The 288,358-nt window shown below is 40.5% G+C and overlaps 2 protein-coding genes and 1 non-coding gene across 6 annotated transcripts; 1 reads left to right on the top strand and 2 right to left on the bottom strand.

Annotated features, from left to right (window-relative positions):
* Positions 1–89,596: 89,596 nt before the first annotated feature.
* On the bottom strand, positions 89,597–204,155 carry LOC105716439 (uncharacterized). Its single transcript, XM_064365717.1, has 4 exons — positions 204,045–204,155; positions 203,262–203,538; positions 202,050–202,207; positions 89,597–90,540 (listed from the first exon to the last, which is right to left on the bottom strand). Exons 1-4 carry the CDS (start codon positions 204,153–204,155, stop codon positions 90,523–90,525), a joined length of 564 nt encoding a protein of 187 aa, XP_064221787.1. The 3' UTR covers positions 89,597–90,522.
* LOC135270529 (U6 spliceosomal RNA) lies at positions 190,149–190,255 on the bottom strand. The gene has a single exon (XR_010338690.1). It is a non-coding gene; the product is annotated as a U6 spliceosomal RNA (small nuclear RNA).
* On the top strand, positions 198,832–214,856 carry OTX2 (orthodenticle homeobox 2). 4 transcript variants are annotated; one of them, XM_012450985.3, is made up of 5 exons: positions 198,832–198,912; positions 205,295–205,358; positions 209,963–210,178; positions 211,190–211,365; positions 213,207–214,856. In XM_012450985.3, exons 3-5 carry the CDS (start codon positions 210,082–210,084, stop codon positions 213,825–213,827), a joined length of 894 nt encoding a protein of 297 aa, XP_012306408.1. In that variant the 5' UTR covers positions 198,832–198,912; positions 205,295–205,358; positions 209,963–210,081; the 3' UTR covers positions 213,828–214,856. The 4 variants fall into 4 exon arrangements, with proteins under 4 accessions (XP_012306408.1, XP_012306406.1, XP_012306410.1 ...); XM_012450983.2 differs by lacking the exon at positions 198,832–198,912 and adding an exon at positions 205,023–205,138; XM_012450987.2 differs by lacking the exon at positions 198,832–198,912 and adding an exon at positions 205,025–205,138 and having other exon boundaries at positions 211,214–211,365.
* The last annotated feature ends 73,502 nt before the right edge of the window (positions 214,857–288,358 follow it).

Genomic DNA, 288,358 nt, shown 5'->3' with positions numbered 1-288,358 from the left:
TCAGGGGCCACGTGTTTTATTTTATTTAAAATAAAACAATTCACCTTATTGAATTGTCCCAATATCCCCTATGACAGAGGGACTACTATAATCTTCACTTTGTCTAAGTCACACAACTGTTGGGTGACAGAGTCACAGTTCTAAGCCAGACAGTGTCCTTAATGACTGTGCCACATTCACCTGCCCCAAAACTAGAAGTACCATTTCTTTACCATGAGACTTCTCTGAGCCTTTAGTATGTTGCAGGGCCCTGGGACTCTCAAGAGAAGAATATAAAATACTGGGGCTCCTTACTCATTTGTCTCCCTCCCTTATTTTTCCATGGAAGATCTTGAGAGATTTGAATTCTGCAGAACACATTTTGGGAAACACTGGCCTAGATATTTGTATTTCAGTAAGTGACTCGGAAGATCAAAATGACTTCAGGAATAATTCTAATGATATTTCAGAAACCAACAAGATAAGGAAGACAGAAGTGTGGCCTTGAGGCCTTCCCATTGCCCCCAAATCGCTATGCGCAATCCTTCTTCTTGCTTATAAAACTGGTGGGCTTTTAGAGCTTTATTTTTCTGTTGTTAAGGGAAATAAACATACCAGGGTTACTCTAAGGATGAGCGAAATTGTATGGTAGAAAACACTTAGAAAGGTTGAAAATAAAAAATAGTCACAGTCACGAATTTCAGCCCATTTGCCAAGTTCTCACTGTGTGTCTGTTGTTGTGCTCTTCTGGTCGGTCTATAGAGCTGAATAAGACACAGAGCCTGCTCTCAAGCACTGAAAGGTATGCTGTTTTCAAAGCTCTATTGTTTGCAGGTAATATAAACCCACTCAAGCTAGTACAAATAAAAGGCAGTTTATTACAGATCCAGTTCTTGCAGACTCTGAGGATAGAAAATCAAGCTGGACATGGTATTGTAGCGAATGGAAAGTCTCAGGAATGAAGTCTATTCTGTCTTAGGGCTGCAGATCTCTTGCCTTTACCTTTCTCCAGCATCTTCTTTGTTTGCCTGCTTTTCTATGTTGACTGACTCACGGTGTGTTAGTTTGTTCTCATGCTGCTAATAAAGACATACCTGAGTTGGGTAATTTATAAAGGAAAGTGGTTTAATGGACTCACAGTTCCACATGGCTGGGGAGGTCTCACAATCATGGTGGAAGATGAAGCAAGAGCAAGAGGATGTCTTACATGGTGGCAAACAAGAGAGCATGTGCGGGGGAACTCCACTTTATAAAACCATCAGATCTCGGGAGACTTGTTTACTGTCATGAGAACGGCACAGGAAAGACCCATCCCCATGATTCAATTACCTCTCTCTGGATTTCTCCCATGACATGTGGGAATTATGGGAGCTACAGTTCAAGATGAGATTTGGGTGGGGACACAGCCAAAGCATATCATGCAGTGTCTACTCATCTCACATGTGGCAAAACATGGCACCACTCCTGTGTCCAGTGGCCTTCCAGTTCTAGCAATTGCTCTGTTTGTTTCTTAGTTCAAATTCACAAGATAAATAATTTGGCTGGGTCCCATTGGTCAGATGTCAGACTCTGATCATCAGCTGTGGCCATGGGATGGGTTAATATAATTTATGACCTCTGAGCAGGGACCATGCCAGGAAGGGCAATAATACATATGTCTAGTATAAGTATTTACAGAAACAAGGCAATAAGACTGAAGCTTATTGGACAATAAGTCTGATTTTTTTTATTTGATTACATTTTTATGGATCTTCATAGGAAATAGCATTTCAGTGCATCTAGCAGTATATCGGGAATAAGGTTATTCTTTTCAATGAAAGATAAGACTTCATAGAATTAGCAATAACTTAGGCAGTCTGGCTCCAAAGCACACAATCTTTTTGCATCTCATTTCAATTGGAAAGTCAGTTCTTTATTTTTCTTAAAGTCTTTCTCAACATCCTAGATGTCTAAGGAAATCCACCAGAATCCATCCTAGACAATAGCCAAGAGTTAAGTTAAAAAAAAAAAAAAGTGGGGAGGCGGCGTAGACAAGGGTGTTTTTCTCATGGAGTTTACATGTTAATGGGGAAGACAGACCATAAGCAAATAAACAAGTGAATATATAGGACATTGGGTAATGATGAGGGCTAAAAAGAAAAATTAAATATGGGAAGAAACTAAGATTGATGGACAGATAGTATTATATTAGATAGAGTGGTCAGGAAGGCCACTGCATTAACATTTCAGCAGAGGCCTTAGTAACACATCCTCGTCACAGTTTATTCCTATAAACAGTTCCTTTAAAAGACCATGTCTTTTATATTTAATAACAGACTTGAGCCCTTGCGGGTTTCATTATAAATATATAGAGCTAATAAATAAGCACACTGCTATACAGCTATCATGTCCCTACTGACATGAACAAGGACATTGCAAAAAAAAGAGCGAGGGGAAATCAAGATCAATATCCCTCGTAAATACATGGCAAAAATTCTGAACAAAATATTAAGAAATCATATTCAACCATGTATTTTTAAAATGAACATATTATGACCAAGGAAGTTTTATCCTAGGAATAGAAGGGATGTGTTTAATCACCATTAAAGGGGAAAACCATATAATAATTTCCATAGGCATGAAAATCTTTTTACATAATTCAACATCAATTTATGATTTTAAATAACTGTCAGCAAATTAGGAAAAGGGAAATTCATTAATTTGACAAAGGGCATTCATAGGAAACCTACAGCTAATATACTTAATGATAAGAAATTGAATGTTTTCCCTCTGGGATTGGGAACGTTGTACAGATGTTTGCTCTCACTACTTCTGTTTAACATTTTACTGGGGGCTCTAGCCATTACAATAAGGCAAGATAAATAAATAAAAGTCATAAATATTAGATAGGAAATATTAAAATTCCTTATTTGCTAAAGACATGATTATTTATATAGAAAATTCTAAGAAATCTATGACACAACAATGAGAATTAATAATTAAATTTAGTAAGATCATAAAATGTGAGGTTAATATAATAAAATCAATTATATATTTATATACTAGTCATAAGCAACTGGAAATTAAAGGAAATCAGTATATCCGAGAGATATCTGCACTCCCATGTTTGTTGCAGCACTGTTCAGAATAGCTAAGATTTGGAAGCAACCTAAGTGTCCATCAACAGATGAATGCATAAAGAAAATGTGGTATATATACACAATGAAGTACTATTCAACTATAAAAAAGAATGAGATGTAGTCATTTGCAACAACATGGATGGAAATGCAGATCATTATGTTAAATGAAATAAGCCAGACACAGAAAGAGAAGCATCACATGTTCACACTTAGCTGTGGGATCTAAAACTCAAAACAATTGAACTCATGGGCACATGGGCATAGAGAGTAGAAGGATGGTTACCAGAGGTTAGGAAAGGTAGTGGGGGGCTGGCATGGTGACGGGGGGTGATGGTTAATGGTACAAAAGAGTTAGAAAGAATGAATAAGAATTAATAAGTTAGAAAGAATAAATAAGACCTACTATTTGATAGCACAACGAGATGACTATAGTCAATAGTAACTTAATTGTACATTTTAAAACACTAAAAGAGTACAATTGGAATGTTTATAACATGAAGGATAAATGCTTGAGAGGATGAATACCCTATTATCCCTGATGTGATTCTTTTGCATTGCATGCCTATATCAAAACATGTACCCCATAAATATATACATCTACTATGTACCTACAAAAATTGAAAATTAAAAAATTAAAAATAGGAAAATAGCATTACTTGATTTCCATTTACTGTAAAATCACAAAAATCAAGTGATAAGAAGCTAAATGTACAGATCAATAAAACAGAATGCAGAGTCAGAAATAGACCCATATATGATTAATTAATGTTTCAATACAGGTACCAGGAAATCCGATAGGGAATGGAAAATTCTCTTCAACAAATGGTGCTGGAACCATTGATTACCTGAATGGGAAAACAATTAAACACAGACTTTTATCTTACATCATGCACTAAAATTAACCCAATAAAGATCACTTACCTAAATGTAAAAGATAAAATTATAAAACTTTTAAAATAAAATGTAGGGAAAAAAGTCTTTGCAAACTTGCGATATGCAAATGTTTCTTACATAAGCTATAAAAAAGCACAAGATATAAAACAGAATTGATAAATTGGACTTTATCAAAATTTAAAATGTTTATTCTTCAAAATACACCATTAAATAAACAAAAAGCAATCATAGAATGGAAGAAAATATTCTTTCTCCCATTTTATAGATGCAAAAATAGCTCCTGCAAATCAATAAAATAAAAAAAATTTTAAATGTGCAAGAGTTTTGAACAAACAATTCACAAAATAAGATATAAATGGTGAATAAGTATATCATTTATCATAGAGAAATGCAAATTAAAACCATAGTGAGATTCTATAACACACTTATTAGAATGGCTAAAATTAAGACTGACAACATCAAGTGTTGTAGAAGACATGGGGCAACTGGAACTCTCATAACTAACTACTAGTAGGAATGTCAAATAGTACGATCACCTTGGAAAACATTTTGGCAATATTTGAAAATTTAAGCGTACACCTACTGTACGACCCAGCCATTCTACTACTAGGTGTTTACCCAAGAGTAATGAAAACATATGTCCATACAAAGACTTTTACAAGGATGTTCTTTACATCTTTATTTATAATAGGCAAAAGCTGGAAACAACTCAAACATCTACTAATTGGGCAATGGATAAACAAAATATGGTATATCCAAATAATGGAATATTACTTAGTAATAAAAAGAAATGAACTATTGATATACACAACAAGATGGGTGAAACTCAAAATCAGTATGCTGAGTCAAAGGCACCAGATCCAAGGAAGTGCGAATTGTATGATTCCATTTATATAAAATTCTAGAAAATGCAAGGTGTGTTATAGTGACATAAGCCAAATCAGTGGTTGCCTGAGGCCAGGGATGGAGGGAGGAATCACTGCAAAGAAGCATGAGGTACCATTCTAGGTTGATGGGGTTAGTCTGCATTCTGCTGGTGGTGATAGTTTCACAGATATATACACTTATTAAAACTCATTGAATCATACACTGGAAATGGGTGCACTGTATTGTATTAAATTATTCCTCAATCAATTTGAAAAAAAAAATTATTTGGTTTATTTTCAAACCTACCATCATTTTTGATAGTTTCTTGTTAGTGCATTTTAGCAATCCTATTTTAACTTTTTAAAATATTTTGTACCTGTTTATTTTGCATTCTATAGCTGACAAATTCTGATAATGTCATCCTAGAAAATATATTTGTTATTTATTGCTTTTTACTGACTCTCACTTATAGAGGATTATTTTCCTGTGGGATTGATGATCTTTGGTTGTAAGATTAGATTTCATTAATCTTAATCCCCTGAAAACGTGGGAGCCTAACCTGGTGATGGTTTACTTCTGACGGGATTTGGATTTGCTTGGACAGAGATCCAGAGGGCACGCCATTTCCTACTAGGTTTTCTGGTTTAATGGCAGGACCAAGGTTCAGTTACCTGACCTTACCTCCGGCCCAAAGTTGAGTCCATCTTGGTCCTGCCCTCAGAGAAACCCACCAATATTTCTACTCACATATTCCAGTTCCAGTTCCAACTCATGGACTCTGCTTTTCCCACAAGCACCCGAAAATTTCCCTCCATCTTGCAGACTCAACTACATGATATAAAATATAATACATGCAGAATCAATTTTTACAGGAAGAGCCTCAATAAGTCTGTCATACTGTGTGTTTACACTTATCTTTTTGGGTCTCAGAGAAAAGGGAAGTAAGTCCTTGAAGATAAAATGATAGCCCTGCCTCTTAAGGGTTTTGAACTGAAACTGGATAGGATAATGTGCATCATATTTCTAACCCAGGCTCTTTCTCCAAATCTGATTATGGGCAGCAAAGCTAAGTTATATATAGACATATCTGTATAGACATATCTCCACCAATTTTAACCTAAAAAATCCTGTGGGTGAGCTAGTCATGCTAAGTAGTCTATTGCATTTGAAATAGAGCAAATATTCAATATCCAAATATATCTATATAGATATAGCATATGGATAGATCTATAGATATAGTCATATAGATAAATCTATAGATATATGTCTATATAGATCTAGACATTTGTCAAAGCTCATTGAATTGTACACTTAAAATAGATATATATGATATATCTATAGATATATCTATATGGCTATATCTATAGATATATATGATATATCTATAGATATATCTATATGGCTATATCTATAGATATATCTGGAAACAACATATAGGTATATCTATATGGCTGTATCTATATCTATAAATATATCTATCTATATAAATATAGATAAATAGATATAGATACATCTATATAGAACTGAAGGAAGGTTTTGTTTTTTGCTGATTAACAAACTATATATCTATAGATATATATTTTTATATATAACTATATATAGATATGTGTCTATATCTATATATATAACTCTATATATCTATATATATAGCATAGATATATATAGGGAATATAGATACAGATATGGATATCTATCTATCTATACACATATATAGAGAGAGAGTTATATATTGCTACTTACATATACTATCCATTTTGTGTCAACATTGAGGAGAGAAATGTTATGGACCAGGGATATCAAAATAACCCCACAGAGAACAAGTGAGTTATGTAAAAATTTAGAGCATCATATTTATCCCAACTAAAATAACTTACAAAGAGGGTGGCTATGACTTTTCACAATTGTCAATATTTTTTCCCTTTGAATTTTTACCCAAACTATATTTTATTTATCCTTAGGAATTAATTTATAGTAATTTTAATTATTTAGATATTGAATATTTGTTCTATTTCAAATGTAATAGACTACTTAGAATGACTAGCTCACCCACGGGATTTTTGAGGTTGACAGTGGTGGAAAGCTGTGTCTAATTCCAATTTCAGTTCCTGTCTCTCTTTACATAAAAAAAAATGGTGTAAAAAGTTCATTGAACGTTTTAATTAGCATGCAAGCTGAGTCTCAAATCCAAAAGGGAACCTAACACTACTTTTAGTTGTATCTAATGCAAGGTGAAAAGAGAGTAACATGCTGAAATAGTACAGGGCAAAGGATTATTAATATTTACAATATATAATCAGTTAATAAGTAACCACCACATGCTAAGAGCTGAAGGAACATTTTGGTTTTTTCTGATTAACACATGACCATAGTGGGGGATTACAGTGGTTTATTGTTCTGGTTTATGATCTTGGTCTGAATTCAGGTTAAAGCAGCAATGTGCCAGCTTCAGAACCTCATATACTTTGCTTATTACCTGGATGAATCACAGGGATGTTGGTTCCTATTTTTTTCTTAGTTTCAAGTGTGTAACCAACCTGCTCGAAAACATTGCTTTGGTTAGCCAATCAGGAAACAGAAATTAAGGGACTGCCTCATCCTGCTCTATTTTACTGAATGAACTTGCCTGAATCACTTGGAGACCAAATTCTTCCTGGTTACAGTCTGCATCACATTCAAATATTATCTGTGGGTTTCCTTGGCTGGGCAGCTAGGGGTGGCTAATGATGAGAGGCATATCCAAAGCCCAGCAAGCATCCTCAGGCTTTGAACTAAACTTTGGGACGTGACAGGACCTGGCAAAAATGGAAATACCTTCCCTGACATTTTCGCTCATGTTTTTCTAAATTCACTTTCAGATAAGGGCAGTGAGTTTGCTAGAGTGGGAAGTGCTGACAGACAAAGTATAGTCTACTACAAAATTCTTCCTGGCACTCTAATTATCCTTTCCTTCTCTACTTCAGTATCACATGTAGCCATGTGTAGAATCATAAAATAATTATGCAGTGTACAAGCTTTCTGGGAGCATGTACCACTGTTTTCCTAATTCTTTATCTCTCCCATTGATCGTGGTGTGTGTGCATTGATCCAAGTCGGCCATCTGGTTAGGCAAGATAAGCGTGCTAGTGTCTTTGCATTGCACTGTCACGCGGGGAGGGGGCACATTTTGGCTGTAGGGAATTACGGGGGCAGGATTAGCCCTCTTCCTATGAGGAAACTGAATTTTAAATGCAATGTTGCAGCTGCATGGACCATGTTGCTAACTTCTGTTTTTACCATGAACTGGGTAGATTTTTCTTCTTGTTCATATTGTCTCCAAAGGCATAGAGATGCCTTGTATTAAATAAAGGGGGGTGGAATGGAGAGAAGATTCATTTTTAGCACGTTAGACTTGCAAGTGACTGATACATTACAGGATTTCTAGATGGTAAAATTGCTTTCAAATGACTACAAAAGGCTGCTGAATAAAAAGCATTTTAAATTGAGACTTGTTGGGCACCTCCCCCAAACAAAATTATTTTCAAGAGGAAAGATATTTGTATTAGTCTATGAAAAAAAGAAAAGAAAATAGAAAAAAAAATATGCGTGTATCATAGCAGAAGGAATTATTGCATGAAGCTCAGAATGGGACTGTTGGATATACTCTTCGTTTGTTTATCTCTCTCTTTCACGTATTGAAATGAATGTTTGCCCCAAGTTTATGACCACTGGGACTGACTGAATGTGCTATTTAATTCAAAGAGACTTTTCTCCAGCCCTGTTGGCCACTGTTGTTTTTAAAATTTGATTGCAGCCATTGTTGCCTCATATTCTGCAAATGTGTGGAAGACTCAAAAGCTTTTCCTCTAAAATTGAACAATTCTGTCAAAAAAGATTAGTTCTATTTTGTCTGCTGGGTGCTGACTATTCATGAATGTAAAGAGAGAGGGCTTGGGTGTCATACTAAGTTGCTAAGGTGGCTGGATTTCGGCTATTGACTTGAGGATACCAAACTGGAGGCTACAAAAGAGCAGCCAGAAGGAGAGGGAGAGACGGCCTGCCATGTGTTTAGCTATACCTTCTTTAGCTGCCCATTTATTTCTTTTGTTGCCAGAACTTTTATTGTCATACAGTTGAAAAAAATGTTAGACACAAGCTTCAGGCAGCACCAAGCAGAAAAAGGGATTAGCATATCACTAGGATCATCTTACACTGAACCAAATTCTTTTCAGGATGTATAATTAGCGAATACAGTCTTTTTTTTTTTTTTTTTTTGAGCCTATGGACAGAAAAAAATGAGCTCAGATCTCTGGCTAGAATATTAGAGGAAATAAAAGACATTTGCCAATTTCAGAGAGATATATACATATTAACTGTTTCTTCGCAGAGACTCTGCAATTCCCTCAAGAAATGTCTGGTTGAATGGGAAAACTTACTATGAATTCTGGTCATTGTCTCAGGTTTTCTAAGAGGGAAATACTCTGTAGTTGAACACGCTCAAAATTTTAGACCGATGAAATCAGATTCAGGATTAGATGAATGTAGAACTTTTCTGAGCAGGGAGAACTAAAAGGAAATGTGTGGTTTTCACACAATGATATTGTAGTCTGCAGAAGTTACTTTGACAGTAATTAAAAATATAATTGGGAAGTTAAAGGCAGTAAAATGTACATTTGGGGTCTGTTAGTAAACAATTCTGTGGGCCTCACTTAAAGCTGTCTAAAACGTCCTGTGTAATTTGTAGGTGTTAAACATGTTTATCTGAAATAAGAAAATGGAAGTCTTGAATTGCTTCCCTTTTACCCTCTTGCTTTTCTCTTCTCCTCTCCTCGTTGTACATTCAAGCTGTTTTACACACAGCATGTAGGTAAAAGCAGATTTGTCTAATCAATTCATATTTGATTGGATGGATATCTATTTACATTTCCAGATATACAGGCTTTTAGAGAAGCACACAGGGAGTGAAGGGAGAAAAAGAACCTTTTATCCAAAAGTATGTTTTTAAGAATTAACAGAATATTCATGAAAAGTAAAAGTGCGTATCTGCATATATGTCGGTTTAAATTTCTCAAGGTCGCTGAAGTTTTTGTTTAACAGAGGAGGTATTGCTATGTTGGTTTGTGTGCTTGGGGATTCTTTATTACAGTAGTTATCACTTATCTTCATTTTTTTTCACTCCCCTGTGGATGGCATCACCCTGCGTCGTCATCCCCCCACCCCAAATAAATCACAAAATCCCAGTTTTAATTCTGGTTCAGTTTCATATCATACTTTTTAAGGAAACTCTTAGCTTGTCTTTGAGACACTAATTTTTTAAAAAACACATTTTAACTTATTAAGAGTAATGCAAACTTGGGTCCATAAGAAGCAGTTATTTCAAGTTTTACAACTCTTAACATATTGGGGAAAATGTTCATTGAGGTTTTCCTTGGAATTAGAGAACCCAAATCTGGCTCTTTATTTTCTTACTGCTTCTCATTTGGAATTTTTGGTCAAATGTCTTTCTTTTGGCTAGAAACAAACCGTGAAACTAGGTAGTGCGGAGAACTCAATTGTGTTGTCTTCATTTACAGAAAATCACTTTAGTTTGCAATGGTTATGTCTCCATGGAAGTCGATGTGCAGAACTGGAAACATGACAAAAAAGAAAGAATAAAAATAAAATTACTGTAAAAATGTGAATTTGGATATTATTCTTTAATTTAATTATTATAGCAATACTTTAAAGAGTCACTCTTTTTTTTTTTAATATTTATAGTTTGTAACATCTATATTATTCCTCTGACATTTACTTGTGGACAGAAATATCAGTGCCTACAAGGAACTAGCTACATACATAGTTACTCATGGTTTAAGATGGTCTTCAGTCGCTAACACTTTCACTAATTTTCTAAGGACACACTTTACTCAACCTTGTGATTTGCTGATCCCAAATCATTGGCTCTTTACTATTCACATATGTTTTTTGGTTTTGCACCAGCTCAGTTCACGCTACTTAGATTCCTCTCATGTATAAGCACACTTATACCCTCACAGTTCAGAGATTTGGGCTTCCTTTCAGGGGGACTGGCCCTCAGAAACATGGTTCTTAATAGTCTAGAAAATAAGAGAATGATTCTTAAATCTAGAGACTAAATCGCTTAGTTCAGAGAAATGTAATGTCAGCCAGACACAGAGTATCCTCTGTTGGGTAAACTAAAAGTGAGGTCAGAAGAGGTTTTTTTTCTTTGGACTTGAAAGCAATGGCAATGAAATCTAGAAGGCTTCCTACAAAGCAATTTTTAGGTTATTCTGGACCCTGGAATAGCACAGTGTCAGGAGTAGACAGGGAAAAAAAGAGCATGGCCAGGAATAAGAACTTAGCATGGGTCAGAAAATTCAGAAAGGTAATGAAGTGGTGGGAAAGGCACAGGGAAGAGGTGATGACAAACTTTCTATTTTAGAGTTTTATGAAGATCAAAAATAGAGAGACAGTCAGAATATCTTTCTAAATATCAGGTTTGAGCTGTAAAATAAAAGACATTTGTGGTTAATCGAAATATGGTTTGCTAATCAATAGAATCCACATTTTTTAGCTCGTCAGTGTATCACTAGCAGTGCAGCTTTTTATACAGAATATTGTATATACTTTTTACATTGTGTACATAGTATTATGTTATCCAGATTAACCTACTTGACCTTTCTTTGACATATTCATAATGTCCCTTGTAAAATTTAACCTTCATGATGGCAGTAGCTGTTTAATATAATGTGTTGGGCCAGGCACGGTGGCTCACGCCTGTAATCCCAACGCTTTGGGAGGCCAAGACAGGTGGATCACCTGAGGTCAGGAGCTCGAGACCAGCCTGACCAACATGGTGAAACTCCATCTCTACTGAAAATACAAAATTAGCCAGGCATGATGGCACATGCCTGTAATCTCAGCTACTGGGGAGGCTGAGGCAGGAGAATCGCTTGAACCTGGGAGGCAGAGGTTGCAGTGAGCCGAGATTGTACCATTGCATTCCAGGCTGGGCAATGAGAGAGAAACTCTATCTCAAAAATAAAAAGTATGACGTGTCATTAAGTTCAGTGCCATCCAGTCATTAACACGCTTAGCTAAATCATTTTCAATTACTATGATTAGATATGCTTTAAAGATACAAATAAGATTCTCTAAAATATGGGTATGGTAAATATGACTCTAGCCTAATAAGCCTCATGACGCCTATTAGGGATGAACAAAGGAACTCGGATTTTTAAATGTATAATAATGCCATCGTTCACATTTTAAAGATATTAGCTTATTTCAATGTATACAAGTAGGATTTTAAAACTGTTTTTTGCAGATAGACCCTGTATAAATTAGTATTTATTTTTCCAAATGTCATTTCCCTATATTATAAAATCCACTGACTTTTTTGACTCTGAATGTGTACACAGCTATTAAGAAAGAGGAGACGTTCCAATTTTAGTAAAAATTGTCATGATGACAATAAGAATGTGTACATCTTTAATAATGTGATAAAAGTATGGGTCCCTCTCAGACATAACTATAAAGACAGATGTTATAAATGATGTTTAAAAGAGAATAACATTATGAACCGTGTGTGCAACTTCTTCTTGTGTTTTACTGATTAATCTATAATCTGAAAACAAGAGGCTGTTTTATTTTAGTGACCAGTTTTGATTGAGCTATAACCAAAGTTGAGTTTCCACTCTAAGGAGTTTACAATGATCATCTCATTTAGTCCTAATAACACTATGAAATATGAATTGTTATTATTATTATACCCTTCCTATAGAGGAGGAAAGTGAGATTCATGGAGGTAAGTAACAGACCGAAGGCCATGCATCTGGTAGGTGGTGAAGCTGAGTTCAAAACCAGGTAACCTGACTTGAGTTTGTTTTAACCACAACACTACACTAACCTTTTGCATATTCAGTAGAATCGAGAATACAAAGTTACATCTAGGCTTGAGGGATTATTATAGTGGGACGTATACCTTTAGGGAGATGTAGAGGATATATGTAGAGTCAACAGGACTAGCCAGGCAGCAATTGTCATAAGATCCTGCACTCCCGGTTAGGAGTTTTAATCCAGGCCTCTAGATGCATAGGATGTGAGAGGTGGAAAGGAGTTAATAATTCAAAACTTTATCTCTGTTATTTTACAAATGAAGGAACTGAGATGCAGAGAGGTAAGATGGTTTATACTGTAAATGGCAAAACTGAGACTAGAACTCCCAGTTCTCTTAAACCCCAAACAAGGCTTCTTCCCAGTATTCAAAGTCAATAAGTTACTTCAAGATTTTTTACAAAGAGTAAAATGGGCGAAAGGATATGTATGAAGATGATGCCTGCTGCTACTTATAGGCATAGGAATTGCTGGAGTATGTTAATCTTCTGAAGAGAAGTATCTACGGGATTGAATTGGCAGCACAGTTGACGTGAATAATAAAGGAAAATAAAAACTTCAAATTTAATTTCAAAACACTGGTGAAATTGAGAAGGAAGGCAAGGACAGAGAACAATTTCTTGAGTTTTAGCATACTTGCTTTTAATTGGAGACCAGTTCTCCAAGTGGAGATGTCCTACTACCCTTAAGACGTTTAAAAGTTCCAAGAGAGAAAAGATCTGAGGCAGACATGTGGAACTGAGAGAATGAACAGAACATGAGAATTGGCATCAGGAGGTCCAATTTATCTTTAAATACACGCACACACACAGACACACACACAGATACACACACACATCTTCACCTTTTTTTCTTTTGTACTTCTTGCTACCAGGACATCTTTTAGACATAGGAAAATATCACTTTCGTTTTAAGTTATGTTCACACTGACACTCACAGAAATAAATTTGCTCTGGAAAAATCTTTATTGCCTTTTGTCTTGAATAGATGAAGAAATAGTCTACAGTGTGACAAAACAGAAAGAGTTTTGAAGAGGAGTGATATGTTTTCTTTTTCCATTTTATAAATTCTCATCACATTTTTCAAAGTCATATTTTTGTGGTTAATAAGTGTTGTAAGATATTTATTTAAGCAACGTTTTGGACTTGAATTCACAAAACTTTAAACTCTAAACCTGCTGCCACGAACTTAAATCTTGTTCAAATACAGAAGGCTAATTCAATAGACATTTTTTCCTCATGTTCTCTATTTCAATTATTACAAAATTTGTCAAGGCAAATAACGATGTGGCATTTTTGGCAAAAGGTATACCTGAATTATAACATGGTCGGCTCAGGCCTGTATCTGTGGCTTCATATCCTAACCACTCCCATGTCAGTTTAGTGTCAAAAGTTAGCATTTACCAAGGAGGAAAGTGAGTTGGTCCCCAAAAAAAAGGAGTTCTGTTTTTACTACTGGGAGAATGTAGTCTTCATTAGGTAAACAAAGAGGGTTTTCAGTACATTGTAAACACATTTCACAAAAAAAGACCCCATCTGAGTTTCTTTTTAAAGAAACTGGAAAATATTAAGAAAGTTAATTGGAGGTCACTCAAATGACAATTAACCGGCAGGCCCAATTATCTTCTGACTACTGTGGAGCTTAGAGATGTTTTTATCTTTTATTTATGGTAGGAGTTTAAAATGTGGGCATGCTAACCCAAGGAGAGGCAGGCACAATATTAAATGACAGATTCCTCTATTTATATTTAAATAACCATCTGCATGAAATTATGCACAAATCATGAAATAATTCCTAGCAGAAATTACTGTTTAGAAAATAAAAAAAATCCGAGACATGGTGTGCTTTTCATATTAAATTGCCCATTTCCAGAACATCACATACGTTTGCACAATGTAAAGATGCTGCATCGCAGGACCAATACAAATTGCTCACAATGTTAATGAAGATGGATGGGGAAGGCTGAAAAACATTCATTTATGAGCGCAAGAGAAAACGAAAGCAGCAGTGTTCACAATCTCTACCTTAATTTTTTTGCCTCTATAATATCCAACTGAATGATGGTAACTTGAATAATACGGCCCTTGGGGAGGCTTTGTGATACGTTTTTATTTTCGGTTTTGACTGTGGCCTACTTTTTCCCATTTGGGGTGAAAATTGTGCAAGTGAAGTTTGGAGGCTTACAGCTAAGCTGGGACAAAGAATCTTACTCTTTGAAGAACCATGAACAGGGTAGACTGACTATAAAATTTAAATAGCCTTTAAAATCAAAAAGAAAAACAAATACTTCCTCATACTAAAAAGACTCCCTTTCCAGCTATAACTGTGTTACCTTTCTCCCTCCCTCTCATCCCAGGTAAACCATTCACCCTTCCCAAATCTCCTTAGCCAAGGTGCAGCTGTGGTTGAATCTATGAAGAGTAGGACATGCTCTAAGGACAGGGAGATCTATACCAGGATGACAGCATCAGGACCTCCCCTGGCCCATTGCCGTATACCACCCTTTGCCTAAATTGTAAGAGGTTGAGGAACGAGCATATGTGTCAGGAAAGGAGGGGCTGCCCTTTGCCAATCAGTCAGTGAAGGGACTTGATGCTGCCCTACCATGGCTTCATCTCCACCATCCCCACCAACTCCCTCTACCACCTTACATCCAGCTTCATCCCTCCTTGATATATCTGGACAATTATTGGACATCCCTTTGCTTTGAAGATAGTATCTCCATTTTCCAACATCCCTCAGAAGAGTGAAATCAAGGCACAGAGCCACCAATTAGATATTTCAAAAAACTGCCACTCCTCAGGACTCATGATAATTGAGTTCTACTCATTCAATCATCCCTGTTCACTAATTTATTTGTTTGTTCAACAAATATTATATCTATGTGAGATACTGGGCATGCCACTGTGGACAAGAAAGATACAATCCCTGTCACCACAAAGCTGACAGACCCATGAGCAATACAAGACACTAAACGTAAACAAAGGATACATAACCCAGACTAAGGAAGTCAAGGAAGGCTTCCCACAAGTATGAATCTAAGCTAAGACCTGAACTGACTGAGCATCTATTTTGTGCAAGATACTGCACTGGATTCCGAGGGCTAAAAATAACTATGAGTTAGTCTTACCAGCTGGTAGGAAGGGTACAAATAACAGCAAGCCGATATAATTAGCACCGTTAAGGAGGAACAGCAAACGCTTAGGAGGAAGGATCCTTTCCAATTAAGAGGGCAAAGAAAACTTCATGAACAAAATATTTTTAATTTGGTCTTGAAGAATGATTGGACATAAGTTCAGAAGTCGGGTCAAAAGCCAGGCAGTCCAGGTGAAGAGATATGAGCAAGGCTGCAGAGGTGAGAAATTCTGAGACAGGAGTGGTTGTGCTTGCCTGGAGAGTAGAAAGAGCAGGAGGACATATACTGAAGAACCCTGGAGAAATGGACCGTGTCTTTTGGAGGACTGGCTGTCCCAGGGAGGACACAATAGCAGGCACTGCCCCCTGGGTGATGCTCTACTAGCCCACCCTCGCTGATGTCCTTGGAAGAGGCATGAGGTATGTGTGTCCAGGGACCCCATGGGGCTTAGGACCCACTATTCCTGCAAATAAACAACAGCCAGGGCCAGGCACAGTGGCTCACACCTATAGTCCCAGCACTTTGGGAGGCCAAGGCGGGCGGATCACCTGAGGTCGCGAGTGATCCCATTTCTACTAAAAATACAAATTAGCCAGGCGTGGTGGTGCATGCCTGTAATTCCAGCTACTCCGGAGGCTCAGGCAGGAGAATCGCTCAAACCTGGGAGGCAGAGGTTGTGTTGAGCCAAGATCGTGCCATTGCACTCCAGCCTGGGCAATAAGAGCAAAACTCCGTTTCAAAAAAAAACAAAAACAAAAACAAAAAACAACCAGAGGGCTGATCACTTGGACCATTCACAAGTCTTCTGCCTAGGAACCAAGCCCTGAAACACACAATAAGATATTATTGCAAAAGAGCTTGAACGATGCATTGGGCACGCACTCTGTCCAGTTTCTGTACAGAGATGAAGAGACCCACATGGGTATGGGCCTAACATTCAGTCAGGGAATAGCTGTGACCTGTAAGAAATTATGTACAACATAATATAGAAATTGTTCAAAGGAGGTTTTTACAAGGTGAAAAAGGACCATGGAAGAAGGTGCCTGTGGGTAGGGTCCGGGGACTGTGGGGGTGGAGAACGGTAAAGAACAGAGGGGTAACAAAAATGCTAAGACTTGAAGGTGGGAAAAAGTTTTCTGAGTCTACTAGGATATTCCTGCCATGGAAAATAACATATCATGGAGGTATACCAGCACATAATATGCCCACGAAACACACACATCTATGCATACATACACACATACAAACATGCACACATGCGCACATACATAGCACTCTCTCCAGAATGGCTATGGTATTGAGGGTGTGGCGAGGTGATATTGAACAGAAAGTCAGAAGCCAATGTTCAAGTTGTTTCTATGTCATGACATCTATATCTTAGAGGACGACAGTCATTGAAACTTTTTGAGTAAGTGGTGATATGATAAAAAGGGGACAAGATGTAGGCAAAGAGTTGAGTGACGATGGTAATTCATCACCTAGCCTGGTTCCTCAATGGGCCATGTCTTATCTACTTAATAAACAGCATGTAGCAGCCATTTAGTAAATAGTTAAACTGAATGTCTTTAGGGGGTTCACAAATTAAGATGGAGAGGAAGAGAGAAAGATAAAAAAGCTATTCAGACATAGAATTGAGAGGACTTTGGATTTAAACGTATAAGTCAGGGACAGGGGAGTCCAAAGTCTAGGATTAGCCCAGGTATCTCCAGCTTTAGAGGGGCAGTGGGGTTGCCACAAGATAGGGACTAGAGGAAGAGAAGCAGGTTTGCACAGGGAAGAGTCCAGTCTTCAACGTGTTGCATTTTGGGTGGGCAAGTGGAAATAATGACCGGAAACTCAGAAGGAGATCTGGACTAGAGGTATCATTTGGAAGTCACTGGTTTACAGCGTTTGTTGAAGCCACAGATGTGGTTAAAGTTGCCCAGGGAGAATAGACAAAGCAAAAACACTTTTGAGACAAGGCCCTAGACAGCAGCAGTGTTTAAGGGGTGCTTCTGTGAAGAAGCAGCCTAATCTTAGAGTTGAACACTGCAGGGACTCAAATAACTTGTGACTGCAGCCATAGGCTCATGTTGACGTCCACAAGACTTTCAGACACCACAATAGTGCTATCTGGGTAAAACCACAGATCTGAAAATGCTAAGTCTTTTCCAGAAATTGAAATTGATGAAATATGAAACTAAGTTGTCATCACAGTTCATTTATAGGCTCCCGTAAGTTGAGAGCTTGGACTCTGCCCTTCACCTCTAGGTATACCAAGATGCTGTTGTTTTTCCAATATGCCATGTCTCTGGGCTCTTGCAGCTGGGTTTTTGTTGTTGTCAACCTGGGATGCCCCTCTCCTCATTACACCCTCGCATCCCTGCAACCCCCTACCCCCATTTGCTTAGTGGTGGCCATTTGTTTTCAACACCCATCTAAAGCACCCTATCTTTTGGGCATCCTTTATCCCTAAGCCCCAGCACCCCCGATCCCCACAAGACTTAGTTGCCTCTCCTCTGGGTTCCCCCTCTGGGCTCCCAAAGCACCCTGACACACTGAATGGTAATGATCGATTTTCTGGTCTGTTTCCTCTCCCAGATTATGGATAGGTAGATGCTTCTTGCCATGCCCATACACACAGTATGCACAACATACAATAACTGACATACAGCAAGCATCTGCTAAACATTGTTGAAAGGTCACACAAATGTGGATCTTCGACGGGGCACGGTGGCTCACACCTGTAACCCCAGCACTTTGGGAGGCCATCCTGGCCAACGTGGTGAAACCCCGTCTCCACTAAAAATACAAAACTAGCCAGACTTGGTGGTGGGTGTCTGTAATCCCAGCTACTGGGAGGCTGAGGCAGAAGAATCGCTTGAACCCAGAAGGCGGAGGTTGCGGTGAGTGGGGATCGTGCCACTGCACTCCATCCAGCCTAGGCGACAGAGTGAGACTCCGTCGCAAAAAAAAAAAAAAAAAGAAATATGGATCTTCGTCACCCTCCTTGCTTTCTTTCTGCCTCTTTTTTTTTCCCCCCACACGTAGGTATCTTTCTGCCCCTTAATTTGTCTGGTTTTTAATTTGATAGAGATTGGGAAAGGAGGTTCAAAATTCCCTACCAACTTTGTCAACTTCTCCACTGATAACCTTTCTCCTTACCCACTTTGCTACAAGTCCAATCTCAGCTTGCCAGAACACCACACATTTAGGGGAAAAAAAAAATGGTATTTATTGTTGGTCGAGTAGCAAATTGGAGCTGACATAAAAAAGAACATTAGGTGGAAAAGTCCCAGTGAGGAATCCGGGTCCCTCAGGGAATCTCCCTAGTCTTGGAATCATATGACGATCTTGAGGCAAATACTCTCTTCTGTTGTGGTTTGTAGGTCATGAGTAGGCAATGGGGTGATGAAAGACAGCAAGGGGCTGGAGAGTAGTAAAAAGATGTAGAAGCAGCAGCAAAGTTGTTGGCTATCTCTTGTAGCATCAGTGATAAATATGGCAATACTGGCTGGAGAGATCACAGGAGAGGGGATACATGTGTTGATTAAAACATCCTAGAGAGTTCGCTGGCCAGGGTGGCTCACGCCTGTAATCCCAGCACTTTGGGAGGCCGAGGCAGATGGATCACAAGGTCAGGAGTTTGAGACTAGCCTAGTCAACATAGTGAAATCCTGTCTTTACTAAAAATAGAAAAAATTAGCCAGGTGTGGTGGTATGCACCTGTAGTCCCAGCTACTGGGGAGGCTGAGGCAAGAGAATAGCTTGAACCCAGAAGGTGGAGGTTACAATGAGCCAAGATGGCACCATTGCACTCCAGCCCCAGGCTGGGTGACAGAGCAAGACTCTGTCTTTAAAAAAAATATCCTAGAGAGTCTCTAAAATGAAATTAGATATTTAAAGAGAATTGCCCTCTTCTGAATATTATGCTTTGACATCCTTTGTGGGAACTGTGGGACCTTTTCTGTTGGTAGGGAAATCCCTTCACACACATTCTAGTGTTTTCTGCTCTCCAGGCACAATAGACTCTAATAGAGGTCTGGAAATCCCTGCTGTTGCCCAAAGGAGCCTGTCCCGGGGAAACTGAATGAAGTTATCTCAAGAGAAATCCAGCATGAGCAAACTTACCTGTTTTCCAGTTTTTACCAAAGCTTGTTCTAAAAAATAGTAATGAGTGGCTTAACAGCCATGTGGGTCCTCAGTGGCCAATCAGAGGAGAGTGATATTAGCAAGACAAATCTAATCAGCTAATATCAAGACAGTGGGAGGCAGGTGCATTGTAAGTAGAAGTAGGGCTGTAGAAAGGAGGTAACGCTTTCTACAGCCATGGACAAGTTTCACAGCATCTGAAGACAAAATGGCTTGAGGCTTAGTCATTGTTTAAAAGCCATTCCTCAAATTCCTTGTTTACTGTCAGCACCGTGAGTTGTGGGCTCTGTCACTTTAGCTGTTAATGGGACTAAACACTTATGCCAACAGATTAAGCCTTGCTGAAACATTAAGAAAATTGGCCCAAACAGAGTTTAGATGGATTGTTGTTTAGTGGCTGTTTCTTTTGGTGGGGGTCGGGGGGGGATGATTGTCCCAAGACAATGGCTTTTTGATACCAGCGAAATAGTGACAATTGTTTACGAGTTACTGGTAGATTTTCTGCTAAAGGAAAGATTGTTAAAAAGCAAACATTTAATTTCAATCATTTGGACTGACTACACATAACACAGATGAGACTTGAAATTAAAACTGACAAATGCATTGAAGCCCATCACAAGTCTTGGAAAAGTGTCTTTTTTTAAAGTTATAATAAATTTCCAGAAGAAATGAAAAATCACTATGCCTGTCATTGCAAAAGAATCCTCCAGGCATCTAGGTGCTATTGAAGGTGGAAAACTTTTCTTTGTTACACTGGTACATTTTAAGATTTGTCAAACCCATTTCTTGTCGTTGAGAAGAGGAGCAGTGCTTGCACAGTAGATGTATTTAACTTCAAAAACAGTTTTTCAAGTCTTTCAGACACCATAACCCTCTTCATGTAAATTCATATATCTTTACTTGTCATGTCTTCTTAAGCAAGGATTTTTTAAGGTGGCTTTTAAAAATCTTTTGCCAAGAAAGAATCAAGAACAAATAAATGTTTCATTTTGATTCCAAGTCTTAAACTTAGTTTGGAAGGGGCTTTACATTAAAGAATTAGAAAACTGATTATTTTTATAATCAGAAAAAATATTAAAATCTTTCAGATTAAGATTTGGTGGGTCAAAATGGAATGGAAAGTTGATTTTGAATTTGGAAATAAAGAGCGTGTACTCTATGATGGGTTTTGGGTATATGTGTCATGAAAAATACATGATTTGCATTTGTTTGCTAGAAAGAAGTAGATGCAATGATGAAGGGCTATGTTATCTATCTCACTAGCTCTCCTTACATTTTCATCCATGGCCAAATTGCTTATTCCATATTTATCATCATGAATCACAAATTTCCTTTTGCTGGATACTTACTGGTAATTCCAATGAGTTCTTAAAAAAGATGGAAGGAAGGGCAGAAAAGGAAGGAAGGAGGGAAGGAGAGAAGGAAAGAAGAAAGGAATGAAGGAAGGAGGGAAGAAAGGAAGGAGGGAAGGAGAGAAGGAAGGGAGAAAGGAATGAAGGAAGGAAGGGGAAAGAAAAGGGAAGAAAGAAGAAAAAAGAAATCTGCAGTGCTTTCTTTAAATGCTAATATTAAGAGAGGTGCTGAAATTTCTGTGCTTCTAATGTCTTTGGAAGCTTCAAACTTGACTTTGATTAACCATGCTAATAACCAGGGTGCTTCTTTTTAGCTCTACTCCTAATGTCACTTTACCAGAACTGTAAAGACATGCTCATAATATTTGCTTTTCATCTAAATGAAGAAGGCAATGCTAAGCAAAAAAAGTATTTAGCAGTGCATATAGGATTGAAGCGATGATAATCAGGGACCCTGGTAATTGACGCTTTTGGGGAGGGGGAGAGAACCTTTCTTCTGGATCCTTCAGTCTGTTTAATAGGATAAAATTAGCTTGAGTGGTTTGGTGTTTGAAGAGGATGTGATGTAATTGGAAGTGCCTCCTGGGTTTGCTGCTGGACAAAGCAATCAGGTGGAGACACGGGAGGGCATGAGAAGCTCTGAAGTACGCATCTCGGCTTCTGCCATCCTAATTAGCCCAAATTAGCTATGCCAGTTTTCTGCTTGCTTTTGAATTTCCCTGCTAATGCTACTTTCAGGGCTGAAAGGAAAGAAATATGAAATGCCCACCAAGCTCCTATCTAATAGACGATGACAGAGTCTAAAACTGGACAGTCAGGTTTTATCGTTAAGCTCTTAGAAAGTGAGTGACTCACAGGGAATACAAATGGGCATGCAGGGCACAAACCATAGGGACCGATGGATGCAGCCCCCGGTCCTGTGTGATGAGGAAGATTACAAAGCATCTGTCTGAAAGGGATTATTTTGAGAATTTTCCACACATCCACTCCGAGGCCTCACCTGAGTACACTAATATTGACTATTTAACTTGAGGTGAACTAGGTAGAACTTCTCACAGCAAACATGTTTCTTCTGAGATCAAATTTCAAAGTCTGGGAGGGCCAAAAGAGGCATATATGTGTATGGGAAGTGCTGCCATTTTTAAATGTTTCGGTTCTGACCCCAATTAGTTAACCATAACTGCAAAGAGATTTGCAGTACACTCAGAGTAGTTTGCACAAACCTATTTTAATTGGAGGAGTATTTGGGTAGAAATAAATAATATTTCAACCTAAAAGTCACAGATTCTTCCTTTTTTTTTTTTTTTTTTGCCAATGAGTAAAACAAAATTTAATGTTGTATATGCCAAATAATAAAAGCAAATGGGGCTGAGTGCAGTGGCTTATGCCTGTAATTCCAGCACTTTGGGAGGCCGAAGCAGGCAGATCCCTTGAGGCCAGGAGTTCGAGAACAGCCTGGGCAGCCTGGCGAAACATCATCTCTACTAAAAATACAAAAATTTTCCAAGCATGATGGTGGTGCACATCTGTAGTCCCAGCTACTCAGGAGGCTGAGGCATGAGAATCACTTGAACCCAGAAGGTGGAGGTTGCAGCAAGCTGAGATTGCACCACTATTCTCCAGCCTGGGAGTATATTATCATGAATCACATGATAATGTGACAGAGACTCTGTCTCAAAAAAAAAAAAAAAAAAGCAAATGGGAAATTATTTAGTCATTTTCTACAGTCATCCAACAAAAGCACAGTTTTCTCCAAGTCCCTTGTCATTGGTCTTCAGAGATAAACTATCAGTTACTCCTGTACAGGTGTTTGAGTACAAATATCCTTGGGTTTTTCATTTTAATTAAGTACAGTCTGAATATCTAAAGCCAAATGTTCAAGATGAGTATCAGAAACACACACACACAGAGAGAGAGAGAGAGAGAGAGCAAGGAACTATGTACTTTATTTTATGCATTTAATGTTATGTATCAAATGGTGATTGAACCCAACAATGTGGATGACTCTGTGCTAGGGTATGCCAAAAACCTCACTGGTATCTGTCAATGTTTCCCTATAGAAAATAGCCAATAAACGCATTTGCAAAATTTTGTGAGAATAGCTAGAGAAAGCAGAAGTGGGTGGATCCAGGTTTTAGTGAATGTAAAACACACAATTGGAGAGCCTCGTTAGGAAATATTGCTCTCCCCACCAACCTTGGAAGGCACCTGTGTAAGTTACAGGCTCCAAAGCTTCACTTTTACTAGCTTCAGGGCAAATCTCCTTCTGGCCGGGACAGCTGTCCTCAGGTGCACCTGCTGTCCTCCTGACATGCTCAGGAGCCCTGGTTCTTTGCTCTTCAGAGAAATAAACTTCATGATTTCAAAATATTATCATTTTGCAATTTGGCTTGGTAACTCAGAGAGTGGCTAGCAGCAATTGCAGACTACACAACAGGCATGGTTTGGTTTGTGTCTGAAACATTAGCAAACAGATCATGTGAGACTGGGGGGTGCTCAGGTGGACACATAGGATACCCTGCAGTGTACTTTGTAATTTATTGTGGTGCAACACTGCACATACGTCCTGTTTGTTTGCTACAGCTCCTTGGATCCCTTCACCCAGTGACTCTGGCTCTTAGCAATAGGGAACGGCATTGTTGAAAACTTTCCATTGTGAAATTCTGTTTGTAAAGTGCACAGAAGCCAAGTGTTAAGATTACATATTGTTGTGAATGACTCACTAATTGTCAGACTTCAGTTTATTTAGGAGTTAGGTTTCTGTGACACAGCTCCCTCCATGCCCAAATGCAAGATTTTTCTTTTCTTTTTCAGACAGTGTTTTGCTTTGTCACCCAGGCTGGAGTGCAGTGGCACAATTATAGCTAACTGCAGCCTTGATCTCCTGGGCTCAAGAGATCCTCCTGCCTCTGCCTCCTGAATAGGTGGGACTACAGGCACGCACCACAATTTCTGGCTAATTTTTAAATTTTTTATGGAGGCTGGATCTTTCTATGTTGCCCGTGCTGGTCTCGAACTCCTGATCTCAAGTGATCCTCCCACCTCTGCCTCCCAAAGTGCTGGGACTACAGGCGTGAGACACCACACCTGGCCCCCCTAATGCAATATTTTCATTCCTATTTACACATACTACAATACAACCTTAGTATTGGGCATCTAGAAAGGAAATAAATATACAATTCTCCATGAAGCTTTATGAAAATTATTCATTCACTTTGAGTTCCGATTCTAATAACTAAGTTTAATCTGAGGTTTGTGCATATCTTTTATGACACATCATTTCATTTATGTTAGGTCTTCACTTTCAGAAGTCCTAAGATAATGGTGTTTATTGGTTCAAAGCTACACACAATTGCACATTGTGAGTTATTTAATGGCGCTGAATTCTATCCTCATGAATGGTTAAAATGATCAATATTATGTTATGTCTATTTTACTGCAACTTTTAAAAAAAAGTCAAGGACCTTGGTAGAGAATGACTGGGAGTGGGAGGAGCACCGCTCTGATGCCTAATACAAACTGTGGACTTGTTACCTAATTCATATGCTGTTGTTTAAGCACTGATTTTTGCACAAAGAAATTAGCAATGATGGTCATATAGTTCTGCAAGAACAACATTCATGCATTCATTTGTTTAACAGAATTCCTAGGTGTGACAGGAACAGTTATGAATGCTGGAAATGTAGAAAGGAACATAAAAGAAGTGGTTCTGCCCGCAGGAACTTCCAGACTAGTAAACCCAGTAAAGAAAAATAAGACCATTTCATACAATGTTAAAGACTATGAAAAAATAGGTAAAACCACAATGAGATACTGCTTCCAATCTACTGAGATGGCTACAATTTTTTTAAACAGGAAAACAACAAGTGTTGGTAATGATATGGGGAAATTAGAACCCAAAAGAATGGAAAATAGAAACTTGAAGAGATACTCGTATAACCATGTTCACAACAGACTTACTCACAATATCCAAAAAGTAGAAACAGCCCAAGTATCCATCAACAGATAAATGGGTAAACAAAATGTAGCAAACACACGCAATGGAATATCATTCAGCCATCAAGAAGAATGGAATTCTCAGGGGCTGCTGCACCATCATGGGCCTTGAAAACAGTATGTTTAGTGAAGGCACAGAAGGACAAATGTTGTGTGGTTCCATTATATGATGTATCTGTAATAGTCAAACTCATAGAAGCAAAAATACAATCATGGTTGCCGGGGTTTGTGAGGAAGACAAGAAAAAGGGCAGTTTTTGTTTAATGGGTACAGAGTTTATGTTGGAAATGATTTTTTAAATGGGGGGTATAGATATTAATAGCAGTGATGGTTGCATAACATTGTGAATTATTTAATGCCACCAAATTCACTCACGAATGGTTAAAATGATCAATATTAAGTTATGTGCATTTTAAACACAATTTTTAAAAAAGTCAAGGATCTTGGTAGTGAAAGACTGGGAGGGGGAAGAGCACTTGCTAAGACCCTAAAGTAGGAGCAAGCTTTTGAGGAAGCAGGAAGGCAGGTGTCTCTGGAGCGGAGTGTAGAAGGGCTCTGCTGGCAGAGCTGACCGTGAAGCCAAAGCGTAGACTTCAGTGCCTCTCACTCGCACTGGCCCCTGCAAAGGAGCTGTACTGAATTTTCTATTTGCAATCTTTAATTCTCCTTAAAGAAGGGCTCTTATATTCTATAGACTTTAGTCTCCACAAAAACCTGGATCGGCTGCTGGAAGTAAATGATAGAAAATGAGACCTGAACATTAGCATTAGAGGAAAGTGGGTGTCCTTTTGCATATACTGTTGCTTTGGGAAATTAAATGTATGTGTTTATTTATATTCGCACTCATTGTGTTACTTATTCATTTGTTTAACAAACATGTATAAGGCCCCGAATGTTGTAGGACTTTTCTTTGGTTCAGGTAAAAACAGCATCCTTGTCACATGACCATGAGAGATTCCGCTCACAGACACTTTGAAGGCTGAGAAAAATGAAATTTATTGGGCAAAAGAGAGAAAAAAAAAAAGGGAAACAGGGACTCTTAGCAGAGAGAGAGTCCTGTTAATATAGGCTTCCCGCCTTGCAAATTGAATCCCAAGTACCATGCCGGAAGAGGCGGGGCCAGGCGCCAACTTCCGGAGGTCATATCCCATTGCCCACTCCTCTCAGTGCGCAGGCTGATCAGAGGTTCTCCCGGGACCCCTTTATGCTTGACTGTCTCACTGACATGCCTACCATACAGTGAGCCTTGGAAGAGAGAGAGAAGATGCCCACAGCCCTAAGAAAAAAGAGACACCAAAACGATTGTAATATGAAGTTTAGAAACACTTATAAATACTGAAGTATTGAACTTGTCTCGTCACCCCACTGGATTGTACATTCTTGGAAAACAGGAGCTCTGGAATCAGCACATTTTATAGCCGCAAGGGACTTAAAATGTTGTTAAGTTGAATCTCTTATTTTACATCAAATATACCCAGGCCTGGGGAAACTAGGAAACTTGTCTAAGGCCAAGGAAATAATTTGTAAGACTTGAAAGTAGAAGGCAGTGCTGCCTGGCACGCAGGCAGGTCTTGTTCTGCTGTTCCATGCAGCCATATTGGCTTGGGCTCCTTCCAGGTCTCCTGCTTCCCTTTTATCCCGTACGTTGTCTAATCTAGTGTTCCAGACATCATGAGCATTCTGTAAACAGGAATTTGGCAGTGACAGTCATGTGTAGATAGAGTGACAGCTCTGGAATTTCTACCTGGGATGGTCTTCTGGATTGCCATCTGCATTTACTTAGCAACTGCCCTCACTCGGATAAAATGTCTGTTTAGGTGACTTGGAGGAGGCAGTTCTGATAGAGATCATGCTAAATTCGAGTCTTCCAAGCCCCCCACCTCATTGCCACCATTGGACAGATGACAAGGAATTGCTGGCTCATGCTTTTGCTGACTGCTGTACTTCTCTAACCCTTAATTTCCTCATTACTACATGGAGGTTGTTGTGAGAATTATGCAAGATAATATATGCTAAGACCTTAGCACAGCACTAGGCACATAGTAAGTACATAATCAATATTAGCTTGTGTTATTAGTGTTACTGTTATTCATGCTGAAAACAATCCCTATGGATTTCAGTGATGGATGCTTATATTATGCTTATTTTTTTCTTTTTTTTGGAAAAAGGGCCTCACTTTGTCACCAAGGCTGGAGTGCAGTGACACCATCACAGATCACTGCAGGCTCAACTTCCCAGGTTCAAGCGATCCTCCCACCTCAGCCTCCAGAGCAGCTGGGGCTACAGTGTACACTACCATGCCTGGCTAATTTTCATATTTTGTTTTTTGCAGAGATGGGGGTTTTGTCATGTTACTCAAGCTGGTCTCAAACTCCTGGGCTCAGGCACTCCTCCCAAGGCTTCAGCCTCCCTAAGTGCCTGGATTACAGGTGTAAGCCACTGCACCTAGCTCACTGTGGTCAATATTCTAAACCTAAGAAATTGAGATTGGGAATTTATTTCTCCAAAATCTAAGGAATATATACAAATGAAATACAATGCTAACTCATTAAGAAACCTTACAAATCAATATTGGCCATCACTCTATCAACATTACCATTTAAAATATACTCAAATTTGCATCACCCCAGCTCAAGAGTTATCCAAATAGTAGAGTAATTGAAAACCACATTCTGTGGCTATACTTACATAAATTGCTGTTTGCCTCAGGCTATTTCCAAGGCTGTAAATAGGTCTTAAAGATGAAACACTGACAGAAGAAGTGTACATTCAAGAAGCAGGATAATCAAGAAGGCTCGAAAATGATTAACGTCTTACAGTCAAAACAAAAACCTGAAGCTAAGTTTGCAGTTCTCTCTTGAACACTGACAAACTTGTTTATTTCCAGTCATGTGGACAATTATATCATTGCTCACTCTACTAATTTGAACTTCTACCCAGTAAAAACTAAATACTTCTTATCATGCATTTATTTTTCTCCTGAACTGAAACAGACTTAGGTATATAGAATGCATAAGATGGTAAACTCCATGGGAATATGGTAAATGCTTTGCCGTATTTCTTGAGAGGAGGAAAGTTGTGCTGACTCATATTACCTTCCTCGTAGGTTCGCACAGCTCCTCACTCTGCAAGTGTTTGCCCCTAGAGTAGAGGTGAAACTTGAGAAACACCCACTGTCTGTTTGCAGTGGAGAAAACATCCATGGAAATATTAGCCTGCCTTGCTTCAAATCTTGACTGGGCTTGAGGAGACAATTAGAGACATTATGCAAAGTTGTCTGACATATCTGTGACTTTTCTTTTCTATTTTCAGATTTTTTCCTTTATTCATTTAAAACCTGGGGTTCAATTTGCAGCACAGCACCAATCTGGATAAATTTCTTTTGCGAAAGCTACAGGTGGCTTCTCTTAAACATCAAGATAATGTGTGAGTTACTTGAACACTTACCAGATTTGTAGGATGCAAGCTTACTGAGTGAGTAATTCAGTAGAACCAGTTAATAAGTGGCAGTCAGGAGGCAGGAATAGCAAAAGGTAGTGGCAAATTTCATTTTTTATTGTTTTTAGGTGATTTACACCTAATTTAGAACTTGCTTCTGAAGATGGCTTATGACTTAGAAGCAGTGGAAGGTTCTAATACATTAAGATATAAATTTGGCCAGGTGTGGTGGCTCATGCCTGTAATCCCAGAACTTTGGGAGGCCAAGGCAAGCGGATCATCTGAGGTCGGGAGTTTGACCTGACCTCAGCCTGGCCAACATGGTGAAACTCCGTCTCTACAAAAAAATACAACAATTAGCCAGGTGTGGTGGTAGGCACCTGTAATCCCAGCTACTTGGGAGGCTGAAGCAGGAGAATCACTTAAACTCAGGAGGTAGAGGTTGCAATAAGCCAAGATCGTGTCACTGCACTCCAGCCTGGGCCACAGAAAAGATATAAATTCATGGTGATCTCTGTTATATTACATTGTCTTACATTCTTTGTAGCGTTTATCGCCATCCTCCATAAACCTTTTAGTTTACTTGTGGATGGGTTGGTTTATTGTTTGTCTCCCCATACTAGAAAGAAAGCTCCATGAAAAAGGGGAGCCTTGCCTGTCTTGCTCACCATTATGGTCCCACCATAGACACAGCACCTGTGAGCACTCCGCAGATGTTTGCTGACTCAAACAGCCTGTACTTCAGAACAGATGTTTAACTCACATTATGCTCAAGAGGAACAGAGCCTTGGGGGTCCACAAGTGGAGTAAGGTTTATTTCATTGCTACAGTTCAAGAATGGAGTTCCTCCCGCTTCCCCATTGCCAGGAAAAAAAAAATAGCTAATGTATACAGTTGCACAGTTTACAATTTTTCTCCTTTAAATTTCCCATGCCTTAGTTTTTTGCGACTTCCTAATCAGTTTGCAATTAACATATTGACAAGCAAGTAGCCGCCTGATATTGTCAGGAAATTTGGAAACAGACAACGGCACTAAATTTAACAGGTTTTATAATTTAAAAATAGTTAAAATTAGTAATAGATTAAAAGTTTATATATATGTATTTAAAATAATTTATGAAATATATATATTTCTAGTTCTGGAGATGGATGGTGGTATTAGTTGCACAATAATGTGAATATATTTAATGCCACTAAACTGTACACTTAAAAATTGTTAAAATGATGAATTTTGTGTTACTCATAGTTTACCACAATTTTTTTAATGATTAAAAAAATATATAACCAGTAACTACTGAGTAATTGAAATGTGGCTAGTGCAACAGAGGGACTGAGTTTTTAATTTTATTCAATTTTGATTCATTTTTATTTAAATCTAAATAACCACATGTGCCTAGCAGCTACTGTATTGAATAGTATAGGGTTAAATGCCTGAAGAATTTCATTTAAATAATGCATTTTAGCATGCTAATTTTAAAAGTTATCATTTGAATGGATTTTCCCTTGCTTTTTGTTTTCTGACTTTTTGTTATGAAATTGTCAATCTTACATAAAAGTAGGGAGAATAGTATAATGAATATCCACTTGCTCATCATCTAGATTTAGCGATTGCTAATATTTTGTTATATTTGCCATAGTAATTCTTGAGGTCCAGCTACTCTAATGAGTTGAGACCAAAGCTCTGGAACTGAAAAGGGCTTAGTCTGACATCCATCTCTGGACTCAAAACCAATTCCGCTGGCACTGCCCTTCCCTATTGTTAACTAGTTACATTTTCATTTTCATATTTTCTAGGTAATAGTGCCAGAAATGCTAATAATATAATCAGTTATTTGTGAACACATTTATAACTTCTAAATTCATTTCAGATTTGAGCTGGGATTGTTTTGCTATTAGATTGGGACTTCTTTGGGTGGGTGGGTGCTAACAGCAAAAAGTCACCAGTCACTGAGTGTGTGACACCTAATTGACACACAGGTGTGACCCAGCAAGTACAGTCCAGATGCCAGATTAATTGGTTCTTTAAAATTTATATTCACATTTAATTTGGCCTGGAGGTATGGATATAAAATAATGATAGCTATAAGACACTGTGACAAGATGCTTTAATATCATGATGCGGTTGTGCTTCTAAGCATTACTGGAGAGCCGCTGAATTCTAGCATCACTCTCTTCCTTTGGGGTTGTCCATTGGCACGGTCAGAAAGCTGGTTAATTGTGAGCTAAACTTGTGCAACTAAAATGGTGCAGGAAAAAAAGCACCATGTCCCAACAAAGCATCTAAAAAATGCAACTCCAGAACCACAGAGAAACATGCAACTTGACCCAGATTTCTATAATGAGTCTTCATATTTTTATATACTAAGTATGGTCTCATGGAAAGAAGGTAGAAATAGTACCGTGGACAAACACTGGGTCCTGGCAAGACACTTCTTAGTTTCAAATCCTGGCTTTTCCATTCACTGATTGTGGGCCTTGGTCAAGATACTTAAATTTTTTATAACTCAGTTTTCTCATCTCTAGAATGGAATTAATAATCACATTAAATGAAATACTTAGCAAGGTATGTTGCATATAATGTGTGTTCAATAATAAATTATGCAACAAAACATAATGGTATTCACATTTTTAAATTTTTAAATATAATAATAGCTCTTGGAGGAAAATACCAAATAGGAATGGTTTTATATTGTCTTTATAAGCACAGTCCTCATGATCTGAGGAAAATCACATTCCAGGAGGCTGGATATAGGAAGTAACATGGAAGGGGCAAAAGATATTTGTCAGCGGTCTTTCTAGAAGCAGCCAAATGATGGATAATTCTGAAATCCAAAAAAACCTCTGAAAACAAAAATGTTCACAAGTTTTCAACAAAAATTTATTTGAAGGCAAAACCTAATCTGAATTCATATGAGACTATGTATGTCTTCTACTTTTTTTTTTTAGAGAGAGAGAGAGGATCTTGCTCTGTCTCCTAGGCTGAAGTGGAGTGGTGCAATCATAGCTCACTGTAACCTTGAATTTCTGGGCTCAAATGATCCTCCTTCTTCAGCCTCCTGAGTAGCTAGGACTACAGACACATACGCCTTACCTGGTTAATTATAAAAACTTTTTGTAGAGATGGGATCTCACTATGTTGCCCAGGCTAGTCTTGTTGCCCGGCCTCAAATGATTCTCCAGCGTCAGACTCCCAAAGCACTGGGATTACAGGTGTGAGCCACCACACCTGGCCTTATGGTCTTCATTTATCCCACTTAGGGTAAATACTGTTATAATTTGTTGCAGTTAATTATGAGGTGCTGCCCCCAGAAGAAGCAGTATATATATCATATCACCTTCAAAATAAAAAAAAAATCTGAATTCCAAACCATATCTGGCTCCAAGGGTTTAGGGTATGGAATTCTGGACCTCTACTCTGCTTACATTCCAAAAGAAACAGTGTATACATCATATCACCTTCAAAACAACCACAGAGAAACATGCATGGGTCCACGGCTAGCTATAGGGCACCTGGGAAATTAGGCCTTTATTCTGAGCAACCAAGTGCACAGCAAAAAGTCTATTACTATGGGATGGGAAAGATTAGACACTGAGGCCCAGCCAGTAGTCTGACAATTTCACTTGTTTTCTCCAGAACTTTATCCTAAAACATCCTCAGAACCTCCAAGATGGAACCAGAATAAATAGGAATTGTCCATTTGGTCCTCTGTAAGTAGCCTAGACTGACTTCAAACAACCCAGTTCCAGCTTTAAAAGACCCAACATGGTTGGTTACCCTTACTCCTGTGGAAAGCTATCTTGGCTTCTCAGGCGAATGCATAGCAGTTCACAATTCTTCCTCCTGCAGAACCACTTCAATCTCACAAATATTTCCTAGTCTCCCAGTACATTCAGGACCAGACCCTTGGTTCCAGCTGGCCAGGGTACCTACTAATTGGGACCCTTCAAACAGACTAATTGCCAATGTCCCTTCAACTTTCCATGGCAGAAGAGTCAGGACGTCCCATTAACATGTCCAAGAAACTTCTGAAAAGGAATATCCAGATCCAAACGTTGTCTGTTTGAAGTCATCAAACTCCATCAAATGCAAATTTTACTTCTCTCAAAAAAAAAGAAAAGAATTCAAATTCAACAAATTCAGCTCTAGCATAGAGACAGCATTGTGTTCTAGGAACCATGGAGAATAAAAGCTGAGTGTTTTTCTCTGTTTATTGCAATTGGACACAAAAGGAGAAATTTTCTGTGAATGTTGAAAGAAGAAAAACAATTTAAAATTAGATATTATTTTCAACTCAGAGGCTAGAGAACTTCAGGCTATGGTGCATATTTTTAATAAGTGGGTGGGGTTGATATTATGAGAACCTAAAACCTGCCAGTTCTGAAGCCTAATTCCTAGTCATTGGCAAAATCTAATTTATCCTTGAATAAAGATGAACTGCAAGATGAGCAAAAAAGAGGTAGTCACAGACAATAACAAAACAAGATTCAGCCTCTGGCTTGGGTGCAGTAAACTGTAAATAGATCAATGTTTTATAGTTGTATGAGAGTTGCCTAGTTGGCCTCTGGAATCTTGCTTCATTTTATGCATTGCTTGTTGATTCTATAAGAATGTGCTTTTTCGAATGTCCTGTAGTTAATTTATCAAACAGGGATGCCAAACTTTAAGTATTCCATGGGTTCTTTTTAACTTTAAATGCAGTTTGTGCAACTGTTGAAGGAGGTTTAAATAGATAAGTATTCTGGGGAGTGTCAGTTTTATTCAGCCTAAAAGCTAAGTTAATGTAAATGGAAAAATAGACAGTACCATCTGCATTTTCATACATTTTAATGGCTAGTTTCTATTGATTGCTGTGCCTCTTTTTGCAAGTAAAGGAAAAATCAGACATCACATTGTATATTTCCTTGCGATGGAAAGTTATTTTGATCATACCTTACAAATGATCCATACTGATATTAAGTTTACAGTGTGGGGAGGAGGAGGAGAGTGAACTTAATTTGAATTTAGAAAGTCTCTAAATGATAATTGAATCACAAGTCTGGATTATAATTCTAGGAGCAACACTTGACTTGGTCAAAATCACTGTTATGAAGCGATGCAATTTTTACACAGTACTTCACATTGATTAAGTAATGTGTGAAAATGAAAAAAAAAGTATTTGAATCTTAATCACAGTCATTTGCATGAAATAAAAGTCTGTGTCAAGGGAATGCACATTATAATAACTCCTGGGTGTTTTGGTTGCATCAGTGAGCAAAGAAGTTGTATGCATTTTTTTTTCACGCTGATATACAAGAATTCCTTTTATATTTATTGTATCTTTGATTGTACAAAAATTTAGCAATATAGGATTTTGGTTGGTGAGAGTCGACAACTGATTAACTACCTTAACAATAGCTGTAATTAAAACAGATGTTTGATAATGCATGCGCTCAAATTAAACTGGAAACATTCAAAGACAGACGAGAGAAATAGGAATTTGATATGAACCTCATTCTCAGTAAGGCTCTCCATTAGATGGAAAGGTAATAAATGAGAGAATGAATTTCAGAAAAATTCTGCCCATCTCTTTTCTACACATTTTTCTCCCTATTGCTGTATGCTTGGAATACTTGAAATATAGAAATCTAAGCTTCTTGCTTATGTGCCTCACCCCCAAATTATATCTGAGACTGGTCTTCAAATCTACAGTTCCTATTTTTCTGCACAGGCAGCTATTAGTAACTCCAACTTAGCCTCTCTATTGAGACTCACTGGAGTCCAAAGTGCCTTCAAACTCTGGAGCTCGACTCCCTCCTGCCTTCTTCAGACTTCCCAATAATGGAAATCATCTTTTAATAACCCCAAATCTCCTAGTTGGGTTGATATGCATTTCCTATGATGTTGAGTTAATTTTTTTTCTCCTATTTTGATAATCTCCTTCTAGTTTTAGACCAACTTTATCTGAGAATAAAGGAGATTTTAGTCTCTGAAGCTTTTCATCTTCCCTGTTTTGTGGAGGAGAAAAGGACACTAAGTAAGAGTTTTGATTCCTAAAGAGGCTGAAAATTCCAAAAGAGAGTAATAGTAATAGCTGTAATAAAATGTCTAAGTCTAATTGTTCAACCTAAGTCAGAAGAAGAAAGTTGCTGGAAAAATCTCTGCCAGATATTGGTCATATTGAGGGATAAATGTGAAGCAGAGATAGGATGGTAATAGATGCAATAATGCATTCAAGTAGGATTGAATAACAGTACAAAATAATAATTATAATAACAGTATTTCACTAAATAAAACAGAGTAAAACAAAAACAGTAAAAAAAAAAAAAAAAAAAAAGACGACAATTCAGTAATAGCAGAAAACAATTTTGTGCTTAATCTCACCTTTAAGGAAGAAACAAACACTCTGAGAAGATTTAGGCATCAATAAAATTTCAAAATAAATGTACTGACACTAATGTCCTGAAGTTATTACACATTCAACAATTAAAAGCACTCCAAAATACAAACTCTCTTTCTTGACAATGGCATTCTTTCAGTCTCAGAGTCTAGGAGTTTGCCTTGAGTCTTTACTCTTTGTCTTCTGGTAGAGAGCAGATACTTAACAATACCTATTGAAAGAAACAATCCCTCTTTCCAATCTCGCAAAATCCACTTCCTTGTTTTAGAAAACACACCATGTGGCTGCACACCTTCCTACCTTGTCAGGCCCTTGCACTTCCAAAGATAGTATCCGACATCCTCTCCACCTCTCCAGAATCCCCTGCTTCTCCACCCCTAATTCGGGTTCTATCCCTTTTCTACCATCACTCCAGGCAGCAGGAGTTTCTTCCTTCTCTGAGCTCCTATTGCATCAACAGACAACACTCCCTAGTTCAGCACATACTTACACTTTGAATAGTTTGTAGTTTTTCTCCCTCCCCAGTTGTAAGCTCCTTGAAGGTGAGAAAGATACCCCAACTTCCTTCCTTCTTTCCTTCAACAGATTTGTATCTAGTACCTACTCTGTACCAATAAGCGCCTTCCTAGATTTCTCCTGCAGCACTTGGCAGCATTGCAGCCTGGAGTAGCTGTGAAACACATACGTGTATTGTTTGAAGACATTTACTAAGCAGCTCTCTATCACCCTGCATGATTTAACTTCACTCATCTCCTCTTCCCTCCCAACATATATTTAACCCATTCTTTTTAACAAAAGATCTAACCTTTAGTACCATCACGAAGCCTACTCCGTTCTTTCTGACAGAGGGAAGCAGATAAATTTATGCCAGGGCAGCAAAAGCCTGTTTGTGCCCTGTTTTTTCTCAGATTGATTTCTGCTTGTTCTATCTGTGAGACTGAAGTGGTTCTGTAGGAGGAAGAATTGTGAACTGCTATGGATTTGCCCAAGAAGTCGAGATAGCATTCTATAGGAGTAAGGGTAACCAACCAATGTTTCTGTTCTTAGTTCCACTTGACTTCCTGTGTACTATTGCTCAAGACCCTTAACTTCGTGTGCCATCATGATGTCCCCTTCTGTAAAATAGAGACAATAATATATGCTGTGCCACCCCAACACTCCCCGGGGTGAGAGGGTTAATAAGATAATGGCTGTAAAACACCTTAAGCTCTTCCAAGAAGGTCCTATAGTGTGGGAAAAAGTGAAGGGTTATTATGTAACTAATCACATTCAAAATGCAGGTTGCAAATGGACCTGTGGAGTGTTGAAACAAAGCCTTAGGGAGACAGGCTAATGCTTCACTTGCGCTGCAGGACCAGGCAGCATTTCTGGAACTTTCTCTTACATAAGTTAACTTTAGAAAATGCATTTTAATTTGTTTTTTAAAGGGGATGGTGATTTATGCCTGCAAAACAAAGATGAACTGGCAGAGCTACAATGCAGGTCCCTGCTGTTTTAAGAGACAGTGCCCTTGAATTCCAAAAGGAAGCAAAGTCTAGCTTGGCAGAGCCCATCTCTCCAGCTTAGAATACCTTCTGGCCTGGAAGCTCTGTGAGGGCAGGAACTGATTTCTTTTTCACAATTCTATGACCATCACTGCAAATAATGCCTAGAACATAGTAGAGCAGAGCTCAACACATATTTTATGTTCTCTGTATTACATGAATGAGTCTGGCTTTATTGCATGAATGAGCCCCTGGAGGGAAGGAAGGGGCTAAAATGTGGGCAGTGGCAGGTCCAATACTCTCGTATTTGAAGAAGGTGCTCAGGGGTTATATCACCCACTGGATTGGCTGAGTAACAGTCACATTTTGTGGGCACTGCCACTGGCTGCTCAAGCCCACAGGGCTAGGAGGGTACAGAAGCAAAGATCATTTTAATCCCACATTCTGGAACGGGATTACTGGAATGTGCAACTTTGGATCTACCAGGTATAAGTGGGAATCATGCAAGGAACTTGAGCATAGAGTCAGTGTGTGGAGTTGGAAAATTGATCCTCCAATATTCTTGTAAAAATGTGGGTCCTGGATGCTACTGAAGAAATCCGATCAGCCTGAATACATGTGGAGTTAGAGTAGCCCATGGGAGAAAAAGAATAGGATTCGGACTGACCTTTTTTTCCTCACCAGAGGTTCAAAGGTAGTATGATAGATCTGATAAACCGAGTGGCTATGACAAGCCACATGGCAAGAACAGAGGTGCACCTAAGAGGACACTCACCATGTAGGAGGAGTTAGCAGGGGCTGATGACTGCTTTCAACCCCAGGACTTGAGTCAAGCTGATTGCGCACACAGTGCACAGGGGGTGCTAGAAACTCACACTAACATAGCACTAGGCAGATGGTTAAAAAAAAAGTCCGGATACTTATAATGCAAAACAACCATCATGCTAAACAGTGATTTGGCACGTAAGAAGGTGCCTTAATGGAGGGTAATGTTCTAGTCCTTTCATGCTGCTGTAAGAAAATACCAGAAACTGGGTTGCTCATAAACAACAGAAATGTATGCCTCACAGTTTTGGAGGTGGGAAGTCCAAGATCCAGGCACCTGCTGATTTGATGTCTGATGAGGGTCTGCTGTTTGGTTCGTAGACGACTATCTTTTTGCTGTGTCCCTACGTGGCCGAAGGCACAAGGGAGCTCTCTGTGTCTCTTTTATAAGGGCACTAATCCCATTCATGAGTGCTCCCCCATCATGACCTAATCACCTCCCTAAGACCCATCTCCAAAAGCCATCACTCTGGAGATTAGGTTTCAACATATGAATTTGGGGAGGACGCAAACACTGAGTCTACAGTAGGAAACAAGGAGAAAAGGAACATCTTCCCTTCAAGGGATGAAACTGCTTGGCCTCGATGACTCAGTGGGGGCCTCTGTGGGAGCCAGCAGGTGCGGAGAGAGTGAGAGTGGAGGCCACCAAGGATCTGGAGGATACTGTCAATTATATATGTGGCAAGAAAACCCAAAGGAAGGGACGGAGGAAAGGAGGAAGGAAAGAAGAAAGAAGGAAGAAAGATAGATCTGGCTTCAATAAACGGAAAGAAATGCCGAAGACAAGGCCTTCGTTCAAAAATGATGGCCTGGTTCACCCTGGAGTGGTGAGCAAAGTCCAAGTGCAGATTAAAAGCAGAAATGGACATTGCCCTAATGTGGCAAAAAGGCCTTGACCTGTAATACCAGATTGTCAACAAAAATCCTCGGGGTATATGTGTGTAAGAGAGGGTGAGAGAGAAGAAGGTTTCCCCACTTCAGCTATTCAGGTCCTGTCCCTTCTCATCACTCCCTAGAGGTAGCTGGGAAAGAAGGAACAAAAAGCACTTAAGTACATACATCCCAATCCCCAAGTTAATTTCACAAGAAAAAAGTCTAATAAAGCCCAAGGAAATAAGAAGGAAAATGAAAAGAATCCACCCAGGAAATTTAGGGGCAGATCACAGGCCAGAATATAAAACATTCCTGGGTTAAAAAGAGAAAAAAGTTGTGACCTATGCAATGATTATTATAAAAGCAGACAGGCAGGCAGGATGGATGGAAGGAAGGAAGGACAATTAAAGACATACAAAGAAGAGGTACATTGAAAAGAGAATGAGAATCAGGAGGAAATTTAGTAAAGCAAATGGCTCACACTTTAATATAATTAAAGAGAATGCAGGCTCTATGAAAGATGATATCAAACATAAAAAGGCAAGAAAATAATGAAATCTCAAGGACTCCGGCAGAGGTAAAGGAGAAAATAATTTCATTGCAGAAATAATATTTGATTTAGGCTGGGCATGATGGCTCACACCTGTAATCGCAACACTTTGGGAGGCCTAAGCAGGAGGATTGCTTGAACCCAGAAGTTTGAGGTTAGCCTGGGCAAGATAGTGGGACCCGGTCTCTACGAAAAATCTTAAAACAAAACACCTGGTGTGGTGGTGCATGCCTATAGTCCTGGCTACTCGGGAGGCTTAGGCGGGAGGCTCACTTGAGCCCAGGAGGTTGAGGCTGCAGTGAACCATGATCCTGTCACTGCACTCCAACCTGAGTGACAGAATGAGACCCTGTCTCAAAAATATATATAATAATTATAATAATAAATGATTTAGAAACTAAGTAAAATTGCAGAAAACTGGGTTTGTGATTTTGTTGATAGATGAGAAAATCACACAGAATCTTCAGAAAGGGAAAAAAATGAACAAGAAGTTACAAAGAAGTTAGTAGATATGGAAGGAAGCCAACCTAGTGACAAAATATAGATAATTGCTCTTCCTAAAGTCAAGGAAAAAAATATTCAGATATAGCAGAGAAAAGTTTCTGATATCACAGAAGAGCAGAATTTTCAGATTAAAATAATTAATATATCATCATTAATCCAAAGCATATTTCCTGCCAAAATTACTAAACTTCAAGGATAGAAAAAGAATTCTCCAAACACCCAGACAGATGGAACAAATCAAAGAAGGGAAATATCAGACTGACTTCAGACCACTCCATAGCAACAGTTGAGGCCGCAGGACAGAGGAGCAGTGACTGATGAATTTTGAGAGGAAAATCATGCAGCCCAGAGAAGTTGTCCAACGTGTAAAGATAACAATAAAATTCTCAAGTGCATAAAGACTCAGGAGACATACTACTTATAACTTCTTCCTAAAAAAAATCATTCGATGATGTAATCTATCGAATTAAAAAATAACTCAAAATAAACTTGGAGATGAAGAACCTTTGTCCTAAGGACTCCTTATGTGTCCTAAATAAATGTAAACACACTGAATGAAGTCTAAATAGTGCTGTTTATTACACCTAGGTAATTATCATATAAAGTAAATCTTTAAAATCTTCAAATAAAAACTAAATCATATATAACTTTTTTTTTATTTGAGGCGGAGTCTTGCTCTGTTGCCCAGGTTGGAGTGCAGTGGCATGATCTCTGCTCACTCCAACCTCCGCTTCCCAGGTTCAAGTAATTCTCCTGCCTCAGCCTCCTGAGTAGCTGGGTCTACAGATGTGCACCACCATGCTCGGCTAATTTTTGTTATTTTTAGTAGAGACGTGGTTTCACCATGTTGGCCAGGCTGGTCTCGAACTCCTGACCTCAAGTGATCCACCCTCCTTAGCCTCCCAAAGTGCTGGGATTACAGATGTGAGCCACCACGTCAGGCACTAAATAATATTTTTAAAATAATAATGTATCCTATAGCTATTAACAAAAACAGAAGGCTAAAGAGAAAGAGAATCTAAAAAGATAGAAAGGGCTGGGTGCAATGGTTCACACCTCTAATCTATGCACTTTGGGAAGCCAAAGCAGGAGGATCCCTTGAAGCCAGGAATTTGAGGCCAGCATAAGGAACAAAGCAAGGCCCTATCTTAACAAAAAATTAAAAAATTAGCTGGGTGTGGTGGCATGTCCTTGTAGTCCCAGCTACTCGGCGTCTGAGATGGGAAGATTGCCTGAGCTCAGGAGTGCCAGGCCACAGTGAGCTGTTAACTCACCACTGCACTCCCGCCTGGGAGATAGAGTGAGACCCTGTCTCTAAAAAGAAAAAAAAAAAAAAAAAAAAAGATGTAAACTGAGCAAATTTCCTCATCTTCAACAAGGGGATAAAAGAAATTTTAATTTTTAAAATTGATAATTGAGAAATATAGACGTATATTATTACAAGTTGTAAAATTCACTGCTAATAGAATAAAAAACATTGTCTACATTCAATAATATAATGCTGGCAGGGCTGGTTGGTGGAGGGCTGAAGGGGTGGAAACACTGATTACTTACAGTAGGAGATCTTTTATCCAGAATTCCCAGGACTTAACCTGTTCAGATTAATGACAATATACATATGTAAATTCCTAAAGAGCTGGGTAATCAAATACCAAATTTTAGTATATAAATATAGTGTGTAATAAAGGAAATAGCTCAAGTTAAGAAATGATCTTTAAAAATGTATCTATTTTAAATCTTTTTATTATAAATAATATAAATCTATCATGCCAAAGAATTGAATATTAAATTGCTTGTCATCATTTTGCATCAGTTTAAAACATCTGTGCTTACCTATAAAAGCTAGCATTGTGCACTATAAACATTAGAAATGTGTCTTACTTAATTCCTTTGTGAAATGCACCCACATTTCCTTAAAAATATAGGGAAGGAGATAAGAATATAATGCAAGCATATAAATATATAAAAGTTACATTCGCCAGGAAATTCTGGTTGATCTTCATATAGTGGCAAAAATTACTCATTATCAGGATACGTTGTAACAACTTTTGCAAACCAGAAGAGAATAAATGAAATAACAAGCTCTCTTGGAAAGAGGTATCTGCTTGCCCTTGCCAGTCTTTTTTTTTTTTTCAAATTTCTTTCTCAGAACGTACCTACAGAGCATTTTCTGCTTAGTAACAAATTCACCATTTTTAAATAAAATTTATGAAATCTTTTACAACACAGAACAACTAGAAACTATTTCTCATTTATCACAGCCTTTCTATCTTGCCTACATTGTTTGGACCACCGTAAGAGTGTGGACTGGTAGAATAGTTCTGATTTTTAAATGTTTAGATCTCTACTCTTAGAAAGACAGTAGTGACAAAGAAGGCAGAAAGAAAGTATTAACCTCATAAAATGTGTAATACAGTGGACTGACATAAGGTCAAACATTTGCTATAACAATAAATGTAAATGATATGAACACCCAAATAAACTTAAAGAAAGCAAACCACAACTTTATGTAAAATATTAAACAATTCTTATCATCTATGCTAATATCAAAATCTGAGTAAAATGGACCATTTCCTCAGACAATATAAACCTACAAAACTAGATTTTTTTTTTTTTTAACTGATAAAAAACCTATATAGCATCATAAACTGGTCAAGGAAGTACTACTCAAAGGCCAGGACCAAATGGCTTTTCATGCACTGAAATAATTGAATAGATTAATTATATCAAGAGTTTAAGGAGGGGGCCGGGCGCGGTGGCTCACGCCTGTAATCCCAGCACTTTGGGAGGCCGAGGCGGGTGGATCACGAGGTCAAGAGATCGAGACCATCCTGGTCAACGTGGTGAAACCCCGTCTCTACTAAAAATACAAAAAATTAGCCAGGCATGGTGGCGCGCGCCTGTAGTCCCAGCTACTCAGGAGGCTGAGGTAGGAGAATTGCCTGAACCCAGGAGGCGGAGGTTGCGGTGAGCCCAGATGGCGCCATTGCACTCCAGCCTGGGTAACAAGAGCGAAACTCCGTCTCAAAAAAAAAAAAAGAGTTTAAGGAAATAATTCTCGCAAAGGCGGTACAGCAGTGATGCCAGAGGTTTGCCACAATGGCACAGAAAACAAACAAACAAAAACTACAAGCTAATCTGACTTATGAATAACATACAAAATACCAAATGGGGGTAATTCCAGACTTCTGAGGAGTTTCATAATGTAAATGATAATGTAAAATTTGTTAAGAGATTTTACCATATGAATAGATCAGAGAATTTGAACCACAGGATGATTTCAGTATTTGCAAACAAAAATAAAAAATCTTAACTTTTTAAAAGATCTTAATACAGTGGTAATAGAATAAAACTTTTTAAGCTACAGTTTAAAAATGTATTTATCTGTGTATCACAAACTAACAGTCAGTACCCCACTTAATGGTGAAAAACTAGGAGTAGTCTCATTAAAGTCAGGAACAAGACAAGAGTACTTGTTATCACCACAGTTATTTAATGATTGTTCTGGAAGCGCTCACCCAGGTAATTAGATGAGAGAATGAGATAAGAAGCATAAATATTGGGTAGGAAGAGGCAGAAGTGTCATTATTTGCAGATTATAAAGATTATAGTTTTTAAAAACCCAAGTGAATCAACTGAAAAACTATTAGAAATTTAAGAGAATTTAGTAGATTATCTGGTTAAAATATGAATACAGAGAACTGATAACTTTCTCATTTGCCTGTAAGAACTCATTACAAAGTTTAAACTTATGAAGTAGTTTCCCTTTCATTAAAAAAAAACAAAACAGAAATGTATCTGCTTTATATTAAGGAAGTTATAAAACCTTACAGCAAGCACATCATCCCCTTTAGGAGGCATGGTGGTTCATGCCTGTAATCCCAGCCACTTGAGAGGCTGCAGTGGGAGGACCGCTTGAGCCCAGCCCAGGAGTTTGAGACCAGCCTGGGCAACATAGAGAGGTCCTATCTAAAAAACAAACAAACAAAACATACAGATAATACTGATAAATGTGGAAAGAAAGACTTAAAATGTCATTACAGACTAAACTATATAGGCACAGTGGCTCATGCCTATAAACTAGCATTTTGGGAGGCTGAGGCAAGCAGATCACTTGAGGTCAGGAGTTCAAGACCAACCTGGCCAATGTGGCAAAACTCTATCTTTACTAAAAATGCAAAAATCAGCAGAGCATGGTGGTGGGCACTTGCAATCCCAGCTACTTAGAAGGCTGATGTGGGACAATTGCTTGAACCTGGGAGGCAGAAGTTGCAGTGAGTAGAGACTGTGCCCCTGCACTCCAGCCTGGGCTACAGAGACCCTGAAAAAAGAAAGAGAGAGAGAGAGAGAAGGAAGGAAGGAAGGAAGGGAGGGAGGGAGGGAGGGAGGGAAGGAGGAAGGAAAGAAATGAAAGAAAGAGAGAGGGAGAGAGAGAGAGAGAAAGGAAGGAAGGAATGGAGGGAGGGAGGGAAGGAGGAAGGAAAGAAATAAAAGAAAGAGAGAGGGAGAGAGAGAAAGGAAGAAAGAGAGGGAGAGAGAGAGAGAGAGGAAGGGAGGGAGGGAGGGAGGAAGGAAAGAAGGAAGAAGGGAGGGAGGGAGGGAGGGACGGAAAAGAAAAACAACAACGAAACAGACTAAACTATAAATACAATACAAAAACAAATTCCTGGCTGTTCATGTTGCCTCACACTTGTACTCCCAGCCCTTTGGGAGGCCCAAGGCAGGAGAATTGCTTGAGCCCAGGAGTACCCAAGACCAGCTTGGGTAACATAGTGAAACCTCTGTCTTGAAAAATAAATAAATAAATGAAACAAAAACAAATTCCTACAGACCTTTTTTGAGAAATCTGACAAAAATGATTCTAAAGTTTCTTTGTAGAATAAGCATATGAAAAGAACCAAAGCAGAGCTGAGAGATAAGAATATTAGAAAATTAATTTTATTTAAAACATGTATCTATATTATAAATGTGTAATATATAAATTGAATCTAAATTGGTAATTTGAATTAATTTTTCATTAGGAATTAGAAGTGTGATCGTCGACCAGCAATAGATCAAGTAACAGAGCAGAAAATCCTGAAATAAATCCAAATTTACAAGGAAACTCACTATATGAGAAGGATGAGCTCTCCCTGATTGGCAAGAAGATGAATCATTTCATAATTATATTGAGGCATTTGGCTCAGGCTAAATACATAGGGGTCATTGTGATAGTTCCTTTTTCCCCCCTAAAACTCCTCCATCTATCTGCAAATCCTACTGACTCTGCCTTCAAAACACGCTTTGAATCTGATCGCCTCTTGCCACCCGCACAGCAATCTGCTTCATCTCTTGCTCGGATTTCTGCAGCTTCCGAATCAATGTCCCGGTTTTTCTCTTCCAACAATCTTCTGCACACTGCAGTCAGGTTGGTCTTTCAAAATTGTAAATCAAGTCATGCCATTCCCCTTCTCAAGGCCTCCCAGTAGCATCCCATCACACTGAAGAAACACATCCCACCTCCTTACAAGTGGGTAGACCCTCCCAACGTGCGTGGGCCCTGCCTAGCTCCTGACCTCATTACTTCCCTTTCAGTCCGCTCTAGACACACCAGCCTTCTAGAAGCTCTCAGATCTTTGCAATTTCTTTTCTCTCTGCCAGGGTGCTTCTCCTAGATCGTCAGATGGCTCACCCTTCACATCCTTCATGTTTAAACGTCCACTCCACAGACACCATGCCTTGCCATCCTGTCTAACGCACCACCTTCCTGTCACCCTCTGCTTCATCTTCGTTGCATGATCACTCCCCAGATTGTTCCTCATATCCTCGTTCATCATCTCTCTCTCTCCCACTAGATCATAAGCTCTATGAGGAGAGGGACTCCATCTGTTTTGTTCACCAGTATAACCCAGTGCATAGCACAGTGCCCTGGGACATGGTAGGTACTTAATTAATATATGTTGAACAGCCAGGCGTGGTGGCTCAAGCCTGTAATCCCAGCACTTTGGGAGGCTGAGGTAGGTGGATCACCTGAGGTCAGGAGTTCAAAACCAGGCTGGCCATCATGGTGAAACCCTATCTTGAAAAAAAGAAAAAAAAGGGCCGGGTGCGGTGGCTCACACCTGTAATCCCAGCACTGTGGGAGGCCGAGGCGGGTGGATCACGAGGTCAAGAGATCGAGACCATCCTGGTCAACATGGTGAAACCCCGTCTCTACTAAAAATACAAAAAATTAGCTGGGCGTGGTGGCGCGTGCCTGTAATCCCAGCTACTCAGGAGGCTGAGGCAGGAGAATTGCCTGAACCCAGGAGGCAGAGGTTGCAGTGAGCCGAGATCGCGCCATTGCACTCCAGCCTGGGTAACAAGAGCAAAACTGTCTCAAAAAAAAAAAAAAAAAAAAAATATATATATATATATATATTGAACAAATGAATTGCAGTGGGTATCGAGAAAAGGGGGCACAACCTGTAGTTATGGAGGAGGTAGAATTAATAGGACTTTGTGACTACCCATTACTTGGGACTTCATGCCTACCTTCATTAATGGAAGAACGAAGGGAGTCTTAAAGAAGGGCCTGAGGATGATTCCAAGTTTCTGGACCAGGTAACTAAAGAAATATTACATCATTCTTATGTTGGGAGACTCTTTGCCCACTTATTAATTAGAGAAGTGGCTAATTTTTTACCAGTTTGATGAAGAATATGATGGGCAAACCATAGTTTTAGAAAAACTTTCTACACTTTCTGTGCAATTTTTCTGTAAACCTAGAACTTCTATAAAAGACAAAGTCTATTAAAATTTTTAAGAATAGGGCTATAACATTTACGTCCCAATGTTGCTAAAGAAATTAAATAAAATGGTACTTATGAACATGCCTGGAACATAGGCACTGCTCTCTAGTTTTCTGTCAGTCAAATGCCAGTGGCTTGGGTTCTCCCTTCCTTCTCTTCCCAAATGTCTTAATGGGGTTCATTTTCCTACTAGCGCTCACACCTAAAACTGTTCACATTCAATAGCTGATCATCGTGATCAGTTTCCCCATAAATGCAGTTGGTTTTCAAGTGCACATGTCTTAGTTGTTGTTTTTTCCCATTACATCACTCCATTTTTAATTTTAATTTTAATTTTAATTTTAATTTTTAGAGACAAGGTCTCACTCTGTCACCAAGGCTGGAGTTCAGTGGCACAGTCATAGCTTATTTACCCTCAAATTCCGGGGCTCAAGCAATCCTCCTACTTCAGCCTCCCAAGTAGTTAGGAATACAAGTGTGTACCAACATGCCTGCCTAATTTTTTAAAATTTTTGGTAAAGTTGGGGGTCTCACTATGTTGCCCAGGTGGTCTTGAACTTCTGGCCTCAGTTGATGCTCCTGCCTCAGCCTCCCAAAGTGCCAGGATGACACACATGAGCTACCATGCTGGGCCTCCTTTTCTTTTTTTAACCATGATCTTCTCAAGTTACGTGTCCTTGAGGCAGCTGGGTGAGGGAGGTAGGAAGTGCGGGTCAGATTGTCTGCATTTATATCCCAGTGCTGCCATCTTGCACGGTAAGACTGTGAACGAAGTGATGAATCTTTCTCTGACTCAGTTTCTTTATCTGTTCATTGGGAGTGATAAAAAATAATGTCTCCACGTGTTTTTTTTTCTGACAATTAAATGAGATGATACATGTAAAGCACTTAGAACAGGAACAAGCACGTAGTAAAAAATTTGTATTTTCCTAAATAAGCATTTAAATGTTGAAGCTTTCTTCCTTATTTCTGCAGCTTCCTAATTGATGTCCTGGTTTTTATCTTCCAAGAATCTTCTCCAGACTTCTCCAGGTCTGTCTTTCAAAAACATAAATCAACCAATGTCATTTCCCTTCTCAAGGCCTCTTGATAGCATCCCATCACACTGAAGAGAAACGTCACACCTCCTTATAAGTGCATAGACCCTGATAGCATGCCTGGCCCTTGCCTCGCTCTGCCCACAGCTCCACCTGTGCCGTTGGGAAAGAGATGTGTTCTTTCATCCACTTCCTGGGTGAACATTGTAATATTTTTCAAGCAGACAGCAAAGATGTTAAATGTGAGTTTTTCTGCTGGCGTCAGTCAGGTGCATGTTAGATTTGCCCAATGACTAGATCCGCTCTTAGGATAAAATCATTGCCATCACTTAACCAGGTCTGCATTTTCAGCATTTTATTAAGTAATGCAACACCCTTCAACATCTTGAAAATGTCTTGTAGCTGTTGTCTCTTTTTTGGGAAAGAAATAAGAATCTTTCTGATGGAGAGCAGGATTGCTTTTCTCTGTCCCTCTCTCTCCTCCATACCTTGTCCACAGCCCCCTGAGCTCCCTGGAGTCCGATGGAACTGCCATCCTCAAAAAGTGAGCTACATGAGAAAATACATGCTCATTATACTTACATTCAGCGCATCTAGATCAGTAGCTTCATCTGGGACTTAGACCCACAACGTTGGTGATGCAGACAGCCAGATATTTAGTCACATCAAAGCAATTTGCTAATTGCAGATGCCTCCTCTCTGTTTAATGTTTCATGTGTAAGATTAGGTGGTTGATTTAACTGGTTCATAGTGCCTGTTTTATCTCATTAGCTATCTCCAAAGGAAATCAAATCATATTAAATATAGACAGAGGACATTAATTATCTGGGAAACATAATAGTATAACCTGTATATGAGTATGAGAGAAATGATTCAAGTCACTGTTAATTTCCTAGCATTTAAGTATATGAGAAGTTGTAAATACATACATGTTAATCTACAAGAGTATCCCACATATGAGTTATGCATCTGTGCACATTAATGACAATATTTTCACTCAAGATATAATTATCAATTATATACATATTTTACTTTAGCATAGATGAATAGATAATCATTTATAAGTTAAACTAGGAGTTCGGAAGCTCCAGGTTATTCTCATGATGTTTTCCTCATCTCTTTTATCTTTTGTGCATTTTCAACCATAATTCTAGCAAAACATGCAGATAGCTTTAGCACTGTTCCAACTATCTTTTGCCCTGTGTTCCTGGCCCAAGCTGTATTTCCATGGACTCTATCTGACCTTTTGTTAATACCTGGCATAAGTATGCAATTGAAATATTTTTACCTGAGATCAAAGCAGCATGATCATATTTGAGAGAAAAAATACTCATAAAATTTCCAGAGAAAAAAGAATGCCACAAAACATGTAATATAAAAATCCCCTGTGATATTAGTATGCCCCTAGAGTGTTCAGCATAGTGAATCAGGTTCTTGCCTAGGTTTAGCCTCTAATAAGGCCTAAAGCTTATGTTATTTATGCTACCACCCCACCAGTGTATAGATACCACGATAGCCAATAAGGACTCCTTAGGGGATGTTTATCGTGTCACTGAGCTCTCAATTCAGAGCTTTACCAAGCACATCAGCCTCTGAGGATTATCAAGGAAGGAATTCTTCATTTAAATATTCCCCCACTATTTTACATGATAGATTATAGCAATCTTTCTATCATATTAATTTTGGAGTTTTTAAACCTCTAAAAATACATGAAGACAAATACAAACAAGAGTGCTATGAGACACTGTTCTCTCTCTCTCTGTGTCTCCACTCCTAGCACTAGAGCAGTGAATTGTTTCTACTAACTCTCAGAAAGTGATGTTCTAGCCTGAGGGCTTGCATGCAGATTCAAGGGAATCACTTGTGTTTTCAGTCTTTATCTTAGCAATGGGCTCGGAACTGTATGGACATTCACAATGCCCTGGTCCAGTAGGACTGATCTTTTCTACTTTGATTCATGTTCTTGCCACAAGGATTAAGATGCATTGCACAGATATTGATATTTTAAATCAGTTTCTTAATAAGAGAAACGAGTATAAGTATATTCTCAGTACTTATATCTTATAATAAATTTTTGCCATGCAACTAACATAGTTCGCTTTTAGAGATCAGCGTACCTCAGAAACCACACTTTGATGAGGCCACGTGCAGATCCCTCGATATATAAAGCAGTATAATGTAATGATGCTCCAATCCACTTAATTACATAATATATTAAAGTAAGAAATTATAATAGCCACTGAACACTTTGTTCATTCAGGAAAGATCTACTCCCCAGAGTACAAAGGTAATGGCTATACTATAAAGTTGTCATTTCAGTGGAGTTTCGCTTTCCACCCAAGGGACAGGGCATTCATCATGAACATCCTCCATGCCAAGCAATCATAGCAGCACTGATTACCTTTTGCTTGGGCCTCATATAATGCAACTATTCCAGTTGTGCCATACCTGGCAAAGCAGATTCTGCAGATCCTAACCGCTTGTTAAGAGTAAAATACCTTCTTAAACGCACGATAGCTACATAACTCTCCCAGCCATTTTCTGCATCACAATTTTTCTCATTTTGCTTCCTTTGTGTTCCATTCAAGATTTTCCTGCGCTGAGACAATCTTTTACATTTTTTTTCCTTCTTCTGCCTGCATCAAAGTTAGGACTTTGTTAGGGATGCTTTGCTATCGGCATCTGTTACCTCTTTTTCTTAGGGGCTAAGGAGGAGGCTGCTGTGTGGCTGAAAAAGACTCTCATTCAGTTTGGAATTGCCTCCCTTTGCTTTCCTGTCACACTGTCAAGCTCAATCAGAACGCAATGAAAGTGATACAGAGGCAAGGCTTTGCTGGCGAGACTTAGAACAAAGACAGCTCCATAGCCTAGTACAGATTTCACATCCAATTTAACTCTTTGGAAAAGGATTTCAGGAAATACATAGTCAAGAGTTGAAAAAATGGAGTTGGGTCTACTATAAAGGCTAAAAGTATTATCCTGGCTTAGATAAGCTACAAAGATAGGTTGATACTATTTTCTAGCATAAACCACATTAGCCGGCATTACACATTGAGCTTTCTTTACTCGTTAAGTTGCAAAGAGATTTGAGAGGAATTTAGCAGCTACATAAAATGACTCTTTCATGATTCTAGCTTTACCAGTCATTTTAGTTGTACAAGGTGCATGAATAGCAAGGACCTAAATCATGTTGTTTAACAAATCTGGTATTAGAGGGTTAGTCTCAGTTTACTTATTAAGAATTTAGTTGAGTAAAGGATTTTAGGACTCAGTTCTTTGTATAGATGACAATGAATGGCCCAATACTTTTATTTTTTGGGGGAAAACATACGTCAGCTACACGTTTTGAACTGTGCTGTTGGGTCCATAACTAACGTATTGCATTGAATATATTTTTCTGTAGGAACTAACTGTAAAGAAGGAACTTCATTGAGAAGGACATAGGTCAATGGTGACTTTCTTCAGTGGCCTCTACCTTTACTTCCTTTCTGAAGCCTAGTTTCTACTTGTTCTCTGTCTCACCAGAGACTCAGTTTAATTCTCTGAATTTTTCAAATGGAGGTCATGACAAACTTGGTTTAATTCCCTGAGCTTTCAAACTTAGTCCATGATTCCATTTTGAAGAATCATGGCCTTCATTTTCCCTTGATGGATTTGAAGCGTACTAAAAACTGATTCACACAACACATAGAATCTTGAACTTTCTATACAGCAGCAGTAATGTTAATGTAATAGTGAAGAGAACTCATGCAGTTTAAATTAGCTATTTTATAAGCAATTCTTTAAAATTGTTATGGTTATAGATGGTGTCAAAAATGCCAATGTTTGGTACATAGGCCAGAGGAGATACTTTTTCATGTTTGTGTACTTTATCTCATTGAAAATAGAAAATATTTGAGTGACTTTATATACACTTACATGTGTAATTTTGTATACACTCAGTGAGAGAAAGAGATTGACAGAGTCTGAAGTTAGTTTACGTACACAGTTGCATTTAAGGGGAGTACATTTCAAATAACTGGTACCATATCATCATATTAAAGAAGATGACTCTTTGGAAAATTTTTCATGAACAAGAGATGATGAGAAGCAGCGTATGATAGACAACAACATTTCATCTCTGCATGCAATTATGGTACAAATTAGAAATGCTATTATGTTGGTGCTCCATAATTAAGTAAGCAATTAAAAACAAAAACAGTTCATTAACAAATTGTCACAGCTATGCCGACAAATGCCCAGTGAGGTCACGGTCACAGCAATTGCACGAGATGATGACTAAGTCTTCCCAAGAGCAAAAATACCCACCAACAGCAATGGTTCTATTTCTAATGCATGTGTTATATAAAAAGCAATTTGGGCTGGCAAAACTAAAATAAACATTGCAAGCAAATGTAGAGAGGAGGTGAGTTCTTTGCGGTAAGTTATTTACGCCATTTGTTAGAGTATGGCTGGAAACTAAAATGAAATTTAATTTTATTCAAAAAATGAAAATAAAATCTTTCTTGATACTTAATATAGCTGTGGTAATTTTCTAATAAGTTTTTGGCCCGTTGGCTCAATTCAGTCTCTTTGCCTTTGAGAAGCTTATGCTCTGTCTTAATGAAGATAGCAACTAGAAATTAGCAGTTACCAGTGGTGGCTGTAAGATCTAACTATTTGCATGGACTTTTTTTAACAGCCATCAGTTCCTAAGCATTTTCATTTTTTGAAAATGTTTCCCATTATTTCAGGAGAAACCATGTAGTGTCACATGAAAAAGTTATATCAATAATGAACAGGTTTGATAAATAAAATGCAAGGGGAAAAAAGTGAAATGGTTAATCCCTGTACTAATTATTTGTCCCATTTTCGTTAATACAAATTAAATGTTTCACTTGGTTAATGACAAGTTTGATCAAACAGTTCATAAACTGATGGATTGACTTTGAAATGAATTCAGGGGAAAAAAATGACATGATGTGGAGCTGGCAAGGGGCCGCCTCTAGTGGGAACAGATGCCCAACAAATTTGGCGAGTAGTTTTGTTCTCTTCTATCTGTTGCAGTTCACAATCCTAATGAATGTTATGTTTAAATAACATGAATAAAGATAAAGTGAAAATGAATTCAACTCCAGTTTGAGCAGCAGAATAAAAATGAGCAAACTGTATTATCTTCTGCCACCTAATCTGGGTTGAATTTCCTCTGTATCTTTTTTGTTTGTTGAAGAATCCTTTTCTTGAGTCTCCTTGGCCATTGACAAGGTCTTTTGAGATGAATATGAAAAGATAGATTTAAAGGTTAAGGCCAGGGTCAGATGGTTGCAGATGTTTTGTGAGAGATTGTTCGGTTCAGTTTGTGGTACTTCTCCTGACTAAGGTATTTCAAACAGGCGGACTCATGGCCAGCAACTGTCAATGAATGTTGTTTGTCTCACAATTGATCCATGCAAACACAAACACAGAGTAGAAAGAGTGTTTGTTTTTTCTTAGGCAGATATTTTTCCTCCAGCCCAAAGACTTTGTCTAAAACCAGAGTAGACGCTATTTTTATTTTTAGAAAGTAGGATGTTTTAGGTTTGGCTCTTCAGATGATCTGCTGAGACCATTTTTCAGAGGACAAATAATGGCACCATGTAACAGAAGTTGATTAGACTGTAAAAGATTGCAACATTTTTGGAGACAAAGTGAAAGGAAGTAGAGCTTGGATATTGAAAAAAAAAAAAGATAAATGAACTAGTTTCTCATCTCCTGACTTCAAATTCTAATTAACAGAAAATGTGAAAACAAAGGGACAAAGTTCATGAAAGTCATGCTGATTGCCATTGGGATATTTCATTATTTGATAGATTTAGATCAAATTGTATCTCCTCATAAGGGAGGTTAGAATACATAGATGGGCATGTATGTATACGATTTGTATGTATATACACACAATATATATGTGTGTGTGAATCTGTTAAGATATGTGTGTATATACATTATATATACACATATATATTTGTGTGTGCAGTATGCACACATATATACATATATACCTATGTGTCTATGTATATAATATGTGTGTATACACACGTGCTCACACACACAGATCCTCTTAACAGTCAGATAGCATTAGATGAAAGGTATTTCCTCCAGGAATGTTTTAAGGGTTTTCACTTTAAGAATATTTATTTACTATCTCCATAGATTTATAAATATGATTAAGACATTTCCATGGGCCATTTCCCATCCCTTCCCTTGAGCATTTTAACATTTAAGTTATGAACATTGAGAGCCTATAGTTAATTGACTAAGGTCAATGGGGTGGTGGTTCCTTTCCACTACATACAATTCAGAACCCACAAGATAGGGATGTTTTCTCTCTTAGCGCTTGTAAAGATGATTTTAATTAACATATATTTTGGAACATTCTATGTAAAAATATCTAGGATGTTGAAAAATACAAAGGACTGTGAATTTTGTAGTCAACAAGCTGAGGGAAAGGTTTTATAGCTTTTACTTTCCTAACATCTATTCACGGCCAGTCATTCTTCACGTTTATATTCTTCTGAATTTTATGCTGCATAATGCTACTGGGAAGGCTGTGTTTATTATTCTGACATGATTCTTTGTGAAATAGGTGCTTGATAAGGATTATTTTTAAAAGACCAAAAGCCCCTCAAGTGATTACTCTCTCAAACTTCTTGTAAAGGAGGATAGATAGTGATCCTCGTCATCGCTGAAGGCAAGTCTAGAATGTTCCAGTGTTTTAAATGCTTGCATGTTACACAATGTCATCAAAATATTTTTTTTGCTAAGATGAAAAATTAGATTTTTTTTTCTACCTGAGGCCTGTTGCCTGTTGTTCTTTAGAACATTTAGTCACATTTCAAATAGCACAGTAAATTTTCTGGTCATTCCTATGTATTTGGATCACTGAAGAATGTAGAAGCTTATAAAAATTACAAACAAAATTATTTTTTATGCTGCTTCTTGTTAAAAATGAAGGTGTTTGAAAATACAAATGGAAATTTAATTTTCAAACCTTCTTAATGGTATGGATACACACATAAAATGTATGAAACATTTCCTATTAAAGGGATTTAAGGATATGTATTTCACTATTTCAGATTATACAATGAAATTATTATCTTTTTACACAATATTCTTCACTTCTCTACCTCATCAAATTAAATTGTTTCATTATAGGAAACCAAGATTTTAAGATTGGGATTTTGGTAGAGAGGTTGTTAGCTACACAACTTTTGTACACAAGTCAAATGTTATTTGAAATATATATTTCACTTTTTTTGACTATTCTGAAAGTGAAAAAAAAAATAAGGAACCCAAAAGAAAATCTCACAATGAAAACCATATAACAGTTATGGTTCTTGCAAGTGCTAGTTTAAAAAGCTTTATTTAAAGCTTCCGGATATTTTTGTGATAAACAGAAATCAATATAATTTATTCATATCACAGTTTTCTAAAGCATGTTTACTAGTTCTTTTCTAATTTATACCCTACCATCATTCTGTTTTTATATATGTTCCTTTCAAAAGATTTGCCAAACATAAATAACAACAATTACAGAGCAGGATTATTTCTGAAGAAAAAAATTATCATCAGTTGTATTTTCATCAGCCATCCTATTAGACTCCATCATTAAGGAAAGTATTCAGGATGTCTAGTGGGTGAAGAGAGCAGAAGTGTGTTTTCATTTTGATATGATAGCTGCATTCAAGTTATTCTCCTCTTAACAATAGATTTTACCTAGCTTTATCTTCATAGGAAGCTGCTTTCATTTGAAAAGCAGAAGTGAATAGAAGTGTCATGACATGGGATTAACAGTACAACCGGTTAGTAAATCAAATGTTTGAGGTGAAGAAAGTGGAATGTGACATGCATCAGCAGGATGGACTGGCAGGATTTTGTGGGACAAGTGAAAAGAAAATTTTTAATCATTGGTCAATGCTCCTGGTATCTATGCCATTTTGAAAACACGTGGACCATTTAACCAGTCAGTCACTGTGATGAATCTGAGTGCATTAAGATGTTCCCAGCAATGTTAGTTCATATAAAAGTAATAATCATAGAAAAAACTAGTCCAAATGCTGTTTCCAGATAATAAAAAAAAAAAAGAAGAAGGAAAATTTCACCCTAAGACTGAGAAAATAGCCAGTTTGATTCACTTTTGAGATGGCAGTAAGTCTGCAAGAAACCTCATGGTGGGGTTACCTCATGACACCCTCATTATAGTCACTGACAAGCTTTTAAAAATAACCTTCTCAAATACTGCCAATTACATAGATTTAATATAGTACTCATAATTAAGATTTTAGAGTTTCAAGAGTGTTTGCCCAGTGTTTTAAACAGATATAAGCAAGTTATTTGGAGCACTTAAAAATGCATGTTTCAGCCGGGCATGGTGGCTTACGCCTGTAATCCCAGCACTTTGGGAGGCTGAGGTGGGTGGATCATGAGGTCAGGAGATTGAGACCATCCTGGCTAACATAGTGAAACCCCATCTCTACTAAAAATACAAAAAATCAACTGGGTTTGGTGGTGTCCATCTGTAGTCCCAGCTACTCAGGAGGCTGAGGCAGGAGAATTGCTTGAACCCGGGAGGCAGAAGTTGCAGTGAGCCAAGATCATGCCACTGCACTCCAGCCTGAGTGACAGAGCAAGACTCCATCTCAAAAAAAAAAAGAAGCATGTTTCATTCAGCACAATCATGGATTTCTTCTCTTCTTCTGGTAAGTTGCCTCTCAAATATGTAAAAACTTAAGTTAAAATTTGTAATGCTTAAAGATTTATCTGAGTAGCTTGGGTGAGTAGCTAAAAGGTTAATTTGAAGGCTTAGTAAAGAATACTTTCCATCATCATCAGTGTCTTCATGTGAAAAAATGTTTAAATTCCACATAGTCTGGCGTTCACTCCATAACGCCATATTTTTTGGTTTCCATTTTTTTCACAGCACAAGTTTCCTCTAAGAATAGAGTTAAAACTTTTACGTGCCTAATATTTACTTAAAACTTTGCCTAAAAAAAGAGAATTCACACAAAAAAGCCCATTAAATATTCACACTTTAATATATGTTCTTTAGAAACAAATGTACAGTTAGATAACACATAAAGAATTATGAATGACTAATTATATTTTGCATATTTACAGCAAAGACAATTAGCAAATAGCTTTTATATGCAAAATAAATGAAAAAGTAATTAAGATGCACTAACCAGAGCAGTAATATCAAGTCTGTTGTCTTGTGATTCATTCCTAACAAACATAATAATTATGCATTCATTGTCATATAATTAAAACAGCTCTGTCCTTTAGAAAAATGGTTATTTACTGTATAATAACCTGAAGAGTGGCAGAAGTTCCTCATAATGGTGAGCAGGATAATTAAATATTTCTTCTTAGGAAGTGCTCACCCAGTTTAGTTTATTACCATAAACTTCTAACAGCAAGCAGCTGTTCCTCAGGAATGCCAAGTGTTTTCTCTCTGGTCTGGGAAAGTTATTTTCCATTTTGTTCATTGGCTCTCATTTGTTCCTTGCTGTTGGATTGGGCAGGGGTGCTCTTGAGGCCCCTTCACCTTCCTGAGGCTGGTCCTCCTAGAGGCCATCCCTGGCTGCAGAGGGCTGTGGGAAACAGCTTCAAGAGCCAGTTCTGTGGCTAGATCTGCTTTCGGTGATAAAAATGTATTACGTTTGCCTCGCTGCTGAAATATATTCTCTTTTTGAAGATCTTCTAGGACTTTTTCATCACTAAGACATAAATGTGCAAATAAATAAATGAATTACAGTAACATCCAGTGTTTATCATGTTAGGTAAGCAACCTGCATTTTAGAAATATAGCAATAAATTTCAAAATGATCAACACATTTGCTATTTCAGCTAATTAAAGTGATATCACTGTCCTCTGCATTCCCCACAAATAGATCATGGAAGTCATTTTGTTTCCCTAAAACTGAGAACATGTCAATATCTGTGCCCAGCAGTTGTATCATCAGGTCTTGCTCACGCCTGATATAAACACAGCACCTACAGAAGTACATGATTTAATGCAATCAGAAATTACTCAAGCAGGAGATAGACATTATTTTGTGTGTTATCTTAATATTGATACTATTATGTCATCATGTATATATATTCAACAAAATTAGCTTATTTTTATAATAAAATCATGTGTCCAATGTACTGGAGGGTGCAAAGGTAACTGAGAAGATAAGTATTTGTTTCTGAGTTACTACTTGCTTTAAAAATATAACGGCAACTTTAAAAATTATTATATGTAATACCTTAGATATTAGGGAAGGATAAATCTTAAGTAGAAAAAAGTACTGAATTATTAATTAAAATATTTCTTATTAAATGTATTTTATGTGAAATAATGTCATATTTAAATTTTAAGACTTTTTACTTTACATATTCCATAATTTTTAGTAACATTAAATGTAATCCTCAACCTCGAAGAGTAAGAAAATAAATGATTTGGGTTAGGGTTTATCATTTGACTTTATTATATATTGACAACTAATTATTTCAGCAATTACTGAACTACCATTCCTTTCTTTATTAAGTTCAGTAAACAAGTAATAGACAGTAAGCACAACATTGTCTTTTGTATAATTTATTTTCAAGAAGAATCTTTATTTTTTTCTTTTTTTGATGTGTAATTTAAATAAAGAGTCATGACCTTATTTGAAACAGTTTACTCAGAATCATTTAGATATTTTCTAAGTATTCCTCACTATAAGCTCCTTTTGGCATTCAATAAAATGAAAATGGACCAAGGAGAACCTAGAGAGAAAATACATATTCCTTATTCCTGTGTTACATTTGGGAGAATTTAAATAGACCTCAGAATACTGAAAAGAAATAATTGCCCTGAAGTAAAACTGGTTAGTATGTTATTAGAGATCCTCTATGCTAGCAACAGAATTTGGGGAAATAGAACAAAAATAGAACTTGAATTCATAGCAGGACATTCAGATAGCAAATTTGTTAGTAAAGGGTAGAAGAGACAAACAGTCCCATCTTAGACTCTGATGCAGAAATGGTGTAGGGTTCCCCATTATTAGCACACCAGACACACCAGGAAACGTAAGAGAAAATATTTTAGATTCTATCACTAAAATTTTAAGAAATCCTAGTAATCTCAAATTAATTCTAAGTGGTCATGATGGGAAAAAATTATATCTTTGCTTCTCCTCATATGTCCATGGTTTAGTATCGTTTTCATTTTTTTTGTTACTCGGGCAGCAGAGGAGGCAAGGAACACCACAGTTTTTTTTTTTTTTCCAGCTCTTAGTTCTTATTAAAGGTTTTCATGTAACCATATATACATATGTATTTTATCTAATTTAAATTCCTACTAAGTATGTCAGTAATCTTCCATCTTGCAACTTTAAAGAATAGGGCTATTCACCATGATAGCAGGAATATCAGTTTATGTATCTGCTATGACAGATAGTAAAGATGATCAAACATTACACTAACTCTTAATAATGAGCTTGTTTCTCTCTTCAAGGAACAAAGTTCATAAGGGTGGGAGATGAGAAGGGCCAAAAGGTGAATGTATGCACCTGTGTGTGTGCCTCTTGTCATCCTTCCTTCCCAGAGTACATACTTCCCAGCAAAATGGGAGGTAGGAAGACTAAGCGTCAACTTTCAGATGATCCTCTTTGACCACATCACGAAACCTATGAAATTTACAATTCATTTTGTAGTTGTCATCTCTACCCTTCAATCTGGAGTCTAGTCATCCACCTTGCATTAATTGTTCTACGTATGCATATCACGTGCACCCAGCCAGACTACTGAATGGAAGATCCTGAGAGGCAGAGACAGCGCCTCTTTTTTGGTATAAGTATTCCACACAGTATATGAGATGTGGCAGTTGCTTGATAGATGCTGTTGAATGAAGACTTCCATCACACATTCAACAGACACACACCAAAGGGTCTTTGCCCCTTATGAAAATAGTGTCAAAGAAGAAATATACTTCCGTCTTTATGTTATTTATCTCCTACCCTGCTCTGCTTCCCTCTCCTATATACATTTTCAGTTTCCATGTATCTTACTAAAATACATGTAACTTCAGCTATATATTCTGTTATGTTATGATGCATATGCAGTAGAGCCTCCATCAATAGTCATGAAATGACTAATGGAAGGTGACTGAATGAATGAATGATATAAATATGAGTGGAATGTGCATGTGGAGAGTAGAAATACATCTGCCAGCAGATGTAAATGTCTGTTACTCTGTCTCAGCTCTGGCTTATGTGAAACTTAGTTTGGCCATCAATGTCATGGCAGTTTGAATGCTTACATACTAGGCCGTGAATCCTTCTTACGTGTGTATTTTTTAAAATAAATGCTCTGTATTTAGGGATGGAAGATAAGGGGAAGATTGAAAAAATAACTGTTCTGCTGCTTCAAGTGCATACCTTCCATTTGAAACTCCCTTTGGCTCTTAGGCCAGATGGTGTTGATTGTCAATGTAGAGGGTTCTCTGTTCTCCCAAAGGGCTGAGGTAAAGCTGTATGTACTACATACTCTCAATCACCATCATTCCCCTGTATGCAGTCCAAACAATTATACTGCAGAAAACTTTACTACAAAGAGGCCAAGCTAAATGGAAGTATTTCAAAATGTTAGTCTTATTACAGAAATTTATTTATAAAGAATTTCTTCCTTCTTTCCCAGGAACTTTACTAAAATGTAACATAAATATACTCATAACTCTAATATTTACCTGTAAGTCTAATAAGCTAGGGAAGAAAAAGACTTTTATAAGGCTGGTATTCAAAAGCAGATCAAAAAGAAAGATCCTAGGTAGAGGTAAAGAAAATCATCTCAAAGTACATTATCCATTTCACAGTAAGACTTAGTAAGATAGATGATGTTCTAGAACTCAGAAACATGAGCATTTTTATTGCTCGCAGCCTTCATTTCTGACTACTAGTTTTCACTGGATTAATGGATCTCCTAAGGAATGAATATGAGCATATGCACAGTCAAAGAAATTCCATTTATAAACTCCAAATGATGCCACATGAGCTGGCCTAGAATGCTTACATGTAAGACAGATGAGTCTTAGAGATTACATATAAAATCTTCACTGTCTTCTTTGTCCAGTAAGTCAACAAACATCTTCTGAAGCCCCCTAACCTCGATGTCAAGACTCTCCTGAAAGTTTGGTTAATTTGAAAAACAACAGTCAAGTAAACCCCAGAAAAGTCACTGTTCAAGTATAAACAAAAAGTGTCAAACTAGAATGCTGATATGAAATCAAGTTAATACACTGAAATTAAACACAGACCTTTTAATTTTTTTAAAAATTTTACATGTGTGTTTGTTTTCGGTGGATGGAATCACTCTCAAACACAATTGGTGAATAACCCAGAGGGAATGTGAGTGAGTTTCCCATTACCATTGCGGATGCTATGGGCCTGTCAAGATTTAATAAGGGGCTCCATGTTGCATTGTCTCAAACTCCTTAAACGTCTGAGTTCTGGGATTGACTCCTTCCTGTTCCTCATTTGTGTCCCACATCCGGGGGACATGGCAAAAACAACCTGAATTCATCATGAGGAAGGAACCCATCATGAGGAAGCAACCTTTGAAAGCAGCCACCAGGCAAGGGGCATCTGAGGTGGGCACTGCAAGCATGTTCAAGAAAACACCTCTTCCGCCAGCGAGAAGCGCCCCCGCCCAGTGGAGGATGAATCAAATTCCACCATCTTTAATCTGGCTACGCCATATTTGGATAATAATCCTGAAATTCACATTGATGCTGAAGAAGTCGCTTCTTCAAAACTTTAAGGCAACAATTAAATATTCCATTGTCATGGCTCAATTAAATGGTTTGGCCTGAGAAAATTGGGGATTGTAAAGTGAGGATGGAATGTGCTTTGATCCTTTTTCCAGGGTTATTGTTTCATTAATAAATGAACATGTCATTTGTCTCACCAGAGGGAGCTCATGCCCTCCAGGCTTTTTTCCCTTTTTTGTTCAGGTTTTATAAAGATGAATTTCCAGTGCTCTGAAATACCATGGATTAGTAGTTAAGCCTGACAGCACTTCGGGGAGTAGCGAGCTTAAAGTGCCTCACACAGGTCTCCAAAGCACTTGTTTACTAATAGAGGAAATCAGCAACCGTCTGCAGCTGCTGATATCGTATTACCATTTGGAAAGACAGTAGCTGAGATAACAAATCACACAGTTTTAATAATTACTCCTGCATTCCCGTTTTTTGTTTCCTGCGTAACTGTAAAGGCTGGATTTCTTCCAAATAAACAGATAAAAACAGTATGGAACTTTTATCTTTTAATGATAATGACAACACATCATGTTTCACTAAAAGTTTCCTGCTGAATTTTTTCTGATTTCTAGAGTTTCAATAAAATGTAATTATACTTTATAATTCCACTCTTTTAATCTTCACTTCAAAAACTATTCACAGTGAGCAAGTTTGCCAGGCACCAAGAGTAGGGGACAAACTGCTTGGACTTACCCATGTTGACTATCTCCTGCCTTCTGTCTTGGAGTAAACCTGTCATTGAAATTGCATCCTGTACATTGAGCTGCTTTGCATTCAAATTAATAGCTAGTTTAATTTGAATGTAAAATAGCTCCATTTATGCCATCATTTAAAAAAAAAAAGAAGTAAGGCATTTGGCAATGAATGGATGTTTAAGATATGATACATTTGCAACATATTTTTAATCCCAAATTGAACTTTTATTAGGATGGGGACATTTTAATATCAATAGTTAAGTCATAAAAGAAGCCCTTTTAAAAATCTGCATAGTAAATATGTGCTTTAGGGGTCAAAACTACTCCATTGTACAGATACAGTACAGGGTTTAGTTCGTATGGTTGGTGCTGGGTATTTTCCGGCAAATCTGTGCATTGTTACATTTCTATAGTCCAAGAATGGCAATTGATTTTTAAAACACATGCTGCAACTTTATTTGCTCTGTAATTACATGGACTTTATTTGGAGGTCAGTGAAGGAACAACTAAATAGGAAAATGAAGTCTTCCTCCCTTGTGCAATGAAACCATAAAAGTTGGCAGACAGAAAGGAATGCTAAACTTTTTCCCAGAGCTCTGAGTTTGGTTTCCACTGGTCCATGTTCCATTGGGTGATTAGAGAAAGCTTTTTTAAAGCCTTACTTCAGAATGATCTTAATTGGTGCAAGGTTGAGCCCTTTCTAGGAGGGGAGGGAAAAGGTTGAATAGCCTTTTCAAGTCACATGAAAGTTTCTAGGATGAATGTACGATAATTAGATTAATAAGTAGCTTAATTTATCACAGCTGAGGATTTCAACAGCCACACATTAGAGCAAGAAAAAAAGATTAGTGTGATTCTAGTTTGTAAAAAAAAAAAAAAAAAAAAAAATTGTACTGAAACTTGATTAACCTTAAACACAAAGTGCCTTTCTTTCTGTCTAAATGTCTAACCAGGGGGAAGGGTGTGGAGTGGGCAAGTCGGGGAGAGGACCTGAAATCGTCAAAAAAGTCCTATTTTATTCCTTTTTGTCTCCCAGTTAATGAGCAGTATCAGGATGCCTTGAACCAACTTTTCTTTTTACATTTCTTATCGTTAAAATGATGGACTGACCATAAGCCTGCAGAATCTTAAATTATGTTGCCCACCCACATCATAGAGATCTGTCTTTTCTGATGTACAATTTGTCATAAGCAGGGTCACTTGTCTCTGTTGAGAAAAAGAAAGGGAGTGCAATTGGGAGGACACCATAATTTTGGTTAGTCTGCAGCAGGAACATTGAGGGTTAGCTTGTTGGATGACATCTCCAGTTATCTCAAGGCTGAAAAGTCTGAATTTAGACCCATGCCTTCAAAACTCATAAGTTGCCCAAATAAGGGCAGCAGTGAGTTGAGATGAACAGTATTCATTGATAAAACATGCAAAATCAAGACGATTATTATAACAGCAAGAATAATTGATTTCAACAAGGTTTAAAAAGTCAGATGAGAACTGAGCAAAAAAAAACAAACCATCAATTCAAATTATCCTCCATTGGGATTCTTTTTTTCCATCTTCTTCACAAGTGCACAATAAAATATTTGGAGAAAAAGGAGAATCTGCTGGACCATCTGATGATCAGATCATCAGGGTGGGCTAATGTCAGATTTGATTAACTAACCTTAAACTTCCTGACTTCTGTCCGGCTAAAAACAAAACTGCAGTGTGGCGTGGAACAAAGCTGCTGGCATCAGTGTCATTTTGCTATGGAAGAGCCTGGAGCGTGAATCTCTGGTAACTGTCAACACTTAACAGTCATCGTGGTTGGGAGGCTGGCTAATGCGAACCCAGCGGTGGAGCAGGGTTTGGGGCACTGCCCATGTGCCTTCATGGAAAAGGTGTGTGGCTGGACGTCGGTAGGCAGCTATGACACCCTCCAAGCGGAAGTGAAAAACCAAAGCTGAAACACCAGACAACTTCAGGGACACCAATACTTGCACAACAAAAATTGTTGTATGTTTCTCTTCAGTCTCCAAAGCTTACATAGAAGCATCCTGAAATAGGTTTGGGTGTGGCCCGAGCACACAGTCCCACCTACAACATTGGGAGGTTACCTGTGGCCCAGCCAGATCTACGAAGGCAAGGCCAAGGGCACTTGTGCACCAGCCTGTTTGATAAGTTCGGTAACTTGAAACAGCACCAGCGGTGAATCCATTTCCGCTGCTAGAAAATCTTCTCTCAGAGCATAAGTCTTCTCTTCTGCTGGGATAAAAGGGAAGGTTTCAATTAAAAAAAAAAAAAATCACATAATGAAAAATAACATTGTAGAGAAAATATACTGTAGTTTAAAATGTTGCAATTTCCAAACATTAGTGTAATTACAGACCCTGAATAAAGTTGGAAAGCTAAGGCACACTGCAGCCAGCAGCCCAAACCTATAAGTATGCTTATAATCTAAAATGGATATCTCATTACTGGTTAACATTATTTATTTAGGGGGAGATATGACCTCTAATTTGCCTTTAAATGATTAATTTGGTGTTTAAATAAGTGCCTTTTACTTAATAATGTTTTCTTCAACCAATTCACTTATGTCAATAAACTCCTTGTTTAACCTTCTTAAAGGAAACATTTTCTCTGCTCCGAGGCAATTAATGAGCTATCAAATAAATAGGTACAGGAAAATGAACTAAAATTAAGGACTGCCCAAGACAGCCAAAACGCTTTCATCTGTGGAGTGGGTACTGTGGGTTCCTGTCAGCCATGACACAGGAAGAACGTCAGGCCATTCCTGACCCTCCTGTGAGTCTCCTTTCTGTCTTTAGTTCACAGAGAAGGCAACTCTCACTATAGGACCTACCGAAAAGGTAACGGCCCATACACAATTCGAGGCACTTCTCTCTCGGCTGCTGGTTCTTTAAGTTTAGTAAAAACAATGAGAAATCTTCAAGTTCGGAATGGGTTGCCACTTTTTCCTGGGAAATTAAGGGGAAATGAAAATATATGCAATACTAATACAAAATATTAATATCAATAATATCAATGTTAATATCAAAGTGTCCAAAAGCATCTACTGCAGTCTTGGGGCATAAAACTGAATCATGTATAACTCAGTTGCTTATTTTGCAGGTAATTTATTTTCAAATATCGTTTTTCCTGATAATTATATATGAAATTAGGATGAATTTGGCTTTTTTGTTAATTAATAGAACGAAAAGCTGCCAAATGTTGTTTAGCGTAGTATGTATAAACATTTTTTTTTTTTTTTTTTTACAGAAATGGGGTCTTACTACATTGCCCAGGCTAGACTCAAACTCCTGGGCTCAAGTGATCCTCTTACTTCAGCTTCCAGGATAGCTGGGATTACAGGTATGTGCCACTGAGCCTGGCTAAAAAGCATTTTTTTAAAAAAAAAATTGACTAATAACCATCAACATTATTTTAAAATTTGGAATTTTTTTCTAATAAAAGTAAATGACCCACCAAATTTGCTCATTCTCTGAAGAGGAGTGCACTGAGTGTGGCAGAGACTGCCAGCCAGCCCCTCATAATCAACACCCCCGTTTTTTTATAGTCATAGACTTTTGACCTAGGGCACTCAGCCAACCAAAACATAGACGACACTTCCAAGCCTCCTTAACTGCTGACTGTAGTCATAAGACTAAGCTCTGGCCAAGGTGGAGTGAGTGAAAGTGTGTGCGCAACCAACTGGCTATATCCTTAAAAGGCAAGTCATCTTTTCCTCCTCTTCCTCTCACATCACGATAAAAAGAGCCTTTGACGGCGTCCTGGAACAGAGCTGCCATCCCAGCTCAAACTTGGAGAAATAAGCTTCCTTCTAAAGCTAAACCTTTATCCTAACTAATACACTGACATAAAAGCCATAAAATCAATTCAAACTTTGTGCTGCAAGTGCCACACTCAGCTAGTTAATATGTCTCTCTCTCTCTCTCTATGAATATTAGTAGTTCCTGCTTTTTAGACTACTCTTCCTAAAATACAGCTCTGATTGAGAATTATTCAAAACCTTTCGGATAGTTCCCATTTGTCTCCTGAATTAGGGAGTCCCTAACATGACATTCACTATTCCCGTTTTTCCAGCCTTCACTACTCAGAGTTCTCTTCCGCACACATCTCCCTACCTCTCCAGTCACACCAGACGGTGGCAGTTTGAAGGCGATGCTTGTCCTTCTTCTTTGCCTGTACAAACCCTATCCACCCTGGGTTTTTAAAAATATGTGTGTATTTGTTTTGTTTTGTTTTGTTTTGTTTTGTTTTAAGGTGGGCTTTGAGCTGGGTGTGGTGGTGTGCACCTGTAGTCCCAGCTACTTGGGAGGCTGAGGTGGGAGGATCATTTGAGTCCAGGAGTTCGAGGCTGCACTCCAGCCTGAGTGACAGAGCAAGCCCCAACCTCTAAAAAAAATTTCGTTTAATTAAAAACAATTGAAGGCTTTGGAGTCAGATAGGCCTGGTTGGAAGCGATGCTTGGTCACTGCTGGTTCCCCTCATTACTACACCCCACGTGATGCCTTCTAACGTTCCCTCACAATACTTCCCACGGACTGTTGATGCACGTTTGATTACCATCTGCTCACCCATTAGATCACAAACTCCACATGGGCAGGGATGATGTCTATTTTGTCTCAGTATTTTATCTCTGAGGGTAGCATAATGCCTAGCATTTGATAGGTTATCTAAATATTTGTTGAGTGAATGAACAAACATCTCTAAATCTATTTTCTATCTATTAAATGAGTTAATATCACCTCATTCACAGGGTTGTGAATGAAATGAGATAATGTGTGTCAAATGATGGGTACGCATAAGTACCAAATAAATAGGAGGCAATATTGTGCAGTGACTCACTACACAAACTTTGGAGTTAGACCTACCTGATATGGCTTCAGCCATGTGTTCATTATATGACATTGGACAAGTTATTTATCTTTTATAAGGCTCCATTTCTTCCTCTATAAAATTGATCATAAATGTATCTGGTATCATTCCTGAATATATTAAATTTGATGAGCTATGTGCTTACCGCAGTGTTGTTAACTAACAGGCATCTGGTGATGGGATCTACTGCAATCCGTCACTCATCTGACCATTCATTTGTTGATTCACCTTTCCCATTCTCTCCTAATCATGTGGTCTTTCCCATTTTTTCAAACCATATTATACTTTTATGATGATATTTGTTTTATGCCATCATAACAGCAGCTAATATTAGCTACTCTTGCTGATCTAATTTAAGCCCTTGTCTAACCTTTAGCATCTGGCCTACACACTTCTCTAAGTTTGGACTATGTCTTGCCTGCCTCTGTTGTACCTATAGGATCCAGCAGGGCTCCTGGCACAAGCTAAAACTCCAGGAGTATTTGTGACATAGAAAGAAATTTTACACTCTTCTTTGACTTTTGACCATGAAAAACTTACTCTGGCTGGAATAAACCTTTCTCACATTCGTATTAGGCTATTTCTTTAGTTAGTGAATTTTTATTCATTAATTTCTTTCATATAGTATAGATGATGAATAAATCAGGAGCAAGTTAAAATAGTCAGACTTTTAATCATTAAAAGGGCCTAACATCCTATGATGTTAGGGATTCTTGGAAGAACCTGGACTAAAAGCCCTAGACCAACATCTGGAGATATTATTTTCTGCTACATTTGAAAGTACCTTTCCAACATAAGATCCTGCTGCTGCTTGTCTCATGATCTTGTCAAAAAGAATGGTCAGCTGGGTGCAGTGGCTCACACCTGTGGTTCCAGCTACTCACGAGGCTGAAGCAGGAAGATCACGTGAGTCCAGAAGTTTGAGCCAGCCTGGGCAACATAGCAAGACCTTGTCTCTACAAAAAAATTAAAATATTAGACAAGGTGTGGTGGTGTGTGCCAGTAGTCCTGGTTACTCTGGAGATTTACATTGACAGAGGATAGCTTGAGTCCAGCAGTTCAAGATCAGCCTGGACAACATGATGAGACCCCATCTCAGGAAGAAAAGGTCATCATTACAACACAAAGCATCTTTTTTTGTTTTTTAAGACAGAGTCTCACTTTGTAGCCCAGGCTGGAGTGCACTGGCATGATCTTGGCTCACTGCAACATTCACCTCCCAGGTTCAAGCAATTCTCATGCCTCAGCCTCCTAAGAAGCTGGGATTACAGGTGCCCGCCACCACACCTGGTCAATTTTTGCATTATTAGTAGAGATGGGGTTTCACCATGTTGGTCAGGCTAGTCTCAAACTCCTGACCTCAAATGATCCACCTCCCTTGGCGTCTCAAAATGCTGGGATTACAAGTGTGAGTTACCACCCCCGGCCAACACAGAGCATCTTAATGGCTCTTCCTGGCAGCACGAACCCTTTACTGGAAGGAAAACATTTAGGTTACACCCAGATTGAAAGTAAACAATACAGTAAAGAAAATGTATCAGCTCACATAACTGAAAAACACAGAGATAAAGATACCTTAGGTGAGGCTTTATCCAGTGTCTCAAAGATATCCCCAAAACCTGAGTTCTTTCATCTCTTCCTGTCAGCTTCATCCTAAAGCTGGCTCTAGTCCTACTCCCAAGATGGCTGCTCACAGCTCCTGGATTCATATACTTTGTTTTTTTGTGTGTGTGGTAGAGAGAACTACTTTGTTTCAGCATTCCCAGAAAAGCCTTTACAATCACTGGTCTGCTCACTTCACGCATCTACCCTTGATTCTATTGCTCTAGTCAAGGGGATAGGGTGTGATGATCAGCTTGGCCTATGCTGCCTATTCTACCCCTAAATGGCATGCAGTGAGGTCAGCTTCCACAAAATTTTGTTGATCCCCAAAAGAAAACTAGGAGGTGCTGGGAAGAGGGAAGAAGGAAATAGATGCTGGCAAGACATCTACTAAATCCTGAATCTACAGTCTTGGTCAGCCTCAGTCTGTGAAGCACACCTATTCAGCTAGGTAGGATCACTCATTCATATTAGTCAGAGAAAAGAACAGCATGAACTTTTTCTACCTCTTCTGAAAATGGCATCATACTCTGAAAATAAAAACTAGCTTTGCTTTGGTATTTGTTCTGCTCAGAGGAAACATGTTATGGTCTAACAGAGTCAGCACTTTTAAATAAAATTATTTTTATTCTAAAATGGTGAAATCCTTATGAACAAGGGGAAGGCAAATGACAATATATACAGTCGTAAGTGTTAAATTTCCTAGTAGAATGTTGACATTTTATTTCGTGTTCAAGGGAAAGTAACTTGAGAGAACTTCAGGGAGAAGACTGTCATTTGTTTCCACTAATTTTGAGCAGGTGAGAGCTGCTGGAGAATCTACTCGGTATTTCCTATTATCTTTCTCTATTTCCTCTTCCTCTGTTCGTCTTTCAGACCGACCCTGCGTGCACGCGCACGAGCGCGCACACACACACACACACACACACACACTTTTTCTTCTTTTTCTCTGCCCTTTTCCTCTATTTTTTTCCTCTACCCCCCTCATTCTTCCTTCCCTCCATCAAATATCCTTTACTCTTTTTTTCTTCTCTCTCTTCTCTCTCGTGTTTTTCATTCTTCCTCTTCCAATGGGTCCCAATAGGTGGATTCATTTAGTACGAGAAAAAAAGTTATTTTTTCTTCATCAATATCATGGAAACTAGTGCAAAAGTCATGACCATGATTTAGGTCTGCTTTGGGGAGAACTACCCCTACTCTTCTGTGGCCTCCAAGATGCATCAGAGGACAAAATTTGAGCCGTCTGGTAACAAATTCGCTGGTTTTACCAAAACATTCTGCATTAGCTATTAAAGGAGAGAAACTCCAATCTGTTTACTAGTGAGCTCTACAGTCTAACTCTTATCTCCCTAATCCTCACACCACCCGTGAGAGTTAAGAAGGCAGCTTAGTTTTCTCACTCCCATTTCAGAGTCTCGAAGAACCAGTAAGTGCAGGCAGTAACAGTGTGATAGAATGACCAGATTTTTAGACTTAGGGTATTATTGTCTTTACTTCTAGCTGATTTTTCAACTCTGACATTTTCTCAGAGTAGCACGAAATCTCTTTCCCAAATAACTTTATCCATTAACGTTAGCGTTATCAAGAAGGACGGCTCACAAACAAGAGACAATGACATTAAAGTCAACAAGATGCAGTAACTCATGCTTATAATGTAAAGGCATTATGTTTTGGGGTCAGCCTAAGCCAAATAGAGCCCTCAAATAAATAAAGGAAATTCATTGCATATTTCCTTAGGGGGCCTGCTACTATAAAAATGTTTTGATTTGAAGTTTTAAAATAGCTATTTGTAGTTATCAAATGCCCTGGCGTAGGGGATAGCTCTGAAAAGATTAATGCCTAAAGTTCTTATAAGATAAATAGTGTAAAAGTCTTGACCAATGTTTTCAAAATATATGCATAATCACTTATGGTAAAGAAAAAAAGTCTGTCCCTGGAAAGATAATTTAATATGTAGAGCTTGCTTACAAAAGATGGGAGATTAATGACTTGTGATGTTTTCCTATGTAGTTTTAGGTGGTGGTCTCATGATGATAGACAAACTTGCTATTTTCTGGTAGTGAAGGATTTGCATACAATCATCAGCTAATGTTCTTCAATGTTTTGTTTTGTTTTGTTTTGTAATTCTGCATCGCTATGGTGCCATTTGCACTAATGGGAAGATCGATATTGTAGTACAGTCAACATTTAACAAACATATATTGAATGCTTGCTTATTTGTCAACATGCCGTATGTCTGGCACTGGGCCAATATAGTTCCTGCCCTCAAGGATCTCACGGTTTCATGAAAAAAGCATTCATTTAAATAATTTAAGAACAATTAGCTAATCTCTATATTGTAGGAATGTGCAATATATGAGGGGGGATAGAAGAGGGGAATTAAGGTTCATGATGAAGCATGGGAAGACTTCATAGAGAAGGTAGCTTTTGAGATGGAACTTGAAGAATGAATAAGAACAAAGAGAAGTGAAGAGAACTGCTGCTCCAACAGTGAGAATATCAAAGGCCAAGACATGGAGGTGTGGTGCAATTTGGCCTACATAAGGAACCACTAGTAGTTTATTACTGCTGGAAAATAAAATACGAGAGTAGTAAGAGAAGATGAAGTACCATCAGGAATCTGTAGACAAATCACAGAAATTCATTTTATGCCATGCTTAAGAATGTAGTTTTTATTCCATAGGCCATAGAGCGTCATTGAGGAATTTTATGTAACATGATCAGCTTTGATTAGAAAGTGTACAAAATAAACTGGAACATCTTAGAAGCAGAAAAAATAGTCACTAAGCTACTGCAGTATTCCAGGCAAGGAATGCTGAAAAGCTGAACCATTCTAATGTACAGAGATAGTAGGGCTAGAATAGAAGAGAAAGATATAAGGTATATTTAGGAAATAGAATCAACAGTAGCTATTGATTGATTAGATGTGAGTAGAAAGGAAAGAGAAACAAATCTATAAATAACTCTCAGGATTTTTGCTTGGGCAATGGGGTAGATGGAAGGTGGTATCACTCATTGTAATAAGAAAAATGGAAAAAGCAGTGAGTTTGGGGAGTAGGTCGTAATTTTGAAGCATTTTCAGCTTGAGATCCATTTGAGATATCCAAGTGGAGTTGTCTGATAGACAAGACTCTTCTTTCCAGACTCAAAAATAAGTCTGAGCTAGAGATATTATTGAAGTTTTGAATGTGAATGCCAGAGGGAATGTTTACAGTAAGACATGAAAAGGATTGAACATAGAATCTTAGAGAACTCCATCATTTAAAAGTCAGAAAGACAGCAAGAGAAATCAGGCAAGAGAGAGAAATAAAAGGTATCCTAAAGAAAATGTGGTACATATACACCATGGAATACTATGCAGCCATTAAAAGGAATTAGGTTATGTCCTTTGCAGGGACATGGGTGGAGCTGAAAGCCATTATCCTCAGCAAACTAACCCAGTAACAGAAAACCAAACACTGCATGTTCTCACTTATAAGTGGGAGCTGAATGATGAGAACACATGGACACATGGAGGGAAACAACACACACTGGGGTCTTTCAGGGTGAGGGGGAAGGGAGCATCAGGAAGGATGATCAGTGCAGGAAACCACCATGGTACATGTTTACCTGTGTACCATGTCTGCATATGCTGCACATGTACCCTTGAACTTATAATGAAAGTTGGAACAATTTTTAAAAATAATAAAAATAAACTCAAGACAGATTAAAGACTTAAATATAAAACCTAAAACTATAAACACCCTAGAAGAAAACCTAGGGAATACCATTCTGGACATAGGCACTGACACAGATTTTACTACAAAGATTCCAAAAGCAATTGAAACAAAAAATTGACAGATGGGACCTAATTAAACTAAAGAGCTATTGCACAGCAAAAAAAAACTATCAACAGACAATCTGCAGGATGGGAGAAAATACTTGCAAACTATGTGCCAGACAAAGGTCTAATATCCAGAATCTGTAAGGAATTTAAACAAATCAACAAGCACAAAACAGACAACCCCATTAAAAAATAGGCAATGGACGTGAACAGACACTTCTCAAAAGAAGACATACACATGGCCAACAAGCATATGAAAAAATGCTCAGCATCGCTAATCATTAGAGAAATGCACATCAAAACCACAATGAGATACCATCTAACACCAGCCAGAATAACTATTGTTAAAAAGTTAAAAAAACAACAGATGCAGGCGATGTTGTGGAGAAAAGGGAACACTTAAATACTGCTAGTAGGAATGTATGTTAGTTCAGCCACTGTGTAAAGCAGTTTGGAGATTTCTCAAAGAACTTAAAATAGAACTACCATTCCACCCAGCAATTTTATTACTGGGTATATACCTAAAAGAGTATAAATTGTTCTACCATAAGAAGACATGCACCCATATATTCATTGTAGTAGTATTCACAATTGCAAAGAACTTAGATGCCCATCAACAGTGGATTTTTTAAACATGGTATATAGGCATCTTGGAATACTATACAGCCATAAAAAATCACATCCTTTGCAGCAACCTGGATGAAGCTGGAGGCCATTGCTCTATGAGAATTGACACAGAAACAAAAAACCAAGCACCATATTTCCTCACACATAAGTCAGAGCTAAACATCGAGTACACATGAACACAAAGAAGAGAACAGTAGACACCGGGGCCTACGTGTGGGGTAGAGGGTGAGAAGACAGGGGGATCAAAAAACTGCCTATCAGGTACTATGCTCACTATCTGGGTGACTGAATGATTTTATACCAAACCACTGCGACATGCAATTTACTCATGTAACAGACCTGCACATGTACCCCATGTTCTTAAAACAAAAGCTGAAAGGGGAAAAAAATGAAAGTCAGGAAGAGGACAAAAGTCTGCTCAGAGAATTTGGAAGAAAGACAAGAAACAGTGCTCTAATGAAAAACCAGGGAAGATGAAGATTTTATTTATATCCTTGATTGTTTCACATTTTTTAGCAAGCACATATTTCTTTTGTAATATAAAAAATATTAAAAACACATTTTAAAAAAGAATGAGAAACTCTACAACAAAAAGACAAAAAATCCAATTAAGTAATAGGCAAATGACTTGAATAGACATTTCTCCAAAGAAGAGATACTAGCGGTCAATCACCACATGAAAAGATGCTTAACATTATTAGGCATTAGGAAAATACAGATCAAAACACAGTAAGATATCACTTTAAACCCACTAAGGCTGACCGCAAGTAGAAAAGAAAAATAATGATAGTGACAATAATAAGTGTTGAGAAAGAAACAAAGACGTAGAGAAACTGGAGCCTTCATTCGTGGCTGGTGGGAACGTAACACGGTGCAGCTGCTGTGGAAAATGATTTGGCAGCTCCTCCAATAAGTTCAACATAAAATGACCATGTGACGGGGCAATTCCACTCCTGGGTATACACCAATAAGGACTGAAAACAGGTGTTCAGACAAAAACTTGTACATGAATGTTCACGGTGGCTCTATTCACAATAGTCAAAAGGTGGAAACAGCTCAAATGTCCATCAACAAATGAATGGAGAAACAAAATGTAGTATATCAATACAATGGAATATTATTCAGCCATAAAAAGAATGAAATACTAATACATGCTTCAACATGGATGAACCTTGAAACCATTATGCTAAATAAAAGAAGTCAGACACAAAAGGTCACATACTGTATTACAGACACTAGACAGGATACGCAAACCCCTACAGCTTAAGTGGTTGCCAGAGGTTGGCGGAGAATGAGGAGTAAGGAGTGACCGCTGAATGGGCACAGGGTTTTCCCCTGTGGTCATGAAAAAGTCCTGGAACTAGATAGGGTGATTGCTACACAATAGTGTGAGTGTGTTTAACATTGCCCGGATTGCACATTTTAAAATGTTTACATGGCAAATTTTATGTCTTGAATGTTATACTATTTTTTTAATGAGAGGATGTGAGGTTAGCAGTGTCTTGTTAGGTGAGGACAATAAAGAGGAGGCTCTTAAGGACAACACTGAGGGCAGCGTCATGGAGACAGGAGCAGTGCTAGGCTGCAGCAGGGTGCAGATTAAATCAGACCTGGGATTGAAGACAGCAGGTGAAGACAGCTTTTTCTTGAAGCTGAACTATGAACTGTAGCATGTACCAATCCTTCATCTGTCAGTAGTCAGGGAGACACAGCTTCAGGAAAGGTGGTGTGTGTGTGTGTGTGTGTGTGTGTGTGTGTGTGTGTTTAAGATGAGAATAGCTTGAATACATTTATTTGCTGGGAGAAGGAAGCTCTAGAAAAGAAGAGGAATGAAGACTTTGGGAGAGAGGTAGTTGCTAGAACTGGATCTTCAATAAGGCAGGACACAAGTGTGGGTAGAAACTTTCAGCTTTGTAAGGAAAATGAGTGCTCAGTTGCCCATAAAGAAACATTTGTAGGGAGGAAACCAGAGGTTGAAGGAGTTTGTGCCCAAGGGTTTCTATCAGAGATTCTGAGAGTTGGAAGTGACCTTAAACACCGTCAGGGTAAGTTACTGACAGTACTAAATGCACACTAAAATCATTTGGGGATTTAAATATATATATATATTGATATTGGGCCTTCTCTCCAGAGATTCTGATTTAATTGGTCTGGAGATTATTTTTCAAAAGCTCTTTGGGTATACAATGTGGTAAGTATAACTTTTATTCCCACTTTATAAGATAATGCATTTGTCTAGTAAAGAATTTGCTCGAGCACAAAATTAGAACTGGAAAAGGGAGCCCCCTCTAACACCAGAATACAAGTCATTAATCACTAAGCTATATAGTCTAATGTTAAAAGATAACATTGCAAAGGAGGAATGGCTCAGGCCAGCTGCATTTTATCACAAGTTTTGAGCCTTTTAAAAAATAAAAATGGGTAGGTGTGATTGCTCACATCTGTAATTGCAGCACTTTGGGAGGCCGAGGTGGGAGAATCACTTGAGCCCAGGAGTTCGAGACCAGCCTGGGCAACATAGCAAAACTTCATCTCTGGAAAAAAACAACACAAAAATTAGCCAGGTGTGGCGGTATGTGTCTGTACTCCCAGCTACTCAGGAGGCTGAGGCAGGAGGATCACTTGAGCCCAGGAGTTTGAGGCCACAGTGAGCTATGGTTATGCCACTGCGCTTCAGTCTGGGTGACAGAGCAAGACTGTATCTCTAAAAATAAGTCAATAAATAAAAATTAAAAATGAAACTGCATTCTTCTATGTCAGTATTACTTTTAAGATATTCCCTTACACTCTAAAAGAGAGGTTTGAGTTACCTCATCTCAGGCTGTTTTAGCTGAAGACAGTCACAAGCAGGAGAGGTTATGTTTTGCAAACTAGAACTTCATTTTCCATAATTTATGTCATCTCTGATGTCCAATAAGAGAGGGTATATGATAGAGTAATTTAAAGCATGGGCTTTGGAGTCAGACAGACTTGTGTTGAACCCAGCCTTGGTATATACTAATTATGTGACCTTGGACACTGGGAATCTTCAATTTCCTCGATTATAAAGTGAGAATAAATAATACATATGGCACAATGTTGATGAGCGGAGAAATGAGATGTTTATGAAAGGAGATTAGCACAATGCCTGGCGTATTATAAAAGACAAATGGCACTGGTTTTTTACTATAACTTTCATCATCACACCATCATCAAGGTTCATCAGAAGCATCACAAAAGTCAAGGAGTTGTGTTGCCTCTTTCAGAGATATTTATGGTTTCTAGATTACTTCTGCCCAATAGAACTTTCTGCAATGACAGAAATGTTTTATAATATACACTCTTCAATATAGTAGCCACTAGTCACCTGTGACTGTTGATTACTTGAAATGTGGTTAATATGACTATGAAACTAATTTTTTAATATTATTTTAATTAAAATTAAATTTAAATAGTCACATGTAGTTAGCAGCTACCTTACTGGGTAAGACTCTTCTAGAAGAAAGCCCTTGGATCATACCTGAGCGAAAGTTGCTATGCTAAAGCTAAAGCTGCAATGAATAAATTTAAAGCTTTTTTTTTTTTGAGTTGGAGTTTCACTTTTGTTGTTCAAGCTGGAGTGCAATGGCACCATCTTGGCTCACTGCAACCTCTGCCTTCCGGGTTCAAGCGATTCTTCTGCCTCAGCCTCCTGAGTAGTTGGGATTACAGGCACATGCCACCACATGCAGCTAATTTTTGTATTTTTAGTAGAGACAGGGTTTTGCTATGTTGGTCAGGGTGGTCTTGAACTCCTGACCTCAGGTGATCCACCCGCCTCAGTCTCCCAAAATGCTGGGATTACAGCATGAGCCACCACACCTGGTCCGTAACTTCTTAGGAGATAGCACGACTGGGTGCAGTAGCTCATGCCTGTAATCCCAGCACTCTGAGAGGCCAAGGCAAGTGGATCACCTGAGGTCAGGAGTTTGAGACCACCCTGGCCAACATGGCAAAAATCCATCTCTACTAAAAATACAAAAATTAGCTGAACGTGGTGGTGCACTGGTCAGGCTACTCAGGAGGCTGAGGCAGGAGAATCATTTGAACCCAGGAGGCGGAGGTCAAAAAGATCCAGGAGCCAACTCAAAGATACATATATATATATATCTATATATCTATCTATATATAGCAAATATGTATATATATTTGCTATCCTAGGATTTCTTTATAAAAATAAAATAATTATATCTTTATAAAATAAATATTTATCTTTGTAAAAATAAAAAGTATTGTTTTTCACATTTTCTCATAAAAAAGTCATATTACATACATTGTTCTGTACCTTATTTTTTTTACCTTAACAACATAGCCAAAAGATTTTCCCACATCAACACATAGAGAACTTCCTCCTTCTTTTTAACAGTTCCATAATATTCTATTGTGTGGATCTACCAGAGTTTAAGTAGCTGCTGATAAATATATGGGTTGTTCCCAGTGTTCTGCCATTATAAATAATGCTGCAATGGATCACCTTAAATATACATCAGTTCCATATGCAAGCATAGCTTTAGGATACACTTCCATAATTGGGATTGCTGGGTCAAGGGGGCAAATGGCGAACAAATGTGTACTTTTGATGAGTTTGCCAAATCCCCTCCATAAAGGCTGTAGCATTTTTAATTCCTACTAGTCATGTATAAGAGTATCAGTTTCCCCTATGGCTTATAAAACAAAGATATCTAATACTTAAAGTTTTCCAGTTCTGATTTCTAGCAAAACATTTTAAACTCATTATCGAAGTTTAATATGCACATTCATATAACAAATATATGACTTGATGAATTTTGTACAGTTGAATACATCTAGGCCAGGAAATAGACATAACCAGCACCTCAGTTTTACATAGTTTTGTACTTTATATAAATGGAATCATACAGTTAGAAAAAGAAAAAAGAAAATCAATAAATGTATGAAAGGGAAAGCGTGGAAGTTGAAGACCGATTGCAAACTGGCTCCCTGAAAACTCTTTATGCCTGGGTACTCTGTGAAACATCTTCCATGCCTCTGAGGGTTACATGTGCGGCAGTTTGAAGACCACCAGCTAAAGTACAGAACATCCACTTAGGATGATCTTCTGAAATTAACTTTTAAAAAAAAAAATCGAATTCTTTTTATTAGGAGGTAAAAAGAAATTATAAATATAAATTGTTACGATTTTTCCATACAAATATGCCATTCATTAAGTTCTAGGTGCGCTGGGCATAAGAAGTTGAGTAAGACACAACCTATGCTCTTGAAGTTTATTTACAAAGATACATATTTAAGTAGTAATAAATAGAACAGAATGGTTTGCAATTAGTTACATAAAAGCAACGTTATAGTAGTCAAATTCTGTTTAAATAATTTTATGGTCAAAGTGATAGTTTTCTCAGATACACATATGTATATTTACATTAATTATCTTTATAAGGGGAGGCTGGCTAATATAACTTAAAAGTCAAAAGTTAGTTCTTTCAAGAATCAGGCAGGAAGATCCTAAGGCTATAGATTATCATTTTGAAAAGTTAAAATGCTGAAAGAAAGAATAAAACTGATGCTTCATGGTATACAACACTCAAAGGGAAAAAGAAATGTGGAGAGAAATTCTTGAACATGTTTTAAAACCAGGAAACTTTGAAGAGCAATTCGGCTAAATCTAGTTTAAAGCTTATTTGCGGCAACCCGGCAATTCCAACTCTGATACAACTCAAGCGCAGGCACAGGAGACTTGTACGAGGCTGTTCCATAACATCTGTAATAAGAAGCATGGAAACTGGGAAAGCACAAATTGTCCGCTGGTAATAGAATGAATAAATAAAATGTGATATATGGAATATTCATACAGTTGATTACTACACAGCAGTTAAAAATGAACTATATTAACTCAATAAATATATATATTTATACATATAAATATATAATATAAATATAAAAATAATATAACATAAATATATAAAATATATATATATATATATAGACTGGTATAGTGGCTCACATCTATAGTCCCAGCACTTTGGGAGGCCGAGGCAGGAGGATCACTTGAGCAAAGGAGACCAGTCTGGGCAACATGGTAAAACCCAGTCTCTACAAAAAAAAAAAAAAAAAAAAAAAAAAAAAATTATCCAGGCAAGGTGGTGCACACCTGTAATCCCAGCCACTTGGGAGGCTGAGGTGGGAGGATTACTTGAGCCTCGGAGGAGGAGGTTGCACTGAGCAGTGATGGTGCCACTGCATTCCAGCCTGGGAGACAAAGTGATACCCTGTCTCCAAAAAAAAAAAAAAAAGAAGAAGAAGAAATAAATATATATTGAATGTTTACTATATGCCAAATGCTATTCTAGGTGCTGGGGATTCAGCAATGAGCAAGACAAAGTCCCTGCCCTCAGGGAACTAACAAATAGATCTACAAATGCTAGCATGGTTAGAAGACAGAAACATCACAAAACAGACTGTGAATATTAAGTATGTAAATTTTTTAATTACGCACTAAACAATCACACATATTATTATGTATATGTGTACATAAATGTGTTCTTTAATGACCTCAAAGAATACATGTAGACATTATATAGGGTTGCTTTGAGGGAGGAAATGTGGCAAGAGAACTAAAAATGTAGGTCAAAGAAAACTTCAACTTGTAACTTTTTTATCAGGGGAAAGATAAGCCAGTGTATGATAATATTAACAGTCAATTCTGGGTTTTGGAAACATGCATATTTGTCTTTTTAATCCTGTGCTTTATTTATTACTTTCTCCAAATTAAAGAACCTATGACAAGAGAGTTTAGGATTTTAAGGAACAGAAGGTACAGTTCGGCCAGATGCGGTGGCTCACGTCTGTAATGCCAGCACTCTGGGAGGCCAAGGTGGGTGGAGGGGGGCTGATGACCTGAGGTCAGGAGTTCAAGACCAGCCTGATGAATATGGCGAAACCCTATGTCTACTAAAAATACAAAAATTCGCTGGGCATGGTGGCAGGTGCTGTAATCCCACCTTCTCGGGAGCTGAGGCAGGAGAATTGCTTGATCCCAGGAGGTGGAGGTTTTGAGACTCTGTCTCAAAAAAAAAAGAAAAGAAAAAAGAAAGTACAATTTACAGAAAAAAGTCCTGTAGAAGTTGGGTTCAACCTAGAAATAAGAGGGTTGTTTCTTCCCCTGAAACAAAAGAGCAGAGGAAGCAAGAGATGAAGGAAAATAGAAAATAGGATAGGAGTAGAAAGTTGAAGGAGATTCCAGATGACCTTCAACTCAGTAAAGCAGAAAGCAAGATCATCTTCTGAGTGCAAGGGGAAGGGTAGATCAAACATGAGTTTCAAAAATATGAAGAAGGCTTTTAGACCACAGGTGTAGGAAACTAATCAGTGAGTCTCCAAGAGATGAATACAAGGACTACCAAGCAGCAGCAAGAACCAGCTAAGGTTTGGTAGAATGAATTTGCAATGAACTGAATCAACAGTTTCGTGTTTTTCTCCATCACGACTTGGTAGCCTAGAAAAAAAAGAGAGAGAGAGAAATTAATTGGTAATGGTGAAATGATTTAGGGATGGATGGGCTAGGCACATGGTGGAAATATAAGGTGAAGTGTTCTAGAATGATAAAGAATCCTTTAAAGTTCTCAGCTTGAGAGACTGGCTAGGAACAAAAAAAGGAGCTAGAAAAAGCTGTGGCTGTCCTGGACTAAGGGTTAGCAAAGGCACGACATGTGTGTCAACTATTCTGTCTACAGGCCAGGCCGTAGGTAAAAATCACTAATAGATCTTGATACTCTTTCTTACCAATTCAGTACTCCAGGAACTTACTACCAGTAGATTGGAGAGGACACACCTGTACCTGCAGGGAGCTCTTCCAAGGCAGTAAACAAGTCACATTAATCTCTGAATCCCCAGATGTCCCACCTGTCACACCTGTCATATTCCTCAATAAATGATTGTGGAAAATAAGAAGGAAATTGAGCCGGGCGCGGTGGCTCACGCCTATAATCCCAGCACTTTGGGAGGCCGAGGCGGGTGGATCACAAGGTCAAGAGATCGAGACCATCCTGGTCAACATGGTGAAACCCCATCTCTACTAAAAATACAAAAAATTAGCTGGGCATGGTGGCGCGTGCCTGTAATCCCAGCTACTCAGGAGGCTGAGGCAGGAGAATTGCCTGAACCCAGGAGGCGGAGGTTGCGGTGAGCCAAGATCGTGCCATTGCACTCCAGCCTGGGTAACAAGAGCGAAACTCCATTTCAAAAAAAAAAAAAAAAAAAAAAAAAAGAAGGAAATTGAAGGGAGGAAAGGGAGAAGAGAATACAGGCTTTGATGAAAAAGAAAGAAGACTGGGGTCAGAAAGGGGAGGAACGCAAAGCTGGTATCTTTGACATAGAACTATTTTATTTTATTTTATTTCATTTCATTTTGAGACATAGTCTTACTCTGTCTCCCAGACTGGAGTGCAGTGGCGCAATCTTGGCTCACTGCAACTTCTGCCACCCGGGTTCAAGCAATTCTCCTGCCTTAGCCTCCTGAGTAGCTGGGATTACAGGTGCCTGCCCCCGTACCTGGCTAATTTTTGTATTTTTAGTAGAGACAGGGTTTCACCATACTGGCCAGGCTGGTTCTGAGCTCCTGACCTCGTGATCCACTGCCTCAGCCTCCCAAAGGGCTAGAATTACAGGCATGAGCCACTGCGCCCAGCAGAACTATTTTTTTTTTAAAGTTATAGATTTGCCTCTTTTAATGAATGAAAAAAATATTAAACAGGCTATTAAACCATAGCTCTAAATTTTCTTCTATAAAATTTTCTCATTGCTTTCTTGGAAAGAGTTTTTTTAGGCCCGGCGCTGTGGCTCATGCCTGTAATCCCAGCACTTTGGGAGGCCGAGGCGGGTGGATCACAAGGTCAAGAGATCGAGACCATCCTGGTCAACATGGTGAAACCCCGTCTCTACTAAAAATACAAAAAATTAGCTGGACATGGTGGCGCGTGCCTGTAATCCCAGCTACTCAGGAGGCTGAGGCAGCAGAATTGCCTGAACCCAGGAGGTGGAGGTTGCAGTGAGCCGAGATCGCACCATTGCACTCCAGCCTGGGTAACGAGAGAGAAGCTGCGTCTCAAAAAAAAAAAAGAGTTTTTTTAGTAAGTTAGCCTATGAAAGGCTAACTTTAACTTCAGGCAAGAGTAGTCTAATATAAAAGTTTTAACATCTAAACATTTAAAAATCAAGAGTTCATTAATGTTTTGTTTACATAATATGGCTGTTCTGAGGAATAAATACCTTCTGTCACACTGGTATAGAACTATAATATTTTCAATTGACAAAAGTATGGGATTTGGTGTTGAATTTTCTGTAAGAAGCATGAAAAAATTTGGCTAAAGTCTGGTATAATATAGACTGCAGGGAAAATATTTCTGATTTTCTGATCCTTAGAGAGAAAATTTAAGATACTTAGTTGTTTGAATTTTTCGACCATTGATAAATGAATTATGAATGCAAATGTTTTTAGTAATGCTGTCTTTACATTTACCTGAAAGTAAAATTAACTACTTTTCTCTGCCTGTCATGACTCAAAAATTACTTTTACATGGTTGCTCTCTAACTGGTATTTTTAATGGAAGGATTGGATATTTTCCTTTGTTCATTGTCTGAACTGCCTCTGATGAAACTGTCAGGAGACAAAACATAGCAAGCCTTCTTCTCAGCCATATCAACGGCGGTGAGGCCAGCTAGGCTTTGTTAACAGATATTAGCTGCAGATAGCAGAATACAGACAAGATGGCAGTATGGAGGTACAGCCTTAGGAAATATATGTAAAGTACTTAAAATAAAGGTACCTTCCAGAGGTGACTCACGCCTGTAATCCCAGCACTTTGGGAGGCAGAGGCAGGTAGATCACCTGAGGTCAGGAGTTCGAGACCAGTCTGGCCAACATGGTGAAACCTTGTCTCTATTAAAAATACAAAATTAGCCGGCTGTAGTGGCATTCCTGTAGTCTGAGCTACTTGGGAGGCTGAGGCAGGAGAATCGCTTGAACCCGGGAGGCAGAGGTTGCAGTGAACCAAGATCATGCCATTGCACTCCAGCCTGGGCAACAAGAGCGAATCTCAGTCTCTAAAATAAAATAAAATAAAGGATGGGTCATACCTGTAATCCTAGCACTTTGGAAGGCTGAGGCGGGCAGATCAATCAAGGTCAGGAGTTCAAGACCAGCCTAACCAGCAGGGTAAAACCCTATCTCTGCTAAAAATACAAAATTAGCCGAGCATGGTGGTGCACATCTGTAATCCCAGCTACTTGGGAGACTGAGGCAAGAGAATTGCTTGAACCTGGGAGGCAGAAGTTGCAGTGAGCTGAGATGGTGCCATCGCACTCCAGCCTGGGTGACAAGAGTGAAACTCTGTCAAGGGAGGGAGGGAGGGAGGGAGGGAAGGAGGGAGGGAGACAGGCAAAGAAAGGGAGACAGAGAGAAAAAGAAAGAGGAGAGGGAGAAGGAGAGGGAGAGGGAGGGAGAGAGGGAGGGAGGAAGGAAGGAGCCTTCCCTTTATGATACATATGTAATAAAATATTATTTAGCATGAAAAAGGAAGGCAATACTGACAACACAGATAAACCCTGATGACATTATGCAAGTAAAATAAGCCAGGCACTAAAGGCCACGTATTGTATGATTCCTGTTTTACCTGGTACTTCCCTAAGGAGATGGGGAGAATGGGGAGTTATTGTTTAATGGGTACAACATTTCAGTTTGGGAAGATGAAAAGGTTCTGAAGATGGATGGTGATGATATTTGCACAGCAATGTGACTGTACTAATACCACTGAATTGTATACCTAAAAACTGTTAAAATGGTAAATTTTATGTTCTTTATATTTTATCTCAATAAATAAAATATAGTAAAGGCACTTGCAACTATATTTTCATAAGCAAAGGAAACTGTGACTGATTCTGACACATTAGAATATAAAGTAAGAGAAGATTTATTTCCCCCATGAAAATGTTGCAACCCTAAGTAAATACACTTATCTTAAATGATCATTACAATGTTGGCACCAAATTCATTTTATTTAATTGGATAAGACATGTAACTAAGAAATGGCATTTGATTGTGAGATAAAAAGAAACAATTATAAAGTGTATCCCACATAGTCAAAAATATATCACCTCGTGGCCTCCGAAGCTTTACTAGAATGAGATTAGAATTCAATTACAGCTATATTACTTGGGTTTTGAGACATTGCGTGTAGTTTCTTTTCTTAACAGCAACCTAAAATGTTCATTTTGGTTACTAGGAAAATCCAAAAGTAGAAACACGGAGGAGGGAGACTTTAAAATGTGAAGATTGCTAAAATATGCTAGTATAACCAACACATGCAGGGCAAGGTGGAAAAGTAAATTATATTAATGTACTTATGTTACCAAACTGCTTTCTTGGCCTAAAATTATTCAGCATGTACAAAGATTTGCAATAATGTCAATGACTATGCAGGAAATTGATAACTACTCAACCTCCTACCCCACTCTCCACCCCCACAAAAAATAAAATAAAATCTGAGCCACTGAGTTGCACAGTACTCTCAGCTGCTCTGTTACCCTGAGAAGTGCAGCAGGTCAGTGGAAATTATCCTGTAATGAGCAATCCATCTGGCTGCACCTAAAAATGGAATCGAAATGCCACCCTTGACTTTTCCATGGTAGTAAATTAAAGCCTAACGTATAGTTCTAATTGCTAACATTTTCTCTCTAATTATGGTTCAGTTTGGCTAGGATTTCCGACAATCCCCTTGTTCCCCTAAAGCAAACACCAGAGAATGTTCTAACCCCACTGGTGACATTTATTAATAACCCCCTTGACAGATGAAAAAAAAATCATTATTCTATATAAGACAGGAAAAGATTTTCCAAGTAAAAGCTAATTGATTTTTTTTTAAACCCCATTCAAACTCTATACAGGAATTAATTTTATGGAGGGGAAAAAATACAATGGTGTCAAATAAAAAAAGACCCATGCATAGTATCATGCTGTCTGGGCACTGTTTGGGGTGCCAGCTAGAAAAAAAACTGATAAATGTATTTAAAAAATCCATGCATACTTATTTACTGGGATGAAGAAACAAGAAAAAGAGAGCTCTCTTGTGAAGGATTCTTACTTTGTGCCTCCATGAAAGAGATAGGATACGATAAGGTAGTTTCTATGATTGGCAAATACAAACAGATATGAAAAAAAATTGTTGGGAATGCTGCCACAGTCTTCTGTTTAATCTCTTTCATTCTTACTTTTTAAAAGCCATTATTCCTTTTAAACAATTGTGCAAATACATGCTAAATACAAATCAGTATTTATCTATAGGTCTAGCTCTCATCAAACAGTATACAGCTTCCTGAATGACAATTAATAATTTGGAAATACTAAACAAAAGTAAGCTTTCTGATATACTAAGAAGAGGCACAATAGAAAAAAAATTCACTGTAAAAAAAAAAAAAAAAAAAAAGGTTTCCGAAAACTATACTCCAAAGTACCTAGTATAATATTGAAATAGAACTTCATAAAGCAAAGCAGTGGTGGATTCAAGGTGGAGGGAGTGGGCATGCTGGGGAACAGTCGAACCTTCCATACAAGCAATGAGACACTGTCTCAGAGAGTGGAAAATTAGTATTAAAACCAACTTCAAAACAGTCTGCTTTTGCCAGGCGTGATGGCTCACACCTATAATTCCAGTACTTTGGGAGGCCGAGGCAGGCAGATCATATGAGGCCAGGAGTTCGAGACCAACCTGGCCAACATGGTGAAACCCCGTCTCTATGAAAAATATAAAAATTAGTTGGATGTGGTGGCTCATGCCTCTAGTCCCAGCTACTTGGGAAGCTGAGGCACAAGAATCACTTGAATCTGGGAGATGGAGGTTGGAGTGAGCCCAGATTGCGCCACTGCACTCCAGCCTGGGTAACAGAGTGAGACTCCATCTCAAAAAAAAAAAAAATCTGCTTTTTTGTATCATCATCAGCTGCTGATCATTCTAAACAGTGTTAAAAATAAAATAATACTCTCCACAAAAATATTTGTCTAAGTTCTAAACAATATCTGCGGTTACCGTTAAGTTTTAGTAATGTCGTTGTACACTTCAATTACATTATTAATTAATAATATAGTTGGCAGATTCCCCCAGGTATGAGCCTGTGAAATCAAGTTTGCACATTTTTATTTCTTAGGCTTTATAGAATACAGATTCTACATGAAAGTTCAGAAAACTGTCAGGTACATTGTCCCCAACACATATGGACTCAGCTACACAAGTTCATTTTGAGAGTCAGTTTATAAGAATTAAGAGCCATTGAGTTTGTTTTGGGTACAGTTTGTCTTTCATCTCAGTGATAGTATATATTCTTGCACATAAACAATAGATTTTAAATGAACAGTGGGAGCACAATGATTGTGGTCTTTGTTTTTTGTTAGCTATAACAGAATACTATAGACTGGGTAATTTATAAAGAAAAGGAATTTATTTATTGAGGTTCTATAGGCTGGGAAGTCCAATATCAAGGTGCTAGCATCTGGTGAGGGCCTTTTTTGCTGCATCATAATATAGCAGAAGGCATCACATGGGAAGAGATCTAGAGCTTGCCAGTTTGGTCTCCTTTCTCTTCTTATAAAGCCGCCGATCCCATCACAGGGGCCCCACCCTAATTACCTTCTAAAGGCCCTACCTCCAAATACCATCCACATATGAATTTGAGGATTAAGTTTCCAACACATGAATTTTGGCAAACACATTCAAACCGTAGCATTCAGCCCTTGGCCCATGAAATTTATGACTTTCTTGCATGCAGAATACACTTATTCCTTTCCAATATCCCCAAATCTTAAATCATTCCAGCACCAGTTCAAAAATCCAAAGTCCAGAGTCTCATTTTAATCAGACATGGGTGAGACTCAAGGCACAATTCATCCCATGGCAAATTTCCTCCAGCTATGAGCCTGTGAAATCAAAACAAGTTATCACTTCCAAAATTTAATGGTGGGACAGGCATAGCATAGACATTCCCATTCCAAAAGGGAGAAAGAGGAGAGAAAAAAAGGAATAACTAGTCTCAAGTAATTCTAAAACCCCAAAGGGAAAACAACTTTAGGCTAAACACTTTTCCTCATATGCCATCTCCTAGAAACACTGTGGGTTTAGACTTTCAGATCCTCCGCAGCACCATCCTTACGGCTTTGCTGGACTCAGCTCAAGCAGCTGTTTTCACACGCTGAAGTCTCATGGAATTCTCCCAGCCTGGCACTGCACACTGGTAGCTCTAGTCTAGGGTTTTACGGGTGGTCCTGCCCCTGCAGCTCCACTAAGCATTGCTGTAGTGAGTTGCATTCTGTGGTGTCTCCGCTCCTGTGGCACGTCTCTGCCTGTGTCTCCAAGCTGTTTATGACATCCTTTAATCTAAGTGAAGGAAGCCATGCCTCCACAGCTCTTGCATTCTGTGCATCTACAGAATTAGCACCAGGTAGATAACATAAAGATTTACAACTGTACCTTCAGGAGTGTCTGGTGCAGTCAAACTTGGAGCCAGTTGAGCCACAGCTGAGGTGGCCGAGAAGCACTGCAATGAAATGCAGGTAACCAAGCCTGGAAGTGGCACCAGGCAGTAACCTGTCCACTGAAACCATTATGCCCTCCTAGAGCTCCAGGACTGTGATGGGAGGGGCAGCCTGAAAGATCTCTGAAATACTTGCAGGTTCTTCTGCCATTAACCTAACGAATAGTCTCTGGTTCTATTCTACCCATTCTAATCTCAAGCAGTCACTTGGTCACACCCTAGTATGTCTCTGCTCAAAATACTTTCATTCTCTACTACGTGGCCAGGGTGCAAATTTTCCAAGTCTTTCCACTCTGCTTTCTTTTTAATTATAAGTTCTGTCTTTAAATAATCTCTTTTCTTGGCAGGGCACAGTGGCTCACGCCTGTAATCCTAACACTTTGGGAGACCAAGGCAGGTGGATCACTTGAGGTCAGGAGTTCAAGACTAGCCAAAACCCCATCTCTGCTAAAAACACAAAAGTTAGCCAGATGTGGTGGTGCATGCCTGTAATCCTAGCTAATCGGGAGGCTGAGGCAGGGGAATTGCTTGAACCCAGGAGGTGGAGGTTGCAGTGAGCTGAGATAGCAACACTGAACTCCAGTCTCGGCAACAGAGCTAGACTCCATCTCAAAAGAAAAAATATAGATATAGATACATAGATATATATAGTTGCTGGCATCTAGTGAGGTCCTGTTTGCTGCATATATATATATATATATATGTCTCTCTCGCTCTCTTTTCTCTCCTACTTTACTATAAGCAATTAAAAGTAGCTACGCAGCATCCTGAATGCTTTCCTGCTTAGATAGTTCTTCTGCTAAATAGTCTGATTTGTCACTCTAAAATTCTGCCTTCCATAAAGCATAGACACACTTCAGCCAAGTTTTTTGCTACTTTTTAATAGTCTTTGCTTCAGTTTTTCAATGCCTTGTTCTTTAGTTCCACCTGAGACCTTTACTCTCTTTCAACATTCTGGCCATGACCACTCAAGTAATCTCTAACAAGTTCCAGAATTTCCCTGGTCTTCTGTTCTTCTGAGCCATCAGCAGAATCACCCGTAATGCTCTGTTCATGGCAATACAGGCTTATTTTTAGCCTGCTCCTCTAAATTCCTCCAGCCTCTACTCATTACCCAATTCCAAAGCCATTTCCACAATTCAGATATTTGTTATAGTAACGACCCCACTTCTGGTAACAATATTTTATCTTAGTTCATTTTCTGTTGCTATAACAGCATACTACAGGCTGGGTAACTTATAAAGAAAATAAATTTATTTCTTACAATTCTGGAGGCTAGGAAGCCCAACATCAGGTTTCTGGCATCTAGTGAGGTCCTGTTTGCTGCATGTACAGAGGACATCATATGTCAAGAGGACAACAGCATGCCAGCTCAGCTCTCTCTTTCTCTTCTTATAAAGCCACCATCCTATCATAGGGTTCCAACCTCAATGGGAGCTAACCCTAACTCGCTCCCAAAGATCCTACCTTCAAATACCATCAACATGTAACTTTGAGGATTAATTTCTCAACACATGAAATTTGGAAAAAACATTCAAACCATAACAATTATAAAGACAAAAAAATAGAGTTTGAGGTACTTCAATCCTGTCATCCTGAGTGCTCACTTGGAATTTTTATAATTTTTTTTCTACTGCAGAAACATTTAAAAGCCATTAGAATTGATCCTGAAGGAACAAAGACATGGGATTTATTGTAAAATGGGATTTTTATGAATTTCTGCCAAAATCATGTTTAAAACCTTTCCTATTGTTATATTTTGCTTCATATAAAAGAAACATTCAAAATTAAAGTTAATTTAAAGTTTCTTAATTTTTTAGGGTTTTGTTTCTTTGTTTATTTTTTGAGACAGGAACTTGCTGTGTTGCCCAGGCTAATTTTAAACTCCTGGGCTCAAGCGATCCTCCTGCCTTGGCCTCCCAAAGTGCTGGGATTGCTGGTGTGAGCCACTGAGCCCCATCAAAAGTGTTCTTTAATCAACAAAGGGAAAAGATAAGTCTGACTATATTACCTACTCAATATAAGTGTGCAAATATCAATTTTGACAAAGTCACTGATAAATTTGCAGAAGCTGCCGGGCGCGGTGGCTCACGCCTGTAATCCCAGCACTTTGGGAGGCCGAGGCGGGTGGATCACGAGGTCAAGAGATCAAGACCATCCTGGTCAACATGGTAAAACCCCGTCTCTACTAAAAATACAAAAAATTAGCTGGGCATGGCGGCGCGTGCCTGTAATCCCAGCTACTCAGGAGGCTGAAGCAGGAGAATTGCCTGAACCCAGGAGGCAGAGGTTGCAGTGAGCCGATATCACACCATTGCACTCCAGCCTGGGTAACGAGCAAAACTCTGTCTCAGAAAAAGTAAAAATAAAAATAAAAATAAAAAAATTGCAGAAGTTATAGCTCAAAGTGAAAAGCAAACATTATATTATTATTTATTACTGCAACAGACTGATATGTAGATATTTTTCCCTTTTCTCAAAAAATGCACTAATATACTTACAGACTATTAATTCATTTTTTCTATTTTTTTGCACTATGATCTCTATTTATTTATAATTATTTATTTTCCTTTACCTGAACAATTATAAATTTAAAGTTCAGTAAAAGAAGATATTCATGGTTTACATTTCTGTTTTAGACATTATTATTATTGTTGTTTTCATTTTATAAATTTTACAGAAGATAGTTTTGTGGTGTAAGACAAGGGAAGTGTTTAAAAATGATCTCCTCACGGTTTCAAATACCCTAGGTGCCTACTGGAGCAAAGAAAATACATTATATTACCTTGCATGATTGGAGGATATAGATATTATTCAAGTAATCTAGCTAATGGTTTTCTAATAGATTGACAATTCTTATAAAATAATAATTAAAAACAAATAGCAAGTAAAAGTAGAATTGGTCATTCAATGACTGAAAATCATCATGATTGATCAGTTATAACATCAATTATCATTGTAGTATACCTATGTAGAAGCGCTAATTAGTAGAATCCTTGGTAACAAAATGTTATGTAACAGAACATTAAGAAGTTAAAACAAGTGCTTATCGTGAACACTATTTAATTCACACTTCTATTTCTTAAATAATATAAAAGTCATCTGAAGTTTACTGTGTTCAATCCCAAGTAAAATTTTCATAGCCCTAAAATATAATTTCAAACAGTACTTTTCTGGTAAAAAAAGAATTGTCACACATTTCATTGTTCTCATTGAGATTTACATGTTTTGATGAACTAAATAATAGTTGTAGGACTCAGTTTTTCCAAATTAGCTGATCAAATTGCTTCCTCGTTACTCAACTCTTTGTTGATTCATGCCACCGGAAGACTTCTACTATATGCACAAATAAGTCTATGAGGAAAAATCACTGCAACATGCAATTACAGGCTGTATGATGAAAAGAAATCAGTGCTCCATCACTCAGATCTCTTTGAATTTACTTTGCAGTTGTGCTGAAAACCAACTGCTGCTGGTCAAGGCTGGATTGTGGACCTTGGTTAGGTTTTCACAAGAAGGGCTTCTATTTTCCACTCCAATAGCCTCAGGTACAAATAGGCACCTACAGGTCCATTTGGGCATCAATGGAGTGGCATACAGCTCAATATTCATGCTGAAGCTCCCTTAGCTACACAAATCTGACATCCTGTCAACACATTGACCCAAATTTGTATATGCAAAGGTTTGCCTTAGCAACCCTGGCAGCTAGGATATCTCAGAAAGGAAGCCTACCCTTTGGGGGAGGTGATGCTTCCTCAAAATCCAGTTTTTATCACATTTCTCACTTAAAGGGATGCTCATTGTCTTTCATCAAGAGGTAAAAATGTGAATTAATTACAACTCGTGAATTTCCAGGAATTGTACCATGTGGTTTTCACTGCAACTTTTGCTGGCTGTGAAGAAGAAAACAGCCTAAACATAATCATTCAGCAATTAATAGCTGAGTAACAAATATGTCAGCCCCAAACTAAGCGTTGCAGCTCTAGGAAAAAGCCTGTAGCAGGTACTCCTGAACACAGGTTACTTTGAATAAACATGCACACTTAGCTGGTGAGATTACAGGTGTGTATGTGTTAAACATGAAACTAAGAAGCTAAGTATGGCAAAGTTCAAGTGAGTAGCATGGAAAATAAATGCGACACATGTTCATGAAAGAGAGAAATGTGTGTATGTTGAAGAAGCAGGCAGGTAGATCAGCATGTGCTAAGGTGAGTCTTGGATTAATCTGAACATCAGATTGACCAGTAAATGTTTATAAACCTTAAAAGCTTTTTGAAAAGTAAAACTTTTGAATAGACAATGGCAATACTTCCTTATTATGTCAAAGTATAATATCTTTCTATTTAATGTTAATATTTCTATATTAAATCATATCCAGTTTCTGATTCCTCAAGATTTCCAAGTCATTTTCAGCTATTCTTTGGATCTCCTATTATAAGGCTAATTATTCCTCATATCATGAACAGTTACTCTACCATCTTACAGTGATATAAAATGACAATCTTCCCTTTTGCCTCCCACAGTGGAGAATACCACTTCATCCATTACCCTGAAGAGAAGGTTGACATATTCTTTAATCTACTAACTCCTTATCAAGCCCTCACCTTTATCCCACAACTCATACTCATCAAGTCTGTGTCCTCTTTGATTGGCATCCTTTCTCCTGTTGTCACTACCATCAGCCACCCTCTAGCACATGGATTCAGATTTCTCTCCATCCTATCTCCTGCCATTCCTCAGTGCAGCCTCTAGATCAGGGGTCCCCAACCCCGGGCCACAGAACAGCAAAGGTCCATGGCCTGTTAGGAACTGGGCTGCACAGGAGGTGAGTGGCAGGTGAGTGAGCCTCACCACCTGACCTCCGCCTCCTGTCAGATCAGTGGCATTAGATTCTCATAGGAGCATGAACTTTACTGTGAATTATGCATGCCAGGGATCTAGGTTGTGTACTCCTTAAAACAATCTAAAGCCTGATGATCTGAAGTGGAAGTTTCATGCTGAAACCATTGCCCCCAACCCATCCCCATATGTGGAAAAATTATCTTCTATGAAACCAGTCCCTGGTGCCAAAAAGGCTGGGAACCACTGCTCTGGAGCCTATCTCCTGCCATTCCTGTGTAGCCTCTGGATCTTCTCAGCCTCTGCAACTTTTACCGCTTCTCCTGTGTTTTCTTTTTCCTTTTCTTTTTGGAGACAGCGTCTCACTCTGTTGCCCAGGCTAGAGTGCAGTGGTGTGATCTTGGCTCACTGCAGCCTAATCTCCCCAGTCTCAGGTGATCCTCCCACCTCTGCCTCCTGAGTAGCCAGGACTACCAGAACACACTGCTACATCTGGCTAATTTTTGTATTCTTTGTAGAGATGAGGTCTGGCCATGTTAGACTGGTCTTGAACTCCTGGGCTCAAGCAATCAGCCCATCTCAGCCTCCCAAAATGCTGAGATTACAGGACTGAGCTACTGTACCCAAACTGTTTTCTTTACATTCATTCCATAAATCCTAATTCTCAGAATCATGTTGGTAATATATTTTAATTTGTCAAAAGAAAAAACACTTTGGAGGCATCTGCCATCACATGTTATAGGACTAAGTATCTAAGAGAAGAGGAGGAGATAAATTAGTGTAGCAATAATAAGTAAATGTCTTTCAACATATAAAACAGATATATATCATAGAGCTTCCTGAACAAATGATTGTGCAGTCTTTGTGAAAGTTAGCAGTGAAAATTTTGTTAATGTTGTATCCTTCCAAAGTCAAAGATGCTTGTGGAATGTCCCCCCAGATTTTGAACTCATAGGCTAGGCATGGTAGCTCACACGTGTAATCCCAGCACCTTGGGAGGCTGAAGTGGGCAGATCCTTTGAGGCCAGGAGTTCAAGACTAGCCTGGGCAAGACAGTAAGACCCTATTTCTACAAAAAGAAATTTTAAAAATTAGCCAGGTGTGGTGTTGTACGCCTGTGGTCCTAGGAACTTGGGAGGCCGAGGTGGGAGGATAACTTGAGCCTGGCAGGTTGAGGTTGCTGTGATCTGTGATCATGCCACTACACTCCAGCCTGGGTGGCAGAGTGAGGCCCTGTCTCAAAGATTGATTAATTAATTAATTTAAAAAATAGAACTCATGTATAATTTTGTATTAGTAACAACTAAAATATAATTAGTGAATATTAGAATTCTTTATTAGCAACTTCTAAATGCAGTTGCTTTATTAGAGACTTCTGAAATAGAATTTCTTTTTATGTGTCTAAAACCATAAATGTGGGTCTCTGGCCATATTTAAACTGTTGCATGGTAGATATCAGCAGCTGGGGGTTGGGAAGACATAGAATTTGGACTGAGAATATTTGAGTTGAATTCCCAGGTCAGCCACTTAATGGTACTGTTACCTTTGACAAATTCATCACTTCATCTCTCAGTTTTCATATCTGTAAAGTAGGGATAATGATAATATTAGCTCAGGTCACTGAATGAGAGAAAACATGTGAAAATAGTTTATGTATTTTAGAAGCACATAGCAAATGCTAATTGCTGTTATTTTTTTTCTTTTCCTTTTTTATTTTTTGAGACGGAATTTCACTCTTGTCACCCAGATTGGAGTGTGATGGCACAACCTCGGCTCACTGCAACCTCCATCTCCCGGGTTCAAGCAATTCTCCTGTCTCAGCCTCCAGAGTAGCTGGAATTAAGGCACCCGCCACCATACCCAGCTAAATTTTGTATTTTTAGTAGAGACGGGGTTTCGCCATGTTGGCCAGGCTGGTCTCGAACTCCTGACCTCAGGTGATCTGCCCACCTCAGCCTCCCAAAGTGCTGGGATTATAGGCGTGGGCCACCTCGCCCAGCCAAATCGCTGTTATTTCACAATATTGTACTGACAAATTTAATACAGTGGCTAAGGCTATGGGCTCAAAGTCAGACTGCTTAGATTTAAGTCTTACCTTCCTTCCCCAGTTACTAGATATGTGACCTTGGAAGGCCTTTAATTTATCTAAGACTCAATCTCCTCACTAAAAAGCTATAATACCTATTGAGTAGGATGTACTGAAGCTCAAATGAGATAAGTAAAACAAAGCACTTACAGCACTGTCTGGAAAATTGCAAAACACAGAGTTATGCATCACGTAACAACGTTTCAGTCAGTGACGGACCACGGTATAGTTCCTTAAGATTATGATGGATCGGCCGGGCGTGGTGGCTCACGCCTGCAATCCAAGCACTTTGGAGGCCAAGGTGGGCGGATCACCAGAGGTCAGGAGTTCAAGACCAGCCTGACTAACATGGTAAAACCCCGTCTTTAAAAAGAAATAAATAAATAAAAATAAAAAAACTAAAAATGATTATGATGGAGCTGAAAAATTCCAATGACTCAGTGATGTCTTAGTCATCACGATGTCGTAGTGCAGCACGTTACTTACATGTTTGTGGTGATGCTGGTGTAAACAAACCTACTGCACTACTAGTTGTTTAAAAGTACATCATATACAATTATGTATGTATGTAATATTTGATAATGATAATAAATGACTCTGATATCAGATTATGTATTTACTACATAAATACTATGTAATATACTATTTAATTGTTATTTTAGAATGTAATCCTTCTACTTAAAAAAAGAAAATTCAAGTGTAAACCTCAGGCAGGTCCTTCAAGAGGGATTCCAAAAGAAGGCATTGTTTTTTTTTTTTGGAGTTTCGCTCTTGTTACCCAGGCTGGAGTGCAATGGCGCGATCTCGGCTCACCGCTACCTCCGCCTCCTGGGTTCAGGCAATTCTCCTGCCTCAGCCTCCTGAGTAGCTGGGATTACAGGCACGCGCCACCATGCCCAGCTAATCTTTTGTATTTTTAGTAGAGACGGGGTTTTACCATGTTGACCAGGATGGTCTTGATCTCTTGACCTCGTGATCCACCCGCCTCGGCCTCCCGAAGTGCTGGGATTACAGGCGTGAGCCACCGCGCCCGGCCAAGGCATTGTTATCATAGGAAATGACAGCTCCATGCATTTTATTGCCCATAAAGACTTTCTAGTGGGACAGGATATGGAGGTGAGAGACAGTGATATTGATGATCCTGACCTTGTATTGACTTAGGCTTAAGTGTGTTTGTGTCTTAGTTTTTAACAAAAATGTTTACAAAGCAAAAAAAAAAAAAAAAAAAAGTCAAAAAAATTTAAAAATAGGCCAGGCACGGTGGCTTACACCTGTAATCCCAGCACTTTGGGGGGCCGAGGTGGGTGGATCACGAGGTTAGGAGTTCAAGACCAGCCTGGCCAACATAGAGAAACACTCTTTCTACTGAAAGATACAAAAATTAGCCGAGTGTGGTGGTGCATGCCTGTAATCCCACCTATTCGAGAGGCTGAGGCAGGAGAATTGCTTGAACCTGGGAGGCGGAGGTTGCAGTAAGCCAAGATGGCGCCACTGCACTCCAGCCTGGGCGACAGAGCAAGACTCCATCTAAAAACAAAACAAAAAGTTAAAAATAGAAAAACATAGAATAAGGATACAAAGAAATATTTTTATACAGTGAGTACTACAATGTTTGTCTTTTTTTTTTTTTTTTTTAAGATGCAGCCTCTCTATGTCACCCAGGCTGGAGTGCAGTGGCACGATCTCAGCTCACTGAGACCTCTGCCTCCCGGGATCAAGCGATTCTTCTGCCTCAGCCTCCCGAGTAGCTGGGACTACAGGTGAGAGCCACCATGCCCGGCTAATTTTTGTATTTTTAGTAGGCATGGGGTTTCACCATGCTGGCCAGGGTCGTCTCCATCTCCTGATCTCATGATCCGCCCACCTCAGCCTCCCAAAGTGCTGGGATTACAGGTGTGAGCCACCACGCCCGGCCCCAATGTTTGTGTTTTAAGTGTTATTGCAAGAGTCCAAAAATTAAAAAATTTAAGTTTATAAAGTGAAAAATTTACAGTAAGCTAAGGTTAACTTATTATCAAAGAAAGAAAATTTTTTTCATAAATTTTAGTGTAGTCCAAGTATACAGTGTTTATAAAATCTAGAGTACTGTGCAGTCACATCCTCCGCCTTCACATTCACTCACCACTTACTCACTGTCTCAGCCAGAGCAACTTCCAGTCCTGCAAACTCCTTTCATGGTAAGTGGTCTATGCAGGGGTGTACCATTTAAAATCTTTTATACTGCATTTTCCCTGTGCTTTGTTATATTTAGATACATGAATACTTACCACTGTGTTACAATTGCCTACAGTATTCAGCACAGTAAGATGCTATACAGGTTTGTAGCCTGGGAGCAATGGGCTATACCATACAGCCTAGGTGTAGTCCTTACTTTCATGTAGCGTATATCTTAGTTGCAGTAAGGAAGGCGTGTAGTAGGCTACACCATCTAGGTTTGTGTACATATACTTTACGATGTTTGCACAATAACAAAATTGCCTAACGATGCATTTTGCAAAGCATATCCCCAGTGCTGAGCAACGCATGACTATGCTAATCAGTGTTCATTTCTTCATTAATTTACTCAACAAATATTTGTTGAGTGCCAGACTTATTCTAGAGCTGAGAATACAATACAGAATACAAGACAGAAAAAGTCCTTACTCTCACGTAGCATATATCTTAGTTGCAGTAAGGAAGGTTCTATCATGATTGCAAATAACAAAATAAATGTGAAACATATCTGGAGACAATAGCACGCTATAATGGAAATAAAGCAGGGCAAATGTTATAGAATAACTTAGAATCTCTGTTATTAGTAATCAGAAGCTAATTCCCCCCCCCACCCCCACTGCTCTTCCTTTTAAATCTACATTGTTGAAGTGTTTCTTTCTCGTGCACGGGCTCCACTTTGACTTAAAGAGATATAAACACTTTCAAGGCATTTCCCCTCCTAATGTCACATAAGAACAATAACACTCTCACACAACCTTGGAAATCCAAGCATCATATAATGATGCATGGCTTGTAGTCACAAAAATGAACAGAGAACTCAGTGTAAACACATTTAAACCTACCTAGGCTTTGGAAAGCCAATCTTTTATATATGGTATTCCAACATTTTCCAAATTAACACGTTTATGAACCAACTACTACATGAAAGTCTCTATAGGAGACATAAAGTGATATAAGAAAATAGTTCCTATTGTCAAGAAATTAATAGTCTAGTTGGAAGAGAAAAGATAATAATATGCTTAAAGTTAAATAACCTAAAAGACTTAATTTACATTTCAAAATAACAATAAAAATCACTAATTACCAAATAAATTATTTGAATAAGTTAGTTCAAAAGAAACCTCAAAAGACAGAATAACATATCTAATTTGGATAGCCAAGAAAGTTGGCTTTTGAAGAACTGGGAGAAGACAGTATTTCAAGTGGAGAGTATAGTTTAAACAAACGTCTATTGACAGGTGAATGTAAAAACATTTCAAGTAGAGTGAGTGTAACTATTTGCCTATAGAAAAATTCAGAAGAAGGCCGGGTGCAGTGGCTCACGCCTGTAATCCCAGCATTTTGAGAGGCCAAGGTGGGTGGATCATGAGGTCAGGCGTTCAAGACCAGCCTGGCCAAGATGGTGAAACCCCATGTCTACTAAAAATACAAAAATTAGCCAGGCGTGGTGGCAGGTGCCTGTAATGCCAGCTACTTGGGAGGCTGAGGCAGGAGAATCACTTGAACCTGGGAGGTGGAGGTTGCACCACTGTACTCTAGCCTGGGTGACAGAGCAAGACATCATCTAAAAAAAAAAAAAAAAAAAGAAAAGAGAAGAAAAATTCAGAAGAAAATGTAGAAATGTAGCTGAAAGACAGACAGCTTCAGGACATAAAGAAAAAGAAGATATATGCAGTAAAAATCTGCACCTTGAGAATGTTGATTTTGACTATCTGTAATGGTAAACAAAGAAAGAAGATGAAAAGGAAAAGTAAGTAAAGAGGAAGGAAAGGAAAGGAAAAATATATTAGGAAAGTGTTGTACATTATAAGGTGGAATATGGTGTTGCCATGAAATGGTCATTGTGCAGACTTTGTTGAAACCTTGATATATGTTTGTGACATCATGTTAAGTGGGTAAATCAAAACTATGATTTGATTCTATTACTGTGATTCTCTACAACCAATTAAAAATAGATCTGTATGCATGTTAATGAAGAAGACATTTAAAAGCTTGTTAAAAAAGAATTAAGAGAAACTAACAAGGAACAGTATGGCACCACTGGGCTGGTATCAGTGAAGGGTCAAAACCACCCGAGACCTGGAGGGGCACAGGAAGGGAGAGATTATGGGAACCTGGAAAGAGCTGTGGTGGAGAAAGGTTTACCAACAGAGGCTGTGGCCTTAGGTACAGACAGGCAGCCACTGCCTACCAATGGACCAGCAGAGAGAGAGGAGAATAAATACCTTCACTTGTCCCTCCTCTGACTCTAATCTCCTGCTGTTGCCTCCTATAGATAGATTGTCCTCAAAGAGAAGCACCCCAGCAAGGAAGCCTGAATACCACAGTCAAAGAGGTCTGCTTCAGCCTCTGTCACATGTCACCTATGACTATTTGCTATGTTAACACAATGCTTCAAATGTTTTATTCAGTGCGAACAGCACGTGAGTGACTCCATCATCAGTGTTTCCACAGTATATTATATATAATCATTCATCCCTCAGATATCAAGTTACAGAGTTAAGGACCGTTTACAATGCTAGTCTCTGGAGAAACAAAGATGAATGACTTCTACCCTAAAAGCTCACAGTCTAATGCGAGAAAACAAACATACAAAGAAAAATTTGGTGAAAAGTATCTTAGAAGTACATGATGGTAAACACAGAAGTACAGTGGTAGGCTAGAGAGCTCAGTCTGGGTTTAGAAGTACCAAGCGTAGGTTAGGAACAGGAAGGAGAAAGGAGGCAACTCTGCCTAGGAGTTTCAGGGAAAGCATCACAGAAGTTACTTTGGAGGTGAGTAGTAAGGTACAAATAGATGTTTTCCAGAAATGGAAGTGGGAGAAGAGCATCCAGATTGAAAGTCTAGCTTGTGCAATCATACAGTGTTTGAAAATTAGGGAAAGTGGAGCGTGAATCGTTGCAGAGGGAATCGAGGAGGGTTAGGTGGAGACAGGCAGAGAATAAGGCTAGAGAGGTAGGCCACACAGAGGGTCAGGTGATAAGGAGTCCCTGAGTGACGGACGCAAAAGAGCCCCCTCCTGGGTCTTTTCTAGGAAGCCTTCCATCACCCCGAAGGCAGGATGAGCCACCACTGTCCTTTCCACACTCTTCATGCATTTCTCACAGCAGTCACTTTATTATGTTGAAATTATCTGTTCATGTTTTCATTTTTCCCACTAGATCATAAGTTCATGAAGGGCAGAAATTTGTATTCATCTTTGTGGTAACACATGGTCTGGCATATGGTAAGCAACAAAGAAATGTTGGCTGAACTGAGGGAGCCTGAGACGGTCTTTCTGTTATAGAATGTGTAGCGAGGGGGTCTCCAAGCTTGTCCTTTTAGCCCCACCTAAGTACAGGTGCTGGTTTTTCTTTCTCCCCTTCCCTCTTCCATGCTCCATCATTCTACCAAGTATCCAAAGTTCTACCTGCCATCTTGAGGGCTATGAGTCTTCCAGGGTTTGAAAGGGAGGTTTGTACTCAGCAGATAAATTGAAGAGAATAGCTGTTGTGCTTCCATTTCTTTGGGATTTTGATGTATCAAAAATGGTCAAGCAAGAAATCTAAATGCCTCCATGGGAGGGCTGGGGGTTGTGCATTAGGAGAATATTGAAGCCCTGAGTGACATAGAACCTGACCAGGTTTGAGTGGTAGGTGAAAATGTGAGTAGCTAATGAAAAAAGGGAAAGAATTCTCAGTCCTGAATAAGGACAATCGTCCATTTTCTCTGCTTTTTATTCTATGTTCTTCAGTGATGCTAAAAATGTATGCAAACTCGTGCTGATTCCTTATTGTTGCTCCCCATGCAGTACAATGCCTGGAACATTTTAAACACCAGTTTTAGCATGGATTGAATTGAGTAGTTATAACCTAGCTCAACTCATCTCTCTTCTACCAGCCTACTAAGGAAAAGACCCATTTAAGCTTTTTCCTAAGAAAGATAACCTGCCATATAAACAGACTGTAAACAATAAATGTAAAATTTATCTCTTGCTTAGAACTGGACATAATCACATCAATAGGCGCTATTAGAAGCGCTTTACAAAAATGAGCTTTCTGAATTTCCTCCTTCATAAGTTGGGTAATACTTCTGTTATGCTCAAGACTATGTTTGTATAGGATGTTCACTGCATAAGGACATGCAGCTGAGGGGCTACCTGAGGGCTCAATCCAGTCCAGATTCTATGTAGTAAGCCGTGCCTGTGAGTTGCATAGATCCAGAGAAGTCAGCTTTTTAAATCTGTACAATAGTTTACATGGGCTAGCAGTGCCATCACTATCCTTTGCCTCTCTTCTATTCCCTATTCTCACTGGCAAGGATGGACTGAAATCTTGATGACGATACTACCATTACCATCTTCATTACATTTTTGGTACACTGGTGTCCTCAAAAGATGGTCCCAAAGTAAAAGTTATGATCTAAGTCTTTATTGGAAGGTGTAATGCCAGAGTTTTAAGAGTGAGGGAAAAGGAGAATTGAGGCATAGAAGAAAGAAAAATGGGTAAAACTTGGTAAGTTGACCACAACTTCATAAGAAAACACAGTCGGTCGTGCACAGTGGCTCATGCCTGTAATCCCAGCACTTTGGGAGGCCAAGACAGGAGAATTGCTTGAGCCCAGAGGCTGGAGACCAACCTGGCCAACATAGCGAGACCTCGCCTCAAAAATATTTGTCAGCCAAGTGTGGTGGCTCGTGGCTATAATCCCAGCACTTTGGGAGGCCAAGGTGGGAGGATCCATTGAGCCCAGGAGTTCAAGACCAGCTCACCTCTATAAAACTAAAAATTTTTTAAAACTAGCTGAGTGTGGTGGTGCATGCCTGTATTCTCAGCTATTCAGGAGGCTGAGGAAGGAGGATCACTTGAGCCTGGGAGGTTGAGACTCCAGTGATCTGTGTTCTAACCACTGCACTCCAGCCTGGGCAGCAGAGTGAGATACTGTCTCAAAAATTAAACAAATAAGTAAATATATAATTTGCCTGTTTTATAAACATGACTTTAATAAAATATAAGTTTATTTCTTTTTTATGTAAAAGTCAAGATGCCAGCAATTCAAGGCTGCTATGACAGTTCCGTGGTCATCTGCAACCCAGGCTGTTCTCACTTTCCACTTTGCTTGTAAGTGTGGCTTTTGTCTGCATAGTCCAAGATGGCAATTCAACGAACACATCCACCTCTAAGCAACTGATCCAAGGAAACAAACAGGCGGGGAAGGAGAAAAGGAGTACCCTTTTCCTTCAATATTACTTCTTAGAAGTTGCATATACCATTCTCTTCATAGTCCACTGTTCAAAACCTAGTCATATAGACACATGTAACTACAAAGAAGACTGGGAAATTTTGCTTTTTTCCTTGATAATCTTGTGTACAAATAAAAATCTGGAATTATTGGCTGGGCATGGTGGCTCACGCCTGTAATCCTAGAACTTTGGGAGGCTGAGGCAGTTGGATCACAAGGTCAAGAGTTCAAGACCAGCCTGGCCAAGATGGTGAAATCCTGTCTCTACTAAAAATACAAAAATTAGCTGGGCATGGTGGTGGACACCTGTAATCCCAGCTACTTAGGAGGCTGAGACAGAGAATATTGCTTGAACCCGGGAAGCAGAGGTTGCAGTGAGCCACGATTGTTCCGCTGCACACTAGTCTGGGCCACAGAGTGAGACTCTATCTCAAAAAAAAAAAAAATCTGGGACTACTGCCTTACAAGAAAGGGATCTTACAAGACAACTGGCCTTTGTGCCACAAGCCTGGACCACTCACAGCTCCCAAGAGCAAGCTAACAAAATATTACAACTACTACATTTGTATCTCACGAAACTCATGTTGCGCACTGATTAAAGATGAAAAACAGTATTTTAAGTGTCTGCACTATAACCAGCATTGCTTGGAGGGGTTATACACAATGTAGATACAGGATACTATCCCTACTCTTAAGTATCCCTTCCCCACTGATTGGGGAGACAAACTTGAATTGCTAAAAATAAATTCAAGATAGCACATAATTTATTTTACGTGTATGCTACAATGGTAAGACCTTATGAAGAAGGAAACAATGGCTATGGATCCATATTCTTCAACTTCAAGAAATCCTCTATTCCCTTAACTCCTGGAATCCCCTTCCACCAGATCCTCACTGGCTGGGTCCTTCCCAACCTTCAGAAAAAGGTTCAAATGTCACTTCCTAAGGGTGAAGCTACTCTATCTAAAATAGGATTTTTTCGAGCCCTTGAGGGCAGGGACATTGTCTTATTCATCACTGTGTCTTGGAGACCAGGGGTCCCCAACCCTTGGGCCACAGACCAGTACCAGTCCACAGCCTGTTAGGAAGAGGCTGCAGAGCAGAAGGTGAGGAGCTGGCTAGTAGCAAAGCTTCATCTGTATTTACTGCTGTTCCCCATCACTCGCTTTACCACCTGAGCTCCACCTCCTGTCAGATCAGTGGTGGCATTAGATTCTCATAGGAGCACTAACTCTATTATGAATGGTGCATGTGAGGGATCTAGGTTGCTTGCTCCTTACGAGAACCTAATGCCTGATGATCTGTTAGTGTCTCCTGTCACCCTGAGAGTGGACAATCTAGTTGCAGGAAAAGAAGCTCAGGGCTCCCACTGATTCTACATTATGGTGAGTTGTATAATGATTTCATTATATGTTACAATGTAATAATAATAGAAATAAAGTGCATAATAAATGTAATGTGCTTGAATCATCCCCAAACCATCCCCTCGCCTAGTCCATCTTCCATGTAACTGGTTCCTGATGCCGAAAAGGTTAGGGATCACTGTTGCTGGAGACCTATAATGCTGCCTGGCACATGGCAAGCATCCATAAATATTGGTTAAATGAATAAATGCATATATGAATGAAGAATCCCCCGAGAGGAAAAGCCCGTTGCTTTTATCAAGGGTGGCTTTTGTCTGCACAGTACAAGATGCAATGCAGATGAGTGTGACCACAAGGATATTGTTTCCATTTCCAGATAGGCTTTCAATGATAATCCTTTTTCTCTCTCTCAGTCACATCCCTTTTCTGAGCCTCTCAACAGCAATTCTGAATCATTTATCCTTGAAGCACCCAGACTTCACTTCTACTTTAGTGTCTGCACACGCACACAAACACACACACACACACACACACACCAGCAGTCAGCAGTCAGAACCTCCATCTTCCCATTCTGGGTCATCTGAATATAGCCCTATCTTCAATTACTGCCAAACTCAGACATAAACAAAACTGTGCTCATGTCCTGCAGTTTTTAAGCCACTGCTCTGTCCCCCGCCTTCATAACTAAGCTTCTCAAAGTAGTCTAACATCTCTCCTTCCTCATCTTTCATTAACTCTTTACCTGTGGGGTTGATGTTCCGACTCAAGCCCTCATCATGCCAACCAAACAACCATCACCAAGACACCAGTGTTTCCAAATTATCATATTCTAAGTTGCCAGCTTCTTACTAGACCCCTGTCATGCAGGCCAACCTCAAAACTGGCTTTGTACAGGAGAGAATTCATAAATGAACCAAGAGAGCAAAGCAAAAGCGAGTTTATTAGAGAGACAGAGTACGGGAAAATGGCTGCTCTATAGACAGAGTAGTAGCAGCAGCAGAATCAGCAGAAGCAGCAGCCCTCATAGATTGCTGGCTAGCTATATGATGGCTATTCCTTAATTGTATGCTAAATAAAGACTGGGTTATTTGTGAATTTTCTGGGAGTTCCTGGAACCGAGGGTGCCTCCTTTTTTGAGCCATATAAGTTCACTTCCGGGCATTGCTATGGCATTTGTAAACTGTCATGGCACTGGTGGGAGTTTCTTTTAGCATGCAAATGCATTATAATTAGCGTATGACTAGCAGCGAGGACAACCAGAGGTCCCTTTCATTGCCATCTTGGGTTTAGCTGGTTTTGACCAGTTCCTCTGCTGCAAACTGTTTTGATCAGCTCCTGTTTTATGGAGCAGGGTCTTGCAGTGCTTGGAAAACACGTCCTGCTGATCTCCTACCTAACCATGGGTGGGAGTCATTCTCTTCTCCCTTCACTCCCACGACAACTCTCTTTTCATTCTCCTCCCTTTTCCTCTTTCTTCTCAGATTCCTTTGTTGGCTCTTCCTCCATCTACCTCTCCCCTGTTCGTACTGGTGTTACCTAAGATCTTGTCCTCAGCCCTCTTCTCTTATTCTACTTAGTGTGTGTCTACTACCCTATCATTAGCAGCTACCTGCTGATTTATTTTGATTAATGACCTCACTACCAAACCCAGTGTCCAGACTTTTAGCAGGTGGCTGCTAAAAATCTGACAACTCCTAGAAATCTCTAGTCTTCAAGTTTCAGGCATTATATATATATATATATATGTGTGTGTGTGTGTATATATATATATATAACATATATAATTTATATGTAATATATAATGTGTGTATAACATGAATACATATGTGTAAATATATTACGTAAATACGTATATGTATGTGTGTGTGTGTATATATATGTTTAATTGCCTAGTTGACATCTGCACCTGGATATCCTATGACACTTCTAATTCAGGATGTCCTAAATTAGTATCTGTTATCCCCATCCCACCCCTAACCTGTGTTTCTTCTTTGTTTTGATTAATAAACTCACTGCAAAACCAGGTGTCCAAATTAGAAAACTTTCCGTCTTCCTAGTGTTCCTTTCTTTCACCAGCTCACTAAGTCCTTTAGCGTCTTCTCCATAAATGCCATTCTCCCCAGTGTCAGATCATCAGTCTCTAAAGGTAGGATTTATCCCATTCATCTTTGAATATCCAGAGATTGTAATGTTATCCAAAAAGGTAGCAAGGAGGGAGAGGGGGAAGAGAGTACATTAAATAATTTTGATAATCAGCTCTTAAAGATATTCATGCATTCATTCAAAAATGTTTATTTGGCTTTTAATATATATCAAAAAATTTATGATTTCCTTAAATTATCACCTCTTTTGTAAATGAATATTATTTGTCTGATTGGCTATAGCAGGTATGTGTATTAGTGTATAAAATCTAAACTCCTGGCCTTCTAATTTAAAATTGTTACTAGCAAACACTATTGTTACCATTTTACAGTAAGGTTCAGGATACAGCCAACAACCAGAAACCATTCATGAAAATGTTCAGTGAAAATTCTATCTTTACAATGTGTGCATTGCATCGTTTAATTAGAAAGGAAATCTTGAAATATACCTGTTCCTGCAAAGTAATTCTGTCCACAAAATGGGCAAAGGGAGAGATTTCTCTTTTTATACACCAACCTGTAATTTGGTGGGAGGGGTTTGGGCTATTTTAATTAATTATTGCAAATTAAATATTTCAACAACTTGAAGTGAGCCCTTAAAAGAAGGAAAAAATATACATAGCTCCCCTCTGCTAAAACTGCAGTTGATGATAGAATTCCTACTGTCTAATCTATAAAAATAAAACCCGACTTTCAGCTAATTCTGTTTTCTTACACACAAAAAAAAAACAGTGCCACCCCAGTTAGATGCTTTAACATGCACGTTAATTTCTACTCACAGCTGTGGCAATTAGAGAGTGTACTTAATGGAGTGTCATGTTAATTGTTTTCAGAGTTAACCAATTTCTCTATTTAATTGTCAATTGATTAACCTATTGAAATGTTAAGTGACTCAGTTTCCTTCCAGAGTAAACAGCAGCGGCATATGGTAGCTTCATCAGCTGAAGGCAGCACTCATTTGCTTGGATTCAATGTGCTGGTATTTTTCTACACCTCCCTGAGCTTTTAATTAGATGAGGCGATGTTACATGTATTTGTCTGCTGGAAAGGTTATCAGTGCCATAGCTGACCTGCAGAGGCAAGGTTGAGTCTAGCAGCTTTAATAGAAATGGTTTTCAGCTATGACTGTTGTACTTGATTGCATTGTGATGTTAATTAACTCAAGACTGCTTTCTTGAGAGAGAGAGAGTGTGTGTGTCTTTCCGTCTTTCCTGTAGCACTAACTATGCAATGAGATGTTTTCTGTCATATATATCCACTTATTAAGTACTCATTGGATTCTAATAAGCATGCAAATAGTCAAGAGTTTCTTTAGGCTAATACCACACTACTCAGATTGTGGTGCTGTTAAATAAATACAATGATCTTTGCCTGTAGCACATTTTTTACAGAAAAAAAACAGCTCCTTTAGGTAGAATTTTGCTCCTTTATTTTCCTGGTGTGTCATGCCAGGGGATCATTACAACTATAAAATAAAAATTATTTTATTTTTTCAATTTAAGCACAGTGGACACCACATAGGGTTGAGAGAATCAGACAGACTTGGATTTGGAGGCATTTTCCAACGTTCTCGTTAAAGATCACTGTATTTTTAGTACCCAAATTAATGTAAGATCCTAGTGGTGAGCTATTAACTCAGCCTTCTCATCTCTTGCCCACGGTTTTCCAACTCGGAGTGTGTGTCACTTGCATGTGTATTTTTACTGTACCGCACTATTGTTTAATTACAAGACAATTGCCTCAACTGAGCCAGCATTATCATCCTTGATAATGCCGGTAGCAGGCAACTGAGACAAAATGATTCCAAACCTATGTTGTGTTCAATAGTTCTTTAGAGGATTTCTCTCTTCATAGTTCTGGCTCATTCATGTTTGATTCAGCACATTTGTTCTTTAAAAAAGGCGTAGCTTAGAAGAGTTTCAGGGTGGGTTAATAACTCAACTGAAAATGGCTGCTCGCATTGTAAAAGCTTGTTCCTGCAGTTGCTTGAGGCTTTCTTCAGTTTTGCCGCTCTGCAGCTTCGGCCCAGTTGGTAAACAGCTTAAGTCCAGACATCTTTTCATTCTCTGAGCAGCGGATTGAAGTAAAAATGCATATAAGTGGCGACTGACTGGCGCTGGCCTAACAATAGCCTGTAACATTATGCAAGGGTATTTACATAGGAATAAGGCCTTACTAAAGGAGATGGGGCAATTAATGGTGTGGGCCACACATATAAGGAAAGTTTGTCCAATCCTTTCCTCAATAAAGATCTTTTGTAAAGTGCTATGGAAACTCATAGAGGCCTCAAAGAGATTAAGAGTGGGACTCTTCTAGGACTTTCAAATATATATATCTGTGTGTGTGTGTATAATCTTTAAAAAGCTAAATGGTATTAAATAAATGCTCAGGAAAGAATATGAATTCCTTGTTTTGTTTCGATCATTTTAGATGGTTTCTCCAACCCTGTAAAAGAAGGCAGTTCAGGCCGGGTGCAGTGGCTCACTCCTGTAATCCCAGCACTTTGGGAGGCCGAGGCAGTTGGATCACGAGGTCAGAAGTTCAAGATTAGCCTAGCTAAGACGTTGAAACCCTGTCTCTACTAAAAATACAAAAATTAGTCGGGCATGGTGGTGGGCACCTGTAATCCCAGATACTCGGGAGGCTGAGGCAGAGAACTGCTTGAACCCGGGAAGTGGAGATTGCAGTGAGCCAAGATCACACCACTGCACTCCAGCCTGGGTGACAGAGCAAGACTGTCTCAAAAAATAAATAAATAAATAAAGGCAGTTCATATTTTCAGTTCTCTTATCTTCCTTTTCCATTTTTGGTGATGTTTACTGAAGAGAGAATCGTTCTGAGATAGACAAGTTCTCGAGTTATCTTCCTTCCCTGTTTGAAATTGAAGCATCATTTTTAAAATATTTGAAAAGTTTTGCTGTCCTTATTTCAAGTCATGTTTATGAATGGGAGAAAAAAATTGTCTGGTGGCGTGGGCTAAGGGGAAAGTCCCAGGGCTTGCACAATGAAATGAACAGCCGCCAAAACAGGGAGGGACCCGAAAGAAAACGTAGGGTTGTGTCCTAGGAAAATGTGAAAACATTGATGAAAACCTAGCCCTTTTTGGGGATATATATCTTAATAGAATAAATATCTTGTTAGCCTAGATAAAAGTTAAAAAGTCAAATGCTTAAATTATTTCGAACCAATACTGTCCCAATACTATTGCCAATGATTTTTGGCGGGGGGGGGGGGGCGCGGAGGGGGGAGTGGGAAGAGTGGGAAGTCCTCCTCATTCCACCCCCACCCTGAGCTCACCAATCGCAGCGGAGAAAGACAAATCTGGGGTAGATCTTTCACGTGGTTTCATTCTTATCAAAGCCTCCCCATCTGCTTCTGCCCTTCGCCAGATAGCATTACTGTTTTTATTTCTTTGATCAGAATATTTTTGATAAAGTATCATCAGCATTTAAAAAACAAGAGACAGAAGAATATTACTCTTTGGATAATCCAATCCTTGTTTATGTGTTTCGTGACCAATTAGAGCATCTACTATGTATGTTAAGCAAAGCCCTTCAGCTTCTTTCTTTTTAAATGTTTTATCTCACTCAGAGGACATTTTCGAAGAAAGCAGAACTTTGGCAGGGAGTGTTCGAGATCTGTTTGCACTTTCTAGTGAAACTGTTCTTACTTCCAAAGTTGTTTTTCATCCCATTTCCTCATTTATAGCTGGTTCATGAAATTCATGTCCATATGGGATCAGGGAAATAAAATCTTAATGTGATAACGCATAAGCTTCGGGTGCCCGTGTGTGTGTGTGTGTGTGTGTGTGTGTGTGTGTGTGTGTGGTGTACAGAGAAAGTGATTTCAGCTGCAGCCCTGTCAAGCAGGCAGAAATCAATGCCTCATTCAGGACTATTGATCAGTACTAAATTAATTAGACTCCAAGGCTTATGGCAGTTGATAAGACAACTTGTTAATTTAGTCAATGATAGTGTTTTCCCTAAAGCAGCAAATACCCTCTTCTTTAGAAAAGGCATTTCTAATAGTTGCTGCCAGTTCTTTTTCATCTTTCTGGTTTTCTTTTCTTTTTCTGGGAAAGGGGTAGTAAGGAGGTGGTGGGTTTGTGTGGGAAGGAGGGTGTTGGGGGAGGTCAGTGGGCAAGGAAGTGCTGTAAAAATGCAGATGCTGAGGCGTCAGTGTGGAATATGCATTAGCCCACTTCCATTTTGGTTCCCTTGCCTAACACTGTAGTTTTAGGATGAAAAGAATGCAGCAGCCAGATTATAAGCCGAGACCTTGATTTCCTATAGGGTTTTGGCCACGTAAGGCCACTCCAGCCCTACAAGGATGTTCATTTGGAAGGGGGCTACTTCCTAAACCTTCATTTAGAATTGACTGATACAGATTGCTTTTGCCTTTCATTGAAACCTGCAACAGTGATGGTCATAGTCAATAACAAAGACTTCGGCCCCTGTCGGTAATGCAAACTGTGAATGGAATGAAGGTATCCCAGAATGCCCTGAACATGGGGCAGTACTTCCTGCTGGCTTAGAAGGACAAAAGGACAAAGCCTGGGAGTGTAGGGGTCCCACCAACAGCTCTTGGAGGCAACAGCCTGCTATCAGCAGCACTCCAACCCTCTGAGAATGCTAATAAGCTAGTGAAGAGCTCAGCTTTCTTGCCATAATTCTATAGCGTGGTTGAGGACCCCATAGTGCTCACTAAATAAAGACAACTAATTGAGAATTTTTTGCACATTTTGCCCAGGGGACTTGTTGTTCATTCGATTCTTTGGGGAGAATGTACCCCTACTGACAAGAGTAGCTGATTGTTTTGGCAGCCTCATGTTACTCTTCCCTGGGTCTAAGACTGACTTTCGAAGTATGACAAAAATGTTTAATTTTGATTTTTTTAATTACGTTGCTGGGAATTATTTTAGATCTCGAAGAATAGGAGTTCCAGTGTTCATCTTAAAAAAAAAAAAAAAAAATCCTGGCAGAGTTTTTGTATTAAAGCCCCATTTTTTTCTTTTTTTTTTTCTTTCTTAAATTGTATTTTCTGTGGTGAGGCCTACATTTTTGTGTCTGCAGGTGACACGTTGATTGAAACTAAAATTAATAAATCAGCTGAAAAGCTCACACCTACAGCTCACAGCAGGGCCTGGAAAACACATTTATAAAGGGAGCTTTATGCCCTCATATAAAGAAGGAATAAATTACAGAAGCACTTGTTGCCCTGGGACTTGGTTTTGCTTTGCAATCTGGTATCTTATTTTTTTGGAGGCTTATTGTTAATCAACAGGTTCCTAGTTGCTTTAGCAGGTGACTTTGCTATTAATCTCTTATTTGACCATTATAGCATATTAATGAGGAGGCTTCTAGATGTGGCTCTGTCTTCTGACCAAGGAATTAGTTTAAAAGGTGCACTTTTTACTCAGTGGCTTGCAGTTAGCCACGTTGAGGACCAAATACAAAGTAGCATTTTCTGCAGCTTGTATAGTATTAAGGAGTGTTTTACTAACATATGTGTCTCACTGTGCTTTTCTTCTCTCCTACACTTATTTCTTCACCATGGAGGGCAATTATGGAACTTACCAGTCTCTGTTCATTTTTTTTTTAACAAAATAGAATTACATATAAATAACAAAATGATATCCTTTTTTATTAATGTGCACTCTTATTTTAATTAAACAATGTCAATGTTCTTTGGAGGTGTGTTCTGAATTAAAATGTATGATTTGGGAAGGCAAGAGGTTCAACGGTTCTCACCAGAACTAGATTAATAAATGTCATTACTAGTGCAGGAATTTAACCATCACGTTTCCCTTTAGAGGCTGAGGTAATTGGAAATGTTTAAGCTTGACAAAAGAAAGAAGTAAATATACCTATGGGGGTGGTTTAGAAATATAAAGAAGGACTGAGAATTTAAGTCTTAAATTTGTAATTACAAGGATATCTGAAGCACATAATGGTGCAAAACGGCTGAGACAGCCCCATATAGGAGAAGAACTGCTTTGTCCCCAGTCTACAGAGATTTCAAAGAACATCCTCTGGCACAAAATTATTATTATTATTCGTTTCTTTTCAAATCTTCAAGACAATTTCGTTCACACCTCAAATATCCATGCCGTCTTCCTTCTAAACCTAAGAAATGTCAAGTCTGTGTCTTTCTTATTTTTAACTTTACAAAATTAAGGGTTTCTGCCAACTGGGGTACATTTGATGTCATTGTCTATCTTCCTTTCAGACTGAGTCCTGAAGTATCTTCATTCTGGAGGTGAAGGTCAACATCGTCATCTCTTTCATTAAGAAATGTTCTGGTTAGGTTTCGTGAGGGGGGAGGCAAGTTAGAAGTATTAGTGAAAAAAGTTGAATGTTAATCACAAGAATGCGTGAGTGTGGACATTAATAGGACTTTCACACTTGCCATTATTATTGAAACATTTGTCCTTAAAAATATATATCAACAAAAAATAATCGGGGTTATCCTAGGGCTGCAATATTAGGCCACTCTCATAGATGAGGACAACTGGAAATACTACTGTCCTCTTTTTTTTTTTTTTTTTTTTTGAGATGGAGTTTCGCTCTTGTTACCCAGGCTGGAGTGCAATGGCGCGATCTCGGCTCACTGCAACCTCCGCCTCCTGGGTTCAGGCAATTCTCCTGCCTCAGCCTCCTGAGTAGCTGGGATTACAGGCACGCGCCACCATGCCCAGCTAATTTTTTGTATTAGTAGAGACGGGGTTTCACCATGTTGACCAGAATGGTCTCGATCTCTTGACCTCGTGATCCACCCGCCTCGTCCTCCCAAAGTACTGTCCTCTTAAAAGGGTTATCCAAGTAACCAGCTCAACCACTGGAATTACACTACCAAGCTGACCATTTCATAAGCAGAGGGACCCTTATCTGCTCCAAAACAACACTGTCACCTGGAATCTGGATCCTCATTCTAGATTTATTTGTTTGGGCCAAAAAGCTAGAAGACTTTGGTGAGGGTTGCTCCTGCCCACCTCCAACAACCCCCCCACCCCACCCCCACACACAAATAGTTGACTGAAGCCTTGTTTATCTTTTAAAACTGGGGAAGAAAAAATTCTTTTCTACACTGCACAATAACAAAACTTATGCTCCAGTGACACAAAATTGACTGCTTTAAGTCTTTATGTACCTCTGGCAAGCCTGTAATCCCAGCTACTCGGGAGGCTGAGGCACAAGAATCGCTCCAACCTGGGAGGTGGAGGCTTCAGTGAGCCAAGATTGTGCCACTGCACTTCAGCCTGGGCAACGGAGAGAGACTCCATCTAAACACACACACACACCCCTTACATTAAAAGAAATTGAGGAAGTGGCTAGTGCATTCTAAGAACAGTCAGGTTAATTTTTTTTTTTTTTTTTAATAATTGTACTACAAATTCTTAGAAAACAAAGTTTGTAACAGAGTGTTGGAGTCTGCGGCTGCTCTAGCATGTGTTTACAGTGAAGGACAGTTACTGTTAGAGAACTTTCCCCTCCCCCAGTTCTCCCTCAAGTACTTCCAGCGAGGGAGGTTTTCAGCTCTTTTTGTCTTTTACAACTTAAGCAACATCAGACACATTTCTGCAATGCATATGCAGATTTTACCTCTTGTTACTTTCTCTAATGAGCGTTCACTTAATCAATTTGACAGTAGCCTTTATCCCCCAGGCCCCTCCGCCCCCCCCACCCCGACTTTTTTTTCCACATCTACTAAGAAAGTTTTTAGGGGAAAAAAAAGTGTTAGCAGATTCAAGGGGGCATTAGCGACGTGAAATGGTAGCTGGCCTAAGTGGGGTGACTCATGAGGCTTCTACCACCGGTTCTGTCCAGCTTCTGAAAAGAGGAAGCTGGTTTGCCGAGATTATGAGGTAGCATGTATTTTAATTGCAAGTAGAAAATGATTTTCCTTTTCAAGATTTCAAAATGATTTTTTTTGTTTGTTTGTTTGAGACAGGGTCTCACTCTCTCACCCAGGCTGGCATGCAGTGGTGTGATCTTGGCTTACTGCAACCTTCGCCTCCTGGGCTTGGGTGATTCTCCCATCTCAGCCTCCCGAGTAAATGAGACCACAGTTGCATCCAACCAAGTCTAGCTAATTCTTGTATTTTTTTTTTTTTTGGTAGATACTGGGTTTTACCATGTTGCCCAGATTGGTCTCAAACTCCTGAGTAATCTGCCTTCCTTGGCCTCCCAAAGTGCTGGGATTACAGGTGTGAGCCACCATGTCTGGCTGATTGTTACAATTTAACCACACTTGAGTACATTTTTCATAGCCCCGTAACTTTATCTTGCCAAGAGCACTTTTAAAAATTTCATCCAAGAGACAATTTTGCTACGAGACACCAGGAACTGACCCACATTGGCATTCTCCCACGAAATTGCCCAGCAGGGCATCCTAGATCATCTGAGCAGTCTTGACCTTGTTCATTGCCTTTCCTGCCTGGGAGTGAGAAGCGCAGGGGCAGAGGGCAGGTGGGCTTAAATCTAATGTTGTTCAATATTCCTAGCCAATGAGTGATGATACCCAAATCCTGGGAGTGCGCTCTCTCTCTTTCTTCTCTCTGTCTCTCTCTCTTCTCTCTGTCTCTCTCTCTTCTCTCTGTCTCTGTCTCTTTTGAGATAGGGTCTCGCTCTGTTGTCCAGGCTGGAGTGCAATGGCACAATCACTGCAGCCTCGATCTCCTGGGCTCAAGTGAGCCTCCCATCTCAGCCTCCCAAGTAGCTGGGACTACAGGAATGTACCAGCACTTATGTTTTGTTGATGTTGTTTGTTTTTTAGTAGAGATGAGGTCTCGCTGTCATGCCCAGGCTGGTCTCCAACTCTTGAGCTCAAGCAATCCTCCTGCCTTGGCCTCCGTAAGTGCTGGGATTACACGTGTGAGCCATGGTGCCCAGTCTTTTTTTTTTTTTAAGAGCTGGGGGTCTCACCATGTTGCCCAGGCTGCTCTCCAATTCCTGGACTCAACTGATCCTCTTGCCTCAGCCTCCCGAGTAGCTGGGATTACAGGAATGAGCCACCATGCCTGGCCTCAAATCATGGGGGTTCTTAATCATATTCTCAACTCAACCTCAACCTGAATCTGCTGCTGGGTAATACAAGATAACATATGGCCCAGCTGCTGGGATTTAGCAGGTTTTCCAGAAACAAAGACAAAGAAAAAGAAAAAGTGAGTTCTGCCCTTCTCTTGTCTCCAGCCAAATAAAGTTTTCAGCCCTGGTGGGTAGAAGCAGCATCCATGAAGCTTGCTCAACCCCTCTGGCCCCTCCAGCAAAATTCATGTCCTTAGCCTTAGCCAATTTTACAGCTCACTCACTTGACTCTCTTTCACTTTAGCAGAGCCAGGAAAGTGTCTCTAGCTAAAGAAAAGGAGGAGAAGGCCCCCACTGACCCCTGCTCCACCCTGGTTCTGTGCTGGATCAGTCTAGTTTTGCCTTTTCTGGTGACTCACCCACCATCTCCCTGACTTCCATCCAATAGGCCCTACTGCTAGCCAATTGTTCACCTTCTAGGTTCAAATGGAGAGAAACTTGGTTTTAAGACAATCGGGGTCTGGTCTGTATTCAGAGGTTATCACTTAGGTTTGTTAGGCCTCTTACAGCTCTTTCTTCTTTTCCCATCTTATTTATTTAGGAGATGGAGTTTCACACTGTCGCCCAGGCTGGAGTGCAACGGGGTGATCACTCTCTGATCACTGCAACCTTTGTCTCCCAGGTTCAAATGATTCTCCTGCCTCAGCCTCCCGAGAAGTGGGATTACAGGTGCCCGTCACCACGCACAGCTAATTTTTTTGTATTTTTAGAGACGGGATTCACCATGTTGACCAGGCTGAACTCCTGACCTCGTGATCCGCCAGCCTCAGCCCCCAAAGTGCTGGGATTGTAGGTGTGAGCCACCACGCCTGCCCCTCCTGTCTTTTTTCGTTGTTGTTCAAGGTAAGAGTCTATACAACCGGTTGCCTGCCTGCCCTAACTTGAGAGCTTGTTCTACTTAGGCGGATTCTGTTCTGTCAAGAGTCTCCAGCTGAGAGTCCTCTGAGGTCTGGGAAGGAGTACTACTTTAGAGTTTACCGCCCCGCTTTCGTGAGGATACCTTGAATTCTAAGGACTGCACCGACATTTCAAGAAATGCTAAAGAGGCCAGACGCGGTGGCTAACGCCTATAATCCCAGCACTTTGGGAGGCCGAGGCGGGTGGATCACTAGGTCAAGAGATCGAGACCATCCTGGTCAACATGGTGAAACCCCGTCTCTACTAAAAATACAAAAATTAGCTGGGCATGGTGGCGCAGCCTGTAGTCCCAGCTACTCGGGAGGCTGAGGCAGGAGAATTGCTTGAACCCAGGAGGCGGAGGTTGCGGTGAGCCGAGATCGCGCCATTGCACTCCAGCCTGGGTAACAAGAGCGAAACTCCATCTCAAAAAAAAAAATTGTTGAAGAGTCTGAGTGACGTTATCAGAACTCAACGCTCCGGGTTAGAAAAGCAGAATGGAGGCCTCACCCCAAGACCTATTTAACCAGAATCTGCATTTTAACAAGATCACCAGGTGATTCATATGTACATTTCTTTAATCACCTGAGGGTCGGTGCCGAGGCAAGCAAATAGAGTACACTTGTGGATTCTTCAAATTCATTTTATTCACAATCCCTAGTGAGCCAGGGAGGATGTGGGGTTTGGGTTGGAGGGGAAGGTGAGGTACGAAGAATAGTGGGAATCAGCAGGAGAGAAACATCTCCGTTACTACTAACCTAGTTTTCTAAACCTTTTAGCATGTACACAATTTAAAGTTTATGCTGTTAGGTCCCTATTCCTCCTGGAAATAATTTGGAATTTGATCTGACTCGCCTTTGTTTTGCACCTTGAAATGCCTTCCACTGTATTGGCCTTTTTTTTTTTTTTTTTTTTTTTTTTGGTGAGACGGAGTCTTGCTCTTTCGCCCAGGCTGGAGTGCAATGGTGTGATCTCCGCTCACCACAACCTCTGCCTCCTGGGTTCAAGTGGTTCTCCTGCCTCAGCCTCCAGAGTAGCTGAGATTACAGGCGCAGGACACCATGCCCGGCTACTTTTTTTGTATTTTTAGTAGAGACAGGGGTTTCACCATGTTGGCCAGGTCTTGAACTCCTGACTTTGTGATCTACCCACCTCGGCCTCCCAAAGTGCTGGGATTACAGGCGTGAGCCACCGCGCCAGGCTAGGATTCGTTTCTACTTAGGTTTCATTCTAGAAAATGTGATGGTTTTGTTGGGCTAATAGAAGAACCTGCCGCAGAAGATGCTTCTTGAAAAGGTTTAGCCATATTTCCTCCCACAGGTAAGCATGGTTCTGTGCCCTGAGCAGATGGGTGGTGAGTGACAGCCGTCAGCCGGGGTAGGAAAAACATGGTCTTCAAAAGCATAGAGATGTAGATTTACAAACCTGGTTCCACCATAAGGAATACCCGTGACTTTTGACAAATGATTTAACGTTCTCAAAGCTCTGGATCATGCTGTGGGAAAAGGAGATGGTAACTAGAAGGGTTGTTGGGTTGACTGAAGAGGTAACCTGTCAGTAATGCCTACACAAAGTCGGCGTTTGGAAAATGGGAAGTGCCTTTCCCTTTGGGCTTTCCTGGAAAGGCCTCTGAGGAGCTATTTCAAAAGGAAGCTTGGCTGCTTCACCTGCTAGAGCAAAGGCCCTCCAACTTGCTAATAAGTTATTTTGAGGTAGTTGAGGATCCATACTTCTTGGGTTGATGAATAAAATAGACCCCATATACTAAACACCTACAATGTGGCTGTGATATTTGGCGTGTGCTTTCACCTTCCTGAATCATTCCCCATTCCACCCATTCTGTGAAATGGAGATTATAATGTCTAATAGGATCGTTGTGGTTGGTTAAAGAGGTTGCTTTACATTCATTATCTTACTCGATCCTCCCAATAACGGGGTGAAATTGGTCTTACCTGGCCCCATTTTATAGCTGAGGAAACTGAGGTTCAGGGAGGTCAAGTCATTCACTCAGGATCATAGAGCTGATAAATGAGAGCCAGGTCTTAAGCCTGCCTGTGTCTCTCTAATCCAAAATATATGTGCTCTCCATTGTACTTCCTATGCCTTAGGGAAACTGATTAGTAAACGGGAAACTAGGCAATGGGAAATGCTTGAGTATTTCCAGTCTTCATAATATTCAGTTCAAATTCTAGAAAGGGCAGTGATTTTCAAACTTCTTTTCTGTTTTAAATCTGCAAAAAAAATCTGCCACAGACCAGAGAGGAGAAAGTTCCCCCTAAATAGTGTCAATCTTTGCCGTTAATAAAGCAACTCTCTCACTTCTGCAGGATTGTCAAGTGGGATGTCCAAACCTGAGAAGCAGCGATTTGGTTCTTTACTCTGCCTCTGAATAGAGTCGGAGCTTCAGGCTTCAGGGAGGGACAATCGCCATCAAAAGTCATCATGCCCGGGAGCAGATGTTGCCCAGAATTGCGGAGACATTATGAACCAAGATGACTTAACTCCAAAGTTACAACCCCACTAAGAAGAAGGTGAGTCACTCCAATTCAGAAAGTCGGGTGCGGGGAGGGGGTGGTGGTGAGGATTGATGAAAAACTAAAGTGCATCCCTTGGGGACCAGCTGAGGAAGGGAGAGACAGGGAGAATGGGTAGGGAAAAGGACTTGGACAAAGAGAAACAAGTGCGTGATGCTGTGAAAAACAGCACAGACCATCAAAACTCAGGCTGCCACGCTGAACCAGCTTCTTGTATTTTCCTGGGCTTCCAGCATCCTGTTTGATCTGGACAGGAGGAAAATTAGTTTCCTATACAGTCTGTTAAACACTGGATGAGATCTATGCCATGTGAAAATGTTTGTGTCTACAAATAATGTGCTTACACACAGAAATATTCTTGAAAATCTAAAATGGAATTAGACTTAATAACAAGTGCATTTCAGGTGAAAATATGTCTTCTGTCCTTTGGTGTCTCCGTGGGGAAAATGACCCTGTGATAGTGAGGCTGGCCCTTCAGGACCTTGGCTTTGATTGACTTCCTGTTTCTCACTATTTCCTAGAACTGAGTAGGGAGTGTGCCTGTAGCATAAGGTCAAATTAAAGGCAGTCCTTAAAATAGGTAAGGCTCATTATTCGTTTTGAATTAGTGCTATCGGCATACCAGGTTTCACACATAAAGCCCAAGAGAGGTATATTTTAATGTGATTAACTTATGATATAAAAGTGTTACAACTGCTAGTAACATGAGCTGTATTTTAGTGACTTCCTGATTGTTTTTAAAAATGAAAGAAGTCTGCTAAGATATGCAACTTCCTTTTCCCTTATATAGGACTTTTTTGTTTTAACCATTGATTTCTTGCTCAGCAAAAGCAAAAGAAACTCCAGGTGTCTGCTTTATTGATGAACGTACCTGTAATTTGAGCAATTGAAGCCAATATAGCTTCACAATTCAAATAATTTGAAATTGTAAAATGTCTGATATTATTAGTGGACTGTGAGTATCCCCTTACTTTTATAAGTAAAAAGAATTTGAACATCTCATCCTAATAAAATCCAAGCATCGCAGTCTGTCTGCTCCCGATTAATCAGCAAAGAATTGCTGTGTTGAGGTTGCTCAACTCAAGGAACAATTTTCAGAAAAGCTCAGTCTCATGTAAACTGGTCCCTGAACATAACAACGCCCGTAATATTTCTGTTTGAGTTTCTGTGTGTTGTTAGATTTGTTTTTTGGCTTCAGATGCCCTTGTCCCAAGAAGTCCCCTGGACTGCTAACTCCCTGATCTGTCTACTGATAGGAACTGCATCCTTGTTTTATAAGGTGGAGGGCGTCAAGTGATAATGTACCACTATTTTTTTTAAACCACAGACAGGTTTGTTTTTGTAACTGTCAGCAATGTTTGGCCTATTTTGAGAATGTAGGACAGGGTTAAGGATTAGTACCAGCATTCTCCTTTCTGTGTATCAGAGCCGCTTAGCAGTAATTAATCAGGACATTAGGTTTTGTACTCTTGGTTCAGGTCATTTGCCTATGAGCTGCTCCAGCCTTTTACAAAGGAATACTGCATATGTTTCTGGGTACCTTTTTGAGAGAAGATTTAAATTGGCCAGATGAATAATACTTTGTTACAAGTGTTTTGCCCTAGGCAAAAAGGTTTTCTTCATATTATCATAGCCTGAAGCTGCAATCCCCAAGCTTGATGTGACTGGTGTTACACAGTCACATGGCAATGATGTAAGAACAGGCCTCTCTGTGTCAGACAAATCTGGATTTAGGGGAATTATAGCAGATGTTGCAAAATGGCAACAGTTTAGCAAGTTCCTTTTATCCCACTGTTGGGAGGCAGGACTACTAAGTGTACCAGACAGAAAAGAATGTTTTCTTTGATCCCTTACACTCTAGGGTAGGGACTTCCCCAGTTAGAGAACATCGTTAATGATATAGTTATACAGTCACTGATGGATCAGAATACAGAATTAAGGGCTGGCTTTTTTTTTTTTCTTTTGCGTGTTTTTTTTTTTTTTTTTTTCAGTATTTGTTTTGATTGAGCTTACTGTTTATCGTCATTTACATTGTAAGCTTCAGAAACTCTATAAGGTTTTATCCTTAGTAAAGAAAGCTTTATTCAGTAGATGAAACAGTAACATTAAAAAAACTAACCTCCACAAAAAATATTTTAACTTGGGCAACTCGGTCAACTCAAACCTATTATGTACACCTAAGTTACGTGAATCCTCAGAAAGAGAAAATGGAAAATTCAGCAGTTGTTTTACTTTTCACATTCTAATAAGTTTTAATGAGTATATTCAATCCTGCTTAATAATGAGGTATGTTGCATTGTCATGGTTCACACAAGTCTTAGTTCCTCAAAAGAAAAAGCTGTCTTCGAAAGCTTTGGAGTCCTCCGATCAAGAATCTTTTCTTGGGGTAGTTCATATATTTGTGTGTTCTCTTTTGATGGCTGTAGTAGTTGACGGTTTTATCCTACACCTAGAATATTTTATTCTAATAAAATTATTTCATATACACGATTAAGGTGAGTAGGCAGATGACAGTGAGGGGGACAAAAACGAACACAAAAGCCATTCCCTGATAGGAGAAGTGATGCCAGGTTTGATTTATGGGAACTGTGTTTAGCTGTGGGTTATGTGCATTTGCAGGACTATCTCTGAATCTTTAGAACTTTCAGAACTATACTAAATAATCACTACAGGATGTTGCCTGTTTGATTTAATTACCTACTTGCAAAAGATCGCATGTGCATCCCGAACAACAAGAAATAATTTTCCACTAGGTAAAGATTTCCAATTATCATTAAAACACACATGCAATGAATTTGCTCTTTTTTATGCACATGTTTATTGATCATTTCCATTGGAGCATTAGACAGTGAAATGCGTGCAAACATTTAGACAATTTCTTTAAATGGCTTCTGTCTTTACAAAAAGTATTTTTAAAAATTTAAGTGCTTTTATTTGAAAATTAGGATCAATGCTTAGAGCCCTGAAATAACTAGTGTATAAATTTTTCAGGCAGTTTTTATTTAAAATAAAAGAAGGATGAACATAAGATGTATTTAAAGAGTATAAATGTAAGTTGCTATATTTTGTATATTTTTTGATAAGGTCAAAGGTAAAAACATAAAAGCAGACTGAGAGATGACTGTCAATAATGCTGCATCATTCTTCATATTATCCATAGTTGTATTTCATTATCTTTGTGGATTTTACCACTTTTGAGCTAGAGAAAAGATTTGCTAATGCAGCACAAAGACAGAGAATGAAGAGGAAGATATTGGCTTTTGTCATTTGAATAACAGAAATCATATAGAAACGGACTATAGTTATATTAATTGCTGTCCCTTTAATAGGATAAGCATATGTTCTCAAAATAAATTCTAGAAATCCATGTAAAACTTACACTTTAATAATTCTGAAATCATATTTTATTTAAATGTAAAACTTGGGATATCTGTCTTTACTGAGAGCTTTTAAAATGGAAGCTCCCTTAAAAGTGTTAGCTCTAACTTTGAATTATTTACAGTTACTTGACAAGATGTACACATTTACTGGACAATACTCATCTAAACCCCTGAATGAATCCTTTCCTATGATTTAAATTAACCTCTTAATGACCCAAAGCCAGGTCAGTAACACATTTTATATTTGGTTACAAAGGGAGCCCTAATGATTGGGTTAAGTATCGCACTACATACGTTGGTTTTTCTGCAGACATTAGAATAAGGACAACTGAAAGTGGCTTTATAAAACCTGCTGTGTTTAAGAATTGAGAGACTGTTAAAAATGCTTCCAATAAAAGGTATTTGTTTTTCTTCTCCTTTTTTCTTGAAATGTCTATCCCAGGTATCTCAAAAACCAGAAAATGCCTATCTTTTTCAGAAATCCCATTACAACTCCTAAACATCCTGGCATCAGACAGTAATTCCCACACATACATAGCTCAATCTAAGAACAATTTGGAAGAGAGTGCAGCATGGTAGCAGCATCTGTTGTTTCACTCTTCAGTAATTCACAGTTAGCCAAAGTAGGAAATGCAAACAATCCTTTTTCATATTTGCATACTTGGAATTTGGCTTTTTGATTCATGATTGTTCCGATTAGCTTTGAAAATTCACGTTTCTGTCTAGTTGCATGTTTTGCTTGAGTGAGCTCAAATTATGCTCTTGACTCAAATATTATTACAAGTGTAAATACTTTGGAGATGTAAGTGTCTGCCACCGATTTGGAGGGTATTTGTTTTATTGATTTTCATCTGGTGAGTTTAAAATATGAGCAAACTTTTCATGGAGGGTTTGGGGCATTTGTTTGAACACTCCTGGAGTAATTGGAAATGCAACAATTGTTTAAAAAGTGGCATTGTCCATGAAAAGATTTAGTGAGGGATGAAGAAATTTCTTGAACCTAAAGACCTAATCTGGTGATCCAATTCTCCCTACTGTGTCCATTCCCGTGAAACTCCATTTACTTGCCCCTATCCATCACTAGCTCCCTGCATCCTACCTAGCCAATCCTCTAGGTTTCCCACATTGTCTCCTCTTTTGTCTTTTCAGTCTAAACAGAAGAACAACAGATAGGGTTCTGAAGGGCAGGGAGCATCAGGAGCTGCAGGAGAATGGCTGAGATGAGGGTCAGAGTCCTGCCCCTACTGCCAACAGTTACTAGGGTTTGTGCTGCCCGGCTGAACAGTGTTCAAAGGCTTTGCTGGGCTTTGTTCCACTGTGTAGGGATTAGGCCTGGCGGTCTGAGAATTTGCCTTCTAATTAAAAAGGATAAAAGATAGAAGTAGCATTAGACTAAAACAGAGCAGTGATACTTCACAGGCTGATTTTTTTTTAAAGTCACAAGACAACACTAAAAGTTGTCAGGATGTTTTATTTTTTTAGGATTCCGCTAAAATTCAGAGAAAACTTTGCAAACTCTTCCCAGCTGTTGTGCATAGTACATAGAAGTCTAATTGCATCTAAAATCGCTGCTGTTTACAGTGAGACTGTTTTGGTGGGGGATTTGCAGTCAGCATTGGAGAATGAGGGCTGCTTCCAGAGCCACCTTCCTCTTTTTCAAATGCTGGCAAGAAATTAATTCTACCAAAAGTGATTTCTGCTTTTCACTCCACCCCAGTGCGCCTTGCTCTCAAGCTTTCCAATGCCTACTCTACCTATTCTCTTTTCAAGGATCAATCATTCCTTTCATCTCCTTGCAGCTGTATACACTATCTTAACCAGGTGTGAAATGCAATTAAGAAATAATTCTGACCTTACAGTCTTTTTTTCTTAATGGCAATCTGATGGAAGGCAATTTTTTAATCTTCCGCATCATCACTGTGGACAGTAAATGCAATTCTGTGCCTACATTTTGTTAAGAAAGGAGCCATCTACAGATCCAGGGGAAGACTGGCAGCATCCAAACAGATGATGCACCATCTGAAAACACGATTGCCTGCCATCCAGTGTGGCTCTTTTGGTCGTGTATAAAGAGCTATATGCTTTCAGGAGAAGCACAACTGACACTTGTTGAATTAAACAAGAGGCTCGGAGTGTTTTGCCAAGTACTCCAGAGACTGGTTCTCCTCTCACACAGGAAGAAATTTGAGGTGAGAATTTCTGTTAGAAATGCTGATGAGATTATATAAATTAGTTGAGGTTTTTTTCTTTTTTGTTTTTTAGAGGGGGAAAAAAGGGAGGAAGGAGTTTTGTGGAGAACTTCAGAGCTTTCAAAGCCACTGAGCTCAGATTGCATACAAGTATAAAGGAATGCTCTCTCTCTCGTTCCCACAAAGCTCATGTTACGTCATGAAGCCAAAGGACTGAATTTCTTATTTTCCACTTTTCTTATTTTTGTTTTCAATTGCCCAGCGTAAACAAGGAATGCTCCCTTAGTAAAGGAATTTTTTTAAGCATGAGATTATAATAGGACTAATCTGTGTATTTCAGAGACACACATAAGCACGTTCCTGTTCACTTTTTAGAAAAATCCATAATGTTCTTAGCTTTATTTTATTCAGTTGAGCTAGTTACCAGTTGACTATATTGGGCAGACACAGAAACGTGGAAATCTTCAGAAGAGCACAGAGCCTTTCACTATTTAGTGCATACATTTTGGGTCAAAGTCTGTGAATATTGTTTACACCAGAAGACAATGTTCAGTATTTCTAATTTTCTGAACTTTAGCTTTTTAAAAATTGCAATGCCTGACTGAAATTAGTACATCAGTGGCCATATTTTTTAAGTGTCTGAATTACATTAGGCAGCTATACTAAATATTTACGAAACAATGCTTGTGAAATAATCCATATTGATTTCCATCATAAGCTTTGTGTAAAAGAATAAAAAGGTTCACTCCAGTTCTGAGTTCAGGGACAGCCATGGTAATTTATGTTAAGTTTCAGTCCCTTCTTTTATTTTTGTCTTTTTGAGATGACCATTCCCCCTGCTGATTTTCCAAATGTAGCAAAGCTGGATCTACTAGCTCCACTCTAAAGAAAACAAAGATAATAATCTGATTTAGACATTGAAGAACATCAGTATGAATGACAACAGTAGTAGGGAACAGTGAGTCAACATTTCTCCTTTCCAGTTCAGCTTCTCTTTAGCATTTAAAATATGTCAGCCAGTAGTACAAAGCCAAACCATTAAAAGAATGTAATTCACAATATTTTGGCTTCTATTTCTCACCAGTTTCTCAGTAATATATTGTACAAGAAAGGGGCCTTTGTTGTGTTTAGAATACATGTATAACCTGGTGGGAAGCCGAATAAAAAATGTATATTATTTGCATAACTTGAACTAAAGAACCTAGTGCATTATTGGGTCTTGAATGTCTTACATTTAAGTGAGCTGGCTTAAGAGTAATATTACTCTATTACTGTTCTGTAATTCATATAATGAAATCATACAGCTAAAAAATTTTTAAGGTTTTAACAATGATAAGTAGAACCTGATTTTTGAACTCCTTTTTTATGAAAACAGTAATTTATAAACTGGCACATATGTGCCCTTTTTTGTCTGAGGACAATAAAAATCTGTTGCATTTGTATCCTTTCATCTGCTCTCCCCTCTGTGCATGTGAGAGAAGCCAATTTAGCCTAATGGATGTTGCAGGAATGCTAGGCACCAAGGACAAACAGGCCCATGGAAAATCAAGGGATCCGCTTCCCAGACAAGACCATTGGAATCCCTGTAGCTCCATGCAATTTTCTCTGTCCTGACAACCTCCCTAACGTGGGTTTCCTTCAAGCCCACCATCTGAGCCACCCGAGCAAGTTGAGCTAGGCTGAAGCTCCAATGCTCTCACACTTTGTACTGTATATAGAATAGATAGACTTCCCCTCATGTGGGTGGTACTAGGCATCTTTAATTCTTATGGATGAGGGATGTTTTCCTTTAGTAGAAACATAAACACACAGCAATGCCCCTTTCCCCACTCAGGAAATGTGCATTCACTTTTAAATAGCTGCTGTTATTTAGTATTCATGTATGTAGAATAGGCTCTTAAATGCTTCTAATAACAGTATCATAGAAGTTCACATTGCCTTCCTGGCTGAGTATCCTAACTTACAGCTAAAGAGAGATTATTCTCTAGCTCTATTTGGAAATAAAATATGTAGCGTATGACCAAATGTTGGAAGGCTCCCTTCTTGTTATATCAAATAAGCATAATTTTAATATATGTTAACTACTTACTCTACAATCACTAAAATATTTCTTGGAGAGATTAGGAATGACTAAATTAGTAAACTAATAGAATGAAAAATGAAAGTGGTCAAATATATAGAAGCAAAGAGAAATTGTCTGAAATAAGTTATGCACTGAAATATTTTTGGTGTCTATAATCAAATAAATGCAAATGTCAAATACAAACCACATTATCTTATATTAATGACTTTAAATATATATTTTTAGAATATTAAACCACTCATAGGGGCCAGTAAAACATTTTCCACCCAGTGTACTTTTTTCTACAGTTGATGGAGTGTATCTCTTTCTTGAGAATATGATGCTACAGGCAAAATTGTAATAAATTGTTAACTCTGTAATCTAAAAATCTATACTGAGAATATAATATCTGACTATTTTTAATCTTCCTTTTTAAAGCAAAGTCTGAAACCTATCAGCTCAGTTGCAATCATCCTTTCAAAAGATTAAAACCATCAACCTAGTTCTACAAATGGCAACCTAAAGATCCTTCCGCTTTTTGTCTCTGGAAGGAGAGGGGAGGGGGAGGGGAGATTTTGGAGAGGAGGTGTTGGCTTGAAAAATAGACTTGGACCAGTTGCAAGCTCTGAAAACAGATTTCTTTATCTGCAAGCCAGGTTGGAGCGCATCCCCAGCTTGCTATTCTGAGCCACCCTGTCCAGTTGAGAAGACTGCCATCTCTAGGATGGCGTATGAGCTGGATGCTTTTCACTCCTACGGCTCTGGACTTTTTTCTGTCTTAAGTCTCTCCTAAGCAGGAAAATTCTAGTTTTGCCAATCTGTGTTCTTGGTGATATGGACTACTGTCTACCTGTGTGGGGCTGGGATCACAAAAGTCCTTTCACTGGCAATATGATCTGGATTGGGACCGAGGTCATAAGGTAAATAGCCAATGCTTTATCCTCTTAGCCAAGCCCTTGATAAGGGGTGCTCTTTGATGTTGAGAATGATAGTTGGCTTTTCCAGAACTAAGGTCCAAAACGGTAATACATAATGCATTTGTTTCCATCGTACAGCTGCTGATACATAGTTGAAGGTTAATTTAAAGATTATTTAATGACAAGAGCTACTATAAATCAATCAAATGCTTCAGAAAGTAAAAATGATCCTCTACTAATGAAAAAATATTGTAAGCAAATACACCTACAATTTTCAACATCTTCCCAATTCATTTTGTCTTCTTTTTTTTTTTTTTTTTTTTTTGAGACGGAGTTTCGCTCTTGATACCCAGGCTGGAGCGCAATGGCGCGATCTCGGCTCACCGCAATCTCCGCTTCCTGGGTTCAGGCAATTCTCCTGCCTCAGCCTCCTGAGTAGCTGGGATTACAGGCACGCGCCACTGTGCCCAGCTAATTTTTTGTATTAGTAGAGACGGGGTTTCACCATGTTGACCAGGATGGTCTCGATCTCTTGACCTCGTGATCCACCCGCCTCGGCCTCCCAAAGTGCTGGGATTACAGGCTTGAGCCACCGCGCCCGGCCCCATTTTGTCTTCTTTTAATACAAGCCAGTAGCTGACTGGGTTGAATCCTTCTTACTGATGATGCCTTTCTCTCCATGGCTGCTTCATGGTTGAATTATTTACAGTACACAATGCCCCTTGTACAGGGCGTAAAGACTTATACTGATGCAGAGAACGATGCTACCTACTATATTGGTAATAAGTGGCTTCCACCCTGATGCCTAATTGTGATGAAAAAAAGCTCCATTTCTTCACATCCTTTGGTTCTAAAGATCCTGTCTCTTCTTTGCTTAACTGAACCACATGAACATGGAGCACATAACATGTTTGCTTTTTCACAGGCTTGTGTCACACGCTGTATCAGGCCAAATACTATGCACATTACCCATGATTTTTGCAGTTTCTTCTTGATAAATTTATTGCTTCATCCGAGCAGACTGCTAACCTGATCCTTTGCCATTTCTCCTGAGACACCTGCTTTTGTTGAACTTAACCCTGACTGGATTTCCAAAGATGTTAGGAAGAGAACTAACATAAAAATATGGGTAAAGGAACAAAAAAGCTAGAGATCTAAAGGCTGAAGTTAATAGTAAGTGATAGGTTACATCAACTGGGATGCCAGATAGATACCAAAATCAGGGGCTGAAAAACATCTAGCCTCCTTTTATAAAAAAAGGGTAGCTACATTATTTATTTTTCCATTTTTTTATTATTGAAAAAAGTGCTGTGCCACTTTGGGAGGCTGAGGCAGGTGGATCACCTGAGGTTGGGAGCTTGGGACTAGCCTGGCCACCACGGTGAAACACTGTCTCTACTAAATATACAAAAATTAGCCGGATGTGATGGCACATGCCTGTAATTCCAGCTATTCCAGAGGCTGAGCTGGGAGGCACAGGTTGCAGTGAGCCGAGATTGCACCACTGCACTCCAGCCTGGGCGACACTCAGAGCAAGACTCTGTCTCAAAAAAAAAAAAAAAAAAAAGCTGTGAAAATATCTTGGGCTTAAAAAACCTATATTTTCCTGGATTTAGGGGATACAAGTGCAGTTTTGTTCCATGAATATGTTGCATAGGTGAAGTCTTAGCTTCTAGTGTAATCATCACCTGAATATCGTACATTGTACCCATTAGGTAATTTCCCATCCCTCCCTCCCCTCCCACTGTCCGACTGTTCTGAGTCTCCAGTGTTTATTATCCCACTCTCTATGTCCATGCATACACATTATTTAGCTCCCACTTGTAAGTGAGAACATGTGGTATTTGTTTCTGAGTTATTTCACTTCATATAATGGCCTCCAGTTCCATTGAAGTTTCTGCAAAAGACATAATTCCATTCTTTTTTATGGCTAAATAATATTCTGTAGAAACATACCACAAAAAAATACTTTAGGTTTTACTGGCCTCTGTAAGTACAATGTGCTCTTAATTTACTCTGTTTCTAGGTAGATAGTAACAGAACTAGTCACAACAATAACTAGCTTCTATAAACGCTTGTTGTATACCAACTCATTTAATCCTCACATCATCCACATTTTACCAAGCAGCCAACTGAGGCACAGAGAAGTTAAGTATCTTGTTCAAGGTCACACAGCTGGAGCTGGAGCAGCTAAGACTTGAACCTAGTAGTGGGCTTGAAACTCTGCCCTTTTAGCCACTATGATATGAGCAACCGAACACCATCTTACGGAAAGTAATGTTGTAGAATGACACATCCTATGTTTTTATTAAATATGAACATTTGAAAACAGATTGCTTGCATTCAAGTCTTTTACTAGTTACATGATGTGAGGCAACTTAACCTCTCTGTGACAGTTTCCTCATCTGAAAAATAGGAACCATAATAGTACCTCTCTCAAAGTAGTATTGGAAGGATTAGGTGAGCTGGTTTGTAAAAACGCTTGGAAGACCACCTAGTTCAACATGCTCGACATTTAGCGTCTTCTTTTCCTTTGTGGATGTCAAGTATCCCAGGGTTGATTTTCTTAAACTTGATCCATGTACTTTTCTGTGGCATTGATGTACCACTCAGTTTACTCTACCAGGATATACGTATGTTGTCACCAGATAGCCCTGTGAACAAATAGCCCTCCTCACAATCCAAAAGATTGCAATTGCCAGGATCTCCCTTACTTTATCAGAGGTCTTAATCAAAATGCTGTGTGTGCATGTTTGCGTGTGTGTGCATATGTGTGTGTGTGTGTGTGTGTGTGTGTGTCTGTAACTTTAGGAGGGAATAATGCTTGGGTTTAATAAAGTATTGATTATAACTTAGTATACTTTTAAAATCAAAGTGCAAAACTAAAAAGCATTTTAAAATGAGCTCAGAAATAAAATGAAAGTGTGCTCTTGACATCACTAAATACGAAATCAAACTCTCACAACTTATAAATTGGAACATTCAAAAATTTGTGGAAGCACTCAGCACTGGCATACACAGCCAATTGCAATACCTGCATACATACTCTGGACTTGACTATGTGTTTCTGACTGTGATGTTAATGGCTCCTTCAAAGAGGTTAAAAGCATATTGAGAGCAGCAATCGATCCAACTGTATTTATATGTCATAATTTCCTCAAATATTAGAATACACCTTCATCAGAAATGCACTCCTCAGACTACAAGATAAAGGACACATGACATTGATAAATATTGCTGGTTGTCTTTGATTTTAACCTAATGGCAATGATTTTTTTTGCATAGCACATGTACAGATTGTATTATTAATAATATTCCAATGCTAAATTCTGGCAAATCAGAATGTATTTATAAAAATACTTACAGAAATTTGAGCAAAATTTTCAGAAATTCTTAGCCTCAATTACCACTTATTTAAGTTGGCCACATTTTTATTTCAATGATTTTTGGCCATGTTGAAGTCATGACCGGTTTCCCTGGGAAGTCAACAGAAGTTTGGCAGGTGCATGAGCTCTGCAGGGCAGAGAGCAAGAGGAGAGGTGAGCTCAGAAGGTAATTGTAAAATTTGGACACCTTTCTGCAGCTTTAATGACTCAAACCTAAAATAGTACTCAGGGAAAGACAGAGTGTGGAAGAATTTTGAATTAGGAGTTGGCCGTTTTGGTTGTTTTCTTCTGATCTAGAAACACTGGGCTAGAGGGTTCTTCTACTGAGGTAAACAGAAATTCCTACATAAGGCAGGACTCAAATAAGAGTGAGGGGATGTCCCACCAATGCCCACGATGACTCACTAACATCCAGATTTCTACAGGGGCGTTCCCTGGCCTTTGTATAGCAGTGGGCAAGTCCATGAGGAACAATCTGACAGGTAGATGAAGGAAAATTAGAAGCATGGCGTAGATTTTCTTTTTTTTTTTTGCATTTCTTTGTTTTAATCATACTACTCTTTATCAAAATGCCTTTCTCTAATTTCCTCAGCCCAGCGGTTTGAATATTTGCATGAAGTAGGTACATATTACTACATATGAACCATGAAATGCATTTGAAAATAAATGTTTTAATTAAAATTGACATTTCTGAGCCTACTGCTGAGGGCAGCTGCTTTTTCTCTTAAATTGCTCTGTCCGTCTCCACAGGGGCCCAATATAAGAACAGTTTCCATCCCATTTTAATACTAATTTAATATTAAAAGAACAGCAATACCGTATATATACAAATTTTCTTCTTTGGGTTGTTAAACCAGTTCTAAAAGACTACAAAGCGTTTTGTACTCTTCTGAAGCATTTGTATATTCTGCCTCTTTTTCCAAATGCCTGCATTTAACAAAATGGCTGTCCAAGACTGGGGAAGTGGAGACCCTCTCGGGGCTTATGGATGAAGGGAGTCAAGGAGCAGACATTGATGCCTCCTCTTACCACTGACTCCTCTGTATTGTTGGGGCTGATACGGTGGGGGAGGTACAGAGTGAGAGGTAGCTGTGTGTTGTCAACTGCACTTAGAACAGCATAGTACCAGGCATTTTGGGAACCACCACAGCTAACGCGGATTGAGTACTTACTATGTAGTAAGCATCACTCATGTAAATACAGCGGTGTTTTGGTTCCCATGAAGCTTACAGTCCAGTGGGAAGAGGTAGATGATAAACAAAATAAGTGACGTAGTACAAAAGCATGTGGGAGCTGCTCTGGTAAAATAGCATAGACGGGATTCCGGAGAGAGAGTGTGTGCTATTCAAAAAAGGGTGGCGACATTTGAATAAAGGCTCAAAGCAGATAGAAGCAAGACATGCTGATTTTTTGGAGAAGAGTGCTCCAGGCAGAAAGAGAGTGCAAAGGCCCTGAGGCAGGAGTGTCTGTGGTGAGTTTGAGAAGGTAGCAAGGGGGCTGGAGCGGCTGGAGCAAGGTGAACCTAGGGAGGTGAGCCCAGGGAGGTAAGGTGCGGTGGGCCATGGGACTTGGGCTTTACCTGAGCCATTGGAGAGTTTTTATCAGTGACCGGACATGATATAACTTATTTTTTTAGTTTAGTTGTATTATTGGTGTAGTGGTGGTGTTTTGAAACAGAGTCTCACTCTGTCACCCAAGCTGGGGTGCAGTGGCACAATTTTGGCTCACTGCACAGCCTCTGGCCTCCTGGGTCCAAGCGATTCTCGTGCCTCAGCCTCTCAAGTAGCTGGGATTATAGGCACCTGCCACCACGTCCAGCTAATTTTTATATTTTTATTAGAGATGGGGTTTCACCATGTAGCTACGCTGGTCTCAATCTCCTGGCTGCAAGTGATCCACCCACCTTGGCTTCCCAAAGTGCTGGGATTATTAGGTGTGAGCCACCGCGTCCAGCCCTAGTTTAGTCTAGTTTAGTTTTTGAGACAGGGTCTGGCTCTGTTGCCCAGGCCGGAGTGCGGTGGTGCAATCTCAACTCACCGTAGCCTCTGCCTCATGGGGTCTAGTGATTCTCCTCCCTCAGCCTTCCAAGTACCTGGGATTACAGGCTCATGCCACCACACCTGGCTAATGTTTTGTAGAGATGGGGGTCTTTCCATATTGCCCAGGCTGGCCTTGAACTCCTGGCCTCAAGTGATCCACCTGCCTCCGCCTCCCAAAGTGCTGGGATTACAGGCATGAGCCACTGCGCCCTGCTGACTTATTTTTTAAAAGGATAACTCTGGCTGCTGTTCGAAGAACAGATAGTAGGTCTTTCTGAATACATACATGTATTATTAAGCTTCGCAACTCTCTAACAGGTATTATTAGTATCTCCATTTTATAGATGAGTTACTAAGCCACAAAGAAGTTGAGCGACTTGCTCACAGTTACACCTAGGAAGCAGAGGAGGAGGGTTTTCAAACAAGCTGCCTGGCCACAGCCCTGGCTCCTAACCATTGTGCTCTCCTGCCTCTCTGCAAATAGAACCAAAAGTGATACATGCTGATGTAGGAGGGGCTTGCTTTTAATTGGACAGCCAAACAAATGCATATCAAGATGTAACTTCACATTGCACTAAGTGTATATTAAATATCCCATTAACCCCCATACTTTAGTTACCACCTACAAGCCAGTGACATGTCTCTTCTCCAACCTAGATTTCTCACTGAATCTCCTAAATTCAACTGTCTATTTGAGTTCTTTAACTCAACACACTTTATTCAGAGCCTATTATGTGCCAGGGTCTATATGAGAGTTGTATTATCTTTGCCCTGAAGGAATTTATATTCTAGATCACAGGGGAGCAGACACAGAAGCATTGTTCAGTGTGTGACACAGTAGCATGTCTCCTGACCATTTCCACCTGGATGTCTTGTGGACAGTTCATAGCATCAGGTCCAAAACCAGTGACTCTCTCTACTCTCCTGCCCCTGTCCTGATCCTCCTGTATTTTGTATGTTGAAGATGATGCTTCTGAAAACTCGGTTGTCCAAACTAGAGTTCCTTGTTTCAGCCTTGACCTCCCCTCTCATTCCCCAGCTCCTTCTGGCCAGGATTCCTAAGGGCTTTAAGCAGGACTGGCCTCCTCTTCCTCCCCTTTCTCACCATCCCCACTTGCAAGCCACCACCAGCTTTAACTTAGCACAAACATTTTCTGTAAAGGGACAGATGATAAATACAGTAGGTTCTCACTTTACATCATTGATAAGTTCTTGGAAACTGCAACCAATTTACCATGGGCTAATTGACATAAACAAGAGTTAAGTTTCTACAGCATATTTTCAGTTATAAAAACATCTCCAAACTTCTAACTAAAGTTTTTTGTCGTTGTTTTTGAGATGGAGTCTCACTGTGTCGCCCAGGCTGGAGTGCAGTGATGCGATCTCAGCTCACTGCAACCTCCGCCTCTGAGGTTCAAGTGATTCTCCTGCCTCAGCTTTCTGAGTAGCTGTGATTACAAGCAGGAACCACCATGCCCAGCTAATTTTTTGTATGTTTCATAGAGACAGGGTTTCACCATGTTGGCCAGGCTGGTCTTGAACTCCTGACCTCAAGTGATCCACCAGCCTCGACCTCCCAAAGTTCTGGGATTACAGGCATGAGCCACTGCACCCGGTCTAAAACACCTCTAGGATTAAATACTGAAATAAATATGAGTTATACACACATTTAAGAAAAATTAATAAAATCAAATAAAATATTTACCCATTTATTCCAGTTTAGGGTGGAAGGTGGTGGGAGCCTCTCCCAACAACTCAGGGTGCAAGGCAGGAGCCAGCCCTGGATGGGGCACCGTCCCACTGCAGGACACACTCACACACATTCACTCAGACTGGGGCCATTTAGACACACCATTTCACTCACCATGCACAGCCTTGGGGCATGAGAGGCAATGAGAGTACCCAGGGAGAATCCACGCAGACAGGGGAGAATGCGCAAATTCCACACAGACAGTGGCCCTGGCTAGGAAATGATCTTTCTTCTCATCAACGTGATAACAAAACAACATTGAACAAACAGTTCTTTTTACCTGCTGTATTTTAGGCTTTGCAGGCCACATATTCTGTCACATTCTGCTGCATTTTTTTCTTTGCTTTTTTTGTTTTGTAACCTTTTAAAAATGTAAAAACCATTCTTGAGTCCTAGGCTGGATGGTCACTGGATAACAGCAGCAGCCCTCAGATAGGTCTACTGACCTCCAAGGTGTTCACCTAGCCTGTCCTTCCACACTGACTGCCTCCACTCATCTGTCAATATTAGACATCTTAAAGTCCCAAGGCTCCGATTCCTTACTTTTCATTTAAATCACTGTAAAAGAAGCTCTTGTCTCTCTCTGCCTTTAAAATTTTCAATATGCCCCCTATTGTTTATAGAATAAAATGTAGACACCTCACGTATACAAAAGGGCCTTCCACCCGCTGCATCTCCCATCGCTCCATCCTTCACACATCATGCGGAAGCCCCCCAAAACTTACCATTCTGTCAGTATCCTATGGTTCCCTGAAGCCTTCCTACCTTTGCACGTGCTGTTTTTTCCTACCTGAAATGCCCTTTCTTCCTTTTTTTTTAAATTTTAATTCTCAAATGGTTTCCCTTTCATGGTACCTCCGTTACATTTACTCTTCCAGGTTCAGTGTAAAAGTCACATCATCTATGAAGCATGTCAGATCCCTTCTGTGCAACTGCCCTGTCCAGCTGGAAGCCATTGTTCCTCATCCTCCCACCAGAATATATACACCCAGCACAGTGGTTTCCAGCACCAGCAAGGTTGCTTAGGTTCAAACTCCGTCTCTGAACTCTTCCTTAGTTACCTTATCGGGAAAATAGGGAATTTAAGTTATTATGTGTTTCATCCTCAAAACTCACTAACACATCCTCCATACTCAAAGGCTAGCTACTACTTTAGCCAGCTAAAGCATTGAATGTGCTCTCTGATAAATGTTTAATTAACAATCTGTCCCCCGCCCCGAATAGATTAAGTTGCTTAAGGATAGAAACTCGTTTTTTTTTATCTTTAAATACTCAAGGCTAGCTGGGTGTGGTGTCTGTTGCCTGTAATCCCAACAGGCAAGTGGATTGCTTGAGCTAGCTCAGGAGTTCAAGACCAGCCTCAGCAACATAGTGAAAGCCCATCTTTACACAGGTGCACACACAGACACACACACACAAATCATGTGTCAACTCAGGCATGGCAGATCACGCCTGTAATCTCAGCATTTTGGGAGGCCAAGGCAGGAGGATCACTTGAGGCCAGGAATTCAAGACCACCCTGGGCAACACAGGGAGAATATTAGCCAGGCGTGGTGGTGGTATGCCTGTGCTCCTAGCTACTTGGGAGGCTGAAGTGGGAGGATGACTTATGCCCAGGAGGTCATGTCTGCAGTGAGCCATGATCATGCCACTGTACTCCAGCCTGAGTGACAGAGCAAGACCTCGTCTCAAAAATATATAAAGATTCAAGGCCTACAGCATAGTCTGTGTTGAATACATGCTTGAGGAATGAATGAATGACCCCAAATAATAATGCATATTTGAAACCAGGTATGGTGATTCACAAACCTCCCTTGAAAATAGGAAAAACTAGGCTGGGCATGGTGGCTCACACCTGTAATCCTAGCACTTTGAGAGGCCAAGGCGGGCAGATCAGCAGAGATCAGGAGTTCGAGACCAACCTGGCCAACATGGCCAAACTCAGTCTCTACTAAAAGTACAAAAATTAGCCGGGCATGGTGATAGGTGCCTGTAATCCCAGCTACTTGAGAGGTGAAGGCATGAGAATTGCTTGAATCCAGTTGGTGGAGGTTGCAGTGAGCTGAGTTCACACCTCTGCACTCCAGCCTGGGCAACAGAGTGAGAAAAGAAAGAAAGAAAAAGAGAGAGAAAGAAAGAGAAAGAAGGAAGGAAGGAAAGAAGAGAGAAGGAAGGAGGGAGGGAGGGAAGGAAGGAAGAAAGAGAAAGAAAAAGAAAGGAAAGAGGAAAGAAGGAAAGGAAGGAAGGAGAGAGAGAAGGAAGGAGGGAGGGAGGGAAGGAAAGAAGGAGGGAAAGAAAAAGAAAAAGAAAGAGAAAGAAAAGAAAGAAAGAAAGAGAAAGAGGAAAAACTGCTTCCCCCTGGGCTGCTGACAGTAAAGGGGTGTCCCTTTGGCCTTCAGGAGTGGAAAGGTGAAAGAGCACAATGATTGAGATTGTGGGTTCTTGAACACTTACAAGACATGCAGCCTTGGGCATATTACTTCACCTCCCCATGCCTCATTTTCCTCATATGTAAGGAGAATAGTGGCAGCACCAATCTCACAGAGTTCTTTGTGGATGAAATGACTCACACATATAAAGCACTTACAGCAGTATCTGTGTATAGAGAAAACACTCAGCAAGTGTCCATTATCATTTTATCATCAATACCATTCTTCTCTCAGGGATTAGGGCTATGCCAAGATACAGCCATTCTTCAACCCCTGGATACAGTCCCATCAGTTATATTACTACCTATTTTTATTTTTTTGGGTCTCAGGAAATAGCAGCATCAGCCCCAAGCACAGATGAAGTGGGGGTGTTAGGTATGCCGGTATTTCCTTGCCATGTGTGAGAAAGGAATACATTCAGACATTTTAAGCTTCAGGTAATAGAGGCCTTTGATGAGGCTGGTCTAAACAGTGAGGGCAATTCCCATGGCACACAATGAGAAATTCAGAGGTAGGTGGTGCTGCAGCTGGCCAGATTCTCCACTCAACAACATCATCAGGGACCCAGATACATTTCACCTATCTGCTCTGCCATGTTCTGTGTGTTGGCTTAGACTGCAGGACACCACTTTCATGGTTACGACTGTAGTAACTACAGTCAGAGAATTATATTCTGACACAACAACATTCATTGGACAAAAATAAATGTCTTTTCTTGTGTGCTATTTTGAGAAAGAAATTACCTTTTGTAGAACCTCCAATCAGATTTCCCTTTGCATCTTATTGATCAAATTTGGGTCACATATTCACCCCTAAACTAATGACTCAACGGGATCATGATTTACACTAATCAAGATTTACCCTAAATTTGGAACAGGGTAAATTCTAGAGCAAGATTGGGGTTCCATAGGCAAGGAAGAAAGGAGGAGCAGCTGTTGGGTAGGAGCAGGGTCTGCTCAGAGAATCTTCAGTATTTTTATATTTCGATACCACTTGTCACAGTGGTTTATTTTGGAAGTAGTAGGGCAGAAGACGGGCTTATCTGGATGAAAGTTTTTCAGCAGACTTGTGAACTTGTTTTGTGTTCTACATGTTTTTTGGGGTTTTTTTAGTATTTATACCCCTGAGATTCTGGCTTTCAAAATCTGGGCAGTGTGAGCCATGAAATTCAACTCTACGGTGTCATTGGTATACGATTGGCCAAGGGCTTTACCTAGAAACCTGAGGAGAGCCTTTATTTAAAAGAGGGATTTTAGTGTCAATGAAAAGTGAAGGGTCAGTCTTATTGCTGGAATTCACATGCTGAGAGACTTTTACCTACCTTGGAACAAACATAAACAAAATGGAGGGTCCCAAGGAGAAGTATGCTCTGACTGTCTAACAGGTTCAAACATTTGCCTTAATTATACTTGTCACTGCCCCTGCTTCACCTAAAACTAGATAACAGCTTTTGATGAACATGAGATTTCTGAAAAGGCACCAACGTGAGCCACCATTGTTTAGAGAACTAGTGTTTCCAGCTGGAATCTACAACTCGGGCATTGCGCCTTACATTTCAGAAATATATCTTCAGTTCAACATTGCCATTTTGTAAACGATTTGGCCAGCACCAAGAAGTGTGGGAAATTCATAATTAAATTTTGTCTGGGTATCTTTTGGCTGACTCAAGTTTTCTATTTATATATTTTTAAAAATATCCTAGACACTAAAACTATAAGATGTCTACTCCAGAGAAATTTCAGGAAAAGCTTCTATTGCAAATGTGTTTCCTTTGAAGGCAGAGAACTCATAATTTTGAAGTGAAAGAGTCTTTAAGATCATCCATGGAATGTTTGGCATTGTTCAGATGAAGAAATTATTAATAATTTAATAAACTAATAATTCTCAGAAACAGCAGGTAATGGACAAGCCTAAGTTCCCAGAGTTTGGGAGCTGCAGAATTGAGATTAAAACCCATGTTCTAGGTTGGGCATGGTGGCTGAAGCCTATAATCCCAGTACTTTTGGAGGCCAAGGCAGGCAGATCACTTGAGATCAGGAGTTCGAGACCAGCCACCAGCCTGGGCAACATGGCAAAACCCTGTCTCTACTGAAAAACAAAAATTAGCCAAGCATAGTGATGCATGCCTATAATCCCAGCTACTCAGGAGGCTTAGGCATCAGAATCGCTTGAATCTGGTAGGTGGAGGTTGCAGTAAGCCAAGATCACACCACTGCCCTCCAGCCTGGGTGACAGAGTAAGACTCTGTTTCAAAAACAAACTAAACTAAACTAAACTAAACTAAACGCCCATGTTCCTTGGAATACATTAAAGGCCTTGAATCTGGCCTCACCTTAGTGACATGCTTCACCAATACGATGTGACTGAAGTGATATTCTGGGGCTTCTGAGAAGCTAGGTCATAGGAAGTCTTGCAGCTTCTGCCTAGGACCCCTGGGACACCTTGCTCTAGGGAAAGTCAGCAGTAAGGAGTCTCACATCGCTGAGGCTGCCATACCGTGAAGCAGCTCAATCTAGCCAGTTTCCACAAGCAGATGGCCTCATCTGTTTTCAGCTGTTCTAGCCATCTCCCAGCCCAGATGATAGATATAGGAGTGAAAAAGCCTTCAGATGACTTCAGCCTTGGCCACCATTTGACTGCAGCCACATAAGGGCTCCCAAGCTAGAACTATCCAGCTAAGCCCAGCCTGCATAGTCACTGAGGAGTAATAATAAATTGGTTTTAAGCCATAAAATTGGCCAGGTGCAGTGGCTCATGCCTGTAAATCCCAGCACTTTGGGAGACAGAGGTGGGAGTACAGCTTGAAGCCAGAAGTTTGAGACCAGCATGGGCAATAAAGTGAGACCCCATCTCTACATAAAATTAAAAACTCGCCTGGCATGCTGGTGCACACCTGTAGTCTCAGCTACTCGCAAGGTTGAGGCAGGAAGATGGCTCGAACCCTGGGGTTGGAGGCTGCAGTTAGCTATGGTCATGCCACTGCACTCCAACCTGAGTGACGGAGCAGGACCCTGACCCTAAAACAAATAAATAAACAAGCCACTCAATTTTGGGACAGTTAGCTTTGCAACAATCAATAACCAGAACATCCTCTGACTCAACACCTCTGCCCACAGCATTAGTAAAATACATATAATGGAAAACTCAAATTCAAGACAGAACGAACATTTTTCAGGCTGTTGGGAGTTATGTCCTTGTTCTGCTCAGTAATTCCATAAAGCATATTGTCAGTCTAAGTTCATTAGAATACATTCCGCAAAATGCTTTCACAGTCTCCATCACATGACAAAAGTGATATTTATTATTCCTGGGACCATGTAGCTCAGGAATCGAGTCATGTTCAGAGGATCCCAGGCAAGACACATCTGGATTCTGCAGTCTTTAGACCAATATTCATAAATGACTGTGAATGCAACTTGGAAGAAAGAGATCTTTCACAATATTTTTAAAGGCCCTCTCAAGGATTATCAAGATTAGCGTATGCTCTTCAATATTACAGTTGCACAGCTGATATTATTTGAAGGCATTATTGGTCAATATTTGGTTTTGCTCCATAAAATTTTCTCAGGAAGAAACTAGATTATTGCCGCTAAGGAATTAATGATTTCTTACCACGAAAGAATCCAGACATTGATTCTATCACAGCAGCCTTCCAGAGGAGGTTGTTCATTAATATCTCTAAGATGTATAAGCTTACGGAGGCAAACCAATATTGTCCCCTGTGGATGAACTAGTGCCTCAATTTATTTATACCTTTTATGAATCTTGAAAACACTGTACCAAGTAAAACAAGCCAGACACAAAAGAACAAATATTGTATGATTTCACTTATATGAGGAACCTAGGATGGTAAAATTAATAAAGACAGAAAGTAAAATGGTGGTTAACAGGGGCGGGGGGGCTGGAGAAATGAGAAGTTACTAATGGTTATATCATCACCACCGTCCATCTCCATTAAGTTCTGTGAATGTACTTAATGCCACTAAATTGTACATCCAAAAATGGTCAAATGATAAATTTTGCGTTATATATATTTTATCACAATGTTTTAAAAAACCTTTGGCTTTAAGAAAAAAATACAAATAAAAAGAAGAATTGGAGAGTTTTATCAGTCAGCTTCCCAGCAGGAAACAGATGGCACACTCAAATTAGGACGATTGAGGAGCGTTTCATAAAGGAAGTCTTTACAAAGGTTTGGGCAGAGCAGAAGGAAACCACAAGGGAGAAGAGTGTTCAGGGCTAGGAAAGAAAGAACAGACAGCAGAAGCCAAAGAAAGAGAAGCCTGTGTGGAGAGGGGCTTCTAGAGGAGGTAAGGCTTTCAAGGCAGGAAAAGCCAGCCTGTAACAAACCTGTGAGAAGGGAACCTGGAATATCAATGCACCATTCTCATCCTGCCCTCCAGCCTCCTACCAGTATTCCCCATTGGCCAAACCCAACCAGAAGTCGAATGGCAAGAGAACATATTGATACAGTTCATATAGATCAGCCTCCAAGGGAGAGAGGAGGCAGGGGAACATAGAGAGAGGACAGAGAGAAGTTTCAAAAGGAAGATGACGGCCACAGTATTCTATCTCATGAGGAGTGGTCCCCAACCTTTTTGGCCCCAGAGAGAGGTTTCATGGAAGACAGTTTTTCCATGGACCTGAGGGTGGGGAAAATGGTTTCGGGATGAAATTGTTCCACCTGAGATCATCAGGCATTAGTTAGATTCTCATAAAGAGCATGAAACCTAGATCCCGCGCATGGGCAGCTCACAATAGGATTTGCGCTCCTATAAGAATCTAATGCCACCGTGGAGGTGGAGCTCAGGCAGTAATGCTCACTTGCCCACCCCCACTTACCTCCTGCTGTGCAGCCCAGTTCCTAACAGGCCACAGACTGGTACCACCCTTGGCCCTGGCACTGGGGACCCCCGTAATAAGGTGTCTTCAAAGCAGTTACATGTATCCATTAGCCATAACAAATATACAGTTGTCAAAGTCTACCCTCTCATTAGACCACATAGCATAGTTAGCAACATCTAGACCAAAACATTTGTTTTGTGAAAATAGGAAAACAATAAAATAAATATGCATATACCTGGATACTCTTTCTATGTGGCTTTCTCTCTGAGGCTCACAGGCACAATCGGTCCTACTAAAGCTTCGCATGAGCCTGTCTTATCTCTGCACCACCTCCTAAGAGCTGACACCCTGACTCTTCAGAGATTGGGATGCAATAGAATGAGGCCCAGAAAGAAGGAGAGAAAAACAGTTACCACTCCATCTTTATTTTGTCTAAAGCTAACCTTGCACGTTCTGGACTCCAATTTAAGGACTCATCTCTTTCTTGCCCATCCCCTAAAAGGGGTGTAGACTTATCCCATGGAATCAGCAAAATGAAAATATCACAATGTGTAGTAATGAACTCGATCTGTTCTTGGTTCTGCTTAGTTCTGGTTCTTGCTTTGTAGCGGGGTGGGTTGCAATAAGAATAATTTTGATGCAGCAAAGAGAGGTTCCAAGAAATCCTCTCTATTCTTTACAGCTTAGAAATGAAAGGGTTAATACAACCTCTACTTCGTAGAGACTCGCAGATGATCTGAGGGTCATTTTTGCCTGATTCTAACCCTCTCCTGCCTGCCTCAACTCAGCTATTCCTCCTACTTGACTTAAAAATCTCATTCCATTAACGTCAATCCTCCAGGTTAGACCACTAAAGCCGGGTCGCGGTCTCTGGAAGCTCACTGCTGCTATGCACATATGTTACCTGGCAGGAGAAGAAGAGCCCCTGATTAGGAGGTAGGGAAGGACAGCCATCTTCTGTAGTCCTCTTTCATTAGCACATTAGCATGAATGAGCTTATCAGATTAGCTAATTGTCACCTGGACACTTTGGACAGTGCAGAGATACTGGTGAGGCACATTTCCACAAAAAGCAGAGGGGAAAAGCACAGCAAATGACAAGTCCTGGAAGGGCTTTGGAGCATCCTGGAAGGGCAGGGTCCGATGAGGAGGGACAAACAAGATGTGGCAGAAGACTGGAGAGTCAGGAGAGAAAGCCCTCGCTGAGAAGGCGCTAAAGATGAATTTTACCATTTTCAAGCATTGCTTTGCCCAGGCGTTTGCCTGTTCCCTGCTGGAGGAATAGCAGATACACAAAGCAGCTCAGGCACAAGTGATAACTTGACTCCTGTTTCTTGAAACTGTAACATGAGCAAAGACAAGTGCTGGTAAGATGGAAAACTAGATAACCTGCAATCCCTCCTTCTGTAAACACCTAGATAAACTAGATAAACATACAAATAGCTAGGAGCAGTGGCTCATGCCTGTAATCCCAGCGCTCTGGGAGGCCAAGGCAGGTGGATCACCTGAGGTCGGGAGTTCAAGACCAGTCTGACTAAAGTGGAGAAACCCCGTCTCTACTAAAAATGCAAAATTAGCTGGGCATGGTGGCACATGCCTGTGGTCCCAGCTACTCAGGAGGCTGAGGCAGGTGAATTGCCTGAACCCAGGAGGCGAAGGTTGCAGTGAGCAGAGATCGCGCCATTGCACTGCAGCCTAGGCAACAAGAGTGAAACTGTGTCAAAAAAAAACCAACAACTTTAAACATACAAATATTTTTAATAGATAGATAAGCATCTAAGAAAGCATAAAGTGTGTAATTGAAGCTAAGATCGTGGCATAAAACCAAGACTCTGACCTTCAGTGAAGGGAAGGACTGGAAAAAAATCTACCCAATGCTACTGGGAGATGATAAAGAAATGTATCTGTTTTCTTCTGAGGGTGGGAAAGCAGGGGTGTTAAGACAGAGTCTCACTCTGTCACCCAGGCTGGAGTGCAGTGGCACAATCACAGCTCAACTGCAGCCTGGATCACCTGGGCTCAAGCAATCCTCCCACCTCAGCTTCGCGAGCAGCTGGCACTACAGGTGCATCACCATCCTGGCTAATTTGTTAAATTTTTGTAGAGACAAGCCCTCACTATGTTGCCCAGGCTGGTCTCAAACTCCTAGGCTGAAGCAATTCTGCATAGGCCTCCCAAAGTGCTATCACAGGCATGAGCCGCCATGCCTGGCCCCCCAGAAATGTATCTGAATCTTCCACAGCTCAAGGTAGGAAAATAACCGCCTCGGGAATTTATACTACAAGGTCGGGGGAGCCCATAAATGGAGCAACCAACATAAAAAGTGGTTCCAGCTGGGCATAGTGGCATGTGCTTGTAGTCCCAACTACTCAGGAGGCTGAGGTGGAAGGATCGCTTGAGCCCAAGAGTTCGAGGCTGCAGTAAGCTATGATTGTGCTTATGAATTGCCACTGTACTCCAACCTGGGTGAAAGAGTGAGACCCCATCTCTAAAGGAAAAGATGATAAAAGCTAGTGATAGCTAACCTTTGAGATGGCCTTCAATCATTGATGATACCACTTGAGTGCCTGGCACCTGCCTCAGAGCGACATAACCCAGGTCCCAGAGGTTTCCCACAGATAAATTCCCACTAGAGATTCAATCATAGTCAAAGCATATCATAAATAATCCTATGTAAATAAGTCAGGCAAACATAAATTTTTTAAATCCATAATATTTGATCCCCAAGAAATTCAGATAGAAGTGACCATGATATATTTTGTTTTATTTTATTTAATTTATTGTTTTTGGTGTGTGTGTGTGAGATGGAGTCTCACTCTGTCACCAGGCTGGAGTGCAGTGATGCAATCTCAGCTCACTGCAACCTCCAACTCCCTGATTCAAGCTATTCTCCTACCTCAGCCTTCCAAGTAGCTGGGATTACAGGCACGCGCAATCACACCCAGATGTTTTTTGAATTTTTAGTAGAGACAGGGTTTCACCATATTGGCCAGGAGGGTCTCGATCTCACCTTGTGATCCACCCGCCTTGGCCTCCCAAAGTACTGGGATTACAGGCATGAGCCACGGTGCCCAGCCTATATATTGTTTTGAGACAGCCTCTTACTCTGTCACTCAGGCTAGAGTGCAGTAGCGTGATCATGGCTCACTGCACCCTCAACTTCCTGAATTCAAGTGATCCTCCTTCTTCAGTCTTGTGAGTAACTGGGACCATAGGCATGTGCCACCATGACTGGCTATTTTTGAAATTTTTTATAGAAATTGATTCTCACCATGTTGCCCAGTGTGGTCTCAAATTCCTGGCCTCAAGTGATCCTCCTGCCTCAGCCTTCAAAGTTCTGGGATTACAGAACTTTGTCCAGCCCCTAAGTATATTTTAAATCATATAAAGAAGGAGTTGGGGGTCGGGTGCAGTGGCTTACCCCTGTAATCCCAGCACTTTGGGAGGCCAAGGCGGGTGGATCACAAGGTCAGGAGATCAAAACCATCCTGGCCAACATGGTGAAACCCCGTCTCTACCAAAAGACAAAAAATTAGCCAGGTATCGTGGCAGGCACCTGTAGTCCCAGCTACTCTGGAAGCTGAGGCAGGAGAATTGCTTGAACCTGGGAGGCAGAAGTTCCAGTCAGCCAAGATCGCATGACTGCACTCCAGCCTGGTAATAGAGTGAGACCCTGTCTCAAAAAAAAAAAAAAGGAATTGAAATCACAAAAAGACACTGTTTAAAAAAAAAAGTATAGACAGAGTTGAGAAAAAGATGAATAAAACTTCTAGAAACAAAATTGTTTTTTAAAAATCAAGAAATTTGTTAAAAGATTAGATCTAGATAAAATGAGGATCGATTGTCTAGAAAATGAATCTGAGAGAATGCTTAGAATGAAGTGCAGATAGATAAATATTAGACCTTCTCATTGTCTTCTCAACATTTCTTAACTTTTGATATTACCCAATAGGAATTCCAAAAGGGTAGACAAGAGAGAGAAGGAAAGAGATGTACAATTTGAACAGATGGTAGCTGTGAATCTTCCAAAGTATGAAAAGGCATGTATCCTCAAATCTGTTCCCAATAACATAACCTCCAAGTCAAGTAAAAATTGACAGAACCGCAAGAAGAATTTGAACAGTCCACAAACATAGAGGAACATTTAAACACTAATCGCTTCTTAATTATCAAGAAGATGAAAAATTTAGAAAGATTACTTAAAATTTAAATGATACAGTTAATACACCTTGATTTAATAAATGTAGAGAATTTTCTACCAACAGTAAGGGAAGATACTTTTCTTTCAAGCTCCCATGGTACATCTAACACAAATTGACCACGTATTAGGCCACAAACCAAATATCAAAAAATCAGTATCTTATATACCATGTTATCTGACTACAATGCAATAACACTAAAAAAAAAAAAAAAAAAAAAAAAAAAATCCCTGAGAGCCGGGCACAGTGGCTCACGCCTGTAATCCCAGCACTTTGGGAGGCTGAGGCAGGTGGATCACGAGGTCAAGAGATAGAGACCATCCTGGTCAACATGGTGAAACCCCGTCTCTACTAAAAATAAAAAAATTATCTGGGCGTGGTGGCGCGTGCCTGTAATCCCAGCTACTCAGGAGGCTGAGGCAGGAGAATTGCCTGAACCCAGGAGTCGGAGGTTGCGGTGAGCCGAGATTGCGCCATTGCACTCCAGCCTGGGTAACAAGAGCGAAACTCCATCTCAAAAAAAAAAAAAAAAAAAATGAATTTTAAAACTTATTTATTGATTTTTAAGTTTATTATTATTTTTTGAGATGGGATCTTGCTCTGTTGCCCAGGCTGGAGTGCAGTAGTGTGGTCTAGGCTCACTGCAGCATCTGCCTCGTGGGCTCAAGGGATCCTCCCACCTTAGCCTCCCATATAGCTGGGACTACAGGAGCACAGGAGCATGCTACCATTCCCAGCTGATTTTTTTTTTTAATTTTTTTGTAGAGACAAAGTCTCACTATGTTGCCCAGGCTGGTCTCAAACTCCTGGGTTCAAGCAGTCCTCCCACCTCAGCCTCCCAAAGTTCTGGGATTGCAGGTATGAATCAGTGAGCCCAACTGTTTTTTTGTTTTTTTGTTTTTCTTAATTTAAAAACATACTTAAGGAACAAATCATAATGAAAGTAGAATATTTTTAGAAGTAAATCATAAAAAAACAAATGGAGGACTGGGCATGGTGGCTCATGCCTATAATGCCAGCACTTTGGAAGGCCGAGGCAGCCAGATCACCTGAGGTCAGGAGTTTGAGACCAGCATGGTCAACATGATGAAACCCCATCACTACTAAAAATACAAAAATATTTTTATTTTTAAAATAAAAATGGTGGCAGGCGCCTGTAATCCGAGCTACTCAGGAGGCTGAGGCAGGAGAACCTGGGAGGCGAAGTTTGCAGTGAGCTGAGATGGCGTCATTGCACTCCAACCTCAGGGACAAGAGCAGGACTTCATCTCAACAAACAAACAAACAAAAAACAAATGGAAACACAATCCATGCTCATGGATGGGGTGTCAATATTGTGAAAATGACCACACTGCCAAAAGCAATCTATAAATTCAACGCAATTCCCATCAAAATATCACCATGCTTCACAAAACTAGAAAAAAAAATCCGAAAATTCATATGGAACCAAAAAAGAGCCTGCAGAAGCCAAAGCAAGACTGAGAAAAAAGAAAAATCTGGAAATATCACATTATCTGATTTCAAACTATATTATAAAACCATAGTCATCAAAACAACATGATACTAGTTTAAAAATAGGCACACAGACCAATGGAACAGAATAGAGAACCCAGAAATAAACCCAAATACTTACAGCCAACTGATATTTCACAAAAGCAAACAAAAACATAAAGTGGGATAAGGGCACCCTATTCAACAAATGGTGCTGGGATAATTAGCTAGCCACATGTAGGAGAATGAAGCGGGATCCTCATCTCTCACCTTATTCAAAAATCAACTCAAGATGGATCAAGGACTTAAATCTAAGACCTGAAACTATAAAAATTCTAGAGGATAACATTGGAGAAACCCTTCTAGACATTGGCTTAGGCAAGGATTTCATGACCCAAAAAAAAAATGCAACTAAAATGAAGATAAATAGCTAAGACTTAATTACACCAAAGAGCTTTTGCGTGGCAAACGTAACAGTCAGCAGAGTACACAGACAACCCATAGAGTGGGAGAAAATCTTCACAATATATACATCTGACAAAAGACAATATCCAGAATCCTACAACAAACTCAATCAAATTATCAAGCAAAAAAAAAAAAAAAATCCATTAAAAAGTGGGCTAAGGCCGGGCGTGGTGGCTCACACCTGTAATCCCAGGACTTTGGGAGGCCGAGGCAGGTGGATCACAAGGTCAAGAGATCGAGACCATCCTGGTCAACATGGTGAAACCGCGTCTCTACTAAAAATACAAAAAATTAGCTGGGCATGGTGGCGCGTGCCTGTAATCCCAGCTACTCAGGAGGCTGAGGCAGGAGAATTGCCTGAACCCAGGAGGCGGAGGTTGCGGTGAGCCGAGATCCCGCCATTGCACTCCAGCCTGGGTAACAAGAGCGAAACTCCGTCTCAAAAAAAAAAAATATGGGCTAAGTACGTGAATAAACAATTCTCAAAAGAAGACATACAAATGGCCAACAAACACATAAAAAAATACTCAACATCACTAATTATCAGGGAAATGCAAATCAAAATCACAATGCCATACCACCTTACTCCTGCAAAAATGGCCACAATTTTAAAAAATCAAAAAAGAATAGATGCTGGTGTGGATGTGGTGAAAAGGGAACACTTCTACATTGCTGGTGGAAATGTAAACTAGTACAAGCACTGTGGAAAACAGTGTGGCAATTCCTTAAAAAACTAAAAGTAGAACTACCATTTGATCCAACAATCCCACTAACAGGGTATCTACCCAGAGGAAAAGAAGTCATTATATGAAAAAGATACTTGTACACACAAATTTATAGCAGCACAATTCTCAATTGCAAAAATGTGGAACCAACCCAAATGCACATTAGTCAACAGGTAGATAAAGAAACTGTGGTATCTATAGATGATGGAATACTACTCAGCCATAAAAAGGAATGGATTAATGGTATTTGTAGCAACCTGGATGGGAATCAAGACTATTATGCTAAGTGAAGTAACTCAGGAATGGAAAGCCAAACATCATATATTCTCATTCATAAGTAGGAGCTAAGATATGAGGATGCAAAGGCAAAAGAATGACACAGTAGATTTTGGGGATTCAGAAGGAAAGGGTGGGGAGGGGTTGAGGAACAAAAGACTACAGATTGGGTTCAGTGTATATCGCTCCAGAGATCGGTGCACCAAAATCTCACAAATCACCACTAAAGAACTTACTCATTTAACCTAATACCACCTGTTTCCCCAAAACCTATGGAAATCTTTTTTTTTTTTTTTAAGACAGACTCTCACTCTTGTTGCCCAGGCTAGGGTGCAATAGCGCAATCTCGGCTTACTGCAGCCTCCGCCTCCCGGGTTCAAACGATTCTCCTGCCTCAGCCTCCCAAGGAGCTAGGACTACAGGTATGCACCACCATGCTCAGCTAATATTGTATTTTTAGTAGAGATGGGGTTTCACCATGTTGGTCAGGCTGAACTCCTGACCTCAGGTGAGCCACCTACCTCGGCCTCCCAAAGTGCTGGGTTTATAGGCTTAAGCCACCAAGCCTGGAGAAATAATAATAAAAAAAAAGTTTAAAGAAGCAAACCCTAAAAATACCTTACGCAATCCAAATAATGCTTCCTTAATAAATGTAAGAGCAGAAATTAAGAAATTTGTAATAAATTTTTAAACATAGGGGGCCAATAAAAGTTAGTTATTTTTTGAAATAAAAGCTGTTTTCTTCTTGTTTTTATATAAAAGTTGAACATCTTTGTTTAAGAAAAACTATGAAGTTACAAACAGACAATAACCTAATAAGAAGGCAAACATCAGAACAAATAAGTATTTTATAAATAATGAGAGAATACTGTGAATAGACTATGAATACCTACCCACCAACAAATTTGGAAACATAGGTAAAAAGAAATTTTCCTTTGAAAATCAAATTGATTAAAACTGATTGAAGAAGAAGGAAAACCAAAGACTGTAACATTTTTTTAAAATTGGATCAGTTATAAAAAAATCTATCCACAAAACAAAAATACCACTCAAACACTTTTATAAAATTCTGCCAAGCTTTCACAATATAGATAAACTCTATCTCATACAAACTATTCCAAAAAGAAGAAAAAGAAGAGAAGATCCTCAGTTTACTTTCTGAAACTAGTATTCCCTTCACTTTTGATACAAACACCAGGCAAAGATAACATAACAAAATATATATTAAAGGAGAAAAACTGCATGATTATCCCAATAGATATACAAAATTATCTGATAAAATTTAATCAGCCATTATTTAAAAAGCAAAATAAACATTAAAACTCTTAGATTATCTATCTTCCTCATGAACCTACAGCAAACATCCTATTTAATGGTGAAACCTACAGGAAACATCCTATTTGATGGTTATAAGCATTTCCTTTAAAATAAAAAATAATGCAAGGACACTCAGCATCAACATTTCCATTCAACATTGTACTGACTGCTCTAGATAGCATGGTAAGACAAAAATGAAAGGTGTAAGAACTGAAAAGAACGAAATGAAGCTGTCAATATTCAAAGACAGTAGGATTGGTTCAAAGACACAATATAAGACAAGTATAAAAGTTCAAAGTTGCTAAATATAACACCCAAATTAATTGCATTTCATATATATATATATATATATATATATATATATATATATATATAATTGCATTTTAGGTTCTGGGGTACATGTGGCAAACATGCAGGATTGTTGCATAGGTACACACATGGCAATGTGGTTTGCTGCCTTCCTCCCCATCACCTACATCTGGCATTTCTCCCCATGTTATCCCTCCCCAACTCCCCGCCCCACACTATCACTCCCCTAGTTCCCCTCCACAGACCTCAGTGTGTGATGCTCCCCTCCCTGTGTCCATGTGTTCTCATTGTTCAACACCCGCCTATGAGTGAGAACATGTAGTGTTTGATTTTCTGTTCTTGTGTCAGTTTGCTGAGAATGATGGTTTCCAGGTTCATCCATGTCCCTACAAAGGACACGAACTCATCATTTTTTATGGCTGCATAGTATTCCACGGTGTATGTGTGCCACATTTTCCCTGTCTAGTCTATCATTGATGGGCATTTGGGTTGGTTCCAAGTCTTTGCTATTGTAAACAGTGCTGCAATGAACATTCGTGTGCATGTGTCCTTATAACAGAACTATTTATCATCCTTTGGATGTATACCCAGTAATGGGATTCCTGGGTCAAATGGAATTTCTATTTCTAGGTCCTTGAGGAATCGCCACACTGTCTTCCACAATGGTTGAACTAATTTACACTCCCACCAACAGTGTAAAAGTGTTCCTATTTCTCCACATCCTCTCCAGCATCTGTTGTCTCCAGATTTTTTAATGATTGCTGTTCTAACTGGCATGAGATGGTATCTCACTGTGGTTTTGATTTGCATTTCTCTAATGACCAGTAATGGTGAGCATTTTTTCATGTTTGTTGGAATTAATTGCATTTCTATAGAACAAACAACTGGAAAATGTCATTGAAAGTTTTCCATTTACAATAGCCACATGAGCTAGAAGGAACCTAGGGAAAATACACAACAACAAGAAACCCCTATGGAAAAAATATGAAACTTTATTAAAGTACATGAGGCTGGGTGCAGTGGCTCACACCTGTAATCCCAGCACATTGGGAGGATGAGGCAGGAAGGTGTCTAGAGCTCAGGAGTTCAAGATAGCCTGGGAAACACAGCAAGACCTCATCTCTACTAAAAATTAAAAAAAAAAAAAATTAGCCAGGCACACACCTGTTAGTCATACCTTCAGCTACATGGGAGACTGAGGTGGAAGGATTGCTTGAGCCCAGGAGGTTGAGGCTTCAGTGAGCCATGATCACGTCACTGTACTTTAGCGTGGGTGACAGAGTGAGACCCTGTCTCAAGAAAAAAGAAAATGATAGCACTAAAACAAAAAGAGATATACCAAGTTAACAGATGAAAAGACTCAATATTGAATGTCCCTAAATTCTAAAAGTTACATTCAGTTCCAGTTAAAATCTCAATATGATTTTTCACAGAATGTGACAACTTTTATTGTATAATAGAAAGCTCAGGAGAGGCTAGACAATCCTTGCAAAGGAGGAGGTAAGAATGGGAAAGGAAGTTTATTCCAAACAGTGTGGCATTAGAGCATCAGTAGACAAATAGAGCAAAACAGAGAGCCCAGAAACAATCTCTTTTATATATTTATATGAGTGCTTGATATATAATAGAGAAGACGTTACAGATCCATGGGGAAAAATGTATTAGCCAACAACTCGTGCTAGGAACATTAGAAATTCATATGGAAAAAGATAAAATTGAATCCTTATTTCATACCACAAATAATGTCATTCCAGAATGACAAAAAATCTAAATGTTAAACAAAATTATAAAGCTTTTAGAGAAAACATAGAATATATTTGTGGCATCATAATAAATAAGAATATCTTTTAAAAGTTAGTTTATTCTTGGATGGGCACGGTGGCTCACGCCTGTAATCCCAGCACTATGGGAGGCCAAGGAAGGCAGATAACCTGAGGTCAGGAGTTCGAGACCAGCCTGGCCAACATGGTGAAACTTTATTAAAGAACGTGAGACTGGGTGCAATTAGGGGGTATAAGTGCAGTTTTGTTACATGTATATATTGCATAGTGTTAAAGTCTGGGTTTTTACTGTAACCATGACCCAAATAGTACATATTGTACCCAATAGGTAATTTCTCATCCTTCAGCCTCCCCTACCTTTCCATCTTTTGAAGAAAGATATGTTAAAAAATATATAAAAAACAAAAACATTAAAATATGAATACATTTTACTACTTTAAATTCAAATATTTGATATGATGTCATGAACAAAATAAAATACAAGCCACAGACTGGAAAAAAAAATGTGCAAATGATGTAACAAATCTGTATCTAAGTCATATTAAAAATTGACTAAAAACCAAAAGGAACATACTAAAAACCAGTAAGAACACCAAGTGTGGTGGCTCACACCTGTAATCCCAGCACATTAGGAGGCCGAGGCGGGTGGATCACCTGAGGTTAGGAGTTCAAGACCAGCCTGGCCAACATAGTGAAACCATATCTCTACTAAAAATGCAAACATTTAGCTGGGAGTGGTGGCGGGCGCTTGTAATCCCAGCTACCCTTGGGAGACTGAGGCAAGATAATTGCTTGAACTGGGAAGGCAGAGGTTGCAGTGAGCCCAGATGGCACCACTGAACTCCAGCCTGGGCAACAAGAGGAAAACTCAGTCTAAAAAAAATAAAAAACCAATTAAAACAGGAAACAAATTTTAAAGCAAAAGTTATGAATAACAAATTGACAGAACAAGTAATCTGAATGGTAAATAAGCATGAAAAAATCCTCAACTTCAATAATAATTAGGGAAATTCAAGTTAAATCAGTAAGATACTATTTCACCATCATTAGATTGGCAAACAGTAATGTCTGACAAAACAAAGTGTTTTTAAAGATGTGGGTCAATTAACTATGACATTTCTGATGGAAGTATAAATTGGTGTTCTCACTCAGAAAAGCAATTTTGAAACTTAGAAAACTGAAGGGCTTCAAGAAATTATACTTTTAGATGTCCTCCCTAAAAAAATTATTGAGGCCCATCATGGTGGCTCACTCCTGTAATCCCAGCACTTTTGGAGGCTGAGGCAGGAGGATCACTTGAGGCCAGGAGTTCGAGACCAGTCTGGCCAACACAGCAAGACTCTGTCTCTATTTAAAATATATAATATATATTTTATATTATATATAAATATAGTATATAATATATGCATTTATTATTTTATATATTTATATATAATATATCTATATCTATATATAGAATATGTGTACTTGGAAGCACTCACTGCTACACAGTATCAGAGAAAAACATACAAACATTCTAACTGTCCCTCATTGTAGGAATAGATATATTCACTCGGTTGGATACTTTGCAGCAGTTTAAGTAAATGCATTAGATCTACATGTATTAACATAAATTAATCTAAAAAATAAGAGGCAAGTGAAAAAAAGAATTCCAAAGAATATGTGCAGTGTTCCTCTTTTTCTAAATACATAAAATAATAGTTATGTATCGATTCATATGTTGTAAAAGGACAAAAACATTCATGGGAATGACACACAATAATTTCAAGGCAATGGTTGCTCCTGGCAAGGGAAGGAAAGAAAAGAGAAGATGGGTTTTTAGCTGTATCTGTTATATTTTATTCCTTCAAAATATAGAAAATCTTTTAAAATTAGAAATACAAACCAAGTAATAATAATAAATGTTTGTATCGGTGATGGATAGAAATGTGATAGATTCCTATTCTTTTGGAAGCATTTGAAATGTGTCCTTATTAGTCATTTTAAAGAGGAATTCAGAGACCTGAGATTATGGTTGCTTTGTGTGTGTGTGTGTGTGTGTGTGTGTGTGTGTGTGTGTTCGTTTGTTTGTTTTTGAGACCAAGTCTCACTCTGTTGCCCAGGCTGGAGTGTAGTAGTGTGATCTCGGCTCACTGCAACCTCCATCTCCTGGGTTCAAGCAATTCTCCTGCCTCAGCCTCCTGGATAGCTGGGATTACAGGCATAAGCCACCACGTCTGGCTATTTTTTTGTATTTTTATAGAGACAAGGTTTCACTATGTTTACCAAGCTGGTCTCAAACTCCTGACCTCAAGTGATATGCCCTCCTTGGCCTCCCAAAGTGCTGGGATTACAGGAATGAGCCACTATGCCCAGTATAAGCTTTTTTTTTTTTCTTATTATCCTATTTTTCCCAAACTCTCTACAATGGTTATGTATTACTTTTATAATAAGAAAAAACATGCAAATATGCACAGATAATCTTGACAATCTCTCAGGCTACCCCAATCCTACCTGTGGACATTCGGAATCAATCATTTATTTTATATATATATATATATATATATATATATAAAATATATATTATATATGTATTATGTAGTATATATATATATGTATAAATACATATATATTATAGACAGGGTTTTACCATGTTAGCCAGAATGGTCTCGATCTCCTGACCTCGTGATCTGCCCACCTCAGCCTCCCAAAGTGCTGGGATTACAGCCGTGAACCACCACGCCGGGTCCTGAATCAATCATTTAAAATCAAAGCAGCCTCTGCACCACTGATCTGAATATATTTATCAATCCCATTCATTACTGATGGCAAATTGATCAGAGCAGTTACACATAAATGAGAATTTTCTGATTGTATCAATGGCTGCATTTTCCCTTAATGATATACATGTGTGTAGATTACACATGTGCATATGCCTTTTTATATATACATATATTTTTTTTCATCCCGTGAATTATCTTGCAGAGATGAGGTGTTGAGGTGCTTCTGGAATTGGTGAAATTCTGGGAATTAAAGGAAGTAGAGATTTTTTTGCCCCTGAATCACTGTTTTGTCTCCAAACAGAAGATATGAACAGTTGCCCGGTGACCTCTGTGAAATGTTTATGGTCTTGCGTCAGTTCCCAACAATAAGTTATCCACATAATAGATGCACTTTATTTATTGTACATATTCCTTTGATGTGTGTCAAGTTTTTTTTATGTTTCCTTTTCATTTTATCTGGTCTCTCACTATTGATATTGTCCTGTTCTTATTGTCTTCCTAGATGGAAAAGACCAAGTCCACTTTAACTTGGCATGGCAACCAGCACAACCCTGATGAGCATGTGGACACTTGATAGACAATGTTTGTGGTGCCGTTATTGAAGGCTCCAAAATTATACTGACAGGAGTGCCTTAAAATGGTGGCTCATGACTGTAACCCCAGCACTTTGCGAGGTCGAGGCAGGAGGATCACTTGAGCCCAGGAGTTTGAGACCAGCCTGGGCAATATGGTGAAAGCTCATCTCAACCAAAAACAAAAAAACAAATGAACAAAAATTAGCTCAGTGTTGTGGCACACACCTGTAGTCCCAGCTACTCAGGAGGCTGAGATGGGATGATTGCTAGAGGCTGGAAGGCAGAGATTACAGCAAGCCAAGATCGTACCCTCGCATTCCAGCTTGGGAGACAGAATGAGGCCTTGTCTCAAAAATAGACAAATAAATAAAAATCATACTCTGATCTATCTATACATACAATAATGTGAATACTCTGTCTATACATACCACAACATAAAATTCTGGTATCTAATGCTCAGGCATAACATTGCCAGATATAGCAAATAAAAATACCAGATGACACAAATAATTTTTTTTAGTATGAGCATATCTCAAACATTGCATGAGACACAGTTATGGTAAAAAATTATTTGTTGTTTATCTGAAATTCAAATTTGACTGAACATCCAGTATTTTATCTAGCAACTCTACCCAGGCACCGTGCTTTAAGGTCTCCAAAACATTTGGCAGAGGACTCACCCAAAATGGAAGAGTGGAAAATTTTCTTAAAAGAAACTCTATCACACTCATTTGGATACGAGACAAAGAAAACAATGGCAACTTTAAATCTGCTTCACAGTGGCAGAGGTGTTTCAGTGCGAAAACTCCCTGATCAGATTATTGTGAGCGCTCTTTGGGCAAAATAAAGAAGCCTGAATGCCATATGGTTATTTTCTGAGTCACCAAAACTCTCTGTTCTCCCGCAGTGGCAGCCAGCATCTTCTGTGATGCTTTCACTAAATGGCAGAAATAGAACAGTTTCAAGGGAATGTAGACTAGTGGATGAGAATGTATTCATGGAGAGAAGTTACATTCCAAAAAGATTTCAAGCTGTCCGCACCTATCTCCCCTCTCACCATCACCTACCTCTGCCCTAAAGCATTCAAGCTTAGGGTGTTCTCATGGGAAGCTGTACTCTGACGAGTACACAAGCATGCCAAAACATTAGGGCAGAAAGAAAAAACTGCAACATTCTCCTATGGTATGTTTGGGTTAGCTGTATATCTGCTCTTGAAAATATACCTTTCCAGCCTGGGCACAGTGGCGCATGCCTGTAATCCTAGCACTTTGGGAGGCCGAGGCGGGTGAATTGCCTGAACTCAGGAGTTCAAGACCAGTCTGGGCAACATGGTGAAACCCTGTCTCTACTAAAAATACAAAAAATTAGCTGGGTATGGCAGCATGCACCTGTAATCCCAGCTACTCGGGAGGCTGAGGCAGGAGAATTGCTAGAACCCAGGAGATGGAGGTTGCAGTGAGTCAAAATCGCGCCACTGCACTCCAGCTTGGGTGTTACAGCGAGGCTCCATCTCTAAAACAACAACAACAACGAATATATATATATATATATATATATATATCTTTCCAGCCAGCTACTTAAGGAAACTGAGAGGGAGAATGACTTAGGTCCTCCTAATGAGTTTGAGTCTGAGTCCAGAAGTTCAACACTGATCTAGGTAAATAGTAAGACCCATCTCTAAAAACATACATAAATGTGTGTGTGTGTATGCGTGCATGTATATATGTATGTGTGTGTGTGTGTGTGTGTGTGTGTGTGTGTGTGTATATGCCTTCAAGACTGAAAGAAGGTATGATTTTGAGCTGGAATTGGCTTTTAATCTTTTTCTAACAGTGTAGCAAATTAAATATCAATCATCCAACAATCGCTCCTTTTCTAAAACTGATTTGATATGTTATTCCCAACAAATAAAGCATATACATGAGAACCATAACATTTTATTAAAAATACACACATACAAACATATATATACATACACACATGTATATGTATATATAGAGAGAGACTCCTGGCTTTGTTGTGCCACAGTGCATTAAGCCGGCTTCCTTTGAGGGTCACATATACATCTGTGTCCATCCTTAGCAAACACTCACACCTTAATGCTAACACATCCAACTGAAAACTGAAATCCATGAGACATGTATTATCCATTATGTCTGACAATTGCATAGCATCTGATAATTAACTAAAAGTTTTCACCTTTCTTTGAAATCATTATTATGAGGACATAACCATAGATCACAATAGAAAGAAGCACACATCACTCGTGTTCTGCCCTGACTAGAGTTACAGCCAAATTTAAATCCCAGCCTGGTGAGTTGATTCCATGGTAAACTGTTATGCAGAAAAGCTTCTGTCACCTACCCCTGCCGCCTCCCGTTCATTTTCTGGCAAAACGTTAAGACTGAAGACACCAACAACAATTAAAATGTAAACCCATCTCTGCTTAATAACAAATCCTCTCCATCCCTGTCTAGCCAGAGACAATCTGCCTGCTTATTCCTATTTTCATGTCCTCTCCTCTCAAATTAGGCTTGGTTACATTCCCATGTCTGGATAGTATTTATTGATCCTGAGTGAAGAAGCCTAGATCATGTAGAACTGGCCTATCAGACGTGCTAATGAATGAGTGGCTCACCTACATTTTGAAATCCAGCATAAACATTCTTCTCTTAACCTTTTTAGAGGGTAAAGAACTTTATATTTGCTGCACAAATAGCCCCTGGGAATTCTGATATTCTACCTATACCATTGCTTCTGTAGACTCAGGACTTTAGGATAAGAATCAGGTTCAGGAGCAATAGTGCAGTTTTTTCCTAGAAGAATCTTATCTAAAAGTCTCTCTCATCATTGGCTTCAGTGACTTTCTATTGTTCTTAGAATTTAGTCCCAACCAGTATTTTTCTTTCTGTGTCTGGCCTATTTCCTTAGCATAATGTCTTCTAGTTAAAAAAAGAATACGTAAGAACAGTGAAAACAGGTTTGTGGGGAGCACAGGAGGAAATATTGGAAGATGTGGATCAAAAGGTACAAAGTTGCAGTAAGGTAGGATGAGTAAGTCTGGAGATCTATTTGCACAACATGAGGACTCTAGTTGGGATTATTATATTGTATTCTGGTAATTTGCCAAAAGAACAAATTTTAGGTACTCTTACCACATACACACACACACACACACACACACACAGAGGTAAGTATATGAGACAACAGGCATGTTAATTTGCTTGACTGTAGTAACCACTTCATTCACTACATATATATATCAAGCTAAATATCAAAACATCATGTTGTGCACCTTAAATATATACAAAAAAGATATTTCTGAGCTCCAGATGATATTGAGGAATTTCAAATGATATTTCATACAAAATGATATAATTCCTAATCAACAAAAACAGTATAAAATAGTTCTTTGGGGTTCACTGGAAAAAAACAAAACAGCAAAAACACACACCAGCCCTAAAATGAGACCAGACCTGGGTTTGAATTCTGGCCCCCTACTTCCTAGCTATGCTACCTTCACCAGCTACTCATCCTCTCAAAAGGTCGGTTTCTTCACCTTGAAAATGGGGGTAATAATAATTACCTTACTCTGATTGGACACAGTGGCTTGCACCTGTAATCCCAACACTTTGGGAGGCTGAGGCGGGCAGATCACTTGCGGTCAGGAGTTCAAGACCAACCTAGCCAACATGACAAAACCCTGTTTCTACCAAAAAAAAAAAATCAGCCAGGCATGGTGGTGCACACCTGTAATCCCAGCTGCTCAAGAGGCTGAAGCACAAAGATCACTTGAGCCGGGGAAATGGAGGTTGCAGTGAGCAGAGATCATACCACTGCTCTCCAACTCCAGCCTGGGCAACAGAGCAAGACTCTGTCTCAAAAATAATAATTATTATTATTATTTATTGTGTAGATTGAATGTGATAATAATGCATATGAAACAGCTGGCACTTAGTACACAAAGCAATAAACATTAGCTACGAATGCTGGTATCATGATTACTAACTCTGACTATACTGAACAATAAATTGGAACAATGGTATCTTTTGGGGAAAAAAAGAATATAATCCCAAACACTTACGATGGGCTTCAAGGCCAGGAAAAGTCTTTAGACTCACCTCATACCATTCTCCCATCCCGCGACAGCTTGGTCACTATGCGACAGACACCATAGGCATGTAGAGTAACAAGCATGAAGCTTCATGCTTCCTGCTCCCTCCTTCTGAAATGCTCTTTCCCTAGCTCTGTGCAAGTATCTTGCTCCTAATCATCCTTCCAGTGTCAATTTAAACACCACCTTCACAGAGAGACTTACCCTGGCCACTCTATCTGAAGTAGCTCTCTCTAGCACCTCCCCAGCTTCCTGCAGTTCTCTTTATCACATACTCCTGTTTATCTTCTTTGTAGCACTTATTACAATCAGTAATTATCACTGGACTGTAAGCTCTGAGACATCACCACTGTATCTGTAGCACCTGGCACAAAGTTGGTGCTTGATATCTGTCAAATTAATTATTGAATACCTAAATGAATTACTAGGCTAATACTATGCATTTTCTCCTCTTTTCTTTTTCTTCATATATAGCATCTAGCACTATGCAACATGGAAGAATTTAACACAATAATACTATGTTTAAGAAATAATAACATTAAGAAGCAGATATTGCTGGGTACGGTGGCTCACGCCTGTAATCCCAGCATTTTGGGAGGCCGAGGCAGGTAGATCACAAGGTCAGGAGATCGAGACCATCCTGGCTAACACAGTGAAACTCCATCTCTACTGAAAAAAAAATTATTAGCCAGGCCTGGTGGCATGCGCCTGTAGTCCCAGCTACTCAGGAGGCTGAGGCAGGAGAATCACTTGAACTCAGGAGGCAGAGGTTGCAGTGAGCCAAGATGGAGCCATTGCACTCCAGCCTGGGTGACACAGTGAGACTCCATCTCAAAAAAAAAAAAAAAAAGAAAAAGAAAAAAAAAGAAGCAGATATTGACAAACATTGCAGCCATGTGCTAAATAAGCCTGACTTTCAGAAATATCACTGGTGTAACTGTTGAGGAAATTCTCTGAAATTCTCTTCTTTTTTATTTCCTTTGTCCTTTTCCTTCTTCACTTCTCCTCCTCCTCCTTCTTTCTTTCTTTTAAATTATGTATGACATTGGTTATTAGCATCTCAGTCCCCCAGTTCTCCTACCTTCAAGCCTTTCCCCTCAACTGTTGCTCAATGTCATGAGCTGATGTGAAGCATGTAGCAAGAAAGAGTTGCTCTCCTACAGTCAAATGATCCTGTGAAAGACAGTCTTCATGCAAGTGGCAAACAAACCTAGACTCTAAAGTGTCGCATTTGTACTTGGAAGCAGTATGTTGGAGGAAAAAAACATTAGAGGCAGGAGGCTGGAATTTCAGTCATTTTGCCACTCTGGGAATGATAGAGAGTCAATTAACCACTCTGTACCCCAATTTTCTCATCTGTAAAATTGAAATGTCTCCTATCTTGCCCTCCTCCACAGGTAGGAAAGGATCCATTGAATTGATCATGTGAAAATACTCTGCAAAATATTATGTATTTCCAAGTTAAAGGTATTATTGTATTAAAAGGGAAACACTATGTCTGCTTTAGCAAACTAGATAAGGCAAGGGCAAACAACAGTCATATCTTGGGAGTAATGGGTATAGGAACCATATTTCCAAAACCCAAATCAGAACATCCCTTTTGGCATATGATCTGACACATGGTTTGACCACATGACAGAATATTTGAAATAAAAAATGTCCTGAAAAATCCAGGACATGTGGTTGCCATGGCAATGAGGAGCCATGGGGAGGCTATGGGCAATGAAAAGACAGGGTCGAATTGGCAAGCATAGAAAACTATTTTGCCAGCGATGTGCAGGACAGTTTGCAGTCTATCGATGTGGAAGAGAGAAAAGGCAAGAAGAAGGAAATTTTACTAATCTGAGTGTGAGGTATACTCATCCTGAATCGTGTTCACCTTGGAAAATTCTTCCCACCCTATCCAGAGAATCCAAGGTAGTCTCTGGTTCACATGAACATGGAACCAGAACATGGAACTACAGAGAGGTTTGGATAGAAATTTTGTTGGAGGGAACCTAGCCCCATTGTAGTCTTGTATCTGCCCTCAATATCCCAAGGACACCTCTAAACTAAGAATTACCTGATGGCAGCCCAGCTCTCCAGACCAAGGGAAACTCCCTTGAAATACCCTAGTCTAGTGTAAACCCAAATCTGCCTCCCTCTGGATAGAAAGACTGGGAAACTCTTCACCTCTCAAAATTCTGCTCTTCGTGGACTGCCTTCCGCCGCCACCTTTCCCCACGCAAAATTAAAGCAACTCTCTTCTCTGTGCAACTAACTGTTCAGAAAATATTTTTGCTGTTTACAACTCCATCAGAGCTCCTGACAACACAAACTTGGTGTCATATGAATTCTACTGCTGGCTTTTAGGACGGAAATTCGGATTTATTTATTTTTATGGTCAGTTAAAATTGAGTTGCAGATAATATGAACAAGAAGGTATAATGATCAGACTCAGAAGAAGTGGATTTATAAAAAATTTAACTCTTTTAAAAATTTACACAGATTCCTATTAAAATTAATAAATCACATATAAGGGGCAAGCGTTGTTTCATGGGGCACATTTCCCCCCATTCAGTTCTCTTATTCCCTTCCAGCCCTTTAAGACCCCAAGACCTCTAAATTCCACCCAGTGCCTATCACATGCTATTGAGTTGGCATGTTTGCAAATTGCATGCAGTGAGATCCTTCCATACCAACAGCCCTGTCTCAGATTCCCCAGCATCGCAGCCAAACTAGTATTGCCTGCACATTTTCTTCATCTTTTCATTGAGTTCAGTGTGGCAGCAGCACATTCCTTAGCACAGGCTCCAGTCGGCATGGTAACTAGTTAGGGACTGCAAGTTGCCTTCTGGCAGACTCTTATTTCTTTCTGAGGGTGCTTTTTCGGGGGCTGGGGGGAGGTGCAGGGAGGGGACGGCAGTGGAGGAAGTAGTGAAAAGAGGGTGGAGAAAGAATTGATTGGGTTGGGCTGGAGGGGGAAGGGCAGGAGAATGACTTAAACGGGCTTTTTTAAAAGAGTTATCTGGTCCACCCATGGTGTTGGTGCTAAATTGCCTGGGCTGAAAAAAGTCCTAATTGGGGTAGGGAGGCAGTGACAAAGCAAAGCTTGTTCAAGCCTCAGAATCTGCACTGTTGATAGTGCAGGTACCTCAAGGGCGGTTGGGAGTGATTGCTGTGTTGACTTTGTCTAATTGCAGGGGAGGAGTTATGTGAGCTGTGGCGGGCAGTGCTACACCCAGTGGGGTGGTGGACAGAAATTGGCATAACCATGCAGGGCTAAATAAACTGACTGACAAAGCTCTTGGCATATTATTAAAAATCTGGCAAAATGTTCATCTCTTGACAAAAATGTAGAGAGACTAGTAATGCATAACTTCATCCCATGTTGGATTTTAAAATGGCTAATGCCAAGTTGTCTGTCAAAATTAATAGGGCATTGCTGCTTCTTACAGAACAGAAAAGAATTCTCATTCATTTTATTCATTGCTAAAAAAATCATGTATCTGCTAAAAATTTCATTTAGAAAAAAAGGTTCAAAGGTAGTTAACCTTGATTTTAAAATGCTGTGAATTAAAAGCTTCTTTTCTAATGTTTGTTTTTTATCAAAACCACACCCTCATTAAAATGTAAAGCATTTTATTCTTTGCGAATAGATTAAAACTCTGTATTCAACCTTATATTAAGAGAGGCATTGGAACTCCAATTATTAATTACAGTTTTATATGAGTTTGGAGACTTTTTTTTAACTTCCTTTATATCAAGAAATATGTTAAATGGTTAATTGACTGTTAAGTACTCTACATCATCATAGGAATTAATCAATATATTGACTTTTTGACTCTCCGGCTTTGCTATACCATGTGTTAATTTAACTGCTTCTCCTTCCTTCTTTGCTTTCCATGAAGCCTTCATGCATGCTATTCTATACAAACTAGTTTTTATTTTAAGTTTTACACACATAGGGTAACTTACTATTCTAGGATCTGAGTGCATTTGATGTGCATTCAGACCTTAAAAGGAAAGTATAAACATTACTCTGCTTTATCATATGTGTAAAGTGCATGTGGATAGTTATTTCCTTTCTTATTTTCCACACCTCAAAGCTCGTAACTAAATGGAAATGAAAAACAATTCTCTGAAAAATTTAAAAATCTTTTATAATATATTTTAATCCCTACTTTGTCTAATGAAACAATACATTTTCTTATTCATAAGTTTAGAATTTTCATTAATTTTTTTCAAAAATAATTCTGAAAGAGCATTTTCGTCAAAATCCCATGTCTTCTCTAATTCTGTTATTTCAAGGCCTTCAATAAAATAGGAAAGTCAGTGAGGCTGGTGGTGAGGCTTTGCTCTTAAACTCTAGTAAGTACTTCGGTTTGGTGATCTGCCTCTTCTTAAAGCAGCTACCTACAATGGAGACTGTAAGTTCTTTTTGGAAACTGAGACACTAGCAGCATCAACACTGGAATACTTCCAAGTGAAAGGGAAATACAGATACACTCCCAGGTAAAAGGGAAATATACAAATATTCCTTAACTGCTGAAGAAACAAACATGTAAATAAGAGATGGGCTGCTTCCCTACTGCTCATGTTTGCTCACTGCGAACATTTGGTTCACTTGGCTTGGCTCATTATTTCAGCTGGGAAAGTCGCTATGTGAATTAATAGCAGATTTCCCAGCTGAAAATAAATGTTTACCAGTTTAGGGGGCTGGGGATTTTTGGCAAAGATCTGGCTTTTTGTCTGACTGGCTCTTTTTTGGCTTGCACATCCCTGAGGTGTGTAATTAAAGCGAGGGAATTTGCACATAGTGCTTTGGGGCTTTTATGAATAGAAAACACAGGATAGTTCAGCAATTTGGGTGCCTAATGTCAGAGTGTGTATTTCCTGTGTGAGGTATCACAATAATAGGGCTCTGTGATAATAAAGGTGCCTGCAATCCCATGCAAAGAAAAAGAAAAGTGACAGCATTTGTTCCTAAATTCCAATACAAAATACATGAAAAAGAGCAATTTACATTTAAAACAGACGGACTTTGAACTTGAACATACCCTCAGAATTAATGGCTATTAAATCAGCCCCACTTTGCTGAATATTGAAATTCCCTTCAGGACAAAGATCTTGGCTGTTGAGATCAGGTTACGTTACAAAATGGAATACACAATATCAAATTGTTCTAATCATAACCATTCCACCCTTGCTGTTGAAATCTTTGAACAGCTCAAACCCTGAAAAGGTATTTTTAAACCTCAGGAATCTTGAGGGGAAGGGTAGAAAGAACAATTGACATTTACTGAGCACCTGTTATATGCCAGATACTTTCACATGCCTATCAAATTTCATATTTTACAATAAAACCAGGTTAAAAAAAAGTATTTGCACTCTTATATTTAATAATAATAATAATAATGCTCAGTCGGGTGCAGTGACTCACGCCTGTAATCCCAGCACTTTAGGAGGCCAAGGCAGAAGAATCACTTGAGGTCAGGAGTTTGAGACCAGCCTGACCAATGTGGAGAAACCCCGTCTCTACCAAAAATACAAAAATTTATATTTGTTTTGTATTTTGTATTTTTTATGCCTGTAATCCCAGCTACTTGGGAAGCTGAGGCAGGAGAATCGCTTGAACCTGGGAGGTGGAGGTTGCAGTGAGCCGAGATTGTACCATTGCACTCCAGCCTGGGCAATAAATAAATAAAGTTCAGAGAAATTAGGTAATCTGCCAAAGACCACATTGCTAGTAAGTGACACCAAGATGTGGGAGAGGACAACACCAGCAAAGAGTAAACACTCAGTGTATACTAACTAGTATTATTGTAGGACTCCAAAACCCAAGCTCTTTCCAACGAAGTTCACTTATTATTATTTCTCTTATATACAATTTATTCTAAAGAGAGACAAAAACCTTGTTCCCTCCTCATCTCTCAGTCTTTGATGGTTCTCATGAATAAAGTTTATCTCTAACTTGAAAAACAGAAACAAAAACTTCTTGCTCCATCCCATGCATAATAGTACAGGAAGCCGTGAGTTTGTGCTTCCTGAGTCATGGGAAGGGCACTTTAATCCTGAGGGCAAGCGACACTTCTAATACAGGACAAGGGAGGCCATGACAGGAAATGAGTCTCACACAGAAGCCTGGAAGAAGGGGATACTTTTATGACAGCCAGAGGCCAGAATGTGTCTCCCACATCACCACAGAATATAGAAACACAGATTTCACCTTGCTAAGGCCCAATTTTATCAACTGTAAACTGATAAAATTTACAATTGGAAAGGATTGGTCCCAATGATGTGGAAGTCCCCCTTCCGATTTGAAAGTTGAAACTACCAAATAATCCTTGGCTGATGAGGAGAGAGTCTAAACATGAGAATTCCCACAGGATAAGCTTCAGGTAACTACCTATCTGTGGTCACCACACAAAGACATCTGCCAGCATTTCAGAGCCATATTCCCCAGTAAAGTAATTATCAAGTTGCCAGCACGTATTTCCCACAGTGATATTTCTTGATATCATCTACACACTAAGTTCTCAGGTAAAACATTGTCTTTTTGTTTTTAAGAGATGGGGTCTTACTCTGTTACCCAGGCTGGAGTGCAGCGGCATGATCATAGCTCATTACAGACTTGAATTCCTGAGCTCAAGCAATCCTCCTGCCTCAGCCTCCTGAGTAGCTAGGACTACACATGCACGCCACCATGCCTGGTACTTTTAAAAATCTTTTGTAGAACCAGGCTCTCACTTTTTGTCCAAGCTGGTCTTGAACTCTGGGCTTCAAGTGATCCTCCTGCCTCAGACTCCCAAAGTGTTGGGATTACGGGCATGAGCCACTGTGCCTGGCTAAACGTTGTGTTTAAAAGGCTTTCTCTGGAGGTCTTTCTTTTCCTGACATTTCATCTTATCTTGGCCTTTCTGTGACCTTCCTCTTATTCTCTAAAAACCTTTGAAGAATCATTGCTAGACCACAAACCTGAGGTTGGGGCACTATTCTAATTTTCTGGTAAAGAAGAAAAATATGAATGATTTGTGTACATGTGTGTTATTATCTCCATCAAAATTTAAAGAAATTTGAACGTTAAGATTTCGAGAGATTTGTTAGTACAAGGGCGAGAAATGCCATTTGGAGCACATATTTCTTTTATACTCCACTGGAATTTAGAACCCTACGAGGTGGATCTTACTGCCTGTCTCTGTCAGCACCCCTCACACATCCTCACTTTCCTCTTTCTTACCCTGCTTAAATTCCAGCGTTCATCATTATTTTTATTCTTTTCCAAGCTCCCTCAACTCCCTTGCTCCTCTCTCACTGTACTGTACTGGCAAATTCTCACCCCAATTCAGTCCAACTTCCTGCCCATTCTGTCTGCACCCCTGCCGCTAAATGTGCTGGAGAAAACCACACAACCATGCTGGCTGGTCTCATGCTAAATCGTGGTGATCATAACCTCCTGTAGGCCACGAATGCTACCCAGCTGTCATTCATCATCCTCGTCCATTCCCTCTTCCACTCCCCTCAACGACTCTTTCATCACTTCTCTCCTCAGTCCTTCACAACCTGCTTATCCATCATCATTCACTTGCTTCCTGTTTCACCAAGAAAACGGAAGCACCCAGGACGATCTTCCTCATGTCCCGCCATCACATCTCCCTACCTACCAGCATCAGAGCCTGTATACCCCACCTTTCCTTCTCTGACTTTGGATAGATTATTGAGGCTCCCAATCAAGACCAGTCCCCAACTCATGTACTAGATCCCTCCCCTCTCTCCTGCATCATGAATTCCCCTCCTTTTGCTGGACTGTTGCAATCCATATAAGCAGGCTCTTGTTTCTTTCATTAAAAATAAAATAATCTGGGTGCAGTGGCTCACACCTGTAATCCCAGCACTTTGGGAGGCCAAAGCAGGTGGATCACCTGAGATCAGAAATTCCAGACTACCCTGGGCAACATGGTGAAACCCTGTCTTTACTAAAAATACAAAAAAACTGGGGCCAGGCAATATGGCTCCTGCCTGCAATCCCAGCACTTTGGGAGGCCGAGGTGGGCGGATCACGAGGTCAAGAGATCGAGACCATCCTGCCCAACATGATGAAACCCTGTCTCTACTAAAAATACAAAAATTAGCTGGGCGTGGTGGCATGTGCCTGTAATCCCAGCTACTTGGGAGGCTGAGGCAGGAGAATCAATTGAACCTGGGAGGCGGAGGTTGCAGTGAGCCAAGATTGCACCACTGTGCTCCAGTCTTGGATACAAGAAATAAAAATAAAATAAACAAAATAAAATAAAAATAAAGCAGCCCGTGCACAGTAGCTCATGCTTATAATCCCAGCATTTTGGGAGACTGAGGTGGGAGGATCCCTTGAGGTCAGGAGTTAAAGACCAGCCTAGGCAACAAAATGAGACTCAGTCTCCAGAAAAAAACCTTTTTTTAAAGATTAGCTGGGCGTAGTGCTGCACATCTGTAGTCCCAGCTACTCCAGAGGCAGAGGTAGGAGGATCGCTTGAGCCCTTGAGTTCAAGGCTGCAGCAGTAAGGCAGGATCATGCTACTGCACCCCAGTTGGGATGACAGAGCGAGGCCCTGTCTGGAAAAACGACTGTTTTAATTAAAACAAAGACAAAAATCTTTTGATGCCATCCCTCCCTCCAACTACTGCTCCATTTCTCTGAACCTCTTGACAGCAAAACTCTTCCAAGAAATTGTTCATATTCACTGGTAATTTTTCTCCTCCCAGTCTCTCTCTTAACTCAATTCAATCAGCTCCTGCCTGCTTCTTCCCTCCCCACAGCAAACATTCCATCAAAATTTCCTGTATTCAGGTTACTAAGGACCTCACGTTGACAAACTCAACAGCCAGTCCTCAGTCCTCATCTTATCTGTACTTAAACGTTTATTTCATGTAGCTAAGCACGCTCCTCCTCTCACACTGACCCCCAAACACTTTTTCACTTGCTTTCCAGGATGCCACACTCTCCTGAGTCTTCTTCTGTGTCTTAGCCTCTTTCTCTTCATCTCCCTGACCCTGAGGTGGAGTGCTCCAGAACTTAGGGTTCGCACCTCTTTTCTCTAACTACATCAGATTCCTAGAGGATGTTATCAGTCACACAGCTTTATATAAACATCTCTACATGTTGTCCAGATTCCCATCCCCAGTTTGCATGGCTCTTACCCCAAGCTCCTGTTGCAATACCAAAATCTAGGTTCTCTCTTGCTCCCCAGTTATGTTACATGAATTTCTCTCTTCTTTCCCTGTCTAGTACCACAATTCCTTGAGGTCTGAGATCCTATATTGTTCTTACTGGTTTCCATTTAAGTGCTCTGTATCTGATATCTGCTGACAGACTTTCCTAAAACTGCCTACCTGCCTACATTTCTGAAAACCTTGTATGAAGGAGGAGGAGGAAGAAGAAAGAGGAGGAGAAGGAGGAGACCAGAGTTTGAGACCAGCCTGGCCAACATGGTGAAAGCCTGTCTCTACTAAATATACAAAAATTTTCCAGGAATGGTGGCGTGTGCCTGTAATCCCAGCTACTTGGGAAGCTGAGGCATGAGAATCACTTGAACCTGGGAGGCGGAGTTTGCAGTGAGCAGAGATCATGCCACTGCACTCCAGCCTGGGTGACTGAGTAAGACTCCATCTCAACAAACACACACACACACACACACACACACGCAACATCTTCTCTCCCTGCAGTTAAGAATTGGTCATCTTGCTGAGCAGAATTCTTGAAGTGTATATGATCTGTGCATCTCCTCTCTCTCAGCAGACTTACACAGGAAGAAAAATCGTCTGGTCTTAGAGACATGGTAGCTAAGTGAATCTTTCTTCACATTGCAGCTAGAGTGATATTTTTTGGAGCACACATCCAAGCATGTCACTCCTTTAAAACTTCTTTTTTTTTTTTTTTTGAGACGGAGTCTCGCTGTCACCCAGGCTGGAGTGCAATGGCATGATCTTGGCTCACTGTAACCTCTGCCTCCTGGGTTCAAGTAATTCTCCTGCCTCAGCCTCCTGAGTAGCTGGGATTACAGGTGTCTGCCACCACACCCAGCTAATTTTTGTATTTTTAGTAGAGATAGGGTTTCACCATGTTGGGCAGACTGGTCTCGAAATCCTTACCTCAGGGGATCCGCCCGCCTTGGCCTCCCAAAGTGCTGGGATTACAGGCGTGAGCCACTGCGCATGGCCTTGATTTATTTACTTATATTGTGCCACAGTTTCCTCCTTGATAAGACAGAAATAAAGATAGTGCTTATCTCATAGGATTATAATGAAAATTAAGAGTAAACCTCTCTCGACCATGTCTGGCAACTACCAAAAACTCCATAAATATTATCTATGATTATTGAAAAACACTCTGGGTCCCATCACGCCGGCCTTTCCATCCCTCAAACATGCTGTCAGCCAAGATCTTCCCAGCTTGGTTGCCTGAGCAAATGCTGCCCTGTTCAAGGTACTCTCCTTATACCCACCTCCTTGCACTGTTCCACTCCCACACATCCTTGTCTCTCAGATCTAGTGTTACTTCCTCAGGCAAGTCTCCTCCTGAGACCCACCAGTTCCCAGTCTGAAGTTTCCTTCATTACGTCGGTGTGTTCTCCTTCCAGTTTGTGCCTGGCTGAGGTCAGTCTTCAACCTCTAGAGGTCATCTCCAGGCTTGGCACTTTTTCCCAGAGCCTGATACCTGCCTGACACGTTGCAAGCACTCCATGCCGATTTGTTAGAATAAACGTTTAGTTAACCCTGTCTGAAAGAATTTGGCCAGATCCGGCCTTCCAGGAGCAAGCCTGGACCAGCTCCACTGCCTCTGACCTACAGGCTCTTTTTTTCTCCCCCTACCTCCCAGGGTTGGCCAACCCCCTTCTGATTAACACATTCTTTCTTTACATGTGTTAATGAATTTGATGAGGTTTCTTAGGGCCCTAAGAAAACTTTGCATATCTATGCTCTGTTTTAGTTCAAGTTGTTTTTAAAGTTTTGCTCTCAGTAGGTGTCTTATTTCACTTATTTCCAAGTTCTGGCAGGGGCAGGTGGATGAGGTTCTCTCATTGTATCTCTCTATTATTGACAACACACCTGGACCAGGATTCTTTCTGGCAGTGGAGACTCCCTGGTGTTTTGTATTTAGGTGAGTGTGTGCTCCTCTTGCCAAGGGAACACTCCATGTTCTAAACTGAACTTTTAAAGTCTGATCTGGGCCTTAGCCTCCCTCAACTCCACCCCTAGTCTCTACCAGTCTATTCCCTCTCTTCTCCTGAGATAGGGGCCAGCAGATACTCTCTACAGAGAATAGTCCAGGTTGCTATATAACTCCGTTTAATGGAGTTAAGTGATCAGGTGTGTTTTTCAATAACCCGAGAATACAGCATTGCTCTGGAGATGAGTTATTGTCTTAAACGGAAATATTCAAACTAGCCCAAGGACATGAGTGGTAAATAGAGAAAGTCATCATTACCACTCCATATTTGCACTGTGTGATAAGACATATGCAAATCCTCCTGTCAGTACCAGGCAAAAGTGACTGAGGTTACAGAGATTCCATCCTGCTGTCATAAACTCTCTGTCAAAAAGACTCAATGCTATGTTAGCAAAAATAATTGATCTACAACATGCATCCTGAAACCCTGGATGTCTGAAAAGCATTGCTCTGGGTTTTCATGCTGTTTCCACAATGCTAAGATCTAGTGTTGGCCAGAGATGTATGTGGAAACGCCATAAGAAAAGGGCTTGTCCAATCCAATGCAGAATTCAGCAGAAGGTAAGAAAGGACACAAAACTCAGGTTGAAGAAAGCCTCTCCCTGGGGTATTTCTCGTCCTTTATTTTTACCCCAGATCCAAGACTTGTGGTTAATTCAGATAAGCACTTGACCTTTGTGGGTGCTTATCCAAAGTCAACCTTCCCGTGTCTGAGGGTCACCTGTAACTCATTAATCTCGGTCCGTTATTGTTTTGCAGGGATGTCTGTTCCATTTAAGATATAAAACTCCTGTACAGATAACATGGTAGGTTAATGCACTCACCTTTCATTCCTTGATTGCTGGGTTCAAACCAAACTCAATTCTGTTATGAGTAAGGATTATGTTTTGATATGTTCCCTGTCCCCAGGAGCCATTTGTCTATAGGTCTTCAAATCCTAAAAGGATGTTGCAGGCATCAGCATACTCTTCAGGGCCCTATACAGGAGATTCCAGGGAATAGAATGGCCCAGAGGTTACTGGGTCAGGACTGGAGAGGAAAACTATTTAGGGAATCTTGCTGAGTGCATGCTTCTGAGGGTGCTATCAGTCTTTTGCCATTCTCAACTCTTAAGATGAAAACAAGGCTATTATCACTTTTCAGAAAATAATAAATTGCTTTATATAGAATCTAGTACAGTTGTACTGTATGTACTTCCCTACAGCAAGAAATGTGCTAGCAGGCAGTTGGGGAAAAAAGGCACAAACTCTTTGCAGTTTTTAGAATATCATACTTTTCAAGCATTCTCTTCTTTATGATTTAACTTAATTTCCTCTTCAACTAAGATATACAAATCTATACCCTCGCCTGTGACAAAAATCGAGGATGTAAATCTAGAGGGAAATAACAACCAGACATTTGACTCTCTATGAGGCATCACTGGTATGCACAGTGGATGGCATGCTTGCTCTGGAGTCTGACTGCCAACGATAGAATTCTGGGCCTGCCACTGAAAGCCTTCACCTCTTCCAGCCTCAGTTTCATTAGCTGAAAGATGGAAACGATAAGAGCACCTACCACAGAGAGTTACTGTGATCAAATGAGATAATGAGGCCAGGCAATGGTGGCTCATGCCTGTAACCCTAGCACATTGGGAGGCCAAGGCAGGCAGATCACTTGAGTCCAGGAGTTGGAGACCAGCCTGGGAAACATAGAAAAAATACAAAAAAAGTCAGCCGAGCATAGCATGCACCTGTAGTCCCAGCTACTTTGGAGGCTGCGGCGGAGCATCGCCTGAGGCCAGGTCGAGGCTGCAGTGAGATTGCACCACTGCACTGAGTTAGAGTAAGAGAGAGCCTGTCAAAACAACAACAACAACAAAACAAAACAAAACAAAACAGTGTCTGGCATATAAAAGGGGCTCAATAAGTGTTAGCTCTTATTGGTACTTAATTGCTTTGATTTGTGCTATAGAAACCAAAGGGACTTTTTTCTTTAAATCTGTGGCTTCTCCAACCACCTGAAACAAGTGACTGAACTCCAAACGAATACTTCTGGTTCTTTCTACCAGGCACGGCCACGTCCCTCTTCCCTCCTGCTCCATGCCCCTTGAATCCCAACCAGTTAAAGTACAAGGGAGTGGCCGGGGAGTGAGGATGGTGCAGTCCAAACCGCCTCACTTAATTAATTTCAGCCAACTCCTGCTGCTGGCCACGCTGCTGCCGCCTCAATTACCCTTGGAGTTAACAACAGAAAGCGGCGCACAAAGACTTTCACTTTATAGCGAGAAAAGGAAAAATGTACTGTCGATACATATTACTTGTCAATGTAAATGCTTTCAGGAGCCCTTCGCTGCTGCTTTTCATGTTCTTCGAGTCTAAGAACCATTTAGAGAAGTCCCGCTGTTCTAGCACCCTAAGGACATGTAAGAGGATGCGCGCAGGCAGCTGAGAAACAGAGCTTCTATTTATGTGGAGCAAGGCAGGCCTAGATCTTTGACTAACAATAAGCAGAATATCTTAATCACAAGCATTCTGAAGTCATGCCAGTGGAGTGCTTAGTGTTTGCCAGCTTGCTTTTCTTTCTTTTTAGAGAATACAATTTGGGAAAGAGGCAAGCACATGCAGGTAGGCTCTTATTTCAGTATCCGCTCCTGTTTTCCCATTGGGAGGGTTGAGAGAGAGCTACCTAAATATCAGTCCCAATTCCCCCACCAGTAGGGGTCTAGAATTTCTAAAAAGAATAGGTGCAATCTGGCAGAAAAGGGAGACAGAGGACTTCTCTTGAAATTATGTTCGCGTGACCAGGCACGATAACTCACGTCTGTAATTGGGAGGCTGAGGCGGGTGGATCATTTGAAGTCAGGAGTTCCAGACCAGCCTGGCCAACATGGTGAAACCCTGTCTCTACCAAAAAAAATTGGCCGGTTGTGGTGGTGCGCATCTGTGGTCCCAGGAAGTCAGCAGTTTGAGACCAGCCTGGTCAACATGGCAAAACCCTGTCTCTACTAAACATACAAAAATTAGCCAGGTGTGGTGGTGCGCATCTGGGGCCCCAGCTATTCAGGAGGCTGAGACAGGAGAATCACTTGAACCCGGGCAGCGGAGGTTGCAGTGAGCCAAGATGGTGCCACTGCACTTCAGCCTGGGCATCTCAAAAAAAAGAAAAAAAAAGAAAAGGAATTATGTTTACGCAGAAAATAGTCTGTTGATTGGAGTCCATATTTACTGGGGATGAAGTTGTAGGGCTGATAGAGATTTTGAAGGGCTGGAGTTCACTTCCAATCCCCTACCCCTTACCACCTCCAACCACCCCTCACCTTGTATTCCAACACCAGGACTCCCAACTCTCATTCCCCATGCTTTTAGGAGCCTTTACTACACATTTAAGTTAATGTCTTCAACAGAGATGATGTGTTAGAGTAAACATTGTTCGTGGTGTAGGAAATGGCCTGGCACAACAGGTGCTCAAAAATATTTGTTGAATAAATTTATGATTTTATGGAATCTATTAAGGTAAAAGCCTTGGGAAAGAGGCTGCCACCAGAATAACTCCTTGTGATTCTTAGAATTAAGCTAATCGTTAAATGTATTTTAAATAACTCATTTCCCCTGATTGAAGCAATTAAAATGATCTCCGTATAGAGTATAGAAATTGTTTAGTAATATGCAACGCTTGACAGAGACCACCTACTGTCTTCTGATTTTTAACAATATTCTATCCATCTCTTTAAGGATAGAACCCCCCATTTAGTTGGGTACATGGCTTCCCAGATAAAGATTTTATTTCCCACCCCTTACCCCCTCTGCAGCTAGCTGTAGGTACCTCGCTTCTGACCAATGAAATGTGAACAGAAGTAATATATACAACTTCCTAGCTGGCACTTAAAGGGAAGGAGTGTGGCCTTTGCTTCTTCTGTTTCCTCTTCGCACTGGCTGGGATGCAAATGTCATGGTAGCTGCCGGAGCGGCCATCATAGACTGTGAGTTTGGAGTTGTGGCTTGAGGATAAAGGAGCAGAAGGAAGAAGCAGCCTAACCCTCTGCCACCCCCAAGCCTCCCTGCAAGCTTTAGATTACTTATATTTAAACTGTTACTTGAGAGATAAATAAATTTCTATCCTGTTCAAACCACTGTATTTTAGAATGCCTCTATTACTTTAGCCTAACCTGTATTTTAACAAGTATTGACATCATTAGAAAAGAAAGTTTAAAAGAAAACAAAAAAACTTGCTACATTAGAAAGTTAAAAAAAAAAAAAAACTCCATTCATTTGAAAGGAAAACAAGTAGAACAGAATAAATTAGTGGGATATTAATTTGTTCTCCTATTTTCCTTCTCTTACTTCAACAACTGCTTCTTTTCCCTCAACTACTACGTTCAGAATAGGTTCATATTGTTGCTGACTCATGAAAGATAGGTTGTTCCTGGTTTTAGTGCTTTTGTAGTAGACAGTGACACTAATAATAAGTGACAAATTCAGCCTGATTTCTCTTTTTTCATGGCCTATGAGACAAGAATAGTTTTTATATTTTGTAATGGTAGGAAAAAAACAAAAGACTATTTTATGGCATATGAAATTATATAAAATTCAAATTGTGGTGTCCATAAATAAAGTTTTATTGGAACACAATTACATTCATTTACTTAAATATTATTCACAGCTGCTTTCACACAGTTGAGTAACTACAGTAGAGGCTAGGATACTTCCAGAAAGCCTAAAATGTTTACCATATGACCTTTTAGAGAAGAAGTCTGCCAATCCAGTCCTGGAGTGTCTTTCATGTTGTTTTTAATGAAAGGTAGATACATATTGTCTGAATTGGTTCCCTTCTCTTTGAAGTTTCAAGCTATAGGATCATATTCATGCATTTAAAGATACTTTTTCAAATAGCTTGATTGTAATCATGAAGAATGTTTGATTAACTGATAAAGAGCTTGGAATGTAACAGTGGCTGAATTGCATTGTTCGTTGTTTAGTTTTGTTTGTTTGTTTGTGGCATGATCTCAGCTCACTGCAACCTCCCACTCCCAGGTTCAAGCAATTCTCATGCCTCAGCCTCCCAAGTAACTGGGATTACAGGTGTGTGCCACCACACTTGGCTAATTTTTTTGTATTTTTTCACAGAGACGGGGTTTCACTATGTTGGCCAGACTGGTCTCGAACTCCTGTCCTCAAGTGAGCCTCCCGCTTTGGCCTTTCAAACTGTTGGGATCACAGGTATGAGTCACTGGGCCCAGCCACATTCTTAGTATTTCTGAGTCATAATATTTCCTGGAATTCTAATGACCCACATTCAGCTCTACTTCACATGGTATTGGCTGACAGCAAGCCCTGCCTCACTCTTCAACTATATTACTACAGTCATGATACTCATTCAGCTCCTTAGTAACTCTAGACCAAACTTTCGCAATAATGTCTGAATTGTTTTTGCTGCATCTAATCTCTTCTCCTGCCTTCCATCCCCTGTCACCTTCCTCAGCTTCCCAAGGTACTAGGACTGCAGGTGTGAGCTGCTGTGCCCAGCCTTATTCATATTTTAAGACTAATAAAAACATCAACTTTCCTTATTAGGGCATACTTATTTGAGGGAGAGATGGCATTGAGATTATAGTGGGGTGAAAATCTCCCTCCCCTTCCAAGGCTTCTTTTGGTATGATCACTCAACTTAAAAGACTGTGAGCCATTTGTAACCATTTGTAAGCCATTTGTAGTCATTTGTAAAAGACTGTGAGCCATTTGTAACTATTTTTTGTCAGCCATTTGTAGCCAATTGTAACCATAGCCAGCCATTTGTAACTGGTTACAATACTTGCATGTACCTAACATAGTGTTTGATTCAAACAATCACTGATAACTGTACTATCTTGTATTATTATTATTTTTTTTGCCACCTTTCCAATGAGATTCCAAGGTGTATATTTTTCTCATTTGGAAATTATTTCGCTTACAAATCTATTTTAATAAATTATCAATAAATGCCCACCACTATAATGGGCACACTTCTAAGTGCTGGGAATACAGTCATGATCAGGCAAGATTACTGTCACCACAGAGCTTGCATTCTAGTGGGATGTATATCTACTTAAGAGATGAAAATCTGCCAGGCACAGTGGCTCACACCTGTAATCCCAGCACTTTGGGAGGTTGAGGCAGGCAGATCACCTGAGGTCGGGAGTTTGAGACAAGCCTGACCAACATGGAGAAACCCCGTCTCTGCTAAAAATACAAAATTAGCCAGGCATGGTGGCACATATCTGTAATCCCAGCTATTTGAGAGGCTGAGGCAGGAGAGTTCCTTAAACACGAAAGGTAAAGGTTTCAGTGAGCCGAGATCGCGCCATTGCACTCCAGCGTGGGCAACAAGAGTGAATCACAAAAGAAAAGAAGAGAAAATCACTATATAACAATTCATACCCTCTTATAAGCATAGGACCAAAACTATTCATCTTTTTCCCATGTTACTTTGTGTTTCTGCCTCTTCTTTACTTCTGCTTCCAGTTCTAATTCAGTTTAATTCTAATCTTTACCATGAACCCAGGGCTTTCTCTTGTTATTTTTATTGTTTTTTTTTCCCATTTTTCCCACCATTTTTTCTGTGTCTTCCGATATTTGAAATATCCTTCAAAAATAACAACACATTATTGTTGAACCTTTTGTAAAGTTCCTAAAACTAAGAAATATTACTCACATATGGCTAATATCTGTGAGTCATAGAGCCATAGACTCTTAATAACATAAAATTAAAAAGAAGAGCTCCTTGCCAGGCGCAGCGGCTCACACCTGTAATTCCAGACTTTGGGAGGTGAAGGCAGGCAGGGTTTGAGTACAGGAGTTCGAGACCATCCTGGCCAACATGGTGAAACCCTGTCTCTACTAAAAATACAAAAAATTAGCAGGGTATGGTGGCACACACCTGTAATCCCAGCTACTCAGGAGGCTGAGGCACGAGAATAGCTTGAGCCCTCCAGGAGCTGGCAGTTGCAGTGAACCGAGATCATACCACTGTACTCCAGCCTGGGCAACAGGGCGAGACTCAATCTCAAAAAAAAAAAGAAGAGCTTCCACCTAACCAGTGTTTTTTTGTTTACCAACCAAGCAAAACATACAGACATTATTTATATCCCATTTAAAACATTTTCCCAGCTTTATTGAGGAATAACCAACAAATAAAAATTGTACATATTCAAGCTGTACAACATGATGATTTGATATTCATATTCATTGTAAAATGATTGCCATAATCAAATTAGTTGACACATCCATCACCAGACACAGTTACTATTGTGTGGTGGGGTGTGGGGTGAGGACACCTAAGATCGACTCTCTTAGAACATTTCAAGTGTACAATACAGCATTAGTTGTAGTCATCACACTGTAAATTAGATACTCAGAACGTATTCATCTCACAACTCAAAGTTCATACCCTTTGGCCAACATCTCCCCATTTTTTCCACTTCCTGGCCCTGGCAAAAATTTGAAAGTAAATTTTATTTCCAAGTAGCACGTTTAATGATAGCACTCAATAAGTCATCAATTATAAAGAGGTAAGAACTACTTCCCCAAAGAGGGGGAAAGTAGTAAGAAAATTTCACTAGCGATCAAACAAATTGAAATTAAAAGAACTGGTATCCTTTTGCACATCTTAGGCAGTGAAATGTGTCTCAAATGCTATTCAGACTGATGAGGTTGCAGCCTCACTGAACTTTACACTTGTTTCTGCCAATACTGTAAATACCTCACAAAAATCATGAAAACGTTTATTCCTTTTGATTCAATATTTTCACTTTTAGGATTTATTGTAGCAGCTACTTTAATCAAATAAATATATACGTGCACAAAAATAATCACTTTACAGTTGTATGTATAAAAGCAGAAATATGTCAACATTTGGAATAAGGCTTGATAAAATTTAATTGTAACATTGCAATTATGAAGCCTATTCAGAAGCATAGTAAAATATTTATTAGTTAATGACAAGTTATTTTATGTTGCCACGTTGTTGTATCTTTAATTCTTTTTATAACAACAAATTGGGACGTAAGTAACTACCCAAACAAGTAATAGACTATGAAGTCACAGTAGCAAAACGGGAAATAGCATGACTATCCTATTGCATCATCATAGAAACATATCTTTTTGGAAAGCTATATATATATATATATATATATATATATATATATGTACTCAATTCAACAAATATTAATGGAGGGAATACCATATATCACACACTCTGCTGGGCTGGGAGGGTGCTAGAGGCTATTGGCTACTCATCAAAATCTGCATACCCTTTTTCTTAGGCACAGAACTAGAATATTTGCAGTTAGGTAGCCATGTGACTAAGTTCCAGCCACATAGAATGGGAACGGAAGTCCCATGTGCCACTCCCAGGCCTGGCCCATAATGCCCTCCCATTCTCACTCTGTACTCTTTCTCCCTTCCAGCTGGATGTGATGGAGATAACCATAGTGACTATAGAAGCCACAATTTGAAGGTGGCAAAGTCTCTGTCAGTAAATGAGTGTGTAAAGGAGAGCCGCTGGCAATTCTGTTCATATTCCCAGGACTCTGACATGAGCAAAACATAAACTTCCATTACCTTGAGCCATTATTTCTTTGGGGGTCTTCATTACCGCAGCCTTGCCTACCCTATCAGACATGGAATTAGAGATGATTTATTTTAAATTTTAAATTATTATATGCCATCAATTAAATTTAAAAGTCCTAAATCATCATGGCATTAAGCCATCTTTTTTTCTCTTATTTGATAAAATGTCTACAGCTTGTTCAATACAGTGAAAAAGTAGACCATCTTTGTTTCTTATTTATTGAAAGAGGTGATGGGAAGTAACAAAAACCTAGTTAATTGTATTGTTTGTCAATTTGAAATTTGTTAGAGTTCAGAAGACACTTGAAAAATGTTTAAATAATTCTAAATTATACTCCTCAACTGAGATTTCATGTCTCATATTTCAACCCAAAGCAGATATTTTTTCATTTCTTTATAAACTCCTAAAAGGAAAACAATTTTTTTCAATTTTTTCTACCAATTGGAATGCTACAGTGGTCTCAACTCTGTTCAAAACATGTACTATTGTGTTATTTTTATGTAGCATCCACAGTAATCACTATTGGGGGAAAAAAACTAAATGTATCAGTTTAATTTCATAATCTGTACTAAAAACTTGCTTGAAATATTACACATACATCAGAAACTGAATGGTGGCAGAGACATCTACACATTGAGATCTAAGTATATTTAGCGGAGGGAAAATCTTTAAAATAAGAAAAAAATTCACAAATTAGAACGAGTACTAGAACTGAAGGTATTGTATGCATAATTCTGTTCCTAGCACACGTTTAAAACATTTTTTCATCCATGTGTTTCAGAGTTCTTTCACCTCCTTTACATTTCAGTCTGTCTTAGAGTGTATAGGTTAAGGTTTTCATCATAAATAATCTTATTCAAGTGAAAAGAATTCATCCTATCTCAGGCACAGGATTCTGAAAACCCCCTCATCACAAATTCCCTCTTCAGGTCAGCAGGGTGCCATTGGCCCTAACAATCATTTTCTATTTCTTTCTAAACATAAACACAAGGATTTGTTGCACAGAACACCTCACCCACAATTGGATTGCAGTAGGTATTCCCAGATCTTAGAGACACCTGAAAGCCTTGGATCTCCTGACAGGATTTGTTAAACTGAAATTCAACTAAATGAGAAATTTGGTTTTGTAAATGTCATTCACTGTAAAAGGAGGGCTGTCCACTTTAAAGTTAAAATTGCCACACGTTTATCACCATCTGATAATATTAACCCTGTCTTTCAGCTTCTATAAGCCATAAAATAAGTTGGAACTTAGTTCTCTCTTTGTGTCGGATGGCAAATAAAAAGTGTAATGTTTAAAAGCCAGTAAATAGGAATTTACCCTCAGGTATCATAATTAACAAGGCAGTGAGGTTAAAGCTACCTATTAAGGAAGAAGAAAAAAGTGCCTCACTCTTTGTTGAGTAAATGGGGCATGTGGGGAGGGTGCACACTCCAATACTCTCTTCTCTAAAATGAATGTCACTCAGATTACAAATTAAAATAATAACCTATTCCACACAGGTATATAATTGTTCTCACGGTTGTACTTCTCATTTGGTGTTTATGGGAAGCACTTCAGAATTACTTAATATGATTTTAATGGCAGTGGGAAAAGAAGTTGAATGCTTAAAGAAAGGAACAAAGGTAAAAGGAACCCAGGAGCCACCTCCACTGCAGTGAGTGGCGCTGAGGCCAGCTGCAGGTGCGCACACTCTGGGCTGGAGGCTGGAGGCAGAAGTGTCTGCAGTGTGTTCTTCTCATGGGTTGCCTCTCAGAGGTAATGCAGGGCATGCGTTTCCTCCCCACCCCCCTGCCCTTATATTTAAGCTATTTAAACAACTGCACATCTGAGACTCACAAGAAATTAAAGTGAGGAAAAGTTAAGAAGCACTTAGAAGTAGTCATTAAAAGGCTGATGGACTACTTAATGTACCTTAACAGTAACTACGCCTGCCAAGGGTGGGGGGTCACCACCCCAAGCAACCTGACTGTAAAAGGATAAATGCATTCAAGTATGCGTTTATTTATTAATTTCTCCCAGCATGTATTCAACAGATATACGATGGTGCTCTAGCTCTAAACCAGGATCTGTGCTAGGAGATGGGATTATTTTGAGAACAAGGTAGACCAGGTTCCTGCTTTCACAGTGAGTCTGCACAATGATTAGATTTTGGAAATCAGTATAAACGACCATCTCATGCACTGTTTCAAAACATCATAGACATTTTTAATATTTCATTTTAATTACTTATCTCATTCATTTAGTCAACAAATATTTAGTGAGCACCTGTTGTGGATTCACCAGAACCTGCTTTGGAACAGCATACTTCACTTACTTCTTGGTCTAAACTAGATGAGCTTCAGGCTGAGTCAAACTCTCAATTGTTGCCTTCTGTAACTGGATCACTCCCAAGAACTACTGTCTCTTTTTTTTACTTTTTTATTTTCTTGTCTTTCTTTTCTTTTTTTTTTTTTTTTCTTGAGAAGGAGTTTTACTCTTGTTGCCCAGGCTGGAGTGCAATGGCATGATCTCAGCAATGGCATGATCTCAGCTCACTGCAAACTGCAACCTTGGCCTCCTGGGTTCAAGCAATTCTCCTGTCTCAGCCTACTGAGTAGCTGGGATAACAGGCACCAGTATCTGAGATAACAGGCACCAGTAGCTGGGATAACAGGTGCCTGCTACCATACTGGCTAATTTTTGTATTTTTAATAGAGATGGGGTTTTGCCATGTTGACCAGGCTGATCGTGAATTGGAACTGTATCTTCAATGGCTACTTTCTGGCACATGAGGAACACATCAAAAATATTTGTTGAATGAGTAGAAAAATGAATAAACCAACTTCAGGAATTACACATTCTGGACCACTCCTTTTTTGAGCCCCAAGTATCACTCACTTGGCATTTTGGCTATTTTGTGGTTAACTTGTTCAGTGTTTCATGTGAATGACAAGAGAAAGTGAAAGGTTCTAGGGGCCATATATACTATCTTCCCCACTTCCCCTTTTATATGGATATATTTTAATTTTTGAGACAGACTCTCTGTCTGTTGCCTAGGCTGGAGTGCAGTGACATGATCTCAGCTCAATGCAACCTCTGTCTCCCAGGTTCAAGTGATTCTCATTCCTCAACCCCCCTATCAGCTGGTACTATAGGCACTTGCCACCACACCTGGCTAATTTTTGTATTTTTAGTAGAGAAGGAGTTTTGCCATGTTGCTTAGGCAGGTCTCAAACTCCTGGGCTCAAGCAGTCTTCCCACTTCAGTCTCCCAAAGTGCGGGGATTTAGGCACTCACCACAGAGCCTGGCCATTTTTTCTTTTCTTTTTTTTTTTTTAGGATGTCAAGAGATACACTATTTTTGCTGTCCTCTGTTCTCCAAGTTTTACAGAGTGCAAAGCATACAGCAGTCAATAAAAATACTGAAATACTGAGTGAAATTTTTTTCTCCTTTTTTGCCTCCCAAGTAGCTAGGATTACAAACACACACCATGCTCAGCTAATGTTTGTATTTTTAGCAGAGACAGGGTTTCGCCATGTTGGCCAGGCTGGTCTCAGACTCATGCCTGCATCTGCCTGTTCTGTGCCTCAGTCAGTTGGATATAGCCTCTCAGTCATACCATACTTATTTCTATTTCCATGTCTTTGTTCCACTGGTGTCCCTGTCCTCCATATTCCTCTCTGCTAACCTAATTCTTACTCATTCTTCAAGGCCAAACCACAAAAAGTATTCCTTTTTTCTAGGGGTCTTTCCTAAGTTATATTACATCCCTCACCTGGACCTACTGTCTATAGCATTTACTGTTTGTCATCTTGTGATGTCTTTTATACGGTGGCTTTATTCTGTGGCTATGTTTCTTTCCACATCTGTCTCAAGGCAGCATGCTGTAAATGCCATTTCCCCTCTTGAACCATCCTCTGCATTTCTCTACCCTGCTCTGTATAGCAGGACATCGACTTTGTGAATTATGACAACGAGTTCCCTTGTCTTCTATTGGTTGAGTTTAACTAATGCAAGCCACCAGCAGGAATCAGTGGGTGGGAGGAGAGGGTGTGTAGCATTTGTTGCCCAGTGCCCTCCATGCTGGGATGTCATGGGTCAGCATTCATCTCCTGAAGGTCATGGCACCCATCAGGGCACCCTCTCCTCCAGCTACAGCCACAACCACAGCTCCGGCTGGCCTTGATTTCCAGTACCTGGCCCTTTCCTTGACCTCTTCAGGCTTACAAGTGGTAATGGCTCACCAGTGTTGCTAGTCTCATGTGCTTCAAACCCCTTGTGGTTTCCCATATCCCTGCCAACATGTCTGTAAATACTCCCTTCATTAATCTCTCCTCAGTTGCCATGCTTGAGTGCACCATCAGTTACCATCCTTGAGTGCTGGGACCCTAACTGATAGGACAGCAACTGTAGATTTTGCTTCTATGTATTCCCATGGGTTATGCTTCCATATAGCCCCCACAACATCTAGCTCACTGTGGGGCTTAATAAGCATTTGCTGAAAGAAGGAATAAAACCATGGATGGACTACCATACCTGAATTAACACTGGATAATTCACAAAAGAAAAAGAATCTCTATGCACTATGGTTCCTCAACTGAGACGATTCACCTTCACCTGGTACATATACATAACCAAGCATAGTGATGTTTCTTTTTTTCTCATAGTGTTTCATCTTAAATCTGTATTTATGATATTAATTAATCTATATTAAAATGGTTCAGGCTGGGCGCAGTGGCTCATGCCTGTAATCCCAGCACTTTGGGAGGCTGAGGGGGGTGGATCACGAAGTCAGGAGTTCAAGATCAGCTTGGCCAACATGCTCTACTACAAATACAAAAATTAGCCAGGCGCGGTGGCAGTCGCCTGTAATCCCAGCTACTCAGGAGGTTGAGGCAGGAGAATTGCCTGAACCCGGGGTCAGAGGTTGCAGTGAGCCAAGATCATGCCACTGCACTCCAGCCTGGGTGACAGAGTGAGACTCCATCTCAAAAAAATAAAAAATAAATTTAAATTAGAAAAAATAAAATGGGCCGGGCGTGGTGGCTCTCGCCTGTAATCCAAGCACTTTGGAGGCCAAGGCGGGCGAATCACCTGAGGTCGGTAGTTCAAGACCAGCCTGAGCAACATGGTGAAACCCCGTCTTTATACAAAGAATAAAAATAAATAAATAAATAAATAAAATAAAATGGTTCATATGTTTAGTCCCACTTGTTATTCTGGGGGAAAAATTAGTTGGATTCAGATATATTGGGTTAGTTGAAATGAAACTTCTACTTTTCTCCTCTTTTGCTTTTCACTTTACTGATGACCCAGTCATACCAGACTCTACCCTCCTATTTTCAGTCTTTTTTCTGGACATATTTTTGCAAACCTCAAACTGACGGGTAAAAATTAAATAGCTCTGATGAATACATATGCTGTCTATCTCTTGAGAAAGTCCCAGCTTTTTCACCTGCTTATCTACTCACTTTTCTACTGAATATCCAAGGTGCCACTTGACACATGCCTATCACACATGGGTGAGAAAAGAAGTATGTTAGCTCTATGCAGTGGAGATGAAAAGATAGGTGTACCCAGATAACCTGGAGAACGGGTTAGATGACTGCCTGAGCATTGATCTTTCGAGAGGCTGTCACCTCTCGAAAGTAAACTCAGATACCTGCAGCCTGGTCTTCCTTCCTCAGTGGTCTTTCATAAGCAGTCCTCAAGCTCTTCTGCCTTGTCTTTCAGAGGATGGCCTATGACCACAAAATACATGCTCCTTGAACCATGCTGGTTTGAGCAGCACCGCTCTCTGATTAGTATCCTTTTAGCATCGCTATCATTGTTCACCAAGAATAATATTGCAACTAATGTATTATAGCCAATAGTCCATGAAGAAATAACTGTTTGGTAGTTTGCTAGGTCAGTGAACAGCAACAGCAGGTTGATTACGGTGGGGATGCCAGGGCTCTACTATCCAAAATCCTAACTGGGATAGAGGTGGATTGAGGGTTACAACCATTAACCTTGAGAGATTTTAAAAAAGGCAAAATTATTTTAGCCAAATGATTCATCATTTCAGTCACCATGGAATTAAACCTATGAGAGATTTTGCATCTATGGTTTCCATACCTAAAAAATCAGAGACAGAAAAAAAAAAAAAGATCACAAACTAACTTCAAATTTTTATTTTATAAGAGAAATGATTCATGATTAATTAGTGGCAAAGAACTAATGCTGGCTCTTCTGATAATGTATTCAATGTTATTTCTACTTCTCCCAGGATGTAATTGTAAGGTAAACCAGTGGATTTTCAAAAGATAGATTTAGAAATCACTGTAAAGTGTAGAGGGGTTTAATCCTCTCTACAGTAATTCTCTCTTACCTGTAGTTTCACTTTCTGTGATTTCAGTTATCCACAATCAACCAGGGTTCAAAAACGTTAAGTGGAAAATTCCAGAGAAAAAGGGAGATCACATTCACAAAACTTTGATTACAGAATATTGTTAATAAATGCTCTATAATATTAGTTATTATAGTTCATGTCTTACTATGACTAATTTATAAATTAAATTTTGTCATAGGTATGTATGTAGAGGAAAAAGTGCAGTACACATAGAGCTCAGTGTTATCCAAAGTTTCAGACTTCCACAGGAGGTCATGGAACGTAACCACTGTGAATGAAGCAAGATACTGTAGCTTCTGATCTTTATAGCATTTTGAGTGTATTTAGAGGTCTGCTCCTTGAACCTTGCTCGTTTGAGCAGCACCACCCACTGCCCACCCCGAGAGATAATAAGTAAATAATCAAATGTCCAAAATAAGCTTTCCTCTTAGAAATAAGGAGTTGGAGAGTGGTGAGTAGCCATGAGCAGTGGGTGGTATAGTTTGAACTTTAACATTGTGGCTTTCTTCACGGGTAGAGATACTGATATTTTTTTCCTCCAAGTTGCTCTTCTTTACACTTACACAAATGACAACTACTATAACTTCTATGATCATCTTTTAGGATTAAAAAAAAATCTGAAACCATTTATTTCTTCATGACAAGTGAAATGGTTTTTTTAATTAAAAAAAAAGAAAAAGGAAAATAGATAAACATTTTACAGTCTAAACAATTGCAAACAGCTCAGGTGAACATCAGAAATGGTATCCGGACAATTTTGCAGCATTGAAGGAAGTCTTTGACGTAAGTAATTGAATTAGAGACAGCTAGCGCAGCTTTATGAAAGTGATACTTGTGTACCTTACTAGTTGGAATGCCTTAGAGGGCATTACTGCTATAGAAAGAAAATGGAACACAATGGATGTCATACAATTGTTAAAAAGTCATTGAATGTTATTAACAATGAAGATTATTGGCTAAGACCACATCTATTGTGTAAGGTAAAATAGCTTGTTGGATTAAAAAACTGTTCAAAACCTGCAAAAAGTGAGTGAATGTTAATGGTTTTTTTTTTTTTAACTGAAGAGAGGTTATCAGTAAGAGTGAAATAATAGCTTTGAAAGCAAATGACTAAAATTGGAAGAATACACACGATCCAACCTCATTACATTGGACTATTGTGGTAGCTTTTCTGACACTAGGTACTAAATTTCCAGGTACTTTTAATCATATTATGTTTACAGTCTTTTAATAAACCCCCTTCCTGAAGAAGAGTTGGAAAAAAAGGGTCATGTTTAACAGAATGCGATTCAGTGTATTGACTGTAATTATTGGAGCACAAATTCTTGACTTTTTCAACTTAGCTATTTAAAAATTACAAACACTCTTTTCTTGTATCTATAGAGACAACATAACCAAAAATCAATGCTATCTTACCTATATTATTTATCTGTGCATGTACAAACTTGGTTTACGGTAAATTATTAACATGCTATATATCTACAAACAGGTAGGCAAATTTGACACTGCTAAAAGAGTTGACTCATCACAGTCTGTCAAAAAACTTCTGTCTATAGTATTAATTCCTCTTAGGAAGTTTAGACAAGTCAGAATGACCCAAACTTTTTATTGTATCCAATTCAGTCATAAAAGTATAAGCTCATGCTTATAATCCCAGCACTTTGGGAGGCCAAGGCAGGTGGATCACCTGAGGTCAAGAGTTCCAGACCAGCCTGGACAACATGGTGAAACCCTGTCTCTACTAAAAATACAAAAATTAGCTGGGCATGGTGGTGCATGCTTGTAATCCCAGCTACTTGGGAGGCTGAGACAGGAGAATCGCTTGAACCCGGGAGGCAGAGGTTGCAGTGAGCCAAGATTGCACCACTGCACTCCAGCCTGGGTGACAAGTGAGACACCATCTCAAATTAAAAACAAAAACAAACAAAAAAAACCTCCAAACCTATTTCTTTCATATTGAGTGTAATATTTTTAGGGTACATAAATCTAGTATAGCAAAGAATTTGTTTTGTTTTGATGGCTTATGATGGAAGTCATATTTTCTGCAATATGCTCTAGGCAACTTTCAAAGAAAAAATAAAACAAAACATGATCAGGGTAGATTCTACAACAAGTAATTGAGTGAAACTACTATAAGTTATAATCTGATTGTAAATCTATGTCATAGTTTAAATTAGATTTTAAAAACTAAAAAGTCTTGTGGGACACTATAAAATCTTCAAAATTATGGAAATTGATATTCATATTGATATGTATATGTGCATATGCTATTGTCTATTAATAATGACAGCTGTGCCAGGCTCGGTGGTGCATGTCTGTAGTCCCAGCTATTTGAGAGGCTGAGGCTGGAGGATCTCCTGAGTCCAGGAATTCTGGGCTGTAGTGCGCTATGCCAATCGGCTGTCCACACTAAGTTCGGCATCAATATGGTGACCTCCCGAGATCAGGGGACCACCACGTTGCCTAAGGAGGAGTGAACCAGCCTGGGTCAGAAACTGAGCAGGTCAAAACTCCTGTGCTGATCAGTAGTGGGATCGTAGTGGGATCGCGCCTGTGAATAGCCACTGCACTCCAGCCTGGGCAACATAGGGAGACCCTGTCTCTAAATTTTTTTTAATTAAAAAAAAAAAAAAAAGAAAGAACGACAGCTGTTACAATAACAAGGAATTGCATAAAATTTATTTGAACACAATGGGTCTGATTCAGCAGCTTGGATCTGTTAAGAATATCTTCAGTAAAGCACTTTATTGTACGTAAACACTACTTTACATTTTGTAGTATTATATATTCTACTATGTGTTTTGTTCACTGAGCAGTTACATTAGAGAATGGATTTCAGTGGCAACATTATTAAAATATGGAAATTATCTTACATTAACAGAGTTTGGTGTATCCAGATTGTAGTGGTGGTTACAAAAATCTATATATTAAAATATTCACAGAATAGTACACCAAAAAAGTTCATTTTACTGTATGATAATTCAAATAATAAAAATAACTCTTTTTTTTTTTTTGCATTGGGTGTTTTCATCACATTACCCAGGCTGCATTGCCCTGCCACACCCCATCAAAACGAATTTTCAAAATGTAATAAATAGTTTAGATTTTTTTAAATGCTTGTGCTGGGCTCTGAGGGATAAAAATATAACTGATGGCATAAAATAAACATTTTTAAAAAATTATAAATAATGCTAAGACTATAAAGAACAAGAAAAATATTTTAAAATATATCCCCCCAAATATCACAAAACAATCTATCACAGATGCAATCTGGGACTCTGAGCCTTTTCAAGGGAAAATTTCAAGGCTAGTCAATTTTCACAACATAAACTTCTTACAGTCTCAAAACATGAGAGGGCTTTCCTAGGATTTACTGGCTGGGAATAAATATTTCGCTCAGCAATTAATAAAAATAATTGTAAAAATTTGTTTGCTTCATAGAATAAGAACTGGAAGGAAACTTAAAGAATTATTTGATAGGCCGGGCGTGGTGGCTCACACCTGTAATCCCAGCACTTTGGGAGGCCGAGGCGGGTGGATCACAAGGTCAAGAGATCAAGACCATCCTGGCCAACATGGTGAAACCTTGTCTCTACTAAAAATACAAAAATTAGCTGGGCATGGTGGCATGTGCCTGTAGTCCCAGCTACTTGGGAGGCTGAGGCAGGAGAATTGCTTGAACTTGGGAGGCAGAGGTTGCAGTGAGCCGAGATCACGCCACTGCACTTCAGCCTGGCACCTGGCGACAGAGTGAGACTCTGTCTCAAAAAAAAAAAAAAAAAAAAAAGAATTATTTCATTACCTTCAAGCAGATGTAAATAAAGGTATTTAACCAAAGTTCACAAAGCTCTTCTCAGAGATCTCCAAACACAGAGATTCCACAGTGGCCACCAGTGAACATATTCCTGTGTTTTAGCTCTAGGATAGTTAAGTTGGGGATGTGAGTCTGTGTGTTTCCGCTGAAACAGCTCCTATGTTAAGTTCTTTCATCATCTGGGATCTCTCAAGGCATGGAGAACTACTATAAAAATTCCTCTTCTAGAAAATATCCATGCTTTTCAAGACATTAATTGGATTATCTCTTTAGCCATTCTTCTTCAAGTTTGACAAACCTGCTCTTGATGTGATATGCTGATAGAGATGCCCATAAGACATTTCTATCATAATAGGTCTTTCTGTTCACTTTGGGTTGTCCACATTCTTTGTGTTTTAAAAAATCAGTGACCAAAGTAGGCCCTGTACTCTCTTTAATACTCAGCCCCAGTCCCGAGGGTAGAGTGCTAGAGGGCTTCCTGGGCTATGCAGGCGATGTTTCTTTCCCTCCCTCCCTTCTTCCCTCCCTCCCTCCCTTCCTCCCTTCCTTCCTTTCTTCTTTCTTTCTCTTTCTCTTTCTTCCTTCTTTCCTTCCTCCCTCCCTTCCTTCCTTCTCTCTTTCTATTTTTCTTTCTTTCTTCTTTCCTTCCTTCCTTCCTCCCTCCCTCCCTTCCTTCCTTCTCTCTCTTTCTTTCTTTTTCTCCCTCCCTCTCTCTCTTTCGCTTTCCCTCCCTCCCTCCCTCCCTCCCTCCCTTCCTTCCTTCTTTCTCTCTCTCTCTTTCTTTCTGGCATTCTTGGAAGAAGTTAGATGTTGCATATACAAACCACATACAAATGGGCCTCATGTAAAACACAAAACCCCAGTAAAGAAGCACATGGTTCTTTAATTTTTTAGTTAGTGATGGAAATGCACTTAAGAATATGAAAAGGAGCACCCTTCAGCCAAAGATGTACAAGTAAGTGACTGAAATAGAAAGAAAACTCCTCCAGGTGGTAGCCAGAGTAGTTACTATTCCCTTCCTATCAACATTGGGGTGGATGTATAGATCCCTTCCTCCACAGCAGCAGAACAAAATAAAATGAGTTTTATAACTGGCATTCATAACAATTTATAGACTACTACAGAATTAAATGAGGAGCCATCTCTGATAGTTGTATAATAATAGGAAAAGAAATATCTAGACCTGTAGACATAAAGTTGATGAAGACACTTGACATTAAATTTCAAACTTCAAGTAACACCCCAGACCAAGATTGTTCTGTAATTCCTAAGTCAGCCCTGATTCAAAGAAGTGACCAGGTTGGCATAGGCCAACTTTAGATATGAACAGGACCTAAAAGAGGCCTAGCAGAGACCCATAATCCACTAGTTGATGAGGAGGAAGACCAAAAACAGAATTAGAACAAAGGATTTCATAGTCTTAAGGACAAAGGGGTTGTTTGTCCATTACTGGGGAAAGGATCCATACTTTAGGTGAACCCTCATATATTTTTTACTGACTGGCATGTTATTCATTCTGTGGTATATTTCATTTCTCTTCACTGAACATTTTGCAATCTTTTAAAAAATTCCTGCTTACGTTCTCTTTATTTTTTTTTATTTTTATAATTAAAAAATACGGAATGCTTCACAAATTTGCAAGTTATCCTTGCACAAGGGCCATACTAATCTTCTCTGTATTGTTCCAATTTTAGTATATATGCTGCCGAAGCAAGCACTGTGTTCCCTTTCATGTACCTGAGCTTGGAGGACACGAGAGAGCTGGCTTCTAAATTCTGTTGCGCAGAGTACCTAAAGACAAACAAACAGCTTCCCCAGACAGGCCTGTTACTGTTTGCTTGTGCCACCTATTATTTACCCAAGAGTGAGGCCTATTTTGTGAAGAAGAAAAGAAGTTCTGCTCTAGAAACTGTTCGATGAGGCTTTTGTTTTATATTGCATGTGGGGGAGGAATGCAGTGGGGAGGTTTCTATAAAATCGGCATTGTCAACTGCTGAAGGCAGAACTTGTGGTAGCTTGAGAGCTTGTCTCTGTTTTAAATTCCTGAAAAAGCCAGGTGTGGCAGCATGCACCTGTAGTCCCAGCTACTTGGGAAGCTGAGGTGGGTGGATGGCTTGAGCCCAGGAGTTCTGTGTGACACCAATCACACGTTCACGATAAGTTCAGCATCAATATCGTGACCTCCTGGGAGCAAGGGATCACCAGGTTGCCCAAGGAGGGGTGAACTGGCCCAGGGAAGAAAGGGAGCAGGCCAAAACTCCAGTGATGATCAGTAGTAGGATCACACCTGTGAATAGCCACTGCATTCCAGCCTGGACAACATGGTAACTTATTAAAAAAAAAAATACTGGAAAAAATAAACCCTGAAAATTATGGGCCCACTTCCAATCTTTTCTCTGCTTCCCTGACAAGAGATATTGGTGCAAAAGAAATTGCAGTTTTTGCCATTTAAAAGTAATGACAAAAACTGCAACTACTTTTGCACCAACCTAATAATATGGGTCCAAGAAAGAAACCAAAGATTAATGCCTCCAATAAAGCAAAAGTCTTGTCATATAACTGCCCTTCTTAGACTACTGGGCTGCTATAACAAAATACCATAAACTGGGTAGCTTTAAAGCAACAGAAATTTAGGCCAGGCACAGTGGCTCACGCCTGTCATCCCAGCAGTTTGGGAGGCTGAGGCGGGCATATTACAAGGTCAGGAGTTCGAGACCAGCCTGGCCAATATGGTGAAACCCCAGTCTCTACTAAAAATACACACACAAAAAAAAAATTAAGCCAGGCAAGGTGGTGGACACCTGTAGTCCCAGCTACTAGGGAGGTTGAGGCAGGACAATCGCTTGAACCTGGGAGGGGAGGTTGCAGTGAACCGCCACTGCACTCCAGCCTGGGTGACAGAGCAAGACTCCGTCTCAAACAAAACAAACAGAAATTTATTGCTCATCGTTCTGAAGACTGAGAAGTCCCAAATCAAAGCAGATTTGGTGACTGGTGATGGCCTGCTTTCTGGTTTATAGATGGCACCTTCTTGCTGTGTCCTCACAGCAAGATGGAAGGGGTAAGGGTCTCTCTGGGGTCGCTTTTATAAGGACACTAATCCCATTCATGAGGGCTCCCTCCTCATTATCTAATCACTTCCCAAAGTCTCCATCTTGTAATAGCATCACCTTAGGAGTTAAGATTTTAACACGAATTTTGGAGGGACACAACCATTCAGATGATAGCACTGCCCAAATGCTAATGCAAACTCATTGTTGCTCAATTTGTTATTTAAACACTGTTCATTATCACATTATCTTCCACTTGTCCTCTTTCCTTCTGTAATTTGTCCATATTGGCTTGTTCTATCTTCTGGCACTTCTTCCCTCCCTTCTGTCTGGGTTTCATTCCCCAACAAGGGCTCTGTGCCTGTCTCCCTGCCCAAACCCATTCGTAACTGTAATTACCACCTTAGTCTTACCCAGTGGCAGTATCTTCACCCATAGATTTAACTGAGGCAAAACTACTACCTGTTAGACAACTTTAGCTCTGCAGCATAAACATCTGAGTTAAGAAAAAATTACTAGTACACAAGTCACACACAGTGTTGGAGAATACTAGTCCTACGAGGTATAAACAGATAAGGCAGGTGAGGTCCAAGCCAGTTTCTCTATGGGGCAGTGTCTTCCACTTAATATAACTGAATGCATTACAAAAGAAAGAAAGAAAGAAAGGAAATAAAGGAAGAAAGAATGAAAAGAAAGAAAAATTTTCAATAAATCCACACTCAAAAAAAAAGGAGGCAAACTATTATGAACAGAACAATTAGAAAAACAACTATAAATTTCACTTTATATATGCTAGACAAAGGAGTTACTATCATGAGAATTTAACCATCACAAAATATTTTGCTGAACAGTATTTGTTCCTATATTAATGAAGCAATGTCCATAGACACAAGTTTGAGTTTAAAGAAACTAAAAACTTAAGATGGCCAGATTAACGATATCTTTCATTTTCTTATTTATAGGTTTATATGTTTTTCAAATTATTTGGAAGGAACTTTTGGAATTGAAAAAAGTTTAAAAACTAAAAATTCTTTTCTATATTTTTCCTGTTGAATTAGTATTCTGTTTATGAAATAGGAACACGATATCCCCAAGGTGCTATTGATGTCATCCAGTTATAGCTATCTATGTCTTAAATAATAATTGAAGTGAGGATGAGAAATATATTTTACAGAAAGTGACAACAATATTATGCTTTTCTACCTTGTTGATATGATCCAAAATGTGAAGATATTTGAAAATATTTGAGTTACTGATTTTTTTTACTTTTCCTCTAGATTAATGACACTACAGAGCTATGTATATTTTGGTAGTCACCAAACTATTAAAAATGTCAACATCATCATTGTTATCCATTCTCTACACAAGGATTTTTCAACGTTGGAACTACTAACATTTTGGGCTAGATAATTCTCTGTTGTGGGGTGCTGTTTTCTGCCATGCAGGATGTTTAGCACCATTCCTGGTCTCTACCCAATAGATGTGATGACCAAAAACGTCTCCAGACATTGCCAAATGTCCCCTGAGGGGCAAAATTGTCCCTGGTTGAGAAACACTGCTGTATAGTGGGTTATTACTATCCAAATATTTTGATTATCTTTTTAACCATTACCTATTACCCTGGCTACATTAATCATGCCATGATTCACATTGATCACAATGATTAAAGAAATTATAGATTTATTATGGCGCTCAGGCACTTAGCATTAGGCTATTAGACAAAGCCTGGGAATATAAGGGGAAAAAATTCCCATAATTACAAAAAATAAAAGATTACATGAAAAGAGCAAAGGTGTTGGCTGTACACTAGGATCAAATGACATTCATTTGTTGAAGTAGTCTGAATGGCTCAAAGACATACAGCAGCTATTATTCACTTAGCTATAACACAGCAAACATTAACACATATTTTGAAAAGGAGAGATGTTGCTTCATGTGACATTACTGATAATATTTAAGAAGAGATGTTAGTGACTCATCAGACACTCAGGCATAATTTTTCCCTCTAACTGTTACTAATCATTTTTCTTACTGCCTTTTTTATTTAAGCACATGTTCAGTAGTACCCACAATCAAAATTCTACTATAAAATGTAACATCGAATATCTTACTTTTATTTTATTAAAATAAGTATTGTAAATGATCACTAAGAGTGAATAACATAAACAATAAGTATTATTTGTATCACCATTCTTCCAGATTTTTATGTCACCACTGTGAATGGTGGATGGTCTTTTGTCTCTTCTAAATGTCCCATTCCTTATGGGATAATTAAAAATGACCCATAAGCAAAGTTAAGTTTTAAGAGGTTTTTTTTTTAAATATACAGCTTTGACTTGTACTATTGTTATCCTCCAATTTCCTTTGTACATTTTCAAAAATAATATGTGAGTTTTAAAACTTACTTAAAATGACTCTTTTTAAAAAAGAAAACACTGTAGTGGGATGCTGGGATTGCATTCATCCCAGCATGCTCCACCACTGTTCTTTGGATGGCAATCACAGGACCCAGACATCAAGCTGTGGAAGAGATTCTTCCAAGCAACAGCATCTGGCTCTTTGGCAAACTGAACAGGCAGTTGCCCTGGTGGTTTTGGAGTTGCCTCTGGGTCTGTCACAGGGTAAGGCTGCTGATGGAGTGTCTGGATTCTCATCTCCTTTTCATTTCACTATCTTTCTCATATACCTTTTGGGCATCAAGAGACCCACTCTCTTCCATAAGGCAAACACTGCCCTCCTTAAGCCTAATGAACTTTTACATAAACCCTGTGGTACTTCCGTAAGTATCCCTTTCCATTGCCCACATCTCTTACAGAAGTGCAAAAACAGGCAAACATTTTGGCATCAGCAACACTAGCATTCTATTTCACACCCCACCTACAGAGAGTCAGAAATTAAATGCTCTATTCTCAGTTCTGAATATTTTAAGCTTGCATTTTCAGTTTCTTTAATCATAATAGATCCTTTTGCCAGTTAAACTTAATAAATTCATATTTATAATATGAATAGCTACCTAATCCCATAAAAATACTTTTTTTTTTCATTCTTAGGATCGCATAATCTAAGCTGGTAAGGTGGTATAAATACTATAGGAGCTTAGTCTGAAGAATTTATGGCACTTCAAAATCCTAAGTGCAGTCGTTGAAACAAATAAACACCTTGAATACCAGAATCAGTAGCTCCAGAACAAAGGGGCTCTCATATCCTCTTAGCTGTGAAGGAAATTAAAAAGATCAAATTTGAAAAATAAAGAATGAGTTTTTAGAGGTTTGGGAATTAAAAAAAAACTCAACTCTGAATAATTTGCATGAAAAGTATTAATCAATATGGCATCTCTACAGACCACCAGCTATGCACAGGCACCATGACCCACAATTCATACCCAAAAGATAAAGTACTATTGGTGAGGATGTGGCTCAAAGACTCTAGTGTGTCCAAACACACACTAGATGAGTGGGACTGATTTGTAAGAGGTAGCGTTTAATTCTTCCTGTGAGAATTCTTCAGAAAAAAGAAATCTTCATGCACTTGCCACCTCATGGAGACTCAGTTTTAATCTGTTATTTGATCACCACATTCAATAACTCCATCAATAACCTATGAAAAATTTCATGGTTTAACACGGAGGTTTTAAAAAAAAAAGTTTCATAGTAATGTCTGCGTTATGAATGGAAAGCAAATAAAATAGAAAGGGGGAGAATCTTTATAAGAAAGACTACGTTTGAGTTTAAGTTGTTACTTGGAATTTCCTAAATTCTGAGGGAAATTAAAACCCCTTAATTTCTAGGATTGGCAAGTAGTTGAAGCGAAAATGGACAAAAATAAATAACAATAACTACTTCTAGCCCAGAAACAGGGTTTTAAGAAGTAAATTGTATTTATAATAATTTGAATACATTTTTTGCATTTTCTTAGAAACAAGAATGTAATGATGGCATAAATGCACATATAGTCTCTATCTTTTACAGATGAGCTAACAGAATATAGAGTTAAATCTAAAGTTTGTTTTTATTTCTATCAAAAAAAATATTTTTTACTAAACACAAAATAAATCATACACTCAGCTGCCTTCTGATTTTATTTTTTAGAAATAAATTAGAGTTGAACATTAAGAGTCATAGACTTTTGTCAGTTCATGCAATCAACTCCTACAGCTTTCCCTAGGAACATTGCTAGACGAGCAATACAAGTCCTTGCAACCTTGAGCAACTGACAAATCTCTCCAGGCTGAATTTTCGGCCAGAAGAGAGTAATGAAAACTTTTAGATCAAATGTTTATTGTAAGTATTTGATTATTTGAAACAAGAAAAACACGAGTCTCTAGACATAATCAATTCCTGACAATTGCTAAATACATAGTAGGCCCGCAGATAGGCTTTTTGAATGCATACATGAATGAATGAATGTGAGTGCATACTACATTCAACTTTTGAAAAAATACTTATGCTCTGAACACTTCCTGGCTTGATAATCACAAATCTTTAGATAAATCAGAGACTTCAATAAATATTTTTGCATGTGAAAAATAAACGAATTTATCCATCCTGCCATGAGTGCACAAATTGGTTAATAAACCAAATTGATCCGAATGTGCAGTTGGATTTAAGAATATATGGTCTAATGTAAAATGTTGTTTGCTTTTACTGAAATGTTTTCATTAGGACTCTAGAATTGACTGAAGTTTTATCTACCCAATGCCGACACCAGGATATTAAAAATATTTCTTGATGATAATGAAATTGTTTGGTTTCCCTCCACTTCCGTGGTGAATATCTCATGTTTACAGAATGTCTTTTTGTTAGAGAAAGGCTTCAACCACTACTTCTGGTTTTCGGCTGAACCGGTACGGAAAGGTCAGGATAGACTTAAGCCCATGATTCTGTTGGTACCCAAGGTCTAGGTACCATGCCTGTTTCTTCTGTGCTTATCTGACATATTTTGTCCATCAAATGCAAGAGAGCATAATCAAAAGGGTTACTGCTCTTCCAGTAATCCAGAATACTCCATCTACATTTGGTGTGATCTGTGTGTTCCTTAAGTGATGCCTTTCATTGTCATATTTGAGAGCTAAGTATTGGAAGCAATTATATCTTTCACTTTTTGCTTGTTCATTAGTTGAATAAGCTGCCAGAAAACTGCCATTTAGGCTAAGAGTTACTGTCTGTGAGTTGAACTAGCTTAAATGGTATTCAATAAATGATTAGGAATGTCATTATTGAGTGGCTATCCAAAGTCAGACACTTGCTAATAAAGATGCCTCCAAGCATCCATAGGTTAAACGCTAAGAAACAGATCCACAAATGGAAGCAAGTCTGTTGTTCCTCTTATGTGGTTGGGCAAGTAAGATATGTAGGCTTCACGCTATCCCCAGGAAACCTGGTCCCCTTCTTACTCCAGCTGACACACATGGCCTCACCAAAAGCAGAAACTAGGGCTTGGTTGATAAATAGTAACTGAGTACTTCAACTTTTGCCATCTGAAAAGGGTATTTAAAAAGAACAGGTGAAACTTTAGATACATCATGCAAGGAGGCGTATCCAACATTGAAGCTGGAAAGGAGGGGAGAAGATTCCTAGACCACATCAAGTAGCTGATAGTTGGCTCTCACCAAAAGGAGGCTACAATGTTCTAGGACTCACCTGCCCTAAGGGAGGGAGAGGAGGCACCTGGGGCTTCGTGGAAATCTCCAGGCCTGCTCATCTTCAGAGCCTTGAAAAGGCCCCCTGGCTCGTAGGCAAAATCACAAAAGTGGCAAGTCTACAGGAAGTCTGCACATAAATAGACGGAAACAGGGAAGAGAGTGGGGTATGCTTGACTGAGGGACGACAGAGCTGGCCCCAGGATACCGAAGGCTGCAGAGGGAAGAGTGCATTTGTGGAAGAGGCTTTCCAGTGAGGCTATGCCTCAAGGGAGGGAAGTGTATTCAGTCGGGCTTTGGAGGACAGGGTCCTTCCTCCTCCACGATGTGTGCAAGTGTCCGCAGGGCAGTCGCCGAAGCCTAACTACCTGCTCTTTTCTCTCTTCTCGACACTTCCCATGGACTCAGACCCCAGCAATATCTCTCCCTGGCCCTGCGCGTGGCTAATCAAAGCGAGAAGCTTTGGGAACTCCCCAGAAGGTGCGCTCTCCCCATCTAACCTTAGGAGAAGGGAAGTGACGGCCTGGTCACGGAGCGCCTGTCAGCCTGCAGCCGCGCCCTGGCTCAAACTGGGACGGGTTGTGGGGAATACTGATGGGGGCGCTCCCTTCCCCGGCTGTCTGAGCCTTAGCTGGGAGACTGTGCTGGGGAAGAGGCCGGGGCAGAGCCAGTTCAGAGGGGTGTAAGACGCCAAGCAAGAGGGGCCTACCCTATCGCAAACACCGAACCACTTCGTGGAGACCAAACAGAGTTAGCCCCTTCCGCAAGCTGTAATGGCCCCAGGGGTCTTGGGACTGCGGGGGCAAACCGCATCCTTGAGTCCCGGCCCCCGAGAGCGCCGGCGGCAGCAAGGACCAGGCTGGGTACCAAGGGCCGCCACTCCTTTGGCGCCGAGGGCGGAATCCCGGAGGTCTCCCCGTCTGGCGCTGGCTCCCCTAGCTTGACGCACTGGGTCCGAGGCGGCAGGCGTGAGGTCTCAGCTGGCCGCACCTCGCCCACGATGCGAAAAGACGACCAGAGGCCGCCGACGTCTCCTCCCAGCCTGGAGTTGGGACGTACTAGAGTGCAGAAAGGTCGGGATGTCCCCCACCCCAAACGCACACGCGCTCGCGAGCACACATGCAGACACAGACACGCGCGCGCGCACACACGCACACACGTACGCTTTGCTCCCCTGGCCTGAGAGCTGGAGAGGGGGCGCTTTAGAAAACTTGGCTGATTCGCCGGATGACCATGTGCGCTCAAGTCTGTACCCGCCAAACGTAACCTTAATTTTACAAGATGTTTTTCCCAGTAACTTTTCCGCAAATGAGTCAGAACAGACCCCAGTTTCCGAGGCAGCCCAGTCCGGTTTGTTAAACTTCTCAAAATGTACCAGGCGGCTCTGAGCCTCCAAATCCTCCATCGCGCGGGGGCCGCAGCCGTCCTCACCCGGCTCCGCGAGCGCAAACGGAAGGGCGCGAGGTCTGCGCGGAGAGCCAGGCAGCCCCGGCGCCTCCAGCGGGGCGGCGCAGCTCGAGACCCGGCGACCCGCGGGCAGGGTCGTCCAGTCCCGCGCCGCACTTGCTAGAAAATAGCCCGCCTGACCACAGCCGGCCCTGGCGCTTGCACATTAAGAAACTCAAATTTAAGAAGTGGGTGAATTGGGAAAGGAGGGAGCCGGGGGAGTTTGCACCGTGTATCTCAGGTATGAGCACTTTTCACTGACATTGATGCAACTGCATTAGCGTTAATGGCAGCAGCCTGCTTCTCATTATTAATTGTCTTTGTGTTTGGATAAAGTATGTAATCTTCTTCTCAACCACACCATTAAAATAGGTTGCCTTTTCAATTAAGAACTGTCGTGAGCACAGCAGTCAATTTTCCTAATGAAGATGCATTATATTTTCACTTTTTAAAAAATAAATGGAAAATCCCAGGTTTTCATTAGACACGATTACAGAGAAATACAAGAGGGCTTCTCTAAAATTCATGCGGTCATGTAGTGCATTAAACGCCGGGCTTTTAAATAAATTGAAATTTCTGCAGATAAAAGAAAAGCATGGCTATCAAATATGTTGAAACACGCTTCATTCAGATTTTTAAAAGCAAACATGATGAGTTCATTTTTCTAAATGCACTTAACAGATACAACAGTTTGTAAAAGTATAGTGACTGCCTGAAAATACACTATTAACTTTTTTTGGGGGGGGTTCCTTCTAGTTTACGGATGATTTGCAGATCTTAAACTAAGCGGTGAATGTTGGAAATGCACTATACACATTTAGATAATGTTCGGCCTTTGAACAATTACCTCAGATTAATCTTTCAGGAGCACAAAGGGTCTGGTCTGTGCACCTACAATTAATTTTTATTTGTTTGTTTGTTTGTTTCCTTTCTTGCTTGCTTTCATTTTCTTTTCTCTTTTAAGACAAATTGAAAGCCATTGACTCTGGTAAAACTGTTTAAAATTCTATGCCTTTGAGATAAGCAACTTTTCAATTGTTGCAAAAAAAAATCAAAAATTGCAAAGTTCTAATTTTGAAGTTTTAAAATTGGTCAGAAATATTCATTCCTGGATCTGAAAATGGAAAGTTTGCATTCATGAACAAAAATGAAAAAATGTGTGTTATTCATTCTCTAATCTTGAGAATTTGGGAACATATAGTGAAAGGGATCTGTCAAGATCTATGTTTTCTTTGTTAATAAAAAATTTATATTGCTATCTTTTGCATATGAAATATGTTTCAAACAAACAATTTCTGTCTTGTTCTTTCCCCCATTCAATGTGAATACTCTCATAGGAGCCACATTAGGGAATACTGTTTGAGAAAAAAAATAAGTCAAATTCTTCTAAGTAGAAAAAAAAAGTTCCCAACAACAGCCAGACTTTTTCTTTGTAAGGCAACATCAGCTGGTTTCTTGTAGACATGATCTTTTCCAGGTTTTAGGTGTTATGTCTTTTAAAAATTGAACTCCTTTTTTTTTTTTTAATCAACCAGCCCCTTAAAATCATCTGCAAAGAGTGGGAAATTAGATTTTCGATTAAAACCTTATCCCATCTCGAAGGATTACTTCATATTGATTCTTAAATATGGCTACAATTGATGGACTCTAATTAAAAATCCAAAGGAAAAGTCTGTCGTACCCATATAAAAGAAGCTTTTCATATACGGGAAATAAAGCTTGTAAAAGGTTGCAAATAAAAGATTAGAGATTTATCCAAACTAGTTTAAAGCTTCACTGTGGTTTTCTTTTCTTCTTCTTTTCCTTTCTTACAAAACCATTCCTGGGTCTTTTTTTCCCCAGTTATAAATGAAGTTTGCAAACAGGCAAGATATTGGACTGTAATGGTTGTTTTATATCAGCTCTGTAAGCTCAAGGCTGCTGCCTGCAGTAGAATTGATTTCAAGGAAACTTCAGGACCAGGAGATGAAAATTATGTAAACTGACAGCTACCACCCTTCATCAATCTATCCACATTCCTGTCCACACCCTCCTGACACACACACACACACACCGACTCACACTTCTCTCTGTCTCACATCCACACATGCCCTTCCTATCCCTCACCCTAACCTTGCTCTACACATACCCTTGGTCCCCACACTCTCAGGGACAGATGCACAGCTCCCGGCTCACACCCTGCTCATAAATGTCTCACAGCCCCACATCTCGCACTTGTCACACAATCTTAATCCGTTTCATTCCGGAACAACATGGTCCTTTTTTCCTCTTTTTCGCATTTGGAGTTTGCCTCCCTACTCTTTTATCGAGATGGCCCAATCCTATCTTTGAAGTTGTTTCTTTCTCTCTTACCCTCTTTTCTGAGGCAACCGCAATGCAGAGAGGGAGAGACCCAAGCTTAATTTATAAATGATCTGTTGCCTTATTTTTTTCCCTTAAATTCTGTCTGCATTGCCAATCTTAAATCCTTGGTAAAAAAAACTTAAATCCTTGTTTAAAAAATTAAAAGATTACGGTTAATCTCGTTAAAGTTTATAATAAAGACATATCTAAAAACCTAATGAAAAAATGACTCCTTTCTAGATATTATGGTGCTTCTAATGCAAAATGTAGTCCCTCACTCTTCACTGAATTGCTGAAAAGATTGGAAATTAATGTTCATATTTCTGAAGTGTTAAGGAAGTCTAACTGGCTCCTTTCCCCCAAGAGGCTATGTTCTCACGGAATATGGGTTTTGTTCTTCTTTTTTAATTAGCCTGGAAGAATCCCGGGATGTCTTCTCTCCCCTCCCCCTCCCCCACTGCCCCCCCCCCCCACCAAAGTTAATAAACTTGGAGGAAAGTTTGGAATATTTTAAACTGGCCTGGCTTGTGGAGTGGAGAAAGTGAGCCTAGTTAGTGCCATGCCTGCATCTTGATTTCAAAATATGAATATCAGCCATATTCTGGAAACTGCGTGCAAGCTCTGACAAATAATTTGATTCCCTTCATATTGGTTTTCTTAATTTAGCTTCTGAATGCTTATATGTCATATGCATAGTAAAATAATTGTACAAGTGGCAATTAAAAACCATCCACTTGTTAATGAAAATTGTTTAAAAACACAAAGCATGCTACCATAAGTCAGATTCATAAAAGAAATAAAATGTTAAAGGCACAGGACATAGAAAAAAGTTAAACACAGATAGAAATACAATGAACAGATAGTAAGTAAATTGGAAGTTCAAGAACTTACTGAAAATCAAGAGTTAGACTTTTCATCCAAAGAGTCTTTTTCTCCCACCAAGCATCTAAGGTTTTCAGTAAAAGAGCCCAGCCCCCTTCTCCCAAAGCCAGTGGCTTTTGTCCTGACCTAGAATAGGGTTTGTGGGGACTGTACCTGAGCCGGGCTGTCTGCGATTTCCAAATTGACAAGAAGAGACCGGAAGATAAAGAGCATGTTCTTACAGGTGAAGAGCAATTTTGCAACTTTTCCAGGCGACACCCAGGAGAAAGCTTGCCTGCTACCAACTGCTTCAGAGTCTGGGCAGAATTCCTCTAGAAAGAAAAAGAAAGTCTTCCCCCCCTCCCTGTCTGCCTCTCTCTGTCTCTAGTTCTCTTTCTCCTCTCTGTCTCTCTCTCTCAGATCCAATCTTTTAAGAGCTTCAGCACATTGCTAAGCTAAAGGGAAATTCTCTTTGATAAAGCGGTGTTTCCAGCTTCTGGGTTTTAAAACCTAAATCTATATTCAAATCTGGCTGAAGGTGTGTTCTGGGATTTATGAAAGCCTCTTAAAGGGGTAAATTTACCAAACCGTGACAAAATCATCACAATCTTACTTTAGACATCTGAAGTGGATGAGAATTTTAAAGAGACCCTTGTTTATTTAACACTGTCCGTTTCCAACTCGTAGTTTATTGGCCCTGTATTTCTGAGAAGTTATTAGACTAGAGGGCAAAGGAGAAGCCGGAGCTGTCTGCTGCCCGCCGCTGGAAGGGCAAAAGCCCTCTCACGCCCCACAACACATAAATCTGCCCCTGTCGAACAGAACACGGGGATTTTTAGGGAGGTTCAGCTGCCCCCGACATCTGGGAGGATATCGAAAACCTCTACATCGGACTTGAAAGGTTTCCCTGGACACTGGACCCTACAGCAGATGGATCTCCCAGTCCAACATTTTTTACTTGGTGGGGATCACAAGCGCCTGTTCTTATATTTCTCCATCACACCCCATCCCGACTGTCCCCAAGGCCTCCCTACGGCCTTCCGCTCTGCCAAATTCACAACGTCCATTTTTCTTTTTCCTTTCTTTTATGCTTTAAACATCATTGTGATCAAACTGGGGGAAACGTCGTCTTTTGTAGGGGTAGGAAGGAGGCTCTGCTTGAGGCGATCGGGATGTATTTGCCTTTCTTTCATCGAAAGCATCACGACTCTGACCAAGAGCACCCAACCAGTGCCTCAGACAGCCAGCGCCACGAGGGCCATAACGCCTGGGGCATTAGTACCCTCTCCCTACCACCACCCCCATTAAAGGCTTGGGGGGAGAGGGGCGGTCACCAGGTGTTTCAGTACAGTGGAGGTGGGGGTGAGAAAAAAGGTCGGTACTCACCCTCCCCCCCGCCCGGGCCCCCAGAAAGTCCTGACTCCTGGGAACGCGACAGCCAGCGGGTCTCCGGACTGGAGCTGCTGCAGAGGGCCGGGAAGGAGCTGGGCGGGCCCCGGGCCGCTCGGAGACTAAAGGGGCCGCCAGGGCCCAAAGCTCTAGAGACACCTGTGACGGGGGCCGCGGCCACGGAGTCCCCAGCCCCAGGCCGAGCCGGAGCCGGAGCCCAGCCCCGCTGCCGAGAGCTTGCTGCCTCTTGCGCACTCCCGTAATTCGTTAATTGCTGTAAATCCCAAGGACGGCCACATTTGATTACACATACAGTATAAGAACCGACAACAAAGCGACGAATTAATTACCAACTTCATTAACATAGGTCCCCAAATTAAAGGCAGTGAGCTCTTTCTTTGGGCCCACTAGCAGTGGTGGTGATGGTAGTTGTTGGTGGTGGGGCGGGGGGGTGTGTTTAGGAAGATATTTTATTTTTCTTTTCCTGCACTGGGTGTTGAGAAAGAAGAGCTGTTTTCTGCTCCCTCCACTCCCTCCCACCCTTATTCACATTCACTCAGCAATTCCGCTATCCCTCCCCGCATACTCCGCCCAGTCTGTTTTTGCTTTTCTAGGGACTCAGATCCCTTTGAAACCTGTCCGGTCCCTGATCTCTGTGCCAGGCAAAAAAGTTGGGCTGGAGGTCGCACTCCCTGGCTCGGGTCCCCAGATCCCATCACTTCCCAGCCTCCCGGCTCTCAGTTCGGGGCTCGGGCGGCGCCAGCCCAGTTAGCTCCAGGCCTCGCAGTGTCGGGCGTTTGGTGGCGTTTGTTCTAACACAGAAACTGTTTCCAACGGGGGCCTTCCTCGTTCGCTCCCTTCCTCGACATCCTGTCGACCTGACACTCGCATCCTCGAGGCCTGATGTGGCCCCAGCTACTTCCCCTAAATGGGCCCTGTGATTTGATTCCAGGGTTCGTGTTCCCTACAGTCAGTCGTGGGCTTCTCAACTCCAGAAAACACCCAGGCGCCTACCAGAAGCCGGGGTCTCTCACTCAAGGATCATTTATTTATATGTCTAAAGATATTTATAACGGGGTAGGAAATAGAGAAGACACTGAGTTTTAGAAAATAGTTTGTTCTTGGACTGGTGTATCTCTCTGTCTTCCCTACATGCCCACATAGCACTCCAGCCCTCCCTCTTTTACCCTTTCTGGCCGTCGGCATGCTCTGGCCCTGTTTGAGAAGGCATAGTAGTGTTTTTGAGTTTCAGTCCTACTTGCTTTCTGCCTCTCATCCACACCCTTATTGCTGGCCTTGAATGTGATAACCCAGTCACTCCCTACCCCTCCACCCCGCCCCGCTCGCTGCTTCAGCATTTACTTAAATATTTTTATCTTCCCATCTTACATTGTATGGGTTTCCTTTCTTCCCTTCCCTAAAAATAAAAAAACACAAAGGAAAGAGGAAAGGAAATTTCAGAGTAAAGGAACCAGAGAAAAAGAGGGTAAGAGAAGAACTCCCTGTCCATCATTTTAATTATACAATTAGTTCACATGCTCCGGCCCATAATGTATATTTTAAGCGGAGCCCAGTGTCTTTAAAGAACATTCTGGTAATGTCGGAAGCCTGGATTTGTTGCCTGCTCATCCCCCGGTGCAGCAGCGGCCTGTTTTCCTCCCCCTGTTGTGTGTTTTTATTATTTTCCCTCTGGCTTAGATGTGTCAATCATTCTCTCCCTGCCATTGGTTGGAGAGTTTGCGTCAAAAAGTTGCCAGAGAGGCGCTTTCTCAGCAAATCTCCCTGAGAGCGGGACCGACCTCAGCTCCAACTCAGACTCCACTGTGATTAAAAATAAAATTGCTAGAGCAGCCCTCACTCACCACATATACTTTGTATGTATTGCAGAAGGGCCCACGCGTGTTTAGAACTCTAGCCGCCTTGCTCATTTTTTATTCTTAAAAAATATATATTTTTTTGGTTGTGTTTGACTTTTCATGGAAGGGTGAAGACTACAAGGTTTCTAACTCAATACTCTTGATTTCTTTTAGGATAGCTGGCTATTTGGAATTTGAAGGATATTTGACTTTTTCTAACGTCCCATGAGGCTGTAAGGTAAGTGTCCGTCTGTCTTGTCTATCTATATCTACGTGTACCGGTGTCTGTCGGCCATCACCCCAGTACCTCCAATAGACCGAGCGATGCCCCTGTGGGAACGTGGAGTTCTGTAGGCGGATGCATTATTTTCTCTTAGAAATTTTGAGGCGTAACAACGATGGTTGCAAAAAAGAAATGTGATCTGGAGATGAGAGCGGGAGTGGGAGAGAGGCAGAGAGCGTGCTCCTGGGGGTCGTCGCTTCTGCAAAACGTCGTCGAAACGCTGCGAGTGTAATCTGGGTGTTTTGGAAGGTTTTGTTTGTGGTTTTGTTTTTACGTCAACGCCGTTCTGGGCTTCTCCCCGCGATCTTTGCGTTTTGGCCCCTAGATTGGGTTGGGGTCGTTTGGATGGATCCCAAGGACGTTTTTAGAGTCCAAGACAAAACGATGCAGATGTAGCTAGATGTATGGATTGAAACAACAATAATAAAAAGTCAGGCGCCTCCTTGGGCCCGCGCGCCGGAAACCCGGTTAGCTTGCGGGTCTGCCTGGGCCACGGGCCGCTGCTCGAGCCCCTGCCCGCCCCTGATGAACGTGAGCGGAAACTGGAGCGGATAACCGAGGAGGACGGGAGCGCTGGCTTGACGGGAGCGCTGGCTTGTCGTCAGCCCCGGCGCTCGCCGCTCGCTTTTTTTTGGCCTCCTCTCCCTCAGCCTGATGCAGCTCGGTTCTGTTTCTTCCAAAAGCTTCCAGGTCTCCTCTTTGTTTTTAAACACCCACCACCCCCCCCAAACCAAACCACCTTGGGCTGCAATTACGCAGCCCCCTACCCCTACCCCCGATTGTCCTGGTCCCCGACCCTGGTCACCAGGCCGAGTGAACGTGAAGAGTGGTTTTTCAACAGGACTTTGCCGGGCATGGTTCGCGGCCGGCCCCATGTCGCCCTCCGCGCGCACCTGGGGAGGGCAGAAGTGGCAGCGAGTGGCCCCTGCTCCGCCCGAGGCCGCGGCCGGGCCGAGGACAGGAATCCTCCTGCTGGGACCGCGGCCCCTCGACTGTTCTCTGGCGGGGAGCGGCAGGGCTCGCCCGCGCGCTCGCGCACCCCCTTCCCAGGTTCAGGCTCGGAGACAATGAGGTGTCGTGGGTCGGGGCCGGGATGGGGCGGAGGGGTTCGCCGAGGCCCAGCTTGTGCCCTGGGTCTGCTCAGTGAGAACCATCAGAAGGTCTCTGCCAGCTCCGGGCCCGGGCGACGGGTCGCGCTGCAAACTCCCAAGAAGTCTTCGCTTTGCTGCGTTCAGGTGACTGTTGAAATCGATGCCCGATTTCGGGACACATTTTTGGAACCCCAAGTCCTCCGTCAGAATTCCACCGAGTTGGCTTTTGCCTCCTTCCCAGGCCGAAGAGGTGCGCCGGGAGCGAAGGCCGAGCGGCGCTGACCCTGCGGTGGTGGATTGCTTGGGGAGGGGACGGGGAAGTCGCTCCTTGAAATTCTCCCCAGTATCCTAGGGCTTTTCGGGTCGGGATTTCTCCTGCTCAGTTCGGGACTTTTTCCAGGCACCAAAAGTTATTAGCACGAGAGAGGAGCAGGAGAGGAAACTCCTCCCCCCAGAGCAAGGTAGACACCCAGACCTCAGCGCTGCTAACACCGGGGCTTTCTCCCAACGATAATTAATAGTCAAGGCCAACCCTTTTGGCTCGTTTCTTCCTCCCTCCCTCGCGGGTGGCAGAGTTGTTTGATTACCCGAGGCCAGAAACTTTCACTCTAGTTCGCCGGAGAGAGGCCAACGCCGGCCGTTTTCCGCGGTGCCCACACGTCTCCTTTTTCTTTCTTTCCTCCTCTTCGTCGTCTTTCCAGCCTCAGGCCAGTCGCCAGTCCGCGTAGTTTTGTTTCCTTTCCATCATGCAGAAAATTAATCAGCCCGGACGAGAAGCAGAGCGGAGCATGGCGGCCTGTAATTAAGGGACGTGTGCCCCTCGGATTATCTCGTTAGTTTATCAAGAAAACATTTATTATAATTAATTCTCGGACGAGGTAATTATTGTTGAGCGAGGACACAGCAACTGGTAGATGGGCTTCTTGGAAGAAAAAAAAAACAAGGCGAGGGGGGAGGGGGAAGCGACAGATTGCAGGAATTGACCGTTAGATATAAGGCTGCGCGGGCGACGCGGGCAGTGGAGCGGGACCTCGGGCGCCAGGCCTGCGGGGCTGCGGAGCTGCGGGGCTGCAGGGCTGCGGGGCTGCCGGCAGGGACACAAGGCCCAGGCACTCGCGCCCGGAGGTACGGTCGCCGACCGGCTGCCTGGACTCACCGCGTGACCGTGGTCAGCTTCTAGGTATGAGCTCTCCAGAGGCCACCTCGTGAGCAGTCATAGTGAGGCGTAGATTTTGGCAAAGTTCTTTCTTTTCCCCCTTCTGGACTCTGATTCGGGAGGAAAAGGGCTTTGAAAGTTAGGTGGAAGGGCCCATGCCTTCTATGCAAAGTGCAGACCTAGGTCGGCTGTGGAGAGAATCTCTTAGTTTTGGTTTTTGGTTTTCCTCTTTTCCTTTTAAAGGTGGATCCAGGAGCAAAAGTGAAAATAGTTTCTTCCGAGAATTTTAGCCATTTTGCAATGGTAAGGGCAAAGGAGCGCCTGGAAGGATCTCAGCCCTGGTGCTTTCTGTCGGTTACTGCTTTTTATGTTGGAATGTGCTACTTTATTGTACGATGTGTCAGGCATTTCTAATTGGGTGAGAGCTCGACATGTAAGAACATTTCCATATTTCTCATGGGTACATCTGATATGATTTTACGTTTCTCTATAGTACTGCAGTTCAGAACTTTGCAAGGTAGTACGATTAAACAAAAAGTTTCCAGTTTAGAGGCTGTTTAAACACATATATGACTGCTTTAAAATACAGTCATATTTGTGTTTAAACAGCCTCTAAACTGGAGATTTTTGTTTATTTTCACAGCCTCCGAAGAACAGCATTTTGAAAAAGAAAAGACCATGCAAAAATATAAAGTCTGTATTGTAGGGACAACTAAATTAGTTTTACTGAGGATAATACAGACTCCTCCATGAAAGACATTTATATAATTACATTAAATTAGATCTTAGGTTAGAAAGGAATGACTTTTGTGCTCTGAACTTAAATCAGACAGAAGTTACTGAGTTTCATTTATGGACTTTTGCACCTTGCTGTCTTAAACAACGTAAATATGAAAACCCGGAGTCCTTAAAACTCAGTAAGACCTTTATCTTGTATCCGCCATTTTGAAGCAATCTTTCCTGGTGTCAAAGTTTCAAAGTAGAGATCCTTGCATATAAGTGCCACATTTTAGGAAAATAAAAGGCAGACTTGCAAACTGCCAGCCTATATTAACATCTACTTTGAATCTCTTTGCTGGGGTGGAGGGGGGGGAGCTCAGCTGAAGAAAGTAAATAACTTTTCTTTTTCTTTCTTTCTTTTTCCCCCCTTGAGATCTTTTTCTCATAGGATTGTAGGGAACGTGAACGGTAGGGAGAAATTCTATTAGTTTCACGACTTGGGATATTTGTGTATCTACTTTCTTTAAAACTAAAATGTGCAAAAGGCAGTTAGTGTTAACAGGAAACTCTGCTGCAGCTGCGGAGGACCCAAATGTTTGAAAATTTGCCTCCCGCAGGATCTGCAGCCTCCACACATCAAAATCAACATGGAAGCAGCTTGCACTACAAATGTGGGGCCCCATCGTTATCTGATTGGTGGGATTCTAACTTAACAATTTCTGGCAAGCCCTGTGCCAGTCTTGAAGACTTTTTTGCAATATGTTTAAATATTTGATGGGTGTCTATTAAAAGTTAAATACTTGTTTGTTTAGCTTTCGTTCTTTAGACACATATAATCAAGGTTCTCCAAAACCCTAATAAATCTGTTACTTACCTCGAAATCTAATTACCCGGACTACTAATTAGGTGAAAATGATTACCGGAAATGACTTCAAATGTGGAATAATAGTGGTTGAGCAGTTTTTCCAAGTTTGTCATTTAGTAAGTTGGTATTTTAGATGTTAAATGCACTGACATTTTAGCTTCGCAGCAGTTGGAAGTGGTAAAAAGCTAAGATAATTAAAATCTCTGCTACGGAAAGGCAACAGTCTAGGGAGAGGTAGATTTCTTGAATTGTTTCTTTGTTTCTCACCAATGGGCTTTGTTATCAGCATTATTTATTTAGCCAAAGAGTTCTTTGTCTCTGCAAATGGCCCCAATCAAGTTTTGTTTGAGACAATTAGCTAGTGCCAGCCAATGAGTCCTATGCAAATGTAGGGATAGGAATGCAATGTGTGCATTTGAAGGCGTGGGGTTTTGTTCTTGGGGAAGGCAGATTGTAATTGCTTTCTTCGGGTACATTTTTTTTAAGTTTGGGGTGGGGGTGGGGAAGACAGGTTTATCTGGTCTCCCTCCATCCCCTCTAGTTTCAGAGCAGCTGGGGGTGGGGGTGGGGGTGGGGGTGGGGATGGGGGGGAGTGTCTGCAAGTCCTTTAAAAGCCTCTGCCTCGCCTAGCCCGTGCTCTTTTTAAGTTAGTGGTGGAACGTGGAGGAGCTGCCGCCTCCGAAGCAGTAAACCAGCACCTCTGTTTGTTTGTTTGCTTTGCCCTTAGTTCCACTGCTCCATTCCCACCCACCAAGGACTCTGAACCTGTCCACCCCCGGCGCATCAAGATCTTCCAGCTGGGTACCCTCGATTTGGGCCGACTTTGCACCTCCAAACAACCTTAGCATGATGTCTTATCTTAAGCAACCGCCTTACGCAGTCAATGGGCTGAGTCTGACCACTTCGGGTATGGACTTGCTGCACCCCTCTGTGGGCTACCCGGGTAAGTGAGCCCTGCTGCACTCCTGCACCCCCCTACCCCACGCCGTCCTCCGGGGAAGCAACACCCTATTTCCCTGGAACACAGGTGTTGGCAGTCACACTGTCCCCACCCAGCTTCAGGCTAGGTCTCCACTAGGTTTTCCTTCTGAGGAAGCAGCCCCCGGCCATTTACTGACTACGCAGAGAACAGGGGTTGGGAGAAGTGAGTAGGTGGGTCTGCAACAGTTACAATCGCATCATTTGATTCTTAATTCGAGTAAATAAGGGATTGGCATCAGAGTGGGATGAAGAAGGTTACTGTCCTTGACATTTGTGCAAAAGACCCCTGCCCATATCTGGATGCCTCATTTCTCAGAAGTGTCCTTTTGGAGAAGCTGAGCTTTCTCTCCATAAGTCTTTAGGACCCTCAGGCTTTGCAGTTGTTCCCTCCAGGCCCGGGCCTTCCCCTCTGACCTCCAGGGCCTGCTTTAATCCCAAGAGGTGTGACTTCCTCCAAATTCGGGTGCTTTCCTTTCCAATCAGATCTGTTTAAAATCCTCCTAGAAGGAAAAGTTGAATCAACTATGTCCCCATTTTAAAGATGGAGGAACAAAGGCCCTTGGTGTGCTAAAAACCCTGAGAGCAGGATTCAGACTTCCCCCATCGATTTGAGCTGCCAGTCTGTCCTCAGAGATCCTTTGATTTCATGGAATAGCCTTTTTGTGTTGTGGTTTGGGAGTTGATTTTTGGAGAAAAAAAAATTTTTTTTGGTGTCTTTTAAGAAATGTTTCATTTGTTAACTTTCCAAGTGATGCTTTGATTGGAGCAATCTCAACACCAGGAAGAGTGGGGAAAGAAGCAGCATGTGTCCTGGGTCCCTGGGGAACAAAGCTGGGGAGGCGGTGGAAAGAGCATTGGTAGGCTCCCGGCTGAAGGGCTGTGAGGAGCTGGGGATTGCTGTGGGGTGGAGGGTAGGGGTGTCAGAGAACCCGCGGAAACGCCTTGACTGAGAAACTGCTCCCCCACCCTAAAGGGCCCTGGGCTTCTTGTCCCGCAGCCACCCCCCGGAAACAGCGCCGGGAGAGGACGACGTTCACTCGGGCGCAGCTAGATGTGCTGGAAGCACTGTTTGCCAAGACCCGATACCCAGACATCTTCATGCGAGAGGAGGTGGCACTGAAAATCAACTTGCCCGAGTCCAGGGTGCAGGTAGGGCAGATGCAAGCAGAGCCATCCTTCCTGACCATGCCACCCTTCCCCAGAATATGGTGCATGTCCAGGGCTATGGAGAGCCCCAGGTCTTTGAGAGGACTGAAGGAAGGCTTGAAACTCTCCTTCACTCACTAAGGGGCCAGGAAAGTATTTTCCTCCTGCCCTTTTTTGCCTCCCATCACCACTTAATCCTATAAGCAAGGGTCTTCAAGGCCTGGGTTGCTGGTAGAGGGAGACCCAGCCTAGAGCAGATTTCCAGAGTAGTCACATGGTATTGTAACCCTTCCCTTCCTCGGTATAGAAATCCTCCTCTATTCTCATGGACTTGTCTGAAAGCAGCTCAGCTCCTGGACAGTCCAAATATTTTTACAGATGAAAAAACAGAGTAAATGACTTTCTCAAGGTCTTAACTAAGTTTGGTGGCAGAGTCAGGGTATAGACGCAGCTGGTGCTTTTACCAAATAAATCAACACAATAAGAATGTATTTTCCTTGACTTTTAAGGGATTGAACAGAATTTTCTAGCTCTGAGCCGTTTAACAGATAAAATATCTCATAATGTCTCTAGTGACCCCGCTCTTGCTTTAGTTCCACTAAACTTGAACTGAAACTGGAGAGGGAAGGTCAACTCCAGCTTGCCTGGTGAGTGAGCCCTGTACAGAGTTCTCTGCAAAGTATTTAACATGTTAAACCACACATACGTCTGGGCCTCTCCTTCAGCTAGAATGTGTTTCTGAAAATGACAGACATCAGTGTCAGCTGCTAACTGGGAAAGGGGCTTTTTCAAAGAAGGTTGGAGGAAGTTTTAGCACTTCTAAGGCTTGAACCAAAGTCCTCTCTGGGAGAAAATAAATGGCCCCGAATGGTTGGTGTTATTGAGCTTGGCCGTGGTGGCATCACTTTTACCACAGTGATGGCACCCATACAGAGAGCTCATTCAAAAGTTCAGCTAAGGATCTGTCCTCCAGAAAATGCCAGTAGTTTTTCTTCTCAGCCCCCTCATACACCAATCATAGCTTCTTCTTTGCAGAACATGAACAGGGCTGGGAAAGAGAATTGTCAAGATTGCAGCAGTGGATTAAAGTGGTAAGCCAGTGAACATAGCACAGGAGACTGAGTCTATGTGCTGAGTGGCCCTACTCTAAAGGCACAGACTCAAGTCTTGGAGACTAGCAGGTCTGTACTCCAGCTCAAAGCAGAGTACATATAAGTCCCTCCTTTTACCACAAAGAAGCTTTCAGCAAATAGTGACTTCCAAACCTCTTTCCTCAAGAAGACTATGTCTTCCCCTTGGAGCTTTGTTTTGTGAGTCTTTCTAAGAGAGACAAAAAGAAGGGTGATGGAATCAACCAACCTCCATATTAGCAGTTGCTTCCTGGAAGATGAACTGTAAATGAATTTAGGCTGTTCCTGTTAGCGTATAATAGTAAAATTGCTTTCCCTCACTTCTCATGTATTTCCCTCCAAAAGACATCGATACATTTTAGTCCTCTGTGAGAGGTTCCAAGAAATAGCTGGGTCTATGTGTATGTGTGTATTAGAGGTGAAATAAGATAGGAAAGTGAAGCGGAGAGTTTCTAGCCATACAATTTGGGGGATTATCTTAAATTTTATTCTGGGCTAGAAATAAGGCAGTGCCAAGTGTTTTTAGACAGTCTCCCCAACTTTATTACAAGTCCAGGAGTTTATATGAGAGTGCCACATAATAGGTCTTCAGTGGCAGGGGAGATTGTATGTTCAGCTGATCTGTCTGTGTAAGATAAATTTATAATCTGGGAGCCATTCTTGTCCTTAGGGAGTTACCAAAACTGTGTTAAAGACGTTTCTTTCCCTTCCAAGGTATGGTTTAAGAATCGAAGAGCTAAGTGCCGCCAGCAACAACAACAGCAGCAGAATGGAGGTCAAAACAAAGTGAGACCTGCCAAAAAGAAGACCTCTCCAGCTCGGGAAGTGAGTTCAGAGAGTGGAACAAGTGGCCAATTCACTCCCCCCTCTAGCACCTCAGTCCCAACCATTGCCAGCAGCAGTGCTCCCGTGTCTATCTGGAGCCCAGCTTCCATCTCCCCACTGTCAGATCCCTTGTCCACCTCCTCTTCCTGCATGCAGAGGTCCTATCCCATGACCTATACTCAGGCTTCAGGTTATAGTCAAGGATATGCTGGCTCAACTTCCTACTTTGGGGGCATGGACTGTGGATCTTATTTGACCCCTATGCATCACCAGCTTCCTGGACCAGGGGCCACACTCAGTCCCATGGGTACCAATGCAGTCACCAGCCATCTCAATCAGTCCCCAGCTTCTCTTTCCACCCAGGGATATGGAGCTTCAAGCTTGGGTTTTAACTCAACCACTGATTGCTTGGATTATAAGGACCAAACTGCCTCCTGGAAGCTTAACTTCAATGCTGACTGCTTGGATTATAAAGATCAGACATCCTCGTGGAAATTCCAGGTTTTGTGAAGACCTGTAGAACCTCTTTTTGTGGGTGATTTTTAAATATACTGGGCTGGACATTCCAGTTTTAGCCAGGCATTGGTTAAAAGAGTTAGATGGGATGATGCTCAGACTCATCTGATCAAAGTTCCGAGAGGCATAGAAGGAAAAAATGAAGGGCCTTAGAGGGGCCTACCAACCAGCAACCTGAAATGGACAAACCAATCTACTTAAGATCCTGTCATAGTTTTAGATAATTGGTTTTCCTGATTTGCAAAGTAATCAAAAGCATTCTAGCCATGTGCAACCAAACACCACCAAAAATAAAATCAAACAAAACTAAGTTGTGAAGGAAGGGAGGGAAGATCATAGCCTTCTTAAGCAGAGGTGTTCCAGTGTTTTAGCCAATCCTTGGTTGAATCTTAGGAATGAACAGTGTCTCCAGCTCATTCACGTTTCATGACCAACTGGTAGTTGGCACTGAAAAAACTTTTCAGGGCTGTGTGAATTGTGCGACTGATTGTCCTAGATGCACTACTTTATTTAAAAAATAATGTTCATAAGGAGTCAATATGTAGTTTAAGAGACAATCAGTGTGTGTCTTATAAATGGTACATCTGTGGTTTTTAATCTGTGCTAGACTTCAAAACTGTGATCTCCTGTTATTGTATGCAACCTTGAACTCCACCTCTGCAGGGGTTCTTCTGTGATTAAATAGGTTATAATTATAAGCAAAATTCAGAGCAACTGAGTACTGATCTAAAAAGATTACCTTTGGCTGGAGGTGAGCTGCACTGAAACTTTATGACAAAATGTCTCTGGACAAGGAGAGTGAGAGAAGAGAAGCAAAAGGACACTAATTCATCTGTAATTTACTGTTGGTAAGCCTAGCAGTAAAGAGACATTGGTCAATTGCCCTGACCCTGATGGATTATTAAACTGAGATCATTGTCGTTTATGCTTGCAGATGTTAACTGGAAAAGTTATATATGCATAAACCTTTTCTTCCTGGATTTGGCAGATATGTATAATTATATTAAAATGGTTCTAGCACAACATTGGGTCCAGTTTAATTTTACACTACTATTTACAAATGAGAAGCCAATATTCAGCCTCTCCTTCCCAAAACACATTTTTCTTCAGGCAGAGAGGAAATTAACAAACTTATTTTTACTTTTTTTTTTCTTGGCTAATCTATGGATAAACTAGATATGAATGACAGTGGTATGTAGACTGTTTGTGACTTTCATCAGGATTGCTCTGAAATTGAGTTTGGAGAGCCTAGCAATCAATAGGATCTTGTTCTTGCTTTTCCCTCCCTGCCGCAAACCTGAACGATTTCTTAGGCACTTTATTAGTATATTTTAAAATAGATCAAATTTTTAAGAGGGAGGAGGAGAATTGGAGTATCTCTGAAAACATGAGAATGAGAAGAATTTCTTGTTTCTATTCTCTTTATCTGGTTAAGGGAATTTTTTTTCTAACTTCCAAAAAATCTGAGGTAAACATGAGAGGGAGTGTAATCAGAATCTGAAAGCAATTCAGGCAGAAATGATTTCTGAACAAAAGAGTTTCAGAAAAGTTTTAAAACCTATAATTTCAGTAGTTGAACATAAGGCACCCTGGTCAGTTTTTTGTGTGTGTGTTTAAGAAAGTGCCGAGGGAGAAAAAAAATGGGTCCCTTTTCAGTTGTACCTGCATTTTTTAAACCAGTCACCAGAAAAGACAAGTGGGCCAATGATCATGGTGCTCCTCAGGTAAAAGCAATATTTAATTTCATTTTAAGCTTCTTAAGCTCTTACATTTGACCAAAATTAAGTGACTCTTGATTGTAACGTTTTAAATGAAGGTTAGCAGTTGCAACCATTTTGTTTTCTGGCTATTTCATGTTTCTGGTCCCTGCTGCGCATGCTCCCTTGAATTCTCTGTACTCTTTCCTAGAAAGTAAATTGGTTCACTGGCAAAAGAAATGCAACAGTTTGCAACCAACATTTGAGGCCAAATTTGATGGCAAGAGTTTTCAGTACCTATTGATAACTTTCAACATAGTGTAGTTTACACGAAGTTAAATTGGGACCTGAGTCATTGCTTACAGGTTTGCCCAGATTCAGGGTCTTAATCTCCCAGCTTTTCTTCTGCAACAGTAATGCAGAACCAAAATAACCATTTTCTACCATTGCCTTCAGTATGCTGGATGTCCCGCAAGGGGCGGGAAAAGAGTACCCTGTCTTTAAAAACAACAATGACGATGAACATTGGGCTACTCAGCAAACAACGCAGTTAGCAGTTTCTCTCCTGAAACTTAAAAGATCAGAAAGAAGAGGCACTGAGCACCCTCTGAAACTAATTTTTTCATCACCTCTGCACAACTTCGCTTAACGAAGACCACGCAGTTAAGTACCTTTGAATCGAAGGCGAAGTAAGAAATGAATTCCCCCTGACCGAAGGCAATGGAGGGAGGGAAGGAGGCAGGGAGCGAGCAGTGGCTTAAAGACATCCAGAGAGTTCCGATCTCCACTCCTAGTCAAGACCGGTTTTAATGAAGTTAATAAGCCAAATAATGGTGATGCTTGGTACTGAAATGACGCCGTCCTCCAAAGGGGTCAGGGAGTTACTTCAGCTGCGTATCGGCAATTAAGACAGCGGCCATATAAGCTTCGTTTTGGAGGACAGGTCCTGATGAGGGTGGGGGTAGTTGCTTTACAAAGATCTCTTGCCCCAAACCTTTATCTTTCCCACAGAGATTCTTGGCCCTTTGTATTTCACCTTGGGAGTGTTTCTTTCCTTCCTAGATAACAAGAGAAATTCAATCAACTCAATTGAGTTCCGGCTTTCGAAACCTCCAGTTTTAGATAATGGTGGGTTTCCTCAACCCCTCTCCCACACGGTGCCCGCTAATCTCCTTTCCTGTGGGTGTCCCCCCAGGCCCGCATGGCCGCCGGCACAGGCGCAAGACGCCGGGAGGCTGGGGTGCGACTGCCTGAAGGAACGTGGTGCCCCGCGGCCCGCGCCGTCGACCTCTGGTTAAAGAGGTGGCTTTTCTAACTCCTCAGTGCCCAGTCGGAGTTACCGGGGAACGGTACTCACATCCCTGCCTCGAGGGTTCCCAACTCGGGCGGACGCGAGACTCCCCAGCCTGGCGGGCCTCGCCGGGTGTGCCCGTTTCTCTCTGGGCGCTGGCTCCGTCCCTGGCCCGCACCCGGGACCTCTCCTGAGCCGCAGCCCGTCCCCCCACCCCCACCGCCCCGGGCCTCGTCCTCAGGCCTCGGCGGCGCCAGGCCCCGTATTGCGGGCCGCAGCAAGGCCCGAAGCCGGGTGGCGAGGCCTGTGCGCCCGCGGGAGTGCGCAGCCAGCCGGAGCCGAGCGCGGGCCCTGCCCGAGCCCCGCAGTCAGGCCTCCAGGTCCGCTGCCGGCCGGGGCGCCGGTCGCTGGGAAACCTCGCGGCCTGGCGGAGGGCAGAGGTCAGGCAGGCTTCGAGGATTGGGGCTGGGGCGGCCCGGCCGAGAGGACAGCGCCCTGCACCCCAAGGAGCTAAAACCGAGACCGACGGAAGGGACGGCGAGGTGGGTCCACCGGCGGGGGAGAAGGGGCTGGGACGGCGAAAGCAAGCCTGGCAGGGCCCGCGGCCTTTAGCTTCCCAGTCTCCCGGGAGGATGAGCCGCAGACGGCTGGGGAGGGGGCCGCTTCTTCCAGCCGCGAAGGGCGAGGCCGCCACCGCGGGGGCTCCCGCGGCGTCTGCGGCCTCCCGCGTCCCAAGCTGACGGGGCCCAGCTGGGCTTGCTCGGGCCCCTGGGGATCCTCCCAGGAAAGCCGGGTACCTTGGCTACTGGGTTTGGGGGAGTCTGGCCCTGCTCTGGGGGCTCCCCCAGCACTAAGCTGAGGCTTTGGGGGAAGCCCGAGCAATTCCGTTTCCTTTGGCTCATCCTCTCTCTCTTAGTCCTCTAGATCTTTTTTTTTTGTTTTAAACTCAGTGCCTTCTTTCTTTTCGGACCCGTCGCAGTACTCAGCGGCCCTGAAGGCCATAGGCCAGCTCTGGAATGGGGAAGCGGTCCCTTCGGCGTCCTGGGCAGGGCCAACTTGCCTGGCAGCCCATTCCGGTTACCTGCAGGGCAGGGGCCGGCAGTCAAGTCCCCGCGGCCACTTAACCGGAAGCGGCTAGCCCTGGCGCGCACACCACATGTTCGAACCCGCATCTCACACCCAGGGAGAACCTCGCGGTTGTTACCCGGACAAAGCTGTAACCCAAAACCAGGCGTGCCGGTGCTAGGTGGTGGTTTATTGCATACAGAAAGGTGTTTTTAATCATGCAAAAGAGGAACACAAAAGAGTTAGGCAGGAGACCAGTGCATCCCACGCAAATGGAAGCAGACATGGTGGAAAACAACCAGAATGGGAAGATGCAGGATCAGAGTCAGCCATGACTTCCGCCTGGGTTTTTGGCTTCCTTCGAGACCTTTAAGATGATCAGCTATCTCTCTCCTTTTCGTTCCACGAAAGGGTCCAATCCCCCATTAGGCATCTGAGTGCCCAGATTTGTGACCAGGTGCCCTGAGCACCTCTGATTTTCTCTTCTAAACCGCCTGAGCCTGTCAGCACAGAGTGCTCTGATAAAACCTGATTCCCCTAGTCACTCCATTTCCGCCCTTGGGTTAGTGTGACAGAAAAGACCGGCAGCCCCTGGGACTTTCACCTGGAATGGGGAGAGCAAAACCCCAAACAAAACCCATCCCCATGTTTTTTGGCATTAGGCTCTGAAACTGCACAGATTATAGGATTTGTCTCGGACAGAATTAACATTACATGTGAAACCGTGGTGCTCCGGTGTATTGAGACATGTTGTATAGGATTGCTTGGAGCATCTCTTTCAAACTGCCTGTTAATAGCAACATGAGACCTTCAATAATAATGTGTTTGGTCGTGGTGGTGGTGGGGGGTGGGTGTTTGCTTTTTGTTTTTTTACCTGATGGAAACAAAATCTAGGCACTATTTGGAAAGGGTAGTTTTTCTGATGGAAGCAGTTGGAAGGACACGGAACCAAATGGGGAACTAGAGGAAGTTTCCGTATACTGAAGTGGCTGTAAAGGAGGGAGCAGACCTGCGTTTGAAAGGCCTTCTATGCAGCAGTCCTCAAAACCAAGGGAGACCCCCCAATGCTAAAGAGAAACAGCCAGACTTCCTCTCTTGCAAGCAGTGTATTTTATGTTTAAAAACCAACCTTCTGTCGACTGCAAACAAACAGTAAGCAAATTCAAATAAAGGATCCCTACCAAGTCCAACCCATTTGGTCAAAGATAACTGCAGGTGCCGGGGAAGCCAAGCTATCACTAGGGGGAGGGTCACTTCAAATTTTGTTTTTCTCCTAGAGGGAAAGTCAAACGGTGTGAGGTCTATGATTCACTTTTATTCCTTAATCTCCCCACCCCTTTTAATTCTTAGTGGAAACACGGTATTTTGGGGGGGGAAGGGAAAAAAGCAACAACAAAACAAAAAATCCCACCAAAAATATAATGGTAAGTAGGCAAAGTTTGGATTGACTTCTGTTACAGCACCACAAGGAAAAAAGGTGTTCAAGAATCAGAATCCTCTGCTACCTTCTCTACTGCTCCTGTCTTAGTTTGCCTACTGCAGGTGTGCGAAGGGGGCCTTTCGATTAAGAATTTCTTAGTCTACTTGACATCACTAGGTGACATTTCCAGCTGAAGTCTTCTTTAAAAATAAGATGCCAGTTTCTAGTAGCCATACAATTGTCGATTGCTTTTTTGTTCCCCTGGACTCCCCATTAAAGGACCTGCAAATGCTGCCTTCAGGAGCCACGGGCCTGCTCCCTTCTATCTCAGGTTCCCCACATAAAAGCTGGAAAGTACCCTTTAAAGTCAGGTCCTTGGTGAGGTGAGGGCTCTCTCCCTTAGTTCTTGCCCCTAATCTCCCAAATGAAATCTCTTGAGGCCTTAGGCTACAAGGAAAGCAGAAAATCACTCATCACAGCCCTGAGTTGTTAAAATCTGTTCCTAGAACCAATAGTCACATTTTAGGATCATGGACCATTAATAAAAATCTCCTTAACATTCAAATGGCTCTAAAATGCGTTGATAGCGGATTACTGGGGCCTAATGGACGTCGCGTGTGATAACATGGTCTCTGAGTAGCAGAGGTTCTGGAGTGGGTGTCTGACCACAGCTACCTGATTATCAGCTTACAGCCAACCCAGTTTTTAGCTGCGATACTCTTAAAGGGTGTTCTGTCCAGCAGATCCAGAGTCTTCTGTGTTCTTCATTTAATCGGTGTAACAACCCCATAGTGTTCCGCAAAGGAGACAGAAAAACCTGCCTGTAGGCGTGGGGTGACTTCCGGACGAAAGGTGGGCGGGTCGCTGGCCAATGCCCCTCTCCTCCCTGGCCTTAATGGAGCGATGCCCGAAAGGCCGTGGCTCCGGTAGATCGAGACCTTCGCCCGGGACGCCTGGGTTGTCTTAGGTTGGGGCCTTCTTCGCCGGGCCAGCGGGCCTCCCAGCCTCGGGCCGCCCCGGAGTGCAGTCCCTGAAGTGGCTGCTCGGCTCCCCCTCCTTTAGAACCCGACACGTCCGGGAGAGCTCGCGGGGCTCTCCTGCCCGCGGTGGGGAAGACTTCGGGCTCCGGTGTGCGCAATCGACAGCGCTAAGGACCCGCTGGCAGTGGCCGGGAGACAGAGCGAGTCCCGGGGTTTCCCCGGAAATTTTGACAAAGGGACAGTACTCCCGTTCTCCACCCCCACGTCTCACCCAACAAACTAAGCCAATGTCCCTGAAAGCTAGGCCTTCCCTGGCTGCAGGGTACACACCTGCATCACCCCGGGGGCCTGGCCTCCCCGCGCCCAGGGTCCCCTGGTAAAATCATTTGGAGATTCCGGAGAGACTACCAGGGAAGGCAGGGAGTCACTCAGGAGGCTCAGGGGCAGCTTTCAGGCCAGCTGCGGGGGACATCGGGCTCACCACCCCCTAGCCCGCGCCTCCGACGGCCACCGCCGTCCGGATAGGGCCTGAAACCCGCGGCGCCGAGAGCCCTGCTCGCAGCCGCACGTGGCAGGTCCCCTACAGAGCGGCGGCGGGTGGTTAGCGCTGGCCCGGCGGGTGCGAAGGCTGGAGCCCCAGGGCACCGTGCCGCCGCGCTCGGAAGCGGGGGCGGCCCTCTTCCCAATCCTCTGCGGTCTTTGCGGGGGTCAGAGTGTGGTGAGTGTGGGTGTAACTGCACTGGGAAGCGATGTGGGTGCTCTTCCCGCCGCGCTCCGGGACAGCGGCCCCAGGCCGGGCGGGCTCCAAAGCCCAGGCTTCCTCTTGACGCGGGAACTGAGACGGGCTTGGCCTCAAGGCTCCCGGCCTGGAGCACCTGCCTCCCGGAACCGAGTGTGCCGTTGCCCGCAAGACTTGGCCGGCTCTGTCCCCGGACCCTCGCGGAAGTGTGCCCACCCGGGCACCCAGGGCCTAGGAGGCCGGCTGGAGATAGCTTCCGGTTCCAACTCCAGGCCTCACCAGCTGGCGCGTGGAGCGGTCGCATACCCAGTGCCAGGGCCCGTTTAGACGGGTGGTTTAACGAATTGGCCTAAAATGAATTTTGAGTTAGAGCTTTTGAACACTGCAGTTGATCATATAAAACTTACCTCGTACTCCCCACCCCACCCCCACAAGTCCTTCTTGGCCACTAATCCAAGTTAGTTTCATGACCTTTGAGTTATATTTGGTTCGAGATTTCCAACCAATCTTATTGCTATTGCTTAATGCTAGAAATATTTTTTTTATTTAGGAGGCAGATGTGTGGACACAAATCAAAAAGATCTATATAGATATAAAATATATATAACATAGGGATTTAAATTGAAATCTAAGATGAAATTGGGCAATTTTGGAAAGAGGAATCACGTTAATATTTTTACATTTAAATTGATGCAAGTCTAATTGAAATGCATCTTTCAACTGCTCTTCTTGCTGATTAAATCGATTCTATTTTTAATTCTAAACTGACCACTTGCAGCTTTAGAAAGCTAACAAGCTCACAATCTATTTGTTAATTACCTTTAACCAAAAGCATAGCATTCATTCATTCCAGCCCTCTGATTTTGAGGTGGGGAGAAGTGGAAAACTTGAAACATGCATTCACTATCTTCATCTTCACCGATGATTTTAGCTTATTAAACCGCTACTCTTGATTCCTGCCCATTTAGGGTGGGGACGTTATTTTGTCTCTTTTTATTCCTTCATATGTATTGATCAGGATGTGGATTATGTACACATTTTTAATACAAAATGCTTGAGGTGATGTTTTTTTCAGAAATTCTTAACCTGTGGTTCAGACATCTTTTGAAGATAGTTGTCCATGAATAGATTTTACAGGATGGGTGAATTCTTTGAATTGTATGGGAAAAAATTTTGTTTTCTCTGTTTCTGCAGTGTAGTCTTCACATGCAAAAGATCCACAGTTTTCATCAAATTCACAAAGGGATTGGTAACAAACCAGAATTAAGAGCCATTGTCTTTATGATACTTATGTTGGGTGAACTTGGAGGTAGATACTTTGTAGTTCTTGGTGACAGCTGGAAAAGAGCTAGGCCTGGTGTCTCATGCCTGTGATCCCAGCACTTTGGGAGGCTGAGGTGAGAGGATTACTGGAGACCAGCCTGAGCAACATAGTAAAACTGGTCTCTACAAAACACTGGCTCTATGTGTTAATGCAGCACCTGTAGTCCCACCTATTCAAGAGGCTGAGGCTGGAGGATGGCTTGAGCCCAGGAATCAGAGGCTGCAGTGAGCCAAGATGGCGCCACTGCACTCCAGTTTGAGCATTAGTCACCCTGTCTGAAAAACAAAAACAAAACAAGACAAAAAAACAAAAACTGGGAAAGATGGGAGCCCCATACAATTTAAATCTACCCTAGAATTTTTGAGACTTTGATTTTGTTTAAAGTAATCCCCAAAGTGACTTTTGTCTCTAAATTTTACCCTGTTAGACCTAATTTGAATTATTTTTAAAGAGGCTGTTTATGTATGACAAATTTAAAATTAAAAGAACTAAAGAAGGATGATTTTGAACAATATCTACACATGAAATGCAATGTAGAAAATTTAAACAAGTATTTTAATAATTCAGACTAAAAAGCCTCTTTAGTCAAAATAACAACAACAAAAGCAATTATCTGGCCCTAATTTAAAGTTTAAGACAATTTATTGGCCGGGCACAATGGCTCATGCCTGTAATCCAAGCACTTTGGGAGGCTGAGGCCAGCGGATCACGAGGTCAGGAGATTGAGACCATCCTGGCCAACATGGTGAAACCCCATCTCTACTAAAAATACAAAAAATTAGCTGGGTATGGCAGCATGTGCCTGTAGTCCCAGCTACTCAAGAGGCTGAGACAGGAGAATGGCTTGAACCCAGGAGACAGAGGTTGCAGTGAGCTGAGATCACACCACTTCACTCCAGCCTAGCAATAGACTAGGCTCCATCTCAAAAAAAAAAAAAATTGGTTCTATTAGTTCTCTCTCTCTCTGTACATACATAAATTTACCAACTATACCTAAGTGCCCAGATTTTTTTTTTGAAAATTTTCATTTTCTTTAAAGCTTGATGACTCTCAAAGGTGGATGGAGGCCAGGCATGGTGGCTCATGCCTGTAATCCCAGCACTTTGGGAGGCCGAGTCAGGTAGCATTTGAGTCCAGGAGTTCAAGACAAGCCTGGCCAACATGGCAAAATCTCATCTCTACTAAAGATACAAAAATTAGCCAGCTGTGGTGGTGTGTGTTTGTAATCTCAGCTACTCAGGAGGCTGAGGCAGGAGAATCGCTTGAACCCAGGAGGCGGAGGTTGCAGTGAGCCAAGATCGTACCACTGCACTCCAGCCTGGGTGACAGAGGGAGACTCCATTTCAAAGAAAAAAAAAAGCGTGGCTGAAACAATAGGTAAAGGAGGCGAGAGCTCAGAGTCAGAAGGCTGTACCATCCAGGTGAGGAAATCAAGATCAAATGGTAGTCACCTGCAAGAGAGCCAGGGTAGAATTTAAATACTCAGAAACCTGTTGTTCAGAATACACAGGCTTTGCCCATTTCCCCCACCTATCGCTCCCTGGCTTCCACCCTTGTCTGGGAGGACATCTTCCATTAGTGCAAGAGGAAGCATAATCTATGGGTTTATTTAGCATTTGATCCTTGTGCAGAGGCTTCCATTTAAAGTAAGCATTGTAGCTAAGATTTGGATCTGGTCCCCAAAATAGTCTGAACCGGATGACCTACAGCAGGTAGATGCAAGATACTAGCAATTTATTTCATATCAGCTCCCAAGCCATCACCAGATGATAACAACACCTGGACACTGTTAATCTCTGCTTGATTCAAACTGGTGACCGCAAGGTGAAAAGCAAGGGTGTTATCTCTAAGCAATTCATGTGGCCTTCCACAGATTGCCAATTGGGCCAATACAGTTGAAGCCTCTTCTCCAGTGGTTACTTTAAAAATTTCATATCCAAAGTCTTCGGTCTTTGTTGGACTGGAAGGTAGGAGGGCTTTATCAAGGAAAATGCCCGAGGGCCAAGATGTGGGAGCTTAGAATCCAATACAAATTTAAAAGGTTGGAAAGGTAACTATGTGTGTTCCCTGCCCACTAAACTATGAACAACATCACTGTGACTATGACTAGAAAAAGCCTGTGGAAATAGATGTTTTTGCCAAAGCGTACAGGGAAAATATACCTTAAAAAATAAAATGCAAAGTCCTATCTAGAGTTGCTTTTATTGTTTTGAAAATGGCTTTATTTTTGCAACCGGCAGGGTCAGTACAGGTCACACCATATGTTCGTTTAGCAACAGTTCAGGGCTAGAAGGGGCAGGGGAAAGTGGGGAGAACAGTGGAGAATTAAGGAAAGGGGAGTACTAGTGAACAAAACCTGTCCTGTGTTTTGGTGCCTGCAGGGAAAGCAGGTTAAGTGGCCTGCAGGGGAACTGATACTATTTGTACTTTTCAAATATATAGAGTGAACAGTTTTAGCCTCATATCCAGGGTATTCAGCTCTAGCCTGAAGTTATAGAAATGTGCTTTTACTGCCTGGTGGAATTATTCTGCCCTTGCTACCCCAATATCCTAGTTTAAATGGTTCTATTTGATTTTGCTAGATTACTCTAGAGAGGACTGACAGTTAAAAAAAAAAATTGAAGAAGTGTCAAAATACTGCAGCTATTTTAATAATACATTTTTAAAGGTTCATGTGTTGGAAGTTGGTTATTGATGCTAAAATTCTTTTTAAAATTAGATATTTTTAGCAATACATTCTTTTGGATTGGATCAAAGACCAGCTTGACATATATAGAATTTTAGCCTTCAGCAAACAATGTCACAAAGACATCCCACTATGTTGTTCAATAACTACATTCCTAGGTTCTTTGTTTGCTGCCCTACCTTTTTAATTAACTGGTATTTGCAAACCCTTCTTCACTGTTTGGTATCTTCTCCCAAAAATGATACACTCAATAAACACTAGCTATAATTACTAATGGGAAAACAGAGTGGCCACAGTATGGGTGTACTGTATACAATTGGTAAAGGAACCCCTTATGATAAAAAGTCACTGATTGACTGATAACATGGTGCATTTTATAACACTGTGTGATTGTCTAAGTGATTGTGAAGAAACAGGGCATGGAATAAACATCGAAGTATTGTCACTGCTTAAGACTGGCTTTGGCTCCAGTGTCTTGCTGATACAAGCTTCAAAGAGCATAAAGAGAGTCACAGCATTTGCCTGGTTAGATAAGAGGTAACTATCATGGTTAGAGTATTTGGAAGGGATTACAATTTCAGAACTGTCTTTCTTTGGTATCTGCTGCATGAGAGGTGGTCTGGCTAGAGCCTGGAGCCTAGAAGGAGAGGAGACCAGGTCTCTGTTCTCTTGGCCTAGTGCTGCGACATCTTCATGATGATGATGATGATGATAATATGATGATAATGATGGTGATGATGGTGATATGATTGATTCCCCATATTGAAATAATTTGCATATATTTTAACTTCTCCCATACTGAAATGATTTGCATATATCTTAACTAATAAGCAGAGGATTGGACTAGGTGATTTACTTAGCATTTCCAAGATACATCCAAACTGGCAAATTTACTTTCCAGGGGCCAGTTTTCATTTTAGGTTTAGGACTTTTACACCTGTGTGTTTCATTGATAACTTAGTAGATATGGTGCCAATAGAAGTCTGTGCCTTCCCTTACAGAAGTGCAAGCTGTGTTCATCCTGCTTATCTTTTCTGAATATCTTGAACTTTTCTTGAGCTTTGCATCATTTTATCCCAACCTCATAATCAAACTGAATTTTTTTTTGGTCTATATCTCTAGGCTCCTAACAATATAGAAACCCTGATACAATAGTATTTACTAAGAAGATAAGATTTCCAGGTGCTTTAAAACATGTAAATTAGGGCCGGGCCCAGTGGCTTACATCTGTAATCCTGGCACTTTTGGAAGCCAAGGTAGGAGGATTGCTTGAACCCAGGAGTTCAAGACTGGCTTGGGCAACATAGCAAGACCTTGTCTCTACAAATAATTTTTAAAATTAGCTGGGTGTGGTGGTGCATGCCTGTGGTCCCAGCTACTCAGGAGGCTGAGGTGGGAAGATCGCTTAATCTCGGGCAATCAAGGCTGCAGTGAGCCCAGATGGTGCCACTGCACTCTAGCCTGGGTGACCCAACAAGACCCTGTCTCAAAAAAAAAAAAAAAAAAAAAATGATACTTAAGGACCAATTTGGTACTTAAAAAATTATTTGAGATATTGGCTTCTAGTTTCACTGGGAGTAGTTAAGGATAGTGTTTAAGCATTCAACCTCTGTAGTTGGATTGTCTGGTTGTAAATTTAAGGTTCTCTATAATCTGGTAGATGTGTCCACATGAAGATTATTTAAGCCCTCTGGGCCTGAGGGTTTTCATCTACAACACAGGAAAAATAACGCTTTCCAGTTTCCGGATTGTTGTGAGGATTAAGTGTCTGGCAGATTGTAAGTGCTCAATTCATGTTGCCTGTTAGAGTTATCATTGTTACTGTCATTCTCATTGTAGTTGGTTTCTAGCCAGCGACACTGAGTCAGAGCAGAAGCCTTGATGAGCTAATGCTGACTGTATTCATTTTACTAAAAGGACAGGGAAACTGATACGGTAGGAAAAATTCAAGAAGAAAGATGATATAATATTATGTGCAATATATTAAACTATATATGTAGCATAACTGCACTACTAAATTCATTTTGTATTGTATTTGTCTTTGTCACAAATGCTCTATCTTTTGTTCAACAAAGAAACCTAAGAATTTGGAAATCTGCAAGTAGATTAGGAAAGAAGGAAGTAAGAACAAAGACAAATTTTACAAAGGGGTCGAGTTGTAGCAAACAAACCACCCCACTGTCTTTAGATCACACTTTAGTCCTCTCCATCTAAGATTTAAAATATTTCTCCATCACTGCAAGTAGTTCTTTTCTAGTTCAAGCACTCTGAACAGCAACCTGTTCTCATTATAATTGAGAATGATACTGGCATGTTTATTACCATATAATGTAGGTTAATTCAGTCTGTGGGCAATGTTTATTACCCTCCTCATCTATAAAAACACTGAAAACACGGTTTTAATTTCCTTTTAAAAGTGGCTCAAACAGAGCTGCCAACACATTTCATACTTTCCTCCCTAAATATTGGCATTTAATAAGAAAAGTGGTATAAAGCAGTTTAGTAATAAAGTAATGAAGACTTGTAAATTGGGTTCTTGGTTTAAAAAGGAAATAAGAAAATAATTGGGAAGAAAGAAGACTTTATGCAAATCAATGAGTATAGATGATGGCAGGAGAAGAGAACAGGGTAATGAATTTGTTCAAATGAATTTACTGAAGATGGCAATTCAGCTCTCTGAGGAATTACAGAGAAAATGAGTAAATGGCTAGAGGGGCTAATATCTCAAGAAATTCTGAATAGGCAAAATGGACCACATCTGCAAAAACCAAAGCTTTCTTAGTTACCAGCTTCAGCAGTTCTTCAGCACACAGGTCTGTGCAAGCAAGCAATTTGTTTAAGACTGCAAAGTCAAAATGTGTCCCAGAGCACAGGTTGGAGGTGAGACCTTTTTTGTTTGCAATGGAGCAAGGACCTGACAACCACCTACAAGTGTCTAAAAAGGCATCGCCCTCCAGGCAGGCAGAAGAATTGTCCAGGGTTGTCCAAGGCATTAATTTGGATTAAAGACATGAAAACAAGAAATTTCTCAATGATGACTTCTCACAAGCTATAGAAGAGTCCCTCAAGGCCAAGTAACAGAAACTTCAGTTTAGAACATTTAAAACCAGAGAAGGAAGAACTCCTGGAAGTAAGCCATGAGGAACTGTCCAGCATTAGCAGAGGTTTGGGCTTACTACTAAATGACCTGTTAGGTGGAGTTTCTATCGACATTTTTATCTAACAGTATGCTTCTTAAACACTTATTTTTAAAATTCTCTTGACAGCTGTATCACTAATGATGTTATTGCCAAAGGCATTTCTGTAGGTTCATGTGGATTTGCATTTGTTGCATGAGGAAATGTAGTTACTTAAGAGTCAGCATTTGCCTTGAAGGTACTCCAGCTTTGACCTCCTCAGGAGATTGAGAAGAATAACCAAGCACATTGGCAGCTCCTTATGTCTACTGTAAATTTCTGCAAACAGCAGACACTAACTGCATTACTCATAATTGCATGAATTAAAAAAAATCATGTTTTTCTAGCCCTAGAGACATTAAAATGTATGTTAGAATCGCTATAGGAAAGGGTTCTTAGGTGTCAGACATGCTCAAATTAAGTTTCCACTTAAACTTTTTTAGAATTTAGGAAAACTAGGCCATGATATAGATGTATCTATTCATTCAGCAAATATTTGAGGGTCTTCTCTCTACCATGCACCATTCAATGTCTGGAACACACAAGGTTTCAGCTTCCCTGGAACTCGCTTTTGTTAAGGGAGAAGATAATGATTGGTGGTGATTACAGGAGCCAGAAATTTCTGAGTCTGAAGGAAACAGCAGTGGGTTTAAAGGCGTATGGAAATGGAAATGATACCAGAAGCTTAATGTTGATCAGCACTCTAATGAATGAACACACGTATTTTTCAAGACACATTTGAATAGAATTCAGCATTCGAATGAATGGAAGGAAGCACAGTGTGTGCTACTCCTTACCCGAGTCTCTCAGTTTCTCTCTGGGTGTCCCAGATGTGTGGAAGGAGGTTGGAGCCCACAGGTGTTCCGCACTGAGAACACGTGGGTCTCGGGGTCTGTGGCTGCTGAAGCTCCATATGGTGTCATGTGTCCTGGCCCTGTTGTGTGACAGTTGCTGCTAACAAGCTTGGCTTTGGCTGAATGTCTTTGAAACTACCGGCTCCTTCACCCTCTCCAGTTGCCTCAAACAGACTCCTGGAAAAAAAAAAAAAGAAAGAAAAAAAAAAAAAAACCCAGGGCTGTTAAAGGAATGGCCAAAATGTCACTGGAACGGGCAAAAGCAGTTACTTAGTGTTTTCTACAGACATGCTGATTGTAAATTAAACAAAGGCCCTTTTGGAAAAGACAGTCCATTAAGAGACCATTTAATATTTGATTACATGCGTTTGGAAACTCCACAGAGTTGCAGCCCAGCCAAATAGGTCATCAAAATCTAAGACAAACACAGTGGCTTATGCAGTTTGCTTTTGAGTTCCAGGTACAAAAACTCAAACCCAGAGTAGTAAATTCTCCCACTCTGGGGCTACTATAATACTTAATTATTACTGTCCCTTTGGTGTAATGTGATCTTGGAAAATGTCATAAAAGAATTCCTTCAAATTGTTTGTCTCTTTACTCTTCCTCCTCCCCTCTAGCTTCTATTTCTTGGTTCTGTTCTTTTCTGCAGTTGCCTTTCTCTCTCTTTCCTCTCTCCAAATGGTATTGTAAGGTTTAATTCACCAGGTGTGCAAACTTGCTCCCTCATTTGACACTTCTTTGGCAGAAAGTGCAGGTAACCCAGCAGGTATTATCAGGGTCAAGTTAAAAAATAACAAAACCTGCCAGTGCAGGTTTCCTTCTTGTGGCTCTTGGCATCAGTGGGTTCTCAAAAAGACTGCTATGGCTTTAAAGTTTCCCTTTTACATCTGGCATGGACTTGGCAGTCCATCCGTAGCTCACCACCTTCCTCCCACTCCGTCTTTGTCAGGACCAGAGGATGGCCGGCATTTCTCCTGGTCACCAAGACAGGAGAGATAAGAACAGAAGCAGAGTGGCTAATGGCTTTATCCTGCTTAGAAAGTTAATTGGAAAAAGTACTATTGTTATGTCCCAATTTAAACCTAAGTAGTCATCGTTAGACCCTTGGTTCACCAGAAGTGAGCTGACTTGGTAAAATATTGAATATGTTTAAACTAATCTGTGTGGTGGGTTTTACTAAAATTTCAAACTAGAAGCCAGGCATGGAATCCCAGCACTTTGGGAGATTGAGGTGGGTGGATCACTTGAGGTCAGGAGTTTGAGACTAGCCTGACCAACATGGTAAAACCCTGTCTCTACTAAAGATACAAAAATTAGCCAGGCATGGTGTATGCCTATAATCCCAGCTGCTTGGGAGGCAGAGGCAGGAGAATCGCTTGAACCTGGGATGCAGAGGTTGCAGTGAGCTGAAATTGCACCACTGCACTCCAGCCCGGGTAACAGAGCAAGACTCTTGTCTCAAAAAAAATAAAAGTTCGAAATAGAAGAAAACATGTTCTTATAAGTAGTAAGTGATATGGCAGGTAAATGCCAAAGTTCTGACATGCTAGGTAAACTTAGAAACTAGTCGATTTTGAGAAAAATAGTTCAGGGTTTGTTTTCATTTTTGTTTTTCTATGATGTAGTAGTAATCTTAGTAGATCCTACTAGTAATAATCCTACTAGAAAACAAAAAAAGTGAAAATACATCTCTTAGAAAACCTGGCATGCTAATGGTGTTAGAAAGCCTTGTCTAGCTTCCACAGCTCTTTTGGAAAGGGAGTGCCCAGACTGTTCCCAAATCTTTCTCAAGTGGTGCAATCTGTAGTGACATTCCTGAACCCTGTCAATAGGATGTGCTCCCCATATACTTCCAATACATTGTTATTTAACAATAGAATTAATGTTTGAATCAAGTTGCAAGGTAGTTTTCTATACATATTTGTATTTTCTTTAATAATGAAGTGAAATTATATTTTTGTTACTTATCCTAATTTAGTGTGCATGTCCTCATGTCTTCTGCATCTGCTATAGGGCTAGCCTTGTTCACACTTGACACCAATGGAGAAATTTCTGAAGAAAGATGTGTGTGTGAGTGTGTATGTGTGTGTGTGTGAGAGAGAGAGAGAGAGAGAGACAGAGAGTGGTGGTGATGGTATATTTAGAACTTGCTTTAGCAGCTAAACTCTAATTCTCCCGCTTGTCCATGGTCAGGTAGGAAGAGTGGATAGGTGTGTCCATTGGCTGAACTGCTGTGGGGCTTCTTCTGATATGTTTCTGCTATAAAATGTGGACTTATGGATACTTCTAAGACATCACTCTGGTGTCTACACCAACAGTAAAGAAAGAATCACAGGTATACATTAGGATGCAATTTTGGTCATGAAGGGAGATTTTCTTGCATATAATAAATACTACTTCATTTTAGAAGAACAGGCATTCTGCCATGAAATAAAAGTTACTATATTTTGAATTGTCATTATTATTAATACTTCCTAGTTTTAAGTGCTATTAATTCATTAGGTCATTGAAATTTACATCAAACGTGTAATAATGCTTTTTTTTTTTTTTTTTTTCGAGGCAAGGTCTCTGTTTATCACCCAGGCTGGGAGGCCCCGTGTTGTGAACATAGCTCACTGCAGCCTCAACAACCTCCTGGGCTCAAATGATCCTCCTGCCTCAGCCTCCTGAATAGCTGGGACTGCAGGCATGTGTCACCACACCTGGCTTATTTTAAAACTTTTTGTAGATCACCATGTTGCCCAGGCTAATCTCAAACACCTGGGCTCAAGCAATCCTCCCTCCTTGGCTTCCCAAAGTGCTGGGATTACAGGTGTGAGCCACTGTGCCCGGCCAACAAACTCGTTCTTATATTAATGAAGAAAGAAGAAAGTGTTGCAGAATTTCTTCTTCTTCTTCTCCTCCTCCTCCTCCTCCTTCTTCTTTCTTCTTTCTTCTTCTTCTTCTTCCTCTTCTTCCTCTTCCTCTTTTTCTTCTTTCAGAAATAGCACTGATAGATACAAAATAATATCTAGTTTAAACATTCTAGGCACAGGGCAAGTAATTTCAGTATCAAGGAAAATCTGCCTCCCCTCCAGTTAATGACTGATATGATGATTCTCTAAGCCCCCGTTAACTACCCATTCCCATCTCTTCAGATTAGCAGAGCTCAGCCATAAGACCAGGACTCATTGCCAGTTTCCCCTGGGGAAGATGGCCAGTAAAAACTTTAGCATAGAGTATAGTGGAAAGCATCTATTATCTAGCCCCCCTGCTTTCTGTTTTCCACCTTCCAATCTGTTGGTGATGCTATTAGATTTACTTTCTAGAAACCAGATCTATAACACACATGGGCCACAGAATAAAGGCTTAACATCTTAGCCTGGCATTTAAGGTTTTACAACAGTGCTTTTTAAACCTCAATATGTGTATAAATTACCTGGGGATTTCACTAATACAGATTCTGATCCAGTAGTTCCGGGGGTGGAGCCCAAGAATTTGTAATTTTTTTTTTTTTTTTTGAGGTGGAGTCCCGCTCTGTTACCCAGGCTGGAGTGCAGTGGCACAATCTCAGCTCACTACAATCTCTGCCTCCTTGATTCAAGTGATTTTCATACCTCAGCCTCTCTAGTGGCTGGAATTACAAGGCGTGTGCCACCATGCCCAGCATATTTTTGTGTTTTTAATAGAGATGTGGGTTTCACCATGTTGGCCAAGCTGGTCTCGAACTCCTGACCTCAAATGATCCGCCTGCCTTGGCCTCCCAAGTTGCTGGTATTACAGGCATGAGCCACCTCACTGGGCCAAGAATTTGCATCTTTTAACAAACTCAGGTAATACAGATGCTGCTGGTCCAGGAACCACACTGAGAAACAAGATTCTACAACACTTGGCCTGGCCCAGGGGTTAAACGCCTTTTCAGCTTCATCTCCATTTATTCCCACACCCTACATTCTAGAAATACTGTTGTTCTTGGCATTCCCTGGCAATTCTCTGTACTCTTTCTGCCTACTAAACCATTATTCATCCCTCCAGACAGCTCAACTATTTATCTCTGTGAGGACTTGCAGCTCCAAGGATTCATTCCTTGGCCAAATAATCCTTCTGTCTACCAAGTTGTCACAGCACTTTGCCAATACTAATGTTTAGCACTTATTACAAGTTATCATAACTGTTTGTTTACACGATTATCTTTCCAGCTAGACCATGAGCACACAGGGCAGAAAGCCAGGTCTTATCCATTTTATAATCTCAGCACTGGCCAGGCATGGTCGCTTATGGCTGTAATCGCAACATTTTGGGAGGCCAAGGTAGGAGGACTGCCTGAGCCCAGAAGTTCAAGACCAGCCTGGGCAATTTAGGGAGACCCCTGGCTCTACAAAAATAAAAAAAATTAGCCAGGCATGGTGGTGGTGGTGTGCCTATGATCCTAGCTACTTCGGAGGCCAAGGTGGGAAGATCGCTTGAGCCGAGAGGTTGAGGCTGCTGTGAGCCATGATTATACCACTGTGCTCTAGCCTGGGCAACAGTGAGACCCTGACTCAAAATAATAATAATAATCATCGTCATCATCATCATCAACATCTTGCACACAGTATATAGCCCAGCACACAATAATTCTTTAATAAATATTAAAGAATTTTAATATTTCTCATTATCACTATTTTGCAGAATACTTTTAAAGATGAATGTTTTTTAGACCAAAAAAAAAACTGTGTCTTACAGGAAATCTCTTATCTGCTCATTTTTGCTTTGAATCAAAAACTGCTCTAAAGAATAAAGTCTACTAGAAAACATTTCTTAGGCCAGATGCAGGGGCTCTTAACTATAATCCTTAACACTTTGGGAGGCTAAAGTGAGAGGACCTCTTGAGGCCAGGAGTTTCCAAGCAGGCTGAGCAATATAGTGAGACCTTGTCTCTACAGCAGCAACAAAATTAGCTGGGTGTGGTGCAGTCCCAGCTACTTAGGAGTCTGAGGCAAGGAGGATCACTTAAGCCCAGGAGTTAGAGGCTTATGATGGAGCTACTGCTCTCCAGCCTGGGCAAAAGAGTGAGATCCTGTCTCTTCAAAAAAAGAAGTAAGTTTTTTTTTTTGGCAGAGTTGAGGAGGAAGCTAGTAGAATCATGGTTGTTATTTAACATTAGGTTGGTGCAAAAGTAATTGCGGTTTTTACCGTTAAAAATAAGCAAAAACCGCAATTACTTTTGCACTAACCTAATATTAAATAACTAATCGTATTATCAACTCTAATAGTGAACTACAATTATCATTAATAATAGCTATTATTTATCTATTGAATGCTTACTATTTAACAGACACTGTGCCAATTACATAGATATAAAACTTCATTTACTTTTTACTAACAGCTGGCCAGGTACAGTGGCTCACACCTGTAATCCCAGCACTTTGGGATGCCGAGGCAGGTGGATCACCTGAGCTCAGGAGTTTGAGACCAGCCTGGGCAACATGGCAATACCCCTTCTCTACTAAAAATACAAAAAATCAGTGGGACGTGACTCGTGCCTATAACCCAGCTACTAGGGAGGCTGAGGCACGAGAATCACTTGAACCTGGTAGGCAGAGGTTGCAGTGAGCTGAGATCGTGCCAGTGTACTCCAGCCAGAGTGACAGAGTGAGATGCCATCTCACAAAAAGGAAAATAAAGGAAAAAAAGGTACTATAGTTTATTACCTATATTCACAATGGAAGAAAATGCTCAATTTCCATAAGAAGTTAATGAAATTATAGATTTTTTTTTTTCATCTAATTTCATGGACCCCCCAGAACTCTATGCACAAACACCTTGGATATGTATGTGTTGGGGTCTGCTCCTCTGAACTTTAGATTAAAAATTCATGTTCCAGGGCAAAGAACCTCAGCTACCTTTTTGGAGAGGTAAAAATGTCACGTACACTGAAAAAAATGTCACGTACACTGAAATGGCAAAAAGTCAGTGGCAAGAGTTATGTAGTGAAGGAGTATAATAAAGGGGACAAGGAGGAGGAGAAGGAGAAACTTGGCAGCATTAGCAGCATGCAGCAGGTAAGAGACTCTTTAAAGGGTGAACCCAGAGATTTTCAGAAGAGGAAGCAGAGAGTATACTCGGAGGAATCTTACAGGATATGTACAAGTCTTAGCAATTGGGAGAAATTCTGTAGCTGTCCCCAGGAAGAAGAAACACATTGTGATGATCAGTGACACTGTACTGAAGAGTACAAAGGCATCTGTGCCTAAAGTCATCATGTGATGGCAAATTGGGAAGTGTCTCCATCGTCCTGTAATATGCACTGATATATGACAAGGGTCATCAAAATCACTATGATATATGACAAGGGTCATCAAAATCACTAACCTCTACATGTTTTGATTGATTCAAATGGGAACACATGACACAATTTAAACCCAGACCTTGTATATGTCTTTTTTATTAATTTTAAAAATCTTTTGTTTTTAGAGCCAGGGTCCTGCTCTGTCACCAGGCTGAAGTGCAGTGATGCAATCATAGCTCACTGCAGCCTTGAACTGCTGGGCTCAAGCCATCCTCCTGTCTGTTTCCCAAGTAGCTGGGATCACAGGCATACACCATCACATCCAGCCTTTTTTTTTATTTTTTTATTTTTTTGGTAGAGATGGGGTCTTGCTATGTTGCCCAGGCTGATCTGGAACTCATGGCCTCGAGTGATCCTCCCACCTTGGCTTCCCAAAGGGCTAGGATTACAGGTGTGAGCCACCATGCCTGGCCCCTAGTATATATCTTTATTGACCTCGAAAAGATAGGCAATCCAAAGCTTGGATTGGAGGCACAGATGGTATTTTGATCACTCTAAATTAGAAATTTGTGGCTGGGTGCAGTAACGCATGCCTGTAATCCCAGTACTTTGGGAGGCCAAGACGAGTGGATCACCTGAAGTCAGGAGTTCGAGACCAGCCTGCCCAACATGGTGAAACCCCGTCTCTAATAAAAATACAAAGATTAGCTGGGTGTGGGAGCCCACACCTGTAATCCCAGCTACTAGGGAGGCTGAGGCAAGATAGTTGTTTGAACTCAGAGGGTGGATGTTGCAGTGAGCCAAGATCGCACTACTGCACTCCAGCTTGGGTGACAGAGCGAGACACTCTCAAGAAGAAGAAGGAGAAGGAGGAGGAGGAGGAGGAGGAGCAGCAGCAGGAAGAATAATTGTTATTTTAATAGCATCAAAGCCTTCTGTCTGATATTCAACTACATTGTGATCTGATCCCTCTTTTCCTCTTAGGGCCTTATCTCCCTTTTCTCATTGTACTTTATGTTCTTGGCAATGGGACCTATCAAAATTCTTTGCCCACTCCCAGTTTATTTTCCTTTGTAAATTCCAACACCAATGATGCCCTTTCTCTTACCCAATCTCCAAATCCTATTCATCCTTTACGGCTGAACTAAAATTCTGCCTCTTTCATGACTGTTTTCCTGGGCTTCCTCCTGTCTGTCTTGGCCCCCAAGCTGGAGGCAATCTCTTTCATTCTGAGTCTTCCATAGCACTTTATCTGTATTTCTCTTATGATATACATATTTTTTCTTGTTACTATGGAGAAGAACAGTTGTGGCCTTTGAAGAAAAATCATACTGGAAAAAATGTCCAGTAATGGGAGGAAAAAAAGATTGAGAGTAAAAACCAATACTTATGACCCTAGGTAATTATATATCAATACACAGAATATAAGGAATAAACAAAGTGAACTTGAAGTATTAAATGAGGTTGTAAATATAATCGCACAGATATTACTCACATAGTATAATAGGATTACGAATGAAACGTGGCAAGTAAAAATATATATTTGGTTAAAAAAAGTTCCATGAGAAGTGCAGGGGAAGTTTAAGAAGATAGAGTATATATCAGCTTGGAGTGACATGATCAGAGCCTTCCTTATGAAGATTACTTTGGTGGCAGCTGAAGAATGGATTATAGCAGAGAGAGATTTAAGGCAGAAAGACCAGTTGGCAGCCATTTAATTAGTCCAACTGAGATATAATAAATACCCACATGAGGACTTTTAAGTTTGCAAGTCTAGGTGCCTGAAAGTATGTTGATGCCTTTAAGAGAGAGTATGTAGTAAGGAGATTTAGGGGGCAGTTGCAGGAAAAGAATGATTTGGCTGTAAAGCTGCTGGAATACAGAAAGAGGGAGAGCCTCCCAATCAAGTAACAAACATTAAATGCACTGGTAGGCTTAGTAGAAATATAGTGTCCCAATCATAACTGCAGAAGTACAGCCAGGTCTGCGTTCACACTCTATGAAAGGACTTTGACAATTACGGTGACTTGTAAATTCTCTCATTTGAAGAACATTACAAGAAACTGGGGATATTTCAAAGAAAAAAAATAGGGAGGTTATGATTACTGTCTTTAAATATAGGAGACATTGAAAAAGGAAAGAGGGATTTAATTATTTTCTATGGTGAAAGGTAGTGGGGTGGTGATAGAAGTTACAAAGAGAAACAATTTTCACTTAAGAAATGATATATTAACATGAGGCCTCCAAATAGTGCAACAAATGGACTTGCAGAGCAGTAAGCAATTTACGAACGAGTGAAGTAGAAACAGGATGAAATTTTGGTCATATGTTTTGTAGAAGGAATTTCTGTAGTCTGCAGAAGGAAGGTTGAATGATAGGATGTTTAAGACAGCTCTCTACTCTAAAATTCTTAGCTTCATTTCTCCAAGGAAACCATCCTTATTTCCTTCCTGCCCTGGTCAGAGTGCTCACAAAGCACCCTAGGGCCACCCTTATCATACTAGTACCCCACATTGTGGTAATCACTTACCTGTCTTCCTCATTAGACTGCCATGTCTTTGAAGATAGGGATTGTCTTTTATCTACAGAAGTTTATTGTCAAGTGCAGTGTTCAGCACAGAGTATTAGCATTCAGTAAATGTTTGTCAAGTATTGAATACATAAATGCATGGAGATGATTTGGGTGCAACTGCTATAAAATTTTAGTAAAAGGAGCTAAAGCTGGAGAGTTTCCATTTGCAAAATTACCTCAGTGGGAAAGTCCCATTCTCAGAAATCATAGGCTTTCTTTCCCTCTTCTTTCCTAGTACAGACTTACTTATCAGAAATATGAGGGAGTTTGATCATAATTGAAAGTAATCACCTTATCTGAAAAGTCAGAATATGTTTTCAGGGTAGGAGAAAATCAGGAGACTTCAAAGTTGCATCTGCTTTTTATTTAATTAATAAAAATTTAAAAGCATAAAAATACCAGTGGCTATTAAAAGTTTAATAGCTAGAAACATACCAAGGTACATATGAAAAAGAATAGTATAGAGTCAACTTACATAGCTTCTGAGCAGTTCAGCATCATATTATCACAATCACATTACTGGGAATCATCTGACATTGCAGGTGGTTCTCCCAAAAGATCCAGTTTCTCACTTACCTTTGATATTGTTTGCACACTGATTATAATGCCTATAGTTGTCAGTCTGTGTTAACATAGACTTGCTGAAATTGCCATGGGGCTGAAAATATGGTTCCCTGTGAGGGGAATGGTCCAAACATAGCTAGTGCCTGCAGGTTCAGAAAACTTAATTTGAATGGAAATGCTAGTTTGTTTTCACAAACGTGGAAAAGAGCTGTAAGTCAGATCAGAGAACATGTCCTGTGTGCAGCCATTATCCAGGTATGGATTTAAGGCTACTTTCAGTTCTTAGATTTATGACTGAGGCAATGAGAAATTGCCTTTGTTTATGGAGGAAAGAAAGGCAAAAATTTGCCTTATGGGAAGAGGAAGTGACATATTAATACTTGTTTTCTAGCACATTTGGGGTGGCGGAGCTGGCTACTGCCCCCCGACTGCCAAGCAGCCCCGGATGCTTCTTGGTGGCTCACACACATTCAGGTCAGTGTGGTGCATGCTAATGAGTGTTGTCCTAGAGATTACACCATTAAAAAGAATTATTACATCAGAAGTGGATAGTTGTGTCTGTAATGGGAGTGATTATAAAAGAAGAACGAGGAACCTACTGTAAATGTAAAGGTTTCTTATCTTAACAACATAATAATTGTAACCAGGACTGACAGTGAAGATAAACAGATCCCAACATTAATATTAACACAGTTTCACAAGGCTGAATGGAAACAGATTCAGCTGTCATTTGATTAATTTTCCATTAATAATAAAAGAAAAACCCTACATGTCTAAAATCCCTACTATATTTGCATTATCAGTGTTGACATTACAGATGGACCAATCTATCGTTCACATAATTTGCCTTAAATTACCCTATTATAAGACTGAAGAAAGGATTTCTGTGAAGCAGAGGATTGAATATGTGTGTCTGTGCATGTGTGTGTAGTCCATGTGTTTGCGTATGTTCTGGTCATGTGTGTATGTTTATATTTGAGGGCTACTGTTAACCAAATGAGACATGGTCTTAAAAACTCACATTTCAATGTGTTAAGAATTACATAAACTGAAAAGCGTAAGCAGTACAGTAGAAACTGAAGGCTTTTTTAAGCATGCTTATATTTAGTGGTTTCCACCTGAGTAGCTAAAACAAGCACACATGGTGAATGTATTCACAGATCTCTTTCTATTTCTGTCTTTATGCCTCCACCCACCCCCACTATCTGATTCACTTTAAATCAAAGTGTATACAGATGGTCAGAGAGAGAACTTGATCTAGTAAACGATTTTTCTCCTCCCTGTATGTTTTCTTGGACTTTAAGAAGTTTCAGAAAGGAGGAGCAGGAGCATTTCTTATTGGCCATTAGGGAACCGATAGTGACAAATTCTGAAAAGAGATTTCATTAAGAAGGCCAAGTGATTTAAGCACAATGAATGGGCTTCTTTCTCTGATAAAATTTATAAGATAGTCACTAACATTCAAAGTTGACTTTTAATTATTTTAAGTTCATTGAAAATTTGGCCCGAGGAAATGCCAAAGAGGGATCCCGAGGGTTTGTTCCCACCATGTTGGTCCCATTTAGACTATATGTGGACCCGAGTAAGCTGTGAAGCTGCCGGCTGGACCTAGCAGGAAAGACTGCAGTGGAGAGTCGACCAGAAGCCTATTTAAGTCTCCCAGTAAATCTCTACATTGGACACTTGTAGTTCTTTTTCCTTCTTCTTCATTTTTGAGACTGAGTTTCATTCTGTCATTCAGGTTGGAGTGCAGCTGCGTGATCTCAACTTACTGCAACCTCTGCCTCTCAGGCTCAAGCGATTCTCCTGCCTCAACCTCCTGAGTAACTGAGACTACACAGGCGCGCGCCACCACTCCTGGCTAATTTTTGTGTTTTTAGTAGAGGCAGGGTTTCATCACGTTGGCCAGGCTGGTCTTGAACTCCTGACATCAAGTGATTCACTTGCCTCAGCCTCCTAAAGTGGATGTATCATAATTTAAAAAATTTCTGTAGAAGTTTTATGTTAACACCGATGAACTTAAATGTGATGAAAAAGAAAAGATACCTTGATAATCTCAAAAACTGAGATGACCAGAAGGAACAAGGATGAAGGTTCTGCCTTCCTGACATTTGTACTGATATTCAAAAGGCCTAGAAGGAAGTTAGGACTCCATACAAAATGGTCACGGGCCTAATCTCAAAAGCTGACTCAAGCCCCATTTGTGGCAAATTTTCTAAAAGAGCAAGGGACAGAGGGAGAAAGCAAAAACACCTGTTGGTAATTTTCCCCAAGCAACATTTTTATCTTTCAAAAGACCAAAGCGAGGCTGAACTTGAGAGACAAGGTTTCCCGTGTTGGAAACAGAGCAGGCCAATAGCACCTTTAAACAGTTCCCTGTTTTTCAAGCAGCCGAAGGAGGCGAAACCTGCAGAGAGCTCAGTGAGGGCGGCCCCAGGAAGGCCCTGCAGAGGTGCTTCATTAACCCGATTAAGCAGGTGGATGGAGAGGGCCTCGCTGATAATTTACACCTTGCTAATGAAGCGTGTGACTCTTAATCTCCTCCAAACAAGATACACTCATGAAACTCTGGTACAAGGAAAGGGGAAATTAATTAGGTGAAAAAACTATGAGATTATAGCAGAGGGATTCCTGCAAGGCAACTGTAACCTGGGTGGTTATTCATTTTAGCCTTTCTGAAATTAATGGCTGAGCTGTCAAGTAAACAAGTTGTAGTACCTTTTGGGCTTATAAGAAGTTCAAAAGCAGTACATCATTATGTGTCTGACTTCATATTTCATGCGATATGTTTAAAAATCACCCTGATGGACTGACTTCTAATGCGTAATTTTTATATATTTGTAGTACAGCTATTTATAGTAAGAGTATATACAGAAGATTCAGTTATATATTGTCATAATTTATTTTAAAATGTGACATTGCAAAATGATTTTTATATCTAATGCAAGCTGTAAAGAAATTTTGTGTTTCAAGAGAACATTTTAAATGGTCATTTAGAATTCTTATTACATGAGTAGTATCAATTAAAAAAAAGAAATATAGCAACAGTAGCTAACATTTATCAAGTGTTGATATATATCAAGTACTAGCTAAGTATTTTATTTTTAATTTTATTTTTATTTTGTTGTTGTTGAGACAGGATCTCGCTCTTGTCACTCAGGCAGGAGTGCAGTGGTGTCATCACAGCTCAGTGTAGCCTCGACCTCCTCGGTTCAGGCAATCCTCCCCACCTCAGCCTCCTTTTTAGCTGGGACTACAGGTACATGCCACCACGCCTGGCTAAGTTTTGTACTTTTAGTAGAAAGAGGGTTTCACCATGTTGGTCAGGCTGGTATTGAACTCCTGACCTCAACTGATCTACCTGCCTCAGCCTCCCAAAGTGCTAGGATTACAGGCGTGAGCCACCATGCCTGGCCAAGATGAAGTACATCAACTCGTTAATCTGTATAACAACTCTATGAGATAATTATTTGTTTATAGATGAGTAAGCTATGGCCAAAGAAGTTAAGTAGACATGTGTTTTCTTTTTTCTTTTAATTTTTTTTTCTTTGGCAGCATCCCTGTCATGGCAGCATGTGTTTTCTCGCTTAGTCGTAAGTGAAATAAACCCAATCTTAAAGCCAGAAATTAATTTAAATGGTGTTTATTTCAAAGAACTTCACATATTTTGGGTCAAGTATGCAAATGACCTAGATTTTTATGCCAGTCAGAGTTATGAAAAGAATGTGATCTTCATGGTGAGTTACCTTGGCAATCTAGACGTGGATTTAAATTTACCGTCATTTACTGTGATCTTGGAAAAGTTACTTAAATTCTCTGTTTCAGTTCCTTCATCTGTAAAACGGGGGTAATGATTCCTACTTCCTCAGATCCACAAGTCTTGCCTGAGGTATTGTGTAAAGCACATAGATGGGGTTCATACGCGCTGTTTTCTCCTCACTCCCCCTTCACTTTCTTGGATCCATGCTGGACTTCCTGACAAACTCATCATTCTAACTCACAGCTTTAATTACTTGAAGACCTGTAAACCATCATTTTAAAAATGGCTTCCTATTCTGTGCCATATCTAAACCAAACTCCTTGTTCCAGAAACTCCATGGACTCTCTTCTTCCTAGGACCTGGCCTGTGTTCTAAGGAGGGTAGTATTTTCACGGTACCCATTCCTCCTTTCATCTCTGGATTCATCCACTCACCTCACCTATCCATTCATTCAGAGAAAACGTCTCCACTAGGCACTGAGCCCTGGACTATTGAGGACCCAAAGGACAAATGAGACAGGGTCCTGGGCCTCTAGGATACATTGTTTCAAAGGGCAGCACACCTGGAAGCCAACCACTTCAGGCAAGGGGAAGAGCATAACATGAATGGCACAGGCAGTGAGCAGGGAGTCTACAGTGCTGCCTGGTGTTAGGGTGAGATGAGAGGAGGTGTCTCTCAAAGTGAGGCCTGAAGGACAGACAAGTCTGGGGAGGTAATTTCAGGCAGAAAGAACTCAAAGTTATGGAACTGCAAAATGTCAAAAGATATGAGGGGAAATTCAAGTGCTTTGATACTGTTGAGTTGAGGAGAGAGTGATAAATGAGGCTGGAGAAGTGACAGAGGCTAGATAAACAGAGGCTGCGTCTGTAGGGCTAAGTCTTCTGTGCTCTTTTCTCTGGGCTGTGGAGAGCCCATAGACCCTGGGAGTTTACATACTAAATGTAAATGGTGGGTTACAGGAGAGCAAGACTGGAGGCAAGCAGACGAATTAGAGGTCAGCTGCTAAGATTCAGCTGAGAGGTGATGAAGGCTGCTTTAGCGCTACAACTGTGGGATGGTGGATGGGCAGCCAGCCAAACAGAGAACACTTTGAGAGGTAGCAAATAGAACGGGATCATTAGAACAGTGTCTGATACATGCTGAATAAATAGTTGTTGAATGAATGAATGAATGCATGCATGCATGCATGTGCTTTTTTAGTTGTTTTGTTCTATGTATGCAGTTTTTTCACTCAGCTCTCCGAAGATGAGTGAACTTAATGTATTTCGTTAAATTTTTTTTAAGTTTGGGGTTTTCTCTCCCCCATTTTCTGCTTTGTCTCTGTTTCCTCTGAGTTCTGTATTTTTGTTATTTGTTGGGTCTCCATCTTTAATAGCAGAGCTCTTCTTGAAAACCGGAGTGATTCTTGGATTTATGTTTAAACATGAGGCACTACAAGCCAATTGGAAGCTCTATGTGCATAAAGTTTTGCTGACTATTGCAGTCCGCCATAGGATGGTTGAGCACCTGGTCTTTATATTGGGGGACTCGAAGTTTTCAGTATTTTTTTCTCTGGACCTGTTAAGTTTCTCCAGAAACGAATTCTCCAATTTCCTGCCTATGTGGTATGAACAGGGGTGATAGTCAAGTGGACACACCGGTGCAGCCGTACTGGTTGTTAACATATTGAAACTCCTATTGCTAGTGGCCTATAACCACTGCCTCAAGTTCTCAGAGTGCCTCATTCCAGCCACACTGAGACCCCTTTCCCACAATCTAGCAACAAAGAGCTTAAAGCCTGCAGGACCTTGCCTCAGTGCTCATGTCAGCAGCGCCCATTCCATTTGGTTGGTGCCCAGGCTACACTGGTTGTATTCAACATGTTACAAAAACAAGGCATGGATGGGCACGGTGGCTCACGCCTGTAATCCTGACACTTTGGGAGGCCGAGGTGGGAGGATCACCTGAGGTCAGGAGTTTGACACCAGCCTGGCCAACATCGTGAGACCCTGTCTCTACTAAAAATACAAAACAAAACAAAAAAATTGCCAGGCATGATGGCAGGCACCCATAACCCCAGTTACTCAGGAGGCTGAGGCAGGAGAATTGCTTGAACTCGGGAAGTGGAGGTTACAGTGAGCCAAGACAGTGCCACTGCACTCCAGCCTGGGCAACAAGAGCAGAACTCCATCTCAAAAAAATAAAAGAAAACAAATAAACAAGTCATGTCCCTGGCATTCTGGAAAAGCAGGAAAAGAAGTTTGGGTGGTCCTGACTCTGCTTGCAAACTGTCATCCCTTCTGTCTTTTAATGTGCCCTGCCCTCCTCCTTGCCTGGAGAGCCCAAGTCTGGAGCGCCCTGGTTTGATTTACTGGAAAAATAGTCCTCCTATCTCCTGCTGATGTGAGGAAGGGCTGGTCACTTGGCCCCTACAGGATTGTATTCTTCCGTGGAAAGGCCCCACCCCTATTTCATTCTTTCTGATGTCCCTGAATCCTGACCCCTTATTGGGTTCTGTGGCACAAATCCACTTGCTTTTATTCTGTTTTCGTTTGATTCTGATTTGGGTCTTTCTCCTCTGCAAGTACTATTAACACTTTTTCTTGCTTTGCTGAGAGAGTTACTGCCTGGCCATTTGCTTTCCGTCCTCTAAACTTTTGTGGACATCTTGGCCCTAGCTTCTCATCGATATTGATGATTTCTGGAACTCTCTTTCAGTCACTCTGAACTACTTGGAAGAAAAATGTTATATTAATCAGTCAAGGCTCATTGATTGCATGGAAAAGAAACTAAAACTAGTTTAAACAAAAGTGGGAAGGATATTTCAGGATCTAAGCGTTTTCATTTAGACTGTGGGAAGTAGAAAGGTTCATTTTAAAGTTTCCTTTCTTGTTAAAAAATAAGTGTGCTAATAACTTTGTTAAGCCCTATCTGATGTAGCTGTTAGACATGCTGTGCTTACAGGTACATGGTACATTTTATGTCCTTGTACTTTAATCAAAATATCTGTGCTGGACGTGCTCATAGGCATGTCCCAGCTTTCCATTGCTTTTACCTGTTTAAAAAAGTTTTAAGTTGTTAGCCAATCTGGTTTTAGTTTAGATTGTGAGGTCTAACTCCAGCCAATGGAAATCAGACACAGCAGTAAGGATGACCACAAATGCGTAAGAGATAAACTAGTGTGTGTTCCTTTATTCATTGTACTCTCATGGCAAGCTGGCTAGTGAGAGTCCCCTTCCTGCAGCCCAGAAAGTAAAAATTGCGTTGCTGAAAGATCCTTTGTCTCAGTGCTAATTTTCTTTGCAGCACCGGGCATCTATTTCCAACATAGACTCAAGTGCAGGGATGCAGGTGGCAGTCACGAAGCTGAAGTGCAAAGCCCTGGGCTTTCTATGTTTCTTTTTTCTTCTGGGTATTTATACTTAATTGTTTTCTTGTTTGTTTCCTCTTTGACCAGCTCTTTTTCTCTTTCTGTGGTTTGTGTAGGGGACTATGGCCTCCTACAGTTCCTGAGTTTAGGTGCTATGATTCCAAGTACCAGTGGAATTTAGTTTGCTGCATTTCTGACCCACTTCCAAATTCTGAGGAAAGAATGAAATTAGTTTGGGACAGATGGCCCCACCTTTAATCCAATCCATGAAGACCCTGGTGGGTAATGAAATACAAGCCACATTACTCTGTTGACAGGCAGGATAGGAGAACTATTTCCATAAGTGAGGGAATCATTGTGAGCTAGGCAGACACACCAAAAGCTATCAACTACAGCAGAGAGGAAAGAGTCCATTATGTATTCACCTAATTTCCTTTATACTTCCTTCCCTTCGATTTTATTTAGAGGAAGCAGGAGGCAGGGTGTGGAGGGCATTCACAGTTTGGGAAGTGGCTGCAACTGTAGCCAGAGACTAGGCCGGGAGCGAGGACTGGGTTCCTCTAGGTTTTTTGCAGTTGGCCTGTGCCAAGCTCTTCTCAGAGGAGTTTGCCTTGGCTCCTGGGTCTCCTCGAAGTTGGGCTTTGGTCTGTTGCCCAGGGGGCCTGGGTCAGCTGCTCTTCACAGCCTTGGGCCAATACCTTACATAATTTATCTTTTTTACTTCCCCTATTTTAAAAGAAAAAGACATCCAGATTGTCTTGGAGAATTTTTTCAAATAAATATGGCGATGCACAAACCATGGACTATGTATCAAGTTCCTCTGAATAGTACATGCCAAGGAAGAAGTTTGAGTTAGAACTCCACGTCCCAAGTGACAGAATTTGTTTTTTGAATGCAATGTTTATTGACTAGGGCAAGAGAAAGCAAGCCCATGTGCTGCTTATGCTAATCAGCATTTGATCAGTAGAGTACAATTTTCTCTTTAATAACCTAGCACCCATCACGTTCAATTAGTAATGCACTGGTGACAGTCCATGCAGGGCTGGAAGATGAGGAGCAGCTGAGCGCTGTTCGGTGATCTACAACCATGCTGTATGACACCACCCACCACCATGCAAATGACTGCAGAGTTAAAAGGGCACCACTCAGAGGCCTGGAATTCGTTTCCAGTTCCTTCTGTAGATACAGGGGCCACACTGCATGCATGCATCATGAAATTCCTTTAGAAATGAAGTCCTTTGGGAATGAATTTATAACTCTACTATTTATATTTGAGCAGCTTTATGATAATTGTAAATCATTGAAATAGAAAGTACTTTTCAAATGATACTGTAAGCATTGTATGTTTGCTAATAGCAAAATTAGAAATAAAGTGAATTAAAGAGATGGATTCCCTTATTTTTAATTCTCATATTTTAGACCTTTAGAATTGTCCTTGGTGTAGGCCCAGCGAGGTGGCTCACACTTGTAATTCCAGCACTTTGGGAGGCTGATGTGGGCGATCACTTGAGGTCAGGAGTTTGAGACCAGCCCGGCCAACATGATGAAAACCCATCTCTACCAGAAATACAAAAATCAGCCGGGCGTGGTGGTGCGTGCCTGTAATCCCAGCTACTTAGGAGGCTGAGGCAGGAGAATCGCTTGAACCTGGGAGGCGGAGGTTGCAGTGAGCCAAGATTGTGCCACTGCACTCCAGAGTGAGGCTCTGTCTCCAGGAAAAAAAAAAAAAATAGAATTGTCCCTGGTGCAAATATGCTGAATCTCCTGGAGTAGGTCCATCTGCATGTACCGCGAGTGGCATTTAATCATATTCCTGAGATACTATGTCACTCTCCTAGTGGTTTTCTCTGGCACTAGCCCTGAAAAGCAGACATACATTTTTATTCCAGCTGTTAATAAAATGTTTAGCACATTTCTTTTAGAGATGCAAATTTCCCTATACCAGTTCTCTAAGACAGAATGTACAGAAATGCCAGCCGGAAGCAGTGGCTCACGTCTGTAATCCTAGCACTTTGAGAGGCCGAGGTGGGCAGATCACCTGAGGTCAGGAGTTCGAGACTAGCCTGGCCGACATGGTGAAACCCTATCTCTACTAAAAATACAAAAATTAGCCAGGCATGGTGGCTCATGCCTGTAGTCCTAGCCACTTGGAAGGCTGAGGCAGGAGAATGGCTTGAACCTGGGAGGCGGAGGTTGCAGTGAGCCAAGATTGCACCATTGCACTCCAGCCTAGGAGACAGAGCTAGAAGAAAGAAAGAGAGAGAAAGGGAGAGAGAGGAAGGAAGAAAGGAAGGAAGGAACGGAGGGAGGGAGGGAAAGAGAGAAAGAGAGAAAGATAAAGAAAGGATAGGAAAAGAAAAGAAAAAAGACCTAACATATAGGTTCACCTGCTGGATGAGGCCAAATTTACAAGGCAGTAATGGTCATCTATCCTTGAGAATGTTTGTTTCCAGATAAAAGTTCACAATGACCATTTTATTTAATTTTTACAATATGCCTTTCCTTGTTGGTCTTAGCATATATTTTTTTAAAGTTTATGAAACATTTCCAGTCTCTAGTAAAATTAAAATCATCTATTTTAATTTGAACATCAGGTGCAAACAGTTGAGTTAATGATACCCTACCCCAACCTCATACCAATTCATCCCTCTGTTTCCATAGGCATACTCTCTAATACAGCTCATGTTTTTCCTTGGATATGTATGTATCTTTGGAAGATACGCAGTATAGGACTTTTTTGGGTATATGTATGATTTTGATATAAATAAATTTCGTACTGTGGATCTTTGGGGTTTGTTTTGTTTTGAGATAGGGTCTTGCTCTGTCATCTAGGCTACAGGGCAGTGGTGTGATCTCACTGCACCCTCAACCTCCTGGGCTCAAGTGATCCTCCCACCTCACCCTCGCAAGTAGCTGGGATGCCACCATACTCGGCTAACTATTTTTATCTTTTGTAGAAACAGGGTTTCATCATGTTGCTTAGGTTGGTCTCAAACTCTTGAGCTCAAGGGATCTACTTGCCTTGGCCTCCCAAAGTATTGTGATTACAGGCATGAGCCACCTTGCTCGGCCTGTAGTATGGATCTTATTTTGCTTGAAATTTTTCCTCCATACTGTAAGATCTGTAAATGTTGCTGTATATACTTATAGCTCATTGCATTTGATCACTGCATAATATTATATGCATCTATCTTATTTTTGTTTACCTTGTTCCAGTTTTCCACTGTTATGAAAATGCTGCCATAAGCATCATTGTATATGAACATTTTGGAACCTGTGTGAGAATTTGTTTGGCATATGCATCATAAAGTGTCAGGTTATATTCCAGCTTAACTGTACTGGTCTCCATTCCCACCAGCAGTGAATGAGGGTTCATAATGTCTCAGCCTCCAACACTTGGCATTATCTGATTTTCCAATGTTGTACTAATCCGACATACATAAGTTATTTTATTGTTTTGATTTACATATCTCTGGCTATTAGTGTTGTTGCCTACTTTTCCACGTATTTGTTACCTCTTGGATTTCCTTTACTATGACTTGAATATTTATATCCTTGGACCATTTTCCTATTGGGATTTGTGCTTTTATCATTTTTTTTCTTTGAGACGGAGTTTTGCTCTTGTTGCCCAGGATGGAGTGCAATGGTGTGATCTCGGCACACCACAACCTCTACTTTTCGAGTTCAAGTGATTCTTCTGCCTCAGCCTCCCAAGTCACTAGGATTATAGGCATGTGCCACCATGTCCGGCTAATTTTGTATTTTTAGTAGAGACGGAGTTTATCCATATTGGTCAGGTTGGTCTCAAACTCCCAACCTCAGGTGATCCGCCTGCCTCAGCCTCCCAAAGTGCTGGGATTACAGGTGTGAGCCATTGCACCCAGCCTAACATTTTTCTTATATTAGCTTTTTAGTTTTATCTTTCACACAGAGATCTTTAATTCTCACTGAAATGCATCCTTTTAGGTATAAATTCAATTTTTCTTCCTATAATGAATCAATTTTCCAAGGCTGTGTCATTCTAAATGGCCCGTTTTTTTTTTTCATTGCTTTGTGGTGATGCTTTTCTTATATACAAAGTACTTATATAAGAGAAGTTTCATATATTTAGATATAGTTTTATTACATATTTACTTAACTATTTTAAGATTCTCTATTCCGAACTATTGGTCTATTCTTGTATCATACAGTTACTATCTTTTCCTATTACCAAGGCTTTACTGCATGTCTGAACATCTCATAGGGTAAATTACACTCCTCCCTCTTGGCTCTTCTTTTTTTTTTTTTTTTTTTTTTTTTTTTGAGACGGAGTCTCGCTCTTGTTACCCAGGCTGGAGTGCAATGGCACGATCTTGGCTCACCGCGACCTCCGCCTCCTGGGTTCAGGCAATTCTCCTGCCTCAGCCTCCTGAGTAGCTGGGATTACAGGCACGCGCCACCATGCCCAGCTAATTTTTTGTATTTTTAGTAGAGACGGGGTTTCACCATGTTGACCAGGATGGTCTCGATTTTTTGACCTTGTGATCCACCCGCCTTGGCCTCCCAAAGTGCTGGGATTACAGGCGTGAGCCACCGCTCCCGGCGGCTCTTCTTTTTTAAAAGCATCTTAGTTATTCATGGATCTTTATTCTTCCATATTCAAGTTAGAATAAGTGTGTTCAAGTTTCCAAAAGTCCTCCTGGAATTTTGATTGGAATTTCAGGAAAGGTATAGATTATGTTATAGCTTCTCACTACCACTGGGCTTCAGGGCTGTCTTGACATGAGTCCTACTGCTGCCAGCTAGTGCTAAGCTGGCACGAATATTTTTCTACTCCAGGCAGTTAGTGGTGGCTTGTGCATAGAGCCTCCCAGGGCACTGAGGGGAGGAAAAAGTGCATGGCAGAGAAGTACTCCCTCCCATGCCTGAAACATGTTTGTGATACCTGATCTGTCTGCTTTCTCTTTCTTCCATTTCCTGGACTGATCTATTGAAGGAGAATTAGGGGTTTTAAGTTCTGGATTCATCGGTTCCCCTCTCACCTCAGTGGCACCACCAAAGATTGATGTTTCATTCTGGAAACCAGGATCCCGAGATGTTTGCCATCTTCTTGGGAACCAGACATCTGTCATTCAATGTTTCAAATATATATTCTTCTGCTGTCCAAAAGAAAAATATTTTTATAAATTTTTGAAGTTTTTCTGGTGTAGTAACTCTGTGAAATAGGTAAGGCAGGTGTTATCATCCTGGACTTCAGAAAAGGTGTAAGATTCCCCTATACCTACAGTGTCAGAAGGAAGCTAAGAGGAAACTAGAATTCCAAACTTTGACTTCTTGTCTCAGAAGAGAGTATCTGTAATATAGCAGAGAGGCACAGGACCCAGAGTCAGAGGTCTGGCTCTAGTTTACACATTGGCATCACATCAGCACTGTGTTCTTGGGAGTTGTGGAGTCCTGGGCCTCAGTTTCCTCATGTCTTGGATGGGCTAGGTCATCCCTAAAGCCCTTTCCAATTCCAAAATTTTTAAGTTTCTCAATACACAGGGGAGGAACCAAGGCTGCTTTATGAGAATTTCAACCTTCTGTTTTTATCTTGTTCCCATTTTAATTTTATTTATTTATTTATTTTCGAGATGGCGTCTTGCTCTGTAGCCCAGGCTGGAGTGTAATGGCGCAATCTCAGCTCACTGCAACTTCTGCCTTCCAGGTTTAAGCAATTCTCTGCCTCAGCCTCCCGAGTAGCTGGGATTACAGGCACCCACCACCACACCTGGCTAATTGTTTTGTGTGTTTTTAGTAGAGATGGGGTTTCACCATGTTGGCAAGGCTGGTCTTGAGCTCCTAACCTTGCGATCCACCCACCTCAGCCTCCCAAAGTACTGGGGTTACAGGCGTGAGCCATGGCACCAGGCGTTTCTTGTTCTTTTTCTACTGAAATTGCCAATGAAAAGTGAAATGGCCAAAAGCCAATAGCCTGAAGGGTTGCTGAAGAGTTGTGTAATTAATAAGCTGCAAATAAGGCTTCTGGATAAATTGACTGGGTTTTATTTTAATAGTTGCCCTTTAGCACTGAAGAATGACACCATTCCTGATGTTTGGGTTCCTGTTCCTAAAAATTAAACCCACTCTTAAGGGAAAGGGTACTAAGAGTCATCCACAAATTTTAAAAAACGAAACAAAGCCCTGAGGACTGATCTGCTGCCGCTATCAGTGCTAGTGCCAAAGACTTGACAGAGAGGAGTCTCTGATAGACCAAGAGAAAGAATACTGCCTTATACAAAAGCGATATTTGGCTCAGGGGAAATAAACCAAATAGTAACACTTTTTTTTTTTTTTTTCCCAAATGAGGATGACGCAGTGGTTCACACCTGTAATCCCAGCATTTTAAGAGGGCAAAGTGGGAGGATTACTTGAGGCCACGAGTTTAAGATCAGCCTGGGCAACATAGCGAGACCTGGTCTCTACAGAAAATTTAAAAATTAGCCATGTGTGGTAGTGCATGCCTGTAGTTCCAGTTACTCAGGAGGATGACGTGGGAGGATCTCTTGAGTCCAGGACTTCAAGGTTACAGTGAGCTATGATTGTACCATTGTACTCCAGCCTGGGCAGAAGAGTGTGTTTGTCTCTAAAAATAAAAATTTAAAAATTTGAATGAGGAGGAGTTGAGTAAAAGAAGACAGAATATAGGGTAAGAAGGCAATTTATTAAAAATCCCAAAAGTATGTCCACTAGCAAGATATAGTCACCAATGGGAGACAAGAACCCCATCCTCAAAAAGAATTAAAGAGCTTAGGAAAGGTCGAGAATAATGAATGAAGGTGTTAGGGAGGTAAAAAAGATTACACACACACAAAATTAATGAAGTGTGAAGTTGATGCTTTGGAGGCAATTTATGAATTAAGAAATGACAAAATTTAGTGCCGAATATTATCTTCTACATTAGTAATGCTCATGTTTAATTAGGCTAAGAAAAACATGTTTTCTTTTTTTTTTGTTGAGACAGGGTCTCACTCTGTCACCCAGGACCGAGTGCAGTGGCATGATCTCAGCTCACTGCAACCTCTGCCTCCTGGGTTTAAGCAATTCTTGTGCCTCAGCCTCCCAAGCAGCTGGGACTATAGGTGTGTGCTAATTAATAAGCTGCAGCTAATTTTTTGTATTTTTAGTAGAGATAGGGTTTCACCATGTTGGCCAGGTTAGCCTCAAACTCCTGACCTCAAGTAAATCCACCTGCCTTGGCCTCCCAAAGTGCTGGGATATACAGGCAGGATTACCTGGCCAAAAGATATTTTCTTTAGTGATGTTTGAGTCAAGTGTGATGGTCAACACACCCCTATTTATGATGCTTCCTTGTGTTGCCTTCCATAGCGCCGACTTTCCAAAGACATATGAAACTATACCTCCCATAATTGTGTATCTACAACAAGTTCAATCCTTTGTCCACATTGGCAGGCTAACTCAATCTCATAATAGGTTTGGCTGAATTTTTGTTTTTGTCTTTTTTCTAGTTTTTAGGAGGCCAATATCTTAGTACTGGTATTTACCTTTTAAAAAATTGCTAGGGCAATTTAACAAGAAGACACTCAGAAACAAATTCTTAGCTATGATAGAACCAAAGTTTTATTCATAGAAGACCAAAATTTTATTGAACATAGGCCAATTATACAGGAGCTTATTTATCTTTGCATGCTAGTGAAGTTCCTAACTCAGAAGCTAACCTGTTATACACTCGAGGAGAACATTTTGGCTACAGCTCTGAAATTAGTAGATGGTTAAGCCTTTAAAGTGGGGTGTTAATTGCAAAACAGGAGTTGGATATCTGAGCAGCTCAGTAAACCCTAGGTTTCTATAATTCTACATTATTTGTGAGTATTATGGGGTAGTTAAATCTTCGAGAGTTTCCAAAGCGAGATTGTACAGTCTTACTTGTTCACGATATAATTGACAAGACTCTACAAGAGCAGAGGACCTAGGGAAAAGGCTCTTGGGTTTTGCATTAATCCAGACCCTGCAGCTGGGCCGTGGCCCACACTTACTGCCTCCTTCAGCACCAGGCTCTCCTTACTCCCAGCGTGCCAGACACCCGCCTTCTTTCAGTTCCTTAAAGAAATTTGTCCTCACCCATCTCAGAAACTTTGTTCATGCTGCACTCTTTGCCTGTTATTTTCCCTCCTTCATTCAGGTCATTTCTACTCTCCTTAAGATTTCACTCCCAAGGTCACTTCTTCAAGGAAACTTTCCCCAATCCCCAGAATGATCTGATGCCCTTTTTCTTCTGGCAGCTCCAAAGGTAGGAACTCCAATGTTCATCCCCATTAAGGTACCCTCACTCCCAGTGCAATGCCCAGCAAGATGTAGGTGCTTGAGAAGTTCTCAGGTGAACAACATGTAAGCAAGGTACCCGTGACACAATCAGCCTGCTTCGATCCAACATCTTAGATTCTGAAAAATAGGACTAGAAAGGATCTCAAGAAATCATTTGACCCTTTCTCCAATCTTTAGAAGCAGGTGATGAATGGGTAGAATAGTATATTTCGAAACAATAAGTTGGTTAGAGCATCTATTATGTAAACAAGTCTGCATGAGAAATTGTAATGAGGTATTGTATCTTTAGATTGGGAATTACAGAGAATGCAGGTGTGTACATTGTCAGTTACACTGTGGCTCCTTCATTTGTCTGTGGGGAGAGACCTACAGTCTTTTTATCTGGAGTGAGGCAATATGTCCTGGAAACACTCTGAGTCCCCGCAAGTTCTGGTTTGTGAAGCTGTGAAGCCACTGACCTGTGGAACCTCAGGCTGCTGCTTCCTTCCTTATTTTGATTATGGGCTTTTGTTGTTGTTGTTTTGTTTGTTTAGCAATCACTGAATCACCAGAGAGGCAGAGGTATATAGCTTTTTAAATTGTTCCACTGAGGGCAATATGTAGGAACCTTCTGTAAAGAAAAGTCAGTAAGCAAGCATTTAGACACATCATTTCTTGCACGCATGGTGTTTTACTAAGATGCCCTAATAATGGAGGGAGTTTTATCTTTAATATTCCAGTTCCAAATGGGTGTCATGAAAGGCCTGTGTATGTCAGCTCTGAAAACTCTCTAACCTTGAAAGGCCTATTTTCTCCTCTTGCCAACTCGTCTATGGAGCTTATCAGGAAGAGAGGATTGCTATTGCTGTCTAGTGCCCATAATTAATCCCAGAGACAGTGAGGATTTAGGACCACTGATTGTGGCTGACTTCAAATTAAAAAGTCACTGTTAGCGTGTGAAACAGACACCATATGTTATAAATAAACCCTTTGAATGATGTAGAACATAAACATAGGTTACACTTAGGGTAGGTGATTTTACGTATGCCCATTCATACTTTTCAAAGATGCTATGGACATACAAACATAGATGTCACACTGCTTTTCCTTCAGTTGGTCCCCAGAAAATGTATATGATTTAAAAGGTGAATGTAGTGCAAACCTCAAATTACTAGTTATGAAATTTGTCTTTCTCTTTACCCTCAATGTGGCGAGTATAAACAAAGGCAGACACCAGTCTGATTGGTTAGTGTAATCCAATTGCCGAGTTGAGCTTCTTTTCTTGCTCCTGCCATGACTAATTTGTGGTTTCACAAAGTGTTTCTGAATGTCAGACACATCAATTAAAAGAGATGGGCAAGATGCATAAGGAGAACCACAGTAAAGGGGAGAGGGGCTTTAAAAATGTTTACAAGAAATTAGAGTCGTGAGCATAGGCAGAAGTTGTCCTACAACCTTTACAAGAGCAATTCTTTTATTTAAGAAGGTGGCTGGATTATTTCCTAAGTGAACAAATTCTCTCTCCACTGCCAATCAGAACGGTTAGTGGCCCCATTTCTTCTTACTAACTGGTCCTCTCCTTTCCTTCAGCCCTCTAGATAACACGACAATGCCACCTTCACTGTGTACACACTGGTGCTTTAAGGGAAGGCTGGGTTAGGTGTTCACAAGCATATTCTGTAATGGTGTTTATTTTCCATGGCTGGAGTGATTTTTTTTTCCCCCTACTGAAACTCTATTATATACCCTTTTGTTGTCATGGCTGAAGCCTGTTGTTTCTGCAAAAACAATAATAGGCCTGAAGATTAGGGTTGCATTTTATGGGCCTAGCAGCCCAGCAGGGCATCGTATTTGTATCAATCCTATAAATTCCTGGCATCAGGCCTCTTTACTCCTAGTAATTAATCTTTTTCATAAATGCTGTCATGTTTAGAGCTGCTTTATTAAGTTTCTGCTTTCTGAATTTTTCTGTGTCACTCCTTTGCCTCATCAGTATTGAAAATGAAAATAGAAAAACAACAACAGAGCAGCCAAATAGATGGAAGCTGCCAGTTACAGCTCTCTTTTCTTACCAGGGGAATCTAGATGCAAAGGCTGTTCTTTTTATCTTTGTAAATACCAGTCCTCATCGCCATGCTGTGGGCATGCTTTGTTTGGTTTTCAACCTCTCCTTGTTGGTGTGGGTGCTCTTCAAGTGTGAGAAGCTTAAGAAAAGAAGAAGAGTTGCTTCTTTTAGTCTCTCTCTTGTCAAAATGCCAGGGCCAGAGAGGAAGACCTGTTCTGAGGGAAGTTTGTTCACTGCCCTTGGACTTAGCCTTTCCAATCCAGCCAACGGAACTGCACACTGTCCCTTCTGCCTCTTTTGGGATTGCAATTGCTCTGGTGTGTGGTGGTGTGAGCAGCTTTTTTCTTTGGCCCACTGACCTAATTGCAATAGGGGAGGTAAAATATTTTCATTACCCTCTCCCCAGAATATAGAAATCTTCAAAGGGAACCCAGGAGGGTGGTTAGCCTCTTAACCCTAATTTCCCTACCACTACCTCACCTTGGCTGTGCATCACAAAATTAGTCTTTGGTCTCCAAACATAGTGGCACCAGGATTGTTGTCGGTTTTGCTTTTAAAAATCATTTCATATTGTAAACCCGGCGATTATTTCATGCTGTTTAAACTATATTTGTAGTCTTTGATCATGCATAAGTAGACTCAAGTTAACTGCTGATAGAATGATGATATTGTTCTCCATGTTTCTTTTTCTTTTTCTTCTTCTCTGTCTTTAAGGACCCTGTACACAAGAGCTGGCCTCAAAAAATTTCCATTACTACATTACAACATGCCTTTGTTTTTTAATTGGTTCAGGACTACCTATTTGTATGACAAGCAATGTAATTCAGTTAGAAAAATCTGTTGTGTGTATGGCATGCAGAATCTATATTTATTGCATTTTAGAAATTACTGATTATTTAAAAATTTGAAAGACGACAGATTGGCAATGAATGCCAAAGAGAAGGAGAGAGTAGTAGTCATTGCTGATTATTGTTATTTGAGCACAGGCTGGTTTCTCCTTTCCTTCCTCCCCCTCCATTTTTCTTCAGGAGTTCCTTTCTATCAGCCACCCCTTTCGACACCTCGATTCCCAGCAGGAAGATACTGTACTGGCACGAGTGGGGGCTGAAAATGGGGCAAAATAGGTTTTGAATAGCAGCGTCAAATAAATTCAAGTGCCTTTCTAAATATATTTCAAGATTAAGTAATTAAGGATTGTAAAGCACTTGGAAAAAAATAAAGTGCCATGTAAGTGCTAAGTAATAAAGAGTAATCATAACAGTAATAAAAGGGTGAACTGCTAAATCTTTCTTGCTTCTTTTCCTCTCAGGATTTTCATCATTTCAGATTTGGCTCTTGAATAAAACTCTTTTATTTCTAATGAAGAACTGGGACTGAAAATAATAATAATAATGAGAAAGTTTTTTGTTTTTCGTTTTTTTTTTTAAGATTTGTTTGGGGATATAGAGAGATCATTCTCCACCCTGCCTTTTCCTTCCATTGCTGCCCACCCAGGAAGGATTTGAGCTTCATCTTAATGGATGGGCTACAGAGAGGAAGTGGGACGCAGAACTCCCTTTAAAGGGAATGCTTGTCCTTGTTGGTCTCAGCAACTTCATCAACTCAACGATCAGCCTAATGGTGTATGTTTATGATTTACTCAGTATTATGATCTGTATCATTTTTTAATAAATTTGAGGCCACCTGCTGTGACTGTGACTATTTCCCATTATAGGCAGGGCATTTCATCCCCCAAACTCTGAGTTTCTGTCCCCTGGGCAACTTTTACAACAACCTGACTACCCTTGATACCTGAATGCTCTCTTCATGTGACAGTGTTTATAAAAAATATATGTGTGTATTTCCTTAATAGGACATAGTATTATTACTAGTTACTGTGGATGTTTATTTTCCATTTTCCCCCAGCTTTGGAAGAAGAGTGCCTCTCCTTGTGTGCACATCCTCACTGTTGACCATCTGTAGATCTCCAGGCTTCTCACAGGTGAGGACAACAAACCCTCTGGTTTTTGTGTTCAGAAGTACGTAGACTATCCTCATGATACGGATGAACTAGGAATCTAATTTGAATACCTGGCCCTGGAGAGGGCAGATTTTCAGCCTGTTGTTAGGATATACAAAATAAAGGGTTAGTGATACAGATTCAAAACTGTCATTTGTTTTTCACTTTCTTTCAAAAAGGGCCTCTGCCACCTCACAAGTAAATGTGGAGTGTCACAGAATTCGTTTGCCATACCTTTGTTTCTACTATACCACCACACAACACATATGACCAGTGCTGAAACTTATTTGACAGTCCTTCTGGGAATGGGACAGAGAATTAGGATTTAGCAGGAACTCTGGTCAAATATCAGTAACCATAAAAACAAAACAGTTGCTTATGAAAGTGTTTTTTTCTCTATTTTTCCTTTTTCTTAAGGAATGACTAAGGTAATCTCTTTAGTTAAGGCATGTAATAATTTGTGTGTATACTCAGTGTAACTTGACCTCAAGGGAAGCTACATATCATACAGAAATCAAAGAGGAAATGTTCAAAGATTCTTCAATTGGAAAAGAGGAGGTGATTTTATTACTACCTCATGAGAAGGTAAAATTCTCCAATAAATCTTATATCCAAAACACCGTTAAAAATTGATAGATAAGATTTGTCAAGAAAATTCTTTTTTCTTACAAGAATACAATTCTTTTAAGTTTTTAGGGATGGCCCCAAAGCAATCTCGAAGTCAGGCTTCAGTACTCACCTTAAGTGCTGGTTGGCTTTTTCTTTATTTGCAAACACAATTTTACATGGATTCTAAGGTTTCCTTCATGTTTAAGAATGTGGGAGACAGGTGATTTAAAGCAGAAGAGCAGGACCCAAAAAGGGGGACAGGAATTTAAAATTAGGTGAGAAAGTTTTGAATCTATAATAAAAGTCTAAAAGGCAGAGTAACAAGTTCTTTATTTGAATCTTCACTGATGAGTTTTTTTTTTTTTTTTTGCATGTGACTTTGGTCAAATTGCGTATTTCTTCTGGTGCTTTGTTACGTTTCACTCATCGTGTTCGAAAAGGTACTGTGAGGATTAACAATATAAAATTTGTTTTGATATAATGTTCTAATAATTTAAAGTAGTCTTTTAAAAACTTTCTTAATTTAAAAAATTTAATGACTTATGTATTAAAATATAGAATTCATTTATTAAGTAATTATATAGAGAGTAAATTATTATAAAGATTCAGAACTGTGGAGTTATAACTTGTTTTGATTTCATGAGGTGCAAATGGCATATTTTACAGAGGTGTGACAAGCAGCTCAAAAACCAAAACTGTTTTCTTATATCTAATACTTTTGTTTGCCAACATGGTGGTTTTTATTAAAATCTGAGTTGAAGCAAATATGAATATAAAACACAAATACTTTTGAAATGGGTTGGGTCAAGGGAAGAGAGCAAAAATAGTGAAGTAAAATTTAAATTTTGAAAAATATGTAACACCTTTATAAGGTTTCATGGAGAAACACGATTTGGAAAAATCCCTTATCATGATGAATTACCTAAAACAAATCTTCAGATGAATAAAGGAACACGTAATTTGTAACAAAGGACCTAGATATTTAAAGTAATAGAGGTTAATCTCAAATTAGAGTTCTGCCGTATAGGAATTCAAATTTTTATAAAAGCATATAAAAATTGTCAGTAATTAAATCAGCAGATTACAGATTGAAGGAGCAAGGCAGATCATGATTTAGTCCAGCCCCAATACACTTACTTCCTTGTTGGCCTTCTTTCTCCTCCTCTGAATACTCTAAACCCTCAGTCAGTTTTAATTAGGCCAACTGAAAGCATCATTAAACTTTGCCATTTTTGCGGGTGGGAACCTGAGCACCTTTATTTGCCTTAGAGTCTTTTTGAATTCTACCTTTGCCCAAGGCAAGGGCTCTTCCTGGCTAGGACAAACTCCTGGGTGCCTTTTCAAAGGGCTTTATTGGTATCCTGTATTGAAGGCCTAGTGGCAGAGTCTGTGAGGGGTCCCGAACAGATTGTGTAACTGTTGCACAACCAATGTGTACACGTGTGTCACTAATTTAATTTTAATTTTACTGTATGCGTTTGTATAAGATCCTGCAGCTGTCATGTGCTCATCATCTGTCACTGAACTATCACTAAGCCATGCTGGGCTAAGACAGGATTATAAACGATGAACTGCCATGTGCTCTAAATCTTCTTATTTGCCTAGCCTGGAAGGTATGCCCTGTAAAATTTGATTGGCAGTGTGCTCTATGCTGGCCATTGACTTTTGAAGGCCTTTTCTATTGGTTCTTTGAGCAGCTCTCAGTGGCTGTATTGACCGTCACCTGCTGATTCCTGCACTGGCCTGACCTCCAACCTCTACTTCTCGTCTTTCCTCTCATCTTTCCCCAACTTGTTTGGCTACTTGCTCAGAGGCTGTAAAACAGGCCCTGCCACTCTGGTGGCACGTGCAGTATATAGGGCATATGGCTGACTGGTTGTATGCAGAAGAGGATAACTGAAGCCAAGCAGACCCAGCACTGTTATTACAGCAGATGGGGGAAGCGTGGCATTCAATATTTAGACAGATGCCACCTCCTTATTCCACCTGTCTGGAAGTTGGACATTGTACAGAACGAATGTCTGCCTAATGATGAAGGAAACAAAGGACACATTTATGAAGCGCAGCAGAGCAGCATATTTACTGAGCATGCACAATATAATTGTTGATCATAACAATAAACGTAAACTGCTACTGGTCAGAACCGCTGAAACATGCACACAATTACAGTAGGAGCAAGGAATTGCTACTTTTTACCAGCTGCTTGGGCGTCTTTAATTTTGATGACTGGGGGCAACAGATAGGACTCCAGTTTGTGATGATTGCCTGAAAGAATTCAATTTTCTCAAGTGATGGTCCATCCTCCTTTTTTGTTAAAATCCTCAAAACAAGTGTCACTTCCTCTCTGTTTTGCATGTTTCTCAGAAATTCAGCCCTTTATTTTCTCTGTGAATGGTTTCTAACCAGGCAGAAAACAAAGAAATTATCTTTGTAACTGCTACTATTTTGATGTGTTTGCCATCAAAGTGAATATATCTTTTTCCTCTAAATTCAAAATGCTGATGATGCTGAACAACAGAGATTTAAAGATTTAGTTAGAAATAAAAAATAATGGTGTATATTCTTTGAGAGTGTTAATTTTTTTGATAGATCATTCATTGTGGTCTTTCGTGTATTTTAATTTATAAACTGTTTTATCCCATCCTCACAGATTAATTTTTTAAATCAATATTAGTCTTTATGTGTAAAGATGCTTTATGTTTTATCAGTAATCAGCAAGTGGGAATAGGTATGTACAATTTGTGAATTGCCCATGGATTTCTTGCAAGAGTAGAAGTTGACTAGCTTGCTAAGAAGCAAAATAATCTTTGATTCAATGTACCTAGTGTTTATTTATTATAACTATGGGCATAAGATGGTAGCTTTTTTTTTTTACAGGGAAATGTAAATGGAATTCTTCATACAAAAAAGTTGAAGGAAATAATTTATGAAAAGGAATCAAAAGTTAAAATTTTTCGGAAACACAGTAGCTCATCCCTGTTTTAGAACCAGCCTGCATGATTAGACAAAACACTATTTTAAAAGATTATCTGATATCTATGATTAGTAGCATTGATGATCTGAAAAACTAAACATTATTTTTAAGAACGCCACTAATTAACATCCCTCGTTGAATTAAAAACTGAGAAGCACTTGAGATGAGGAACTTTTCCTTTTTGTCCTGTTTCTATCCAGGTCTAATTTTTGGGGAAGCTTTCTTTTTGGTTCATTTTTCTTCAGTGATTATTTCACATTAAAACCCCATCTGATGAAAGGCATATGGAAGGAAAGGGAGGTCATTCCTAATTGAACAACGTAGGACTCGTGAGGTTAATTACAGATATTAACGCTGCTGTTCTTCAGCTTCTTGCCCTCAAGAAGCCTCTAGCTTCCAAATGACCTGGCTCCAACAAAGAGACTCTCTTTAGCCCATTAACTAATTGATAAAAATGTGAGTGTTTAGAATGAGTCTAATTAAATCACCGAGCCTTACAATTACTAGTCCATTTGGTAGCTGTTGGGAGATGGGTAACCTCAGCTGGCATTGTAGGGGAATAAAAGATAAAAATAAAAGGGAGCTTAACCAAGATCATTTTGAAAGCTGTTCATTTGAAGACAAAGTACATATTTGCCTGAAATGTCTACATTTGCTCCTTCAAATGCATTCCCTTTCTAGGGTAGCACAATCTCTGAAAAAGAAAATAATGTCTTTTTTCTTCTTTAAGAGCAGGCATGCTCCGCTTTGTCTAATAAAGTTACATGAGTGGCTGGGGAATTTTTTCTGTGTTAGCATTAAGCTAAATTCCTTTAGAGCTGGGAACACTGAAGTTTGTCCATTGAACTTTTGTTTAAGGGCTGGCAAATGTCTCAAATAATAGACATTAAAAAACCCAGAGAGGGCTCTCAGGACTTTCTACTCTGTCCTGAATCTGTTCTAACTCGCTGTTTCTGCTGCAGCCCCGATCCATGCCCTTTCCTAAAGGCTGGAAGGCTGGAGCTTGTCTGGGCCCTGGGTGGAGGGATGAGAACCACTGAGTCAACAGTGGCAGGTCCAGCAAAGCATGCACAATGAGTCAGCCACCAGCCCAGGTGGTGACTTTTGTCCCCAATTAAGAGACATTCGTAGGCTCCTAAGTAGGAGATAACACAAGGATAATATGATACTTCTCACTGAAGTCTTAAAAGCAATATATTAATCAAAGAGCCAAGGAATTTTAAAAGGGAGAAACATAATTAGTAAAGATCTATTGAATACTTTTCTCCATTAATAAAAAAAAAGTACTCTGTAGTCGAAAAGCTAATTTATCCTGACTTATAAGTTAATCTGGCTGACATCAGACTCTCTTGAAACGGGTAACATTTTGGACTGGGGAGAAACTGAGTGAGAGTCCTCTATTTTCTATAGTATCTTTGTAATATGTGGTCATAAAAATAATACTATGGCTTTTTGAATGAGTGCCCCTGTAATTAATCAGCTGTCAGTGACTTCACTCTTAGCTCCGAGAGATGATTATTTGTTACTGCTGGAAGCATTCAGATAGTGATTAAGCAACAGTTACTTTCAAAGTTTTTGTGATGTTGAAAGAATGAATATAAATATGAGCATATGTCAATCCTCTCTAGGCACATATTTATTGCCAGAGACATTAATATTGATAAACAATGGGTCCATCCACTCTACATTAATATAAACCCAAGTAAAAAAGTGTTAAAAGCACATTTCATTTTTTCATCATTTATTCCCAGTCTCCAAGAGGAGGTATTTTCTTTCTGATTATCCTGTCATTCAACTCATGCTAATTAGTGAGTGTAACAGAACTTTAGCAGACAGTTTGGTTGCAGGTGTATTCAGACCAAGGGAGGTTTAATTACTTGCTAATTGCCTGGTGTCCAAGGTAACATAATATTATAGTTGCAAATGCTATGGTATTAATCCATCTTAAAGAAGTGCAATGTGGCTCAGCCTCCATATTCAGAGACTCCTGGAGGATGCTGTTGGCATTGCTACAAGTTCATTGAGGATGGGGCATTTGTATCTTTTGTATTCATGACTGAATACCCAGTGTCTGGTATAGGGCAGGACACATAGTAGACACTCAGTAAATATTTATTGCCAAGTGAATGTGAATGAAAGTAAGCCAAATACACGTACAGTATGAATTACCTGAGCACAGAAAGGAAAGCTATAACTCAGGACGCTAAACACAAAAGTGGAGGGAAAAAAAAAAAAAGCAAAGTAACATTTCCTGAACTTCGGAAGCCCAAATACTATAAATTTACCTAAATTGCCTCATTTAATCTTCTTAGAAGGTAATGTAGTAATTAAGATCATGGACTTTGGATGAGAAATCTCTGGGTCCTAGTCAAATTTCTGCCTCTTGCTGGCTTCATGTCCTTCGCCACATCATCTGACTGTTAAAAGCCTTAGTTTTCTCATCTGTAGAATGGAAAGTATGGGAACAATACTAACCTCAAGGAAGAGTTGTAAAAGTTAAATAAAATGTCTACAATGTCTAACATATGGTAGATGGTCAATAAAGCAGTTATTACTTTTAATTTTATAATGGTATTAAAAGTAGCATTAGAAAAAAACAGATAAACTATTGTAATTTCCATTTTACTGAATAGATACTTGAGACTCAGAGAGGTTAAAGAATTTGCCCAAGTTCACAGAGCTGGCAAGTGACAAGCAGAGCAGCCTGACTTCAAATCCCATGCTTTTTCCATTCTAACAGATGACTTAAAGGACGTGATATCTGAGTAGATGTGGCTTGATGAAACTTATTCTGCAGTGCTAAAACCAGCCCCTAAAAGTAGGCTGGGGAGTTTTGGAAGCTATACTAAATTAGAGCCCAGCATACAGCACAGCAATGATGAATCTCCAACCATGTCGTGGACTGTGGTTTGCCAGCACTGAAATGCCACTTGCTGCCTCACCCTGATCCTGGAGGTTGACTTGTGGAGACAATGGGTGACAAAACCATCAGAAAGGTGCTACACAGTCAACTGAAATGAGATCAACAGAAAAAAATGTAAGAGGACACTGAATTATAAATCAAACTTCACAGGCTTATATTAAATAAGTGGAAGAATGTACCTACTAAAAGGCCAGCTTATCATTCATCTTAAGCGATAGAGTGGCTTTTTTTGGCCAAGAGTTATATGATATTTTGGGCCCAGTGTCAGATCAGCCTGTGTCTATTGCACACAGTAAACAAGTGTTTACTTTTTAATCTGACTGGTCATACCCAGAACCTTCTGACGCCATCTTTGATTATAAAGGACAATAACATGTTTAACTTGTGTGGTGAATATTTGGGAGGGAAGACTTGTGTTTTTCTCTACGTTATTTCTGACCGTGGCTTTGTATAGTTCCCTGAACTGAAATTGACTACATTCATCCTTCCTTTCAGAGCTAACTCTGCAAGGAAGTCAGTTGTGTAATCTTTGTGATGTCTGTGGCTGAGGCTCTCAGTGTCCATCCCTGTGTGTGGGCCACTTAGATCTGTTCCTTGGCCATGGCTTGTGGGCCCTCACCTGCTGGACACCATACTGTTGGCCACAAGCAGGACCTGTTAGGTCATGTGAATAGCTCCGGGTGACATCGTCCTGCTGGGAAGACGATGATGGACCAACAACCATAGCACTGTCACCTCACCACCACCATCATCTAGAATGTTGTTCTTTCACCCTCCTCGTATTCCTAGTACCCTTGTCTTTTCCATCCTAACAAAACCTGATGCCAGTCACTAACATTAATGCCCAATGCCTTCCTTTTCCTAAGGATCTCTGCCTTTTTTTTTTTTTCTTTTTTTGAGATAGAGTCTCACTCTGTCCCCAGGCTGGAGTGCTGTGGTGAGATCTTGGCTTACTGCAACCTTCACCTCCCAGGTTCAAACTATTCTCATGCCTCAGCCTCCCAAGTAGCTGGGTTTACAGGCATGTGCCACAACCCATGGTTAATTTTTTTGTATTTTTAGTAGAGACAGGGTTTCACCATGTTGGCCAGGCTAATCTTGAACTCCTGGCCTCAAATGACTGCCCACTGCACTCCAGCCTGGGAGATAGAGTGATACTCCATCTCAAAAAAAAGGCTGACAAGAATCTTCAGCGGCTGCTAGATGGCAGAATAGAAACAACTCCCTCCAGTCTGCAGCTCCCAGTGAGATCTATGCAGAAGGCAGGTGATTTCTGCATTTTCAACTGAGGTATCCAGCTCAGATTGGTTAGACCGTAGATGCAGCCCACAGACAGTGAGCTGAAGCAGGGTGGGGCATCTCCTCACCCAGGAAGTGCAAGGGGTCGCAGAACTCCCTCCCCTAGCCAAGGGAAGCCATGAAGCACTGAGCCATGAGGAACTGTGCACTCCAGCCCAGATATGATGCTTTTCCCATGGTCTTCACAACCCGCAGACCAGGAGATTCCCTTGGGTAACTACACTATCAGGGACCTGGGTTTCAAGCAAAAAACTGGGCAGCCATTTGGGCAGACACCAAGCTAGCTTCAGGAGTTTTTTTTCATACCCCAGTGGCACCTGGAATGCCAGCGAGACAGAACCATTCACTACCCTGGAAAGGGAGCTGAAGCCAGGGAGCCAAGTGGTCTTGTTCAGCGGATCCCATCCCCATGGAGCCCAGCATACTCAGATCCATTGGCTTGAAATTCTCACTGCCAGCACAGCAGTCTGAAGTCAACCTGGGACCGCAAGCTTGGTACTGGGAGGGGCGTCTGACATTACTGAGGTTTTGAGCTTGGTGGGGAGAGGGTTGTCGGCCATTACTAAGAATTGAGTAGGCAGTTTTCCCCTATAGTGTAAACAAAGCCCCCAGGAAGTTCAAATTGGGTGAAGCCCACTGCAGCTTAGCAAAGCCGCTGTAGCCAGACTGCCTCTCTAGATTCCTCCTCTCTGGGCAGGGCATCTCTGAAAGAAAGGCAGTAGCCCCAGTCAGGGGATTATAGATAAAACTCCCATCTCCCTGGGACAGAGCACCTGGGGGAAGGGACAGCTGTGGGCTCAGCCTCAGCAGATTTAAATGATCTTGCCTGCCGACTTGGAAGAGAGCAGAGGACCTCCCAGCACAGTGCTGGAGCTCTGCTAAGGGACAGACGGCCTCCTCAAGTGGGTCCCTGACTCCCATGCTTCCTAACTGGGAGACACCTCCCAGCAGGGGTCAAGAGACAGCTTAGACAGGAGAGCTCCAGATGGCATCTGGCAGGTGCCCCTCTAGGATGAAGCTTCCAGAGGAAGCAACAGGCAGCAGTCTTTGCTGTTCTGCAGCCTCTGCTGGTGATACCCAGGTAAATGAGGTCTGGAGTAAATCTCCAGCAAACTCCAGCAGACCTGCAGCAGAGGGGCCTGACTGCTAGAAGGAAAACTAACAAACAGAAAGGAGTAGCATCAATGTCAACAAAAAGGACATCCACATAGAAACCCCATCCAAAGGTCACCAGCATCAAAGACCAAAAGTAAATAAATCCACAAAGATGGGGAAAAACCAGCACAAAAAGACTGAAAATTCCAAAAACCAGAATGCCTCTTCTCCTCCAAAGGATCACAACTCCTCGCCAGCAAAGGAATAAAACTGGATGGAGTATGAGATTGATGAATTGACAGAAGTAGGCTTCAGAAGGTGGGTAATAACAAACTCCTCCAAGCTAAAGGAGCATGTTCTAACCCAATGCAAGAGCTAAGAACCTTGAAAAAAGTTTAGAGGAATTGCTAACTAGAAAACTAGTTTAGAAAAGAACATAAATGACCTGATGGAGCTGAAAAACACAGCACGAGAACTTCATGAAGCATACACAAGTGTCAACAGCTGAACTGATCAAGCAGAAGAAAGGATATCAGAGATTAAAGATCAACTTAATGAAATAAAGCATGAATACAAGATTAGACAAAAAAGAATGAAAAGGAACGAACAAAGTCTCGAAGAAATATGAGACTACGTGAAAAGACCAAACCTATGTTTGATTGGTGTACATGATGGGGAGAATGGACCCAAGTTGGAAAACACTTTTCAGGATATTATCCAGGAGAACTTCCCCAATCTAGCAAGATGGGCCAACATTCAAATTCAGGAAATACGGAGAACACCTCAAAAGTACTCCTCGAGAAGAGCAACCCCAAGATACATAACCATCAGATACGCCAAGGTTGAAATGAGGAAAAAATGTTAAGGAAAGTCAGAAAGATAGGTTGGGTTACCCACACAGAAAAGCCCAGAAATATCAGACTCACAGCAGATACTTCTGCAGAAACTCTACAAGCCAGAAGAGAGTGGGGGCCAATATTTAGCATTCTTAAAGAAAAGAATTTTCAACCCCAAATATTATATACAACCGAACCAGTACCACCCACTGTAGAAACATACAAAATTGTAAAGACATCGACACCATCATTCTCAGCAAACTAACACAGGAACAGAAAACCAAACACCACATGTTCTCACTCATAAGTGGGAGCTGAGCAATGAGAACACATGGACACAGAGAAGGGAACAGCACACACCAGGGCCTGTCAGGGGGTGAGGGGGTTAGGGGAGGGATAGCATTAAGAGAAATACCTAATGTAGATGACAGGTTGATGGGTGTAGCAATCACCATGGCACATGTATACCTATATAACAAACCTGCACGTTCTACACATGTATCCCAGAACTTAAAGTATAATAATAATAATAATAATAATAAAATGATACTGTTTCCTTAGAATTTGTGAGATGAGCTTCATTTGTGGTGGGTCCCACTTCGTGGGATATGAAGTCAAGCTACTGAACTAACAGCCACTGCTTCCTCCCGGTGCAGGGAGGAAGGTGCAGCAGTTGTAAGAAAGTCATGAACTCTCCTGCTCTTTCCTGCCTATAGGGTTTTTATCATGCAGACTATGGTGTGCTCACCTTTGTCCATATGCATAAACCACAGACAGAGGCTGCCAGCATTCTCTGTCAGGGGAGAAATGTTTCTTAGCAAGGCCCACTAAAGTATGCTCAGTCGCAATCCATCACCACAACTCCACCTTTTGGGGAGGGTTAAGAACCAGTGAATTTTGTCTTGGGGAAAACGTCTTGTAGACATCTCCTGCTTGCAAAGGCAGGTGTTTTAAGATATTGAAGACTTCCTTACATTAACTATTGTACAATTCAGGATTTGCACGTCGCTCCCTGGAGGGTAAAATCCACACATTTCCTTACTTAGTCCTATGCAAGCTCCCTTCTCAGACTCTGGAATGTTAACAAGGAACTCAACTTTGGTGGGATTTGGATTTCTCATCACACTTTCTGAATGAGGCTAGAGGCTTTCAATCCTTATCAAAGGCAATGAGACACCGGTCCCTGAGAGAGAAACAAAAAGGCAGCGATTGGATTAGAGCCTGAAAGTCTAACAAATGGCCCCAGACCTGGAGTAAATCCCCAAGAAGAAGCACATTTTCTATCACAGCAAAGTTGAGGAAGATAATGTGAAATTAGGAAGAGAGGTATCAGGCAGTGGGAAGTATATGAAGATAATAATCAGCCTGAATCCACAGCCACCTCGTCTGTGGGCCAAGGTGCGATGCACTGCACATTGACTCTGAGAGTAAAAGGATTGTAAATCATATTGGGCACTTTGTATATTATTCAAATCCAACAGATAGGAAATTGGCAGGTCCTAGGAAATAGAAAATTCAACCTTCACTCAAGTGGGCTGATAAAATCATCATAAACCATTTTAGAATATCCCCCAACCACAAAGCTCAGTGATTAAATCGAATACCTCTCAGCTCTCCTTCAATGGTGATGTCTTGCTGCCTTAAGTGTAAGGTATGTTTTGCCCCTAAAGTTCAAAGAATATAATTTCAACTTACATACTGATGTCTGTGACACTGTATAGGATTTCAGACACCCTCTGAGTCAGTCGCTGAAGAACTTTTAGCCAAGCAACATCTCGACAGAACAAGTGCTTTTCAAAGTGGTGTGTCTTAGGAGAGACTTCTCTGCGCTTAAGGGCTGGATTCTCCCAGCACAGATGGATGAGATCAGTTGAGAGAGAACCAGCTATATGAATGGATGAAGAAATGGATGGAGGATGTGTATAATTAGGCGGAAAATTCTCAAAGAATGCATTACCAGTGATTGACCTTTGCTCCTTTACTACTGAGAGACAGGGAGAAGACTGGATGTGACTAGGCAACTTCTTAAAGGTGAATATAGCAGATGAGTGGTTGGTTTCTTCAGAGCACGGCAATGCTTGGGAAAGTGGATGGGAGAGAATGAGGGGTGTTGAACAAGCAGTGCACCCCAAGAGCTGGTGGCAGAATCCTAAGGATGTCATTTTATAGCCCCAACTAGATAACATGTAGAATGAATCTGAGATGGCCCACCTCGAGCATTGTGAGAACAATTCTAGTCTTTGCACTAACCCAAGGGAGTGTTTTTCTGTGTGGGTCAATGGTCTACTCAGAGCATTTGCACTACTGAAGTTGCCCATGAACTGGGAAAAAGAAAAAAAAAATGAGAAAAGAAACATACTGATTAGATTATGATTTAATATTCATTCCTCATTCCCCCTTCTGCCAAACCTGCTGACTAGGAGCCAGTAATAACAAAGGTTTGTGGAGACACAGTGCCTTTCAGAGTTTTATTTATTTTTTGGTTAAAGTGAATCAAAACAATTTTTAGAAATTATTGAGATGACCAGGAGCATTATAGACATTGCAAAAATCTTAGGAATAATCGCTGCAGAGATGCACCCTCCCCTAGTACCCTCCTCTAATACGCTCAGTGCTTCCAAGGACTCCATCATTTAGTGCCATTTCTGCCCAAAGAAGAAAAAAAAAAAAACTCACAATGAATAAAGCACAGGTGAGTGTCATTTTTTTTTTTTTTTTTGAGACAGAGTTTTGCTCTTGTTGCCCAGGCTGGAGTGCAACGGTACAATCTCGGCTCACTACCACCTCTGCCTCCCAGGTTCAGGCGATTCTCCTGCCTTAGCCTCCCAAATAGCTGGGATTACAGGCATGCACCACCATGCCTGGCTAATTTTGTAATTTTGGTAGAGATGGGGTTTCTCCATGTTGGTAAGGCTGGTCTTGAACTCTTGACCTCAGGTGATTCGCCTCGGCTGGGATTACAGGTGTGAGCCACCAAGCCCCGCCTCACATTTTTCACTAATAACAGAAACTCAGGGACATCTTCCCACTGTGCATCTTTCTTTTGAAATAGAGCGGCACTGTGGAAATGCATTTGACTTGGCTGGAAGAGAGGCAGTTTCTGGAGCACCTGTTAATTGGACATGCAGGCCACTTCTCACAGCTGTGATCCTCAGGCCCCAACCACGAGCAGGCATGTGGCATGCCAGATATATACATGGACCTCTTTTGTGGGTAGGTGTGTCCTGGACATCACCCTCACCACCCCCACCCTCCTCCTCCTCATCCACCTCATAAATAGCAGTCACCATTCCTTGTGCCAAGCACTGTATTAGGAACTTCATTGAATTATTACTGGTAATTATCCTCACACACATCTATGAAGTAACTTTATTTCCATTTTTACCATGAGGAAATTGAGGCTCAGAGAGGTTAAGTGATTTTCTCAAGGGTGCACAACAGAGTAAGCAGCTAATGTTGGATTTGAACCCACGCCTGCTTGATTCTCCGGTCTTACGCTGTATTCTCTTAGCAAGGTATTTACACCTTGCCTGTGGATTGTGGGATTTTCCAAGGTTTACCTATGTCACGGGAATGTTTAGTCAGGTGGAACTAAGTTTTCTTACAGAAGATATTTTAGAGCATTTTTGTTTCCCTATATTCAGCGAGGACTATGCTTTCCTCTCACCCCAAATTGCTTCCTGGAGTAACTTGAGCAGTGGGGAGAATAGGAACTAAAATTATATGCTGTGAACCTCTCCCAGGAGAAAACATCATGCTGATTTTATACAGGCCAAAAGCTCAGGTGTATTTTATGCGGATTTTCTCAACTGGTGACTTCAACCTTTTTGCATTTGGCACTTATTAGGGACTCTCCAGGGGCCTCCTGCTCCACGGAACCTCCTCCCTCAAAGATATTGCAGTCTAGTCAGGAGGCAAAACAGACACACAAAGTAAGCAATTAGAGAAAAGGGAAGTGTCAAATTGTGTGGAGCCACTGCTGGAAGTAAAATACTGTTGTTTGGAAGAGGAAATACTTTCCTAGGGTGTGTGTATGGGGGAGAGGCATTAATGGGCTTATTTGGGGCCACGTGGAACTTAGGGAGATGAGGTTTTTTCCAGGCACAGACATCTGGAAAGAGCTGGTACTATAGAATCAGAGCCGGGAGCATGGGCAGGAATGGAGAAGGAGACTTCCAGGTTCTATATAGGGATGATATAAGGACACTAGAAAAAGCAAGTTCTGGAGGGCTTAAATTTGGAAAGAAACTGATGGAGGATTAAGGAACACTCACAGTCAGAGGTCCAGGAGGAGAAAGAGCCAGGGAAGGTCACATTACAGAAGCCACAGGTGTGTTTGATGTAGAGCACAATCTGCAATGTAGCCAGCTACAGAGAAGTTGGGCAAGATGAGTGGAGAACTGTAGTTCTCTAGTGTGGGGGCCTGCCTGGGATTCAGGCATTCCAAGTTCCTCATAGGAAAAAGGACTGACTCTCTGTGAAGACTTGTAACTACACAGCCTCAGTTTCCCCACCTTAACAAGGTAGACACATCCTACTTCGAAGCCAGAGGAATCTAAACTAATGAATTTCTACAATTTGCAAGCTGTAACCCATTAAACGAAATGAAAGAGTTGACCTATAAGTGAGTCTATGTTGTATGTTTGAATATGACCCGTGTTCTCATTTTGAAAGAATCTGAAATATCTGCAGGTAATGCTGGGGGATGCAGGCATGCCCAGAAGGGTGTTGGAAGTGAGTGCCACACGTCTGAGGCTGGTCTTCCTCAGGGTGCAAGTGCAGGGCCAATTGCCAAAGTCAGGAAACCATTCAGAGAAATAATTATGTCTTCTGCAAAGTACTCATTGATAACATCTGGAATTGTTTTGTAAGAACTGAAATAGTGAGTGTATTAGAAATAATTAAAAATTCATAAACCAAAACATTTTTTTGAGAATTAAAAAAAAAATTTTATTCATAGCCGGGTGTAGTGGCTCATACCTGTAATCCCAGCACTTTGGGAGGCTGAGGCAGGCAGATTGACTGAGGTCAGGAGTTTGAGACCAGTCTGGCCAACATGTTGAAACCCTTTCTCTACTAAAAATACAAAAATCAGCCACGCATAGTGATGCACACATGTGATTCCAGCCGAGGCAGGAGAATAGCTTGAACCCAGAAGGCAGAGGCTGCAGTGTGCCAAGATCGCACCATTGCCCTCCAGCCTGGGTGACAGATTGAGACTCCATCTTGAAAAAAAAATTATTATTCACTTTGAAAAGGACAATCTGAAAAATAAAAGGGCATTAGTATACATTGCAGTCAAATAATTTGCCAAAAGCTAATGTATTACATCCTTAAAATGTTTTGTCCAAATTAATTATTTCTTATCTGCCCTTGAGAACAGTAGGAATGAGGACTGCACATTCATGTGGGCCAGATGTGGCCCAGAGAGGCCTGTGAGTCTTTCAGAGTAACACAGCCACAGTGGGTTGAGGACCCACCCATCACTGTCCTCCTCCAACCCTGGTACACACAGCACCTTCATTACAATCCTGACAAACACACCTCATCCCGTGCCTGATCCTTTAACAAATATTTGCTTATATAATGAATAAAAGCGCCAAATTGAAATGACCCAACCATGGAAATAAATACAAAACAGCTGTCAGAGCTGCTGGTATAAATTCCAAAGGGTGGTCCTTCTTCAGGGTACGTCCTCAAAGCCTTGGGGAAGGGGTGTTGTGGAAGTGTAAATTTGAAACATACACATGTTAGCATATTTTCCTCTCTGCCAGAGAACAGGAAGAGCCAAGTTGTAGATTTAACTAATTAAAACCCTGTCAGTATCAGCAAAAATCTGAAATGGGGTCCTGGCTAATTAAGAACTGGGCCTGTGCCCTGACAGAGTGTACACTGAAAACAGGCCCTGCCATTTCATGTAGGTTTTACCTTGACTGAGAACGTGCAGTGGGCCCCATGCAATTCTTCTGCAGATTCTACAACTAACAATAACTTCAAACTCATACCTTATGAATTTCTGCCACTAACAACAGCAACTCTGCTTGATTATCATCATTGTTGCCTTTATTTCCTTCTTTCCTTCCTTCCTTCCTTCCTTTTCTTCTTTCCTTTCTTTCTTCTTTCTTTCTTCCTTGTTTCTTTCTTTCTTTCAACAGTCTTCACTTTGTTGCCCAGGTTGGAGTGCAATGGCACGATCTCAGCTCACTGGAACCTCCACCTCTGTATCTCAGCTCACTGCAATTTCCGTCTCCCGGGTTCTAGTGATTCTCGTGCCTCAGCCTCCTGAGTAGCTGGGACTACAGACACGCACCACCACACCCGGCTAATTTTTGCATTTTTAGTAGAGACAAGGTTTCACCATGTTGGTCAAGCTGGTCTTGAACTCCTGACTCAAGTGATCTGCCTGCCTCAGCCTCCCAAAGTGCTGGGATTACAGGCGTGAGCCACTGCACCTGGTCACCTCTATTTCTTTTTTCTTTTTATTTTTTGAGATGGAGTCTTGCTCTGTTGCCCAGGCTGGAGTGCAGTGGTGCAGTGGCACGATCTCAGCTCACTGCAACCTCCACCTCTGGGGTTCAAGTGATTTTCCTGCCTCAGCCTCCTGAGTAGCTGGGATTACAGGTGCCTGCCACCACATCCAATTAATTTTTATATTTTTAGTAGAGATGGGGTTTCACTATGTTGGCCAAGCTAGTCTCGAACTCCTGACCTCAGGTGATCTGCCCACCTCAGCCTCTCAAAGTGTTGAGATTACAGGCGTGAGCCACCATGCCCGGCCTATTTCTTTATTTGAGAAGTATAACTAACTACTTGTCCCTTTCACCTTCAAAATTGTTTATGAAGAATTTTATGAAGAGTTCTTAGGTTCAAGTACAAGAATCAGTAAGCATTTATTAACAGTCATCTGTAGGAAATACAAAAGAAGAAGATGTGAATTTTACCCTTCAGGAATGTATACTTTATTTGGGAAAATGAAATGTATACACACAAAATAATTAGCAGATAATGATCAGTGCAATTTGATCAAGAACTAATTTTTTTTTGTTTTAGCTATAACTTCAATAGGAATTCAGAAAATGGTAGGAGTAGCTTTTATCAAGTTTTCATCATTTGTAAAGTTGAGTGCTTTACTTGGAATGCCTCAGTTAACCTTCTGAGCAACTCGATGAAGCAGGCACTGTTTCAGCGAGGGCAAAATGGAATCTTTAAGAGGTTAAGGGACTGACCGGCAAACAGCAGAATCTGAGTTTCAACATAAGTGTCTTGGATTTCAGGACCCTGGGCTCGTAACCATGGCATGATATTGGGTTCTCATTCAGAGATGCAGGATTCAATTATCCCCACATTTGCCCTCTTCACTTCTCAGCTGTTTGATTTCTGGATTAGGGTCAGGAATATTTCCCCTATGTGTGATTTGTTCCTGGCAGAAGGCAGTGGCAGGTTGAGAGTGGCTTAAAGAAGCCTCAGAATACAGAGGTATAGTCTTGCCACCTCTCTTTTTAAAGTATCTGACAATATGAGGCATCATATGATGTTTATCAGTGACTGTGGCCAGACAGCTTTTAGAGGTGAGTAGATTTCTGCACCCAGATGAATCTGCTTCATTACCACTGCTGAGAGGTAGAGGATGAATTGGAAGCAAAGGGGGAAAGAGAACACGGCAACCTAATTGGTCACTGCCATGAATCTATACTCAGGGGACAGATAGCACAACCAGAGGTAATAGCTTACACACGTATTCTTGAGCTGTGCAATAGACGGAAAAGGGTCCCAGATGGATTGGGCAGGGGCTTAGTTCCGGGATTATGATGAGACAGTGGGTAATTATTGAGTGGCAGGGCCTCAGCCCTGATTAGTATCTGCAAGCTTGTTCCCCTCCTTCAGAGGAAAGCATTGATAAAGATAAACCATGCTGCTTCATGTCCTTCATGCAGCACAGAACAACACATTTCAATCTAACAGGATCAGGTCTCCACTTTGATCACAATCTGTTACCTAGATGTCTTTGCAAATTAATCAGTCCTGCTTGTTTAGCTCCAGTCAGTTTGTACTGCTAAATTAATAAATGTACCAGGAGCAACAGAACATATAAATTAAATTCTACAGTTTAATCTCCACATAATAATTTTGACCTTAGTCTGGGTCCTCTGTTCTAGCCCAGTAGAATGCAGAACAACCCGCAACCTTTACTGGGTGGTTTACACTCACAACCCACCATACAGGTGAGAGCCGTGGCTCTGAAAATCAGAGAAATACTGATATAAAATGCAATAAACAAAAAATCGTGTTCTCAGCTTCAAGGCAGAGAAGGCAGGTAAACTAAGCATTTGGTATCCTGAGCTATCTTTAAAACAGAAAGTACTCTTTTGGCAGAAGTACAAAAAAACACTTCGTTTCAAAAACAAAGGATAAGGGCTTGTCAAATTTAATGTCCTACGAGAGTGAAAAAACACCCTACTAACAGGCTGGGAGCTCCTTTACAGAGAACGTCAGGCCTAAGAGTAGCTCTTTCATAACAATCTGATGTAATATGTTGGCTGTGCTTGAAGGTCCTCGAATTGATAACCCAGCTTGGTGTCCCTTCACACTGAGCCAGATATTCATGCAACATCCTGGACCTGAGCTTCCCTGTGGGTCTTAAAATATTTTTGTAGGTTTTTCACTGGATACCTATTAGGAATGGTAAAGGCCGGGCACAGAGGCTCATGCCTGTAATCCCAACATTTTGAGAGGCCAAGGCAGGTGGATCACCTGAGGTCAGGAGTTCAAGACCAGCCTGGCCAACATGGTGAAACCCATCTCACTAAAAATAAAAAAAATGAGCCAGGCATTGTGGCAGGCACCTGTAATCCCAGCTACTTGGGAGGCTGAGGCAGAAGAATCTCTTGAACCCAGGAGGCAGAGGTTGCAGCGAGTTAAGATTGTGCCATTGCACTCCATCCTGCGCAACAAGACTGAAACTCTTCTCAACAAAAAAAAGGAAGAGTGAAATTTTTTTTTGTTTATTTTGTGAAGACTTGTTTATTTTTCAAAGCTGGTTATTTTAGTGTTCCTAGAACATGTAGGGAGAAAGTTATTTGATATTCAGCCAAGGTGAATTGTTGCATTTGATTTGAGTGGAATTTTGCTGTCTTCATTTAAAGTTTACCTGAATTATAACTGACTACTTGTCCCTTTCACCTTGTTAGCAACACCATTTTCTTGCTCTAGAGGTAGCGGAGCCAGGATGAAGTGGCATCGTGTTGAGCTGGGAGCTGGCGGATGTAAACTCATGACTGGACTCTGCTACCACTCTCTGATGACCTGGATGGGGCATTTAACCTCTGTGGGTCTCTGTTTTCTGATCTGGAAAATAAGGGGGTTGGACTCACTAATGTCCAATAGACTAAAATCCTGTGTGTCTGTGATTCCACTCACACTGAGTCAAGTGGGAATTAAGGCAATTATGGGAATAATGTAAACCAAAGGGACACTTTGCAAACCAAAAGAAACTCTCCATGATTGGGCTATTTCAGGCAAAACTGGTTGTTGAGTTTAGTTTTTAAACTGAATTTATAGATAATTACCTCAGTTCTGCCTCTTAATTGTGTGTGTGTCAGCATAGGCTTGATGCTCCTACCATATAACCAATGATTAAAGTATTTGGTTAAATATTCAGTAGTGTGGAATTCCCATTCAGCATTACCAATGGTGGGGGGGTGGGGTGGAGATATATATTTGTGGGGGAGCCCAGGGGTAGGGGAGGGATTATGCATAATTTGAGGGTTTTTAATATTTGGGTCATCAATGTTTTACCTAAAATAAATTGATTTCATTTAAAAAACTAAGTTGGGCTTGTCACAAAAGAATTCCAACATAAATTAAACATGAGAAGTGCAGCTGTGCGGTAAGATGTTAAAATACAGATGATATCTTAAAAAGAAATGAGGAAGGCTTAAAGGAAAGAATTTTAACCTGAAATTAATTCACGTATTATTTACTTAAATATTCTGCCAGGCATTTGTGTAAATACACCATCTATATTTATAATAATGACTTTATTTTGGCACTCTAAGTTATAGATTAGAAATATCTGGTGGGGAAGGAAGGGCTAGTTTATTCAACTTTTTTCATCTGAAAAGATTGAAGGATTAAAAAATTTACTTCATTTCTATAATAAAATAACATCTCTACTTATACAAAATAGTTTATATTGGGATTCCCATTTAAACCTTTTCTAAAAGCACCATCAATATCAGTTAATATGTGGAATTCCCTGAGGAAAATCTATTAAAGTGTCCGTATGTCACCCATGTGAATAACAAATGAATTAATTATGACGGGTGCAATTACAAGGAATAGTTAATGAAGCCATAATGACTAGACTCTGGTGGTTAATTTTCAAAGCACAGTGAGAGGGAAATGTGGCGGAGGGTCCCCAAAGAAAACAATGAGCTTTGTGTACTCACCTTGGAGGCAGGGTCATTGAGTGCATCGTGGAATGGGGCTGGGGAAGGACCCTTGCTATCTGAATGGAGCTTTTCTGCAGTCTATCGTCAGCTTGCTATGGGTTCAGGAGGCTTAGCAGCGGCAGCTCAACCAAACCAGCAGCACCAAGTCCCCAGTTCCAGTTGACCAGGGCTCCCAGAGACATCATGTTTTGACTTGAAGAACAGCACAAGAGGGAAAGAAATCAAAATTTCAGTGAAGATATGGTTTTTACTTAAGCAAGATAAATTAAGAATAGGTGAGCAAAATGAAGTAAAGAAGAGTAAGAAAGTGAGAGAGCATCAACCACAGGCTGTGCTGGGTCTTCTGCTTCCTCTGTTCGGGTCAGTTTCCTCATCTGTAAAGTGAGGGGCAGACTAGCTCAGCTATAGGACACTAAAATTCTGTGTATCTACAATTCAATTAGATTTTACAGTTCTGAAAAGCAGTTTACACCTAGAAAAGCAGTAGTGTTTGTTTTCTAGTAGCCAGGTTGAAAAGGGAAAAGCAATTGGTTATGTTATTGAAGGAGGAAAACAAAGCAATCACTTAGGAGAAATCTTAGTACTCCTGGTACTGAGGCCAGAGAAAATCAGGTATGAAAATAACACAGTGGCAAGATTATACCTGGTGTCCTGATATTTGCCTAGAAATCAACCTTCTTTAATACAATGCAAACATACAAACACACATATGTATCAGGCTATTAAAGATCTATTTGTAAGTTGGGGATACAAAACCGTATGGCCATGTTATTGGCTAATAAGAAGCCTATTTGTCAGTTTTTCAAAATATAGGTTAGGGAACTTGAGTTATTACCACAGTGAGGAAACTTGTGGCAAGACTCAGTGGGTGCTCATGCCAAGCCTCTCTTCCTGGGGTCACGTTCTTCCTGATAGGAGGAAGGCCTAAAGGACGGTCAAGGAGTAAGGGAAGGTTATGATGGTGAGTCTGGCATGCAGAAACCCAGAGGATCAGGTTCGAACGGCACCACCCCCTTTCACCTCCATGAATGTGTTTATTCACCTCTGTGGATGGGAATTAGCCAATATCTGTCAAAATAACAACTGGCAGGATCCAAAATACACAGAGGACTAAGTACTTACTACCTAGGGTATTATTTTGATAGTGGTTTATCTATACAATCTACAGTCACCTTTTTTTTTCCCCCAAGTTTTAAATTCATGTCAAGGTCTATCCTAGCTGTCCATCTCTAACTGGCTCACCATTTTTGAATGTCAAGAGGTCTTCCAATAGGAAGCTCGCTTCAAAGACATTTACTGATTGCTGCCTCAATGAAGAAGGTGTTTTGTTTTGTTTTGTTTTTGAGATGGAGTTTCACTCTTGTTGCCCAGGCTGGAGTGCAATGGCACAATCTGAGCTCACCGCAACCTCTGCCTCCCAGGTTCATGTGATTCTCCTTCCTCAGCCTCCCGAGTAGCTGGGATTATAGGCATGTGCCACCACACCTGGCTAATTTTGCATTTTTAGTAGAGACGGAGTTTCTCCATGTTGGTCAGGCTGGTCTTGAACTCCTGACCTCAGGTGATCCACCTGCCTTGGCCTCCCAAAGTGCTTGGATTACAGGTGTGAGCCACTGTGCCGGGACCCGGGAGTTGGTTCTTATACATTCTATTCTATGCAGATATTGATGACTTGTTGTGTGCCAAGCACTTGACTAGGTGCCACAAATGTAATGATGAATCCACGAAATAGTTATCCTCATGAAACCTGTGATACAACGGGGAAACCATCTGTTTATAAGTAAACAGATACTTATAAATGAGGGGAGTATGCTCTACCTAAGGGTGGCAAGGGGCTAGGGCAGCCCAAGGGAAGGGCACCTAGTCTTGGCTATGTTGAGTAGAATGTTTAGAGAAAGCTTCCTGCAGAAAGTTGACTTTTAAGGTGAGATCTAAAGGATGAGGAAAAGGCAAAGGTGGGGGGCACATATGGAAAGTGGGACTGTTGCTAGGTATAGAACAGCAAGGGCAAAATTTCTGAGTTTATATAGTAATGACAGCTAATATGTATTGAGCACTTACTATTTGCACAGCACTCCTCTAAGTACACACACACACACACACACACACACACACACACATTCCTCTCTATGAAGTATGCATGTACTGTCAGAATCCCCATTTTTATAAATGTTTGTAACATAGAAACAATTCTATGAGCCATAGAAAGCCATAGAAAGTTTAAGGAACTTGCCTGCAGTCCTTGAGCTAGTAATGGGAAGACCTGGGATTCAAGTCCAGGTGCTCAATTCCAGAGCCACTATATTTGATCACAAAGCTAATGACTTTCGGGATCCAGAGCTACCATGTTAACAATTCCGATTCCAGTGCCACCATGTTAACGACTGACTTTTCATGATGGTCTCAGAGAACTGGAGTGGTTCAGTGTAATTGGAGTATGGCAGGGTCAGGACAGGTGATGCTGCAGAGGATAGCAGAGGACTAACTGAAGGCAGCGCCCCTTTCTTTTATGAGTGCCTGAAAATCAGCATGAGTGGGAAAGGTGCGAAGGAGAGTGATATGTGGCTTTGGATATCCTTTGAAAGAGCTGAATTTTTTTGTGTTTTTTCCCCTAAATCCCTCTTTTCAGTTTTTCTGCCCTAAATATAAAAAAGAGTAATTGATATAAATTAAGTGAAATAAAGCTTATTGGATTTCAATAAAATGCAGTATGGTAATATAATAATGACAACAATAATAATAGCAGCAGTAGTAACAAGTTTGCGTCTACTGCAAAGGCCTTCTAGACTTTTTTCATCCCAGGCTTCTCAAGAACATTCTGTCTTCCACCTGGGACCGCAGTAGATTGGGCATCAGTGAGAAGGCCTCTCAAAAGTTGTTGGCTGCCAAGGTCATATGTAGGAAAAACCCTGTCTTCACTGCTTCAGGGGAGACCTGGTGTCCCACACAGCCAGATAAAGACAGTGTTCACTCCCAACATCCTCCCCCACCAAAACTCGGAGAACCTCCATTAGATCATCTGGTCTTATTTCATAAAATCAATGAGGGAGGCCAGGCGCAGTGGCTCACGCCTGCAATCCCAGAACTTTGGGAGGCTGAGGCAGGCAAATCATGAGGTCAGAAGTTTGAGACCCCGACCAACACGGTGAAACCCCGTCTCTACTAAAAATACAAAAATTAGCCGGGCATGGTGGCACACACCTGTAGTCCCAGGTACTCGGGAGGCTGAGGCAGGAGAATTGCTTGAACCACGGAGGCAGAGGCTGTAGTGAGCCAAGATCGCACCACTGCACTCCAGCCTTGGTGACAGAGAGAGATTCCGTTAAAAAAAAAAAAAAAATCAATGAGGGTATTTTTTTATCATGTCTCAGAAAATAGCAGGAAAACAAAGAGAACCTAAAAAAAGGATGTAACAAGAAATGTAATGGATAGATTTGAATACAATGTGACAGAATAAATATACTCAGCTTTTGTACTTCTCTAAGAACAAAACAACTATGCCTTAAAGAGCGAAGTAAAATATCCAAGTTATTTAACTCTCTTGGGATCCCATTTACCATTCATAAGATGAGGCCAGGCTGGGCACAGTGGCTAACACCTATAATCCCAGCACTTTGGGAGTCTGAGTTGGGAGGATCTCTTGAGTCCAAAAGTTCAAGACCAGCCTGGGTAATACAGTGAGACCCTGTCTTCACAAAAAATGAAAAAATTAGCTGGGTGTGGTGGCATGCGCCTGCAGTCCCAGCTACTCAGGAGGCCGAGGCAGGAGAATTGCTTGAACCCGGGAGGCAGAGGTTGCAGTGAGCTGAGATCGCGCCACTGCACTCCAGCCTGGCACCTGGAGACAGAGCAAGACTATCTCAAAAAATAAATTAACCAATTAATTAAATAAATAAAAATTAAAAATAGGGCTAAGGTGTTTGCACAAGGGACTGGACCTAAATGAAGAGATCTTTGGAGGCCAATGTCTCTAAGAGCTATGAGCTAGTCAGCTTGTATTTAGTGCTCACTATTTGTAAATCACTAATGCTGCCAGAAAAGAGCAAGTTAAAAAAGGGCAGCTTTACTATCCCTTATAATTAAGTAAGGAGGTCGACCAAGGAGCTAAAATGACAAAGATGACAGCTGCCACTCACCAGCCACGACACCAAACATTCTGCGTGAATAATCTCACTTCATCCCCACAACTCTTCTGTGTATCATGACCATCCCATTTTATAAGTGAGAGACAGTGGTTCAGAGAAATTAAGGCATTTGCTTGATGTCACATAGATAGAAAATATGGCTCTGGGATCTGAAGCTAGCTTGCCTCTTAAGGCTTCTATGTTTAGGTTAGCCACAGAAATTGTGCTCAATATAAACATCTACTGTGGGGCTACCTAATAAAATATAAAAGAAAGGTCAAAAAATTCAGAAGATGAAGAGAGTGACTCAAAGAATTTTAAAGAGAGTAATACGATAGCCCAGTGTGGTGGCTCACACCTGTAATCCCAACACTTTGGGAGGCTGAGGCAGGCAGATCACTTGAGGTCAGGAATTCAAGACCAGCTCGACCAACATGGTGAAACCTGGTCTCTACTAAAAATACAAAAATTAGCTGGGCGTGGTGGTGGGCGCCTGTAGGTCCAGCTACTTGGGAGGCTGAGGTGCGAGGATTGCTTGAGCCTGGGAGGTTGAGGCTGCAGTAAAGTAGAGCATTGTGCTCTAGCTCGTGTGACTCTTTGAAGGGTTTTTCTCCATCTAGAAAAATCTAAGTAGCAATGCAAGGAAACATAATTTTGACAACTTGAGGCCTCACCTTTTGCAAGTGACTTTCTTGGCTGTTAATTTGTTTTGTTTTGTTTGAGATGGACTCTCGCTCTGTCGCCCAGCTGGAGTGCAATGGTTCCATCTCAGATCACGACAACCTCTGCCTTACGGGTTCCAGCAATTCTCTTGCCTCAGCCTCCTGAGTAGCTGGGATTACAGGTGCGCGCCATCACACCTGGCTAATTTTTTGTATTTTTAGTAGAGACAGTGCTTCACCATGTTGGTCAGGCTGGTCTCAAACTCCTGATTTTGTGATCCACCCACCTCGGCCTCCCAGAGTGCTGGGATTACAGGCTTGAGCCACCACACCCGGCACAAGATGTTTTAAAATCTGGATTAATCTAACAGGTGAAAACAGGTATCACAATCTAGGTTTAATTTGCATTACTCTTTCTAGGCGTGAGGTTGAGACAGAGAAGACAATTTACGCTGATTTTACTCTTCAGGGTGTGTCTGGTGGTGCAAAAGCACACAGGAATCACTAATTGCATGCTGTTTGAAGGGTTACTAAGGGAATGCCACAGGCACACTACTTACATGTTCTAAATTGTCAGGCCTTGAAAAAGAGAAAAAAGTCAAAAGCAAAATTCATTGTAGACGGAAGAAAATATACAAATTAACAGCCAAGAAAGTCATTTGCAAAAGGTGAGGCCTCAAGTCGTCAAAATTATGTTTCCTTGTGTTGCTGCTTAGATTTTTCTAGATGGAGGAAAACCCTTCAGAGTGGAGATTCCACCGGGAAAGGCTTGAGAATTAGCTGCCAGGCTGCCACCTTAGACAAATCTTTGACAAATTCTTGCTTGGAGGATCCTGGGAAAAGACCCCACTTTTCTTCAAAAGGGTCCCAGGATCACTTTAAAGTCCGCAGTAAATCCCAATTGCTCCTAATTAGGCCTTCTGTTTTGTTAATTGCTCTGGGAGCCCCCTGGGAGAGGGTAGAAAGCCCTGGACCTGCAGTGTTTTGGCTTCTAGTGTGTACGATGGCCCGTGGAGAGCGAGCAGGACCCACGTAGCTGCTCTGATGGCCAGGCTCCAGCGCCGCACGGGGACTCCTGGAGAGGCAGAGGTAAGCAGCTAGCGGGGCCTGCAAACAGTTTATTTAAGCAGTGTGCCTTATGAAGAAATCTGCAGAAAGTTACCTTTTAATCACAGCCTTGTAAAATATTTTTTTTACAAAGCCCACCTTAGCTTATTGGACTTTAGCACAAGCCAAGGAAAAGTTACAATGTGCCCAGTCCTTTAAAAATATCTGAATAGGGCCTGGCGCGGTGCCTCATGCCTATAATCCCAGCAGTTCGGGAGGCTGAGCAGGGCAGATCACGAGGTCAAGAGATGGAGACTATCTTGGCCAACATGGTGAAATCCTGTCTCTACTAAACATACAAAAATTAGCTGGACGTGGTGGCAGACAGGAGAATTGCTTGAACTCAGGAGGCGGAGGTTGCAGTGAGCCGAGATTGCACCACTGCACTCCAGCCTGGGCAACAGAAGCAAAACTCCATCTCAAATAATAGTAATAAGCAAAAAAGTATGTATGTTCGTTGGTGATTTATCATGCAATTTTAATCATCCAAACCACTTCCCTTTTGAGTGTGAAAGAGGGAATTATTAATAATTCCTCTAGGCCAACAGTGTAAAGTAGGACTGTCCTGAGCAAAAGTGAACATCTGGTCACCCTAGGTATGAAGAAAAAGCTAATAAGGTCACAGAGATTATGGTGACACAGAAACTAGAGCCAGGAGACCTGGCTTCTTAATCTGAATTGTTTTTGGAATTCCTGTATTGCTATTGGCTAGTCACCTCAATGTCTGTGAGCCAGGTTTCTTCAACCAGGAAGTAGTTATCAGCAATTTGCCACCTGTATCACTTGGGGAACTTCGAGTTGTATCTGCAAAGTACATTGATTGTCTCTATGGAGGAATGATGAGTACATTGTCTCTATTGAGGAATGAGGCACCATCTAGAAGCCAGGGTTCTACTTTTTTCTCTTCCAGAAAGCAGCTGTGTGTTATTAGGGAGGTTGTCCTTGTATTGAGTTTCATTCTTTCTATTCTTTACTCTTTTATTCAGCATTTACTGAGCAACTGCTATATGTTCTCAGCAAGAATGCATTTCCTCATTTGTGTAGAATGAGAAAAATAACATCTCTACCTGTCTCGTCCGGTTATTGGGGATGTAAATCACAGCTCTTAATAGTTTCCTTGCATTTTACAAAATGAGGTCATAGAGGCCTGGGGTTACACAGCCGGTGAGCAAGAGGAGCACACACCTCTGACTGGCAGAGCTGAGCTTTGCCAGCTATTCCATGCAGTTTGCAAAGTGAGGTGCAGTTGGAAGAATGCTTTGTCAAGTGCAGGGCATCTCATAAATGAAGTTATGTGTATTACTCCCTTCTCCCAGAGTTTAGCGTTGTTTTTCTCTTTCCGAGTTGGAATAGACTGAGATAGCCATCAATTCTTAAATGTAAAAACCTCAAACAGTGGGGGAAGATGTTTTGCTTTTTCCTGGTTATGTCTATCAGCTGCCTCTTTTTTTTTTTTTTTTTTTTAACATGAAAGCCATACCTTTTAACATGAAAGCCATACCAAGTTCTACCTTCTGGTATATCTACCCTCAAATTACTGAAGCTACTGGATCACCACAAAGTAAACGCAAAAGCAAAAGGGCATTTTCACAGCAGGAAAGGGCCACATGCAAATGGGCGTGGGGCCGGAAGGTGCCCGCACAAGTGTATGTGTGCACCGCTCTCCAGGCTGAGGGCAAGCTTGCTGACCCAGCCTCCCCCCAGGTCCTGTCTTCCCAACACGTTCTTTTTCTCAGTTCTTGGGAGGTGATAATGTGTTCCACATATGAAATTCATATCATTTGTGTTTGGCCTCCTTTGCCATTCTAAGAGTTACGAGGGGCACCATTTTAAAATTAATTTGCTGGGTGTTCTGTCTATCTGTTAGGAACAGGAGGTAGCAAGCCCAGTCCGAGTATTTATCAGACACATGCCGCCCATCTGCCAGAGCTAGGTTGGGGAGGATTTGCTGTTAATCCTACAGACCCATCTGTAGGGGGTTCAAAATGCTGACCAGGAAGCTAGACAAGATGAGGTTTATTTAATTAGAAACACGGCTCTGGAGGTTACTAGAAATCACTCTGAAGAAGGAAGGGCTTTTGACCGCATCACTCCTGAGGGGATGAGAGTGGGCTAGAAGTGGGGAGAGCCCAGAGATTGTTTTGTGTTGGGCTTGGGGAGTTTGTTTTGATTTTAAAGCACTGTGGCCTGGTTAGGGGAGAATGCATCCTCCTTGGTTATGCCCAAGCCAGAACCAGTCTTAGCTCAGACAATTCCACAGGAAGTTGGTGTGTGGGTTGTGATCCTGAGAGACAAAAGTCTGCATTTGATTTGCTAGTTTGGATACAGACTGAAAATGACTAAGGAGCTTGATGAGGCCAGAGCAGAACAAGGTGGGCAGCTGAATTCCTGGCATTCATGCTAACCTGCCAGAAGCTGAAAGCAGCTTGGGGCAAACACTGTTAGCTACACTTTCGTCCTCAAATTCACTAGAAGATTCTTGTAACTGGGGCTTATTACCATTTGAGATCCATTTTCGAGGAAAGGAAAATAACGAAATTGCATTTAAATTTTCCCCAATGGAAAAAAAAAAATAACATCCGTTCAAAACAAAATCTCCAGCAATGGCACCGTTCCTTTTTAGTATGAAAATATTATTAGCATAATTGGTTTCTGCAGGGCTGTCATTTTGGACAACTGGGCAAGGGAAAGTGTGTGCCTTGCCCAGCTTCTGATTGTTATTTCATGGCAATATAACGCATGACGATTTTCACTGAAGTGCATCAAGATAAACGGTCCCTTTTTTGCCTAAGGCTTTATGAAAGGGTGACCCTGTTGCTACACAGATTCCTGGACACTAGTCACCCAGAGGTCACATTTTCGAGGCTTTTTTTTTTTTTTAAGGTTATTGTCCAGGGACCAAAAGCTCACCTAGGAGTAAAGTCCAATAAAAGCAGTTGTTTGCTAGAAAGAACAAAACAATTATTTTAGGAATTGCCAACCATTTAGAGAAGCATGAAGTGCTTGCCTGAGCGCCATACACCCTCTGCTTCTCCCTTACACAGGGGGCCACGTGGTTTGGAGTAGCAGGGTCTCCCTGTAGCATCCATCTTTCCAATTTACCTTCTACCTTAGAATTTTCCAGGAATCCCTTCTCCTTCCACATTGGGAACTCTGGCTAATAAAGGATGCCTGAATCCTAGGAACATCAGGGAGCAAACTCCCCTAAGCTGTTCAAACTCTACAATATAAAGATGTCCGGAGCATGACTGAGAGGAAAAGAGAGTCAAGCAGCCTACACTGGTGGGGGGGTTTCAGGAGGCACGTTTCTGTTATAGACAGAGCTGTTGGATGCAGCTGCACCAAGGGCATGTCAGCATTTTCACAGGGTGGACTAACCAGTCATGTCAGTGGAAAGATAAGCAGTCAATGAATATTTTGGGGGTCATCTATAACACATGACCACTCAATTGCCTACGTTTCCCACTTCCCACCACCTGAAGGATTACACTAGAATGTAAAAGCAAACAAACAAAAGTAGCAAAAACCCAAAGGCTCTTCTGGTTGTTGAAAATAAAATTTAATTCTGTAAAAGAGAAACTCTTTTTTGAGTTACAGTTTTCTGTTTTTCCTATTGAAATATACTTCATTTCCCTTCAGAGCTATAGGAAGGAATAGTATATTGATGAAAAACTACGAAAAAATTGTTTTATCCCTAATTGTGGCTGACTCGTTTTATATTTTAAACAAGAGACCAAATGCCTTTAAATGTCTGGTTATAGGAAATGTGAGATTTAGTATCAGACAAATATTGGAAACTTATTTGGAAACATGGCTTCAAATTAATGTTTTAGATTAAGCATCAGTCTTCTTTCATTTAAGTTGAACAAAGCAATACTTGGGTGTGGAAAATACTGAGTGTGGGCAGTTCCTTTCAGTAGTAGAAACTGTAGGAGATGGATTATATACTTTTTCACGCAGTATTTTTCACTGAGTTCTTGGAATAGATTTCTGCTGAATTCTGGAGTAATTCTTTGTGCTCCTATTTTCTGGGGCTGTTTTTAAATTTCCCTATGATTGTTAACTGGGTTGAGGATATCTGTAGTAAGCAAAGAAATATCAACTGAAACATTTCTTTTGATGCTGATTTTAGATGCTATTTTTTTTTCCACTTTGTTGCCCAGGCTGGAGTGCAGTGGTGTGATCCCAGCTCACTGCAGCCTCAAACTCCTAAGCTCGAGCAATCCTCCTGCCTCAGCCTTCCCAGTAGCTGGGACTGAAAGCATACACCACTAAACTTGGCTAATTTGTTAAATTTTTTGTAGAGACAGAGTCCCGCTATGTTGCCCGGGCTGGTCTTGAACTCCTGGGCTCAAGCAATCTTCCCGCCTC

This window comes from Aotus nancymaae, unplaced genomic scaffold (genome assembly GCF_030222135.1).
Source record: "Aotus nancymaae isolate 86718 unplaced genomic scaffold, 86718_ANA_hifiasm-v0.15.2.pri h1tg000062l, whole genome shotgun sequence".
NCBI classification, from domain to species: Eukaryota; Metazoa; Chordata; class Mammalia; order Primates; family Aotidae; genus Aotus; species Aotus nancymaae.
This window is presented reverse-complemented; position numbering and strand designations above follow the sequence as displayed.

Bases quoted from the DNA above. Each gene is read 5' to 3' on its own strand.
- OTX2 (XM_012450985.3), top strand. From the start codon at position 210,082: ATGATGTCTTATCTTAAGCAACCGCCTTACGCAGTCAATGGGCTGAGT. The intron at 210,179-211,189 runs GTAAGTGAGCCC...CCCACCCTAAAG, and splicing joins CCCCTCTGTGGGCTACCCGG to GGCCCTGGGCTTCTTGTCCC. The intron at 211,366-213,206 runs GTAGGGCAGATG...TTCCCTTCCAAG, and splicing joins TGCCCGAGTCCAGGGTGCAG to GTATGGTTTAAGAATCGAAG.
- LOC105716439 (XM_064365717.1), bottom strand. From the start codon at position 204,155: ATGCGAGTGTCAGGTCGACAGGATGTCGAGGAAGGGAGCGAACGAGGA. The intron at 203,539-204,044 runs GCCTGGAGCTAA...TGGGATTTACAG, and splicing joins CAAACGCCCGACACTGCGAG to CAATTAACGAATTACGGGAG. The intron at 202,208-203,261 runs GTGAGTACCGAC...TTTTCTTTCTAG, and splicing joins GGGCCCGGGCGGGGGGGAGG to AGGAATTCTGCCCAGACTCT.